Genomic DNA, 245,714 nt, shown 5'->3' with positions numbered 1-245,714 from the left:
ATGTCGCCACTTCATAACAATTTATTTGTGCTGTAAACCTATAGTATTGTGACGCTATTTAAAATGCATTTCCTGATTTACGGTTACACACTGTAACGTTCTACAAACGTTTAGTAAATATATCCCTCGTTTTATTTTTTATAGACGGTAGAACATTATGGGACAGAGTTCGGCTATTGTCCCTGCTTACGCACTGTTTACAAATACATGGCAAATCACACCAACTGTTCCTGGGTATGTTTCAGGTCAACGCTCCTTTACTACATCAAGTGGTCTGCCCATACCAACTCGTAAGAGGTCAAACATTTGAAACCATTAGGGGTGGCTGGCAGAATATGCACATTTTTATTTTCATTCAATTGTTCCAGCAACGCCTAGAATTATTTTTTTCTTTCGGTGTTTAGCTAGCAATTTGTTTTCAACAAATCCTCCTGTTGTCGCCGTTGTTTCAAATGGGTCGAACCCCAAAGGTGTAAAGACTGGTGGCCTTTAAAATGTTGGCTTAGGGGTCAAACATGTTTAAATCATTTAAAGCGAGCTCAATTATGTATGGGCACATCATTGACGAAAATCTCGTGTGTGTCGAGACCATCGGGCGAGATACTAGTATATTCGTGATTCAGGTGGTTTAGCAATATGTTACTGCTTTTATCTGAATCTGTCTTAATTTGTTATTTGGGTTCTTCCGTGAACAAGTGGTGAGGTTATACCCTACTGTTTTGTCGGTATCTCCAGATCCTATACCATGTTTTCTACAGCTTAAATGGGAAAATTTAAAATTTGATTCAGTACAAAATTTTCCGACAAATGTATACCCTTTTAAAATAGCGACGCTTCAAGTTCGATGGGGGTCTCGTGCGATAACACGTTTAAAATACAGTGTTGGTGGCCGTTAATGTTAAATGCTTCTCAGTAGCAAAAATAATGTCTTTTTTACATATAAGAAATTACATGTTACAATGAATAAAATAAAAATAAATTACTCGGTTCGAAAAAAATCGAATTAAATAATTGTGTGGAAATAGCATACTTTGTTTTAGAGTATTTCGCCATTGTTTTCTACGGCAAAAGTTTTGTAATTGATAATTAAAATGCAGATTTGTTTTCAGACTGTTAAACAATAAACGTGGGTCCAATATTTGCGGCACACACACACACGCACACACACACACACACACACACACACACACACACACACACACACACACACACACACACACACACACACACACACACACACACACACACACACACACACACACACACACACACACACACACACACACACACACACACACACACACACACACACACACACACACACACACACACACACACACACACACACACACACACACACACACACACACACGCACACACACGCACACACACACCCTAGGCCTTGCGCTAACCACAGTCCCTCTATAGAGGATAGAAGGAATGTGCGGTAACAAAAGATATAACATGCTTCCAGGCGATGCGGTTATTCAGTCTCAGCTATGATGGATAATCGTGAGAATATCGTGTTATAATATGTTAACTTATAAAGACAGCAAATGCATTATCCTTACAGACACCGTGTGTGACCTCCTATAAATATCATCATATGCTCATTGTATATGAGGCGTCGAGGTAGATTAATGACGTCACGATGGTTTTGCTCGTTTCATTCGCAATAGTAATGCAATAACGAACTGTATAACTGCGTTTGTTCATTGAATTAAAGCAGGGGGGTCGTCACCCGCGCACGCGCGGGAATTGAGTCCCAGACTATGATAACAACACACGTTAAGAACGCAAAGGCTCATGGGTAGACGCTTGTTTGTAAACAATGACGCGCTATGGCCACCTGACGCATGCGTAGGTGACGACTCCCCCCGCTTTAAATGCCCGTACCAGTAATTTAATCACGCCGCAACCAACACTTTATCTTATCGTAAATGAGTATTTTTTTTATTGCACATATTAATTATTACTGTCTTCTGTGGCGAAATAGCAGCAACGTTAACGACTACGTCATGTGTTCTCATGTATGCTACATCATATCATGGAACTACCGGTACATATCCGTCTCACCCTAACCCTATATGTGGCCCATGGTGCATGAAAAACAATAAATCCAAATTAGTCATTTTATATCATTATTTCCGTTTCCGGCTGAAGTCTGTTTCATATCTTTTTCTCGGTTGTTGACGGATAACTTGACACTTGTGGTCTGTGGTCATACTTTGGTATTTTAAGCACGGGGCTGCTGTCTCTCTCAATCGTAATTTCTATACTTTCATGTACTGGTACCGGATTTATATGGGAGAACCGTCAATTCTACGGTGACTGTTTTGCCTATAGATCAAGCCTACCGACGCAATTATCCATATTAGATAGCAAACTCTACGGGCCGAGGCTCGCATACAACGCCATCCAATAACGCCATCGTTCACCGCACATGTTAGCTATTTATAGAATTTTATTTTCCCTCGTTAACTTGAAAGTTCCTCTACAAGAAAGTTGTGCAATACCGAGCATTTCCGACATGTGATGAGTGGGACCTGAATTACCATTCTTTTGTTGTGAACATACTACATTATAACGCGTTGTTTTCTATTCATCTTCGCCTGTGATTGTGAAGTGACTCCACCCAGATTTAGTCGACGTCGCGGGTAGCTAGGGCGTCGATAAATAGACCCCATTTCATATTCAAATTGCGTCGGAATAGTGAACCGTGCTATCGACACACTGCATTGACCGAGTAAAAGGGAAAACGCCAAGACGTTATAGGCTGATTATTATACCGAAACAACTGCAAGTATCCTACCGTTTGTGTGTGTGTGTAACTCTGTACATAGTACTCGGTGGGTCGGGATACAGGCCACCGGTAAAGTCGACACCTGTTGCTGGCGAGTATAAGATTCACTCAAGGTAAGTCGATTCACGTCATTGGTATTCCACGCCATCGCTTCCTTCAACAGTTATATAGGTAGCCCACAGTGAATAATGTCTACACCTCGCGCAGGCAAACGGGCAAGGGTGTAGACGAGTCGGTACAGTGAATTAGCAGTTTGGGGACTCACGAACGACGTGTTTCATTATACCATTAAAACAAACCGATCAGCAAAATCGCTTGCAAATTTGCTGACCTTGGCCACGGGGTCATGGAGGCGTTGTAAGCACCGACTCTCACCACTCCACCACCTCAATGTGTCTGAAGTCGAAACGACCGAAAGACATAGTCTCGCAGTCAACGCGCATTTTAGCATTACCTTGGTACCTGTCAACTCCACTGATCTTTCAAGGTGTTGAGTATTCCCGTCACCTCTTTGATGACCTATTTGACAATGCTCCCGAAGTCATTTAAGGCAAAAAAAGATCGTTGACATGTATAACTTCTTTTCAATCTGATCGAATGACGCATTTATGTGAAATAATCGGCTGGTCTTAAAGAACACTAGTATAACCAAGCTGACATTTGCACGGTCAGCGAAAACTTTCTGATCATCGAAATGAGTACAAGCAAAAAAAAAACTTTATTCGTGTCAAAGAGTGAACCACTTAAAGGCAACTAACAAATCGGTGTCTCTGTATTTCGACAGACCGCAACATAATCCGATATGACTATCATGTCATTACTGTAAGGGTGGTTTACTCCAGGCACGCTTGACCTTTGTAAACAAGTCAACCCCCTTAATGACAACATATGCATTAAATGGATTTTTTGAAAGTCTGTTGGAAATAACCACCTTTAAATTGAAACAGATTTTTATATTGTGTTCGTTTAAACTTGCTGACATAGTTTATTAATATCAACCGTCACTGGGTATTAATTTTGTTATTTTATAAAGTATTATATTAATAAAAAAAAATCGTTTCCATGGCAACGGGCTTGTATATTGTACATTCAGGTTCGTGGATTGTCAAGGTCATATTGTGAAGTACTGTTTTGATACACGTACTGGAATGCGATTTAGGAAGCCATATTATGTAGTGTCCTTGTGCTATCTTATACCAACAAACATTACATTTTTTTAAAGTATGAATGATTGTCTATGGTATTTCGGGTGCGGCACTTAAAATGGTAACAAACATTGTTGCACATTTGTTGTTCCAGGTGTTCAGGCCGGAAGTTTTGTTTGGTGGTTCACTAAGCCCGACTGGAGGGTCTGTGACTAAACACACCTATCGCACACACTCATTTGTATTCGCAGCAGCGTTGGTTATTGTAGTAATTTCTGGTTTCATCATGGATGTAAGCAAATTCATTTACTGATAGGTACAGTTTCCACTGTCTCAATGAGCAAGTCAACGCAAACAATGCAGTCACTGTCAGTAAAACTGTCATCATGGTTTTTATCTCAAACAACGATACTGTCTTAATGCTAATTTTAACATTCATTGGGGTTTAATTCAGTGCATTGTGTTATTTGTAGAATAAAAGCGTGAAAACACGGCTAATAAGTCTTAAGTTATACAGTACTTCAAAACGAACTCTGTCCACACAATGTACAGAATTGGAAATGAGATAACATTTTCTCAGCTTAATTAATGCCCAATTTATTAACAGATATATTGAACAAATGGAATAACAAATGTGAAAAAATACATAAATTGAAAATGTAAGCCGAGATAAGTACGTAAATCGCTGACATGCAATTATCTCCCATCCGAGTCCCTGATTGTACTAACAAGAGTTGAGTGACAGGTCGACACTGGTCATATTAGGCAAGTGTTACGGGTTACTTCATATGTAAATTGTCCTGAACCGATGGAGTCTTTATTAAAATCGGGTTATCTTTAAACTTTTTACCGCGTGAATTATTATTGTCAGTAAATCGTGCACTCAATGACGATGATGTGCCAATTGCCTCTAGCGAGCGCGAGCGGGGACCTACTTGCGCCGCGTGTCAACCGGTGTTATTGTGTAGTAGCAACCAATTGTCGCCGTCTTTGTCGACGGTTTAGAGTGTTGACTTCCTTAGGATGCAATAAAGAAATCCGGAGGGTTATTCTGAAATTGTGGTGTAAACCTTTCAATACCAAGTTCAAGTCTTTAACCTCACTAAATAACCATGCATAATCTTGTCTTTATTTTTTAAATATGTTGATTAATATTATATGATGGTAACCATGGAAATGTTGTCCATTTGCTCTAAAAGTAACAAGAAAGTAGAAAAAATATTTGAATCTTATGCAAAATGTTTTACTAAAAGTTTATCGGGTGTATATTGCACCCAAAACGATTGTCAAATTTTACAATCGCTTTCCTGCAAGAGGTATTGGATAACAGCAAATCTGGTAAACACTGATAACAACACATACGTTCAAAGGGTAAGTAGTTCTAGGGCATTCCACCGTTGAACTATAAACTCATGGCTCCACTAAAACTAGTTCGCTGAAATGTTCGCAAGATCGTGAAAGAGATCCGATTGTCCAGATGCGTGACGGAAAAAACGTGACAGGAGGCATGCATGGAGTGCTTATCGGAACACGTGGTTTCAGGTTCAATGCATTTGAAACCACCACAAGAGAATGTCGGAAAAAATCAATTAAATTCTTGATCCTAAATCCGAACCTAAGTTTGCATTGTCATTAACTAAAACTATTGACACCTTACGTGTTGAAAGAACCAATCAAAAGGCTTGTACCATTTAGAACGACTTCCTAATGTGGCGGGAAAGGGTTTGGGTAAAAGAATCACGTGTGCAAATGTTGCCCTCTAATATAAGGGTTTAGAATAATTCACAAATACGCAAATCAACGGATGAAAAAATCAACGAATTACGGTTCAGTTAAATTCAAGAAAAAATGTTGATCACCAATTTAACTGTCGTTTGTTTAGAACTGTGACGCCCTTCCGCCATTTTTAATATATGATTTATAATACTAGTATTATATTTTTTAATGATGCTTCAAAATTCAAGCCTTGCACTATACGGGCGACTCACTTACCCCAGTCCTCAGCGTAATTCTTCCCGGGGATTGTATATGTAGTTAAAAATGACGTTGCTATAGCGACGATATTGCAAACCTATTTTACACCAATGCTTAACTATTATTTAAATAAATATTATTACTCTTTGTAATCTACATTTCATCTTCTTGGATTTATTGGTACTTGATACGGTAATTACCCTAACCCTAATTTAGAGATATTGGTTTTAAAAAAATGAGGTCACCGTAATATTTAGTCGAGCAGTTTTAAAAAATCAAATTCAAAGATACCCCCCTCCCCCATCTCAATGATGCGTGGTAACATAGTGTGAAACTAAACATGCCTTGATCGAAACTTTTCAGTGTTTTGTCTTAATTTAGGGTTGAGTTTTAGATTTTTTTAGATAACATATTGATTTATAATAAAAAATAACTACCTTGTTTTAATTGTGTGTTTTTTAATGTATTCCTACGAACCGTGCACTTCGTATGCAAAAAGTGCAGTTCGGTTATTTTTTTTTCAAAAAAAAGTTGTTTATTCTTGATCATTCAAATATAACATCAAAATACAGGTGTTTATTTTCCAATATTGAAATCTATTATCAACATGCAAGTAATTATTCGTGACTATTTAAATCATATCTTCAAAATACAGGTGTTTATTTTTGAATATTGAAATCTATTATCAACATGCAAGTAATTATTCGTGACTATTTAAATCATATCTTCAAAATACAGGTGTTTACGTATTTTATCAACGTGTGTAGATTTGCATGATACAGTCTTTTGTTTGTTTCGCGGTAACCGGGCTTTTGCGGTGAACCCGACTTTCGTCATTTATACACTCATACTAGTATTTTATTTTATTGAAAAAACATCAAAACAAGAGACTGTATGCAAATGTGCAGTGTGTGTTTAATACGCAGTGAACTATGGTGTGCTATTATACCAACAGCGTAGAATGATTGAAGTCTATCCAACTGCCTGATGGTGACCGGACAATGACAACAAAAAACCATTGAGTTGGAAAAAATATTGATATAATTGCATATGCTGTGGATATTTAGTGACCTGTACCCCGGGCAATCAATGGAATGGTCGATTCAGACTGATTATATTTTTCTGTAGCAGCGTAGCATTGTGAAAAGATATTAAGCTATCCTCTTTTTGCTTTCTTTTGAATACAGCGGGATAGCACAATGCGCCCTCTGGTACCATGCCCGACTATCGTAAATAGATATGCAAACGAGTATTAGTTACACAAATATGACGTCAGAGTTCTTCCAGCTATACTATATCGTCAGCTACATCTGCGTTGTATATCTCGGTGACAGTTTTACCCCCAAGCTATTGTTGATAACATAAGAGGGAGGCCCAGTTTTAAGGTTAGAATGAAATGCGTTGTACATAGCCGGTGCTCTGTAAATATAATTAAACCGCACACCGCTAATAGTAAAGCAACGACTGAACTACTTCCGTTATATTGTTTGGAGTACTAGTATATCCACTGTGAGTACAGATTCACTACGTGACTAAAAATTTTCGCGTCATTTAGTCGATACACGATTTACGTAATAAATTCGAGGCAAATTCAAGTTATAACCTGCGTACGGCAGGTGTCGCCATTTTGTCGAACAATCTGCATTCCGTTTGGCCTATTCGGGGTATCCAACCCAACTACGTCAAACTAAAGATTCACACAGGTACTTTGGTGATACATCTGGTTGTCATGGCGACGGAATAGACACACATATAGCAACGAATGTATAGCTCTTCGTACTTTTGAAATGAGAGTGATTAATTCGGAGTAATCTGGATGAATGTTGCACAAAGTTGGGCGTTCCTTATAAAATAAAAAACCCATGGAAATTAACAATTCAACCGCGGTATATTATTGAATAGTTTTTGAACTCAACCAAGCATGCAATTGCCTACATTAAAAACATTTGTATTTGAGACATTTGCTTCATTTTTTATGCACAAAAGACACTATTACATCCAATTTTAGAGTAAGGCTTCTGTGAAGGGGGTTGATGACAAATTAGATTGGATCATATGCAACCTCTTTATGGCAATGGGCTTGTCATACTATATTTATAAAACACACAGTGAAGTGATCATGAGATGACCCGGGGCAGTCGGATGTGTGATTGGAATTAAACCGAATGCAAGTATTGAGTGTAATTGTATCATTTATTCGGGCTGACAATGCCACAGAGGTCAAAGGTCATAACGTGGCCAAAAGATAAAAAGTTCATGTCGTGTGTTGTCAGCACAGTCTACCTGATTATTATGGAAAGTCACGTCTTCATCGGCGGTTTTCGGTGGCGTAGAGATAAAAATCGATAAACTTAATAATTAAAAATATAATGTGGATAGCCGAGTACTTTTGAGTATTGTTAAATATTTGATATCATATTTTGATAAATATCTGATTTTGGGGGGCTTTTTTGACCATGTTTGAATAATTGTTATAATATTGCATATTGATAACGACAGTGTAAAACGATTAATCGTAAAATAAATGTTGTTGTTTCGGCTGCAAACTTAACATTCATTATTGAGTAATAAAACACTAGTACCCCCGTATGGGAAATTCGAAGTGCAGACGTACTCTGGCGTCTTCATTCATTTGTCGCATAAATACTGTGATATTTTTTGCCAAACAGATCTAATAATTTATTTCAAGATGTAATATCATGAACAATTATGTAAATATGTTCAACAGTTCTCAATATGTCTTCATTAATGTTGCACTGTTTCTTGGACCTCGTTTTCTACTAACGTACAATATTTGGGTGTAAACATCGTACTTTGTACAAAAAATACTTTCGAAAAGTGTTATGTCATTTAAATGGCGTATATAGTATATCATACATACAAACCCGCGACATATCCTACTCCAACAAAATGTCAAAGTTATATTTCCACAGTCGTCACCAAGCGCGTGTTGTGTAAACAATGTATTTTAAACGCGTTGTACGTTGCATGAGAAGTCACTATACATTTACGTGCGACGGATCAAAGGACAAATTTAGTTATCCTGTTGTATAACAATCGTACATGCATAAACAAGGTAAAACTGTTGTTGACATCAATTGTTGATTCGTGAAGCTTAAAAGGCGGTGGTCGTCGCGCCGCGTCCTGTTCGATATGGGACTCATAACGACGTACACAACGCGTGTAAAATGCATTGTTTGTTTACATGAAATTCGAACACGCGCTGCGCGACGACTACCGCCCTTTAACATAGTAGTAGTTGGAGATATTAAATTCGTACTGTATAGGGAAGTTTGAAGTTAATTCTAATGACGTCATGGATTTGTTCATTGCGGTTCATGTCGATAAACCGTACAACAAGAAGAATATGTTGTTTCGTGTTACGTGCACGCGCGGGGAGGATAATACGACCTCGTACTCTCACCTGATATAATACACATTCTCTGTTACGATTATTTTCTAACTACAGGCAACTACTCTGACCCCCATGTTTGGGAGACACCGACCCTTTCATGGCAGCGTAATTTAAAGGCATTTTTTTCCGAAATGATTTATGTTTTACTTCACTCAAGCATGGCGACAGAGTACCTCCATGACCTAGGCCAGCCATACGTTACGTATAACAAAATAACAAAACTCTACCCAGTATTACGTCACTTTCCATTCACTAGAACATTGTACTGTCTATCAGTGTAGAAAACGTAAATGTCTAAATGTTATTGAAAAAACAGTACATCATCTTAATAGCAAATAATAATAATAATAATAATAATAATAATAATAATAATAATAATAATAATAATAATAACAAATAAAGCGAAGCCGCGATTGAGAATAAATTATAAATAAACTAGGTAGCCCTATGATATAATCGTTGTAACTGAGGTTATTGTCATCGACAGAGGTTGCGTTATTAGTTACGTGGACCACGGTTACTAAAAAAGTCTAGGGAGCGTGCGTGGACGCATTACTAATAGGGAATGTGTGGTTCCCTATGAATTCATTGTAAAGGGCATTTAGCTTTGTTTGAATTCCAATAAGAAGTAAACCTCAGATGTTTATTTAAAACCTCTTCGCTAATCGAGAATAATTAACAAATTCCAACAGTCATATATCACGTGACACCGTCATCAAAATCTCGAACCCGTTCGCGCGAGAGATTTTCTCGTGTTTTGAAAAAAACAGCGAGAGTTTATTAAATTTGAAAACAGTTATTCGGTATTTGTAAACTATACAGTTAAATACACTGCACTAACAGTTGAGAACCGGAAGTATCGTGTCTCTTGTGAATATACCACCGGGACACCGAACCCATCACCTTGAGGGGAAACTGCTCTATAGGTCGAAAAATTTGACCTCAGACGCAAACCGTCTTTGCATTCCGATTCGCAGAATTGGTAGCATATCAACAGAATCATATAAAATATGGACCTATTTTTTGTGAGACGTGTTACATTTTGTCTGATATAAATCGCTACATTTTAATGGATTACAGACGACTTTCTGAATACGTAGACATTATCGTATTTATTTCTACACTGTCATGTGGATGTCGATTTTTCACACAAGCTGGTGTTATTTTAATTCGTTTGACTTTTCAATAAGGGGCCATCTACAGAAAATGTTCCAAAATACTATATGCTAAACACACAAGTAATAAACTATTTTAAAAGAATAGTTATTCTTGTAAAATTTATCTGTCCACAGTCTCTAACTAGTTGTACATACATGATGGCTGTTGTTGATTTCGGACTGATGAAGGAAGTGTGAGATACAGTCCGGGGTTAAGTCTCAGGGCTAGATTTAAACTAACAATACGACGTCACGATCGATAAAGTAATATTTAATGCAACACAGTCCGTATATAGTCTATAGACTCTTTAGTGTATAGAGGGACTGTGATTGCAAAAAAAACTAGTAACGTAGCATATCACTGACGTGATTTTGTCAGATTTTTACTGAAGCTCAATTTCTATTAGGCAATCATATCGATCAAAACTAACTATTGAGAGGCGCAGAAAAACAGAGCGACCAATGATACAATTTGAGTGCTCCACCAATAGTAGACCCCCATTAAATTATAAGTGTCAACGGCGTGTCAACGATCATGCGCACTTCAGTTACTTATTGAATTGTATTAAAAAAAACAGATATTAAATTTTCATAACAGATAAGTGGTTAGATTATTTCAATAAATTACTTAATCGCCGAAAAAATGATAATACAGAAGACACTACATTATATAGTGATATAAAATAAATTTAGAAATGAATTAACATGACATGCTCAGCTACGATGATCACATTTTGAAAACTGAGATTCAATAAGCAATTAACCAGTTGAAAAAAATAAGGCAACGTCAAATAACAAAATGTCAAATAATCAGTTCTAATGTGACGTGTCGTGCCTCATAAACTCAATACACAAATTGTTCATCGTCATTTATACAGTCATGAAAGAAATAGCCAGAAACAGATCCAGAGAGTTCCGGTTTAATTGCGGCAATTCTAAAATCTCGGTCAAAAACAAATATATCAAACTATGGGAGTATTGCGATATAAAGCTGTGAAAAATGTTGGAAAATTATTTACAAGTATACTAAACCAAAGAATTACATCATAATCTAGAGAATAATAACACCATAACAAATAATCAATTCGGTTTCAGAAAATGTTGACATACAAACTTGTTTATTCTTAAAACAATTAAATAAATACGTGCACCACGGCACTGACTCTGTTCCCAAAAGACGTTTTGTTTGATTTGTATATCTGATGAAAGCGTTTGACAGTGTCTGGCATGGATGTTTGTTTTCAAAAAAATGTGACAGTTAGGCGTGCAAAGTAAAGTGAAAGTTAGTTGTGGGTTATCACCGTGACAGTCCGGTCACTGGTAGCATAGCGGTTGTTGCACCAGACTCATGTTCGGTAGACCCAAGTTCAAATCCTACCTTAGGCTGAACATCAAAGGGTCGACCCCTACTCTGGGTGTGTGTGCCACAGACTCAATGGGAAGGCCAATTCCACTGGCCGAGATTCATTCACTAACGAATGCGACTTTGGGGGAACCTTGGTTAAGATCCGCAGATGCTTGTGTTCGACCGGGCCTGGTTGACACCAGGATAGCGCATTACAAATTGCCATTTGACAGAGAGATGGCCATACAGCCCTGTCATGTAGTCCCAAACATGAATATGACTTCTGTGGCAAAATGCACTATGTTTCGTCACTAGCACTTGCAATTTGCACATACAGAAAAAAAGTCAGGAGAGACAACAGTGACACTCAATGTCCGGAACTGTCGCCTGGCACAAAAAAATATTTAAAAAAAAAAACGTGACAGTCATTCTTATCAAACAAGAAAGTAACATTAACTGCCTTCTATATGCAAATGACATTGTAATTATTCATGAAACAAAAACAGGAATACAAAACAGACTGTCTATCTTCGTATACAAGAAATGGGAAATTTCTGTTAACACATACAAAAGAATAGTCACGATATTTAATAAAAATAACAGATTATTAAGGAAAAGAACTTGATATTATAATAGTGAAACAATTCAACTATCTATGAATTTAAGCGCGAATGTAAGTTTAAAGAAAAAACTGAAAAGCTTAAAAAGAAAAGACAAATAAACCTATTTGCTCATATTATCAATAAATCTGATAAAAATAGCTCGAATTACGCAATACTGCTGTTACCGTGCGTGATGATCACGTTATTCTGTACGAATACATTCTCTGGCTGCTGTTACAATCATTAAAATAGACCACCATGCCGAACCCTGTAGATACTTAAATATCGTATATTTGTTGAAAATATCACATAATATGTATACAAGTCTATCCCATTGCTTTACCATTACTGTATCTGTTGTGCACTAATCAATTATTGTTCTCTTTCGAGTCGGTCTCGGAGCATGGAGCTAAAAAAGAGCTCCATGGTTGGAGCTACATACGTCCATTATTGTCTAATTTTAGCTGATTCACAACAATCATACTTAGAATTACTGTAGAATTCCCAAGTTATCCTCGCACCGGTAGTCGGTGGCCCAGTCCGTGCATTTGATGTGTCGTAGACTAGACTCCGTACTGCACAGTATCAGTCAACGCCGTCTGGCATGATGACACCCAGCCCAGCTTGCATGACATGCTGTCTCAAGTTCCGTTCAGTTCGGAGATTTACGAGAGCCGAGTGACATCTGTTGGACAAGTACTATGCATTTCAATGAGCAAGGAAGCATGGTGTCAATGTCTCACTCTCCACCGCGAGCGTAAGAAAACACCCCGACAAACACGTTCCGAGCTATCATATGATCACCCCAATCTATCATATTTGTTTCTCAGATGGCTCTCGACAACCCTACATACGACAACCCGGGTGTAGATAGTCCGATGCAGAACGGTCTCAGTGACAGTCTAGATCCTGTCTACCAGTACTGGACACCGAAAGGAGACGTCAAAACAAGACAGTTCCAACTTCACGGTAGATCCGCGCAATATGAAGTGGATACGAAGTCATCAAAAAGATCTACACTGATAACCGGCATTGTGCTGGGTTCAATTGCTATTATCGTTGGGATATCAGTAGGGTTAGCTATATACTTTATAGGTAAGTACACATACTAGTCTCACGCTGCGCCAAGCAACAGGTAGATCTACAATAACCTAACTTACGATAATTTGAGTTGATATTAATAGTACGTTTTCGTATTGATCGTTTTCGTGATTGTCGCTAAAGTTGTCGTGCAGGGCGCGTTCCAATCCTATGTCAATAATGTTTTGTACACACGTTGTATGCGCCACATGAAATCGACGAGCTGGAATTTCTTAATTTATTCTTATGTCTATAAGGTGAGTGCTGTTGGGTTTTTTTTTTGGCATATATGTGACAACTGCACGAACAATGACCCCCAGTTCGTACGTTGTTAAACAGCGTGCACATACTGCGCCGCTCTCTCGGAAATGCGTTTCCCGATTCTTGTTAAAATAGGTTAAATGAATGTAATTCTGCGAAAATGAGTAAATAATGACCACGCCCATGTTTGTTCAGATATACCGCATATACCATTCCTATCAGTGTTTCCGTTACGTCAATAGGTGTGATGAAGGTCGTTCACGGCGTCGATTTTTTTTTTATTTGTAGTCGCATATTAACAAATAATGCTTTATCGGAATTGTCTATACGTCGTAGCTAGAGGGCGCCGCGACTGTAGTGAAATTTGGACCGTTGCTCAAAAAGGATGAGTACCATTGTAAAGTTCACAGGACAAACTCTAGATAACTTTTTCACAAGAATCTTATCTAAAAATGGGCGTGGTCATTCAGCAACGTTAACGACACTGCTATAGATTCTAACTCAACACGGAAATCAAATACAACTCTTTTGTAAACACATTTATTTATGCTTTCCACGTAACGCTTTAGTAGAGTTGCAATAACAACAATTGTTAAAGCCTTCCGCATACTCAATGTTCTGCATTTCTCTTCTTTATGTTTTGCCGACAGCTTTTTATGAGTTGTTTCAAAAACTTTTTGGCGATTGTTCACCTCTTACGCTTATACCTTACATGTACCATATACGGACTATGCATGTACTTAAGGTAGCGGGACTATTATTTGCATACGTGTTTTCATCCTCTAATTGTGATAAAATGACTACAAATAGACCCAGGAAAGTGTATATTTTTGGAATCGCCAGACTTCAAGCTATTCACAAGTGTATTTTGCATGCCGGTATCTGCATTCTACGATGCGTTACTCAACCAAAGGTGAAAAATTACTTTTTCTGTAAAAAAAATATTTACGCATTTATGCTGGCTATAAGTATTTTTTTCACTTTTCTTAGTTGTTCAATAGTCTGGTAAATTGAATGTGTCTGGTCAGTTTTATTCAAGCAACGCGTTTTAAAAAATAGTGTGCTGAATTTCAATTACTGTTTTAGTCGCATTGCTCCCAACTCAAACCACAACTCGTTGGTAAATAATCGATGAAATAGTTTGTCTGGACACATTCAAGTTCCTCTCACTGTCACCTTAAAGCTGTGAAAATTTGGTGTTAATCCGATGACAATAAGTATACGTTATTTTTTGTTAAAGACCTTGTATTTTGAAAAACATAAACTCCTAGAAAACGTCCATGAAGGAACAGCAAAGATTTTCAAGCTTGTTTATCGGCACGATCAATTTTTTTTCCCATCAAGGTCTGTTTTAACATGTGTAGGGACATCCAAATGTGTAAGGCTATTGGAAACCAAAAAAATAAAGGAATGGGATAGCTATAATTGGATAAATTCGGCATATGAAAACACCAAAATCAATGATTTTTTTCAGTGGCTGTGTGACCTTGTGTCTGACACATTCATATGCAAATGACTAATCTGTGAAACAAATAGGGGCGGAGAAAAACCACTAAAATGTTTGGAAACACTAATTGTGTGTCAGATAGCTACTGATAACACATCCTAACATTGCTTTGTCTTGAGTTAATCTTTGAAACTTATAGGCACACAAATTAAACCTGTGTTGTTGATTTTGGAAAACACTACTGAGGCTGCCTTGCTTCCCTTCAGAAAATCTACATTTTAACCAACTTACATGACATTCTATGTTATGTTGACTTTATCACATGAAAGTTTATGGTGCATTTCATCAATTAATAAATAAATGTGAAAATCTTAATTTTCAACACAAATAATAGTCTCGCTACCTTAATAAACTAACCTATTGTTAGCTAATGGCTCATCTTGTCCTTGTGGCATGTAGTGCTCCCTCTGGTGATGACTCCACACTGACAGTGAGAGGGCGCAATTCAAGCGATTGCTCCGTTCTCAGATCATTAAATATTAGTTAGGTGTTGAAGTTTTGGTAAGATAAATTTACCAATCGTCGATTTTAAAATGTTTTACAAAATTGGAATTATTATAAAAAAAAAGTCAGGTTAAAAGTGTCAGAATGACAGTGGTTGGTATCCGCTGATCACTGGTTAAGAAAAACATATAAACACCATGCTAGACATTGTATTTGAAGTAAGCCTCCAGATTTTGCGTTTCAGTGAATTAGAGCTGATAAAGACAGATAGAATATTTAGTGGTCTAATATATTCACTTTTCATGCGGGAAATGTTGACAAATAAGGTCAAATCATACATTTTTCTAAAATGTATGCTCTCTGTTCTCAAGCATAAATTTGCTAACACTTTTTCACAATTATTGCATGATCCTTGTATGGCCATTTGCATGTTTTAACAAAGTTCACTTTTTTTCAACACATCATTGTTTTAGGGCCCGAGACAGAGCCCGCCGTGACTCCTATAGGTGGGTAACTATCGATAGTGTGTGTGATCTATGAATTCCTCTAGTTCTAGTATCTAAGTTACCCATAATTCTTTGCGCACATTCAGTCAAGCGAGAATACGTTTGTGCCAATTTTACAGTCAATTGAAGGAAAATTGGACAGAGGAAACTGCTTGTTTGTCTTTCCTTTATATTTGGTATTAATGTATGCGTATTTATGTTATTGGGTTGTTTATTTGTGTATCAGATTATTTGTTTATTGTTTATTTATTAGTCTTTTTTTAATTCATTTATGTCAGTAACTGAAAAACCTATTACAACGACAGCTTATCCTGTAGTGGAGGGAAAAGCAGGTAGGACTCTCACTTCTTGCTAAGTTTCGTCCTGGGTTTTGGTCACAGATGTATAAAAATGTTGTATTCATAATAATAATCATGGCGATACATAGCCATTGCAAGGTGTGAAATGAAACAGTAGCATGGTACATTGAAACTATATATTATAGCGTGATAGTCGTCGCGCTGCGCATGTGCGAGATATATGGATCTCATATAAACAAGGATGGCGACTTTGACTGTTGCGCAGATCAACGAGTACGAACTGAGACGTTTCCAAGTTTTAATTACGCAATTTTCATGTGATTGGAAGGCATCGAAGGAGTCACCGTCGGTAATCAGTGAAGTCGCGCCCAGGTCAAACCTCATACTTGTGATTTCCATTTGAAGAACGCATTGGATTGTGGGAAAATCAATGTTTGTCGCACATGCGCAGCGCGACGACTACCGCGCTTTATCAAATTGTGCAATGTTCCAATAAATATGTTTCAGATTGAATGGAAATAATATTATGTTATCGCATCCTGTCGAATTGATTACTTTACTTGACCGACCGTATATAGTTAATAGCCGGATGATAAATTCGCGCTAATTACATTACCAACTGTATCTTTGGGCAGGGAGCTGTAATGATCTCATTACAGCTCCTTGCTTTGGGGGACATTGTGTACACTCACTCGCGCCATAATATATTTATCGTCGCAAGAGGGCGCAACGTTTTGGAAAAGTGAATTGTTGGTACATTTACGCTATTCACATCATACATATTACCCCTACTGTTACAGGTCAGCTTAAGATAGATGCCTCTATGGTTATAGACTTTTTAGATGGTGAAGAAGTAGAATTTATATCCGAATACAATGAGCCAACATCGGATGAATACATCGCGCTAGAAAACAAAATAAAAAATAATGTAAGTATATGACTATAGAGGACGCTGTTGTAAAAATGTTACATTTGTCTACAGCTCAGTTATTGGGAGATTACGAAACAACAAAGAATTTGTGTCTGTTTCTTAAACGTTCATAAAATTAAGCTTTTGTCATTACTTTTTTATGTCAACATTATTTTGGCAGAAGTCAGAACAAAGTCATGAGCTGACGTGAGCGCTGACCAAACACGCTATTTTTTCGTTCCAAATGCGCTTATAATGTATGAAATCTTATAATTGCAAACTTGTGTTCACAAAAGTGTTGAAAGACTGAATAATCAGAATACGTGGCTGTTATTTCCATCTCATATAAATACACGAGGCGCTACAACCAAAACAGATTCAAGACGTGATTGTTATCGCCGACGTGTTACCACAACCAGACTGGCTTCCTCGGGACTTTAATCGAAAAGGTCGTCAGCTACTACAGAGGAAGCCACTCTGGTACCGGTGTTCCGTGCACAATAAACTCATTGTAGCTGTTGGCTGTATATTTTCTGCCTCAACTTCTGAATCCATCATTGGTTCCAATCGTCTTCACTGTTACAGAGTTTGATTTTTGTTGAAAACAGCCTCAATAAACATTTATTTTTTTTATCACAGTTAGACAATATTTACATGAACAGTTCAATAGCTGATGTTTACAATGGATCAACAATATTAGATTTTGCGTAAGTACTTTTTTTACTCGATGCATAACGAATCGTCATTTTTTGTTGTTGAAAATATTGGGTATGAATATGTTGTCATATTTTCCATTCAAAGCACTCTTGGTTATCTGCCATCCTGGCCATCATTCGTGTCCTATTTTCCATTCAAAGCACTCTTGGTTATCTGTCATCCTGGCCATCATTCGTGTCATATTTTCCATTCAAAGCACTCTTGGTTATCTGCCATCCTGGCCATCATTCGTGTCATATTTTCCATTCAAAGCACTCTTGGTTATCTGCCATCCTGGCCATCATTCGTGTCATATTTTCCATTGAAAGCACTCTTGGTTATCTGTCATCCTGGCCATCATTCGTGTCATATTTTCCATTCAAAGCACTCTTGGTTATCTGTCATCCTGGCCATCATTCGTGTCATATTTTCCATTCAAAGCACTCTTGGTTATCTGTCATCCTGGCCATCATTCGTGTCCTATTTTCCATTCAAGGCACTTTTGGTTATCTGCCATCCTGGCCATCATTCGTGTCACATTTTTCATTCAAAGCACTCATGGTTATCTGTCATCCTGGCCATCATTCATGTCACAATTTCCATTCAGAGCACTCTTGGTTATCTGTCATCCTGGCCATCATTCGTGTCATAGTTTCCATTCAAAGCACTCTTGGTTATCTGTCATCCTGACCATCATTCGTGTCCTATTTTCCATTCAAGGCACTTTTGGTTATCTGCCATCCTGGCCATCATTCGTGTCACATTTTTCATTCAAAGCACTCATGGTTATCTGTCATTCTGGCCATCATTCGTGTCATAGTTTCCATTCAAAGCACTCTTGGTTATCTGTCATCCTGACCATCATTCGTGTCCTATTTTCCATTCAAGGCACTTTTGGTTATCTGCCATCCTGGCCATCATTCGTGTCATATTTTCCATTCAAAGAACTTTTGGTTATCTGTCATCCTGGCCATCATTCGTGTCATATTTTCCATTCAAAGCACTTTTGGTTATCTGCCATCCTGGCCATCATTAGTGTCACATTTTCCATTCAAAACACTCTTGGTTATCTGTCATCCTGGCCATCATTCGTGTCACATTTTCCATTCAAAACACTCTTGGTTATCTGTCATCCTGACCATCAATCGTGTCATATTTTCCTTTCAAATCACTTTTGGTTATCTGTCATCCTGGTCATCATTCGTGTCACATTTTCCATTCAAAACACTCTTGGTTATCTGTCATCCTGGCCATCATTCGTGTCATATTTTCCATTCAAAGCACTCTTGGTTATCTGTCATCCTGGCCATCATTCGTGTCCTATTTTCCATTCAAAGCACTCTTGGTTATCTGCCATCCTGGCCATCATTCATGTCACATTTTTCATTCAAAGCACTCTTGATTATCTGTCATCCTGGCCATCATTCATGTCATATTTTCCATTCAAAGCACTCTTGGTTATCTGCCATCCTGGCCATCATTCGTGTCATATTTTCCATTCAAAGCACTCTTTGTTATCTGTCATCCTGGCCATCATTCGTGTCATATTTTCCATTAAAAGCACTCTTGGTTATCTGCCATCCTGGCCATCATTAGTGTCACATTTTCCATTCAAAACACTCTTGGTTATCTGTCATCCTAGCCATCATTCGTGTCATATTTTCCATTCAAAGCACTCTTGGTTATCTGCCATCCTGGCCATCATTCATGTCACATTTTTCATTCAAAGCACTCTTGATTATCTGTCATCCTGGCCATCATTCATGTCATATTTTCCATTCAAAGCACTCTTGGTTATCTGCCATCCTGGCCATCATTCGTGTCATATTTTCCATTCAAAGCACTCTTTGTTATCTGTCATCCTGGCCATCATTCGTGTCATATTTTCCATTAAAAGCACTCTTGGTTATCTGCCATCCTGGCCATCATTAGTGTCACATTTTCCATTCAAAACACTCTTGGTTATCTGTCATCCTAGCCATCATTCGTGTCATATTTTCCATTGAAAGTACACTTGGTTATCTGTCATCCTGGCCATCATTCGTGTCATATTTTCCATTCAAAGCACTCTTGGTTATCTGCCATTCTGGCCATCATTAGTGTCACATTTTCCATTCAAAACACTCTTGGTTATCTGTCATCCTAGCCATCATTCGTGTCATATTTTCCATTGAAAGTACACTTGGTTATCTGTCATCCTGGCCATCATTCGTGTCATATTTTCCATTCAAAGCACTCTTGGTTATCTGTCATCCTGGCCATCATTCGTGTCCTATTTTCCATTCAAAGCACTTTTGGTTGTCTACCATCCTGGCCATCATTCGTGTCATATTTTCCATTCAAAGCACTCTTGGTTATCTGCCATCCGGGCCATCGTTCATGTCACATTTTCCATTCAAAGCACTCTTGGTTATCTGTCATCCTGGCCATCATTCGTGTCATATTTATTCATTCAAAGCACTCTTGGTTATCTATCATCCTGGCCATCATTCGTGTCCTATTTTCCACTCAAAGCACTTTTGGTTATCTGCCATCCTGGCTATCATTCGTGTCATATTTTCCATTCAAAGCACTCTTGATTATCTGCCATCCTGGCCATCATTCGTGTCATATTTTCCATTCAAAGCACTCTTTGTTATCTGTCATCCTGACCATCATTCATGTCATATTTTCCACTCAAAGCACTCTTGGTTATCTGTCATCCTGACCATCATTCGTGTCCTATTTTCCATTCAAAGCACTTTTGGTTATCTGTCATCCTGGCCATCATTCGTGTCATATTTTCCATTCAAAGCACTTTTGGTTATCTGTCATCCTGACCACCATTCGTGTCATATTTTCCATTCAAAGCACTTTTGGTTATCTGCCATCCTGGCCATCATTCGTGTCATATTTTCCATTCAAAGCACTTTTGGTTATCTGCCATCCTGGCCATCATTCGTGTCATATTTTCCATTCAAAGCACTTTTGGTTATCTGTCATCCTGGCCATCATTCGTGTCATATTTTCCATTCAAAGCACTTTTGGTTATCTGCCATCCTGGCCATCATTCGTGTCATATTTTCCATTCAAAGCACTTTTGGTTATCTGTCATCCTGGCCATCATTCGTGTCATATTTTCCATTCAAAGCACTTTTGGTTATCTGTCATCCTGGCCACCATTCGTGTCATATTTTCCATTCAAAGCACTTTTGGTTATCTGCCATCCTGGCCATCATTCGTGTCATATTTTCCATTCAAAGCACTTTTGGTTATCTGTCATCCTGGCCATCATTCGTGTCATATTTTCCATTCAAAGCACTCTTGGTTATCTGCCATCCTGGCCATCATTCGTGTCCTATTTTCCATTCAAAGCACTCTTGGTTATCTGTCATCCTGGCCATCATTCATGTCACATTTTCCATTCAAAGCACTCTTGGTTATCTGTCATCCTGGCCATCATTCGTGTCATATTTTCCATTCAAAGCACTCTTGGTTATCTGTCATCCTGGCCATCATTCGAGTCATATTTTCTATTCAAAGCACTCTTGGTTATCTGTCATCCTGGCCATCATTCTAGTCATATTTTCTATTCAAAGCACTCTTGGTTCATTACTAATACATTAGTATACAAGTGAGTTTTCTACAAGACTGCATGATAAAAGATATAATTATCAATTGTTCACACCTTCACAGCAATGTCCATCTCTCTTCTTCCTAAAGGGCATACAGTTCCGAGTTCATTTCGCTGTGCATAGTGCATGTGTATAGTTTTTAAAGAGATTGTTTCAAAGTTTTGTAGCGAATGACTTGGAAAGGTGTATGGTTAGTGCCAAGTATTGAACATGGCGCTCAGCCTTTTCGAAACACATGACATCATATCTCGGTTAATTTGTCCACTGGTCATGTTTTGTAATGTCTTCATGAACTTCATTATGCGACTTTCGAATAATGACCTATGTTTGGATATGTTATTTTCACATAACTAGTAATTGGTGTTAACATCACACAAATCCATGTAAAATATTACTTGATTTGATGAAATACATGCTGAGCATTAGATCAATTTTCCAGCAGCAACCATTTGATTATGGTTTAGAGAGAAAGATACAGCGGCTGTCAAATATGGAGCAAGTTGTGTTCACTTTTTTCGAAACACTTGACATCACTTCATGTAATAATAATAATAATAATAATATACTTTATTGATATTGTATCCTTTATAGGATCTTGAGTTAAATTACAATAAAGTGTGGATGAAAGAAAACACAAGAAAGACAATAAGATAAAATATCATAAAAATGATGATGTATACTATAGAGCTATGTATATTTCTCTTACTGATTTGATTATGTTGTGTAATTGTGTAATTTGTTCTTGTGGATTGTTTTGTTTTTCTCTACTTCATTCTGTTATCCAAAAGTAAGTTATATAAATATGTCATTATGCGCTCGGAAATATACCTCCTCCTTCCATTCTTCTCGGTCCTTCTTCAATACCAAATATACCTTTTGGTGTATAGCACCTCTGACCAGACTTTTAACTTCAACTTCTTCCACAAGTGAATGTGATGGCAGTTTTTCAATCAAAGTTTTATAATTAAATCTTACGGTTGATATTGGCAACACAGGACAAGATTGTGTGCAAGCTGGCGTCAGACACAAATCTGATTCAGAAATCTACACTTTGCTTTCCTCTGTACCTCATTTGTTTGTGGTAAACGTTATCTGTGAGCCAAAATTCCATGCGGGCAATTCTGATGTCTAAGCCCAGAACCTGCCAGTTGCCAGAAACAAAAGAAGAATTTAGTAGATCGGTACCTTTATAAGTTGTTCTCTTTGGTACCAGTAATTCATGATTGGTTTTTAGTGACCTCAATAACTGGTGACCTCAATTAATGTACACATTGACAAAAAAAACATATTCTTCGCTGACACCTGATTCTAGATTTCACGGTTGCCAGACAGAATTGCCAACTTCCTCAATGATGGAACAGAACTCAGTAAGTTGTGGGTAAGTCAGGCTGCTCTCATTCCTTGATAGGTGAGCAGTACACTCCACTTTATATGGCAATAATCCAATTGGCACTGTATTTAAGGTAAACAACGGTAATCCTCCTTGTTCACTTGTGTGTAGCTCATATAATCACAACTGATGAAGTGATATATAGTATGCTTTTTAAAATAGGTATATGGTATGTCAAATAGTTGATTGCTTTGGTACCATTCACTTGGTAAGGTCTTCAATACAAGGAAACTTGCTAGCTCCACGCAGTATTTGCCATTCACAAAGACACACTTAAATTATGCTCCACCTGTCAGCACCCTCAACTGCAAGCACAATATCACGAGTGCAAGTTTACGTAACATCCGATAACGGTATGCGCGCGTGCCAAACGCCGCATCCCGACTTCCGAAAAAGTGGTCTATGACGATATCGTCATCACCGCGCCCTCCTGCAACGGCGCCCTTACTTTACGAACTACATAGAGAAACTGTGATTTTATGGACCGAAAGCTTATAAGCTGTATATCACCCAACTTCGGACTGTAAAAAATTTGATTGCTGCATCTCGCAGGATGGCACATAGAACTGGTGTATTTGACATTTTAAACACTAAACCGCCGAACATGAACCTTATGTTCGAGTCGCACAGTTTGAATGTAACCGGTTTCTCCGATCTGCGTTACATGTCATGGCGGACTAGAAAATGTCGTTCAGCCGTCTTTATCTTTTCAATTATTTCATCGTTTTCAATAACCAACCTTTTTATTTCTTTATTCTACACCCAGCCCCGGCAGTATCAGAGTATCATTTCGACTGAATATTATTGTTCCGGATACGTATAATGGCGGTGGTGATGCGACGGATAGTCCCGATTTTATACCGTCAGCGAATACTATAATAGACATACTTATTGAAGTGGTGATAGTTTCTGAGGGCGATGGGTCAATTGGTGTACGAGAAAACAGTATTGTTATAACCCAAGGTCGGTGTACCTCCTTCAAGAAGTTAAAAAAAAAATCTTTTACCCGCAACTAAATACTAGTAATTGCATTTACTAATTTGCAGTGAATTTCTTGAACGCATTCATGCTTTTTATGGAAATTTATAAAAATTTGTGAAAAATTGTTCATGAAGTTAAATTTTATTGCAAGGATTTTTTCAACAACAAGAAAATTACTGGATCTGTTTTTTTAACAAATTTATTTTTTGTTCTTATTCATTCACCATTTTGTTTTCATGCTTAATACTTTTATTTCATTTATTATAGTTATAAGCCCACCACAACCTACTCGAGTGCCAACTCATGAACCAGCTCCACCAACGCAAAGACCGCCTATCACTACGGTCCTGCCCACAGGACAACCAACAGTCTATAGGCCAACTGGTACAAGACCACATACAACTAAACATCAAACAACAAAATCAGCTACCTTGCCACCAGAACAAACAACGTCACAACCAACTACGCCATTAGACCAGACACATCGTCCAACTACAAGAGTAACCACGCCACCTGGCCCGACGCATCGTCTAACAACAAAGATAATCACCACACCTGGCTCTACACATCCTTCAACAAAAACAACTGGCACCCCAGAACAGCAGCAGACAACAACACAAGAACAGCCTGCACCAACTACGATTACCGCACTGCAAACCACTCCGCCACATCGCCCAACTGATCAATCAACCACTGCTAGCAGACCAACTGCACATCCCTCAACAAAAACGACTGGCACCCCAGAACAACAGCAAACAACAACAACACAAGAACAGTCTGCACCAACCACCATTGCAGTTCCGCAAACCACTCTTTCACATGGCCCAACTGATCAATCAACCACCGCTAGCAGACCAACTGCACATTCCTCAACTAAAACGACTGGCACCCCAGAACAACAGCAGACAACAACAACACAAGAACAGTCTGCACCAACCACCATTGCAGTTCCGCAAACCACTCCGTCACATGGCCCAACTGATCGATCAACCACTGCTAGCAGACCAACTGCACATTCCTCAACTATAACGACTGGCACCCCAGTACAACAGCAAACAACAACAACACAAGAACAGTCTGCACCAACCACTAGCAGACCAACTACAACGCCAGGTAAAAAATTAAATTTTTAATAATATGTACAATATTTATATATCATTTGCATTAAATTTGCATATACTGTTATACAGAATACTCTTGACTGCTAAAACGGTAATCACAAAAAAATACTTTATATATCTCTTTATATATACTGTAAAAGGATTAATTATTCACTGCATTTAAATTTTGCTTATTTCGCTGACTGGAAAATGTGCTAAATTAAAACTCAGTGAATATGTAAAATTTAACATAGAACACAATATCTCAATGATGAAACCATGAATTTAAAACCCACTGAACATGCTTGAAATGGTAAATCAGCGAAATTTGAAACCAGTGACAATTAGTCATTTTACAGTATATATATACCGTATTTGCTCTATTAGAAGTGCGCTTGAACTATTGGATTGGTGAAATATAAATTATTTTGACCATAGACATACCTCTGTCATTTATGCGAACACATTGGCTACTAAGAAAAAAAATATGATGTAGTCTTTTCTTAGTGGGATAAAAAATTTTTGTACCTATTTGTCTATTTTTGTTATTAGAATACCCTGTTGTAATATTATTAAATGTTGTAAAATATAAGTTTCAATCCATAAGTATTGCTATTTCTTTCTTAAAGGTTTTGTGTGTGGAGATAGCTACACTATATTTCCTGGTGACTCTCAACGAGTGACTTCACCAAATTACCCGATGGCGAACACTGATCAAATAAATTGCCTTTGGTTTTTGTCTGTTGACGATGGCAGACAGATGATAGTTCATATAGAGGCTCTCAACACACTGTCATTCGATTTTTTGGAAGTCGGCAATGGTGAGGATGCTTTCAACGGCAGTTCTATCATATACAGCATCAGTGGGAACTATGCCCCACCTGACGTCCTATCATCAGGAAACAAAATCTGGATAAGTTTTGTGGCAAGTGGAACAACAGAGAACCAAGGATTTTCTCTCCAAGTTGTTGACACTAAAGGTACTAGTAAAGTTTTAAAACTGTTGGATATTTTACTCTAATAATGACAACTTTTTATAGTAGCTGGAAATTTGATGATTTTATGGCATTCAAGAAGACAACATTTTTGCTCTTAACGAAACCTCTGACTCAATATTTTACTGAGGGAAATCAAATAAAATTGATGCTATGGAAAATTTACTTTGCAATTTCCATATAGCGATAAACTCTTCTTTAGTGGCAATTTTAGATTGAAAAATGGGAATAGTACCCTCATTTTTTTTAATGTAAAACAGCTGATTACAAGGAATACTGTAGAATACTTTATTTTCGCTTGGAATTTATTTTCAATATTTTCGCTGAAGGGATGATTTCGTGAAAATAAAATCCAGCAAATATACGTTTTTTCCTATATTTTACATTAATCTCATCAAAAATGAGTGAAAATAAATTCCATACAAAACGCCCAAAATGAATTTTCAGCGAAAATTAATTCCAGCGAAAATAAAGTATACCACAGTAATTCATTGCTATCTGCAAAGTGTGTTTACTATGACCATCCCTAAATCTAGAAAGTAATTCACTGCTTGGTAACTCGCTATTTTTTTCTCAGATGGTGACTTCGTGATTGTGAGTGATGCTAACCTCATGAGACGTATATTCATCGATAATGCAGACGTACAAGACGTATTTCAAGTTTCATATGAAGTTACAAAAATTGCTTATGATTGGGTGGATGAATCAGCATTTTGGATCGAGGGGGATACCATAATCAGGGAATGGAGAGTGAATAAAATATATACAGCCGCCTCTTTTGTTAGCTGGAAAACACACAGTGAGAAACTCATTTTTATACTGTCATCCAGTCAAACCTCTATTGGTGACCACCTCTATATAAAGACCATCTACTGTAAAACATGTTTTTTTCACGAGCATGTCTTTTTAGCGAATTTAGTGAGAGAACTGATTTGCTAATGCAAGACGTCGCTAATGACCTAATTATAAATTCAAAATGGCCGAGGCTTGGGCATTTGTATACAGTAATCCGGAACATAAAAATCTGCGGCGCTTCTTAATTACACTTGACAGTTTTTCTTTGTTTTTATGGAGGTGATAACTCTGCATTTGTTTTGGCACGCGACAGACAAGTATTGTGAAAACAGAAAATCAACAATGACAAGTAAGATTCGCTAAATAAAAATTTAGCTATTGCGTCATTTTACCACAATTCGCTAAAATTGCATGTTGCTTTTTCAACATGTTTTACAGTATATTCACCCCTTTTAGGCAGTCCCAAGGCGTAACATAGGAGCAACCTGTGTATAAAGACCACCTGTCTTGTTTAACCACCTAATACACAATACTTATGCAGATTCGCCTTTGTTTAGAGACTAAAATAATAATTAACATTCTATTTATAAAACCATTTTTAAATTGCCCAAGTTGAAGTGGGGGATTCATCACCTGCGCATGCGTCAAATGGCCATAGCGAGTCATTGTTTACAAACAAGGGTCTACCCATGAGCCTTTGCTTTTTTAGCGTGTGTTGTTATCGATGCTTGGGACTCAATTCCCGCACGTGCACAGGTGACGACCCTCTCGCTTTAAATTTATTGGATTTTGATCCACTCAAATAAATGTGTTTTTTTGCGACTGTACAATCTCATTATTTTCTGGACAAATATGTCAAAAAATAGGAGTTAGCAAAATAAAATAAAAATTCTCAATATAAAAATAACCCAAAACAACAATGGTTGCTTTACACAGGTTTCACTGTATTTACTGGTACCTTGTAATTTTGTATGTCTGCACCACCATTGTTTTAGTTTTTGTGTATATATTATTATTTCTAAAATAACAGTTCAATATAGGAATTAATTATTTGTAGGGTTTCATTTTGCTATAGCTAGATGCTAAACAAAACTAAATGAATTTAATACTTAAGTTAAATATAGACTGTTATTGTTTTTTTCACAAACCAATGATGCAACATTTTTTTTATTTGTCCTAACTTGTTAAAAACTCACAAAAATTTGTATGTAGCATGTAGGGTATTTATTATCTTGTCACAATGTTCCTGGCTTATTGCTTTATTTTAACAAATATGATTGTAGTATTGTTTTATTCGGCCACTCATGCCTTAATTATCATTTCATTTTGCCAAAAATGACTCAGATATACCTTTTGCTGATGAATAGTAAAACTGCTCTTTGTTACAGTGCCAATGGATCTCAGTGTTGATTCTCTATCCCGAAATATTTATTGGACGGATGAAGTACGGGGTACCATAGAGGTTGCCAAACTTGATGGCAGTATGCGTAAGGTTTTACTTACAGGGCTGTCTTCACCTTATCCAATTGAAGTAGCTGCTGTTTCAGGGTGAGTCTCACATAATATTAAAAACTAAGGTCATGCTTTGTTGGATATTTGTTGTTTGTGAAATTGTTATAATGCTGGACTTTATAATTGGCTGGAATGTTGCTTTTTTGAAGGGGTGGAATGATTTTGAAAGATCCTAATTTGAAATCAAGACATGAATTAGTTGAGATATTGTAATAGATTGTTGTCAAAAGCTCACATGATAAATTGAGTAACTTCTGTTTCATATTTCACATACTTGACTCTACAGATGGATGTTTTGGGCTGATTTCTTTGATCAAACGATATATCGTGCCTACACAAATGGTGATAATATGGAGACTTTTATCACTGACGTTGGATCAGTCTCAGGAATGGCAATAGATCATGTTGGTAAGACAATTTATATTGTATTTTATAGTCACTTATTCATCGTCAATATATTAATGTAGAATACTTTATTTTCGCTTGGATTTATTTTCGCTGAAGGGATGATTCCGTGAAAATAAAATCCAGCGAATATATTTTTTCCCCCCATATTTCACATTAAACTCATCAAAAATCAGTGAAAATAATTTCCATACAAAACGCCCAAAAAGCCTTTTCAGCGAAAAATAATTCCAGCGAAAGTGTTCTAGAATCTTCATGTAATTAGGTGTTTGTATGCAAGGGATTTTTCCTCACAAAAACGACGAATTAGGCCGAATTTTATTATCGGTTGGCTTAATATAACCCCAACGGACCGTATTTTTGTGAAAGATTGGTATTTTTGTCCTGATTTGTAGGAATCTGAAAGACGTGTTTCACAACTTGTCTCTTATTTAGTTTTATGTGTCATTCAAGATGGCGGCCCCCATATAGTAAATATCGTATTTATTTTATTATCAGGTGTGCGCCAGCTGACTGTGGTTTCAGCCAGCAAACAATGTATTCAAAATGCTGGTTCCTCCATTGGACAGTTTCAGCCAGCAAACAATGTATTCAAAATGCTGGTTCTCAATTGGACAGTTTCAGCCAGCAAACAATGTATTTAAAATGCTGGTTCCCCATTGGACAGTTTCAGTCAGCAAACATTGTATTCAAAGTGCTGGTTTTCAATTGGACAGTTTCAGCCATCAAACAATGTATTCAAAATGCTGGTTCTCAATTGGACAGGTTCAGCCATCAAACAATGTATTCAAAATGCTGGTTCTCCATTGGACAGTTTCAGCCAGCAACAATGTATTCAAAATGCTGGGTTCTCCATTGGACAGTTTCAGCCAGCAAACAATATATTCAAAATGCTGGTTCCCCATTGGACAGTTTCAGCCAGCAAACAATGTATTCAAAATGCTGCTTCCCCATTGAACAGTTTCAGCCAGCAAACGCTGTATTCAAAATGCTGGTTCCTCCATTGGACAGTTTCAGCCAGCAAACAATGTATTCAAAATGCTGGTTCTCAATTGGACAGTTTCAGCCAGCAAACAATGTATTCAAAATGCTGGTTCCCCATTGGACAGTTTCAGCCAACAAACAATGTATTCAAAATGCTGGTTACCCATTTGACAGTTTCAGCCAGCAAACAATGTATTCAAAATGCTGGTTCTCCATTGGACAGTTTCAGCCAGCAAACAATGTATTCAAAATGCTGGTTCTCCATTGGACAGTTTCAGCCAGCAAACGCTGTATTCAAAATGCTGGTTCTCCATTGGACAGTTTCAGCCAGCAAACAATGTATTCAATATGCTGGTTCTCCATTGGACAGTTTCAGCCAGCAAACGCTGTATTCAGCCAGCAAACAATGTATTCAAAATGCTGGTTCTCAATTGGACAGTTTCAGCCAGCAAACAATGTATTCAATATGCTGGTTCTCCATTGGACAGTTTCAGCCAGCAAACGCTGTATTCAAAATGCTGGTTCCTCCATTGGACAGTTTCAGCCAGCAAACAATGTATTCAAAATGCTGGTTCTCAATTGGACAGTTTCAGCCAGCAAACAATGTATTCAATATGCTGGGTTCTCAATTGGACAGTTTCAGCCAGCAAACGCTGTATTCAAAATGCTGGTTCCTCCATTGGACAGTTTCAGCCAGCAAACAATGTATTCAAAATGCTGGTTCTCCATTGGACAGTTTCAGCCAGCAAACAATGTATTCAAAATGCTGGTTCCTCAATTGGACAGTTTCAGCCAGCAAACGATGTATTCAATATGCTGGGTTCTCAATTGGACAGTTTCAGCCAGCAAACAATGTATTCAATATGCTGGGTTCTCCATTGGACAGTTTCAGCCAGCAAACGCTGTATTCAATATGCTGGGTTCTCAATTGGACAGTTTCAGCCAGCAACAATGTATTCAAAATGCTGGTTTTCAATTGGACAGTTTCAGCCAGCAAACAATGTATTCAAAATGCTGGTTCTCAATTGGACAGTTTCAGCCAGCAAACAATGTATTCAAAATGCTGGGTTCTCAATTGGACAGTTTCAGCCAGCAAACAATGTATTCAAAATGCTGGTTCTCAATTGGACAGTTTCAGCCAGCAGCAATGTATTCAAAATGCTGGTTCTCTATTGGACAGTTTCAGCCAGCAAACGCTGTATTCAAAGTGCTGGTTCCCCATTGGACAGTTTCAGCCAGCAAACATTGTATTCAAAATGCTGGTTCTCCATTGGACAATTTCAGCCAGCAACAATGTATTCAATATGCTGGGTTCTCAATTGGACAGTTTCAGCCAGCAAACAATGTATTCAATATGCTGGGTTCTCAATTGGACAGTTTCAGCCAGCAAACAATGTATTCAAAATGCTATTTCCCCATTGGACAGTTTCAGCCAGCAAACATTGTATTCAAAATGCTGGTTCTCCATTGGACAGTTTCAGCCAGCAAACGCTGTATTCAAAATGCTGGTTCTCCATTGAACAGTTTCAGCCAGCAAACGCTGTATTCAAAATGCTGGTTCCTCCATTGGACAGTTTCAGCCAGCCAGCAAACAATGTATTCAAAATGCTGGTTCTCCATTGGACAGTTTCAGCCAGCAAACAATGTATTCAAAATGCTGGTTCTCCATTGGACAGTTTCAGCCAGCAACAATGTATTCAAAATGCTGGTTCTCCATTGGACAGTTTCAGCCAGCAAACGCTGTATTCAAAATGCTGGTTCCTCCATTGGACAGTTTCAGCCAGCCAGCAAACAATGTATTCAAAATGCTGGTTCTCAATTGGACAGTTTCAGCCAGCAAACAATGTATTCAAAATGCTGGTTACCCATTTGACAGTTTCAGCCAGCAAACGCTGTATTCAAAGTGCTGGTTCCTCCATTGGACAGTTTCAGCCAGCAAACGCTGTATTCAAAATGCTGGTTCTCCATTGGACAGTTTCAGCCAGCAAACAATGTATTCAATATGCTGGTTCTCTATTGGACAGTTTCAGCCAGCAAACAATGTATTCAAAATGCTGGTTCTCAATTGGACAGTTTCAGCCAGCAAACAATGTATTCAAAATGCTGGTTCTCAATTGGACAGTTTCAGCCAGCAAACAATGTATTCAAAATGCTGGTTCTCCATTGGACAGTTTCAGCCAGCAAACAATGTATTCAATATGCTGGTTCTCAATTGGACAGTTTCAGCCAGCAAACGCTGTATTCAAAATGCTGGTTCTCAATTGGACAGTTTCAGCCAGCAAACAATGTATTCAAAATGCTGGTTCTCAATTGGACAGTTTCAGCCAGCAAACAATGTATTCAATATGCTGGGTTCTCAATTGGACAGTTTCAGCCAGCAAATGCTGTATTCAAAATGCTGGTTCCTCCATTGGACAGTTTCAGCCAGCAAACGCTGTATTCAATATGCTGGGTTCTTAATTGGACAGTTTCAGCCAGCAAACGCTGTATTCAAAATGCTGGTTCCCCATTGGACAGTTTCAGCCAGCAAACAATGTATTCAAAATGCTGGTTCCCCATTGGACAGTTTCAGCCAGCAAACATTGTATTCAAAATGCTGGTTCCCCATTGGACAGTTTCAGCCAGCCAGCAAACAATGTATTCAAAATGCTGGTTCTCAATTGGACAGTTTCAGCCAGCAAACAATGTATTCAAAATGCTGGTTCCCCATTGGACAGTTTCAGCCAGCAAACAATGTATTCAAAATGCTGGTTACCCATTTGACAGTTTCAGCCAGCAAACGCTGTATTCAAAGTGCTGGTTCCTCCATTGGACAGTTTCAGCCAGCAAACGCTGTATTCAAAATGCTGGTTCTCCATTGGACAGTTTCAGCCAGCAAACAATGTATTCAATATGCTGGTTCTCCATTGGACAGTTTCCGCCAGCAAACGCTGTATTCAAAATGCTGGTTCCTCCATTGGACAGTTTCAGCCAGCAAACAATGTATTCAAAATGCTGGTTCTCAATTGGACAGTTTCAGCCAGCAAACAATGTATTCAATATGCTGTGTTCTCAATTGGACAGTTTCAGCCAGCAAACAATGTATTCAATATGCTGGGTTCTCAATTGGACAGTTTCAGCCAGCAAACGCTGTATTCAAAATGCTGGTTCCTCCATTGGAAAGTTTCAGCCAGCAAACAATATATTCAAAATGCTGGTTCCCCATTGGACAGTTTCAGCCAGCAAACAATGTATTCAAAATGCTGGTTCTCCATTGGACAGTTTTAGCCAGCAAACAATGTATTCAAAATGCTGGTTCTCCATTGGACAGTTTTAGCCAGCAAACAATGTATTCAAAATGCTGGTTCTCAATTGGACAGTTTCAGCCAGCAAACGCTGTATTCAAAATGCTGGTTCTCAATTGGACAGTTTCAGCCAGCAAACAATGTATTCAAAATGCTGGTTCTCAATTGGACAGTTTCAGCCAGCAAACAATGTATTCAATATGCTGGGTTCTCAATTGGACAGTTTCAGCCAGCAAATGCTGTATTCAAAATGCTGGTTCCTCCATTGGACAGTTTCAGCCAGCAAACGCTGTATTCAATATGCTGGGTTCTTAATTGGACAGTTTCAGCCAGCAAACGCTGTATTCAAAATGCTGGTTCCCCATTGGACAGTTTCAGCCAGCAAACAATGTATTCAAAATGCTGGTTCCCCATTGGACAGTTTCAGCCAGCAAACATTGTATTCAAAATGCTGGTTCCCCATTGGACAGTTTCAGCCAGCCAGCAAACAATGTATTCAAAATGCTGGTTCTCAATTGGACAGTTTCAGCCAGCAAACAATGTATTCAAAATGCTGGTTCCCCATTGGACAGTTTCAGCCAGCAAACAATGTATTCAAAATGCTGGTTACCCATTTGACAGTTTCAGCCAGCAAACGCTGTATTCAAAGTGCTGGTTCCTCCATTGGACAGTTTCAGCCAGCAAACGCTGTATTCAAAATGCTGGTTCTCCATTGGACAGTTTCAGCCAGCAAACAATGTATTCAATATGCTGGTTCTCCATTGGACAGTTTCCGCCAGCAAACGCTGTATTCAAAATGCTGGTTCCTCCATTGGACAGTTTCAGCCAGCAAACAATGTATTCAAAATGCTGGTTCTCAATTGGACAGTTTCAGCCAGCAAACAATGTATTCAATATGCTGTGTTCTCAATTGGACAGTTTCAGCCAGCAAACAATGTATTCAATATGCTGGGTTCTCAATTGGACAGTTTCAGCCAGCAAACGCTGTATTCAAAATGCTGGTTCCTCCATTGGAAAGTTTCAGCCAGCAAACAATATATTCAAAATGCTGGTTCCCCATTGGACAGTTTCAGCCAGCAAACAATGTATTCAAAATGCTGGTTCTCCATTGGACAGTTTTAGCCAGCAAACAATGTATTCAAAATGCTGGTTCTCCATTGGACAGTTTTAGCCAGCAAACAATGTATTCAAAATGCTGGTTCTCAATTGGACAGTTTCAGCCAGCAAACAATGTATTCAATATGCTGGGTTCTCAATTGGACAGTTTCAGCCAGCAAACAATGTATTCAATATGCTGGGTTCTCAATTGGACAGTTTCAGCCAGCAAACAATGTATTCAATATGCTGGGTTCTCAATTGGACAGTTTCAGCCAGCAAACGCTGTATTCAAAGTGCTGGTTCCTCCATTGGAAAGTTTCAGCCAGCAAACAATGTATTCAAAATGCTGGTTCCCCATTGGACAGTTTCAGCCAGCAAACAATGTATTCAAAATGCTGCTTCCCCATTGAACAGTTTCAGCCAGCAAACAATGTATTCAAAAAGCTAGTTTTCCATTGGACAGTTTCAGCAAAAAAACAGAAGAAGACATTTTTTTTTAACAAATATCAATGTGAAGTGTATTGCCCTTTCACATTTTCTCAATATCTTACCTTTACTTTAGCAAATTTGGTGCAATAAAGGGAAAGATTTGTTGTTTACTGATTCTGAACAATCTCTTGTTTACTTCTGTCAACATGATTGATCTGGTAGTCTATTTAGCATTTCTTGTGTACCAATCAGAAAACTAAACGAATGCGTTAAGAAAGTATTTTCAGTGTAATATTTTATTTCAAGTGTTTCATATACACATACATGAAGAAAATTTTTGCAAAATTAGTGTGCTGTAAAGTAGTAAATATTTCATTTATGACCCCCACATGAAGAGATATATTCACAGCTGACAACTTTGAAATGAAGTTGTATATCTGGTATAAAACTGTGTGATTGCTAGCTGTCTTATCAATCTAACTTATATGCATGTACAATTTAACATAACTGGATTGTGACTGCGTGGACAGTCATGAAGTGATATACACTCAACATTGACACGACTGTTCTTCTGTTTTTTTCTCATTCTAGGCAAGAAATTATTCTGGTGTGATTGGGAATATGAGCAAATTGAAGTGTATGATATGAATTTAGGAGAGAGAAAAGTAATTATTTCTGTCACCTACCCGATGGATGTCGCTGTGTCCGCCACTCACATCTACTGGACAGATCAGTTTGCAAATGGGCTGTTTCAAATTGAACAAAGTGCAAATAATGTTTCAGAAGTGGTCCCATTTGGGCCACAGAATTATACAATGCCAACTGGGCTCTTTGTTCAAACACTAGTCTCCATACCTGACGGTAAGTAGCTAATGCAGTCTTATTAATATTCAATAAAATTGAAGAGACTGATAAAACTGTTCTATCTATCAGCGTAATACTTAGCAGTACATATGAATTTTGTCGTAGAAACCATATTCCATAAGGCTATGGCATGATAAAGCCAAAATAGGATTTGTAGTTTGGCTTTAAATACAAATTATGCAATTGATATGCATTTGTTAGCTCTGCTGTCGTCGCAAATGACAGAACAGAGCTGTTCATATCACTGATTGGTCGTCGTCACCGTCATCAACTTTACATTTTCAACTTCTTTTTGAAAAATTATAGCTTTATTGGTATCACTATAAATGTACCTTGAATGGTTCTCACTCAGATTTGTTCATTTGATGGGATATTCTCATTATATGCATCTCAAACAGCATAGCTATATCAGCAGACTGGCTGCTAGTTCTTATTTATTCATTTTGCTATTTTTTTTTTTGATTTTCACAACATTATGACAAAAACCCTGAACAAAAGGTGTGAAAACCTTTTAAACTGACCTGCTGCTACATATGTACTGACTTAAAGAAAATCTGTTGTTTTGGCCTAATCGTCACATCTTTGTGTTCTCAAAACTTTGGATAAACAGTTTACTGGCCTCTAAAACATCTTCTTTTCTATACTGTAAAATATTTTATTTTAGCTGGAATTAATTTTCGCTGGAAAGACTTGTTGGGTGTTTTGTATGGAAGTTATTTTCATTGATTTTTGACAAGTTGTATGTAAAATATAGGAAAAAAAGTGTATTTTATTTTCACTGAAACAGCGGAAAATTTATTTCAAGTGAAAATAAAGTATTTTACAGTATATCAGACAAATTGACAATATGATTCAATAATTGAGTTATCATGTATATTTGACTAGGCACTAATGGATGTGCTGTGGATAATGGTGGGTGTGATCATTTCTGTTTTCCTGTACCAGGACCAAATATCACTTGTGAAAACCCAGATGGTGGGATAGGAGATGGTGAGTGTTTGTTTCATTAATCAAGACTTTGATTACCAAGTTAATATTTGTGCAACACATTTTGCATACTGTTCACATTCAAAACGTCGCATGGAATGCTAAAATATATTTGGGTTTTTTTCACGCCTATTAATGTGCTTTACACATTTGATGATGGTCAATTTTGATAAAGTAAGGATATCTTAAGACAATATTCCCCTCTCATTATTGGCATTTCGGCATAGAGCTATGAACAAAAAAAATTACCCCGGTAATTCAAAACCAAATTGTTTGATTTACACAATACACAAGATCTCGCAGTGAATGAAAAGTCACGTATTTTGCACCAAATGAACAATATTCCCCATCGCAGATCATATTAAATCCTGCCAGCCTCTTTTACATTGACAAGTTAAAAATTATGTTGTTTTTTTTAATATTTTGTGTGTGAATGAAATGGTGACAGAAACTTTGGTGGTGTTCTATTGAAAGAAGTTCCTATAATTTTAGACTGTTTTTGAACTCAACACAGTAATAACAATATCTTTATCTTCAAAATAATAAAATATAAAAAGTAAAATAAGAGACAATAAAGACAGCAAATCTTTTAGACTATGTTTTATACGAAATGAGGTTTTTAAAAATTTAACCACTTGTTTTGAATAATGGCTATTTTCTCAAACCCACCATCTTTTAACCTTTTCATCACCAGACTTGCTCACCCCAAATTTTTCTGCCCTTTTTTCTTATATTCTTCATTAGTTCTGGAAAATAGCCCTAACTTTGGAGCCAACAGACAAAATTTGTGTCAATTCTCAGGTTTTTAGGCAAAAAATTTGGCTATTTTTGTCCCAATCTTCTGAAGAAAAGTGCAACTGGAAAACTGGTCCAGGACTATTTTGTGAATTTGTGATGAAAAAAAGGAACTGGTGGTTAAAAGGCTAAGACAGCCAAACATACCAAATACCATACACTGTATTTGGTTTTGAAAAGTTAAAATGTAGAAAGTGTTTATTTTTATTTTTTCAAGATTGTGGTGAATGGATAGACATATCTATGTATAATACAGATCTGGTTTATTATCTGGATACTGACATCCTAAATGGTGAGGATGAATGTACCTGGATCATTCAGGGTACTGCTGGGTTACTCGTGGATGTAACTTTCATCAACGTACCTTCAGACTGCACATATAGTATCACCATAGGAAGCGGTTCAGACGTATTGATGAACACCATTGTGACTTTCACCGAAGCATTGTTTTATTCAGGTGTTTCATTCACATCGGATGTAAGCTCTCTGTGGATGCAGAGGAATAATATGAGTTCTGGATGTAGTGGCGATGTTGAGGTGTTCGTTGGAAACACAGGTAGGACTGTCATGGTAGTTTTGAGCCAGCTCATGATTTTTGCAAAAGTTTGTCATAAATTACAGGTTCATTGCTTAAAGGGTGGCAGTCGTCGTGCCGTGTCCTGTTCGATGTGGGACTCATAACGACGTATACAATGCGTGTAAAATAAAATTTACATGAAATTCGAACACGCGCTGCGCGAAACCACCGTGCTTTAATGTTGTTAATGTAAATATTTGAGGTGTTCACGATTGACATACAAACATTTAGGCAGTTAATCTTGATTTTGAGGTATTTATGCTTGATAGAAGAATGTTTGAGGTGTTTATAATAACATAATATTATTCTGTTTTATTTAAGTTTCTAATGCACTGTTCTAGCGATGGGGCCTATATTTGCATCCTTGATATGTTTTTACAGATCTGAGTTGTATTTTTTTTGTTAGTGTGTGGAAGACACATCACATCTACTGACTACGTAACATCAATCTGGTCTCCAAATTATCCATATGATTACGGACGCAACCGGGAATGCATCTGGACTGTCTCGTTTGAACCTGGAGAAGAAATTCATGTCCAGTTTTGGGATTTTGCAACAGGACAAAACATTGATGTTTTGACATACGGGAATGGATTACAGCCAGACACTTCAGTTATTAGATCTTCATCAGGGTTAGTGCGTCCTGAGAATTTTGTATCAGATAGCAATGAGCTATGGTTTACATTCACTACTGGATCGCAGCAGTCTTCCAGGGGATTCTACATTGAATTGAAAGTGTATGACCAAGGTAACTCAAATTATTTCTCAAATTATGTATACTAGATTTATTTAATATCAAATCAATTATGAGAATTCTTTTATGGAGTCTTGCGATTCTAGAAAACAAACACAAGTAATAAATACTCTAAAACATCTGAATTTATTATATTTGTATAAATTGTTCATTGTTTTTCCTAATTGTATACCTTTTTATTTTACAGCCTGCAGTCCAACTGAGTTTGTGTGCACAAATGGTGCTTGTTTATCTCCAGCGATGGTTTGTGATGGGAATAATGACTGTAGTGATAGTGTGGATGAGTGGCTCTGTTTTGATGTCGTTCAGCCAACTATAAAGCCTAGTGTATCCAGCCCAATCACAACTAGTATGTTGTCCTTGCATTTTTTATACATAAAGTACTGTATTTGTGTTACAAGCCCAGTGTTTTCTCCAGCTTTGTATGAGGGGGATTGTCTGAACCTTACAATCAGCGGAATCTTGTCTATACAATGTACCAGATTCTGCCGTAAATTCACCCTTGGCCATCAAATGGCAGTTTGGTTTTTAAAATAAAATGAGTCCAAGAAATCATGTTTTTCAGCAGTTTTTTAAGGTATTTTTTTTTAAATATTTTGGCATCATTTTTTGGACATTTAAATCATTCTGGCTGGATGCCTAAAATAGTCTAATCTAAGTTTTACCGTAGTCATTGACGCCTATTCAAGAGTATGATTTTTATTGTGACTAGCGTGAATGGGTAAGCTTCGTTTCGACAATGAGCTGTTATCACTGTAAACAATGTTAAATTATTCTTCAAATGTTCAGTTTATCTTTTGAAAACAATTAATTTTTTGTTTAAAAAAAAAATCATGCCGTTTTCCTATCTAAATACAAGCCAAAAGATCGTACTACAATATCGGCAAATCTCTTCCGTGTTGCGTCCAATAACATTAACATATTTAAATGAGCTATAATTTGAGCACATTGGCATCATCCACCATTTTGATTGGTCAATTAGCGATTTGACCTATCAGGTCTAAGAACTCTGTCCCAGGTCAAAACATGGCGATATTCTCGTTTAATTAGCGACAGGAATCATTCGCTTAAGATAAAACTGAGTTGAAATTTATTTGCATTTCATACCAATTCAACAAATTTATTTTTTGTACGTTAATATACTCACTACTAATAATCAACAAAATAATTAATTAAATCACGCAACAAGCGGGAAGGACAATTCATTGTTGCCTCGGCAAGTTGCTCACGCGTCGCCCTGCCACACACACTCCAGAAACTCAATGCAGGCTGTTCCAACTTACGTACGCATACCTGAATAAGGTAATGTTTTTAAATATAAGAACGCACAATTTATTTTAAACGAAATGTGTGGGAGGATGATTGTTATTTGTATCAGCAAGCTAGTTGGCGCGTCACAGTCCAATACACGCACAGACCATCATTAAAAAAATTCAATGGGCAGTGAGGAAAGGGGCGATTTTCGCCCTTGTAGTATTTTTTTAAGGGCGCATAAAGTGTAGTAGGCGTGGAATCGTGCACCCTAGAGTAAACACTGCATGCCCATCTGCAACAAAAGTGCACATAAACTAAAATTGCATTAGTTTTATATTTAATCATAAAACATTTCTTTTAACCCAAGGAAACCTTTAATTTTACACTGTCATTTAATTTTACTATTTTGTTATTTTTAAATAAAACGTAGATGTAAATAACCTGTCAATGCATCCACTGTTCTCCTGATCTATGTAACTATTATATTTGAAAAAGTGTACGTGAGAGGAGAGAATTAAACATAATTGAAATTAGTTCTCCAGTTCTTTATTTTTCATTAATGTGTAGTAATCTTGCATAAAGCTATGGAAAATAGTGTAACCACTAACAGTTTGAATACTAAGTCAACATTTGACACCTTACAAAAAATAAACGTGCATATTATTAATTATGTTCATTTGGTTCAAAATTAACAAAAACATTATTGAAAATTGCATAAAATTTTGCAAAATGTTAGGCATTCACAAGGTTACATATTGAATGAAACTATTTTATTCCTAAGATTATTTTATTTTTTATTATTATACATATGACACCGTAACACCAGCGTGTTGTAATTTTGCGGTATTTTACGGGTTATTTTCATCCTACCATATTAGTAAATGCGAATTCCAAATATGGAATTGATTACACACATAAATGTCCTCTAATAATAAAAACAAACATAGCTGCCACCAGGGTTTGGCCGGACTCCACACAAAGAAGTTAGCTGATTCTGTTCTAAATATTTTGGATTTTGGCATTCCCATGAAGGAAAAGATGTATAATAATAAGGTTATTATACCTCAAAGTATGCACTCAGACAGTACACCGTCGCATTGACCTCTGCTGCGCGTCAGTTGATACTCCAGCTGTTTTTAAATCATATTATAAAGCAGCATATTATAAATCTCTTTTAGTTCATTTACATGTAATAACAATTGATGACCAAATTTCAAAACGCTCATGGTGTCATTTAAATTTCTTCTTGCAGAACCACCTATATATATTTACCTGTCTGAAGATGGCATCGCCAATATTTCAACTCCCAACTATCCTGAAATTTACCCTGAGAACGAAGACATCACATGGATAATTATTGGTCCAGCACATCAGCGTCTTTTAGTGACATTTATGCGTATTTTTAAAATAGAGACTAATTATGATTTTCTCTATATTGGCGATGGTGATACCCCGAGTGATGATTTTATTATACTAATGGGCACCCTGAAACCTTTAGATTATCTAGCATCAGGTAATTCGGTGTGGATGCGATTCACTTCCGATGATATATATTCGTTGGATGGATTCCAAGCTATAATTTACTCTGTAGGTAAGTTAGAAAACTAGTTATATTTCTTGTGATCATTATTACCGTAATTCGTTATAGATATGGAAATTATGTATACTGCTCTATGTATTTGGCTATAATTAAAACAAGTGATCGGATTTCTTCGACTTTAACATTATGCTTATATTTTAAAGTGTTATTTACAAAACCCAGATAAAATATTTGACCACTGAACTTTTCAAATCAATTGTTTCTTTGCTACAAAATGTCAGTGGATGTCACAGGACTCATTGTCTTTCTAAGTAATTTGTTTTTCCTACAAAATTTCAGTGAGAGTCACTTTGCTTAATTCACTGTCTTCCCAAACCAATTAGATATCAAACTATGATGAATTCATTTTCTTATTTCAGAATTGTGTCCTGCTAATTATAGCTGCGAGAATCAGGCAATGTGTGTTGTGACTGCGGATAACCCATCCTATTGTGTCTGTCCAGAAGGATGGGTGGGGTCCTTTTGTGAAAACGGTAAATGCTATGATACTGCCTAACTATGCTATTATACTACCTAGCATTACAATGAACATTGTAATCTTTGTATTAATAGCTCAACCCCCTGAATTATATTAAAACCATGTTTTATTTTTCTTCATCATTTCAACCACCGTGTTTCTTCGTATTAATAAATTATTAAATTACCAAGTAGTTACACATTTTAATCCTTGGTTTCTAACTTTTTGTGTTTGAAATTATCTTCTTTGTTATCATCTACATACAGGCAGTTAGTAATCTTGCAACTGTTTAAAACATATTTAGAACATAATAATGTATGGACACTCACAACAATTATAAAATCATAATGGAATCACTAAAAGATCCCACAATAGAATATGTATACACGCACTAGGTAAAAGACACAGGGAATGAGTTGAACAGTTTGTTAATTTTCAGACAGTATATAGATTCCTCATTGGCGTACCCAAGTTGATTTGCATTGCCTTGACAACACATACGCCAGAAATGGATGGATGTTTTGTCATTTATTTTGTCATTTGATATGTATCTCATATTATGGTATGCTAGTTACAGAAAACATTTCATCCCAGAAATATCCAAAATGTTTTGTTGCAGTTAATAATTGCTTACTGTGAAATACTTTATTTCCACTTGCAAGAGATGGGTCAGTGAAAATAAAATCCAGTGAATATACTTTTATTTCACTTTCAAATCAGTGAAAAATAAATTCCATACAAAATATTTTACAGTATTCAGAGCAAAAACTATATATTTGTGGATGTCAACAAATTATTTAATCTTGTTTCAATCTTTTTGTTGACAGAATTTGACCCATGTGAAGTGCACCAGTGTGCCAATGGTGGGACATGTGTTTCTGAAGGTTCTACCTACAACTGTCTGTGCCGACCAGGAACACTAGGAACTCTCTGTTCCATAAGTAAGACACTGTCATATTTCATAATCTACTGTGACATTAAGAGATATAACTTACCTAGCATGTTAATACAACAATATTGTATGGTGATTGTATCAATGAACAGATTTGTAGCTGTGGTTTATGTGATATTGTACTTGCTGAGTGCACACTTCAGGGTATTTTTGTGATATCCTTATTATTGATCATAGTTGCCAGTTTACAGAAATATATCAGCCAAGATATATGATTTATTAGATTTTTTTTTTAATATTTATGTCTACTGGAATAAAAAAGTTACTTGTCACGCTAATTTAGGTGTCAGAGTGAAAGGCCTCCCGAACTGTTGAAGTTTACAGTCAAATAAAAAAAATTGTTGGTATTTCAAAATAGTAAAAAATACTTTTTTTTATGTAATATTCATTGTTTTGAATTTGTTGGTAACGAAAAGAATAGTCTAGAAAAAGTTTCAAATAAAAAACAAACATGAATGCATTGCATAGTAGCAAATGATCACGGCTGTGTATGCTGTGTTTCACAAATGAGTAACTTACTCACTTTGGGGTATTGCAAATAAGATCATTACTCAGTAGTCATTATAATAACGTATAAAAAAAATCAATTTGTTATGAATGCAAGTAAAATTCAACTTAGTTTCATCATAAGCGATTGTTTTTGGTCACGCAATCATCCTCCATACTTTTTTCATGACCTGAAACTTTGATTTTTAACCCTTTAGGTCAAACAAATTATTAACCAATCAGAATGCTGGATGGTGTGCATTTAAATATGTTAATAAGGGTTTGACAACCTTACTGAAATGGTCAACCAATTTTGTACATGTAGTACAGTCTTTTGGCATTAATTTTTTTGGGAAAACAAAATATTTTTTTACAATCAGGAAACTAGGCATTATTAATGGCCCAGAATTTATTGATGTTCCTTGTTTATTCAATGATTTAATTCTATTCTTTTCTTCATATCTGGACATTTTGCTCTGTTACATCGGCTGAAATTTTGTTCACAGATATGAATCATTATGTTTTAAACATTCTTATTTAATTTACTTTCCATTAAGATAATATTTTTCTATTATATTCAATTTGAATTATTATCCCACAATGCATTTCACTTGATTAGTGAACTTGAAACATTTTTCTCCCATAATGCATTGCACATATGCCCACTAGGCACAAAACAGAATTTGACTCAAACTTCTTCAAAGTATTGGTCACCAGCTTAGAAACTTTTGATCCAAAATTGTAAACAATATCAAATTGCGTCTGTTTTAATAATTTCTGTTTGAATTTAAACTTCAGGAACTGAATAATGTTCTCCAACTTTCGATCAAGTAAAATATTATATTGTTAAACTTGATTTACATTATGCAAAAACAATATGACATTTATTTGTTGCAAAGCTTTTGAAGCAGGGGCTCGCCATTTGTATATCAAATAAATAGAAGCTGCATAATGATATTGCGATTGAGAATAAATAGTATTTTTAACTACAAACTATCACAAGTGAAGGGTGTAGCTAGCTAATATTACCAGGGTATGCTTACTAAAAGTTTTTCTTGTTGTCAGTTCGAGACGATTGTACGTCCAATCCATGTGTTGGTGAATCTGAATGTATTAGTATTATTAATGGTTTCCTATGTCAGTGTGGACCTGCTTATACCGGGAAACGCTGTCAAATCTACATTGGTAGGTAACAAAATCTTTCGTGTTTTACATGCTATATTACTTTTGAATATTTCTCTACCAAATGTACATGAAGCAAAATTAGTATTAGCAAAATACCTCACATGTATTCCATATCTACTAACTTTATTCTTTAATTTGTTTTGAAAAATCTATTCATATGTTTACCAATATGTGTGAATAGACTACTGTAAAATACTTTATTTTAGCTGGAATTGATTTTCACTTTTTGGTGCTTTGTATGGATTTAATTTCCACTGATTTTGGACAAGTTTAATGTAAAAAAAAGGTATATTCGCTGGATTTTATTTTCACTGAATCATTCCTTCAGTGAAAATAGCAAAAATTAATTCCAAGTGAAAATAAAGTATTCTACAGTATTTATGATATCATAGGTGTTATATAAATGTTTTCAAATATTCAGAAAAATTTGAACTAGTGCAAAAAAAATGAAAAGTTTTTAATGACTAATCAACCAATTTATCATTGCATATGACAAAATGCCCCCCCCCAAATATGATTGCCCATGACATTGAAATTTTTGTTATTTTATTACAGAGCCGATCACATTTAGTGTTGAATTCATGATCACAAATATCACCTTTGTTGAGGAGTATGAAGACTCTACAACAGTTGAATACCAGCAACTAGAGATGAAGGTCTTATCATCGGTAAGAATACTCAAACTTAAAGTTGTAAATGATTTATATCTTTTGGTCTCAAGCTGCTGTTCAGCAACCTTTACCACTGTCATTGACAATATGACCATTTATTGTGTTTATTTTTGTAAGGTAAATAAAAGTGGCTTTGAGCCCCAATTGTGGTTTACTAATCTTATATGTGAATAGTATGACACATAATTTAATTATTTTGGGTTTGCTTTTCATTTTATTAACTCTTATATCTGCCAACTAACTTAAAGTACCTTTTTTCGGAGTCTGTAAGCTTGCTTGTTATGTTAACAATTTCCTTTGAATATTCTGTTCACAGTTAAGTGAAGTTTATGAGCCAACTTTGATAAACCATGCTGATACAGTGGTAGAAATTACAGGATTTAGTAGGTAGGTTTATTATTGCAACTTTATTAAAGTCTACCTTCAGTCCAGTCGTTTGTCCACACATGTCAAATTTTTCTAAAAACAACTTTGAACCATTCTTATATCTCTGTCAACTCACCCTTACCTTATACCTGGCCATCCTACCCACTGTCAACTCTCCCTTACCTTATTCCTGGCCATCCAGCCCACTATTGAAACACCCTTACCTTATACCTGGCTATCCTGCCTACTGTCTACTCACCCTTACATTATACCTGGCTATCCTGCTCACTGTCAAATCGTCCTTACCTTATACCTGGCTATCCTGCCCACTTTCAACTCACCCTTACCTTATACCTGGCCATCCTGTCCACAGTGATTATTACAGATTATTCCTGTAAAAGCACAGTGAGATTCTGTGTAAATATTTTTATTTGTAAATGATCAAATCTGTAATTTCAGCTCAATATCTAGATCTGAAGCAGGTGGGGTAGTAACTAACTTGAAGTTGACTGTTGCTGGATATTTGAACGTGACAGCTGAATCCATAAGATCGATCATGGTCAATGAATTGATCAATAATCCAACCAGCAATGCATTCTATTTAGGTGGTCTTGTGGTTGATCATGCAAGTATCATAGTTAATGAAATAGAAGGTGAGAAACTGAAATTTCATAAGTCATGTTTTATAGTAAAATTATGAGAAACTCACATTTTGTAATTTGCGTTTTACTGTAATTTGAATTGCTGATGATATAAGGCATTGGTAGGTTGTAATCACTACATTTATGTGTAACATTGTCTTGTTTGCTTTTATAAATAGATGTAGTTGGCAAAATATATAGTAGGAGATGGCCTTTTTATTTTTAGCTGCACCGTCTCCCTAGTCTACAGGGCAGAGCTGTTCATATAACTGATTGCCCGGCATCCATCAGTGTCAAAATTTTCAACTTTTTTTTTTTTAAAGTTTGATACTTAATGTATATGTACCTTGAGTGAATCTTTCATATTTGTTCATTTTGTGATGATATCTTCAAATTATGTCTTTTGATGAATATTTTTAGCATTTTGGTAAAAAGGCCTATTTTGACTCCTTGAAAATTACTCGCCTGATTGTTTTGATATTTTATATGTTGACACCTCAAGTGTACTCTAATCAGATTTGTTTATTTTGTTATGATACCTTCAATTCTCCAATATTAGTGAATATTTTTGGTAAAAATGGATATTTTTGACTTCTTCTTGAAAAACACTAGCCCACTAGGTGATTTTCCGTACTATTGCGAGATCTCGCGAGATGCATGAAAGACGCGCGTCGAACGTCTGCCGCAAAAATCGAACGATTTGATTTTGAACTAGAATTTCTTTATTTCGTAGCTTACATTGACCGGCCGATCTTCGACAGAGGAATATTGATTCCGAATACCCTTACTTAATCGAAATTGCCTATCATCAAATGTGTACAGCACATTATTAAGCATGGAAATGTCCCCCCAAATACTTTCGCGTTTGTCGAATCCCACGCGATGTTTGACGCGACTACGACGCTATGACCTTTGTTTGTCCTGTTTTTACGTTCGATTTCACGCATAACGCGTGATTCTCGCAGTGAACGGAAAATGGTCTATTGTCTTGAGTGGATTTTAGTCTGACTTGTTTATTTTATGACGATATCTTCTATTCTCTAATATTAGTGAATATTTTGGTCTTGTTTTTGGTAAAAATAGTTATTTTCAACTTCAACAATTTGTATATTATTTTCATATTTCAGAAAGGGTATGCGGTGATGAATTTGTGATCAGCATTGGGGAAGTTGTTTCCCTGACAACTCCAGGGTATCCAGGCTACTATGTAAGCAATACAACATGTATATGGAAGGTAACCACAGATGTAGACCGACGTTTGTTTGTCCATGTAGATTTTCTTGATGTCGAGTATGAACATGATTATTTGTATGTAGGCAATGGAGCCGATTTATATGACAACTCTACTATTTACTACATTACTGGATCTGTGCCACCTGTGGATGTCCTCACCGAGGGTAACCAATTATGGGTTAAGTTTAGTGCTGATGATTTTATCAATAAACAAGGATTTTCCATGTCCATCTATGATACAATCGGTAAGAGTGCCCAATGTTCATTTTTTTTTTTCGTTACTAGTGTCAAAATTATTAGATATTTTCTGCACTGTGCAATGGTATGCTGTCTCTCGTGATGCAATTCAAATAATATAGTCTACTAATTCCAGGATGCAATGACAATCTCTTCTAAAACGCAATGCTAGTCTTCCATAATGCAGTATTGATCTCCCGAAATGTAATATCAGTCTTATACTAATGCAATGTAAATCTCCCAGAATGCAATGTGAATCTCTGAAAATGCAAAGTAAATCTCCCATAATGCAATGCCAGATTCATATGCAATGCAATGCAATGTGGATCTCCCATGATGCAAAGTAAATCTTCCATAATGCAATGCCAGATTCATATGCAATGCAATGTGAATCTCCCATAATGCAAAGTAAATCTCCCATAATGCAAAGTAAATCTCCCACAATGCAATGCCATATTCATATGATGCAGTGACAATTAAGATTACATAATACAGTTTCAGCATGATTTATAGTTATGATGCAACTTGTATTCAAAATAACAATATAGTTGTGTGTTTTTTGTACAGGTGACTTTATTCTGACTGCTGATTACATTGACAATCTGGGACGTATATTTTTGGATATTCCTGAGGAATCTTACAATCTCAATCTGCCGATACATTTGGTTGACAAACCAAGACGTGTGTCGTATGATTTTGTCAGTGATGGTATTTACTGGGCAGAAGAAAAAGGTCAGATTAAAGTTGCTGAACGCAAGAATGAAAGATACAATGTGCAAACTGTTGCAAGTTGGAAAGTTTCAGGTAATATTGATCAGAATTGTTTTGTTGAAATGTACTTGTTAAATTTCTGCTAATAGAAATAAAATTAACAAAAAAAATGATAATTATAATTAAGTGAATGCATACTAACATGCATTATTTGTGTTCAAAAGAGTAAAATGCACACAGGATTAAAAAAAGGTCACCATTTCAATATGTCTCGCAATTGATTTGCTGAAAATGGTTTTCACAGAAAAAACAATCAACTGTCCAGAGTACCATCTGCAACTGATTCAGAAATATCTATGAACAAGGTTAATCAACAGATATATGGACGACGTCTCATAGTATTCAATAATATTTACAGCCATAAATCAAACTTTCATTCTCAACATATGTGAGTTAATATGACAACGTCTCATAGTATTCAGTAATATTTACAGCCATAGATAAAATTGTCAACATATGTGAGTTAATATGACAACGTCTCATAGTATTCAGTAATATTTACAGCCATAGATAAAATTTTCAACATATGTGAGTTAATATGACAACGTCTCATAGTATTCAGTAATATTTACAGCCATAGATAAAGTTTCATTCTCAACATATGTGAGTTAATATGACAACGTCTCATAGTATTCAATAATATTTACAGCCATAGATCAAATTTTCATTCTCAACATATGTGAGTTAATATGACAACGTCTCATAGTATTCAGTAATATTTACAGCCATAGATCAAATTTTCAACATATGTGAGTTAATATGACAACGTCTCATAGTATTCAGTAATATTTGCAGCCATAGATAAAATTTTCAACATATGTGAGTTAATATGACAACATCTCATAGTATTCAGTAATATTTACAGCCATAGATAAAATTTTCAACATATGTGAGTTAATATGACAACGTCTCATAGTATTCAGTAATATTTACAGCCATAGATCAAATTTTCAACATATGTGAGTTAATATGACAACGTCTCATAGTATTCAGTAATATTTACAGCCATAGATAAAATTTTCAACATATGTGAGTTAATATGACAACATCTCATAGTATTCAGTAATATTTACAGCCATAGATCAAATTTTCATTCTCAACATATGTGAGTTAATATGACAACGTCTCATAGTATTCAGTAATATTTACAGCCATAGATAAAATTTTCATTCTCAACATATGTGAGTTAATATGACAACGTCTCATAGTATTCAGTAATATTTACAGCCATAGATAACATTTTCAACATATGTGAGTTAATATGACAACGTCTCATAGTATTCAGTAATATTTACAGCCATAGATAACATTTTCAACATATGTCAGTTAATATGACAACGTCTCATAGTATTCAATAATATTTACAGCCATAGATCAAATTTTCATTCTCAACATATGTGAGTTAATACATGGGTGAAACAAAAAATTCAAAAACTAAGTTTATATACTGTATATATATTTTTTGATTGAAAGTGCCAAAGTGTGAATAAACACTCACTGCTAAACATTGCAATATTTCAAATGATTTATTTTTGCATTTCCTGTAATTAACAGTGACCAGCTATAAACTCTGGTGTTGTTTACTTTAATTTCCATAGATGTAAAAGGATTGAATATTGATCCACTGTCAAGGAATGTTTACTGGACTGACACTGCCAGGGGAACGATTGAAGTGGTTAATTTGGAGAACGGTTGGCGTCGTGTTCTGCTTTCAGGGCTTGCCAGGCCTGGCCCAATAGAAGTAGCAGCCGTTTCTGGGTAATGAAACAATGTCTATTTTATGACTATCAGCATTTCTTCATGAATTGTATCTCTCTCCATATCATCCCTTTAATATTGTATTTTCAAGTAAGATCCCACTCTGGGATACGGTTTCAATAAAGATTATTATTATTATTATTATTATTATTATTATTATTATTATTATTATTATTATTACAAGATACCATTAACTTTTGTTAAGTATAGGTTAGATCACAGTCCAAGGTGACTATGAGAATTTGAACGAGGGCCGTGGGCCAGAATTCTAATTCTCATAGTCACAGAGGGGCGTGATCTAACCGACTTAGCACTGCCCAATAAGCCCGAGAAAAAATTCGTATTAACCAATCAAAGGATGGCATTTTGAGAGCAATCAAACTTGTGAAATAACATTTTAGTACATTATGTTACATTTTGTCAAAATGATGGCCTACGTGCTGCCAGTAGTGTCAGTTGAATCGAGCATAACTCAATGGATACTTTATATCTGATCTTGGTGTTATAAATAAATTGTTGCAATGAAAACCCTTTGTTTTCTTGCGTTTTTTCAGCTGTGATAAAAGTGAATTCGTGGTGAAATAGAACCACACTTTATCGTGACTCTGATTGGCTGTTGGCCATGTGCTAAGCTTTGAAATCTAAAAAATATGTTGAGTAGCACACAATGTTTTGACATCACTATGACGTTCGTTTGTCTTGTTTTTTACGTTTGAGTTTACACCTAACACATTGTCTTGCAGTGAACAAGAATTGTCTACTACATACTAAGTATTTGCATATGGTAATCTAGCATACGTTCCTGACTTAATCAATTTCTTCTTAGGTGGATGTTCTGGGCAGATAACGAAAACGATGAAGTTAATGCAACTGATAATGTTATTTATCGTGCATACACCAATGGTAGCAATATGGATAGTTTTATCAGGGGAGTTGGTTATGTGTCTGGAATGGCAATTGACCATAAAGGTAAGAACTGACCCAAATTATCGATAGTTACCAGTAAACCACTTTTATTTTGTGAGGAACAAAGTTTAATAAATTTTAAAAGCCTCTCAATGAATAAAATGCTTTTTTTTTTTGACAGATAAAAAGCTGTTTTGGTGTGACTATCGCACCGAAACTGTTGAAGTATACCATTTTCTGAGTGGAACAAGATCGGTTGTGTTAAATCTAGGTTTGTCAGTATCGATTGACGTTGCTATAGACTCCAACTATATCTATTGGATGGATCAGTATTCTAAGGATTTGATGCGAGCCGATCGGAGTGGCAATAGTAGTGATACATTCATATCACAGCAGTACTCACTCGGGTGGGGGTTGTACGTGCAGACTCTTCATTCACAACCTGATGGTATGTGTCATTCATGATATTTATACTGTCTGAAATTTGATGTTTAATTGTGCTCGAGTGAAGTATTTGATTTGCTCATCATGAAAAGGACAAATGATGTTCTTGCGCAACAGGCACACATTTTTGAACAGTTATATTTGACATATTTGAATAATTGTTGGTCGCTCAGCAGCCGTGAGTATGATGACCACCATTTTGAATAATTGTTGGTTGCTCAGCAACGTTGAATATGATGACCACCATTTTGAATAATTTTTAGTTGCTCAGCGACTGTCAATATGATGACCACCATTTTGAATAATTATCAACTTATGTCAACAGTCACTAAAAACTGGACAGGGACTATGTCATAGACATTGACTTGATTTAACTTTCCTGTATCTATCACATTAGTTACCTATAAAAGTGTAAACCAACATAATTTTTGATCATCACCTGAAGCCAATAGAAAAAATATTCATTCGGTCAAAAATTAGTAAAAAATGGCAAAATACTGCAAAATGTTGGATCAATACTTTGATGGGAAAATTATCTTGAAAGGTTGGAGAGCTAATGTGATAGTCCGATCATTATGCACCATTCCAAATAGAGTGTCATATTCGGAGTATGTGGAAGAGATTATATGTATTCCCATATGACCAACATGTGACCAATGATTCCACAGATCACAGCAGCCACGACATATGTTATAATAAAATAGAGGTACTTACCAATTAAAGTTTCTTTATTAATTGATATTATTCCATGCAGGGACAAACATGTGTGCCAATGATAATGGCGGTTGCCCGTACTTTTGCTTCCCGATACCCGGAAATGACAGATCTTGTGAAGATCCAGATGGAGGAATTGGGGATGGTAGGTCAAGTTCCTTATCTCAGATAAAATATCATTTTCACACAATTTAATCACTGAAGTTATCAAACCACAACTTTGGTTTTGACTGCCAATTAAAGATGGCTTCCAGACTTGCTGGCAAGTTATATTTCCAGTATATGGGTCTTCGTTCTTTAATATACACAGAAGTTTTTTGTTGATTATAAATTAATATATTTTTTTTCTTTGATCGCAGCATGTGGAGAGTTTGTTGAATTGGAAGAAGCTGAGAACATCACTTTGCACCCACAGTTTGTAAATAGTTATGATTGTGCCTGGATATTCAACACTCAGCCGGGTCGGTTCGTAGAGGCGACTGTAGATACGACTAGCGTCTCGCAGTCATGTGCTTACAATATATCAGCTGGAAATGGTGTGACGATTGAGAGTGGAATAATTGGTGCATGGGACCAGTCAGTTGATCTTCACAGAGTTCAAACTTTATTATCCAGTGGGCAAACTTTATGGATACACGCACAATTCTCAGAGGACTGTGCCGTAGATGATATTGCTGTTACAGCCAGGGACACAGGTATGACGCATAAGTAGTTGACACAATTTCATATCCTTGGGGCGGACATCCAGACATTTTCACCTCATGGCAACCAGCACGGTGAAAACAAAGGCCGAAAACCCTCTGAAAACAGTACTTTGGGATGGTTGTTGAGACTCCCCTGAACAGTGTAACAAGATTACCCCTGCGTGTGTAACGCATACAAATTTTATTTTTCAGGATTACTTCAAAGTTGAGTTCCTGTTGTTTTCTCAAATTTTCATCGGCTCTTCGCTCGTTCCTCAGCAGCGCACAGAGCCCATAGAAATATGTGGTACAGTGGTGCGTGTCTTAGCAACGTGAAACGTCTTGTGACGTAGCTCCGTCCTGAGGATAGTTGAAGGATAATTTTTAGTTGAATATTATTAATCCAAAACAATCTTAAAACGAAGCAGCTGTAACTAATTTATTTATCAACACTCAAATATATGTGTAGTCATTAACAATTATGCAGGTTTAACACTTTGAACGCCAAAGTCAACTTTCAGCATCATCCACAAAGTATTTATATAGTCTGCTCTTTCCCACAAGAAATGTTGCTAAAATTTCCAAAGTCATATTTTGTTTATTTAGTTCATAATTAGTTATTCACTGAAAATTACAGAAAATCTGAAAAAAATTCACCAAATGTGATGCTGAAAGGATTAATGTAGATATTGATGGTTTGTTATTTGCGCAGTGATTTGAATATGAATGTCAAATGTATGATAAACTGTAATACTTTCTGTATGATAAAACTAAACTTCTGTAGACAGTGAAACTTGTGACCACCATTGAATAAAAGACAACCTGTTCAGGGAGTGGTCATTAACACAGATTTGACTCTACTTTGGGTGGTCACTATACACATGTTTGACTGTACCTTGGGTGGTTGCTATATACAGGTTTGGCTGTACCTTGGGTGGTCGCTATACACAGGTTTGGCTGTACCTTGGGTGGTCGCTATATACAGGTTTGGCTGTACCTTGGGTGGTCGCTAAACACAAATTTGGCTGTACCTTGGGTGGTCGCTATACACAGGTTTGGCTGTACCTTGGGTGGTCGCTATACACAGGTTTGGCTGTACCTTGGGTGGTCACTATACACATGTTTGACTGTACCTTGGATGGTCACTATACACATGTTTGACTGTACCTTGGGTGGTCACTATACACATGTTTGACTGTACCTTGGATGGTCACTATACACATGTTTGACTGTACTTTGGGTGATCGCTATATACAGGTTTGGCTGTACCTTGTGTGGTCACTATACACAGGTTTGACTGTACCTTGGGTGGTCACTATACACAGGTTTGACTGTACCTTGGGTGGTCACTATACACATGTTTGACTGTACCTTAGGTGGTCACTATACACAGGTTTGACTGTACCTTGGGTGGTCGCTATACACAGGTTTGGCTGTACCTTGGGTGGTCGCTATACACAGGTTTGGCTGTACCTTGGGTGGTCGCTATACACAGGTTTAGCTGTACCTTGGGTGGTCACTATACACAGGTTTGACTGTACCTTGGGTGGTCACTATACACATGTTTGACTGTACCTTGGGTGGTGACAATACACATGTTTGACTGTACCTTGGATGGTCACTATACACATGTTTGACTGTACCTTGGGTGTTCACTATACACATGTTTGACTGTACCTTGGGTGGTCGCTATACACATGTTTGACTGTACCTTGGGTGGTCACTATACACATGTTTGACTGTACCTTGAGTGGTCACTATACACATGTTTGACTGTACCTTGGGTGGTGACAATACACATGTTTGACTGTACCTTGGGTGGTCACTATACACAGGTTTGACTGTACCTTGGGTGGTCACTATACACATGTTTTACTGTACCTTGGGTGGTCGCTATACACATGTTTGACTGTACCTTGAATGGTCACTATACACATGTTTGACTGTACCTTGGGTGGTGACAATACACATGTTTTACTGTACCTTGGGTGGTGACAATACACATGTTTGACTGTACCTTGGCTGGTCACTATACACAGGTTTGACTGTACTTTGGCTGGTCACTATACACAAGTTTGACTGTACCTTGGGTGGTCACTATACACATGTTTGACTGTATCTTGGATGGTCACTATACACAGGTTTGTACCTTGGGTGGCCACTATACACAGGTTTGACTGTACCTTGGGTGGTGACAATACACGTTTGACTGTACCTTGGGTGGTGACAATACACATGTTTGACTGTACCTTGGGTGGTGACAATACATGTTTGACTGTACCTTGGGTGGTGACAATACACATGTTTGACTGTATCTTGGATGGTCACTATACACAGGTTTGTACCTTGGATGGTCACTATACACAGGTTTGACTGTACCTTGGGTGGTCACTATACACAGGTTTGTACTTTGGCTGGTCACTATACACAAGTTTTACTGTACCTTGGGTGGTCACTATACACATGTTTGACTGTATCTTGGATGGTCACTATACACAGGTTTGACTGTACCTTGGGTGGTGACAATACACATGTTTGACTGTACCTTGGGTGGTGACAATACACATGTTTGACTGTACCTTGGGTGGTGACAATACACATGTTTGACTGTACCTTGGGTGGTCACTATACACAGGTTTGACTGTACCTTGGGTGGTCACTATACACAGGTTTGACTGTACCTTGGGTGGTAACTATACACAGGTTTGACTGTACTTTGGGTGGTCACTATACACATGTTTGTACCTTGGGTGGCCACTATACACAGGTTTGTACCTTGGGTGGCCACTATACACAGGTTTGTACCTTGGGTGGCCACTATACACAGGTTTGTACCTTGGGTGGCCACTATACACAGGTTTGTACCTTGGGTGGCCACTATACACAGGTTTGACTGTACCTTGGGTGGTAACTATACACATGTTTGACTGTACCTTGGGTGGTCACTATACACATGTTTGTACCTTGGGTGGCCACTATACACAGGTTTGTACCTTGGGTGGCCACTATACACATGTTTGACTGTACTTTGGGTGGTGACAATACACATGTTTGACTGTACCTTGGGCGGTCACTATACACAGGTTTGACTGTACCTTGGGCGGTGACAATACACATGTTTGACTGTACCTTGGGCGGTCACTATACACAGGTTTGACTGTACCTTGGGTGGTGACAATACACATGTTTGACTGTACCTTGGGTGGTGACAATACACATGTTTGACTGTACCTTGGCTGGTCACTATACACAGGTTTGACTGTACCTTGAGTCGTCACTATACACAGGTTCATAAAATTATTCTTTGTTATACTTCAGTTTTTCTGATTTGATTACAGATGGGTGCGCAGGTGTCTATGATATCACCAATAATGATGAGTATGTCAGAATTACTTCACCGAACTTCCCACTAAAGTACGACAATTCTCGAACTTGCGTCTGGCTCTTTAGCTCTCCAGCCAACACCAAGATGAACATTAATTTTTGGTCATTCCAAACGGAGGTTGATTCTGATTTATTAGGTTATGGAGTTGGCTTGGATCCCACACAAGAAACGCTTCAAGATATTTTTTCAGGAGATCACAGACCGACCAATGTTGTCTCTCAAACTAACTTAATGTGGATCTACTTTTCTTCTGATTTGTTGGTCACAAAGAGAGGATTTGTCTTTGATGTTCATCTCTACAATTCTGGTATGCATATTTAAGTTTTTGAATTCTGACTCAGCAGTCCAGGGATACTTGCCTTGATTTTTATGTAGGGGTGTTTCACCACCAGATAAAACTTAATCCTAAAAGATGAATATTGAGAGCATTTTTTTGTTCAAAAATTGCCTAAATGACATATGATATTTAAAATTGAAAGAAGTATTTAAATTATTATTGTTCTCCAACTTTTCAAAGAAAATAGCATAAAATCCACCAACATAATAAGATGTTGGCAAATTTTGATATTGTCAGCCATGATTGTAAAAGTTTAATCTGGTTTCATTAACCAATTGGATTACTGAGTTTTCTTAATTATTACCTTATATGCAGATATCTGGTTGCATTGACCAATTGGATTACTGGGTTTTCTTAATTATTACCTTATATGCAGATATCTGGTTGCATTGACCAATTGGATTACTGGGTTTTAATTATTACCTAATATGCAGATATCTGGTTGCATTGACCAATTGGATTACTGGGTTTTAATTATTACCTAATATGCAGATATCTGGTTGCATTGACCAATTGGATTACTGGGTTTTCTTAATTATTACCTAATATACAGATATCTGGTTGCATTGACCAATTGGATTACTGGGTTTTCTTAATTATTACCTAATATGCAGATATCTGGTTGCATTGACCAATTGGATTACTGGGTTTTCTTAATTATTTCCTAATATGCAGATATCTGGTTGCATTGACCAATTGGATTACTGGGAATTCTTAATTATTACCTAATATGCAGATATCTGGTTGCATTGACCAATTGGATTACTGGGGATTCTTAATTATTACCTAATATGCAGATATAAAAAAATATTACACTGCTTTGTTATACAAAAAAAACAGCTGTAATAAATATCATTTTCATTGGAGCTGTAAAATGTAATTCAAACTTATTGTATTCATCTGTTTTAGTCTGTGAGGAAAGTGCTATGGTTTGTCCGAATGGCATGTGCTTTTCTGAAAATATTATCTGTGATTATGTGGCCGATTGCAGTGATGGAACTGATGAGAAATATTGCTTTGTGCCAATGAGGCCAACAGCTTCCTCTTCGCCTATGACAACAGCATTATTTACAACTCCAGGTAATATTCATTATGTATTTTGATAGAATTAAACTTCAAGGGCCAGTTACTGCAACTTCTGTATTTTTGGCAGAATTTTGTAATTTGAATAAAATATTTCTTGACCAATCAATAAATGATAATCAGATACAGTAAAATTGGTGCATTATCTGTCAACATTTGTTGATTTTTTTTTCTCTTTTCATTAGAGTCAACATGTGGAGAAACAATATACTTACCACCAAATGGAAAAAGAAACATTACATCACCAAATTACCCTGAAGACTACCCCCCAGATAGCAACTGCTTGTGGTTGGTGTCGACTGAAGTCGGATACAATATTCGACTAGACTTCACATATGTTAAGCTTGAAAATACATATGATTATATTTATTTTGGATTTGGAGATGACCCCAGTGATGTTACAACGCAAATAGATGAAATAACAGGCGTTGAAATACCTCCTGATTACATCGCTAATGGTCGTGACATATGGATACTTTTTACCTCAGATAATATAGTACAGGAAAAAGGTTTTCTTGCATCTGTGTATAGCCTTGAAGGTAGGATTTTGGATAGACATTTTAAGATAATGCCGTCAATACTTGTTACTGTCTTTTTTTGAATATTTACCACATTATCAATTCACTACCATTCGTAGCAAGTATAATCTTTATTTTCATTGAGTTGAACAGTTTGAGGGGTTTGTTCATATTTTTCAGATCAGATTTAAAATGACCATTTTATTCTAGTGAATAGAGTTTTGGAGTCATATTTCTTACATTCTCTGTGATGGTTGATAATGTACAGGGGACTATGTAATAGAATTACATGTGTGTTGCTTATGTTCATGACAAATAGTGACAATTAAGCGTTAAGGCTTAGGTGGGACCAGCTGTATTTATGATTATATTGCAGGATGTGGAACAGATCTCACTTTAGTAGAAGAAGAAACTACTACAATATCATCGCCTAATTACCCAGAGAGCTATGACTTGAACAAAGTTTGCACCTGGATGGTTCACGTTTCAGAAAATCGTGGCATCAGGCTCACCTTCCTGGCTTTCAACACCGAGGAATGCTGCGATTACTTGACTGTTGGAACTGGAAGTGATATCAATTCAGAAGATTCTGTTATTGCGTCGTATTCCGGAATGGTTGTTCCAGAAGAGTTAGTTGTCATGTCTCGGGATATATGGATCCAATTTTCATCTGATGTGAGCTTTGCATCATCAGGTTTTGAGATACTCATAAGTGATACTTCATGTACGTATATAGAGTGTGAGCATGTGCAAGTGTTTCTATGCTGTGCATAAAACAAATAACTGAATATACTAGTATTAAAACAGGATGTCACCTGTGTATGCGGCAGATGGCCATTGCATACGTCACTTACAAAAAAGCATCTACCCATTTGCCTTAATTGCATTTTTATTGTCGCTTAGCACTCAATTCTTGCATTCACACTTTGAAGGTCAGTGAAATTCCAAACCTTTGACCAATATTTATATATAAAAATTATACATACCATAAAATACTGAGATTATGGATAGATAATGATATATTAATCAATAACCGAATATCAATTTAACCTCTTTTTCACCAGAAAATATTCTTCAATATTTCTGGAAATGAACCCCAATTTTGGAACAAAAGATAAAATTTATCTACTTTCAATATATCATTTTTTAGCAAAAACATATTTTAAGTTTTTAACTTGTTCTTGGAAAAATGGTTAACAAATTTGCAAAATGGGAATGCAACTTTTAAGACATAACAAAAGATGTGCTTAGTTAAGTTGAATAGTTTTTGAGTTAACAGAAAAAAAACTTATTGCACAGTTATTCTATATTTCCTTGCATTTTCACAATCCATTTTAATTTTACTTTAATATTTTATCATCAGTCATAAACAGTTGCAAGCATTGATCTATAGTAATTGTCAAGACAATTACAATTTATGAACACAATATAAATTAATAACAGTACATTATTTTTGCTTGCAGTTTGTGTTGACTTATCAACACCCAGTTGTGATCCCTACCGACCGTACAGTGGCCTGAGAGTCGCCAGTGAAGATAAATCAATGAAGCGAAACAAAAGGCAAAGTGGAGGCGGATTTGAATATGAAGGCTGCCACCAATACATTAATCTTTTCATGTGTGCCGTCCTTAGTCCAGAGTGTATGTCTAACGGCGATTATCGACAAGTCTGCCAAAGTTTCTGTGATGAAGTGGAAAGTGCTTGTAAATCAGTTATTGAAGGTGGTGGGAGTGTGTGGACTATTGATTGTTCCACTATGCCGGTGTTGAGTAATGAAACAGGATGTATAGGTACGTATTTATAGCATTGGTCATTATATTATTAACATACTTATTTAAGAACTGACTTGATAGTAAACAGGTGTGTGGACAACAAAGAACTCATCAGGATGTGCATGGGTTTGAGTCCTGCAAATGTCATAACCATGTATGGTGATGTGCAATGAAGATTTTACGCTAAGTTATCTCTCACACTTTGCTAGCAATAAAAGCAATCCTGCTTTCCCAGAAATTTTTTTGAATAAGGGAATAGGGGCTCAGCGCCCTCATGACATGGCCATGCACCCCCCTTACCCTGGGGAGCAGATCCTCTGGCAACCATAAAATTCTGATTACATGTGGCCACAGTCTACAACTGTGACCTATCTGATAATATTTTTGTCCCCAAGGAAGGCTCCATTTTAACTTAGAATTATCAAATACTCCACACCCTTGTAGGGAGAACCCTTTAGCCCCCACTTGGTGGCGCCGCTGAATTGCAGTGCTCCTGTTTCTTATTCTGTACATGTCAGTTAATGTATTTCTAAAAAATACAGTAGAAGCTTGGAAATGTTTAGTTGCACAAAAGGTAATGAGTGCTTCTCATGGCAATAATTACAAAATTTATAGTATCTGTATCATTGGTTAATTATTGGGTATCTTCAGATTTCATATTTTCCTCTTTCACAAATAGGAGTAAAATAGTGGCAGATTTGAAAAAAAGTCTGAAACTTGAGTCTTTTAATAAATGGATTTCATATTTTGTTTCAGAAATAACAGGGTGCATTGGAAATCCTTGTGTATATGGTGAATGCCAGCCACTGGAAAACACTGATTATGAATGCGATTGCATACCGGGATGGGAGGGGACAAACTGTGATATTGGTAAGCTACATTGTATGTCTACTTTACCTGCAAAAACACAAATACTGTTGTTAAAATACATATACTGCGATGAATATGATTCTCAAAACAATGTAAATTGGCCATGAAAAAACAACAGAAAACGACTGTCAGACAGTTTTAGTACTGTTTTTTTTGCACATTTACAATAATCTGTTACCGGTAATACACCCATATTCACATGCATGCAGCAAGGAAAATCACTATAGCAGGGAACTAGCAAATAAGTTGCCTAATCACCCCTCCTATTGTTGGCACTATAACTCAAAACTCATCTATTGGTGACAGTCAAAGATTTGTGATGCTCAAATGTTCAGAGTGGCCTGGTTGGCACCTGGATAATGCTTTAAACTGCCATTTGACTGAGAGATGTAGTCTGGTTTCCACTTGAGCTTACAATAGTCACATAAAGACTTATCACAAAACTATTATTTAATTAAACATGGAAATAACACTTAATTTAGTTTTATCTGTTGTAAAGTATAGTTGTTTGATAGTTTTACAGACTATTTATTTTTTTATTTCTATTTCTCTGCATAGAAATTGCAGGGAATAGTTCATAGTTCCTGAAATGATATATCCATATGACATTTTTAATTTTTATTTTCATTCCTAGATACAAATGAATGTGCTGAAGATCCTTGTTTCAATGGTGGTACTTGCATCGATGACGTTAACGATTTTTCTTGTCAATGTCCCAACAATACTGCAGGCAAAAATTGCTGTAAGTGTTTGCTACTTTAAATTTTTAGCTCCGCTGTCGACTTTGTTGAGCGGAGCTTATCATATGAGTGATTGTCCGTCGTCCGTGTCAATGTTTTACTTTTTCGACTTCTTCTACTTTTAATTTTTTTTAATTTCTGATGACCAAATAATGTTCAGATGATTACAGATGTGTCCGTCCATATCTCACACATACTCATGTCGATCAAGTTCAAATTTCATTTATTTTTATGATCTGATTCAAGATGGCCGAATGGCAGCCATTTAAATTCAAAGAGTACATCAAAATAACAAATTTTCGCAATTCTGTAACCAGATCTTAGTCATGTGTGGATGGATTTGGTTTAAACTTGGTAAATACATTGAACACAATGGGTAATTTATGCAGGTCATTTTATTTTTTCGGAACAAGTTCAAATGGCCAACTGGTGGCCATTTTGTTTCAAAGAATGCAGTTCAGGGTCTAAGGATCAAGCATGACTGGACTGATTCAGTTCAAACTTAAAGTTCAAAAATGGTTCAAACTTAGTGCACAACACAATAGGTCATATATCACATATATAATATAAGTAATATAAAATATATTGACAATGACTTTTTTAGTTCATGATATAAAATCATAATTTGCCACATAATCAACAGTATGGACTATCAAACAAAAATAGTGAAAAATGCATGTTTGCATAAATGCGCATTGAATCTTTCTTGCTAAAATTTTTCTGCACTTTTTTAATTATATTCTTCAAAATTTCAGGAAATAAACCCTAATTTTGGAGCTAACAGACATAATTTTAGTCAATTTTCAGTTTTTACTCCAAAAATTTGGCTATTTTTTTTCCATTCTTCAGAAGGAAAGTGCAGACTATATACAGACTATTTTGTGAATTTGTGATGAAAAAAGGGTACTGGTGGTAAAATGAATAAATTCCATGATTTTCTTCATAGTGCAATTTCATGTATGTTTCTGTACTTTTCACTCTTTGGTGTTCTCATTCAAAAAATTGCAAGGAAAATTATGAACTTAACCCTTAGAGCACCTGCCAACATTTTTGCACATTTTCATATTTTGTTGGTAAGTACCCTTTGAGGGCCAAAGTCAACTTCAGGCACCATCCACAAAATAGTTCTATTTTATAGTCTCCTCTTTTCCTTATGAATGTTGATCAAAAACTAGAAGCAATGTCACATTTTGACTGTTTGGTTCGAACTTAGATTGAATTCATTAAAAATTCCAGAAAGTGTAAACAAATTTACCCCAAATTAAGCGTAAAAAATGAAGTTTATTTACCAGTAAGACCAAATGAAATTCCATTTGTTACAGTTTTAAGAAAATTTCTTGAACAATATAGACACAATAATTTACTGTCTATTTTGTGATAGATAAGAAAAGATTACCTTTGACATTCAGAGAATTAAATATAATGCGGGTAATTCAAATTTTGTTGTTTATTTTTCAGTTTGTCAGCTTGAAACCACTCCAATATGCCAGTCATCTCCGATATCAAAGTACACTGGATCAGGAAGCTTGCTATATACAGAAAATGAATTCAACATTTTAATGCATAATCTAACACAGCTTGATTGTTATCCATATACAGACATATTATTATGTGCTTTGTATGACCATCCATGTGATGATAACGGCAACACACTGCTACCCTGCAAAGGCTTTTGTCGAGCTGCTAAAAATAACTGTGCCCGTCCACTTGCATTGATTGGTATTACTTGGCCATTTGAGTGTGATGATCTGCCTGAATCACTAGACCCAACCATATGCTATGGTAGTCAATACATCTTGTATAACACAACTGGTAAGTATGATGGAGTTATGCAGAATTCATTAACCCTTATCTGGTCAAGTCAATGTAAAAGTAAATAAGACTAGCAGAATAAGGGTAATTACTTCAACAGTTTGTTTCATTGTGAGAAATGTTTCCAAGCATTAAATAATTGCCAATTTTATTTGACTCATGAATAAATAATGAAGACATATTTTTCCAGCAAAATGTGTCCTGTTTTTATGTATTTTTCCATACATGTATTTGTTTTCAAAATTTTGAACCACATATATATAATTATGGCTATGAGTTTTTTGGAAAAATTATAAAAAACATTTTTGGTTTAAAATTTGCTATGATGACAAAACTGTGGTGCTCAAAGGCTCTTCTGTTTATACTATTATGTTTGTATTACTAGGCATTTGTGGAACACGACCAGCATCAGTCGTTAGGAATAGAATAGTTGGTGGAGATGAATCCTCCCTTGGAGACTGGCCATGGCAAATAGCTCTCTACAGATGGGGTGTACACTGGTGTGGAGGTACTGTCATTGACAGCCAGTGGATTTTGACAGCCGCCCACTGTGTGTGAGTATTTATTTTACCCGGTAGTGCCATGCACCATTCGAACACCAGCAACTGTGTAACTTTGCTATTTGTTGTATAGTACTTTGTATGATTAGATGAAATAATTGACAAGCAATTCAACTAATTCTATTAATGTGAGCAAATCTTAGAGCCATGTTTTGGGGCTGCAGTATCACTTGTATTTTTTTGTTTTCACGCAGTGTGTATTTCAATTAACCCCTGTCGATTTTGGATTTGTGTTCGCTGACATATTGGTCACTGTTTATCCCAGATCCCTGTTTGATGACTTGCCTATATGATAGACCTCTTTAAGCACCAGTCTCTCTAAACTGAACACCTGCCTTTGTAACTGAACACCTACCATTGTAACTGAACACCTGCCTTTGTAACTGAACACCTGCCTTTGTAACTGAACACCTACCTTTGTAACTGAACACCTACCTTTGTAACTGAACACCTGCCTTTGGAACTGAACACCTGCCTTTGTAACGGAACACCTGCCTTTGTAACTGAACACCTGCCTTTGGAACTGAACACCTGCCTTTGTAACTGAACACCTACCTTTGTAACTGAACACCTGCCTTTGTAACTGAACACCTACCTTTGTAACTGAACACCTACCTTTGTAACTGAACACCTGCCTTTGGAACTGAACACCTGCCTTTGTAACGGAACACCTGCCTTTGTAACTGAACACCTGCCTTTGGAACTGAACACCTGCCTTTGTAACTGAACACCTACCTTTGTAACTGAACACCTGTCTTTGTAACTGAACACCTACCTTTGTAACTGAACACCTGCCTTTGTAACTGAACACCTACCTTTGTAACTGAACACCTACCTTTGTAACTGAACACCTACCTTTGTAACTGAACACCTACCTTTGTAACTGAACACCCGCCTTTGTAACTGAACACCCGCCTTTGTAACTGAACACCTGCCTTTGTAACTGAACACCTGCCTTTGTAACTGAACACCTGCCTTTGTAACTGAACACCTGCCTTTGTAACTGAACATCTGCCTTTGTAACGGAACACCTACCTTTGTAAACTTAACATCTATATCATCATTTAACATCATTGTAACTTTTTATCATAATTTCAGAATTGAGTTTGTTACAATTGACTTTTGTTTCAATTATATCACAGGGAAGGAGACTCAGAGACAATATTCGACGTTATTCTGGGAATTGTGAACTTAGAAAACTCAGCATCACCTCATAGAGTTGCCAGGCATGTATCGGAAATACACATCCATCCTGGTCGTAATTCAGTAAAACGAGATTATGATTATGCACTTCTTCGCTTGAATATGCCGGTAGAGTTCAACGACTTCATACGACCAGCCTGCTTGCCTACAGATGATCCTAATTTTTTCCCTGATACACAGATATGCTATATAACTGGTTGGGGTAGTCTCTATGAAAATGGTGAGTCAAAGTTGTTGTATACCGTATTAGTTGCGTCGTCATTGACTTTTACAATAAAGAAACAGAAATGGTCACAAAAAATATACACATTTTATTACAATATTAATTACACACCACCTGAGTTCACAACATTAAAAATATTAGAGTCTGCTGGAACACAGTCAAAGTCAAAGTCAAAATCTTCATCATTATCTCCACTGACGTATGTGTTAGGTCATACGCAAGCTCTCGAAGAAAAACACTTTCCGCCATGATGTATTTGACCTGCAACAATGTCCTTTGACCTAATATGGTATGAAATATTTGCCGCATTTTACTTTTATTAATAGGTCATTGTCGAAGTGTAGTTTACGCACGGTTACCGTGGTCTATGCATTCACAACATATTCACTGTGGTCAATATCCACGCTGTTTCATATAAAAACAATTGCCAGTATTCGTTAAGCAATGATTAAAGACCAAGTTTTAAATTAGTGGCATTTTGAGGCGCTAATGCAGTCAAATATGGCACTTGTTTTTAATTATACATAACGCTAGTGCATGTTGTGTGTATGGCTTTGATTATATATTGCAAAATGTAATTTTATCAGAGCTACGTTCATGGCACTACAGGACATCTATCCAGTACAAGTTCATAATTATTGTTATTTATTATTTCAGGGCCATCCCCTGAGATTTTGCAAGAAGCAGCCATTAATATCATATCACAGCAGGATTGTAAAGGTCTCTACCCTGACAATGAAATCACCGAAGCAATGATGTGTGCTGGACACCTTGAAGGAGGCATTGACGCATGTCATGTAAGTATGACATTCTTGTCCACAGATGGCATTGACGCATGTCATGTATGACATTCTTGTCCACAGATGGCATTGACGCATGTCATGTAAGTATGACATTCTTGTCCACAAATGGCATTGACACATGTCATGTAAGTATGACATTCTTGTCCACAGATGGCATTGACGCATGTCATGTAAGTATGACATTCTTGTCCACAAATGGCATTGACGCATGTCATGTAAGTATGACATTCTTGTCCACAAATGGCATTGACACATGTCATGTAAGTATGACATTCTTGTCCACAGATGGCATTGACGCATGTCATGTAAGTATGACATTCTTGTCCACAAATGGCATTGACGCATGTCATGTAAGTATGACATTCTTGTCCACAAATGGCATTGACGCATGTCATGTAAGTATGATATTCTTGTCCACAAATGGCATTGACACATGTCATGTAAGTATGACATTCTTGTCTACAAATGGCATTGACACATGTCATGTAAGTATGACATTCTTGTCCACAGATGGCATTGACGCATGTCATGTAAGTATGACATTCTTGTCCACAAATGGCATTGACACATGTCATGTAAGTATGACATTCTTGTCCACAAATGGCATTGACACATGTCATGTAAGTATGACATTCTTGTCCACAGATGGCATTGACGCATGTCATGTAAGTATGACATTCTTGTCCACAAATGGCATTGACGCATGTCATGTAAGTATGACATTCTTGTCCACAGATGGCATTGACGCATGTCATGTAAGTATGACATTCTTGTCCACAAATGGCATTGACGCATGTCATGTAAGTATGACATTCTTGTCCACAAATGGCATTGACGCATGTCATGTAAGTATGACATTCTTGTCCACAAATGGCATTGACACATGTCATGTAAGTATGACATTCTTGTCTACAAATGGCATTGACACATGTCATGTAAGTATGACATTCTTGTCCACAAATGGCATTGACACATGTCATGTAAGTATGACATTCTTGTCCACAAATGGCATTGACGCATGTCATGTAAGTATGACATTCTTGTCCACAAATGGCATTGACGCATGTCATGTAAGTATGACATTCTTGTCCACAAATGGCATTGACGCATGTCATGTAAGTATGACATTCTTGTCCACAGATGGCATTGATGCATGACATTCTTGTCCACAGATGGCATTGACGCATGTCATGTAAGTATGACATTCTTGTCCACAGATGGCATTGACGCATGTCATGTAAGTATGACATTCTTGTCTACAGATGGCATTGACATATGTCATGTAAGTATGACATTCTTGTCCACAGATGGCATTGACGCATGTCATGTAAGTATGACATTTTTGTCCACAGATGGCATTGACGCATGTCATGTAAGTATGACCTTTTGATTGGTGGTCATCCACGGTGCAGTCAAACTGTCCAATTTTCACCACCACAAAATGCATGATTAATCCTTTGAAAGTTTCACAGAAAATTGTATTCACTTTGTCCAAACTTGAATCTTATTACAGAAAAGTCATAAAATGTTCCAAAATTTTAGCAGGAAAGATTATGAAAATTAAATCATGAAAATTCAAAATATAGAATTCTCCCAGGTGCAAAATTCTCTTGTAAACATTGAAAGCACTACTGTACAGTGATCATGTGCAAGTTTGAATTTCTTGTAAACAAACATTGCATTTTACATGTTATATACTACGCTATGGGACCCATATCAAATATCGTGCGATCACTGTAGTGCTTTAAAACATCAAACTATGTTTTTTACAATCTTTGTATCATCGCATGAGACCCAATGAGATCAAACACGATGCAGTGGAGCTTGTATTAATGACTGTCAACGACAATTACCTGTGATTGCAGGGTGACAGCGGTGGACCCATGGTCTGTAAGATGCATGACCACAAATGGTATCTTGGTGGAGTCACCAGTTGGGGATTCGGTTGTGCCAGACCAAACACCCCAGGAATATATGCAAGAACCACCACAGTACGAGACTGGATTGATGCTATTTTGGGTGGAGGTAATTTATAAACATTGATTTCACTTTTTAGCTCCGCTGTCGACTTTGTCGAGCGGAGCTTATCATATGAGTGATTGTCCGTCGTCGTCGTCCATCGTCCGTGTCAATGTTTTACTTTTTCGACTTCTTCTTGAAAACTACAAGCCTGAATGCTTTGATACTTGGTGTATATGTACCTTGGGTAGACCTCTCTTAGGTTTGTTCATTTCATGTTGATATCTTCAATTCTCTAATTTTGGTGAATATTTTTGTCATTTTTGGTAAAAAGTGATATTTTCGACTTCTTGTTAAAAACCGCAAGTCCAATTGATTTGATACTACATATATAGATACTACATATATAGATACTACATGTGGACCTCTCTCAGATTTGTTCATTTTGTGATGATATTTTCAATTTTCTAATTTTGGTAAATATTTTTGTAATTTTTGGTAAAAAGTGATATTTTCGACTTCTTGTTAAAAACCAATAGTTCAATTGCTTTGATATTACATATATAGATACTACATGTAGACTTTTCTCAGATTTGTTCATTTTGTGATGATATCTTCAGTTCTCTAATTTTGGTGAATATTTTTGTCATTTTTGGTAAAAAGTGATATTTTCGACTTCTTGTTGAAAACTGTAAGTCCGATTGCTTTGATATTACATATATAGGTACTACATGTGGACCTCTCTCAGATTTGTTTGTTTTGTGATGATATCTTCAATTCTCTATTTATTTTGGTGAATATTTTTGTAATTTTTGGTAAAAAGTGATATTTTCGACTTCTTGTTAAAAACTGTAAGTCCGATTGCTTTGATACTATTCATATTGTTCATTTTCTAATGATGTCTTCAGTTCTTTAATTAAAATGTGCATTGCTAACAGCGGAGCTATCTCAGCCGATAGGCTGCTTGTTTAGTTATATATTTATTTTAATAGTGCTGCTATTATTCTCGCATTTTTACTGGTCATGATGGTCACGTATGCATTTTCTTTGTTACTCAGAAATCTACTGTCCTGACACCTATTTTCAATGTTCTGATGGTATTACATGTATTCCCAGTTCATCAGTCTGCAATACATTCGCTAATTGCCCTGATGGTGGTGATGAATTAGAGTGTGAAGGTAAGTGTTCTAGTGACTTGTACCAGTGTATTATTAGGGAGAGTTCAATTATGATGTCGGGAGGTGCAAAACCATGAGGAGGAACACAATATAGCACAGTAGTAGTTTTGTTTTTATGTTAAAACACAGAATTATTAGATTATTTTCCAGGGGTGAAATTTGCAACTGATTTTTTTCCTAAAATAAACAATATAGGCTTTAATGTTCAATTTGATTAATTTTGATTAACAACTACATGTAATATTCTGCAAGTTTGGTTAAATAAAATTAAAGTAAAATTGCAAACAACGTTATTAGCTCCACTGTCAACTTCATAAAAGATTATTCTGATATTTTTAATTGTCATTTTTGATAAAAAGTGATATTTTTGATTTCTCGTTGAAAACTACAAGTTTGATTGCTTTGGTGTTTAAGGTAGAAACCTATTCATGAATTCAAATACTCAGAATTTATCCATTTTCTAATAAATTGCACTTCTGGGCAATATAAGAAAATTGACTAAAAAAAAGTTGCGGGTCACCAGCTTAATTTCAAGAAAATTATGGTTTTATTTTAGTGGATACTGGCCATTTTGGCAGTATTATAGTGCTTTCACCATAGGTTCCTATAACAGAGTTATTATGCCATATCTCAAATTGAATGCTGGTGAAATAATAATATATTGTTAATAATGGGGTACTTTTTGTTTTCCTGAATTATTCTAAAAATCTGGGGTTTTGCTAGCGATTTTTGAAATATATTAAATCTCTCAAAATATGACACTAACACACACGCTTTATGATTTTACACAATAAACCACTGAACATTGTCATGTGATTTATGACCAACTGTCTCAAAAATTATGAGTAGGCTTCTACCTTCATAATATAGTTACCTCAAATGGTCCTTTCTCAGGTTTGCTGATAGTGAATATTTTTGTCATTTGTAGTAAAATATGCTACTTTAAACTTCTGGAACACTACCAGCTCAATTGCCGTGATACTTGGGTGAATCTTTGTCAGATTTGTCCTTGAAAAGCATGGGTCCAATTGCTTTGATATTTGATATATGGTTACCTCAGGTGGACCTCTCTCAGTTCTGTTTATTTCGTGATGACATCTTTGCTTCTCTTATTTTAATGACTATTTCACTTTTGGTAAAAAGTGATATTTTCGACTACAAATCTGATTTCTCAATCAAGTGAATACTTTTGTTATCTTTAAAATGGCTGGACTGAATGATTTGATATTTCTTTCAAATTTTAGCATTGAAAATTTCTTTCATAATAATTATTTTCACAGAAGTGTGTCGTGAAGATTTGGTCGTAGAGAATGTACCAAGCTCTCTGACTGTCGTTGACTTTCCAAGAGGAAATGGAGCCTATGATGCGGAACTATTTTGTATATGGGTTGTGACAATTGAACCTGGTGCACTGATATATGTAGAATTCACATTTTTCGACACTGAGCTTTGTTGTGATTATATTAAGATGGGGAACGGCAGGAACCCTTACAACCCAGGATCTATTGTTTTAGACAAGTACGCTGGGCATGTCAAACCACCTACATTTGTTTCTACTGGTGATGCAGTTTGGTTAACGTTTCATTCAGACGAACAGGTCCAGAAAGATGGCTTTGTAGTTGAGTTTTCAAAGGCGACGGGAACAGGTACTATGTTAAACCATCTAATTTTTGCAGCTAGATATTTTCATAAAGTTTTCATGGGGACAACAAATTATTGTGATCTCCTTTCTTAATACCCAAGTCAAATACTCATTGTGATTTCCTGTCTTTAATACCCAAGTTAAATGTTTTCCAAGATGGGGAAGAAACTGTTTAACTATAAAATCTCATCTTTGCAGAATGCCTAGGAAAATACGAGTGTCCAAATGGACTGTGTATCCCACTAGAAAAGGTTTGTGACGACATTGATGACTGTATTGGAGCTGAAGATGAAATGGGCTGCGGTGGTGAGAACCTTTTATAGTATAAAAATATTGAATATAATTTTCTTTAACAGTTGTATTGATCATGATAATATGAGGTCATTACAAAGATACCTTAAAGTATGCACGAAGACAGTATTGGAGTATTGACAGACACGCAGTGAAGGTCAATGCGACGCCGTACTGTCTGAGTGCCTACTTTGAGGTATCCTCGTAATAACCATATTATTATACATCTTATCCTTCCAAGGATACATCATGGGAATGCCGAAATCAAAAAAGTTTGGACCAGAATCAGCAAACTACTTTGTGTGGAGACTGTTCAAACCATTGTGGCAGCCATGTTTGTTTTTACTATAAGAGAACACTTACACGTGAAAATCCTCTGTAAAATACCGCAAAATTACGGCATGCTGTAACTAATGTTGTTACTGTGACAGATGTGTAATAATAGTTTTTATACCATTTATTATATTATAGCTTAGTCAGTGATGCTGAAAATCTAAATTTTCTGTAATTTAGTGTGATATTTGAACTAGCAGAATTTGGCATTATTAGTCCCCATTTCGACCCAGTCTGACCACACCATACTGCACATAACAATAACAACGCTGACATATGTTTTATTGATAAGCATTAACCATTTTTATCTCATTGTTTTCAGAGCCTTGTCTGGAATACATTATTTTCAGTCCAGGTGAAATTGTAAATATCACTTCGCCGAACTACCCGTATTATTACCCAGGGGACACGGAATGCCTGTGGATTGTCAGTAACGACGGAGGAAAAAGCGTTGTAGTGAAGTTTCTTGAATTCAAAACTGAAATGGGTTTTGACACTGTGAGCATCGGAGTTGGCGTCAATAGCTCGGCACCATCATCGGTGAGACTCAACAGCATATCTGGTACCACACTTCCAGGGACATACATATCAGATGATGAATCCATATGGATCACTTTCAACAGTGATGGGTCTGTTAGTGACAAAGGATTTTTCCTGATGCTGTCTGATGGTACAGACAAATGTAAGCATTCAGTACACATCTTATGAACACCATTGAAGTTAGGAAAAATCAATCTGTTTATAGAGTTATTGTATACAGCTAAACCTGTCTAATATGAACACCATTGGAGGATTTGGAAAAAATTGGTCTGTTCATGGGGGGTGTTCTGTTTATAGCAGTCTTGTAATTATTTAAACCTGTCTAAGATGAACACCATTGAAGGATTTTGGAAAATTGGTCAGTTTATAGATGTCTTGCTTAAAGCTAAACCTGTCTAATATGAACACCATTTTAAGGTTTGGGAATATTGGTCAGTTTATAGAGATCTTGCACACAGCAGAAAATATGAACACCATTGAAGGATTTGGAAAAAATGGTCAAGTTTATAGAGGTATTCAGTTTATAGAGATCTTGCATACAGCTAAACCTGTCTAAGATGAACACTGTTGAAGTGTTTGGGAAAATTGGTCTGTTTTAATACAGAGGTAATTAGTTGAGCCAAAATTGTCTACCGGTATTTGTGAAAGTCTCATTTATCAATCCCCAAGATGTCATGCCATGTCATTGGTAACCAGTCTCAGTGTCTCTCATTTAATCAACATTTTTTATGGCATTTATAGCTCAAGTAATTTTCATTGGATTTCTACATACACTTGTCTCTCTTAAATGTTGGCTAGGTTATAATGTGAAATAAGCATGTCTGGCATGAATAATTAATGAGATACCTGAATTCATTCAATATAATCATTTTTATTGTAGCATGTAGTGATGTTGAGCCAGATTCTTATCAGTGTGGAAACACCGTCTGTATAAGCGACATGAAACTATTCTGTGATGGTCAGAACAATTGTGGAGATTTCTCTGATGAAATACACTGTAGTAAGTACTTTATAGTATTGTTCGAAAAAGGGTATACAAATATGAAATTTGCATATTTAATTTTCCATCCACATTGAGTGTCATAAAATTGGCTAAATTACCAACACTGAGGGCAGTGTCTCCAAAAAATGATGTCATAAAATTGGCTAAATTACCAACACTGAGAGCAGTGTCTCCAAAAAATGATGTCATAAAATTGGCTAAATTACCAACACTGAAGGCAGTGTCTCCAAAAAATGATGTCATAAAATTGGCTAAATTACCAACACTGAGAGCAGTGTCTCCAAAAAATGATGTCATAAAATTGGCTAAATTACCAACACTGAAGGCAGTGTCTCCAAAAAATGATGTCATAAAATTGGCTAAATTACCAACACTGAGGGCAGTGTTTCCAAAAATGATGTCATAAAATTGGCTAAATTACCAACACTGAGAACAGTGTCTCCAAAAAATGATGTCATAAAATTGGCTAAATTATCAACACTGAGAGCAGTGTCTCCAAAAAATGATGTCATAAAATTGGCTAAATTACCAACAGTGAGAGCAGTGTCTCCAAAAAATGTCATAAAATTGGCTAAATTACCAACACTGAGAGCAGTGTCTCCAAAAAATGATGTCATAAAATTGGCTAAATTACCAACACTGAAGGCAGTGTCTCCAAAAAATGATGTCATAAAATTGGCTAAATTACCAACACTGAGGGCAGTGTTTCCAAAAATGATGTCATAAAATTGGCTAAATTACCAACACTGAGAACAGTGTCTCCAAAAAATGATGTCATAAAATTGGCTAAATTATCAACACTGAGAGCAGTGTCTCCAAAAAATGATGTCATAAAATTGGCTAAATTACCAACACTGAGAGCAGTGTCTCCAAAAAATGATGTCATAAAATTGGCCAAATTACCAACACTGAGAGCAGTGTCTCCAAAAAATGATGTCATAAAATTGGCTAAATTACCAACACTGAGAGCAGTGTCTCCAAAAAATGATGTCATAAAATTGGCTAAATTACCAACACTGAGAGCAGTGTCTCCAAAAAATGATGTCATAAAATTGGCTAAATTACCAACACTGAGAGCATTGTCTCCAAAAAATGATGTCATAAAATTGGCTAAATTACCAACACTGAGGGCAGTGTCTCCAAAAAATGATGTCATAAATTGGCTAAATTACCAACACTGAGAGCAGTGTCTCCAAAAAATGATGTCATAAAATTGGCTAAATTACCAACACTGAGGGCAGTGTCTCCAAAAAATGATGTCATAAAATTGGCTAATTTACCAACACTGAGAGCAGTGTTTCCAAAAAATGATGTCATAAAATTGGCTAATTTACCAACACTGAAGGCAGTGTCTCCAAAAAATGATGTCATAAAATTGGCTAAATTACCAACACTGAGGGCAGTGTTTCCAAAAATGATGTCATAAAATTGGCTAAATTACCAACACTGAGGGCAGTGTCTCCAAAAAATGATGTCATAAAATTGGCTAATTTACCAACACTGAGGGCAGTGTCTCCAAAAAATGATGTCATAAAATTGGCTAAATTACCAACACTGAGGGCAGTGTCTCCAAAAAATGATGTCATAAAATTGGCCAAATTACCAACACTGAGAGCAGTGTCTCCAAAAAATGATGTCATAAAATTGGCTAAATTACCAACAGTGAGAGCAGTGTCTCCAAAAAATGTCATAAAATTGGCTAAATTACCAACACTGAGAGCAGTGTCTCCAAAAAATGATGTCATAAAATTGGCTAAATTACCAACACTGAGGGCAGTGTCTCCAAAAAATGATGTCATAAAATTGGCTAATTTACCAACACTGAGAGCAGTGTTTCCAAAAAATGATGTCATAAAATTGGCTAATTTACCAACACTGAAGGTAGTGTCTCCAAAAAATGATGTCATAAAATTGGCTAAATTACCAACACTGAGGGCAGTGTCTCCAAAAAATGATGTCATAAAATTGGCTAAATTACCAACACTGAGGGCAGAGTTTCCAAAAAATGATGTCATAAAATTGGCTAAATTACCAACACTGAGGGCAGTGTCTCCAAAAAATGATGTCATAAAATTGGCTAAATTACCAACACTGAGGGCAGTGTCTCCAAAAAATGATGTCATAAAATTGGCTAAATTACCAACACTGAGGGCAGTGTCTCCAAAAAATGATGTCATAAAATTGGCTAAATTACCAACACTGAGGGCAGTGTCTCCAAAAAATGATGAGCATTTGCATTTCTACCATGTGCTGTTAACATCACTTAGGACTCATTTCCTCCATGTATGTGATGTATAATCATTACACTTCAGTATATCCTATTTTCTGTTCATTGTGAGATTTCATGTTATGTTTGAAATTGTAAAAACAGGACTAACGCAGGTCATAACGTCAGCATTAAAACATTGCATGGGATTTGACAAACAATTTTTTGGATATTTCCATGCTCAATAATGTGCTGTACACCTTTGATGATGGTCAATTTTGATAAATTAAGTTCATCTCAATGCAATATTCCTTAATGAAAAATGGGCATTTCTACATTAAAGTATGAAAAAAGAAAAAATCAAGCTCAAAATCAAATACTGTAAAATACTTTATTTTAGCTGAAAAGACATTTTTGTATGTAATTTATTTTCACTGATTTTTGACAAGTTGAATGTAAAATATAGGAAAAAAGGTATGTTTCAATGGATTTTATCTTCACTGAATCATTCCTTCTGCGAAAATAGCGAAAACTAATTCCAAGCGAAAATAAAGAATATTCGACAGTAACTTAATTTTTGCAGCAAACTGCATTTTTCATGTATTATGCAAGAAATTGGCAGTGAACAGAAAATCACCTATTATGATATCATGAGACAGTACATTCAGTGTTAAATTCAGAGACATTTGTAAAATTGGTAATATATAAATATGCCAAGCACTTGTTGAATAATGAATTTCATCTGCTGTTTTATTTCACTACTTTTTAGCATGCCATCCAACCATACAATTCCAGTGCGCAAATGGACCTTGTGTTAATTGGGATAGTCTTTGTGATAATGTTATTGATTGTCCACTCGGTGAAGATGAAGCATTCTGTGGTAAGTGCAAACAATTACATTACTGTGTATAACAGTGCAACAGTGCAATTTATGGTTGTATAGAACTTAAATATACCAGTATATTCAATATGTCATTTGTTTAACTGAAAAGTGTTATATTTTCATGACCAATTTTCTCGTTTACAGATCCATTTACCTGTCAAAATGGACATACTGTGTATGATGTTCATGTATGTAATGGTATAAATGACTGCGGTGACAATACTGATGAAATGGGCTGTGGTAAGTTTCCTCTTATAACCTACCTTCCCTACACTATAAATATTTATCTCATCAATTAACATCCATTAGAATTGATGATATTGGATACAATACACACAAAAAACATGAAAAATGACATTACAAAGTAAATACACTTACAGAGAAAAATGTCAAATCTAGATTCAAAACAGATTCACAATTATTGGCCTGAAGGAATTGACAGGGATTTATTGCTCATGATAAATCTGAATTTGTCGTCATGGTTAATTTTTTTGAAATTTTAGGATATTTTCCTTGCTTCCATGAATGATATGTTTCTGTGCTGGGCAGAGACAGAGCATAGATAGATAGATAGCATAGATAGATCAGATTTGTGTTACCGAAAAACATACCCTTTCATTTGCTGGTAACTGAGTATGACACCCTGTTTTAATTCTCAGTGAATGGTTACTTAGACGATAATTACTAATTATTTCCTAGAGTTTGATATTTTTAATGTTTGTAAAATAATCCTCTAAACTGATAGTTTTTTAAGATGAGATAAACATTAAATTAGTATAGCTGAATAAAGAAAATACATTTCTATTTGAACAGAAAAAATGTAAATAAAGTGATAAAACAGAGACAATAAATTCTTTGTTGAAGTTTATAGTTGTACAAGAAATACTGGGTCAGCATTTGTCAGATTAGTGTTGTAGATTCTTCAAACAGGACAGTCAATATGAAACGCCTCTACTTCTTGTGATGTTGAACCTAAAAGTAAATTTACTTACGAGATTAGACTTACAATAGAAGCAAAAGACAGAATAATGGTGTAAACAACATAAACAATGGTCTCACAGGTTTCCCTGGTGCAATCCTTGTTATTGACAGCTAGGAATGTTTATATTTTCCCAATCTTTTAATTTGGACGGGGACTTATGGACCTCTGTGCATGCGTCCTATATCTTAGACATGCCTGGACCAATTACATTCAAACTTCACACATGCATCATACATACGTATTATCAGAGGTACATTACTTGGGGTTTGCAACTACGGTGACATGATACCAAGATCCCGTTTCAATCTCGCTCTCGCATAAGCGTTCCAACTCAGAAAAATGCGAATGTGCATGCTGAGGTAACTAGAATACTGAGATGTCCAGGTGGATCAAAATAGCTGCTCACGATATGACGGGTTCAATAACTATATTTACTGTACATTTTCGATGTATTACATTTTTTCACTATGAATGTGGTAATACATGTTTTATTGTTTTATTACAAACCGCCTATGTCATGTCAGAAGGTCGTAGCATCAGTCTCGCTATCTACGAGATGAGACTTGAATGGGATCTTGACATGATGTTACCATACAGTACTATGCGCGTTGCAAACTCCAAGTAATGTACCTCTGGTATTATACATATGCATATCAATTTGTTTCATGATCTGATTTGAATGTCGGTCGTTTTTGTACTGAAATCAAGCATTTCTGGCATTCAGGAACTAGATCTCGGCTGTTTACAAATAGATTTTTTTCAAACTTGGTACATACATTGGACATCATGGGACCTTTATGCACATCTTTTTAGTTTTTTTAGATAGAATTTCAAAATGGCCGACTTGTGGCCATTTTGTTTTAATTATTATGCTGTTCTAGAGCCATATATATGACATGCTTTGACTGATTATGTTCAAATTTTATATATTCATTATACATCATGTCATAGATATACAGATGTATTCATAATGGCCATTTTGTTTTTAATTATTGCTGTTCCAGAGTGATATCTCTCAATATGGACAAGTACTCTTTTGGTGATCAGATACAAGATGACTGAATGTCAACCATTTTAATGTTAAAAATCATCATAATCAAGCATCAGCTTCTGGATTCATATCTCTGACATGTTTATGTTCCAACTATATTACTATAAACAAAACTATATATCCTAAAGTTGATACTAATAACTAACAGGGACTATGCCATTCATGGTTTGTTGTTTTCAGATTGTTCTGATCTACAATTTGACTGTAGTGATGAATGTATCAATATAAACTACCAATGTGATGGAAAAGCTGATTGTTCTAATGGACTGGATGAAGAAAATTGCGGTAAGTATCGCCTATTTCCTTTATAATCGACTAACATAATGTAAGGGTATGTGTCTTCAATATTTTTGTTCTTTAACGTGCGTTTAAGATCTGTGCTTTCATCAATTTTTAACCTGTGGCATCACAGTCATGCAATAGACATTTGGAATTGGTTTGATTATTGTCATTTTCAAACATGCAAAACTTAGATATTACATGCTTTGCGAATAAGCAAAGGCACTTGTATTAGGGCACTCAGTCTGAGATGAACTCTTCATTTGTTTTAGTATGTTTGTTATGTTATGATAATGCATCTCTTAATAGACAATTTTCTTTTCACTCGAGTTCCTGCATTATATGTGAAATAAAGCATAAAAACATGACAAGCAAACCTCATAGTTGTAATGATGTCAAAACATCACGTGCATTGGGCAAACGCACAAATATTTTGGAGTATTTCCATGCTTAAAGGGGCACCTTCCAGTTAAGCTTAATTTCACAACAAATTTACTTTCTGGATTAAAATAACAATGGATAACAAAAGATAGATTAACATTGTAAACAACATAAACAATAGTGTCCCATGATTCTTTGGTGCAATCCCTGGGATTGAGTGGTTCCCCTTTAATAATGTGCTATACACATTTGATGATAGTAAAAGTGACATTTCAACATTGAACTATAAAAAAGAAATTCAATTTTAAAACCAAATTGTTTGATTTTTCATGCATTATGTGAGATCTCACAGTACGCACAAAACTCACCTGTTCATATGATTTCAAATGTTATCTTCATCACAAATCGCTAACTTCATACCCTCATCTTATAAATCTTTGTTTCTATTTATGTACTTAGGGTCAATGAACTATTTATGTACTTAGGGTCAATGAACTATTTTGCCAATTGATAATTTCAAAGCATTAAATGAACAAAATGTTTCAAAACAATTTTTCAAGACTTAAAACCAACGAGAAAGTGTTTTCATGTGGTTCAAATTTTAAAAAGAAATTACTGTGGAATACTTTTATTTTCGCTGGAATTAATTTTCGCTGAGAAGGCTTTTTGGGCGTTTTGTATGGAATTTATTTTCACTGATTTTTGATGAGTTTAATGTGAAATATAGGAAAAAAAGTATATTCGCTGGATTTTATTTTCACGGAATCATCCCTCCAGCGAAAATAGCGAAAATAAAGTATTCTACAGTATAGAAAAGCATAAAACATACATGACAAATGAAAGTAGGAACGATAATGGTTTCCCAAAGATTAATCATCTGTTTTTGTTGATTAGATTGTGCCAGTTGGCAGTGGCAGTGCGACAATGGTGAGTGCATTCCATTCTGGGATATGTGTAATCGTCATGTGGACTGTGCTGATGGAAGTGATGAAATTGGTTGCAATGGTAAGTATGTCTGTCAGCGCCATTCACAAATGATCATCGTCAAATTTTGAAATTTGTGAAATTGCAATAATACATGATCTTTGATAAATGTTGAACTGAATGTTGCAAAACTATTTGCACAAACATTACATTAACGTAGTTGATTGTAAATTTGTACAGGTAAATTGTATGCATACGATAAGGTTATGAAAATACCGAAAAGTGTGCACGAAGACAGTATAGTGTGAGTATTGACCTCTACTGTGCGTCAGTCGATGCCATGGCGTACTGTCTGAGTGCATACTTTGCGGTATCCTCGTAATGACCTTATTATTATATTATCTTTTTCTCTCAATGATAAATATGGGAATGCCGAAATCCAAAAAGTTTAGAACAGAATCAGTGAACTTCTTTGTGTGGAGTCGGGTAAAACCCTGGTGGCAGCCATGTTTGTTTTTATTATTAGAAGACGCTTATGCGCGTAATCATTCCATATTTGAAATTCACATTTCCTAATATAGTAGGATGTAAATACCCCGCAAAATTACGGCACGCTGTAACTTATGGTGTTATGGTGACAGATGTATAATAATTTGTTGTATTCTCATGATAAAATCATAATAATAATACCTTTATTCAGGGTCCATAGCGTTGGGAGAATCCTTTGAAAGTCTTTGGATTTGTTGAGGTCTGGAAAGTCTTTGAGTTGTCTTTAAATTACAGTAAAAATAAAAAAATCTTTGATAAGTCTTTAAATTTCTTCATAGTTATTAATTCATTTTAGAAAGGCTCGTTTTCTCCAGGGAACTACCATATCCTCAGAACTTTGCTGAGCTTTGATGATGATGTTGGCCTGAACTAGGGGTCAAAATGTCTTGGAAAAATGCAAAAATAGTTTAGGAAAAGGTCTGGAAAAGTCTTGGAAATCACTTGGTTGTAGATGCTATGGACCCTGTTATTGCATCTTTAGAAATAACATTTTCTATCGGTTAATAGCAATATGTATATAAAATGAATGTAATAGTAAAAGAAAGAAAAAGTCAGTATTACAAATCACGAGATTAGGACTAGACCACTTCTTCATAATATAGTGATATAAATTATCCCAAAATGCCAGTGAAAATAGTTTTACAAGATTCCAGCCGGCATCATTGTTTTTGTTCACTGACATGATTCTAATTCCATCATATGCAGGGACTTTTTTAAATAAGGGAATAGGGGTGCAGCGCCCTCATGCTATGGCCATGTGCTCCCTTACCCTGGAGAGCAGATCCTCTGGCAACCATAAAATTCTGATTGACCAGGGATTACATGTGGCCACAGTCTTCAACTGTTACCTGTCTGATAGTAATTTTGGCCCAAGGAAGCCATAGAATGCTAAATTTTAACTTAGAATTATCAAAAACTCCACACCCTGGTAGGAAGAACCTTATCTCCCCCACTTGGTTGTGCCGCTAAATTGCAGTGCTCCCTCTTGCAGTTTTATTTCTAGAAAAACTCCTGATATGTTATATTGTTCTCGTTTTTGAATGTGAACAAATAAAACTATTCAAATGTGTCTTTCGAACACATTCACATCTATACATAGTTTTACTGACTGCTTAATGATATTGTTTTATTTCCTAATTCTCAACTCCAATGAATGGACCAGTTACTTCGACAATGTTCTACACATGGAAACTACTCACTATGAAAGCCACGCATTTCGAAACTACTAGTAATACCGTAAAATCTGTATTAGAAGCCGCATCTCTTGTACAAGTCGCACCCATTCTTTTTGAGCAGTTGAGCACCAAACATTCACAATTTCTCATATGTGTAGATGCTCTAATTGAAGTCGCATCCCCTCTGTTGCATTGTACCATTTTAATAGAAGCCGCAGCTTCTAATACAGATTTTACAGTAATAGTAAATCAATTGACACAATTATTGTTTACCTTCTAGTATGCAGTGAGTATGAATTCACATGCCGTAGCTACTACTGTGTGTCTCTGTCAAGTGTGTGTGATGGTAATTTTGATTGTCCAGACGGCAGTGATGAATTCAACTGCTGTAAGTATATACTGTTTTCTGAACTGCCGTTATTTAGAATTTCTGGCTATGTTTGTCAGTGTCATTATCTGTCATTTTGAAAATAATTGTGAATCACATTTTGTCATTCATTGTAGCCTGTACAGAAAATCACTTCAACTGTAGCAATGGATACTGTATAAACAAAGACCGGGTTTGCAATGATTACGAAGAATGTGCTGATGGATCTGATGAAATGCAACACTGTGGTGAGTTCACTATCAAAAACTACTACATTGATTTAAAACACATAAGATTGTTATAGTTTAGTGGTAAGTACTATGAAGTTATTACAAGAATACCTCAATATAGTCACAGAAATTATGCAGTGAGAGTGTTGACTGGCTTGTAATGGAAGTTGATGTTTCCACATACTTTCTGATTGCATACTTAAAATATTCATTCACATTTCCTAATAAAGTAGGGCACAGATACCTCTTGTAATACTGCAAAATTAGGACATGTGGCTATGTATTCAAATGAGAGAGACACGGGTCCCAAAAATAAATTAAAGTTTTTTAGGTAGAGTGTGAATGACTTTAGGATTTTTATGTTGAAAATGGTACATGTGAAGCAGTGAAAAATGAAATAGAGGAAGCCAAAGAAACTCACTGAAAATCAATTCTTCACAAGGTCTGTATTGCATACACTCTGACAAAATACACTAAGTGCCAGTGACTGGCGGGCAGGGAGGGGACACTTGGCTGGTATATTTAGGACATGTGAGTGTTTTTCAAAGTTCTTACACATGGCTTAGTTTCCAGTTCTTATTCAGGCCTCAGATTAGACAGCAAGGTTTCCAGTTCTTATTCAGGCCTCAGATTAGACAGCAAGGTTTCCAGTTCTTATTCAGGCCTCAGATTAGACAGCAAGGTTTCCAGTTCTTATTCAGGCCTCAGATTAGACAGCAAGGTTTCCAGTTCTTATTCAGGCCTCAGATTAGACAGCAAGCTTTCCAGTTCTTATTTAGGCCTCAGATTAGACAGCAAGGTTTCCAGTTCTTATTCAGGCCTCAGATTAGACAGCAAGGTTTCCAGTTCTTATTCAGGCCTCAGATTAGACAGCAAGGTTTCCAGTTCTTATTCAGGCCTCAGATTAGACAGCAAGGTTTCCAGTTCTTATTCAGGCCTCAGATTAGACAGCAAGGTTTCCAGTTCTTATTCAGGCCTCAGATTAGACAGCAAGGTTTCCAGTTCTTATTCAGGCCTCAGATTAGACAGCAAGGTTTCCAGTTCTTATTCAGGCCTCAGATTAGACAGCAAGGTTTCCAGTTCTTACACAGGGCTCAGATTAGACAGCAAGGTTTCCAGTTCTTATTCAGGCCTCAGATTAGACAGCAAGGTTTCCAGTTCTTACACAGGGCTTGGCTTAAATTGGTTTCTAGTCCTTCACTTGATACATAGCATTATTTTGTTTTTGAAATGTTTCCATGGTAACATCCAATGTCTCAGACCATTATGGAAATTACTTAGCTCGTTCAAGAAAAATAGGATCACTTCTCTATATAACACAGATTCTTTCACTCAACAGATACTGTTCCAAGATGCGGTGGGGATATTACCCTTTTAGGCAATTCCAGTGTCATTAATTCGACTAACTACCCATCACCATATCCAGAAAGCCGCAACTGTCATTGGATTGTACAAGGCCCACCAGGAAATAGCTACCTTGATGTCACTTTCCTCGATTTCCAACTCACTGACTTTGTCCTAATCGGGTGGGGTGAAGACTCATATGATATATCCACTGTAGTGTCTAGATATACTGATATGGACAATACACATCCTCAGGGAATGTTCACAATAGTCGGTAATTCAATGTGGATCAGGCTTGACACAGATTACATCACTAATCCAGCAGATATAGGATTTTCTCTCTTAGTTGAGACATCCAATGGATTACGTAAGTGTGCTTATCATTGTCTTATAATATTTTATAATAAATTTTCTACTAATAAAATTATTTTTAATAATTGATTATTGCATAGAGATGTCTCTGATTATTACTCTGACCCATAATTGGTTGCACATGGTCAACTATGATTCACCATAAAAATGGTAGTAGGCAATCAGAGTCCTTATTCAACATAACCAGACCAATTTCACCAAAGTATACTTTCTCAGTAAAAGATATGAAAAGAGTGAGAAATCCTAAAGTATAGAACAAAACGTGTAAGAATAATAGAATATTACAAGCATGTATTAGGACAAATGAACCGCTTTTATGAATACCCTAAGATTCACCATAAACTGCCATTTGCATGGATCAGTCGAGCCTTTTTTTGTGGTCACCTTTATCAAAGACCACCTACCCATTTTCACCATCTTTGTAAGTCCCAACTCATGTTGTTGTAAGTCAAACTGTATATAAAGGCTAATTGACTAATGTAACCAGTGACTACCTTTTTTGCATATGTAGACAAATTGCCCCTCAAATGGAGAGATTATTGTGTCATATTTTTATTCAAAAATTAATTAAGTGCCTTGTGTCACAGGTCAGCATGTACAAATGGTCATTTAAAGTGCCTGTGCAATGCCCACCCTCATGTTTCCCATTTTAGATCTGTATCCCACTGAAATGGGCAGTTATTGATTTTTTTGCTGAAAATGATTACTCGTATCCAAGTAAATTTGGGATATTTCTCGTGCTGTAGCCACGCCCACCTATCCTGAAACGGTCAACTGTTTCCGGATTTCCGACTCTCGCCGAAAGTGCGCCACCAAAATGCCAAAATATGAGAGGAAGTCATACCCCTGAGCCGTAATAACACTGGTCATTCAGTATACTTCTAAACGATATACATTTTTCAGTCGGCGTTTTTTTTCTTTCTTTTTTTGTCTATTTTCTTTTTTTTTGAGAGAGAGAGAGTTTTTAGATGTTGTGTTGTGGGCAGTTGCAGTGAAACGTATAGTCATAGTATAAGTATTCACACGTTTCTAATCGATCGGAAGGTGCGACATCAGTGGACGAAAGCCACTTAACCTCAGATTCATTTTTTGGAAAAACTGTCCTCGAACATGAAAAAACAACTAGGTTTAAAGAGAAACGCCGACAACATAAACCTGGCGCAACACTTTTGAAAGAAATAGATTCCGGACCATGATCACCAAAGCGGATTTCAGAAGAGAGAGAGATGTCCGGCAAGTGTTTCAAATGAGTTTACTTTTTTGCGATCCTGATTATCGTTTTGTAGAGACTATTTAGTCCCTGTTAAGTAAAAGGTAGCAATAATTTTGACAGTGACACGAAAATGAAGCGTCGGACAAACAGGAAATTACACAGCACTTACACACTGCTAATTGTTTTCATTTTCGAGGGCTAAAAGTTTCTGAATTGTTTAGTGATTGGTGTTGAATGTCGAATTCACACCTCTGTTCTTGTTTTACCTCCATGCTTGCAACTTGATCTGCGTAATATTTTCTGAAATAAGAATCCGGGCTTGGTCAATGTGTTTCCACCAAATAAAGTTTTAATATGATGTTATAATTATGACAATCACGCCATGGATCACGGTAACTCGAATCCACTCTGAATTTATCTGTATGTGTGTCGATTTCGATTATTTTTGTTATCCAATTAAACGCCGCTTTTAACGCACTTTCCCTCGTCGTGACCCGACGCGTTCACCTATTTCAACAAAATTTCAATTTATTTCCACGCGGCTGTCATTTATTTAGTAACTGTGATTTGTCGTTTTTTAAATTATTTTATAGTGATCACTATGGTCTAATGTTTAGAATGTCAAAATATGTTCTCTTTTATTTTAATTTTGAAAGTTTTACTCAGACGATCAATGAAATAAAACAGTGTAATGACGTGCCTAGTAACCTGCTAAATAACGAGATAATTCCGACGTCAAATTCTATTTTGTCCAGCGACAGTGTACAAATGTGCGCCGGTGACGATCACGGTGACCAGCTACACCAGAACGGACATATTTCGCATCTATCTATTTTCGCAACAAAAATTGATACTATGTGTTCATTATGGTCCATTCCTCCTCGACGAACAAGTACATAAGTGAAAATTTAGTCAAAGACGAGAAAACTGCACAAGAAATTTGCCTTATTTACACGTATCGGCAATGTAAGCTGCCATGCGACTTCCCCTTCTGACGTCACAAGGGGAATTTCTGTATGCAAATGAGAAGCTAATGAGGAGCCTCGTTTTAAAATACACAAAAATAAAGTTGCCGTAGATTGAGTTTAAAACACATTTTTTCACTTAAAAAAATAATTCATGCTTAGAAACATAAAAATTAATATTATTTATGTATCAATGGATAATTTTAGACGTGAAAATAGCAGCCATTTCACAGGCACTTTAAGCAATTTACTAAAAAATGATTGACCTTGTTCAACCATAGTGACAAATGATGATCAAAATTAATTTGCATTATATGACACTCCTGAATATCTCTGTTGAACTGCCCTTGTGAATTTTAGCAACATAAAATGATTTCCACACTGATGACAATTTTGCCTATTATTTCAGTCTGTGATGAAGGCTTTCCTTGTGCTGATAATAAGAAATGTATTCCAGAGTCTTTCCAGTGTGATGGAATAAACGACTGTCTTGATATCAGTGATGAGTACACCAATTGTAAGTTAACCTCGTGTGATGTCTTTAAAAATAACAAACATTCTTGTAAAGGCTCAGTGACATCATGGTGTTTTTCTCAAAATGTCTTAACTTTGTTGAATGATTTTAGTGTTTTTTGTTACATTTACGATTTTGCGCACATAATATGGTAATCAATAAAAAAATGTTCAATAATGATAGTTGCCATTTTGAACAAAATTTCGAGAGATTTACTAATCTATATATATATATGCATATTAGGAATCTATAGGTTTCAGATAATATGCATAGACAGGGCTTGAAGTTTAGAGGGAACCCATTGTCAAGGCCAAAATTGATGAAATAAAAAATATTGAAGTTCAAACCAAACAAGTGTGGAGTTACAAAAATAAATGTTCAGCCCAGGACAGTATGTTCTTGGTCACATGTCCAAGAGTGGTTTATAAAAATAAACTCTTTTTTTTCAAAAACTATAACATAAATAAGACTTTGACACAAAGGAAACTACTGGTACTGCTGTACGAAGTAGATATACTGTATAATGTTGATTTGAAATTATGCAACTAATTATTGACTTTTTCTATCTAATCAGGCTGTCCAGATGGTCAGTTTTCTTGTGGAATTATTGATACATGCATTGAAGAAAGTAGTGTGTGCAATGGAACCATAGAATGCCCGAATGGTCTAGACGAACGTGGTTGTGGTGCGTCATTATACATCCATATAAATTTGACATTTTATCTTCCAAGTCGCTTGCATTATATAAATTGCTTTTTTTTCGCTAGGATTTTGGCACAACAGACATTCCACTGGGAACCATTAAACATCGATGACTTTTACAATTAAAATTGCAACCTTGAAAACAAGTTATGAAAATTTTAATTGGTGTAAATCTAATGAACTTACACATACTCATGTAGTTTGTTTAATTGTTTTTTTAGATTATTGCTCTGATACTGAATATACTTGCCCGGATGGACAATGTATTCCACTATCTAGCCTATGTAATGGTGTAAGTGAGTGTGTCATGGATTATGATGAAGTCGGTTGTGGTGAGTTCAATGGATATATTACAATGAAACATAATTTAACATCGGTTAATTTTTTGTCACTTCATACACTTATCGCTTTGATCACCAAGTCTTCTTTTGTTAGCATCAGGCTTAAAAAGTTTCTTTAAAAAAATGATTCATTCACTAACGAATGCGACTTTGGGGAATTAAGATCCACAGGTGCTTGTGTTCGACCGAGCCTGGTTGACGCCAGAATAGCGCATTAAATTGCCATTTGATAGAGAGATGGCCACACAGTCCTGTCATGTAGTTCCAAACATGAATATGACTTCTGTGGCAAAACTACACTATGTGTCAGCACTTGGAATTTGCACATACAAAACAAAGTCAGGAGAGACAACACAGACACTCAATGTCCAGAACTGTCGCCTGGCACAAAAACATTTAAAAAAAAAAACCGATGTGGTAATTTTTTTTAATGCACAAATCTACAAGGGGGAGGGGGGGTAAAATTGTCTATATTTTTTCAAGAAAGTTGATAGATGACAAAAACAATTGGAGTAATGTTTTTTAAAATTTACAAATGTGTATACAACATTTCTGTGTTTAGGATTCCAAATCTCTAGTAGCTAAACACCACATATATCGCTGAAACAATAATTTTCCTTTCCAGATATAAAACTGTCTTTCATTTCTGTTTTCCTATTTTTCTCGCTTTTTTGATTTGAAATGACCACTTGAAAAATAATTTATAATTTTTTTTGGTCCAAAAGACTCTTTGCGGGTTTCTGTGTCACTAGTATTTTCAGATAAACGTTCAACGATAGTACCACATCCTGCACACTTAAAACCCGCAAATAGTTTCACAGTAGAGAAATTATTGACCACATGCATTCCTAGCATAATATTTCCAAATGTAATGATGGGGTGTAATGCTAACCCGCTTTTCAAAATGGTGATGATGGTTCAATTATTAAAATTGCCAAAAAATGGCAATACGTCTTGCTCAATACCTAAAATTTTCATTTGAATTGAGGCAGCAACACCATCATAATTCTATTACATAATTGGGTCACTATTATTAATATATAAATGTAATAGTTTTTTTGTTTTTTTTCTCTTTTGTAGTTATTAGCTATTTTTATTAGTGTTTTTTTTTTGTATTTTTTTTTATTGTCATGTATCGATTTTCATCCATTCCAATGGATGTTAATTGATTACAGATTATTATTGTTCAAAATGTAAACCACAGTGCCTAAAGCTATAAGTCAGTTGAAATAATATTCTGATACATGTTGTTTTTATCACAGTAATCAGAAACCAGGCTGATGTTGCATTTGGTCAGTCATTCGTGGAAGTTTTCATGGATAACTGGCTACCCTTATGCATTGATGAAAGTGACTTTGACCCTGTCTATGGTAACTTGATTTGTCGTGGAATAGGATATAGGTATGTAATTATAAGTTTAGCATCAGGAGATAGATTACAAATTTGTATATGAACTTGACACTTTATTTCACATTGGTTTATTTGTTCGTGCAAGCATCTTCACTGTGTCTCAGACATGTCTGGTCATATCACATTCAAACTCCACACATACATTATACGTCTTGAAATACATGTATATGTATGTGCTAGTCCATTTGTTTTGCAAAATGGCCAATTGGCAGCCATTTTAATGTTAAAAGTTCATCAAAATCAAATGTTTCTGCCATTCTAGAACCAGATTTTAGTCATGTATGGAAGGATTTTGTTCAAACTTGATTCATTGAAGAACATCAGTTTGTTTTTCAGACCGTATTCAAAATGGCCACCAGACAACCATTTTGAATTTGATCTGAAAAACAAAATGAATGCATTTTTAGAACCATACATTGCATCTCTGACATGCTCGCATGATCCATCCAACTTTTTATATAATTCTTAAACTTGATAACAAACACGAATGTAATGTATTTAATGTAGTTATGACTTGTTCATCTTTTATCAGGTCATACAGAAATATTTCCTTCAGTGCAGCGCCTTCAAGATCACTCTATGCAGTGCTGCAAAGTCCTCTTCCCTCAAATACTCAATATACTCATTTACATGGACTGTTAACTACAAGGTATGACATGAGGATATGATTTCAATATTCAGTATTTTCATTATTATTATTACTATTATTACAAAATAGCAACATTCATTAGTAGTAGCTGAACATTATGTTCATTTCAGATTTCAAAATGTGGGTGATGTTATTAACCGGTACTATTTTTCCTGTTAATATTTTAGAGCAAAATTTAATAAATTTGTGTGTATTTTGTGTGTTCTTGGACCATAATTTCCTATTGTCAGGTAGATTAGGAAAGTTTAATTTGTGAATTGTCACAGTTGAAATTGATATTGTAAATTTAATGTTGATTACCAGTACCACCAAGGCGTTTTTTATCAAAATGGATATTATTTCTATATATCTTTTTATTTTGGATGAATTTCTAACAGAAATTTCTAGATGTGAATTAATTAATTAAAAATATATTTTTTCTCTAAATGAGAAAGAACATTAGATGAAAATGAAAATGAATAAAGAGTTTGTTGTTGTGCTGTTTTATATGTACACGAATGGTGAAAAATCTCATAACAAGTTGTCAAAAACATGTCTTCTATCAAGTAATTGGAAGAGACCTAAATTTGTTTCCATATATGGTGAATTCTTCCAATTATTTTCATTTTAGGATAATACTTGCTGACTACTGTAAACAAGAGATGTTCTGGTGTTTAGAAAACAAATAATTATTCAATTACAGTGAATTTATGAAAGAAGAAAATCAATTTTTCAGTGTTGTATTATCAACATCCAGTGAAAATGAACCCAGTCAAAAATCTTAAAAATATCGAAAAAATGTTTCATTTCTTATCAATTCCTGTATTTTTGTCTTCACAGTTCTACATGTAGTGGTAGAACAACGGTAGACATTGACTGCCAACCATACGGTGTTTCACTTTTTATTGTTTCATTTTTTAATAATTCCTATATTTTTGTCTTCACAGTGCTACATGTGATGGTGGGACAACAGTAGACATTGACTGCCAACCATACGGTAAGTGTCATATTTTGACCCATTCTTCTATCATCACAGCATCAATGTAACTAGCATGCAATGTGTCTGATGCAGAACACAATGGTCAGCATGTTGTTCATCAGTAACATGAGAGAGATGATTATATATAATTTCCTGATATTTCCTCTTTAGCTTGACGTCAGCAGACATGAGTTATTACTGCAAGAGTTTTGTATCAATCCGAGCCACAGTATTATTGTGCATGCCTTGTAGGCTAATTTTGTTGATGATACAGTGTTCTTTTTCATGCAAACGCCTTGTGTACTCTGTTCGTGATATTTGCTCAAATTCATTAGGATTTATCAAATTTTTAACAGATTTTTTTAAATTCTACAACTTTAATCAAAGTCCAAGAATATTCATCATTATTCTACAACATTCACCAATGTTCAACAATATGCATTAATATTCTTCAACATTCATCAATATTCTACAACATTCACCAATGTTCAAACACATTCATCAATATTCAAAAACATTAATCAGTATTCAACAACTTCACCAATGTTCAACAATATTCATGAATATTCTACAACATTCACCAATGTTCAAACACATTCATCAATATTCAAAAACATTAATCAGTATTCAACAACATCACCAATGTTCAACAATATTCATCAATATTCTATGTTTACCAATGTTCAACAATATTCATCAGTATTCCACGTTTACCAATGTTCAACAATATTCATCAATATTCCATGTTCAACAATATTCATCAATATTCCACGTTTACCAATGTTCAACAATATTCATCAATATTCAACATTCATCAATATTCCACAACATTAATCAGTATTCAACAACATCACCAATGTTTAACAATATTCATCAATATTCTATGTTTACCAATGTTCAACAATATTCATCAATATTCCACGTTTACCAATGTTCAACAATATTCATCAATATTCAACAATATTCATCACTATTCAACATTCATCAATATTCCACAACATTAATCAGTATTCAACAACTTCACCGATGTTCAACAATATTCATCAATATTCTACAACATTCAAACACATTCATCAATATTCAAAAACATTAATCAGTATTCAACAACATCACCAATGTTCAAACACATTCATCAATATTCCACAACATTAATCAGTATTCAACAACATTCACCAATGTTCAACAATATTCATCAATATTCTACAACATTCACCAATGTTCAAACACATTCATCAATATTCAAAAACATTAATCAGTATTCAACAACATCACCAATGTTCAACAATATTCATCAATATTCTACAACATTCACCAATGTTCAAACACATTCATCAATATTCCACAACATTAATCAGTATTCAACAACATTCACCAATGTTCAACAATATTCATCAATATTCTACAACATTCACCAATGTTCAAACACATTCATCAATATTCAAAAAACATTAATCAGTATTCAACAATATTCATCAATATTCTACAACATTCACCAATGTTCAAACACATTCATCAATATTCCACAACATTAATCAGTATTCAACAACTTCACCAATGTTCAACAATATTCATCAATATTCTACAACATTCACCAATGTTCAAACACATTCATCAATATTCAAAAACATTAATCAGTATTCAACAACATTAATCAGTATTCAACAACTTCACTGATGTTCAACAATATTCATCAACATTCTACAACATTCACCAATGTTCAACAATATTCATCAATATTCAACATTCATCAATATTCCACAACATTAATCAGTATTCAACAACATCACCAATGTTTAACAATATTCATCAATATTCTATGTTTACCAATGTTCAACAATATTCATCAATATTCCATGTTTACCAATGTTCAACAATATTCATCAATATTCAACAATATTCATCACTATTCAACATTCATCAATATTCCACAACATTAATCAGTATTCAACAACTTCACCGATGTTCAACAATATTCATCAATATTCTACAACATTCAAACACATTCATCAATATTCAAGAACATTAATCAGTATTCAACAACATCACCAATGTTCAAACACATTCATCAATATTCCACAACATTAATCAGTACTCAACAACATTCACCAATGTTCAACAATATTCATCAATATTCTACAACATTCACCAATGTTCAAACACATTCATCAATATTCAAAAACATTAATCAGTATTCAACAACATCACCAATGTTCAACAATATTCATCAATATTCTACAACATTCACCAATGTTCAAACACATTCATCAATATTCCACAACATTAATCAGTATTCAACAACATTCACCAATGTTCAACAATATTCATCAATATTCTACAACATTCACCAATGTTCAAACACATTCATCAATATTCAAAAACATTAATCAGTATTCAACAATATTCATCAATATTCTACAACATTCACCAATGTTCAAACACATTCATCAATATTCCACAACATTAATCAGTATTCAACAACTTCACTGATGTTCAACAATATTCATCAATATTCTTCAACATTCACCAATGTTCAAACACATTCATCAATATTCAAAAACATTAATCAGTATTCAACAACATCACCAATGTTTAACAATATTCATCAATATTCTATGTTTACCAATGTTCAACAATATTCATCACTATTCAACATTCATCAATATTTCACAACATTAATCAGTATTCAACAACATTCACCAATGTTCAAACACATTCATCAATATTCAAACACATTCATCAATATTCAAAAACATTAATCAGTATTCAACAACATTCACCAATGTTCAAACACATTCATCATTATTCAACATTCATCAATATTCCACAACATTAATCAGTATTCAACAACTTCACCGATATTCATCAATATTCTACAACATTCACCAATGTTCAAACACATTCATCAATATTCCACAACATTAATCAGTATTCAACAACTTCACCGATGTTCAACAATATTCATCAATATTCTACAACATTCACCAATGTTCAACAATATTCATCACTATTCAACATTCATCAATATTCCACAACATTAATCAGTATTCAACAACATCACCAATGTTTAACAATATTCATCAATATTCTATGTTTACCAATGTTCAACATTATTCATCACTATTCAACATTCATCAACATTCCACAACATTAATCAGTATTCAACAACATCACCAATGTTTAACAATATTCATCAATATTCCACAACATTAATTAGTATTCAACAAAATCACCAATGTTCAACAATATTCATCAATATTCTATGTTTAACCAATGTTCAACAATATTCATCACTATTCAACATTCATCAATATTCCACAACATTAATCAGTATTCAACAACTTCACCAATGTTCAAACACATTCATCAATATTCCACAACATTAATCAGTATTCTACAACTTCACCAATGTTCAAACACATTCATCAATATTCAAAAACATTAATCAGTATTCAACAACATCACCAATGTTCAACAATATTCATCAATATTCTATGTTTACCAATGTTCAACAATATTCATCACTATTCAACATTCATCAATATTTCACAACATTAATCAGTATTCAACAACTTCACTGATGTTCAACAATATTCATCACTATTCAACATTCATCAATATTCCACAACATTAATCAGTATTCAACAACATTCACCAATGTTCAAACACATTCATCAATATTCAAAAACATTAATCAGTATTCAACAACATCACCAATGTTCAACAATATTCATCAATATTCTATATTTAACCAATGTTCAACAATATTCATCACTATTCAACATTCATCAATATTCCACAACATTAATCAGTATTCAACAACATTCACCAATGTTCAAACACATTCATCAATATTCAAAAACATTAATCAGTATTCAACAACATCACCAATGTTCAACAATATTCACCAATGTTCAACAATATTCATCACTATTCAACATTCATCAATATTCCACAACATTAATCAGTATTCAACAACTTCACCGATGTTCAACAATATTCATCACTATTCAACATTCATCAATATTCTACAACATTAATCAGTATTCAACAACTTCACCGATGTTCAACAATATTCATCAATATTCTATGTTTACCAATGTTCAACAATATTCATCAATATTCCACGTTTACCAATGTTCAACAATATTCATCAATATTCAACATTCATCAATATTCCACAACATTAATCAGTATTCAACAACATTCACCAATGTTCAAACATATTCATCAATATTCAACAACATCACCAATGTTCAACAATATTCATCACTATTCAACATTCATCAATATTCCACAACATTAATCAGTATTCAACAACTTCACCGATGTTCAACAATATTCATCACTATTCAACATTCATCAATATTCTACAACATTAATCAGTATTCAACAACTACGCCGATGTTCAACAATATTCATCAATATTCTATGTTTACCAATGTTCAACAATATTCATCACTATTCAACATTCATCAATATTCCACAACATTAATCAGTATTCAACAACTTCACCGATGTTCAACAATATTCATCAATATTCTATGTTTACCAATGTTCAACAATATTCATCAATATTCAACATTCATCAATATTCCACAACATTAATCAGTATTCAACAACATTCACCAATGTTCAAACATATTCGTCAATATTCAACAACATCACCAATGTTCAACAATATTCATCAATATTCTATGTTTACCAATGTTCAACAATATTCATCACTATTCAACATTCATCAATATTCCACAACATTAATCAGTATTCAACAACTTCACCGATGTTCAACAATATTCATCACTATTCTACAACATTAATCAGTATTCAACAACTTCACCGATGTTCAACAATATTCATCAATATTCCACAACATTAATCAGTATTCAACAACATTCACCAATGTTCAAACATATTCATCAATATTCAACAACATCACCAATGTTCAACAATATTCATCAATATTCTATGTTTACCAATGTTCAACAATATTCATCACTATTCAACATTCATCAATATTCCACAACATTAATCAGTATTCAACAACTTCACCGATGTTCAACAACATTCATCAATATTCTACAACATTAATCAGTATTCAACAACTTCACCGATGTTCAACAATATTCATCAATATTCCACGTTTACCAATGTTCAACATTCATCCATATTCCACAACATTAATCAGTATTCAACAACATTCACCAATGTTCAAACACATTCATCAATATTCAAAAACATTAATCAGTATTCAACAACATCAACAATGTTCATCAATATTCTATGTTCACCAATGTTCAACAATATTCATCAATATTCTACAATTTTGTTTTTATGATTACTGTATGATTTCTATTTGTATTACCTTCTATAGAATGTGGCAGTATACCCTCAAGCAGCAATAGAATCGTAGGTGGAGACAATGCAGTGCCTGGTTCCTGGCCATGGCAGGTTTCACTCCAGTTTGAGGGCAGTCACTTCTGTGGAGGTGTCATTATAGATGAACAGTGGATCTTAACAGCAGCTCACTGCGCGTAAGTTTTAGCAATCAAGAAATGAAATTGTACATAAACTAAATTATTAAATTAAATGTTTCCAGAGGTGGTAAAATAATGTGTTTGATAAGTCACATGCTGAGAGACGACAGAAAATGTCCTTCTTTGATAAGATATTTGGGTATGTGCTGCCCAACTTGGTGTTTTATTCTGTTTGTCTAGAAGTCTGTGTATATTTTGTTATTCTGCCATGTGTTGCTTATTTTTTACTCAATAACGTAGAATGTACAAGAGGAATTCAAATAATATGATCCACCACTATACCCAACATGTGGTAGAAACTCAAACCAATACCGGCATAATTAAAAGCTATTTTGGCATTGCATTGTTTAAGTGTTGTATTAGTTATTATTATTAATTATTTTGCAAATTTTAGGTCAAATTTTGGGGTCAACATTTGCACTTTTGTGGAAATGTGATCAATTTTCCACCACTCAGCTGATACATGTTTAAAAATACACCGATCAATGGTAGTGTACGAACTCAGTAGATCCAAGTTATAATCCTGTAGTTGGGTTAAACAAAAAGGGTGACCACCGTCATGGGTCAGTGTATTATATGTACTATCAGTAATGTGTAAGTGATATTCAAAGTCATTGGTATTTATCGGTAAATGTAAGTCATGATGTATAATTTTTTTGTATTCAGCTTTATTGAAGGAAAAGACGTCTTGCCTGTAGATCCACATCTAGTCGTTGCTCTAGCTGGTGTGAATGACCTGACAGATAAAAACGCAGTGCGATTGAAAATTTCTGAAGTACATATCCATCCTATATTTAGTATGAATCGCTTCCACAATGATATTGCTTTAATGAAGTTGGAGCAACCATTGGTGTACAGTGACTCAATACTACCAGTGTGTTTACCCCAAGCAAACTTCACTGTTTCAGAAGGGGATTACGCTTGGGCAACAGGCTGGGGTACAGTATGGGAATATGGTAAGTTCAATACCATTCAAACAATGTTGGCCAACAAGCATGCCCCATGTTTAAAGGGTGGCAGTCGTCGTGCCGCGTCCTGTTCGATATGGGACTCATAGCAACGTACACAACGCGTGTAAAATATATTGTTTGTTTACATGACATTTTACCACTGCCCTTTAACAAATGATGTCATACCAAATCAGCACTAGCTCAAAATCTACTGTGACAGAATTGCATAAACTAACATTGTATACTTAATAATAACATCAACATCATTCTTTTACCTTCTGGTGCAAATTAACAACAGGTTCTTGTCAACCACGCGTAGAGTGGAATTGCTGGAAACATGGAAACCTTGGAAAGTATGGAAACCTTGGAAACATGAAAAGTTATAGGATCAAATTCAATCAATTTACAGCAATTCCAGGCACTGATTGGACGCCAAAGTAGTGCTAGATGTTGATAACTTACTACAATAGGTTACACACTTTGTTTTCACATTTACAGAAGTTGTTACAAATAATGCAGACAGCATGTCTGCAATTTGAAGCGCACCGGAAGAATGCTCCGCCCATAAAAGTGGCGGTACATTAGTTTTGAATTCCTCCTCCAATAAACGGTCAAGGCTCTCATCTTACTTTCATACTTCAATTTGCGTCACATGTTATTTCCATGAGAGGGGTGCATAAAGTGGTGGCATTGTAAAGAACGTTAGTTACTGGTAGAGATATTTTACAGAACCAGCTGACTGACTGATCATGACATAATTATTGATCAAATGAAGTGCATTACTCCTACTATGGAAATATCCGTATCACGCCGATCTATATAACTGAAAGCTGCCTGCAACAAATGTCCAGTATATCAATAATGAAATTGAATACATAAGTAGAATGGGTGTTATTCAATTATTAGTTCGTCGACGATGAGAACCAAATAGTTGATGTGCCACCAAATAATCGCTTTAAAAAGCTTATAACTAGCAACGCACGATCACACGTCTGGGGGAGGGTTACCACCGTTCATAACAGTCTTCAAGTAGTTTTTGTCCGTAAATGCGTGGTCTCAATGTTTTATAATATTCAACATAGTCTATAACGTTGTCAATTAGTTTTTTTAGTCGTGGATTGGTCGCTCTCACGCTTTCCTGGCAGGATACTCTCGGTGGTAACAAACTGTTTGACGATATTATAAGCTGTCTGCTTTGAAACACCACTTTGACCTCCAATCTCAGCAAATGACAGTCTACGAAAATACAAATCGACAACTCTTGTTCCACTTCAACTTCTCCATCGTGGTGTTTAAACAACTTGCACAAATGCCGATTTGTAGAAACACAATAAACACGATGACTGACCAAAAGTAACTGAAAGACAGATGCGCCGCAAAGTCTGACGACATCAGACTTTGTAGCAAAAACAGGAAACATTGTGGGCAATATCTGTAAATCAGTCCTCTGATTTGCAGCCGATGTTAATATTTCTAGTTACAACTTCTGTAAATGTGAAAACAAAGTGTGTAACCTATTGTACAATGGTATCTATATTTAGCACTACTTCAGCGTCAAATCAGTGCCTGGAATTGCTGTAAATAATTTAAATCATTAAAAAATTCAAGACCTTTCTACAAACGAAATTGAGAAAATATGGGAGACTCGCTTGAGTTTAGCAAAGGTCATGTGGTCAGGTGATAAAATCAGCCAATCAGAGGGTGATGAAATATCGTCAGCGCCCATTTTAACTTTCTATGGCATTAGGGTTAACCCTAACCCCTAACTTATTTTTTCAATTTTGGTCCCTGCCAATTTTAATTGCTGTAAATAATTTAAATCATTAAAAAATTCAAGACCTTTCTACAAACGAAATTGAGAAAATATGGGAGACTCGCTTGAGTTTAGCAAAGGTCATGTGGTCAGGTGATAAAATCAGCCAATCAGAGGGTGATGAAATATCGTCAGCGCCCATTTTAACTTTCTATGGCATTAGGGTTAACCCTAACCCCTAACTTATTTTTTCAATTTTGGTCCCTGCCAATTTTAACTTTTCATGTTTCCGAGGTTTCCATACATTCCAAGGTTTCCATGTTTCCAAGGTTTCTGGCAATTCCACTCTACGCAACCACATATTCACAAAATATAAAATTGAGTTTCCTACTATTGAACAGTCAGCATGCTCAGTAACATAACCGCCTTGAAACTTCCCATCTTATATTTATCAACACTTCTTTTGACAGGGAGAGTACCAATGGTACTTCAAGAAGCTAAAATCCCATTAATGCCAGATGATGCATGTTCCTATTATTATGCATTTACAACTGAGAAGACCATCTGTGTTGGTGTTAAGAGTGGCTACTTGGGTGTATGTCATGTAAGTCCCAGTTATTTATGACCATTACAATGTCACATGGACATCTAGCATTAAAAGGTCACACATCCTGGTACTTTTTTTCATCATATAAGGTCACACATCCTGGTATTTTTTCATCATAAAAAGTCACACATCCTGGTACTTTCTGGGGGTAAAAATTCACTATCAGTAGAAATTTGCCCTCTGTCTATTTATGACCACTGAAAGGTTACACATCCTGGTACTTTTTCATCATAAAAAGTCACATATCCTGGTTCTTTCTGGGGGGAAAATTAAGTCTACTTATTGATGTAAATTTTGCTTTTGGAAGAGTACCTTGCATATCCCGATTTTTATTCATTCCTACCTACAATAAAAAAATAATTAAGGTAGAAGCCTACTCATAATTTTTGACAAAATTGGTCATAAATCGCATGACAATGTTCATTAATTTATTTGTACAATCATGAAGCTAATGTCCCATGGTACAATTAAATAGAATTATTTTGTGTGTTACAGTTAAAGGGTGGCAGTCGTCATGCAGCATCCTGTTCGATATGGGACTCATAGCAACGTATACAACGCGTGTAAAATACATTGTTTATTTACATGAAATTCGAACACGCACTGCGCGACGACCACCACGCTTTAAGCTTTTTATTTCTTGAAAATTCCTATTTTTAGAACAATTCCATAGAACACAATTTTAAAAAAAATTGCATTTTTTGACACTTTTTAAAACCCAGATTTTTTAAATAATTCAGAACAACAAAAAGTACTCCATCTAGATTTTGAGATATTGCATAATATTTCTGCCATAGAAATGTTGCAATAGTGTCAAAATGGCGACTTTCCACTAAAATACAACCATCATTTCTCAAAACAAATGAGTAGGCTTCTACCTTTAAACATGGATCAATTTGATGTATTGTATGTAATGTTTCTCTCATTAACTTTTTTATAGGGTGACAGTGGCGGTCCTTTGAATTACCTTGGTGAGGACAACAAATGGTATGTTCTGGGTGTGACCAGTACGACAACAACATGTGGATCTGCTCGTAACCCAGCAGCCTACACAGAAGTTAGGCACTACTATGACTTCTTGCAGCAGACAACAGGAATAGTTTTTGATTTTTGAAGCTCAGTTTTGCATTGCATAGCGTATATAGAAGGCAAGTGTTACTGCCATATTTAAACAGGGTGGTCTTTTCAGTGAAGATCAGGTTGCCTGGTTACGCATCATTAGCAGCCCAGCCATCATTGAATATAGTTTTGACAATATCTTGAAAATGTATAATTTTTTTAAATTCAAACTTTATTCAAAACCATTTGCTTGTGCATCTACAAACTGGATGGTGTTGCAGGTGTATACAGCATACAAGTGACGACAAACGAATCAATTTTCCATTTGAACTAGCAATAATTATGGATGGAACCAAGCTTCAATTTAGAGAGATTTTCCTGACAAATTTTCCAGTGCAGTATTAATTCTCCATCAGTATCAGAAATATGTGAATCTTGTTTTTTTGCAAATCTATCATGTCTAGCATTAGAGTTTTAAATTTTGTGAAAATAATTAAAACACACCTTTTTTTTTATATGAAAAAAAAGTCGTATAAACCTTATACAAGTATACTTTATTTGAAGTGTGTCACAAAATACAACAACTTTTTATTGAAATCTGTCATTTAAAGGTTGGCAGTTTACTTTTTTATTAGAAATCTGTCATGTAAACGTGGTAGGTTTACTTTTTAATAAAGCTCACATCTTCACTTCATAAAGATGTGAAAATATTTTTCTATCAAGAAGCAAATGAATATTAATATTTGGTTATTCCATTTTCAGTTTTTAATTAGTAAATCAATAGGCACAGACTTTTTTTTTCAAGACGTGTTCCGGGTATTTTTGACTGACTTTGCCATTACTTCAAAGGCTTACAAATGACAAACAGTGTGTGTATATATTGTACTTTTTTTTTACTTGAGACTCCACACAGATGGGAGACTTGAATTTAAAATATGTAATTTTTATATATATATTTATATTTTGCTGATATCAGTAGAGCGGTGTACTCAGAAGGTATAACCTCATTATAATGACATTGGTGATTTGAGCATAAAATTATTCTGTCATCTAAAAATTGCAAATTATTGTTACCCTGTATTCCATTTCTTACAATATTTAAACATAGATAATGTGCAGTTATACATGTGTACGGTTTGTCATTGAAACACCATTTAAAATAAACTTCTTAATCCGCAGTACTAATATATCTCAAATTATATTTACATATATTAAGTCACAATAATTGGTTTTGTTGTAACAAAACGTTTTCTGTTTATTTTGGATAGATGGATACACTTGTATTCCACATTTTGATGCCAAATCATGTTTCATAGATACCATGTCAAAGATCATATTTCAAATCCATATACTTATTTTAATTAGTATATTGTATTTATTTGATATTCTGTATTTATTGAGTTATACTGTACATTATACTTTTTTCTGCTTTCACTGTAATCAGTGCAATCAATACATTTACATATTCAAATTGTCAGTGATACAGATGTTCTACCAGGGGGCATTGATAATTGAAAGATTCGCATATAAAACATAATCTCTTCATTTACCAATAGGGGGGTGTGGTTTCAATTACTATGTTGTTCCTTCTTTTTTTTCGCACTTGTAAACTTCCATTCAGAGGGGTGGGAGGGGTTAATTGTTAAACAAAGAGACTATGTTTGGTGTGTGTATGTTTTAATTATTTACAGCGTTTTAATGAAGAAGCCTACTCATAATTAATTAAAAAATCTATAGAACAATTCTATAGAACACAATGTTAAAGAAAAATTGCATTTTTTTGGAAAATTTTTAAAACCCAGATTTTAAAAATAAATCAAAACAACAAAAGTAACTCATCATCAGCCTACAATTTGAGATAAAGCATAATATCTCTGCCTTGAACTATCTCTGAAATATGGTAAAAGCATTTTAATACTGACAAAATGGCCACTATCCACTTGAATATAACCATTATTTTAAAAATTAGGTTGCCTTAGACTACAATTTATTGCAAAAGAAGTAATTCTGGGTATTATCATTTATGAGCAGGCTACTCAAGGTATTAACCCTTTGAGCAAAATCAGCATAATATCATTCATCCATTTTTCAAAAATGTTGATCAAAACTAATAAAACATGTTGATTTGGTCACAGAAATTATGCAAAATACATAAAAAATTTTAGCTGTCAATATTTAAACTCTTCATCTCATCTTTTTTTATTTTAATAAGTGTTTGTTTTGTGAACACAATATTTCTGTTTAATTTGACCCACCATTATTTTAATTTTCAAAATTAATCTGGGACCAATGGGCAGGGGAAATTTTTTTTTAAAAAGAGCACTACTGGGGTTTCTTTTATGTAAACAGGGTCAATGCATTGATTAATATACAAAGAATTATACAAATGATGGTAATTAAACTGTTGAATTATAATAATTGTACATTATACAGATAATAATATACTAATACTGTCATTATTTATACATTAAGAAGAATTTGTATACATGGAATAAATATTTAACAAATGAAACTAAAATGTACAAATGTTTGTTTGGGATTTAATTTATATCTTTGTAGTATGTGAAATATCGTAGCTGTCTCCAGTTTTATCATTGTGTGAATCTCGCTACAATTATTAAAAACTTTGTTGTGTACCATATTTCTACTATTCGAATAACAATCACTTAATATATCGAGTATGTGAATGACCAGTTTAAAACTCTGGTATAATCTTTTTAGTAGGAGCTGTACTTTAAATCAAAGCAATATTTTTGGCTCACATGTCACACATGCTATTCTAATATGTTGCATGTTCCTATGTAGAACTAGTGTTACACTGATTGGTGGACAATACCAATGCAAGTAGGTACAGTCTTGTAGAACTAGTGTTACACTAATTGGTTGACAATACCAATGCAAGTAGTGTACAGTCTTGTAGAACTAGTGTTACACTAATTGGTTGACAATACCAATACAAGTAGTGTACAGTCTTGTAGAACTAGTGTTACACTAATTGGTTGACAATACCGATGCAAGTAGTGTACAGTCTTGTAGAACTAGTGTTACACTAATTGGTTGACAATACCAATACAAGTAGTGTACAGTCTTGTAGAACTAGTGTTGCACTAATTGGTTGACAATACCGATGCAAGTAGTGTACAGTCTTGTAGAACTAGTGTTACACTAATTGGTTGACAATACCAATGCAAGTAGTGTACAGTCTTGTAGAACTAGCGTTACACTAATTGGTTGACAATACCGATGCAAGTAGTGTACAGTCTTGTAGAACTAGTGTTACACTAATTGGATGACAATACCGATGCAAGTAGTGTACAGTCTTGTAGAACTAGCGTTACACTAATTGGTTGACAATACCAATGCAAGTAGTGTACAGTCTTGTAGAACTAGTGTTACACTAATTGGTTGACAATACCAATACAAGTAGTGTACAGTCTTGTAGAACTAGTGTTACACTAATTGGTTGACAATACCAATGCAAGTAGTGTACAGTCTTGTAGAACTAGTGTTACACTAATTGGATGACAATACCGATGCAAGTAGTGTACAGTCTTGTAGAACTAGCGTTACACTAATTGGTTGACAATACCAATGCAAGTAGTGTACAGTCTTGTAGAACTAGCGTTACACTAATTGGTTGACAATACCAATGCACGTAGTGTACAGTCTTGTAGAACTAGTGTTACACTAATTGGTTGACAATACCAATGCAAGTAGTGTACAGTCTTGTAGAACTAGTGTTACACTAATTGGTTGACAATACCAATGCAAGTAGTGTACAGTCTTGTAGAACTAGTGTTACACTAATTGGTTGACAATACCAATGCACGTAGTGTACAGTCTTGTAGAACTAGTGTTACACTAATTGGTTGACAATACCAATGCAAGTAGTGTACAGTCTTGTAGAACTAGTGTTACACTAATTGGATGACAATACCGATGCAAGTAGTGTACAGTCTTGTAGAACTAGCGTTACACTAATTGGTTGACAATACCAATGCAAGTAGTGTACAGTCTTGTAGAACTAGCGTTACACTAATTGGTTGACAATACCAATGCACGTAGTGTACAGTCTTGTAGAACTAGTGTTACACTAATTGGTTGACAATACCAATGCAAGTAGTGTACAGTCTTGTAGAACTAGTGTTACACTAATTGATTGACAATACCAATGCAAGTAGTGTACAGTCTTGTAAAACTAGTGTTACACTAATTGATTGACAATACCAATGCAAGTAGTGTACAGTCTTGTAGAACTAGTGTTACACTAATTGATTGACAATACCAATGCAAGTAGTGTAGTCTTGTAGAACTAGTGTTACACTAATTGGTTGACAATACCAATGCAAGTAGTGTACAGTCTTGTAGAACTAGTGTTACACTAATTGATTGACAATACCAATGCAAGTAGTGTACAGTCTTGTAGAACTAGTGTTACACTAATTGGATGACAATACCAATGCAAGTAGTGTACGGTCTTGTAGAACTAGTGTTACACTAATTGATTGACAATACCAATGCAAGTAGTGTACAGTCTTGTAGAACTAGTATTACACTAATTGGTTGACAATACCAATGCAAGTAGTGTACAGTCTTGTAAAACTAGTGTTACACTAATTGATTGACAATACCAATGCAAGTAGTGTACAGTCTTGTAGAACTAGTGTTACACTAATTGATTGACAATACCAATGCAAGTAGTGTAGTCTTGTAGAACTAGTGTTACACTAATTGGTTGACAATACCAATGCAAGTAGTGTACAGTCTTGTAGAACTAGTGTTACACTAATTGATTGACAATACCAATGCAAGTAGTGTACAGTCTTGTAGAACTAGTGTTACACTAATTGGTTGACAATACCAATGCAAGTAGTGTACAGTCTTGTAGAACTAGTGTTACACTAATTGGTTGACAATACCAATGCAAGTAGTGTACAGTCTTGTAGAACTAGTGTTACACTAATTGGTTGACAATACCAATGCAAGTAGTGTACAGTCTTGTAGAACTAGTGTCACACTAATTGGTTGACAATACCAATGCAAGTAGTGTACAGTCTTGTAGAACTAGTGTTACACTAATTGGTTGACAATACCAATGCAAGTAGTGTATAGTATTGTAGAACTAGTGTTACACTAATTGGTTGACAATACCAATGCAAGTAGTGTACAGTCTTGTAGAACTAGTGTTACACTAATTGGTTGACAATACCAATGCAAGTAGTGTACAGTCTTGTAGAACTAGTGTCACACTAATTGGTTGACAATACCAATGCAAGTAGTGTACAGTCTTGTAGAACTAGTGTTACACTAATTGGTTGACAATACCAATGCAAGTAGTGTACAGTCTTGTAGAACTAGTGTTACACTAATTGGTTGACAATACCAATGCAAGTAGTGTACAGTCTTGTAGAACTAGTGTTACACTAATTGGTTGACAATACCAATGCACGTAGTGTACAGTCTTGTAGAACTAGTGTTACACTAATTGATTGACAATACCAATGCAAGTAGTGTACAATCTTGTAGAACTAGTGTTACACTAATTGATTGACAATACCAATGCAAGTAGTGTAGTCTTGTAGAACTAGTGTTACACTAATTGGTTGACAATACCAATGCAAGTAGTGTACAGTCTTGTAGAACTAGTGTTACACTAATTGATTGACAATACCAATGCAAGTAGTGTACAGTCTTGTAGAACTAGTGTTACACTAATTGGTTGACAATACCAATGCAAGTAGTGTACAGTCTTGTAGAACTAGTGTTACACTAATTGGTTGACAATACCAATGCAAGTAGTGTACAGTCTTGTAGAACTAGTGTTACACTAATTGGTTGACAATACCAATGCAAGTAGTGTACAGTCTTGTAGAACTAGTGTCACACTAATTGGTTGACAATACCAATGCAAGTAGTGTACAGTCTTGTAGAACTAGTGTTACACTAATTGGTTGACAATACCAATGCAAGTAGTGTATAGTATTGTAGAACTAGTGTTACACTAATTGGTTGACAATACCAATGCAAGTAGTGTACAGTCTTGTAGAACTAGTGTTACACTAATTGGTTGACAATACCAATGCAAGTAGTGTACAGTCTTGTAGAACTAGTGTCACACTAATTGGTTGACAATACCAATGCAAGTAGTGTACAGTCTTGTAGAACTAGTGTTACACTAATTGGTTGACAATACCAATGCAAGTAGTGTACAGTCTTGTAGAACTAGTGTTACACTAATTGGTTGACAATACCAATGCAAGTCGTGTACAGTCTTGTAGAACTAGTGTTACACTAATTGGTTGACAATACCAATGCAAGTAGTGTACAGTCTTGTAGAACTAGTGTTACACTAATTGGTTGACAATACCAATGCACGTAGTGTACAGTCTTGTAGAACTAGTGTTACACTAATTGATTGACAATACCAATGCAAGTAGTGTACAGTCTTGTAGAACTAGTGTTACACTAATTGATTGACAATACCAATGCAAGTAGTGTAGTCTTGTAGAACTAGTGTTACACTAATTGGTTGACAATACCAATGCAAGTAGTGTACAGTCTTGTAGAACTAGTGTTACACTAATTGGTTGACAATACCAATGCAAGTAGTGTACAGTCTTGTAGAACTAGTGTTACACTAATTGGTTGACAATACCAATGCAAGTAGTGTACAGTCTTGTAGAACTAGTGTCACACTAATTGGTTGACAATACCAATGCAAGTAGTGTAGTCTTGTAGAACTAGTGTTACACTAATTGGTTGACAATACCAATGCAAGTAGTGTACAGTCTTGTAGAACTAGTGTCACACTAATTGGTTGACAATACCAATGCAAGTAGTGTACAGTCTTGTAGAACTAGTGTTACACTAATTGGTTGACAATACCAATGCAAGTAGTGTACAGTCTTGTAGAACTAGTGTCACACTAATTGGTTGACAATACCAATGCAAGTAGTGTACAGTCTTGTAGAACTAGTGTCACACTAATTGGTTGACAATACCAATGCAAGTAGTGTAGTCTTGTAGAACTAGTGTTACACTAATTGGTTGACAATACCAATGCAAGTAGTGTACAGTCTTGTAGAACTAGTGTCACACTAATTGGTTGACAATACCAATGCAAGTAGTGTACAGTCTTGTAGAACTAGTGTTACACTAATTGGTTGACAATACCAATGCAAGTAGTGTACAGTCTTGTAGAACTAGTGTCACACTAATTGGTTGACAATACCAATGCAAGTAGTGTACAGTCTTGTAGAACTAGTGTTACACTAATTGGTTGACAATACCAATGCACGTAGTGTACAGTCTTGTAGAACTAGTGTTACACTAATTGATTGACAATACCAATGCAAGTAGTGTACAGTCTTGTAGAACTAGTGTTACACTAATTGATTGACAATACCAATGCAAGTAGTGTAGTCTTGTAGAACTAGTGTTACACTAATTGGTTGACAATACCAATGCAAGTAGTGTACAGTCTTGTAGAACTAGTGTTACACTAATTGGTTGACAATACCAATGCAAGTAGTGTACAGTCTTGTAGAACTAGTGTTACACTAATTGGTTGACAATACCAATGCAAGTAGTGTACAGTCTTGTAGAACTAGTGTCACACTAATTGGTTGACAATACCAATGCAAGTAGTGTACAGTCTTGTAGAACTAGTGTTACACTAATTGATTGACAATACCAATGCAAGTAGTGTAGTCTTGTAGAACTAGTGTTACACTAATTGGTTGACAATACCAATGCAAGTAGTGTACAGTCTTGTAGAACTAGTGTTACACTAATTGGTTGACAATACCAATGCAAGTAGTGTACAGTCTTGTAGAACTAGTGTTACACTAATTGGTTGACAATACCAATGCAAGTAGTGTACAGTCTTGTAGAACTAGTGTCACACTAATTGGTTGACAATACCAATGCAAGTAGTGTAGTCTTGTAGAACTAGTGTTACACTAATTGGTTGACAATACCAATGCAAGTAGTGTACAGTCTTGTAGAACTAGTGTCACACTAATTGGTTGACAATACCAATGCAAGTAGTGTACAGTCTTGTAGAACTAGTGTTACACTAATTGGTTGACAATACCAATGCAAGTAGTGTACAGTCTTGTAGAACTAGTGTCACACTAATTGGTTGACAATACCAATGCAAGTAGTGTACAGTCTTGTAGAACTAGTGTCACACTAATTGGTTGACAATACCAATGCAAGTAGTGTAGTCTTGTAGAACTAGTGTTACACTAATTGGTTGACAATACCAATGCAAGTAGTGTACAGTCTTGTAGAACTAGTGTCACACTAATTGGTTGACAATACCAATGCAAGTAGTGTACAGTCTTGTAGAACTAGTGTTACACTAATTGGTTGACAATACCAATGCAAGTAGTGTACAGTCTTGTAGAACTAGTGTCACACTAATTGGTTGACAATACCAATGCAAGTAGTGTACAGTCTTGTAGAACTAGTGTCACACTAATTGGATGACAATACCAATGCATGTAGTGTACAGTCTTGTAGAACTAGTGTCACACTAATTGGATGACAATACCAATGCAAGTAGTGTACAGTCTTGTAGAACTAGTGTCACACTAATTGGTTGACAATACCGATGCAAGTAGGTACAGTCTTGTAGAACTAGTGTTGCACTAATTAGTTGACAATACCAACGCAAGTTGAGTTTTAATTTGCTACTCTCATACAACGAAAAAACAAGCACAATCGTCAGATAGATTTTCATAATTTATTATTACAAGATCGTATTGCGAGCAACTTATTCTAGAAAACAGACCAACAAGGAGATTGAGTTGGCCAGATTTAAAGTTACATAAATACTTGCAACATTTCCAAATCAATGTACAAAAATACAGTCGCTATAAAAGAAGGTAAATATTTTATTGTACCGATCTCTGAATTTCTTCAGACCACTTAAACGACACAAGCAGTAATTTTATTTTATCTATGCAATTAAACAAAAAAACCTGTTTAATACTTGAACGACGAAAGAAATATGCCTATGCTGCTCGCAAGTTTCTCACCGACTGAATGCCACAATGCATTATCAAGGATACACAAGACAGGCCTACGCTCTTCTAACTACCATGTAGAGCAGTCGTTTAGTGTGCTTCAATCAAACCCATTTCTAACCAAAAGCTTTACGGAATGCAGTTGGCGCTTACAGGTCTAATTGCGTAAACTGAAACTAGCAAATTCATTGCTGCATTCAAGCAGGCATGTATAAAATGCTTCGCGATTCAGCACAAACATTATTCAAAGACTACCTTTCCCAGAAAGATGTGGGCGAGATCTTCATCCCATTTCACGCACTTGTATACCTTCATCTTATAAATCATCAATCAATTTTTGATAGATGAATCATGTTGACTTTAGGTGAAAGGTCATGCTACTTTATTATTTGTAGTGATCCAGAAGTGAAGTAGCAGTTTTGGTAGTTATCCAGATAACTAAACTGACATGCATTCATAGCTGAAGTAAAAAAACCTTGCCTTTTGTATATCAACAAAACCTTCAATAAAGCAGTCACTTGCGCATGCTTCAGATGGCCATAGCATGTCATTGCTTACAAACAAGTGTCTACCCATGACCTTTGCGTTTTTAGCGCGTGTTGTTATCGTCGGTTGGGACTCAATTCTCATCCGTGCACACAGGTGGCGACCCTCTCGCTTTAAAGTTTGAGTAATTAGACATAAACCAAAACACGACTGAAAATACTCCCGTAAAATGAGATAAACGACAAATTCTAGGTTCAAATTCTACTGCACAATACTTGTTTATTTAATTAGAATCAGAGTTTGTTCTTCTCTGGGTTATACATTTAGTCCACAGACAAGATATTTAATATGCAAATAAACTTAAATTTACTTTAAAGGGGCTATTATTGCAAATATTTTGTTTTCTAGTGATTTTGCTTAAAAACACTGTACGAGTTATTATAAAATGTGTTGCCTACCTACATAGCAATTTGATGTAATCATGAATATGCAAGGTGTGTCTATTTCAAATTCTCTACATATGGCTAATTTAAGGTAATTTAATTGTGCTTTTATATAGAGTAACATCATAAAATGATCAAGTTCTCCATATTGTGATGTCGCATTTAAATCTATTTAGAAAAAAATTTGAATTTGTTTTGAAAAATAAAAAATGAAACTGGTTTGTATTCACATAAGATTATTATATATAAATTATTGAACTCCTATTTTTAAAACATTTTAACTAATTATAGTAAAATTGACTGTCTCCATTCTTACAATCTAATGATAGTATCAGATATGTACTACTATTAATACTGTAGAATACTTTATTTTCGCTTGGAATTTATTTTCGCTATTTTCGCTGAAGGGATGATTCTGTGAAAATAAAATCCAGCGAATATAGTTTTTTTCCTATATTTCACATTAAACTCATAAAAAATCAGTGAAAATAAATTCCATACAAAATCCTCAAAAAGCCTTTTCAGCAAAAATTAATTCCAGCGAAAATAAAGTATTCCACAGTATATAGCTGAAGGGTAATTACATTGTAGATATTCATCTACACAAACAAAAAGCATGTATAAAGTGTCAATGATTTGATCAAACTGCTGAAAAATATGCATTTGAAACAATTATGTAAATTAGCTAATTAAAATGCACAGATTGATGCCAAACATTCAACAACACACAGTATATGGTGTAATAAAAACAGTATGCATGTACTTGAGAAAGCTACTGTGTGAAAAACGTACTGAATGTAGTTAATTAGTATGCAAATTACCTAATTAACATGCACATACTTGTATTAAAATCAAATCAGGTCTGTAGTTTATCAGTGTATCTAATTACGTTCCCTTCCATCCAGTGTTCTCGAGATATTTGTGGAGTTTTGAGGCATCCATCCAGAGACAGACATCAGTACGAGATTGACTCCTGTTGCGCTCTGCATAGTTACTCAAAATAAGTTAGCAAGGACAGGATTTAACATCACAAATATTACTTCAGTCTATCAGGCAAAAGATAATGACGACAACCTTGACAGACTTTTAGCAAGGATTGTTCCATTGCTATCCAACGACAACGACAACAGACAGACTTTTTCTCAAACTTTGGAACCCAGACTAAATATTAGCATGTATAATGACAACATCGCTGATGAATGATGTTTTTCAAGTTTTAAACCACTAGATATGGCCATGCAAAAGGACTTATTACAATATGAACGACAGACACCTGCCTCAAATATCTAACCCTCCTAATAAGGGTAACAAATAAATAACCACTGTCAGCTTCCTAAAGTAGCAATCTCATCCATGATTTCATCCATCAGTCTGGACGCTTTAGACGCATCATCCGAGAAGAAAGACGAGAGAAATCCTTCATCAATTGGGCTAGACAGTCGAGAACTCTCTGCAGACAGAGCACCATCCGTAATGTCTAAAGCTCTACAAAGTTCGTCTTGGATGCTGTGGATTGCATCATCACGTGAAGACACAGAACTGCACTCTGACACAGTACTTGGGCTGCTCTGATCTGAAAAAGATATACTTCCGCATCTGCTGGGCCGCACTGTATTCGGTTTCATGCTTGTACTTTTCAGTGGTAACTCTTTCGGAATCTCTATCAGAAGAGTCGACTGACTTTTTGGATTGTAGCAAGCTCTGCTGGTATTCTTTACTGCCACATTAGGGAGTGCACTTGCATCTGACTTTGGCACATTCTTGCAAGCAAGGTACCCTGCAAACTCCTTTTTGTGACCAACTTTTGTTAAGCTCACCGTTCTGCTGGTACTGAACGTTGGAACAATCTTCGCTGAAGATTGCAACGTGGCAGGAGTGGTCGGTGCACGCACAACCGAACCTGTTCTTGGGGTAGATATGGTTATGCGATCACTCTTTTTGTTCAAGCTACTCATGATCAAGTCCATATTCAATTGCGTTGATTTCTTTGAGGTTGGCTCTTTTAAATTAGTTTGTTTGCTTGACGCATGTCTATTTGACATGATCTTGTTTTTTTCAAACTTAGCGTTACCAGACGTTGTGTTTTTGTCTCCTCCAATTGGCAGTGTTGGTATATTTGGAGCATTCTGTCTCGCAGTAACAATGACCTGCTTCCCAGTATATGATGTAATAAAATTGTCACGTAGATAAGATTTTTCTATATGCATAGATGAAATCGCTTTTCGATTACTTGATATAGAAATAGTATTTGTTGTTTCGGGGGAAACAAGTTTAACGTTATGTGAACCCTGAGTTGAAGTTGTGGGATTTGTGTGCTGGCGAAGCTTCCCATTTGCCGCGTGTGGTGATGTTGAGATCGCACTGTGTGATGAAACAGCATTGAGTTTAGAAACCGATGTGGGCAAACTATCTGTAAGTATAGGAGAAACCATTGCAGTACTTGATTCTTTAACACAAGTATTTTTACAATTATTAGTTTTATGACAATCCAGCAGTTGGTCGGTTGTAACTTTGTGCTGTGGTACAATTCGTGATGATCCTCCTGTGTCCTGTCGTTCCCATAGCACCATGTGTATTTCATTTGGTTTAATGTTTGGTAGTTCTTTACTCCACTGACAGAGAGGTGAATCTAAGTCATCACACTTCAACCAGCAATCACCTGCAACGAAAAGAAATTATAAACGATGAAAAAGATTCTGTGCTGCAGATAGTGATTACATATGCACTATTTCTTATGTACTCGGGATGGCCCAATAGCATACTTAAACATCACTGCATTCGATAGACAGACCATACTTGTGGGTATTATTGCACCCAAGTTGGCATAATTCAGTTCAGTTCAATTAGTGAATGTGGAAGCGGACTCAAAATGGAAAACTCCTGTAATCCATCCAAGATTGTAAAACTAAGAACCAGTTTCACAGAACCATGTTTCATGATAGGTACCTTGCATTTTAGAATTAACTTAAGTCATAAAAGATGCATTACTCTTAAGAGTTCTAATATCTGGGTATTTTAAACAATATGAGGCAGATATTGGCATGGTAGCCCTCATGTGGCTCGGCAGCATGGGTGGGAGTCAGCCATAGAGGGCACCATCAAGACTTACTTTAAGCAAATAATCACTTACTTTCAATATCTCTGCACCACGCTATAAAATGGTTATCTCTGTACTCCACCACACTCGTTATTACATATTCCCACTCGTCATGAGTAAACGTATATTGACTGCAGTCAGCTGAAGGTAAACCCTCTACAAAATGCATCACAATGCACGGAGGTAGCCTGAAATGAGGATAAAACAAATAATACATCTGTCACCGTAACGCCACAAGTTACAGCGTGCAGTAATTTCGTGGTATTTTACGGGGTATTTTTATCCTACCATATTAGGAAAAGCCAATTCCATATATGGAATGATTACGCACATAAACGTCCTTTAATAATAAAAACTAACGTGGCTGCCACTAGGGTTTGACCGCACTCCACACAATGAAGTTCGCTGATTCTGTTCTAAACATTTTGTCCAGGCATGTAGCTGATACCAAAATCACCCACAAAATGGCCACTTGTCAGACATTTTGATTCAGATTAGAGTACTGGTAATAAGAGAAACAAGGTCCATGCATGCCCAAGAACAAATTAATATTCAAGAATAGTTTATGGTGCATTTTTAAAACTAAATTGGTCTCTAGCCAGCCATCTGAACTGCCAAATTAATGTAATGTTTATGTTAATTTACATAAACTCTTAATATTTTAATTTGTATTCCTTCCCAATACATTTCACCAATACATGACTACAGGAATTATACGCCCTTGAATTTGTGCAACCTGTAAGCTCTTACCTGTCGTATTTCATTGTACTTTTCTGACCTGTCGTATTGCACCGATAACAAGGTCTCAGAAAACCAGGTTGATATAAATTAAAATCATCACATACATTGGGAAAAGTTGGCAACATTTTCTCATGGCTGAAAAAAGAAAGAATTGTGCAAGTTGTTATGACTAATGTTATAATTCTTGGTTTATTTTGTGGAAGGAGGCAAAAGTTTACATTAAGTGTTCAAAATGCTAAGCACAAATAAAATTAATTGAGCAACTGTATTTTCATGTGGACTGTTGTCCATTGTGGTAATCCCACTGGACAATCGGGTATTTCTCACTATTGTAAAGACAGTTAGCATAAATGCACAATGAATTTATTGTCAAAAATTCAAAACAGATATATATTATCCAAGATAACTAGCTTTAGATGTTATTCTTGAGATCACAGATCAAACAGTAGGTTAAAAACACAAAGCACTTTTTTACACACTGATTGACCACCATCCATCCCCAAGTGTTTTGTTTTTATTTGACATCTAGTACACTTTAAACAGATTACTGGAAATTTAGCTGCATAAAAAGTTTGGAAAAGACATCCTTAAGACCCCCGCTCCTAACCTTAATCCTGACCCTAACCCTTCAAAATCCCATAATGTAATTGTGTATGCCCGGCCCCTCCGGATAACTATACTGAAGAGGGACATATACAATTAAAATAGGGGTGGGCACTGGAGGGGCAATGTTAAGATTAGAGTTAGAAGTGAGGGCCCCAAGGAAGTCTTTCCAAAGTTTGTTTATAAATAATTCATCAAGACACTATGTGTCAGCACTAACACTTGCAATTTGCACATAAAAAAAAAAACGTCAGGAGAGACAACAGTGACAATAATTGTCCAGAACTGTCGCCTGGCACCAAAAAAAACATTTAAAAAAAAATAAATAAAATTCATCAAGATTCAAGAACACTTACTGATTGACTTGTTTATAGTTGCATTTCTGACACACAAAGTCCCAGTGGTATTTTAGAAGAAACAAATCCTGGACAGCAGTATTTTGTTTCAGCAGTAGTGGCAGTGCAAATACTGGACTTTCTGCCTGACCAATTCGGCATCTCATCTTGGGTTTTAACGAGGACCACACCTTGTTTTGTACATCAGCAAGCAGTTTATTCACCTTTCCAAATTCAGCTCCCTTCGTATCACCTTGGGGCATGAGCCCAATCGCTTTATTGTAAGTATCGCACAATTCTTTTACGAGTGACTTTCCGGATACTTTCAACTGTTTTAAACTCTTCTGTAAAGTTCTATTATGGGCTAACAAGCATAAGAGAACATCAAGCCAGCAGAGAGCGTCCCTGTTCTGCCATTGCAAAGCAGCCTGCATATTTATCCTATACCCTGTTTTACTATTAGTCTGTTCTAATCCTTGAGACTTCTCTCCCGAAACATAACCTTTGAAGTCCTTCCTTCTAAATGGTTTCTTCTCAACCGGGATACTATTAGAAGCACTCATACGAACAGTATTTGTACTTTCCGCACTAGACACAGGTGACGCGTCAGTTGATGCAAGATAGTCGTTACTCTGGTCAGATGGGAACTGAACTATATTGTCAACACTAGGAACAGTACATTCTGTCTCCGTATTGGTGGGTGTCTCAAAGGTGTCATTGTTCAACATTTCTAATAGATCATCCAACTCGCTGGTGGTTACCACACTAGATACATCGGACACAGATGGGACCTCACTGCATACACTTCCAGGACCTTTAGCGAGTTTCTTGTTTCTAAAACTTATCTCTTCAACCCCTCTTTTCCTTTTCTTCCGCTTTACATTGGCAATTTCTGATGCCTTTCTCTGGATAAGGATATTAGCAGATGACATGGTTCCCAAGGGGTAAGGACACTGAAAAAAAACAATGCAGAAAAAGAAAGTTATCAAAAATATGCAAGACGATAATATTCAAATCTAAATGGTATTACCAAAGAGACGAGTGAAGTACTGAAAAATCAAGTACTTCAAAACTACTTTGTGTTGCAGTCGCAAAAAATGTTGCGCATATCAAACGTTCCATACATCGAACACCACATTGCATATATAGAACACCATGTTGTGTATATAGAACACCATGTTGCCTATATCGAACACCATGTTGCCTATATCGAACACCATGTTGCGTATATAGAACACCATGTTGCCTATATCGAACACCACATTGTGTATATTGAACACCACATTGCCTATATCGAACACCACATTGTGTATATAGAACACCATGTTGCCTATATCGAACACCACATTGCCTATATGGAACACCATGTTGCGTATATTGAACACCACATTGCTTATATTGAACACCACATTGTGTATATTGAACACCACATTGCCTATATTGAACACCACATTGTGAATATTGAACACCACATTGCCTATATGATCGAACACCACATTGCCTATATCAAACACCACATTGTGTATATTGAACACCACATTGCCTATATCGAACACCACATTGTGTATATTGAACACCACATTGCCTATATTGAACACCACATTGCCTATATCGAACACCACATTGTGTATATAGAACACCATGTTGCCTATATCGAACACCACATTGCCTATATGGAACACCATGTTGCGTATATTGAACACCACATTGCTTATATCGAACACCACATTGTGTATATTGAACACCACATTGCCTATATCGAACACCACATTGCCTATATCGAACACCACATTGTGTATATCAAACTTGACATATCAAACAAGATGTTGCATATATCAAACAGAACATTGCGTATATCGAACACATTGTGTATTTGAACACAACATACATTTTATCTATTTTATTTATTGATAATGTGAAATTCATGTCACAAATATGTACAAGTTTTAACATATTCTCGTATGAAGCACTAAATAAATATCAGTCATGTACAATTGTATTTAATTAGTACTGCTCGCTAGTATAAATAAAGTGAAGATGTCAAAACAAAACTCACCTCGCTGTTCTCGCACATAGACAAGGCTTCCTCCAAATTCACCTGGAACAATTTAATCCTCTTTTTAATCCCCTTTCTTTCACACAGTGGACACCATTGGATTAAATCCATATTCACAGCTAGCAACATCCACGAGTGCAATTCCTTTCTTGGCAGAAAGTACAGTACTACGACGTAGGCTGTACGTCGATCTCTACGTATTCTGTACGACTCGAGTCTCCGGCCAATGGCAATGTTATGCAATGAACCACGTGTTCCCCGTGATAGACTTGCATTCTGTCGGTCACAATAGATTATCTACAATTTGAAAGTAATGTCAGCAATTTCAGATCGTCTTATTAAATCAGAACGCAACAATATAGGCAGTTAAAAAACAGAGCTATCTGCAACCACCGGGAAATCCCCGGTCATGAATTTACGCCTGGGTTTGGGGGAATCACGTTAACACGTTTCACAGGTTATTATTCTCCATAGTAAATGCACAAGAGCGAGTGCTCTATCGAGACAATAACTGCAATAATGTAGTGTATAGATTGGAATTCTAATTGAGCTGACTTACCGTTATCGTCTTCAGTAAATTAACAAAGTATAGGACAATGTGCTTCCGTTACTACCGCAGAAACACGCCGCCATATTGAACGTGTTGACTGCGTTGCATTGCATTGTGGGCCGGCCGGCCGGTTGTATGGGTTTTTTGTAGGCCGGATTTCTTTGTATGTTTCGTACGGTCTAGAGGGACTGTGGTTAAACGCAGCAAACTCGGGACTGTGGACGGGGAATTTATTCCCGAAAATGGGACAGACACAAAACACAGTCATAATACTTTTTTTAGTATCTTCTCTTCCACTTTTTGTTTTTAATTATTGTAAGTTTTTTATGTCGACACAGAGGAATAACACCTAAACAGCGAGGGATGAATTTTGAGCCAACTATACATTCTGCGTGGTATTATGATACATTTCTGGTTTTGGTGCCACAAAGGCCATTTTGTCTCAGTATTAAATTATGTAAAAAAATAAAATAAAACTCATGTCTCCAATAATGGAAGTGTATATCTTTGGTATTTTCGCAATCTGTAACATAAATGACCTTACACTAGTTTCCACGTCGAGCGTTTTTGTTATGTGATTTTTAGGCTATGTTATAGAGTAAGTATGTCATGGAAAATGCCTGTTCTTTGGTTTAGCCTGTCTGTTGGAGTCGCCGGTTAGTATCATTATTGATATCAAGTAGCATTCTTACGCTGCAAGGAAAAACTCATAATGTTTAAGAAAGTTGGTCATAAATCGCATGGCAATGTTCATCGGTTTATTGTGTAAAATCATGGAGCTATTGTTTCATGGCACTATAAAATAGCATTCTTTTGTGTGTTACAGTGACGTATTCTGAGAAATTTGTCCTAATATTTTTGCCCACTATGCTCTAAAATACAACCATCATTTTCTCGATAATTAAGCTGGTGACCCCCAACTTCTTTTTAAGTCAATATCCTTATATTGCCAGAAACTACAATTTATTGGAAAATAAGTAAATTCTCGGTATTTAAAATCGTGAGTAGGCTTAAACCTTAACAAATAATTTACATACATAGAAGACGGTGGACGGCCATCTTGTCTCCACAGTACAAATAAAACGGTATTCATCATTTTGAAAAGATTCACCAGGCGCGGATTTTGTACTACAAGCAACCGATTGTGGCCGACCGATCCATTTTGGAATATCATCGTGATAATAGTTTCTATTGTTATCTATCGAATTACTACACCGAAATTAGTTCGAGGTGATTTATCTTCAAACTCATATTTCAAATTCGAGGCAATTATGAAATATTGTTTACAATATATACAAAAATGTATGCAAATGAGATGTGAACAACTCCACCAAAATTAAAAATATTCTTTCCACCATAATTATGACTCTAATGTGATTTTTTTTACCTCAACAATATTAGCTAGTACATGTATATTGTATTGTATTGTACCATATAAGTTTATTATGATCCTTTGCGTGTTTGTAATATTACTTAGCATTCTGTGTAGTTGATTAACTTTACTGTATCTTAGTGTAGTTTAGTTTAATTTAGTTTATTTAATCGTATACTATTTTATTTTATTTTATTGTATATTTATTTTTATATGACCATAGAACAACTCACTGTAGTTCGTTTTAGCGTTGAATAAATAAATATCAAGATGACATTTTACTATGTACATGTTTTATACCGATATTATGTGTTTGCACTGAATTCACACTGATTCCTGTAATTCATTGTTTTGTTTTTTTTACATCTAAAAGCGTATTTTTGATTTGTAAGAAATTGACAATTTTCCATTCAATAAGTTTTATGGGTGGTATAACTTTCTAATCTTATCACAATTGAAAATACAGACTCGTTTAATTATCCATCTGGTCAGGGTAGGGCACAAAAATGACTTCTTCCCTCATTGCCACAACCGTTAATCCCCCAATAATCTTTAAGTTACCAAAACTTCAAGTTGTTGACAATAATTTCTGCTCTTATTTGGATATGTTTAATGAACAAATATTGAATTTGAATGAAATTTCGAACAAACCAAACACATATATATGTGATCAAATAAATCACCCACTTGAAAAATATTTCGTTTGTGGAAACGTCAATTTCGATCAAACATGTGTCTAATGTTCCGTGCTTAATTTGCATTGTGTTTGTGAGTACGGATTGAACTGTGACCCATGCATCGTGACGACTATCATACAAATACTCATATCACGTATGTATTTAGCATTCCGCCGAAAATGCCGAATACAAGTGTTATCGTGCCGATTGATTCCGAATAACTTTTGGCGAATATTGGCGAACTGAACATTGTTACGTTCTAACTCATACTAGTATTACCAGTCTGAGGTTCTAACTGACATCGGGGCCAAGTTGTGCATAGTTTTTATCTATATCGTAATATTTTTACATGTTCTTGACCCGATGTAGTCATGGATTTCAGGTAGCGTCTGGTTCGTTGAGCGTGTACCACAAATTTTGTTGTTGTCACAGATATGACTGATATACATCATGATAATGTTAGCGTGATGCAATGTAAGTATATACAGAATTAAACATCATCCAAGTTTTGTTCAAGGTAGTGACAGAATAATGCATTTACTATTTTTTACTGAACATATAACTATATCAATGCGTGTATATTCAGGGTGCTTGGACTTGAAGACGATACGAATGACTACAGTTGCTCGTCAAATGAAATACGGAACAAGCCAAACCAACAGACCCGACAAAGGAATAATGTTTTTTGTTTTTTTTTCACCAATGAATGTGTTACCGGATTCAAGATGTCTTATATTGCTTCGTTTGCTCAATATCTTGCAACAGAATTGTAGATATGTCGACAATACACCGACAATAACGACCAGACAAGTTCATCCGTTGGTATGTTTCTGATTCCGTATATATCAGCCATAACTTAATCTCGTGTACAAACAATGACTTGAAACGAATATATATCATATTTTCGATAGTACACACATTGTCACATCAAATTTGTGGGAACAGATTTTAACAATTTGAGTTTTAATTTGGAACATTAATTAATAAGGCTGAGAAATGCAATATAAACATTTTCTTGTTATTGTTCAAATTCCTGGCCCATCTTTTCTGAAATCATGTACCTACATTGTCGACCGTCTTATTCGGTTGTCATCACAGATCACTGACCTTCTACAAAGATCGTAAAATGAAACTGTAATCAATTCCTAAAAAGCAGTTGTAAAATCAAATTATCCAGTTCCAGTATAATTCAACGATATATAATGACAGTAATATTTTATATATTGGAACCCCGATTGGGACATTTACCTGTAAAAACTTAGCGCCAACTGCCACCTATCTGTTGACAGTGTATGCTATTGTGTATTGCGCCCCCACGGGGCAGATATGTGCAACGGGACAACTGATAATAGCAACGCTTTCGACAACAACGTACGCCAACCCTTTTGACGGACATGGGAGGTGTCCTCCTCTGTTCCAGCTCATTTGCCACAGAATCGAGGTTTGTAAACGTATTTATCTATTCCAGTGTTTTCAAATTTGGGATGGTTACGCATTATTACAGTAAGCCGTGATATTTTGAGATTTAGACGGTTGGATCCTACTTGTGATATCCAAAGGCGACGCCATTTTAATTCAGAATACCTGCCTTTTTGGCAATCACGATGTTTTTGGCATTCCCGAGCTCAGAATGGACTACTAAACATCCAACTATATATTTGTTATGAACAGATTTATTTGTAATTACAGTTATCGGATTGTTTGACTTAATCTTTTGCGTTTTACCCTCCGGTAATATTGTACTGGGATAGTCTGCACAAAACCTTCCGAGTATTGTAACTACAGCCGTTACCCGGTAGTGGTAGTATGTCCATGGTGGTACATGTACTGTGGTTACAGTATGTCACTTGTCCCTACAAGGAAACCGAGAATGTAATGAAAGTGTTATTAGTCAAATGTGTATAATTTCTGAAGACCAAAGTATTCCAGATTTATAATAATTGTATTACCGCAATAATATAATCTGATTTATCATAATAGCAATTTTCATTAATTTTACAACAATTTGAGGCTCAGTGGCGCTAAAAAGTTATTGAAGGTCATCGAAACCACCTCAAGGGGGAAAACAGTTTAAGTTCCCCATTCATGTGAAAAATTCCCAATATATGGCCAGTGGAGGAATTAACCATTAATATTTCAAGGTGGGAAGTGGTTATATTATATTTCGTTGTTGGCTTCTCACTAAAACACTGCCATGGATCCTGCTATAGAAATAAAAAGTGGTTGCGTAATGTATGGAAAGACTGCAACATTCATATCTAAGTGATATCAACAAGAATTCGCTGATTCTGTTCTAAACATTTTGGATTTCGGCATTCCCATGGTGTATCCTTGGATGGAAAAGATGTATAATAATAAGGTTATTATGAAGATACCTTGTAATAACCTAATATTATTATACATCTAGCACCAGAAACATGAGAATTTGCTATTCCATAAAAAACTGTATTATTACTTGTTCCAAAACTTATCAGCACTCTTTATATGGGATAATCATTCAAGGTTATTGTTGTATTATTGGAATAACTTCTTTTGTATACATGCAGAATGCAGAAGTGCTATAGTTCAGGAAAGAAACAGAATCCCATCACTGAATGTCACACAAAACGTTTTTTCATTTCCAATTTCAGCTACTGATATAATCTCTCATTAAATTGATAATAAGTTTACCACAATAATCATGCAAAGTATACACTATGCTACAGTCCAGGTCACATTGACCTTTGCTACTTGCATATTTTTCAGTAGTCTCTTGTTAATCTTGTATGATCATTTTTAATAGGTCAATGTCCAGGTATTATTTATTTATTTTTTATCTCCCTGTGTCACCGATTTAGTTTGATATTTATCCCAAATCTTACTTGTATTACTTTACTTTATATGTTATATGATTATTAACCTTTTCACCTCCAGTTCTCTCAATTCATCGCAAATTCACAAAATAGTCTGCACTTTTGAAGATTGGGACAAAATAGCCGAACTTTTTTAGTAAAAACTAAAAATTGGCTCAAATTTTATCTGTTAGCTCCATAATTGGAGTTCATTTCTAGTATTGAAAAATATAAGAAAAAGGGTGAGAAAGTATGGTGGTGAAAAGTATGTAATTGTGTTTGATAACTAGCTTAACTAGATAACTAGCTTACAACTAAAATATACACATACAATTAGTAGCTCAATTTTAAACTTTTCAAGTTCGCTATAACTTAGATATTGCTGATAAGTTTTCTCTACTGAATTACAATTAACTGTTATTTCCTTGATTACAGGACATTGATTTAGACGACAGCAATCACCATTCAGATGTTCATTCAATACTGTGATTACATAATCATAATCTCACTACAATAAGATGGCTACAACTTATTCCAATCCTAACATCAGACAACAGCCATCTGAACTTTTGGTCACTGGAAATCGCCCAGTGAGTGCGTCAGGTTCCCGACGTAATCCTTACCATAAGGTCGGTGGGAGTTCATCTGTGGACGAAACATTGTTTGGTCGTCCTTTGCAAGAAGCAACTTTTGAGCCTCCATGGGTTGATAATCCTAGAAACAATGCAATCAAACCCAGACCTCAAAAACCTTTACTGTGGACTCCACCAAGTAATAATAACAGCACTTGCAGGGTCAATTCAGGTTTTCGTCCAAATACCCCAACCCGGTTGTACAACAAGTATCGACTGAAGAAGCATACACCGTCATATGTTGACGAATCTTTGTTTGGTCCTAAACTTCAAGAGGCTAATTTTGACCCTCCGTGGGTCAAGAAAGAAGAGCAACAGAAAACGAAACCTTATTTATGGAGTCCACCAGTTTGTGGAAGTCGCTGCACTATGTCAAGCAGACCTAATTCAGCTCGGTCCGTTTCAAAGGCATACACTGGTACTGGCAGCAGGCCTTCGTCTAGAGCTGGCAGTGTCAGAACATCAACACCAAAGAATTTACCACCATGGCGATAATACAATTTTCCGCTTGAAATCGCTTACAGGACTTTTACTTAATGCATTTGTCTGCATTCACACAATATAGCTTTACAGCAGTTATAAAAAAATATACGGACAGAAGATGACATTCCAAACACTTTTTTCGTCCAATCTAGAACTAACAACACCATTTTATTGACACGCTCACAACTTAGAGCAATTCTATTATTACACTAAACGAGAGCAAAGTACACACAATTTAGATTATTTCATTTTTTTCCTAGACAAGGGTATCAAAACAAACAAGTTATTTTGTTTGAAATGTTATTTTTAATGGTTATGACCAACTAAATCTAAATCAAAACATATTATTCACTTGCATTACTTAGAATACCAAAGGAGTTTTATTGACTTGACTTTACATGAAAATTCCCAGACTACTGTAAAAAATGTCTTTTTAGTTAATTTAAGTTCAATTTAGTTTTATATGTAATTTTGTTACATGTAATTCATAAATTAAGATGCATTGAGTCAATTCGCCAAAATGGTATATAGCTAATTTAAAATGTTCTACAGTACGTTACATGTAGAAAATCAGGATACTTAAATGTACAAAACTATTTTATTCATGTGATGATGAAAAGACATTTTCTGTTGCATGTTAGAACTCAATAATTTATATGGTGAGATCACTTTAGGATTTTGTGAGAAGTCCTGCTACAATTCATTACCCATGCATTATTTTATTTCACTTCACAATGTCTCAATCATTCAAAGGTGGTTAGAAGGTATATCACAATACTTTCTCGCCCAAATTTCAATTGAATTTTCAGTTTTCACTCAAAATATTTGGCTATTTTTGTCCCAATCTTCTGACAGAAAATGCAAACCAAAAAGAAGACTATTTTTTGAAGACTAGGATACAGTTTTCTGTTTATTTTTTCAATAAAATAAAATATCATGGGAGTGTGTAAATGTCAAAAACTAGGTAATAAATAAACCCGCGAAATTTATTGACAAAAACACCAAAAAGTAAACAAGACATACAGCAAGTCTAGAATTTGTGATGAAAAGCAGGAACTGATGGTGAAAAGGCTAAGAGGGAAAAAACAAAATTTGATATTCACTATTATTGTTTATTATTTACGCATCTAAAACATTTACATGCTTCTAGCGTTGAATCTATGTGGCATTCCACTCACTATACACCACTCTACCACCCAGCCCTAATATCCCAAAGAACACTGAACAAGAAGTCTAGTTTACACTAGCATTGTACCAAAGTGTTTCATAGATTCATGTTTTACCATGACAGACTCAGAACTAAGATTTGATTTACTTATTGAAGAAAACTGTGTGTCACTGTAGCTAATATACATGTACTGTAAAATCTGTATCAGAAGCTGCATCCCTAATAGAAGTCGCACCAATTCTTTTTGAATAACTGAGAACCAAAATTCATCATTTCTCATATGTGTAGATGCTCTAATAGAAGCTGCATCCCCTCTGTTGCATTGTACCATTTTAATAATAGCCGCAGCTTCTTATACAGATGTTACAGTATATATTGTATTTGGGGTACGTGTGGGCTATTGTACTATATTAAGTATATGGTAATTCCACAAGAACTATCCAGCCCACTGCATCCAATAAACACTCTTGTATATAGCATTGTAATTTCATCAATTGCTGATGTAAGTTATTTTCTATGAAATTTCAAGATTGTTTTTTTTATAAGGAGTTGGCAACTGTAACAAACCGCTCCTAATATTTTGCATGGTGAGATTTGCCCAAAACTTGATGTCCACACAAATACAAATAAATGGTAAGGTGATGACCAATGATTCTGGCTTTGTCTTTGATGGGAGTCTTAAAATAAGATCACTAGCAAGATTTGATTTATAACAGTGATGTACATTATTGAGAAACATCTACAGTATTACGTCTGTTGGTAGTTTCAGTAGAGACAGTCGTTTTATGTACATATATGATATTTAAATAGAGTGAATACAGTACCCACATCAATTGGCTGCGCGTGATTGTATTTGGATGTAAATATTGATTATTTTTAAGGTCAATGTCATCAGATAATGATTTTAATGTAATTTTATAATTATTTAAATGTGTGGCCATGAAAATGACATTGTTTCTCATAAATGTTTTTCTCAGACACGCTTAAAATTGAGTGGTTTATTCTGAGTGTGCATAATCATGTCATTTGCTTAACATGTTTGGATTTGATATTAAAATAATATCTAGCAAATTATTAATTTGTGTTTGTGTCATTTCCAGTATTTATTTTTTTCTTTTTGATATACAGACCTCCCAATTCTGGAATGATTGAAAATGCAGTCTTGTCAACAATTTTAACACGCCGACTTTGAGTATACATGTATTTAGTATTTTGTTGATATTGCATTTTGATATGTACACTCTATAGTAATTTATGGAAAAGAATTTTCTTTTTGCATTTGGAAATTAATGTAATGGTTTTTACCAGTAATTCTTAACCTGTCAATTAATACATTATTAACCCTGTCATTTTTCCTGTCACAATTTTGGTCAAGTCACATTTTTCTTTTTTTTTTCTTTTTTTTTTTCTTGGCAATTCTTTGTTTATTTCAGACCAAATATACACCCATTGGCTACAGATCTTGATGAAAAAATTCAAAAAAAAATGAAAAATATTTTGTAGGTTCAGTTTTGTAAATTATGACAAGTTTATTTTGGAGTTCAAAAGTTCAAAGTGCACAACCCAGTACAGTGGAGTGGTTGCTCCACAAATTCACATGGAAAATTTGTTATTTAATGGTTTGGACAAATATATACATATATTTTTTACACTGGCCATATTTGTGTGGTTGCGATAAATATATTTATCCAATGTGACTGAATTCTACTCAATGCACAGAATTATTATATTTATAAGGTATCTGCAGCAATCCAACCAATCAGTTTTGTGCCGATTGACAGTGTTTTATCGCACTCAATATACATTATTAAGCATGGAAATGTCCTCGAAATACTTTCGCGTTTGACGAATCCCACGCGATGTTTGACGCGACTACGACGCTATGACCTTTGTTTGTCCTGTTTTTACGTTCGATTTCACGCATAACGCATGATTCTCGCAGTGAACAGAAAATGGTCTATTGAAAACTTTGGGTGAACAAATTTGAGAGAAAAAACAAAACATTTTATGATGAATAATGTCATAATATGTGGATACAATATTCAGCCCCCCCCCCCTCAAGTTTGAATGACGAACCCCTAGGTTAAGCGGTATTAGACATTAGTGTATTGCCCATAACATAATAAAAAAATTGCTTTATTTACTTACTTAGGGGTGCATCATTAGAAACTCAAGGGGGCGATGGCCAAATTTAGAATGGTCAGTTCATTAAATCAATAACCTTGTATTATTATAAGTGATAATACTGCTCTAAAAAATACAATACTCAAACTGCCACATCAGTATACTTTTGCAATAACTCACACAAATTCAATAGATAAATATAAATGTACACACACTGGCACACACTAGTTTGACCAAAGTTTATTTTTTATCAAAGCTATCCACAAATTTCAATGACAAATATTATCTCGGTGACACTATAATTTAGTAAAAAAATTCCTCTCCAGCTTACATTTCGCCTACATTTCTAACATGAAGACAGAATGTAATTTCCGGAAATACTCTCACATCAACATTGAGACTGAAAAGTTGTCTGCATCAGGGTATGCTCTCATATTTTGTATTGGGTACCCCTCCATTTAGTTTTCTGACACATTCATACCATATTTGGATATTTCTGACACATTCATACCATATTTGGATATTTCTGACACATTCATACCATATTTGGATATTTCTGCCATGTTCATACCATATGTGGATATTTCTCTCACATTCAATACCATATTTGGATATTTTAAATGTATATCCAGAAGTTAATGAAAAACAAAAGTGAGCTTTCCAAAAAGCTGACCCTAATGATTAAAACAAGTATTTTTTTTCTTTTTGATTGTTATTTGGAAGTTGTTGGTCATGTGTCTTGTCCATCCACTTCCTCTACCACTGTTGCAAGTGGAAGTGTTGGTTCATCTGTGTGTTTGGTTGGTACATAGACTGCTCCATCTTGCCTACGGTTACCCGCTGACCGTGGTGCCTTGCGGATCGGCCGCTTATGTGCAGTGACGGGTACAATGTAAACCTATTTATATACAAAGACATTGTTTCATTTTATTCATCAAATAATAATAAATAATAAAAAATTAAATCAGATTTATATTTTCTGTACTTTGGCAACTTTTTGGGATAAACATTTGATATTTACCGGTAGTGAAAATAGAAATATATATACATGTACATGTATATGTATTACAAAATATTGAAGAAACATAGTCAAAATAAAAAAAAATTAAATTTACGAGAAACAAGAGAATAATATTGTTCTTTTTATTGGTTTCCATAATAAAAGTTTCCCCCTATATCTAAATTTTTCTGTGAACAGGATGACTCAGGCTGTCATATAACAATCTCTGTATTGTTACAAATCAAATTGACATATAATTTATGAGTTTCCAAGTGTGCTAATAATATTGATATTTATTCTCATGGTGCTTTTGCAGATCGGCTCAAAATCAGCTCAATAAATGCAAATTTGGATTTGAGGTATTTCTCATTACATCTAATCATAGTTCCTTCGCGGTATGTGGTCGTAAATAATTTTTTTTTTTTTTATATTTCAGGTCAAATCAAAATACACACACTTAAGAGTTCCTCAATTTATTTGTTCACAACTCCCATTCCCAGAGCTTATCCGTCCACTTCACAGATTTTCATCAACAAATATTTGCTTCATGATACTGCCCTCAATGGTGATAATTTGTAAATCTTTCGTTTAAAATCAAAGACCTACCGGATGGTGTGACCGTTGTTGTTCGAACGCCAGTATTTGAAGTCCCCTTCTGCTTACAGATACTGATAACATAGACAATATCAACTCAGCAATTGCCATGGCAACTATACCTCCATCAATTGCCAAACGTGCATATATAATCGATCGCCCGGCCTTGAATTCAAGTTCATCCTGTGTAGAAAATGCAGTTACAACTGTAAGCTAATGAGTTGAAGGGCGAAGGTCGTCGCGTACTGTTCGATAAAATACGTTGCTTTTTTACTAGTATATGAAATTCGAACACGCCCTGCGCGACGATCACTGCCCTTTAATATAATTGTGCATTATAACAAATGTGGTCAGAAACAGAGGATCAATGAGAGCACGCCCTCTTGTGACTGCTCCTAACTTAATTAAAGCGCGGTAGTCGTCGCGCTGCGCATGTGCGAGATATATGGGTCTCATATAAACAAATATGGCGACTTTGACTGTTGCGCAGATCAACGAGTATGAACTGAGACGTTACCAAGCTTTAATTAGATAATTTTCATGTTATTCGAAGGTATTACGGAGTCACCGGCGGTAATCAGTGCATATCGCGCCCAGGTCAAACCTCATACTTGTGATTTCCATTTGAAGAGCGCATTGGATTGTGGGAAAATCAATGTTTATCAACACAAATGTCACACATGCGCAGCGCGACGACTACCGCGCTTTAACGTCATTGCTTTTCGTCCACGGGAAAACACACCCTATATCGTACGCGTCAAGATTCAGATTTTTCAAAATAATCTATAAAACAAAAAAATGTTATTTAATAGAGCAAGATGGTACCATCACTAACATATCTAACAAATGGTAGACTACCTGCACGTTGACAGGTCCCAGAAAAGTGTCTTTGATGCAACGTATACTACGCTCCCTGGCCCAACCATCGGACAGCCCCAACTATCGAACGGACGGTCTCGCTTGCTTGCGTTCCAAGTTGCGGCAGTCGTCGTGCTGCGTCTTGTTCGATATGGGACTCATAGCGACGTATACAACGGGTGTAAAATACATGTACATTGTTTATTTACATGAAATTCGAACACGCGCCGCGCTGCACGACGACCACCGCGCTTTAAAATCAGGTAACCCATATTCATATTACACACAGTACAGCTTATGGGGGCGGGGTGTGCTGGTCGGTTTCAGTTGCTAATTCAGCGCTACATCGAGACGGCGTTTACTGAGCGAGCTTTTTAACTACGATTGAAATATACATTCGTGTTTACACACAATTCGAACAAGCGCTGTATGGCAAATGTAACGTTTTCATTATTGCGGTAATGAGAATATGTAAAGTTTTGTTTTGTTTTGTTTTGTAAAGTTTTGATGACCGGTCACTGGTAGCATAGTGGTTGTCGCTCCAGACACATGATCGGTAGACCCATGTTCAAATCCTACCTTAGGCTGAACATCAAAGGGTCAACCCCTACCCTGGGTGAGTGCGCCACAGACTCAATGGGAAGGCCAATTCCACTGGCCGAGATTCATTCACTAACGAATGCGACTTTGGGGGAACCTTTGTTAAGGTCCGCAGGTGCTTGTGTTCGACCGAGCCTGGTTGACGCCAGGATAGCGCATTAAAATTGCCATTTGACAGAGAGATGGCCACACAGCCCTGTCATGTAGTTCCAAACTTGAATATGACTTCTGTGGCAAAATGCACTATGTGTCAGCACTAGCACTTGCAATTTGCACATACAAAAAAAAAGTCAGGAGAGACAACGGTGACATTCAAATATTTAAAAAAAAAAGTTTTGTTTACTTTTAAAGCTATTCATTGTTCAGGTAAATTGGAAAATGTGGGGGGGGGGGCGTAAAATTTCACAATGCAATCTAATATCGCTAGTATATTATGGGATATGTCAACTGGTAATCAGCAACAATCGGCCTGGGTGTATGAAAAAAACACTACACACATTTGAGGTCTAAACGACCTGTTTTGAAATGACCCTTGACTTCCAAAAAAGCAAGAAGATTTCTTTGTTAATTACGTATTTTGTTTTATGGGACATTGTTGTTTTATTCATAAAGTATAAATCAGAGTTCAACACTAATACTGGAATAAGTTCAAGTTTGGGGAGAGTGGGCGGAGCTTTACTGAACTCTGACTCAGAGGTCATCCATCATTTTGCAACATCGCTCGATTCCACAAGGTAAATGACATCCTCAGCAGTGGGAGATGCATGACGTCATATAGTAGTTCATTTTAGTCACCATGACGACGCAGGAAATGAGACATACCTTATTGTCGCTATGCCATGCTTGTTCTTCGCAAATACCATGTGTCCCAAATACGACCAATGATAACGCGAATAAAATAGAAACACAAGAGCACACCATATAAGTTGTTATCTAGAAAGAATGTATGAATTAAAATGCGCAGACTGAAAACATGTTGCTTTTTTTGTATTTCAAGTAGTTATAATACCGTTGATATATATCCGTTACCTACCGTGTATTTCTGTGTTTTTCTTGATGAGATGATTGCCACGGATCCTGTTGAAACAAACTAAATAAATGAAATAATTAAATTAATTAAAATACCTTGCTTGCTTGCTTGCTTGATTGATTGATTAAATTGATCAATAAATATTGGCGCAATAACTGAATCATATTGTTTATTAAACTTTACCGATTGCTGCATGTTGTGGTTATTTCATTCATTTTATTTATTTATTAAAGGGCGGTGGTCGTCGCGCCGCGCACGCGCGAGATATGGGACTCATATTAACAAAGATGGCGACTTTGACTGTTGCGCAGACCATGGAAATATTAATACCTTCCATGCGCAGACCAACGTACAAACTGAGATGTTGCCAACTTGAAGCTTTAACTATGTAATTTCCTTAGTGATTGGAAGGTATCGAATGAGTTACCGGCGGTAATTAGTGCACGTTGCGCCCAGATCAAAACTTGTACTCGTGATTTACATTAGAAAAGCGCATTGGATTTTTTGGAAAATCAAAGTTATCAACAAAAAATGTAGCACATGCGCGGCGCGACGACCACCGCTCTTTAAATGCCAAGAAAGTGTATTATACGATGCACTGTGTGGCGTCGCTGGTAATGTGGAACAGACAGTTCCGGTGATTTTGTTAATAGCTTTTATTTAACAGTCACGGCCCATTTGATGTTATAGTGTCACATTAGTGGCTGTTTTGACGGCAGATGGGCGCAGCAAATCACTTTCTTTTTATATGTGACGTCATTACGTAAATGTCTCAAGCTCATTTCAAAATAAATAAAATATAAAGATATCTTTAGTCTAGTCGCTGTGCTTGCCCGTTTGGAATATCAAATCTTCGTTACGTGCACTGAAATGACATATCAAGGACCTCGTGAGTTACTAGTCTTTAATACATGTAATAAATTTAGCAAGAGCAAAGCGGAGCCTTGCTGCAGTTTAGCAGCTCTTATTGGCCGCTTAAGCTATTTTGATATTACGTTGCGGCCATAGATGGTCGCCCGCAACGTATACCACGACCAAGAGAGCTGCATAAACTGCAGCAAAGCGGAGCCTTGTTGGCTTATAGTCAGCCATCATTTTGCAACATCGCACAATGCCACGAGGTGAACGACTTTCTCAGCAGTAAAGGGGTCATACTTTGAATGTACACCCTATCTTGATAAATATTTAGTCGTTTTACAATTCAAAACTGAAATAAATGTTTTTTATTGGCCAATTGAATAAGACTGGAACGTTTTCAAATGACATCATTGTACACTGCGCTCGCTGATTGGCTGGTTAGATTCAACTGCTCATTGGGTCGATATAAAGATGGAATAAATACCTTTGTTATGACGAGAGTATGACATCACGTATTTGAGAGCTCGCAACAATTACAGCGACGACACAGGAAATGTGTCATATATTTAAGTAACGATTTTTTTTTATCCAGATTTAAAATGTCCTGTCCCCGTCTGTGTGTCCATACTGACCAGACGACGACCATGTATTGTAGCGTGGGACGTTTTGACTGTGACTTTCGACCACACACATACACATAACGCAAATGTGGACACTTGTTTCATTATATGAGCGTACTTACATGTTAACCCGTAAATACCTCGTGGCGACTGCAGTCACGTTCCCGTGGTTGTCAATTTTGAAAATAATATTTGAATAATTAAAATAATAATGAATGCCTGATTAATTAAACCCCATCTTTTAAAATCCCGTATTACCGTAATACTTCGTTAGGCAGCTCGGGTATGGACGTGGTGAGGCTCACGTCGCAGCTCAGTTAGAGCAGAGTCCCTTACTGTGGTTAGAGACATATAGACATAATAATACTTACAAACGACCCAGTCCATAATGGCAAGGCTATGAAATACAACACACACTGGAAATACACTGTTGCTATACCCAACACCACGATCACCGAGCCGACAGTAATATGTGCTATCCCAAGCCTAGACGCCGTTCGTGACTGGTATCCCTGTTCGTTGGTGCGATTCAATCGCCTTGTTCCCCGCACGCCTTCCACTGAACCATCCACTGTCGGTCTCGAGACCTCAAAGTTCACTGGTGGGTCGTCGGCGATTAACGGTAGTTCGTCAGAGATTGTCGAAGGCATGTTGAAACCAAAAATCAACAGGTGTCTTTGCGTGAGTCCAATTATACCAAGTCAGATGAGATCAGCCCAGTCCAATAAGTTCTGCCTGTTCAACGTGTATGGAAACGCAACTATTGACGCATTTATGAGTAGAAAAAAACACTTGAGTAGTCTGAACATGTCGGCCTTTGAAGTTAATGATTACCTACCTTGTCAACACAATGTGTCACATTGTTGATGTACCAAAAGTAAGAGTCCCCTTGCAGTTTTATTATTCTCTTAATTACTGACTCACATCCTCCAACGTGAATACAAAACCGGGTGTGTTTTGCTGTTCACCGTGCTTCTGAGGCAGATATGTAAACACGCAATATAAATCAGATATACAGTTTAAACAAGCACCTTTTAAGAAATAAAATAAAATTTATTTTCATTTAAAGTAGAAAATTGAAGATATCAGCACAAAATGATCAAATCACATAGAGGTCCATCCAAGGGAGATATGTACAATGTATTAAAGCAATAGAGTTTTCGAAAAAAAGTCGAAAATATCATTTTACCAAAAATCAAAATATCATCACTAAATGTTTAATTATGACAGAGATCCTTCCAATATACATTTATACCAATATAAAACTAATCGGAGTAGAAGTTTTCAAGAAGAAGTCGGAAAAAATATTGTCAATTAAAAATTTTAAGATATCTTCACAAAATGAGCAAATCTCACAGAGGTCCATCCAAGAAACATATATGCTGTAATTTGACATGCTAGGCTCTATTCGAACAGAATTCAGTTATCTCGTGAATATGTAACTCTTTGCGACAAACCGAAGGTACTGTGATTGTTTACGTACACCGAGAACAGGAAAGGCACAAGGAACCGAACAATCATTTTAAAATAAGATCCTAGTTCGGAATTTATTTATTTATTTATTTATTTATTTATTTATTTATTTATTTATTTATTTATTTATTTATTTATTTATTTATTTGTTTGTTTATTTGTTTGTTTTGGATGCACATGTTGTAGATATTGATCTTTCATTTCTAATAATGTTTATTTAGTGGTTTGCATTAAAATTAGTATTTGAGATGTCTTTCAGAATCAGTGATTATCCAGGTGCAGGCTGAAAACAATCTGAACGAAAATTTAATTATATATGCCAGAATGCCTTAATAAAAAACTTTCTTGCTTTCCCAAGTAAATTATTTTTACCCAGTTTAAAGAAGCCATTGCTAGATTCATTGATTCAAAGCTGACGAAGCTGCATTTCAGCACAATTTTATTGTTAATTAAAAAGTGAACAAGTTTAAAATGACACGATATGATGGTACAAGTAATGGATGCCTGCGTTGATATTGAAATATCGTGACATCACCGTTTTGCTGACCTCGAGTAACCCCAAGAGGAAACAAACAGTGCACAATCTACCACAATCAAGATGGCGGCGGCCATGGACATGGACGGCTTTGATGTCTGGCTAAGCGATAAATTAGCCCGTCTCGAAATCGACCAAGAAGTATTCGGGACGTACATTACAGGTATCTTGGAGACCGACGATTCAAGTTATGACGATAAAACAGACGCATTGGTTGGAATTCTCTCCGAAATCGCCGTGAGTATCCCCTGTAGAGCCAATTACACAACTCGGGATGCCTGTCCCTGATATTAAGAACAATTAAACATTTGCCACACAATAAATATCCGTCCCCACTCACCATTGAATTTCTTTATTTAATGATGAGTAGAGACGGATATTTATCGTGTTTACATTTTATTTGTTTTCATTCATTATCAACGAAAGGTACCAGGCACCTGTGCATTCAGGGGTCGATTGTTTGAAATCATGGGTGGGTGACTGGAAGATTTGTTTAAAAAAGAATCAAACTGGACACAGATAGGGAAAAATGCATGTAAAGTGTAGCAGGACCAAATTTTGGCACATTCAATGTAAATAACAAATTGTATATAAGACAACACAAAAAAAAATTGCGCTAGTGACACTCTTCCAGCCACCCCATGATTTCTGATGATTGACCCCTTTCCCACTTCAGTGATGTGGGATGTAGCATGGAAGTTAAAAAATAGAAAATCTTGACCCTTCCCATTTATGGCTCTACACCCATGGAAGGTAATATTACCTTTTATGATACAATATTTTAAAACATTTTGAAGAGGCAGTAAGTACTACAATATGCCACAACAATAATCACTGTATAATAACGATAAACATGTTGCATGCTGAAATTATGTACAATTCAAATTTATTTCACTCAGTTTCGGCAGCTCAATAAGTCAATTATTTCTATGAATTTTGGGCTCTTATAGTTTAATTTATGAAGATTAATATTTTGACGTGAAAATTAAAAATCAAACCTTGTTTTTGGTCAAAACATCAAAAATGGACTGGACCGGAAAGCCATCTATAGCTGTCTGTCTGTCTGACTGGATGAATGTGGGCAACTTCTCAGAAAAAAAAACGCTGAAATTATTTTACATGATTGTAGCTGCCTTGATGGGTGTAGATGGAAATTTGTTTATGAAAAGTCCATCTGTCAAAAATTATGCAAATTAGCTACCAAAAACTATAAAAATGCTTAAATGATTTCTATTATGACACAATTTTGTCTACACGACTGATTTTAGTAGTGTACATACATTAGTTGCATGCCATGATAATAAGTGCAATGACCTTTTTGTGTTCAATGTATACAGGAGGAGAGTGTACAAGAAACGTGTGAAGAGATTTTAAAAAAATGGGATGAAAGTCAAAAGTTGGCAATCATTAAAAATGAAGAAGCAAAAGCACTCGGTAATGCATATATTATTTTCTATTTAACTGTTGTAGAAATACAGGCCTGAAAATTAGACACCGACCAAAACAATGTAGACTGGCGTATAAGTCTTATTGTTTGCTTGAAAATAAGAAAAAATGCTATAAAACTGGTGCCAAGTAGAAGTTATGCCAAAAAAACTGCCGGTAGTTGTGTCTCACTTTGGAATAAATTATGGTAGGTGTAATTTTATTTTTACAGAGAAAGAAGCAAAGGAGCAGGCTTTTACTGCGCTGTTGGAGAAACATACTTCATCTGTAACTAAGAAAGAAGTGAGTGCAGAAGAGAAGAAAAGAAAAGAAGCGCTGCTTGCTCAGTACGCTGAGCTCTCTGATGGAGAAGAAGATGAAGAATATCCTTTTATTTTTCATATAATACTTGTTTTGATTCACGGTTATGCGCTCTTGTGACAACGTGCATACTGTAAACCATTTATTTGCACTATTTTGTGCATATTCACTAGGTTTTAAGTTCAGGAATTTGCCAGAAAAACAATGAGTTACTGTAGAATACTTTATTTTCGCTTGGAATTTAATTTCGCTGAAGGGATGCAAATATATATTTTTTCCTATATTTCACATTAAACTCATCAAAAATCAGTGAAAATAAATTCCATACAAAACGCCCAAAAAGCTATTTCAGCGAAAATTAATTCCAGCGAAAATAAAGTATTCCACAGTACCCCGGTATATTGTTATTTCACTTGTTTATTTGGATTTAGCAGAGTTTACTTCTGAAGGAAAAAAGTGAAATTACAACTAATTAATTAATTAATTAATGCATTTACAGATGTGTTAGTGACACAGTTTTGATCTGTTTTTTTTTTTTATACTATATACCATACATTTATTGAAGTCTTCTATAAAGTTCTTTGAAGCTACAGATCACAACACAACAGGGATGGTCTTGTAATATAGTTGTCAACATCCTGTCACATGACTTACCATGTCAACATCCTGTCACATGACTTACCATGTCCAAGTACAAGAAACATTGATTTCTACCAACCATCATGATTGATTTACTACAAAAAAAAAGTATCAAATTTATTAAAGTGATCATAGTTGGATCCATATCAACATGACATGATTTCATGAAAATGGCAATTTAGTGTAGAAATGTTACCAGGTGACATGGGTCTCATGCAATGTAAAACATACAACCTTTTTGACTCCCGTGTGCGAAGCACAAAGGGGAGTCTTTGCAGTTAATCTGTCTGTATGTCTGTATGTATGTCTGTATGTATGTATGTATGTATGTATGTCACTTTTTTTGTTCCACCGTTATCTCAAGAACCACTAAGCAAATTTTGGTGAAACTTGGTACATAGATGCTCTGGGATAATGCGCAGAGTTGATTAGGTTTTGGTAAAAATCTATGAATATTAATTACCTAATTTGCATGATAATTAGCTGATTTTTAGCTGTTCCAAGACTGTTCCACTGATATCTGAAGAACCACTCATTGGATTTTGATGAAACTTGGCACATGGATGCTCTGAACTAGTGCGCAGATTTGATTAGTTTTGGGTAAAAATTTATGAATATTAATTATCTAATTTGAATGATAATTAACTGATTTCAAGCTGTTCCATGACTGTTCCACTGATATTTGAAGAACCACTCTTTGGATTTCAATGAAACTTGGCACATGGATGCTCTGAACTAATGCGCAGATTTGATTAGTTTTGGGTAAAAATCTGTTAATATTATTAATTACCTAATTTACATAATGATTAATCAATTTTCGGCTTTTCCACTGATATCTCAAGTACTAATCATAACATTTCAATAAAACTTGGTACATAGATGTCATATGACACTGCACAGACCTGGTAGTGTTTAGGGTAATATCAGTACATATTAATTACCTAATTTGCATAATTAATTAATTTTCAGCTTTTGATATTTCGAGTAGTAATGATCACATTTCAATGAAACTTGGTACATAGTTACTTGAGGACTGTGCAGAGACCTAATTAGTTTTTGGGTAAATATTTGTGCATATTAATCACCTTATTAGCATAATTAGTTAATTTTCAGCTTTTCACCTGATATCTCAAGTACTAATCATCACATTTCAATGAGACTTGCGACATTTTCTAGGACTATGCAGAAACCTAATTAATTTTGGAATAAATAATTGTGCCTATTAATTACCTAATTTGCATAATTAGTTAATTTTTTTGCTGTTCTATGGCTGTTGTATTGATGTCTACAAACCACTCATTGGATTTCAATGAAACTTTTAAAGAGTACCCATCACATTTCAATGAACATAGGACTATACACCATATTAGTTTTTGGTAAATATGTATGCTTCTTAATCACTTAATTAACATAATTAATTAATACTGATATCTCAAGTATTGATCATCACATTTGAATAAAACTTGGTACATAAATGCTCTAGGACAATAGACAGCCTGATTAATTTGGGGTTAAAATCTGTTCATACTAACTCTCTAATTAGCATAATAATTAATATTTTTTGGGTTCTAATCACATTTCAATGAAACTTGGTTCATTGTGCAAACCTTATTAGTTTTACACTTAAATCTGTTTATATCAGTTACCTGATTTACATAATTAGTTTTCAGCTATTCCATCAATATCTCAAGTACAAGTAATTTTGAATTAATTTTTAATGTGTCTTCAATACTCTCAGCACACAGGAGTTCTTTCTAAGCTTTCTTTGATTATTTTCTCTGAGCTATTGTGCAATTAACAGAAATAAAAAACAAAATTAAGATAATTCTTGCAGACTTTTGTTTACAGTCTAGATGTATTCACATTACTTCTATGCGTAAATATGTCAGGACTGTAAACAGAGTCTGTTAGTAATTTAAATTTTTTTGAAACAAAGTTGCTAATCAGTTCTAATTTTACACTGTAGTTGACAATGTTTTAAAGCAAAGTAGGTAATCAGTTGTTTTAACCTTACAACATCCAGAGCGATCTCAATGACAAAATCTCAGTGGTTTTAACTGAAAATATACAAATACATGCGGTTTAGGATACACTCCATAAATATTAATACATCATATTGATATCATTAAAAACACATTATGAAATTACTTAAAAAATTGTCAAATGTGATTGTCTTTAACTATTGCTCACTGTAGAAGATTCAGTAGAAGACTGTGCCTATCTGAAGGAAAATAATTGTATCCTTTTAACTATCTGTCTGATCAGTCACCATGGTTACTGTGTTTCATCTCATGTTGGTGATACATACTTGGACTATCACATACTCTTCTACCTTATCATGCATTATCAACTGATAGTGATATACTCGTTACAGTAATAGGAGTGAAATGAATTGAAGTGTGGTCTCCCCAAAAAACTGAAACCACGCCCTGTCTGTTGTAGAGTTCTGCCCTTGCGCATTCCTGCCATTTATAACAGATGTATTAGTTAACAGGTAAATGACTCATTCGATGGTATCTTTAATTTTCCATTTTTGGCCAATATTTTCGACCAAAAAATATGTATATTGATATTTATTTTTGACTTCTTCTTGAAAGTTTGCAGCTCGTTTGCTTTAATACTTGGTATGCATGGTTAAACAGTGATGGTACTGTTTTTATCACGGTGATATCATTTCATTCTGGATAACAACTGAAATTATATTTTGAAAAGTTATTACCAAAATAGCATAATATTCTGCCAGTCATTAAAAAGCACATCTGTAACTGCACGGCCATTGACATGCTCATACATAACATTAGTGACGATGTACTGTCTGAGTGCATACGTTGTGGTATCCTCGTAATAACCTTATTATTATACATCTTTTCCTCCCAGGGATACATCATGGGAATGCCAAAATCACGAAGGTTTACGACAGATTTAGCAATCTTCTTCGTGTGGAGTCCAGTCAAACTCTGGGGGCTGCCATTTTTGTTTTTTTTATTAGAGACCGCTCACATGCGTAATTGCCTCACATTTGAAAATCGCATTTCATAATATTGTAGAATGAAAATACCCAGTGCAATACCGCAAAATTACGGCACGCTGTAACTTATGGCGTTACGGTGACAGATGTATAATAATATTTACTCCTTAATGATGTCTCTAGCCTCCATCTTTAAAAACACCAACAAAGATGACATTAAAGATGCAGAGAAGGCTAAACGCGAGAAATCCAAAATGGAACATGAGAAAAAAAAGGAACGAGACAAGCTACAGAGAGAAAAAGATAAACAGAAAGTCATTGACCGCAAAGACAAAGAGAAGAAAAGAACACAAAAACAAGAAAGGAGAAGATAGCTGGAGTTCCTTGACTCTAATTAGTTTTGTATTCATCCAAATGTCCACATTCAAAATGAATCTTTTGATTCACATTTCTTTCGAGTAACAATTATGAAAGGTATATTATATACAATTAGGAAAGATTCACTGCCCGATGTCTTCCTGTCACATTTTGGTGCAAATCTGTTTACAAATTTCACTATAAAATCATATTGCATCGTTTCTTAGAGTATCAGTAATATAATGTTGATGCATTTTTTTTACACCTACTGCAAACAAAGATCATTGTCACATTTTTTACATCATCTACCGTATTTGCTCTATTAAAAGCGCATCTCCAACAAAAGCACACATAAACCAAATATTATTGTATACTGAATCATGAAAATATAACTTATTACACACTTCTGTTGTGAGTGCATGCTCCACTAATAGAGCAAATGCAGTAATACTGAACTAAATGGAAATGGAATTAATTTTCCCTGAAAAGTCTTTTGGGTGTTTTGTATGGAATTTAATTTTACTACTTTTTGACGAGTTGAATGTAATATGGTAGAGGAAAACAAGTATATTCGCTGGATTTATTTTCACTGTATCTCCCCTACATCGAATATAAGTTTTAAGCAAAAATAAATGTACTGACTATTAGTAGACAATAATAAGTAGAAATTAATTTTTGTTCAAAAAACAACATTTCTTGCTATTTGCATGTTATTAGCATAAATATAGGTCACATGACATATTATGCTGTGTTTACCCATTTTATGCATCAAAGCTTCTTTTTGCTCAGTATTAAAAAACAGCTCGCTACTCAACACATATTGAACACTGATTCAATCATTGTTGAAAACTACTTAACATTCACTGACCTTTGATTTTAAAATTGCTGAACACTACTCAACATTCACTGACCTTTGATTTTAAAATTGCTGAACACTACTCAACATTCACTGACCTTTGATTTTAAAATTGCTGAACACTACTCAACATTCACTGACCTTTAAAATTGCTGAACACTACTCAACATTCACTGACCTTTGATTTTAAAATTGCTGAACACTACTCAACATTCACTGACCTTTGATTTTAAAATTGCTGAACACAACTTGACATTCACTGACCTTTGATTTTAAAATTACTGAACACTACTCAACATTCACTGACCTTTGATTTTAAAATTGCTGAACACTACTCAACATTCACTGACCTTTGATTTTAAAATTGCTGAACACAACTTGACATTCACTGACCTTTGATTTTAAAATTGCTGAACACTACTCAACATTCACTGACCTTTGATTTTAAAATTGCTGAACACTACTCAACATTCACTGACCTTTGATTTTAAAATTGCTGAACACTACTCAACATTCACTGACCTTTGATTTTAAAATTGCTGAACACTACTCAACATTCACTGACCTTTGATTTTAAAATTGCTGAACACAACTTGACATTCACTGACCTTTGATTTTAAAATTGCTGAACACTACTCAACATTCACTGACCATTGATTTTAAAATTGCTGAACACTACTCAACATTCACTGACCTTTGATTTTAAAATTGCTGAACACTACTCAACATTCACTGACCTTTGATTTTAAAATTGCTGAACACTACTCAACATTCACTGACCTTTAATTTTAAAATTGCTGAACACTACTCAACATTCACTGACCTTTGATTTTAAAATTGCTGAACACTACTCAACATTCACTGACCTTTAATTTTAAAATTGCTGAACACTACTCAACATTCACTGACCTTTCATTTTAAAATTGCTGAACACTACTCAACATTCACTGACCTTTAAAATTGCTGAACACTACTCAACATTCACTGACCTTTGATTTTAAAATTGCTGAACACTACTCAACATTCACTGACCTTTGATTTTAAAATTGCTGAACACTACTCAACATTCACTGACCTTTGATTTTAAAATTGCTGAACACTACTCAACATTCACTGACCTTTAATTTTAAAATTGCTGAACACTACTCAACATTCACTGACCTTTGATTTTAAAATTGCTGAACACTACTCAACATTCACTGACCTTTAATTTTAAAATTGCTGAACACTACTCAACATTCACTGACCTTTGATTTTAAAATTGCTGAACACTACTCAACATTCACTGACCTTTGATTTTAAAATTGCTGAACACTACTCAACATTCACTGACCTTTAATTTTAAAATTGCTGAACACTACTCAACATTCACTGACCTTTGATTTTAAAATTGCTGAACACTACTCAACATTCACTGACCTTTAATTTTAAAATTGCTGAACACTACTCAACATTCACTGACCTTTGATTTTAAAATTGCTGAACACTACTCAACATTCACTGACCTTTAAAATTGCTGAACACTACTCAACATTCACTGACCTTTGATTTTAAAATTGCTGAACACTACTCAACACTGATCAAACACTGGCTACCTGGTATATTGTTAAATGCTCTATTCAACAATTATTAAACAATGATTCTTGCATTGTTGAACACAACAATCATTTAACCCTTATTCTTAAGTTTTTGAACACTAGACCTAGATGTTAGTTAACATGGAACCTAACATTGTTGTTGTCGAACCATACCTCAGCATTGAACACTGGGCCTAAAATTGTTAAACCCTAAAAAACAACATTTGAACAGATTTTATTCAAATTTGGCATGGACACCAAACCAGATGGTTTTGATGAATGAAGGTTTGCATTGTGATTTGTTTCAAAATGTTGGCCATGTTAGCTTTATCATTTTATTATACTGAATACTTTCCCAACATTTAATTATAATATAATTTATTCGTTGTTTTACGATTCATAGTCACAAAAAACTGAACATGGACAATGCTTTTAAATAATATTAAGTGAACGTGCTATTAAAAGAAATTAAAGATGTTTCATAAACACAGATTTCAAAAAGATGAGTTAGAAATATTTAATACCATTTAAATAAAATCATACAATTTTATTAACTTATTCAATATTATGCAAAATAGACAGATATTAGACAAATATTATCCAAAGTTTGACTCTGCTGTGAACTTAATTTTGTAGGTACTTAATACGTATTGCAGTTAATTTGATTTCACGAATATAGAAACGATAGAAACCGTGTATAGATTGATAAGAGTTACAGTGGAAATCGATTCAGGTTGGCAGCTGAACGTGAACACTGTGTATGTTTTTTTATTTTGATTTACTGAAACATTAATTGGAAGCTTATCAAAAGTACAGCTGGTTTATCGACACCAAGCTGCGACTAGTGCTACTTTTGCATTAAGAGTAATCAAGTCAACCATGTTTTAATAATACTCCACTACACTACATTGTCATTGACTTGCATAGAGTTGGTAAGTGTTATGTCTAGACACTTGTTTTATTTTCACTGTCGTAAAAATCACATTTGAGTCACATGCAATGTATACATCATGCGCGTTTGCATACAATTTTCATTTGTGCTATTCGCTGATTCACGATTCAATTCTAAAAAGGATAACTAATTAAGTGAATATAGTCCTCCGAAAAATTTTGCAACATCACTGCCAAACCAGTCACTTAAATGTTTGTTTTACATTCTGTTTGTCCAAAATGAATGTCTTCTTGAATAACAATTTGTGACATCATCTCAAACATTTTTTTTGAAATCTTGTAATATTTTTAGCTGATCATTTGGTGTGATAGTCTTCAAGGGTACACTGCTGACTAAAAATGTTGAAAATTTAAAATAACTATAACTTCATATCAGAATGAGAGCCAATACAAGGAAAACTTTGAAACAAAACTACTGTGGTGATAATTTTGAATTTAACTTGATCAAACTACATGCAATTGAGGTTCGTAATTCAAAAAAAAGTTTGGCTGTTTCAATTTTTTCCTTTGGATTTTTGAATACCAAGTAGCAGGGAAGAACCTTGTAGAATTTCACTAAAATTCCTGCTTCAAAAGATTTCAACAAATATCAAAAGTATTTTTATTGATGTCATTACTATTAGGGTATTTGGTAGTGATGTCATTACTATTATGGTATTTGGTAGTGATGTCATTACTATTATGGTATTTGGTAGTGATGTCATTACTATCAGGGCATTTGGTTATGATGTCATTACCGGTACTCTTAGGGCATTTGATAGTGATGTCATTACTAGTGTATTTGGTAATGGTGTCATTACTATGAGGGTATTTGGTAATGATGTCATTACTATTGAGTATTTGGTAATGATGTCATTATTATTAGGGTATTTGGTAATGATGTCATTACTATGAGGGTATTTGGTAATGATGTCATTACTATTAGGGTATTTGGTAATGATGTCATTACTATGAGGGTATTTTGTAGTGATGTCATTACTGTTTAGTAGTGATGTCATTACTATTTCCTAATGAGCTACATTGTAATTAGTGTAATCACCTCTACAAAAATTACAACTGTCTTTCAAAAGCTACTGTGCGAGACAGAATAAAACATATTTTTAAAAAAAAAATTTCCTATTTTCATTACAAAATATGTGTGGAGCCTGTGTGTGTGTCCATATAAGTTGTGAAGTACACCAGTACTGGCAATATGTCCATATAACAGTACAATGTGTCCCCCATTTATGTCACTTGTGAGACATTTGAATGATAACTTAAGTTTGCGATGTTTGATTGTAGTGTGTGTGCTGGTTGCGTGGACTGATGTACGCTAGTGACATATTTTTACAAATCATTATGGGCTGGCACTATGATGCAATTGTCACCTGAATGACTGCACCCCCTAGTAATGGACCAAGTATTGTAAAAGGATTAATTATTCACTGGGTTTTAATTTTGCTTATTTCACTGACTGGAAAATGTGCTAAATTAAAACCATGAATTTAAAACCCACTGAATATGCCTGAAATGGTAAATCAGCGAAATTTAAACCCAGTGAAAATTAGTCATTTTACAGTACATTAGTACACTCTCAGCACAACAAAAGCATTTGCTTCCTCTTTATAAATATTTATATATTTATATGATCCAATGGCAGTTTAATCATAGACCTTAGAAAGAGTCTCTTTCTAAGGGTTATGGTTTAATCAAATTAATGAGGACAGTGCACAACAAGAACATTTGAAAACATTCCAATGTATAGTCTGCCAATAGAAACAACTTATGTTAGTTTCACTTATGAAATTTATAACTATTTATAAAGATGAAGGGTATACCTTTGTTGCGCCAAAAGTATAATGTCTGCAAATAAATATATTGATACTGAAGATGGATGGTTTATCATGAAAGGTGAGGGTGATGTAGAATTGACTTAGCACACAAACAGTATATGAAATAGTTCTTTTATTTGTAAATATGTACACTAATATGCACCAATAAACCCACACTCGCACTCTTTTGATTAAAATTACACATAAAATAAACTACAAACGTTTACTTAATATGATCTGAACGCATACTGGAGTACATGTCGTTAGAGTTATTGAAACACCAGGAAAATATAGAAATAACACTACAAATTATGTAAATTTGCTGTACTTGTTTCCATAGAAACTTTGGCAGCCATTTTTAATTTCAAAAACAATCTGAGGTCTATATATTATTTAGTAGACTTATCACTGTGAACAAATTTAAGTTTTTATAGAATTGTTATGTCATAGTATTGTGATGAGATTTGCTATAAATTTACTGCAGAAACCAATCTATCTGTTCTTAATTGGTGTATGATTGTACATTGTATGACTACTGTATACCAATCTAATTTCACAAGAGAAAGATTTCTGGAAACAGTGAAAATCAGAAATTTTTGTAGCAGTCAAATTTTTTCTGGGTTGATACAACAATGACTTTCCAAACTGATCTCTCCTCGAATGCCATAAAATTCTAAAAAAATTCCAAGTAGTAAAAATTTTACAGTATTTTTTTCCCCAAGTCATAATAGATTAAATCACAAACACCGATTCATATTAGTAATTATTCTTGTTTTAGTTTAGTCACTATATCACAGGTGATCAAAAGGCGAAACTGGAAGAGGGAGAAGGGTATTCGTAACGCAAAACCCTTTTTTTAATTTTTTTTTTTCAGTCTGCACAGAAAATGTTTTTCATTGCATACCACAGCCAATGTATAACCTTGTCTTAGTCTGTTAAAAGTGTAGTTTCTGCTTTTGAGATGTCAAAAACAATGGTACATTGATATGCCTTTTTTTTTTAATTCGTTTGGCCATTTTTGCAGAAACCATAAACAAAACAGTGAGCAGTCTCTTTCGACCAACACACATTGCAACTAGAAATAAATATTTTTGTTTTGCCTTATTTATGTAGATGATGGAGGATCAATTATTCTCTAATACATTAATTACTACCATCAATTGGAGTTAATTTGTCACAAACAAACACTCGAATATTTAATATTTGGCACAAATATTTTTATTTAATTGATGTACTAAGCTTACTGCAACATGCAATAATTTAGGAGGTTTCGCTGCAACTATAAGTCATAATAATATTGAGATTTGATGTTGTGTACTACGATTACATTCCAAGTTCTCTTTTCCTGCGGTTTGCCATACGTATTAATGTGATGTACCGTTACTAGTATTATATGACTCTGCCAAATCAAATTTAAATTAGTGTGAAACATTTTGAAATAGCTAATGTACATATTAGTCAATCTCATTTTTGAAATCTCATTTTCCGTTGAATTAGCAAGTTAGCAAGAGACGAAAGAAAGTAATTAAAATAAAATGCCAACTAAGAAAGACATATTTGTAAAATAGTCTGCTAACATTTCTATATGGTCGAAAAATATCATACAAAGTGCAAAGTTGAAATTTTTTGTTTCAGTCTGTAAAATCAAATATTGCATGCTGGGACAGATGTCAAGATGATGCATGCTGGGAAAGATCACAAAAATGTGGATATGGTAAAAAACAAAAAAAGTTGTGGCAATGCAGAGGTAATGTTGCATGATGGGGCAGATGTCAACATGATGCATGCTGGGAATGTCACCAAAACATGGATATGGTAAAAAAAAAGTAGTTGTTACAATGCAGAAGTAATGTTGCATGCTGGGGCAGATGTCAAAATGATGCATGCTGGGAATGTCACCAAAACATGGATATGGTAAAAAAAATAGTTGTAATGTAGAAATAATGTTGCATACATATTAATACCAATAATATTTGATGAATATAATTCTATGGAAGATTAATCATCAAGCGTTTTGGATAGTGTTGTGACTGCTCTTTTCGAGCCCGGCGTGGTTCCCAAATAGGCATTGCAGGTTACTTTCATATGGCTTTTTGTGACAGGGTGAACTTTTTTCAATTCATCAAGATCCATTCTTGTCCAGTCTTGTTTTGTTCGTGTGTAGTCATTTTTTATTCTTTGCTGTGCCCCTGTACTGTACTTGGTTCTAAGCTCCTCTCTGCAAGTTGAACAAAAATAATAAATATTTATGTTTTCAAAAGATTAGGATGTTACAACAGATTTTCTTTCTCACCAAAGATTGTCTCTATTGACATTCAGATGAAATGAAGTCTTGTGAGCAAACAAACATATATTGTATTTTATCCTTTTTATAGTACTCTAGGCACAACAAAAGTACTAGTATTCCCTTCATCTTTATAAATATTCACAATTGAAACTGAAACAAGATGTTTCTATTGGCCGATTGAATAACATTGGAACGTTTTAAAAATGACATTGTTGCAAAATGTAATCGTTGATTGGCTGGTTGAATTAAACTGCCATTGAAATTCATAAATATTTATAAAGATGAAGGTATACCTTTGTTGCATCAAGAGTAAATAATGAAAACAAAAATTTTTTTATTTATTTTGTTTGAATGAAAATATCATGAATTACAATTTCAATTACATTCTTTTTGTCGTTGGTTCGAAGGTAAGAAAATGTGGAATCAAACGTGCAATTTGTTGGTAGTTTTTTGGAATTTTTTAGATAACTGTCACTGACCTTAGTTTTGGTACGTCACTCCAGTCAATTTCTTGATTCAAATCAGTATCATTCATTCTAACAACAGGCCATTTTGGTAGTCTTGTGCTGCCTTCCTTCTTCTTGCTTTTCTTATTATTGTCTTTTTTGCTGCAAATATTAAAGAATGGTTCAAATATCGAACAATAATTTTGAATGAATGGCAAATTAAAAGTCTGAATAGTTAAACACATGCTTAATGCTAAAAATATCGAGGTGAGTTAATAAGGTAAACATGGAAAAATCAAACTACTGTTAAGTCATCTAACAAAACTTAAAGAACTGTCATTGAACTCTTGAATTTATGTGCAATAATTTCTTTCTCAATTCTGGACCAAATCTACCTCTAGTTTCAACACTTTCATCAGGTAATGTTTCAATAAAAAATAATTTATGTGGGCTTATTTTTTAGCGATGAAAAAATTTGTCTTAACATTAAAGAAATGTATCTACTAATTTGGAAAAATGTTTTTCGTTGATAAACTTGAATCATAATATATTTTTACATACCCTGATTTGTCCCGAGGTGTCATAACAATGTCATTAGGAACTGGATCAAGTTCACTGTAAACATAAAATGAACAAAACAATAAAGTCAGTTAGGAAGCCTGTCAAAGCTAACAATGTTGATAAATGTAAAATATCAAATAAATAAAATTATATGCTGTTAAGAAAAAAATAAAATGAGTTGCAAGTTGAATTCTTAGGGTCGGACATCTGAGCATTTACACTACACAGTGTAACTAGATACCAGGATACACATGTGCAACATATATAAATGATTGCCTAGGATTGCTTCAAAGTTGAATTTCTTGTGCAGAGCCCATGGCAAAAACATGGTACAGTGGTGCGCATCTGAGATGTAGAACATTCTGTGAAGTAGCTCCGCCCCTGAAAATTGGGGTACAGCAAAGGCCTTATATTACATGTAGTTAGACTCCCTCTGGTAACTCAATCACTAGACTTATATACATGCTGTCATTAAATCTTCAAACATTTCTCTGTTTTGTTTCCATACACTGTAAAAGGATTAATTATTCACTGGGTTTTAATTTTGCTTATTTCGCTGACTGGAAAATGCGCTAAATTAAAACCCAGTGAATATGTAAAATTTAGCATAGAACACATTATCTAAATGATATAACCGTGAATTTAAAACCTACTGGGTATGCCTGAAATGCTAAATCAGTGAAATTTAAACGCAGTGAAAATTACCCCAGTAATCTTTTTACAGTATTCTAAGATCATAACGTCGTAGTGACGTCAAAACATCTTATGGGATTCAAACAATACATATGTTTTGTGGGTATTTTCACGTCTAATATACATTTGATGATGGTAAATCTCAAAATAAAAAATTCTAAATTAGATCATTTGATTTTTGCAGTAGAAGTTTGCGCCTTCTTCGTAATATGGGAGATCTTGCAGTGAATGAAAAATCTTCAATTCTACTACCACACTGATTCAACCACATAATATAATTATTATATTTGTTCTGCCACTTCCAATGATTATGGATGGTTCCTTGCAATTGAGGTGAATTCATCATAAAAACAAAATGAATGTGCTTTTTTGTCATAGAGGGCATAGTTCACTCAGTTGACCCATTATAGTATGGGCATGGCAGGTTTGATTTCATAATCAATTTAACTCAATTATTATATTAGTCACACAGGGGTTACCTCTGAGTGGGGATATGATAGAAAACTACAAGTTATTTTGACTTGTATTTGTTAGCATGATATTGCAGAACTTGAATACAATTGCCTTGTTATACAACAAGTTTGCTTTGGTGTTATTTTGATATGCCTTGAAATCAGGTGTCCTCTCAATATTTTTTTTTTCAGTAATTGGTTACAATATTCATTTAAGTAGACCTCCCCCCCACCTGTTGTGGTGACCTCTGAACCCACATAGTATGACCTGGGACTCTATTATCATACAGGAAAATACACCAGATTGTTTATGTTTGTAAGCAATGGCAACCAAGCAATATAGTAGAAATAAACTGATCAGGATTATTAAAGTGGTTACAATGAATCTAATTAAAATATTAAAATCTAATATACCCGGTATATATATAGGCTTTAATATATATATATATATATATATATATATATATATATATAATATATTTTTATTTTTATTTTTGTTTATTTATTTTTTACTTGCTGTTATTAAGTTTTTTTTTATATAATCAACTCCCGGCTGTCTTAATTACTAGTCTCAGGATTTCCATACACATTGAGTCACATATAGTTAATGTGTTCGAGATACGATATATGTATAAAAAAAAAAACCTAATAATAGCAAGTAAAACCAAAAATGAACAATGAACAAGAATAACAAAATATAAAAATTGATTTTTAAAAAATGGAATATATCCACATCTGATTTTAATCAGATGGGTTTAGTCAATAAATAAATGATTCAAATAGGTTCGATTTAAAATTGTGTAAGTTTCTAAAATTAGGTTAGATGATAACACTAGTAACAAATAACCAGCAGTACCAGAGTTATTTATGACGAAAACACCGTAGTATGAGATAGGAAACAATTTGGGTTGTGGTGTGAGTAATATAATATCATTTCTGAAATTTTACAAGAACTATTGTCACTTTTACTGACTTAATAGTAAAGCCATCAGTTTTTTATAAATTATTTTTTAAAACAAATTATTAATTATATTAATAGTTAAATTAGTTAAAAATGCAGAAAAATATGACTAAATTGAATGATGGGAAATCCATGCTGAAATGTAAAAATATGTTTGAGAATAATATGTATGTGTGGAAGCAATAAAAAAGCAATTTAGTTAATCTAAATACACTTAGAACTCATTGGCAACATTCTTATACAAGTCATTCAAAATAAGTTATTACTGGAGCAAATATAAATTGTGTGGAAACCATATTTATTACAATGTCACAGAATATTGACACTGGAGTTTCTCAACAATCTGATGAAATGCAATTTTTTATTCATATCATAACTCAATATCTATAGCGCTAGTGAACATGTCTGTGTTTTATATTGATCTAATTTTTTAATTTGGAGAAAAGCCCTTAAAGGACTACCGGTATACAATCATAACTCAATTAAACATCACAGAACATTAATTGAACCCCATTGAGTATACTATATATAATTAAGTATGATTGATGTTGCCATGGTGAACTAGAAAGTTGGTTTTTAATAATTATGAAACTGTAGTATGGACAACTTGATTATTCATGTAGGTGGGAATTCATTTCCCACATTAAGTCCACTCAAATAATTAATAAATGTAGGAATATAATACAAAAATCAACTAAATATGCCGATATAATATAACAAAAAAATTAAAATAGAAGCTACCTGAAAAAATTAATACTTTTATTGTAAGTTATATGAAAAGTTATTGTTCTATAATTACTGTTTTAAAAATGGAAGCAGATATTGAGAATTCCGAGCCTCTTTCTATGGAATCAATAGTTTTGTTATTTCTCTCCATAGTCTTAAGCTCTCCTCTAGTGACCATTCTAAATTAGATTTGAACAACAACAGCCAAATTTTTTAAGTAAAAACTTAAAATTGACTCAAATTTTGTCTGTTAGCTTCAAAATTAGTGTTCATTTCCAGAAAAATTGAATAATATATGAAATAAGCGCAGACAAATTTTGGAAAGTAAGTCTGGTGGTGAAAAGGTTAATAATAGTTTTTTTTTTCTGATTTTCAAATTTCAGAAAATTCCTGAATTAAAATTATGTTAGCTGCTTCTCCCCTTTTATAATGTATTTCAAAACTAAATTTCACATGAATATAAAATAACTTACATATCCATTCTGTGTGAGACTTCTGGATCTACCAAACCTTGAGCTGTATTTCTATTTATATAACCATGTCTTACTTCATTTGGCAAGTCCATCAAATATTGCACTGTATTTGTTTCATAATATGGGGTTAAACTATTCCATATATAGGGGGTATAGGGTGTACTGCAAGGGTGATAGAAATAATATTACATTAAGTATGAAGCTATACATATGCAATACATGGTTTAAATTACTGCATTCTGTTAAGACCCATAAAAGAGGGAAACAATTTTGATTAATTTTGTTTTAAAAAATCATGTACTGGTATGCATGTTTTTTTCCCCAATTTTTATTCTAGAATTAGTAATGAAAAATTGCAGTGCTTTTATTCTGATTCTTATAGTGGTCACGAACAAGATTCTTTAGTTAGCAACTCAGGAAAGTTCCAATGAACATTGTAATATATAGCAGGGGACTTTCTTAATGGCTATCAAATTATCTAAAGTTATGAAAACTATTTCCTACATAATGTGATTATCTCACTTCCCCTGGTGCCACACGATTTTGTAGGACTTTCTAAATTAAAAAAAAAAAACGGTGAAAGACTTTATTTTAGCTAAAATTAATTTTCACTGAAAAACTTTTTTGGGTGTTTTTTGGTATGGAATTTATTTTCACTGATTTTTGAACTGAGTTGAATGTAAAATATATTTTACTTTCATTGAATCATTCCGCCAGTGAAAATTGCAAAAATAAATTCCTAGAGACAATATTTTACAGAAAAAATTGAGTGAGAAAACTCCTAATGGTAGAATTTGTATTTGAAAAATGATATTATGCTAATTAAATATATTAATGAAGTCCTATATGCATGTAGGATGGTGTTCCCATGATGCATTTCAATTAAAAGTTGTACTCACTATTCTGGTTTGACTATTTTACTTTTCTCCTCATTGAGTGTTTCCTGCATTTTATTTAATTGTTTTTTGTATTGTCGATGACGTCTGTCTTCAATGCTTGGCTTTTCTACAAATATAAACAAACAGAGTTCACAAGTCAGATTAATATGACGCACAGTGTAACATATTAGTAATGCGTACATATGTTAAAGCAAGGGAGTCGCCACCTGTGCATGCGTAAGATGGCACCTGTCTACAGTAACTGTTTTAGGCAGTCCCGGGGCATAACATACTTGCTAATTCACCTTTGTTTAGAGACCAAATATATGAATTAGCATTCTGTTTAAAAAACGATTTCCGATTTTCTTAAGTCAAAATCAAATAAATTTATTGTTGTTGTTTTCACAGTACCATCTCATTATTTTCTGAATTAATATTATGTCAAATGTATGAGTTGGTGATACATAAAAAATATTCCAACCTCTATATAAAGACTGGTCACTATACACAGGTTCGGCTACAACTCAAATTATGAAGTTTAAAAGGTAGGAACATTTTTGAAAAATATATAGACAAAATATGTTGATGACTTTATAGAGAGAAGATTTATCAGAACAGTAGATTTGGACATAAATAACCCTGCCTTTCAGACTAGCAGTATATCTGATGTCAAAGCCATTTAATTGTATTTATAATAATAGAAAATGGTGGGATTATACCAAAGTGAATTCTCAAAGACATGGAATAAAAAAGACTGATGGGTGGGACCCTTTATCTCATTAATTGAAGCCGAGAATGTACACAACATATGAGTGACACAAATTAATGCTGTTTGCAGCTATATTGTATAGATATACCCTTTGAAAAGAGAATAATCAGTTCATCTTTGTCGGTAGTTTATTGTTATAAGATTGAAGGTCAAATCTGAATGTCAATTTTCACAACCTTTAAATTTTAGTGTTTGATGCATGGCTGCATAGGGTGTAGCACATACTGTGAATGCATTAAATATTCACTGGGTTTTAATTTTGTTATTTTCGTTGATCAGTAAAATTCGCTGAATTAAATTCACATGAACATCATAGAATAATAGAACTTATTGTTTTTCCTATCAAGTGAAATTTCTCAAAACATCAAAATAGTGAAAATAAATGGTTTTACAGTATGTATGTACAAACCCACATAAAAGTGACAAAGATCTACTGCTTTTATATTTTCACACAGTTTTAATTTAGTTAATCTGTCTCAGAAAAATCTTTTTCATATTTTTTTTTCAACTCAGTTAGAATATATGCAACACGCAGCACAAGAAAGGAGACTTATGTATTAACAATGAGCGGCAAATAAATAATGACTCTGAGTCCCAATTCTATACAGCAAGACTAAGCCCCAATTTTGCCAGTTTACCGGGTACTTCTCCTTCATTGCAATATTTCTTATACAGGCTTCGTAAGAATGAAACACAGTGTAAAGAAAGAAGTTTTTTGTTTCTTATTTTAGAAAAAAATTGGCTAGTGAGTAATTAATTTTCAAAGCACTTTTACCAAATTCAGACAGCTGATAAAATATCTGAAAATACTGTAAAATATTTTATTTTCGCTTAAAATTAATTTTCAAAATTTTTGCTGAAGAAATGATTCAGTGAAAATAAAATCCAGCGAATATACCTTTTTTCCTATATTTTACATTCAACTTGTCAAAAATCAGTGAAAATAAATTCCATACAAAACACCCAAAAAGTACTTACAGCGAAAATTAATTTCGGCTAAAATAAAGTATTCTACAGTATTTCCAGAGTTTATTAGTGGGTATACAAAGCATTGCTTCCCCCCACTACAGGTTTATATTATCTACCAGTATATGCCTTTCTTACAAAATACTGTGATGTCAGTTAAAGCATGTATTTTTTAAATTATTTATAAAACTAAATGGCCCATTTTTTGACACATTCTGTTTTATGTGTGAGCACTACACATAATAGAGATTTGTGGTGACTGAGTCTCTCCATTTGTCTTATTTAGATTTGAATGAATATGATGCAAACAGTCAGGTTTCTATATATATTTATAAGAATACACATGTCCTTGTTGGCTTCAGTGTATAATTTTTTTTTATAGCTGCCTAGCCCATATAGAAATTTACCTTTTTTTTCCTCTTTCTTTTTATCTCCTCCTTCGCCCTCTCCCTCTTTTGCCTCTTCTTGGTCCTCTTGTTGTTCTTCTGTCTGTTCTTCCTGTTGTGTCGTCTCCTACAACATATTGTTGCCATAGAAATCATTAGACCGAACTATAATCATTGGGTTGTTTCTTAGACAGTCAACAATTGCATCAATATTTTTATTGCCCAATTTTATAATTTGTATTCACCAATACTTCGTTACTGGGAAAATTGAATTTACATATTAAGTAAACAAATGAGTAGATTCTCAGGAATGATGGATCACTTCAATAATTTAGTGAGGGTTATTAGAAATTAGAAAATCAATCTGTACAGAAACAATATGAGAAATGTTTCAGATAGAATGACATTAAAAACATATCTGAGACACATTTGATGAAGGAAACCCGAACCGATTCCACCAAAATTCAAAGTTATGTCAGAAAAAGTTTAATTTGCACACACCCAGTTTCTAATAGGGCCATGAATAAGTATTACACTAATATAGCATATGTATTCATATGTGCCCGTTTGACAATGTTTCATTATAATTGCACGACAAATAAACTTCATGTTGCCACCGTTTCTCACAGATTATTATTGCAATAATACGCCTTATCAGTCACGTGTCAAGATGGCAATTACACGTCGTCATGGGTATTCCGACATATGTAAACAATCGAAGACTGAGTGTTAATTCCGATATGTTAACACTTGCAGTAATAACGGCAATACTTCCTCGTGATATTTTAAATAATATAGGACAGTGTTACAAGGTGTGTTAATTAAGAAAGAACACGCATTTAACTTGACAACCGGTAATTCGATTCTGTCATTCTGATTACAAAACCAACATGGCCGCGCAGCACGGTTTTAAGTTATGCACTTTCGCGATGATTTCTTCAAAGTAAGCATGCATACCGAGACGCTGTAAAGGGCGTTAATGTAAAGACAATAAACTAACCTCTTCGTTCTGCTGTTCGGACATGTTGACGTTTGAGTGGGAAAGCTAGAAAAAAAGATTGCAAACCACGTCAGTACACAGGTACGATGTCAGGTAGGCAAAACACGTCCCGCGGTTACTAATATAATACCCTATACCCGTGTAGCGTTTCATGACTGTCGCCATAGTGACTATTGTCCTGTCAATTATCCAATCATTACGCTCAGCTCGAATCATGTGACGACAGAGCTCAAGGCCTTTGTTTTTGACCCCAGTCACTCATAATTGGAGTCGAACAACATTCCTTCGGTGATTTAAAGATAACGCTTCAACTGAGAAGGGTGTGTTACATGTAAGTTCACTAACAGGTGTTTTCCGCGTTAATGTGAAATAACGACGTAGATGTACACAGCTCCCCTCCCTCTTATCGACCACCGGCAAATGTTATTATGTCTTAATTATTGCAAATTTGATACGTTCTTTATGGATTTTTTTATTTTGAATCTGTGCAGGATATACTCAAAATGTGTAAATATATATATATACTTTTTTTTTTTAATTTGAAAGACAGATATGATGTTTGGAACTGCTGTATGTTCGCATTTTATTGATAATATTACAAGTTTATCACCATTTAAAGTTTCTGACGTTGATACTTTTCATCTCCTCGTCGTTTGCTTCTACTAAAAAGTTTAGTTTTCGTATTAAATTTAAAGCCGGAGAGTTTTCACCTGCGCATGCGTCAGATGGCCATAGCGTGTCATTGGCTACAAATAAGCGTCTACCATGAGCCTTTGCGGTTTAGCGTGTGTTGTTACCGTCGATTGGGGCTCAATTCCCGCGCGTGCGCAGGTGACGACCCTCGACCTGAGAAATCAACTATTCACAAGAGCTGAACAGCATGAAAACACTTTCAAGAATTTAAATCTGAAAGAAAAGTTCAATTTCTTATTAAGTTGCCAAAAAATGGCAGTACCTCTTGCTCAATACCTACAAATTTAATTTAAACTTGAGGCAGCAACACCATCATAACTCAATTACATAATTGGGTCACTAATAACAATGTATAAGTGTAATAGCTTATTTCTTCAAAATATTTTTCTTAAAGATTTTTTTCTCCTCTTTTGTAATTATTAGCTATTTTTATTAATGTTTGTATTGTTTTTTTTATTGTCATGTATCGATTTTCATCCATTCCAATGGATGTTAAGAGATTAAAGATTATTATTATTAAAGCAACACGGTCGCTAATACACAGAGCCCCGCGAACTCCACACAGTTCGATGAGCTTTACTTTTCATTGCGTAAAGCGCAAAGACCTATGGGAAGAAGACTGTGCGTGCCGTTCAACATAGGTTCCATACAACGTGTACAATTCATCAATTTCAGTGATGTTATTCATGATGTTCTAATGCTGTGGCGGCGGCAGAGGGGTGTGATCGAAACCCCCTCTCGAAAAATGTTGGGGAGGCGTCAACCCCCCCCCCCCCCGTCGCCCCTCCAAAATCAAGCTGAAACCCTTCGTGCCAGCAAAATTTTCCCATCAAAATGCAGGAAATAGCGTTTCAAGGGGTCTATATTTCAAAATTTTAAGGGGGAGTATGCCCCGGACCCTTCGGCACAAGGTTGGTGAGCAGACTCTGTAACGAGAACCTTATTTGACCAATAAGGCGTTGAAAAGTAAAAAATCAGGCAGTTTACGATAAATAAATTTACATATATTGAACATTTTTTTTAAATTCCTTTTTCATGTTTTATTGATTCATATTACTATTATTTATATTATTATCGCCAGTTTTTCAATAGTAGTTTTTTTTTTTTAAATCATTTTCGTGCTTTAAATAGTAATTTTTGTAGAATTTGTATGTGTTCTAGTAGTTAGTATAACCATGGAGGTAAAAAAAAGAGTTTCAATAAACTATGTTCGGACGATAGAGGGCGTAGTTATGACAACGATGCCAAGTGGATACAGATAACAGTGTTATCAGTCAAAATAGTTAAAATATTACTACTGGTAAATTGTTTTGATACTGAAGGCGTGATTTACACTGGCAACATGAGTATTTTGCCAGCCTCTTGACCAATTCACACACATGAAACAAACTGTGAAGAGGGGCGACAAGGAGGGGGTAGCTGGTACAGGTTACAGGGAATAAACTAAACGGCATTTTACGTTTTTACAGGAAATAAAATGAAAGTTCCATTTACAGTAAAAAATATTTTTTTTACACTTTACAGATAAAGCAAATTCCTAATTACAGTTTATATTGTTATAATATGTTTGATAATTTGTGTTTAAGAATCAAATTGAAAATTGCGTACGAATTACGAATTTGGAAAATGCTTTATACGCTTACAAAAAATAGTATTTTTGTACAAATTACGGACGAATAAAATAGTTGATTACATTTTACACCTTGTCAATGTCTACAAATTTACGTGTTGTATTCATTTAAATTACATTATTACGAAAATAAAAACTATTGATTACAGCTTACGAAAAAAAAAACCTTGCCGACCCTCTATGAAGGATAACTTTACCTCTCCGCTGCTTTGCTTGTCAGATCCAGCTTTCGATTGAGCGTTGCCTTCCTCGGTAGTATTCTGGCATTTTAGTGGAACCGCGTCGGGCTTCAACTTTTTCCGAACCAAGTCTCCACCAAGTATGACAACGGCGCCGAATGCCGATTTATCAAAGTGATCTTCGCATACCAATTTATTCTCATCGTAGATGTAATCGGCCACATCGATATTCATACCAATATTACGTAACCATTGTTCACACAAGTTTCGTTCAGTTGTGGGATTCGGTATAGGAAAAAAGGTTTTCGTCGTTTCACTACGCTGATCGTTTTCGCATCCATCGTACAGACACCGAGACATTGTAACTACTATGCACTATGCATAACAGAGTTGTTGAATAGCAACGCAATCACTGAACAACCACTGTGTACGAAGGCGCGACATTGCCATGTAAATCATTATCGGATAATAAAATCTAATGAAATGTTGGCATAATAGACTCTTGTTAAACTTCTTGTCCGTTATTCTCGATAATATTATTTAAAGGGCGGCAGTCGTCGAGCCGCGTCCTGTTCGATATGGGACTCATAGCGACGTGCACAACGCGTAGAAAATACATTGTTTATTTACATGAAATCTCAACACGCGCTGCGCGACGACCACCGCGCTTTAAGTTCAACAGTTGTTAAAAGTTATATTCCCTCATCTTTCGTTCTTATCATCTTAGTTTGTCTACTGACATCATCCCGTTCAACTACCGCATCAACCTTTGCTACGTTTTTTCCTCCGATAATAATATCTAATTCTAACAGTTTTCCGTTTTTATCCGATATTATCGTCCCAATTAAATACCGCACGGCATTTGGTACGTTTTTTCTCCAATAAAATTGATACTAATATCCAAGTAGTTATCAATAGTATCGGAGAAAAAAGAACTTTCCCAGTAGTTAGACGATATGATGATTAGAGAAAACGAACTTGCTTAATTATGGCCCAAACAAAGATGTCTAACTTAGACGTAGCCTGACGAGTCGCGCCCTCCGCGGTGCTCCAAACCCAACATCTCAACACATGATGCCGTTCGGCCGGTGAGGGTGCTAATACACCTACACGTCAGGCTAACTTAGGCGGCATTAAACGATAATATTGGACAACGTTAAAAAGTGCAACGTCGCGCCCAATCTGATTAAAATCCGATGTAGTTCTTAGAAAAACCAAAAAAATCGACATATTCAAACTAAAATACAAATAAATATAATATATAGGGTTATATAAAAAAAAAAAAAAAAAAAAATAAAAAAAAAAAAAAAATGGAGCCTCATACCTACATCGGATTTTAATCAGATTGCGTCGCGCCCTTCTCAATAGTAGTCTTAGACTATTCTTCTAGAATCCGATTATACAGATTATTAAAGATTGCCAATACTGGTTATTTCTTACTTTTGTTGTTTTATCATTTCTAGTCGTGTAGTATGTTGTAACCATACTGCTGTACTTTTCTTGAACAATGTTTCATCAATACTGTCGATCAAGACTAAGCCCTGGTTTGTTTGATTACAAGGCAGATGCCTGCTACAAATCTGTAACACAACAAAGCTATAAATATCATAATACACTTTATTTTACGTCTGTTTATATCTCCATGCTTTATATATGGTCCTTTTTGTATTTCGGGGATGAATGGGAGACGATGTTTTTATGAAAAAACACGCATTGACAGCAGAGACCACCAGATTTCCCAGCATACCTTGCAGATTATACATTTCATCGTGGCTATCATTTCTATGTGTTTTGTTTCACTACTGGGCCACTCATGAACATAATCCCAACATGATACACATAGGTTATACAAGATATTTCAGCGATTGTTTCCCGTCTTGGAGGGGACCGAGTGATAAGTAAACAATGGCCAGTGTTAAAACAGGAGGGTCGTCACCTACGCGAGCGCAGGAGTCGAGTCAAATCGACAATAACAAATGCTAAAAAATGCAAAGGCTCATGGGTAGACACTTGTTTGTGAACAATGACGCGCTAAGGCCATCTGGCGCATGCTTTAACTATGTCACGGCTTTCAATTCGAACATAGAGGGCATATTTTACAGTTAATGTAACACTAGTCCATGGCACACAATTACTAGAAATATTTTGTTGTAGTATTTTCAGCAGGCATCATCAATAGCTAGCTTTATTTGGTTAAATAACACCATAACAAAATAAATATTTATCAAAGTAGATTTTAATTCATTACTCATGAAAAACTACTTAAGTGCATCTGTAATGTGTTAATAATATACGACAACACCACATGTATGATTTCCAAAAAAAAATATGAAGACACAATCACATTCTTTATAGAAAATGCTAAATTAGAATTATAGTACTGGTAATAGAACCAACACTCCTGTTTGTGTTTGAACTCCAAGCTCAAAAGCCAACATCTGGTCCTTTGCTCTACCAGAAATTGTATATCGGATAATGCACTCTTGTTGTGCATCTTCAGATATTCAACCTAACCTTGGTCTTCGTGTAATTCAATACATAAATAATTGTACTCCACTTATGCATTGTTACATACACGTGCCATGTAGTCTCATAAAATAAAGACTGGGGACACCTTTCATACAGTCGTAGAACAACTGTTTCTTTATTGTATAAGAAAAACACAAATATGACAAATATGAAAATACAAATACGTATTTTCAAAAGGCTGTAGTGGTTTACATTTCAAAAAAATGATATCTTCCACAACACGTCTCGTTCTGTTGATGGCAAGGAAACAGATAGAGGTGTTCCAATTTTGTCTGAAAGCAATACTGGAGACTACTTTATTTTCGCTTGGAATTTTATTTCGCTATTTTTGCTGGAGGGATAATTCCGTGAAAATAAAATCCAGGGAATATACCTTTTTTCCTATATTTCACATTAAACTGATCAAAAATCAGTGAAAATAAATTCCATACAAAACGCCTAAAAAGCCTTTTCAGCGAAAATTAATTCCAACAAAAATAAAGTATTCCACAGTAATCCAAATCCTAAGCAAGTCATCTCACTAACACACTCACGAACTAGAAGACTTGGTGTTTGAAGGCTAATAATAAATAACAGATCTATCAAGTGAAGTACCATGTGGAATATGAACCACGAGTTTGAGTGGTTAATATTTGCTGTGACCATGATTTAACAAATTTGTACCGCGACTGTTGAGAATTAGGGAGTTTTGGTCAAAATTGTGGGTACCGGTACTTTGATTTCCTATATCAAATATTTCAAATAAGTTGTTAGACAAATAAAAGTTTACAATTACTGAATTTGTCTAACAATTGAAGTACAATTAAATAAGTATTTCAAAATCACCCCAAAAATAAATCCATTAAAAAAAATTATTTATATTGCATTTCTTTTATTCTTCATCCGGTTTTACGTAAATTCCTTCCATAACAGTCCATTGTGTAGCCTGACTGGGATTGCTTATTGCAGCAATTTCACGCTGACCACGAATGGGTCTTCCATAAACTTGATCAACTGCTGCCAGATATCTGGAAAAGAATTAAAATTAAATCAAAAGAGGATCATCATTCCCCAAAAGTGCAAATGCCCACAGGAAGCATTTAAATTACATATATGGCAAAAACATTCAGTGTTCAAACTGAGTTTACCTATTCGCGCTAGTCACAATAAACACAGTACTCTTAATCAGGCATAAGTGATTACAGAAAACATAATTTGGACTAATTTTAAACACCAACAAAAATTTAAATGTTCAAAAAATGAAGCCTAGATTACAATATTCATGGTAGTGCATTTGAACACAGAAACTATATTCTTTGTTTTAAACTGAGTGACAGAGATAATGGCAATTTAATGCAGTGCCCCAAGCCTAGTTAAACACAAGCACCTGTAAACCTCAACGAGGTTCCCCAGTCAGAGTGAGTGAATGAGTCTATGACTTCAGCCTCTGCATTGCAAATGTGGCACAGTCACCTTGAGCAGGGATCAACCGCAGGTAGGATTTGAATTAGAGTCCCTGACCACTACACTTTTGGTGACTGGACACAAAATTTACTACTCCTTTAATAATATTTCTTCCAAGTCTTTATATCGAGAATAAATGAAAGTGAAATTAACATTACTCACGCTTCAGTGGCAACATGCTTGAGTCTCACAGGTTGATCTCTTCTCCATAAAGTTGATGAACATGTGATTGCCCAGTTATCACCTGTGTGATAAAATGCAGTTATTAATATTATGTAATAAACAAACATTTCAATTGAACAGATTATCAGTATTTTAGACAATTACTTGAGGGCTGAAAATCAAAATAAATCAATCAGGACAATTTTTACCTGATTTTTCATCACTATTACTATAATATAGCTAAAGTTATGAAACTCAACAGCCATGAAATCGACACACTGTCCATTTTGATTTCTTACCTTAAATTGTAAAAATAAAAATTCCTAGAGCAATGAAAAAATTAATAAAAAAAATAGTACTGATCGATTCAGTTAGATTTCAGCGTTTAAGACTATAACGTATTTAATAGTCAGAATATGTCATTATTACTATTAACGTTTTTTGTAAATTAAAGATTTATTAAAATAGGAATTACAAGATAATGATATAAACTAATGAATCCATGAGAGCACCTTCATGTTTTTCTTTTCTCCATCCATTTACAAATGTTCATGAACTTACCTTCATCTCCTTCACCCTCTTCCCCAAATGCACTGACTTCCTGATTATTAGATAGCGGTGATTCGAACATGTGACTATGTAAATTCCTTTTTGTATTAAGATGTAATAAACGTATAGACTGACCACACTTGATTGGTGTACTGTGGGTAAAAAAAACAATACAATGAAAAAAGATGCACAGTAGATTGGAACACTGGCTACCACATTTGCTCTAAGAGCAAAATATAAATCTCAACTTCCAGATTTTGTCAGGCCATTTAAAATCAGAGGGCACTAAAAATATATACTGAAATGAACATACATAAAACTTTGAATTTTTATGATAGTACTACGGATTCTATAGTATGTATGTAATGAAAAACATTTGATTTGATTTCAAAATTTAATGCGTATGAATTGCTTTTTATTTTTTAATTATAAATTGGGCTTTTATTTTGATTTCTCATAAAAATTATTTCTGAAAAAAATAAAAATAAATATGGGTGGTGTGCATAAATACATGCAAAAATAAAATTTACAATAAATTTATAGAATACAGTAGCTATTCGAAAACACCAATCAATACAGACATTATAGTTTTAAGGGAATCAATCAAACAGCTGGTACCATATAGAATAGATAACATAAATACACAAGTTTTCATTTAACTGTGTATAGTTTACATTGATTGATAAAATAAACTTCGGCAAGAGTTCCTTTTGTACCCCCATCCCTAACTCTAATACTCACTCCCAGTTACCCAATTCATTTGTATATAAACTTCATCCTCAAGTAAGCTACATTTAGAACATTTTTACATATTTTCATTTTCATAATGACATATAGAGTTTGGAAGGGCCCATAAGATACTAGTAATGGGTGAACTTTTTGATAGATAAATAGAACTTCTATGTTCTGTTTAAAAGTTTTTGCAGTTTATGAATGTGACGTTTTTGGGACTACTTTATTGCATGCGTCAGAATACATACTTTTGTAATGGTCACCTTATCACCCGAGTGTATTGATATGTAAAAAGTAGTGCCGTTGAGGTAACTAAAAATGGCGGAATAAACAAGAAGTTAAATTTGAAAGCTCTCTGGTTTCTTTGATGTTTTGTGTGCTCCTGAATCAACACATCACAATGAATATAACAAAAATAATACATTTTTATAATAGACGACAATGTACTATATTTGACGTTATCGGTATTAGCAATCAATCAGTGTCCTTCTAAAAACAAACACTGGTAACTTTAGTGGTTATTATGGCAAGTGAGAATGTAGTTCACAGTGTACACTGCCCTCTATAGAGAGACTGTGCACAGTAGAAATGACTCAATAGGCTTAGTATGGTTATAACTTACCCCCTTTGACACGATTTTTGAGTTTTTCCTTTTATTTGCCAATAGCTATTTCCATCCCCAGCTTTTTCCATTCCAGTCACAGACTAAATAGAAAAATACATAAAAATTAAATTAATTACGTTATGACCATGTTATCATTACAGGCCATGATACGAACATTATATGATCACAAATAAAAGTCACCATTTTGGTAGAAGAACTGGTCTAATATGCAACTAGGAACAGTTTGTCAAAAGCATCAGGATGAAAAAAAATTAGCAAATTCATGTTATCAGTAACACGCTATTGTTTTCATTTGGCCTCAGCATAATTAATAATCTCATAAGTGTGTGACAAAAAAATGAGTGTACAATGTAATGGGAAAAATTGTTTTTTCATATTTTCCTGTGAATTCAAATTTAGACAGAATTTGAAATCATGAAAACAAAAATATACATGGAAACCAGCTATTTTACAGATAACAAAGTATAACGAATTAACTAACAGATGGCCTTATACAACTTTCCTATTATTGCCATCAGCAATGTACAAAGCATTCATGTAATGAATATTCATAATAGTATTAACATGTTGCCATTCAGAAAAAAATAATCCATACTTTCTGTACAACACAGGAACAAAGTGGTAATTAGATGATTTGTTTACAATGTATTCCTACGCACATATTCTGCACAGCTGGTAACAAAATATGTTTTAAGTTTAGATTTCAAATACAGAACACAGCAGCCAACGGTTATGGTAAGGGTTCGTTAGAGCTCCTTGACCCATAACTCTCATCTGTTCTGTGCCCCTCCAGTACTTCTCCATTTTAATTGTATATTCACCTCTCAAGGTATAGTCATCTGGAGGAGCATAAACAATAACACTGGAGACTGAAGTGCTAGGGTGAGGGTTTTGGTTAGGAGTGTGATATTCAACAAAAATAAGTTTCAACTAAATACAGTATGTTGCAGTTACACTTGCTTTACAAACTTACTGTTAAACATGTTGAAAAAGCGACATGCAATTTTTAAGCGAATTGAGGTAAAATGACGTAATAGCGAAATGTTGATTTAGCGAATCTCTCTTGTCATTGTTGATTTCCTGTTTTCACAATACTTGTCTGTCGCACGCCAAAACAAATGCGCAGTTATCCCTCCATAAAAACAAAGAAAAACTGTCAAGTGTAATTTGGAAGCGACCCAGATGTTTATGTTCCGGATTACTGTATACAAATCCCCAAGCCTTGGCCATTTTGAATTTTTAATAAAGTCATTAGCGACATCTTGAATTAGCGAATCAGTTCTCTCGCTAAATTCGCTTAATAGACATGCTCGCCAAAAAAACATGTTTTACAGTATACTGTATAGATGCGTGTTAATATAATAATAAATGTAGTGGCTTAAAGGATGGTGGTCCTTGGAATGGATGATGTACAGTATCCAAGTGTTAAATAAAAATTTACAAGACCACCCCTTTAACATTAAAGAAAAAAAAAGAACTTTGTACCTGTTGTCCACTTCCAGATCCATATTTCACATCATGTGAATGCAAACGGACATTGTATTTACTATTTTTTAATTTAATTACTGATCCACATGTAACAAATTCATATTCTATAATTTCATCTGAAAAACAAAACAAAGGTGTGATTGCATGGGAGGGTAGACACGATTGATTGTCATTTATTTACTTGACTGTGTCAAATTGTGTAGTTAGATAGATGGGGAAATTAGAAGAATGTGCGGGGGGGGGGTATTGTGCATCGAATCAGTTACTAAAATACCGGTATAAACCGTGATTGATTGATGACAACAATACACAACGACGTTTTTGATTTTAAAACGTTATAATTGGAAATGTGATGTAGCAATTATGTTTCATCAATTCTCGTTCCGATTAATACACATCGAAATTACCCTTACATACTCGGCAACACGAACTGTGAGCACAATGGGTACGACCGCCACGGTTCGATGCGGAAGTTCTACGTGTGATGATATTATTAATGAGAAAAAACGCCAAAATTCTAACAATCACGCTTGTCAAACTAGAACAAGTAATTATGAAGCATACTCACCGTCAGCAAAAGTCGAGAGAATTAAACAAAAAGACGAAACTACGAGAAAGCCGCAGAAAAAATCGGCACACAGTTTCTTTGTGGACATCGCCATTTTGTTAGCGCAGCCTCGTTTCGCCACGTCGTTTTACAGAGTGGACGTCACAGTTGACCCTCTAGCACACAAAGAAAAACTAAATAATAACAAAACAAAAAAACATAATATAGAAATATGTTTCGCGACACATATGAAAATTATTCTATTTTATCGAAGTAAGAAATATTATTACGGGATGAAATGAGCAAAAAACATCAACAAATATTCGATTTTAGGTGGAGTCTATTTCTGTTCACTTAGGGTGTTCAAAACAACAACCCGGAAGTAGTTGTAAATTGGAAGTATTTTGATTCTCAATAATAATAATAATATAAGGTTTTCAAGATTGTTACAGAATTGTGAGACCTAAATTGAAGTTCATCAATGTCGTAATTACTGAATCAATTTTACAGTGTTATTGGTAAGTTGTGTCATACAAACACTGCTTCTGATCGTTCTGTACTCAGTGTGTAATGTTAGGAATTCTAATGGCATTTCGGAGGCCTGGGAAGAGCAGTTGTGACTCCATCACATTGAACATTTGTTAAACTAAACACTTCAGAAAAAATGAAAAAAAAATATTAAAAAGTTTATATTGAACCTGATGTGTATATTTCATTCACAGGTCTTTAGGGAAATCATCTCAAAAATTATTATCAAATGGCTTCGTACAATAAAAGCGTTGTAGACGGAAAAATAGCGATGTGGAAAAAAAAAGAAGATGAACACAGAGAAAAACAATTGATCAATCCATTTTCAGAATGGGAGGGATCTTCACACCGTAAAGTACTTGATAAAAACGATCCAGAATATGCAAGGCCTGTCGCTGGAACTATGACTGACATACGAGGAAAGCAAGCCGGAAAGATGGTTTCTCGGGAAGTTCAAGAACTTTTGCATGTTATAGAAAGGATTGGAACAGTGCAAGAGAATGGAAGTGTTGTTGTCTTGTTTGGGAATCTCTTTGAGGTGTACAATAAGATTTCAAACAAACTGGTGGGAATGCTTATGAGAGCTCGAAAACAAAAACTGGTTCACTTTGAAGGTGAAATGCTGTGGCAAAGACGTGATGATCATGTACCAATTACGTTGTTAGTGACAGCGGAGGAAGCACGGAAATGAAATCATAGTCATATCAATTTTGTTTTAAAATGGAAAGTAAATGTTGTGTGTATGCATAACTGAATTCTGAAAACATGATGAATTGAGAATCTCAAAAACAACCACAGTTGATGCTTGAAATGACAAAAGAATGTGTACACAATTGATCTGATATCATTTTTCGTGTGTCATTGCTTTTGATATCATTCTGTGTTTCAATTCCCCGATGTCATCATTTTTTTTTTGGTATCCTTGCTTTTGATGTCATGTAATTTCTCAAATGCTTTTACTGTTATTAATTTCATGGTTGTTTCAAGAGAAATTTCTTTCAAATCAAGTTAGATTGTAAATGTATGTTGATTATATCTGGTGGTTGATGTGACATTGACCTTGGCAGCAGTAGTAAATGAGGGTTTACCACCCAGTCAAGTTTATCAGTAAAAGCTGGAAGTCTGGATCTACATTATTTTATGAAAATTTTACATATCTAAAGTTTGTTTTCCAAAATCAAGAGATTTTGTACACCAATTAGGTGATGCATTCAATGGGAACTGCCACTTAAAGAGTAAGCAGTAAATCCCTGGGATTGTACCAGGGAATCATGGGACTCCATTATATATATATATATTCTGTCTTTAAGCCAGTAAATAAATTCGCTGTGAGGTTAGGTTTACCTGGAGACACCCCTTTGAAGTCTGCCAAGTAGATAGAATGGTGCAAAAAAATATAGCAACCTCCTGGATAAACAAATAGAATATGTGGATTGTTAAATATACTAACACATGATATTTAATAAATGAAAATGGATTTTCTAAAAGTGTCGTTATTCACTGAGAGTCAAGATGCTTAAATTTCAAATGTATCACAATTCTGTTTGAGCTTACCTCCCATGGCCATTTTATTGTTTTATGTGATAGTTCCTTACTGTGTCTGGTGTATTTTGTGGCATATTCATTGCTATTAATTATTCATGATATACAGTCTTAGGGAACACTTCCATAACAAGAAAATTAGTTGTGTGCTTGAACAATGAATTCTATGTGTCAGGTTCACATCTGCATCAGTGTTTCATTGAAGAGGTCAATCAAAAGATGTTTTCTCATTGGCAGATGGCTTGTTAATTAAACTCCTCATTAACATAAAAACTGCATGAAAAAGGGTGTATTTATTTAGAGGGCACAGTAGAATAGACCAATTGCCAGGCATTTTACAAATTCATTCTTGCCACAATTGGTCTAAAACTGCCCGTAAAACATTTAAATGTTTTGAGTAGATGCAGTACACTCTCTCAGGATCCTCCACTGGTTTTATCTTTGCATGTTACATGTATATTGAATGGCCTGTGTAAGATCATTTGAATACGTTATATTATTATTACAACAGATATTTACCAAAAATAATTGTCCAAACAAATATAATTATTAATATGCAAAACAAAATTAACAACAAAAATAGAAACTTTCAAAATGCGATATTTTTTTTAATTTCTAGTAATTCAAACACCAAACCACCTGTTAAAAGTTCTGATACTGATGAAAGTATTCAACATAAGTTTAACCACACTTGTGCTCTCACACTTGTAGTCCGTATCAAGTGACACAGGAAGTTAGTTCTGGTAGTTCTAAAGCCACCTTGAGGTAGTAGAACCTAATGGTAAAGTGTATTTTACAATTAGGGATGTTTGGAACAAGATGGGCTAAATTTCAAATGAGTAGCCAATCATTTTGTTTGTGTGTGTGTGTGTGTGTGTGTGTGTGAGAACCCAGCCTCAAAGTTTCTGGCTTCAGAATTGCCTTGTGCATGCAACGATTCTCAGCCAGAAACTCCATGGTAACAGAGGTTAAACTCCATGGTAACGGAGGTTCTTATATTACTTAACACCTACCGAATACCCATTATAGAGACGGATGCTCAATTAATACTGTTGAAGTCATTCATGTATTCAAACAGCTGTTGGAGTGAAGATGCTACAGAAGGTCCAACTCAGTATTCAATTACTGTAACCACACAATGGAATGGCAATATTGCAGTACAAGACACACAAAATAGGTACATTACACAAAGTCTGTGAGCAATATAGCTAAATTTCAGCAAAACTGTGTCTTATACTGCAATATTGCCATTCAATTCTTTCTTGCAGTCACAGTAACTATCAACAAATTAATTATGCAAAGTATATTTCCCAATCCAAATACTAATAGAAGCATGCTTTGGCAGAGGTTTTTTGACAGACAAACATTTTTTTCCTCCTCCTACTTTCACAAAAGATTTGAAATTAATGTAAAATTATGATCTTTATTTAGTAAATTGTCCAATTAGAGCACACGTATAGATCCATGTGACCAATCAGAACACACAGAGATACATGCTGGCAACTATTGATCAGTGTGGCAAATTTGCCATGAAATGTTACAACACAGAAAACTAAAACATCAATCCATGTTTTGTTTTCCTTGGTCCAGTGCATTTTCGAAGAAGAAGCTAATTACCAATAGAATAAAATTCTGCTCTAAATTGCATATTTCAACCAAAGGCAATTTTGTGAGTACTTTTCTTGCCATGATTTCACTGTTCAGTATAGTATAGTTAAGTATAATGAATGAAAAGAAAAAACAAATGTATTCACACGTACAAGAGACTTGCTTAATTTGCGAATTGATTCATTGTTTGCCCATTATAACAAGTCATTGTCAATGACACGTCCCCGTTCCGTTCATATTTGAGTGACATATACATTCAAAGCAGATCATGACCGAAATGCACCTGCATATGTACAACACATTGTGCTAAATCTGAACAAAATCCATCCATGCATGACTGAGATCCGGTTCTGGAATTGTGAAAATACGTGATTTTGATGCATTTTCGGCCTTAAAATGGCCATCATTTCGCTATTGTTAAGCAGATCATGAAACAAAGGCACATATCTATTTGTGACATGATGTACCATGTGTGTGTGAAGTTTGAACTTGATCAATCCAGACATGTCTTGGATACGGATCCAGAACTGAATTCTTTAACAAAATGGCCGCCAGTCGGCCATTTCAAACTTGATCCGAAAAAAAAAAGACGTGCATCAAGGTCCTATTATGTTTAATGTATGTACCAAATTTGAACAAAATCCATCCATGCATAACTGAGATACGGGTCCGGAATGGTGAAAATGTGCGATTTCAATGCATTTTCGGCCTTAAAGCGGCCTCCATTTGGCTATCGTTAATGAGATCATGAAACAAATGCACATACATATTTGTGACATGATGTACCTTGTGTGTGTGAAGTTTGAACTCGATCAATCCAAGCATGTCTCGGATACGGATCCAGAACTGAATTCTTTAAAACAAAATGGCCGCCAGTCGGCTATTTCGAACTTGATCCGGAAAAAAAAATGACGTGCATCAAGGTCCTATTATGTTTAATGTATGTACCAAATTTGAATGAAATCCATCCATGCATAACTGAGATCCGTGTCCGGAATGGTGAAAATGTGCGATTTCAATGCATTTTCGGCCTTAAAGTGGCCGCCATTTGGCTATCGTTAATGAGATCATGAAACAAATGCACATACATATTTGTGACATGATGTACCTTGTGTGTGTGAAGTTTGAACTTGATCAATCCAGACATGTCTCGGATACGGATCCAGAACTGAATTCTTTAAAACAAAATGGCCGCCAGTCGGCCATTTCGAACTTGATCCGAAAAAAAAAATGACGTGCATCAAGGTCCTATTATGTTTAATGTATGTACCAAATTTGAATGAAATCCGTCCATGCATAACTGAGATCCGGGTCCGGAATGGTGAAAATGTGCGATTTCAATGCATTTTCGACCTTAAAGCGGCCGCCATTTGGCTATCGTTAATGAGATCATGAAACAAATGCACATACATATTTGTGACATGATGTACCTTGTGTGTGTGAAGTTTGAACTCGATCAATCCAAGCATGTCTCAGATACAGATCCAGAACTGAATTCTTTAAAACAAAATGGCCGCCAGTCGGCTATTTCGAACCCGATCCAAAAAAAAAAAAGACGTGCATCAAGGTCCTATTATGTTTAATGTATGTACCAAATTTAAACAAAATCTGTCCATGCATAACTGAGATCCGGGTCCGGAATGGTGAAAATGTGCGATTTTGATGCATTTTCGGCCTTAAAATGGCCGCTATTCGGCTATCGTTAATCGGATCATGAAAAAAATGCATGTGCATATGTCCCATATAATGTGTGATGTATGAGTGAAGTTTGAACGTAATCGGTCCATGCATGTTCGAGATACAGGTGATCACGGACGCACGGACGCACGGATGCACGGACGCACAGACGGACGGACGCACACAGGGCAAACCATAAGTCCCCGTTTTCGGACTACGTCCGAACGGGGACTAATTAAGGTGATTGGTTACATCACTAAAAACAAGAAACATAATTATTGACTCCACAAATTTCCTGAAATCTCACTCATAACAATTATTTTTTTTCTGTCCCACCATGCATTAAAAAACACTTCATCATGACTGTGATTGCAATTCTTCATGAAGTTTTTGCTTTTTTGTTTTTCCCGTTCTTCTGAATTCTTCTCTTTCTTTTAAATATTCTTGTTTACATGAATTAAAGAATTCTGGATCTCTGAACCTAGAAATATAGGAATGAAATGTTGAGAGAGTTGATGGTGAATTCAAATCGCCACTACTGAGCACATGTGCATTGCATTGTGGAAGAGAGAAATTCAAATTTTTCACCACTGAGCATGTTGCTGAGCATATGTGCATTGCATTGTGGAAGAGAGAAATTCAAATTTTTCACCACTGAGCATGTTGCTGAGCATATGTGCATTGCATTGTGGGAGAGAAATTCAAATTTTTCACTACTGAGCATGTTACTGAGCATATGTGCATTGCATTGTGGGAAAGAAATTCAATTTTTACACCACTGAGCATGTTACTGAGCATATGTGCATTGCATTGTGGGAGAGAAATTCAAATTTTTCACCACTGAGCATGTTGCTGAGCATATGTGCATTGCATTGTGGGAGAGAGAAATTCAATTTTTTCACCACTGAGCATGTTGCTGAGCATATGTGCATTGCATTGTGGGAGAGAAATTCAAATTTTTCACTACTGAGCATGTTACTGAGCATATGTGCATTGCATTGTGGGAAAGAAATTCAATTTTTACACCACTGAGCATGTTACTGAGCATATGTGCATTGCATTGTGGAAGAGAGAAATTCAAATTTTTCACCACTGAGCATGTTGCTGAGCATATGTGCATTGCATTGTGGGAGAGAGATTCAAACTTTTCACCACTGAGCATGTTGCTGAGCATATGTGCATTGCATTATGGGAGAGAAATTCAAATTTTTCACCACTGAGCATGTTACTGAGCATATGTGCATTGCATTGTGGGAGAGAAATTGAAATTTTTCACCACTGAGCATATGTGCATTGCATTGTGGGAGAGAAATTCAAATTTTTCACCACTGAGCATGTCGCTGAGCATATGTGCATTGCATTGTGGGAGAGAAATTCAAATGTATCACCACTGAGCATGTTGCTGAGCATATGTGCATTGCATTGTGGAAGAGAGAAATTCAAATTTTTCACCATTGAGCATGTTACTGAGCATATGTGCATTGCATTGTGGGAGAGAAATTCAAACTTTTCACCACTGAGCATGTTGCTGAGCATATGTGCATTGCATTGTGGGAGAGAAATTGAAATTGTTCACCACTGAGCATATGTGCATTGCATTGTGGGAGAGAAATTCAAATTTTTCACCACTGAGCATGTCGCTGAGCATATGTGCATTGCATTGTGGGAGAGAAATTCAAATGTTTCACCACTGAGCATGTTGCTGAGCATATGTGCATTGCATTGTGGAAGAGAGAAATTCAAATTTTTCACCACTGAGCATGTCGCTGAGCATATGTGCATTGCATTGTGGGAGAGAAATTCAAATGTTTCACCACTGAGCATGTTGCTGAGCATATGTGCATTGCATTGTGGAAGAGAGAAATTCAAATTTTTCACCACTGAACATGTCGCTGAGCATATGTGCAATGCATTGTGGGAGAGAAATTCAAATGTTTCACCACTGAGCATGTTCCTGAGCATATGTGCATTGCATTGTGGAAGAGAGAAATTCAAATTTTTCACCACTGAGCATGTTACTGAGCATATGTGCATTGCATTGTGGAAGAGAGAAATTCAAATTTTTCACCACTGAGCATGTTACTGAGCATATGTGCATTGCATTGTGGAAGAGAGAAATTCAAATTTTTCACCACTGAGCATGTTGCTGAGCATATGTGCATTGCATTGTGGGAGAGAAATTCAAACTTTTCACCACTGAGCATGTTGCTGAGCATATGTGCATTGCATTGTGGGAGAGAAATTCAAATTTTTCACCACTGAGCATATGTGCATTGCATTGTGGGAGAGAAATTCAAATTTTTCACCACTGAGCATGTCGCTGAGCATATGTGCATTGCATTGTGGGAGAGAAATTCGAATTTTTCACCACTGAGGATGTTGCTGAGCATATGTGCATTGCATTGTGGGAGAGAAATTCAAATTTTTCACCACTGAGCATGTTACTGAGCATATGTGCATTGCATTGTGGGAGAGAAATTCAAATTTTTACACCACTGAGCATGTTGCTGAGCATATGTGCATTGCATTGTGGGAGAGAAATTCAAATTTTTCACCACTGAACATATGTGCATTGCATTGTGGGAGAGAAATTCATTTTTTCACCACTGAGCATGTTACTGAGCATATGTGCATTTCATTTTGGGAGAGAAATTCAAATTTTTCACCACTGAGCATGTTGCTGAGCATATGTGCATTGCATTGTGGGAGAGAAATTCAAATTTTTCACCACTGAGCATATGTGCATTGCTTTGTGGGAGAGAAATTCAAATTTTTCACCACTGAGCATGTTGCTGAGCATATGTGCATTGCATTGTGGGAGAGAAATTCAAATTTTTCACTACTGAGCATGTTGCTGAGCATATGTGCATTGCATTGTGGAAGAGAGAAATTCAAATTTTTCACCACTGAGCATGTTACTGAGCATATGTGCATCGCATTGTGGAAGAGAGAAATTCAAATTTTTCACCACTGAGCATGTTGCTGAGCATATGTGCATTGCATTGTGGGAGAGAAATTCAAATTTTTCACCACTGAGCATATGTGCATTGCTTTGTGGGAGAGAAATTCAAATTTTTCACCACTGAGCATGTTGCTGAGCATATGTGCATTGCATTGTGGGAGAGAAATTCAAATTTTTCACTACTGAGCATGTTGCTGAGCATATGTGCATTGCATTGTGGAAGAGAGAAATTCTAATTTTTCACCACTGAGCATGTTACTGAGCATATGTGCATCGCATTGTGGAAGAGAGAAATTCAAATTTTTCACCACTGAGCATGTTACTGAGCATATGTGCATTGCATTGTGGGAGAGAAATTCAAATTTTTCACCACTGAGCATGTTACTGAGCATATGTGCATCGCATTGTGGAAGAGAGAAATTCAAATTTTTCACCACTGAGCATGTTACTGAGCATATGTGCATTGCATTGTGGGAGAGAAATTCAAATTTTTCACCACTGAGCATGTTGCTGAGCATATGTGCATTGCATTGTGGAAGAGAGAAATTCAAATTTTTCACCACTGAGCATGTAACTGAGCATATGTGCATCGCATTGTGGAAGAGAGAAATTCAAATTTTTCACCACTGAGCATGTTACTGAGCATATGTGCATTGCATTGTGGGAGAGAAATTCAAATTTTTCACCACTGAGCATGTTACTGAGCATATGTGCATCGCATTGTGGAAGAGAGAAATTCAAATTTTTCACCACTGAGCATGTTACTGAGCATATGTGCATCGCATTGTGGAAGAGAGAAATTCAAATTTTTCACCACTGAGCATGTTACTGAGCATATGTGCATTGCATTGTGGAAGAGAGAAATTCAAATTTTTCACCACTGAGCATGTTGCTGAGCATATGTGCATTGCATTGTGAGAAACTAATCTGTTATGCAATCAAATTAGATATGCATATTACTGGCCATATTACAAAGTGAATTATTTCTGAATGATTTTGTAGTGTATGATTAGTAATTGAGAATAATAACAGACTAGAAATAAAATTTATAAATGTGCTGTTTGAAATCAATAGCGACGTACACAACATGTGAAAATGTAGTGACTGTAATGTTTTAAATGACTGTTCTGAATTTTATATCACACACTGTAAAATGACTAATTTTCAATGGGTTTAAATTTCGTTGACTTTTTCAGGCATATTCAGTGGGTTTTAAATTCACGGTTTTATTATTTAGATAATGTGTTCTATGCTCAATTTTACATTCACTGGGTTTTAATTTAGCGCTTTTTCCAGTCAGCGAAATAAGCCAAATTAAAACCCAGTGAATAATTAATCCTTTTACAGTAGTCATAAACTGGATAGGTGTGCTATTTCTCAAATTTATTCAACTTTTGTTCCAAGAACATTTTTATTTTAGTTTTTATTCTTTTTTTTTTAATTCAGTTCATTTCATAACTTGACCGAAAAGCAAGATAATTTTGATCTTATCCCAAGTAGAAACCCAATCCAACACCTAACATATATATGACAGATTTGAACGAAAAATGCCAAACCATGTCTAAGATACAACATTCCCAACAACAATAATATCACACATTGAGTGGCAACTCACCAATCTGTCAAGCATTTTCTCATAGCACTATTTTCTTTACGACACTTCAGAACCATTCCTAATGAGCTTTTTGCAGCACAATCGCTGAAAGCTGTTGAATAGAAAATAATAAACATCAGCCAATATAATCACTGTATTGTCTTCAATAAGATCACCATATCTTCAAAACATTCATCATACTGTCTCAATTGTGATCACTTGAAATAATATTCGGAGGGGAGGGGTTGTGTGCTTTGACTAATAGCTCACGCCCTAAGAAACACAAGTACCCTGGGTGCGAGGTTAAATGTATATTATATTTAATTCAAGTTGATTCTCTACATCATAATTTCAAAGTTGATTATATAAGCCATAATGTTAGATTTAATTTAATTCTTTACACTATACTATTGGATTCTAATTGCAAAAGTACCACAAGGAAACAAGCCCTTGTGTCCATTTACAGTGATTACAATGAAGATCCCACGTAGTGAACACTTTATCATAAAAGCTAGAACACTAACAACACACACACAAGGCTAAATCATTGCATTTCCAGAAATATACATTTTTCTTCATCAATTCATAGTGGTATCTTATAAATCCTTGATGTTAATTATTACATTATATTTAACTATACCTTGTACTTCGGATGAACATTTTTCCTTCCTGGCTCTATCTCTCACCATTTTGGGAATCAGGACATCAAGTTCTACATGACGAAGCTTCTCGTCAGCCGCAGGTTTTGATTCTTGACTCATACTGGGATTGTTGACATCAACTTATGCATTGAAGATCGACAAAGTGAATGAAGAAGAAATGAATTCATTGAAAGCTGATTCATTACTCAGTATACAACAACCCTCCAATCGCTAGCCAGTATTACTGTGATTTTGAAATTGTCGCTTACAGTGCGCTCACTGGGGAAACTTGATCATAGTCATGTCTGGCAATCAAGTTATTTTCGTTAAGTTTCCCAAACCTTTATGATCGATCAAGTTACATCTGAATTTTAACTGCCAGGTTAATTTATTCAGATATACCTTACGTAATTGACAGGAATAGTTTATGAACATTGTTGGGTTTAGCAATTATCAGTCCACAGTGTCAGGTATAAGACAAAGACTGGAAATTGGTGTGATTAGAACTTTTATCAGGATTAGGTACTGACACCATAGTCTTCATTTTTAGTGTTGAAATTGTTGCTACAAATCAACCAGTTGTGGTTGTGAAAAAAGTGAAATAACAATGTACCTCCCCATCTAAACCTAACTCAACCCAACCTCCACTCCCTTTATCACCCCTCAAATTAATTGTACATGCCCCTCTTGAGAACACCTATAGTGACCGGTACATACAACCATGGAAGTAGAAACAAGCAGCCTCTCAGCTAAGATAGCTCCACTGTTAGCAATGCACATTTCAATTAAAGAACAGAAGATATCATTAAAAAATGAACAATATGTATAGTATCAAGCAATGGGACTTGCTGTTTTCAACAATAATTCAAAAATATCACTTTTTACCAAAAATTACAAAAATATTCATCAAAATTAGAGAATTAAAGATATCATTACAAAATGAACAAATCTGAGAGAGGTCCACATGTAGTACCTATATATGTAATATCAAAGCAATCGGATTTGCGTTTTTTACAAGAAGTTGAAAATATCACTTTTTACCAAAAATTACAAAAAATATTCATTACAAAATGAACAAATCTGAGAGGGGTCCACATGTAGTACCTATATATGTAATATCAAAGTCGACAGCGGAGCTAAAAAAAGGAGTGACAACGCTATTGATATCTTTTATACCTCCATGGTATAGCCATGGACGTACTACTCCATGATACAACTGAATTGGGGGGGGGGGGGGGGCTGAAGGTTACGGTTAGAGTTGCGGTAATGAGTTGGGGTACAGTGGAAAGTTAAATCACAATTCGCACGAAAGTTGAAAACAATAATAACTTCCACAGGCAATGGAATACGTAATACGGGTGAAATTAAGTGATAGGGACGAACTGCTTAAAAATGTAAATAAAGAAACAGCACGAGTCTGTGTGTGTTCTGTCACCAACTTTACTATGAGACCGATCTCAAAAACTCAAATGATCTAGTCCTCAATTTAAGTTGATGCACAAGATCAACCAAACCCGACACGCACTAAACTACCAACGCACACGTGCAGAAGTCGTCACACTGAAATTAAAATTTACCTTTCTGGCCATCAGCCATTGTGAATTCAAGTTGGCGTCAGATTCACACTTCGGATTTGATTCATATCATCGGGTTGGGTAAGTACCAGGGTAAGTACAAATCTCCCACGCAGAGTTCTATTTCTAAGAATATACTTTCGGTGTTCTGTCCCGAGTGCTCTGGTCGCAGGGATTTCTTGGAAGAAGAATGGGTATGTATATTCTCGGTTTGGAAGCAAAGACTTGGCACGTATTTTTTTCATTAAGATCTCAGGATTTTATTAAGAGTACAGCCACGCCAAATCTCTTTTTATTAATATATTTTTGAATTGAATTGAAGTGAAATAGTTTAAAAATCGATTTTAGTCGGTTTTTAAAAAGTGTGTGCGTTATATGTTTATGTGACAAATACTTATTGTATCTATTTTTATTCTATACGTTTAATAAGTTCGCGTATAACATATAGTATTTTAATTCATGTGATTTAATGAATTGTCTTCAAGAAGTTAGTAAGGTGCAATATTGACAGTTTTGCTGCTAAAATAAGGAAGTTATTATGTTACCGTTCCCCACAACTTTAAAAAAGCGATAGCACAATTTTAAAATGCGTTTCTATTATTAACGCTTACAGATAAATATAACACTCTGTATTCAATATTAACATTATTTAATAAACGTTTTAAAAATAAAATAAGATATTTGTTGAACGTTCAAACTGTTTTTAAGTTGTTTTCAGTTGAAAAGGGCAGGTACACACACCCTAAAACGCCAGTAAATGAAAGAAAATGCAAACAGTTCAAAATGAATGTGATTGAGGATGAATTTCACTTTCTCGTGATTTGTCCAAAATATGGAAACTTGCACCAACAACTTATGTCTGAATTTAATTTTCTATCACATGATGCACACAATACATTCATTCGATTGCTCAGTGCAGATGATTGTGAAATTATAAAAAAGGTTTCACAGTTTATTTACAAAGCCTTTCAAGAAAGAATAGATAGTTGATAGCTTTGAATTTTATTATTATTAGTCTTAGTTTTATTATTATTAAACTTATTAGAATTAGTAAAAAAATTAACACATTACATTTTACTTTTATACTTAACATTATAATATTTTCTCTTTCTTTATCATTTCATTATTATTATTATACTTTGTTATACTTTTATTGCTACTGTACTGATAGAAATACTGTATTTCTAAAGATGCAATAAATAAATATTATTATTAATTAATTAATGTTAACATAATGGTTTTACGAATTCTACGAATAGATGATGGTGTGCCGAATTTCATATTTATTCTTACATTTTAAAGCATGAAAAAATCGTAGTTTTTTTAATCTGAGTTTTTAGTCGTTTATATCATCTTTTTTCTTTTGAGTCAACCAGCCGTTAAAAAACAGAAAAACTGAAGAAATGCAATCTCTAAATAAAAAGATTCAAATAATGATGGCGTTTTCAATGCAAACATTTATAAAAACGCCAATCATGTTTTCCAAACAGTCATTAATCTATATTTTTATAATTTCTTTATTCTAAATCAAGTCACTATCAGAGCGTCCTGCACTTCACCAACTATTATATCTTGTAGCACAGACAACTACAAGTAATCAGATTTCCCAGAAATCATTGCTCATTCTGACAGTGGACGAATCCAACATATCAATCTCATGTCTGTCGCACTTACGCCAACTTCGCTATCGTGTTTATTGGGTTCTTATCACTTTCCTCCAGTTATGGGTGGACTGTTCGATATTAGAGGGGTGGTAACAAATATAACAACAAAATACCTGTATATGAAGAAAAATGACAATGGAGATATCATTTGACTACTAAACATACTAGTATTCAGGTAGAGAGACTATTGACTTTTGTTCAAAAAGATAGTTTTTTGACTAGAAAATAAGATTATAAAATCAATGTATATACCACCCCTCAAACCGTCACTTACCTTTGACCTCCGTATTTTGGTTGTTTATGCTGCTTTGCTCCACTTTTTAGACAGACAGTTGCCTTGCGCAACTTCACCACGGCCATTTTTCTCAACGTTGTGCAACTTATTTTAATTTTGCACGAATTGTGCAATAGTTGTTTTTTTTTTTTTTTTACCTGGCTTTTGGTGCTATTTTGGGAGCTTTTAGTTAACGCGTATTTTCTAATTTTCATTGCAATCCGGAGCCACCCGGTCACTGAGGATCAAAATAGTGTCGATCGGCCATTTTCAGTCTCGCTCGGTTTTCACAAAATCTGCCAGTATTCGGATTATAATAGTATAAAAGTTTAATTTTTAAAAACATTTCTGTATATAGCGAGTTATATTTTTATTATTTATTAACTGTAAAAATGGAGTCACGCGGAGAAGTTCTTGTCAGCGAAAGTTCTATTCCAAATCGTAATCCCTGGACTCGAAACCAGACAGACTCCCATATGCCGGGAGTTGTGATCGGCGCCTCGCCTTCACCGCCGAGTCCCTGGAAATCCGTTGTACAAGTTACCGCAGAACCGTGTTCTTTGTCGGATGTAATGAGTGAAGAATTGGCAAAAGAACTACAGAAAAAAGAAGAAAAAGATTCTGTAATTTCCACAGTGAAAACGGGGTAATTATGTTTTTAATAATAACTTGACTACAACTACAACTGTACTCTTTTTTTTTTTAGCTCCATGACACAACTAATCTGAGGGTGTACTGTGTGGTAAAGAGAAAACATAAAATACATTTCACAGAAAAAAATAATAATACATGTACTGTGTTTCAACATGAACATTCAGGTTAAGTTTTCTATTTACCAATTATTTTGTTTTTGTACGATAACTTGTGCATCTGCTCAGTCTATTATATTAGACTACGGGTTTGCCCAATCATTGTTTCTGCATGCTACAAAGTGAAAGAAAATATCTATTTTAATTATACATTGTTTGTCCATATAACATGTGATGTGTATACTTTTGCATAAGTCAATTATGAATAAACAGCCATACAGTGCTTTCAGAAAAGCCGTTTATATATTTTATAATGTTTCATTCAAATCCAATTGAGACAACTTGATTGGCTATAATTATTCGCATGTTGTTCCATGATGTGCAAAAAGCAAATCAGATTTTGGTTGATACCCACACGCACAGGGTCGTTCCTTTTCAGACGCATGTATTCATCCACACTGCCTTCACTGTATTACTGAAATGTAACTGTACTATGCATGGCTTGTTTATGTGAGAGTACAGCAAATTTCATGAGGGTATGAATGTTTTTTATGATTATTTATAAAATATTTATAAAACACTTACCCTGGAAGACCCAAAACTAAAAAAATACTTTGATTCGATGTAGAAACCATTTTGTAACACCTAATACCTTAGGTCTTGTTGGGTTTTTTCAATCATTGGTCGATTTATCCGTCAATACGCTGTGATTTGTCATGTTGTTTTTAATCATCATTTGAAATTTTTATAACATTTTATTTAAAAAAAAACATTCATAAAATATACAAGAGAAAATATAATTTTGAAAATCTAAGTTATTCAATCATATTTTGCACTAATATTTGTCTTGTTGATTTCAGCGATACAGTTGATTTTGATCTATCACTGTTCCATGAAGATGGAAAAGAAACTGATAATGATTTGCTACTGGCACAAATGTTGCAATTAGAATTTGACAAAGAGCATGATCAGATGCTGAAGAATGAAGAACAGCATTTCAACAAAGACAGCAAAGGTAAAAATATTATATACTAGTAGCTTATATCAAAGAAATCTTTATCAAAACATTAGTAATCTGATCCATTAACCATTCAAGTGGCATTGTCTCTCTTCACAAAATAAACTTTTACCTTGATTCATGCTTGTTCCACAATTTTTGTTGATAATTGAAAACAATTTTGTCCAAAATTAATTAAAGAGAAATTATTGATACGTTTTCAAATTATCACACTAAATTTTTAGAAACTTTTTCCCCCCATGTGCAAAATTCTGACTACCATCCTCTGTTCTCAGTCCCAAAAATATCACCAGTAACCAACATTATTAAACTTGAATAACTTTCTTTAAATTCACGATTATTTGCCCTGTACTAGATTATTTTTTCTTGTGGTTTACATAACTTTAAAGCAATTAATTAACTTGAGTGATAAAGTTTCAAGTTCGATGTTGGTTTTTCTTTCATACCTAAGTGTGATATACATCAAGAATGCAATTATCTGATTCTCATTTTTCTCTGTGCAACAGTTAAACTATCCTTTGCCAATTATCGATCTGTGCATCCAGCACTTAATGAGGATGTTGATGAAGATGATAGCTGGGATGAGGATGAAGACACTGTCAAAGGTAATTGTATAATGCTTATTATTATACATCTGTCACCGTAACGCCATAAGTTACAACGTGCTGTAATTTTGCGGTATTTTGCGGGGTATTTTAATCCTACCATATTAGGAAACACAAATTCCAAAAATGGAATGATTATGCGCGTAAGCGTCCTCTAATAATAAAAACAAATATGGCTGCCACCAAAGTTTTGCCAGTTTCAACATGAAGAAATTCGCTGATTCTGTTCTAAATATTTTGGAATTTTGGCATTCCCATGATGTATCCTTGGAAGGAAAAGATGTATAATAATAAGGTTATTAAGAGAATACCACGAAGTATGCACTCACAGTACGCTGCACATCGACCTCCGCTGTGCGTCGGTTGATATTCCAGCTGTACTGTCTTCGTGCATACTTTGAGGTATTCTCGTAATAACCTTATATTATGTGACTAATACTGGTAGTTCAGGTTCTACAGGTAGGTAGAATATATAGAGGGTGTCTAATGAGTAACTGTGTGATATTTGATTTTTTGATTGATTTATTAATCAAATGAAGTCATGTTCCAAGCTTTTGACAAGGAACATACAAAATTTACTACACAAGTTTAATACTGTACATGGGATACAATTTCCCTTTCTATGCAATTCAATTTAGCTTTTTTTTCTCAACCAACACAGACCTCAGAATCACACATTTGTGGTGTACTGGGTAATAGTTTAGTTTTTATTTCGTTTGTTTTCATTTTGTTGAGGATTACTAAAATCTATGGTTTACTATTTTTTATAATAACAGCTGTGACTTAATTTCTAAGTTTGAATTTACTATGAAGCAAAGCCTTTTCATAAATGTAGAATAGCCAGGCTTATAGGGGGGACAAATTAATTGACTATCTATTTCCATAGCCAGGTTTGTCCAGAAAAAATTGAATTGACTACTTATTTTTAAACATATGAAAGTGGTTACATGCTTGAACTATATTTATACCAATAGTGTGAGATTAGATGTATTCTCTTCTGGATGTCACCTCCTTATTGGTATTTGTTTTTTCACACACAGGGAATGCAAGTTCCATGCCTAAGAAGGGTTATCGTGGTAAGGGCAAAGACATTAAGACCAAGCATGATGCTGCTACTTGTGGAAGGAAGAATGCATCCAAAATGGAAAACGTAAGCAAATAATACTGTAATCAATCTAATAAATTCTGTCAGTGCTTAATATTCAAAATTTGATGATTTTATGGTATTCGTGAAGACAACAAGTTGCGAAAGTTGCTAAGTTTTTCATATGACCCCAGTATGTCCGCTGTAACAAATTTTCCAAAGTTTTAGAAAATTTATCTTTTGCAATATTAAAGTCGTTTACAGTAAATGTAATCACCATGACTTTCATAGAATGTACAATCTGATTAAATGTACAACCAAATCATTCTCGATTGTGATCATTTTAATTATAGCGATGTCATAATGTTATTGCTTACAGTTTGCAATTGACTTTGCTACGGGTAACTGCAGTCAGATTGATGATCTTCAACTTTCTAATTCTGTGTACAATGTACTAAAAAAACATAGTCATTCTGAAGAAAAGAAAAGCCATCGAGTACATGAAAAGAAAGAACATTCAACAACAGTAAGTACAGTTTATTTTTTCTTGACTTATTATCGGCTATGGCTACAGTGTGGTGCAGTTCCCTATAACCAAATCATAATGAAAAAAACATCAATATTAAAGGTTCCCTCTAAAGGTATGAAGGACAGGTTTTCCACTTTGCATATTCAGGTTCAATCAAATGTACTTTGTCCTATCTGTTGAAAGGTCAATTTCAATAATAGTGAGGGTCGTTATAATAAGTGCATTGTTTGTGTTACTGGGTTTACTGAGCTGCATTTGTTGCATATTTTTTTTTTAATCCATGTAATTATGAACTAAATGCTTTTGGTAGCTCTTAAAAAATGTTTAATTTTAGAATGTGTGTAGGCTATGCTCAAGTAAACAGCAGTTAGCTTGATGGTAAATTTTTTTTCATTTCATTTCTAGCTGTTTGCATGTTATTTGGCATAAGTCATTGACCATAGTTCCCATTTTTTTCTCACTTGGTACCAAAGATCATTTTGGCTTAGTTATAATTTTTACAAAATATGAAAAAAATTGCAAATCTAGCTTGTAACGCCATTGAAGGCCTGCAGAATAAATAAATACAAATTGCAGACTGCCATGCAGCCAAAATTAAAAAGAACCACATTTCAGTGGGATAAAATTCTGGATAAAAAGAGTTGAAAGTGTTATTTATTATGTATACTCATTTGACCTTTGACCATTGGCTATAATATGCAGTGAAAACTGTAATGTAACTATTAAAATTCTTTCCTTTTTCTTTCAGGATCATGCCATGGATACCAATACACGTTTAATATTATATAAATTAGTCAATAATGGAACTTTAGAGACTATTAATGGTACTATTAGTACTGGTAAAGAGGCTGTTATAATCCATGCTGATGGTGGAATGTAAGTATGAATGAAATTTGTGCTGAAGGGAAGATTATCTAGTACATGCATTAAAGCCATAGATTCACAGAATTTGATTTAGAATTTCACTGTGACTGTGTAAGTTACTGTAGTGAAGCTGCAACACCCACCCCTCAACTCTCAAAATCAGTACTGAACTTACACAAACATGTTAATGTGCTTGTCCATGTTTTGTTGGTCATATACAAACATTATTATAAATTTAGCTGAATTTGTATGTTTAACAGAGAGGTTCTTCAACTATTGTACTTACCTGAACATAAGCCCCTTTCTTTCTTGCTTCCTAATCGAATTGAGGGCAACCCTGATTATAGACTTTGGGTATTTTTACCGGGCGTCGACAGCATTCATTAAAATATGCATGTAAAAAGTGTGTTTCATTGCATAAGAATTGTGATTGGTACAGTAGTTTGGTTTGTGCTTTTATGAGAAAACGTAAATTTCCGAGTGTATGACAAATCAACATGGTTTGCACCCATTCTATTTTGTTATTTACTCAGGATGAACCCTGATGTTGCGATACTGAATAATCTATCTTTTTTAGTCGTAGCTTTCAAAATGCCAAACCATTAAGTCATGAAACCTGGCCATCTGACATTGTTTTACTTTTCTGAATAATTGTATAATAACAACAAGTAACAGGTAAGCTATTCTTCGACGTGACCTGTTGGCGGCCATGAAAGGTGTTTAAATCCTTACTCCGCACTCAGTTACCTTTCAAAAATTGTCAACTACCAGTTTTTAAGGGGAAAACAATCTGTTTTTTTGCCCAAATCAAATTTTAACATCATGGTAATTAACTTTTGCGATGACCACCACCATTCAAAAATAGGAAATATTGTGCAACAAGTGTATGACATCTACATTTTTTGCAATCCATTTCCAGGATGGAGGGTAAATTAGTTCCCTATGAATGTGCTATTAAAGTATTTAAAACAACACTGAATGAATTCAAGTCAAGAGACAAGTACATTAAAGACGACTACAGATTCAAAGATCGTCTTCGAAAACTCAACCCAAGAAAGATTATCAGAATGTGGGCTGAAAAGGAAATGCATAATTTAATGAGGTGAGATTCTTTTTATTTTACACAGTTGTTTAGAATTAAAAAAGGAATGACTTTGAGGCAACCACTGACCAGTTGATGGATTCTTCGCTGGTTGTTACATTGCTGGGTGCGTTTTGTGAAACTGATTGTTTTCCACAAGATGCATAGAAATGCTTTCTGTTATTCAGCAGAAATATCATACATCTATGTGTGTATGAATACCAAAATGTCACAAATTATATTTTATCGTAACATTGTCTGTCTGGATGGATGGATGGACGTGTCAAATCTTGGTCCACCAATATCTCAAGAACCACTAGGTGGAGTGTAATGACAGGTACACAGATACTTTGTGATTAACCCCAGACCTGATTAGATTTTGGTACACATCAGTATATAATAATTACCTAATTTGCCTATTAATTAACTAAAACAGTTCAGAATCGATCTCTATATATTATATAAAAAAAACGGTTTATGGCTGTATGCTGATTGATCAGTAACCATAAAAAAATATTGAATTACTGTAAAATACATTATTTTAGCTGGAATTAATTTTTGCTGAATAGACTTTTTTGGTGTTTTGCATAAAATTTATTTTCACTGATTTTTTGAATGTAAAATGTAAAAAACAAGGTATATTTGCTGGGTTTTATTTTCAATGATTCATTCCTTCAGCGAAAATAGCAAAAAATAATTCCAAACCAAAATAAAATATTCCACAGTAACTTCATAAAGGAGCACTTCCCAGCATTTCTCGTTATAATAATAATAATAATAATCAATGGCTTACAATAATAGAATTGTTTTATTTTTAGAATGCAGAAAATTGGTATTAGAGTACCAGAAGTTGTTCTGTTACGTAAGCATGTACTTGTGATGTCATTTATTGGTAAAGATGCAAAACCAGCGCCTAAAATAAAATATGCTGATTTGACATTAGAAGATACCAAAGATGCATACCAGCAGTGTATTAAAGTAAGTATGACTAGTTCTGGGTTGAGAGAGATGCGGATGTATACAGTCCTTGTAGTACAGTTAAACCTGTGTTAGTGAACACCTCTATGTAAAAAACACCTGTCTATAGTAACCAAAATAATAATAAATTCCCTTATTTAATTTTCATTTTGATCATCTCGAATAAAAGGATATTTGTTGCAACAGTAACATCTTACAATTTTTGGAACAAATATGTCAAATGTATGAGTTGGCGATCCCTAAAAATAAAATTCAACTTTTAATTTTAATGAAGTTCCTTTCATGAGCACTTTGTACAGGTTTGACTGTACTGTTTTTGATGAATTAGCGCTAGGGTGGATCACTTAAAATTATTCAAGGTAGTCAATTCTAACAACATTATGTTCTCTTCATATAATTCATTTTTACCTTTCTTGTATCTATAATAAAGGTTGCAATATATGTGAGAGTCAATTTTCTTGTGTTCATGATAGCTTTATATAATAATTATTTTCTTTAAAAGCCTAGTTATATTACCCACCAAGGTAAAATATTTACCAAATTTGATTTTGGTGTCTCTTTTTGAGATATTAGTAAAAATGTGACTTTAAAAACTCCATTGGATACTAGCTGTCCTATCGTATTACCGATAATTATGTTTGTCATATTTATCAAATGAAAAAAAATATTCTTATTTTCAAACATATTTTCTGTAAAACAATATTCCTGCACAAACAATTTCGAAATTGCTTCATGCACATTAATTAATCTTGTCATATTGATTTCAGATGATGAAGTTGATGTTCGTGGAGTGTAAATTAATCCATGCTGATTTGAGTGAATATAACATGTTATGGCATAATAATCTACTATGGTTCATAGATGTGTCCCAGTCGGTGGAACCTAATCATCCATGTGGACTAGAGTTCTTATTTAGGGATTGTACTAATGTATCAACGGTAAGTTTCTGCTACTTGCTCATTAATGCTAATAATGGATTCTACAGGGGGATATTTCTTGCAGGTGGGTACTGCAAATTGCTTTTATTGCCTGGGAGACAAATGTTTGCAAAAACCGAAAGGTTTTAATTGGTATCTTCAAGAAATAACGAGTCACAGTGACTTTTATGAAAATTTATTTGATGCGCTTAAATTGATAGCATAAACATTAAAAGTGTTTATAGATCTCTTGTTGCATTGTTATTCAATACTTTAATTTGATATTCAGAAAATTACCCACTATCCACCTCCCAAAAAAAAATGTTGAAAATGAAATATTTCTGTTATAACATGTGTATTAGCTGATTGTTAAAATATAGTAGTTTTTCACTCTGTGATTGTAGAATTAAAAAAATGTTTATAGTAGATGTTATTTCTTTTTACAACTTTAAATAAGTTACTTTCTAATCACATAATTCAGTGAAATATTGTTCATTGAGTGAAATATTAATGTTATACATAATTTAATCTTTGTAACAACAAAAATTAAAACCAATTAAATTTGTGTTTGAAGTTCGAAATTTCCCGCGTAATTTCAGGTTTCAACTAGCTTCAAATAGAATGTCTTTGAACGCAAAAACATCACGCTTAGAACGCACTTGACTCAAGGAACTATCAGTGTAAACTGATTGCTGAGTGCAGAATTTTTGGCCCAGCTCATTTGGCCCAGCAGATCAGTGTTGAAAGAACGTTGACCTGTAGCGTCAATTTACTGACCTCACTTTCCGTCATTCTGAAACAGGAAGTCTTAGAAAGCTCGACTTACGTAAGGGGTCTGTTGGGGTGGATTAATGTATCAATTATTGCAAGGTGGTTGAAATTATAAAATAAAACACTGTTCCAGCAAAAATCAGGTGGTCCAATTAATAAAGGGTCCAACTGTTTGATGGATTATCTTGTGCATCGTTATCACATATTTGGTTTCTATTTTTCCAGTTTTTCTCAAAGTGTGGAGTGCCAGGTGTGATGAAACCTCATGAACTGTTCAACTATGTATCACAACTAAATCTACCACCACGTGAGGGAAAAGATTTCCTTCTACAGGTTAGTTGCTATTTTAAATGATTTATTACTCCTCTCAGTGGTGTTTTGAATAGATTGAGTTTTAACCCTTTTGGTAATCTTTTATTTTATTTTTTTTAATTTCTTTGTTATTTTTAAAATAAATGGACATAATTTGTTCAGTCAAATAATCTTCTATACTATAAATACATGTTTAGTAATATATATATGTTACTTAATTTGATTACTTAGATTCAGGCATATGAAAACAGTGAAGAATTCCGTACAAAGATGGGCATTATGGTTGAAAAGAACTACGCCTTTGATTACTATTTTGAGCAATCATTACATAATGAGTCTGATGAAGAAGAAGACAACGACTAAAGAAGTCAGTCCTACATCTACTGTTATAAGTTAACCAGATCAAAAATGAAATTGTAGACATGTGAAAGGTTGAAATGATACCGTCATGTATAGTGGATGCGGCCATATGGTGACATATAATTGATTGATAATTAGAAGTATTCGTGCACATGTTGACCGAAATTCTGGAGTCCCCATCTTGTTGCTAGTATCACCCAATCACAGTCAGCTGGTGTACAAGTGTAATGAAATAAATGCAATTTGAAACTGATATCACGGTCCACCCTTAGGCAACTCATCGCTGATTAATAACGGTAAATTAATTTATTATATTATACTTGTACACCAACTGACTGCACCCAATTGTATTTGGGATATGTTATCCATCAGATTCATCTTGCACATCGACCACACGGGGTTTGGATGTCAGGCATTATTTTACAAAAATGTGAAGTTATAAAGGCATTTCTTTTTCAGTTGTACAAGACAATTGCGCTGTTTTTAATTGGTGCTGTGGACTATTGTCTGAGTGTTCAATGGCTGCCAAATTAAGTTTTAAATTTGGCCTAACTTAAAAATTGTAAAAAAAAAATCACGACAAGATTAGTTGCATTGAGAAACTGTAGAAATTTTGTTTTCTAGTTATGACAACAGATGTGGTTGTCAAAGATTTATGCTAAAAGTAAAGATGTAATCATACAAATATAAACTGTATATTATTCAGATGTTGGCATAAGAGCTTGTCACGTCACAGTTGAAGTAACTGCTCTTACAATGAAGATAACCAACATCTCGTATGTACCCGATATTATGATGAATTCAACATTGTATTGTAATCTTTCTCAATGTTTATTAAAATTTCAAAGCAACGTTAAACATTCTGATTGTATTTGATTTATGTATTGATGTTGGTTGTCATCTTAAACTTGTTCATTTTTGGAGGACTCTTTGTGTAATACTCGCAAAAAGAGACAAGTATCACTTGCTACCATACTGGTTCTTATCTGGACCAGGGCATCATGACATTTGCACTGCATATACCATAGGAATTGGGGTCTACAATGACTCGTAGCATGTTATTTATGGAGCTGAGCAAAAAAACATACTAACACTGGTGGAAATTCAGAATAGGAAATTCGCAAAAATTCTGTTTTTGTATTAAGTTCTTGAAGCTGCATCAATTGTTACATTATTATTCCCTGTTATGAACAAGTCTAAAAGCTGAGGACTTGAGGTTCACCACTCTGCACGAGTGACTGTCTGTTCGCACATATGTCTTGGGCATGCTTTGATCAGTCACATTCAAACTTTGTGCATACATCCAAGCACATCCATTTGTTTTGTTTTGTGTTCAGTTCGAAATGACTAAGTGCTGGCCATTTTGATGCTAAAATGAACAAAATTTCTGCTATTCTGGAATCAGATCTCAGTTATGCATAAATATTCAGACATCAAACATCACGCATACTTGTGCATTTGTTTTTATGAATGCTGTTCCAGGTACATATGTCTGACCATATTAAATCTTTACACATTCATATTTAGATACATATGCAAGTGCCTTCCTTCATGATCTGATTTAATATGACGAAATGGCAGCCATTTTCGTGAACCAAATTCATTGAAGTCAAGTGTTTTTGCCATCAAAAACAAGGTTGTGGTTGTCCAATTTTTTTTTTTATTTGCAAAGCCATCGGGGGGGGGGGGGGGGGGGGTAGCCTGGTTATCTTCCAGTTAGTTCACGAGTCATTCAGCCCTCTCCATAGCAGTTCTAGATACAGTGTCTAGATCCACAGCCAGTAGGTACCCATGATTGATGATTGAACAATAAATCTGAATATGCTATTTATCAAATTCATGAGTGTGAAGACAGCGTACAATTCGATTCGCGTTCGATTGACGTACAAATTGAAATATCTATAATTTACACAAAAGTTCATATATAGCATATTTTGTGTTGGAAAAATAGGGATCAACCTATTTCTTTTGAAGAAAGTCATGGTTGTAAATAATTCTACAGTCTCGCTCACATCGGAAGTCACATGGGCTCAAACAAGTATAAAATTGCTATAGAAACAGACGTATGTTTAAAACATAAATCATGTGGAAATAAATATATTGTCTCAAATTATCACTGTTCAATTTAAAAAACTAATAAAATTTTTGAAAACAAGGACGTTGATGTTTTTATTTATAATTTTATGCTATTTGACCTGTGCATTTACAGTCATGTCAAGGAACTGTCGTGCGCACTATGAAAAGATTTATAACCTTGATTTCTACAGAAAATACTAAATTGAACTTTTTCCACACAAAAATATTGTTAAATTAGCTTAAATTGCTATATGTCAACATTTGTGTGAAACTATAGGTATTTCAATGGAAGTATCAATCGTACGTGAATCAATTGCGCTGTTTTCACACTCGTCAAGTTCTCGTTATACTTTGCTACAAATTAGTTAGTGTTTTCTACAGTAGTATTCATGCGATGACTTTACAAAAATTACATATAGGTCTATCAACCATATAAACATGTAAGACATTTTTTCAATGTCGTTTTCACCTCCCAGTGCTCCTTGACAAGATACTGGTAGTTGTCTAAGCGTGTTGGCTTATTGGCATTGAAAACAAGTAATGCCTTGTTAGAGCGCCCTCAATCTCTATTTACTGTTTTTATATCCTGACTCTGAGGGCGCTACTCTGTAAACTCCTAAAAGCAAACCTGAAATACACACACAGATTGATTAGGTTTTATCCTTGTTTTCTTAAAGAAATTTTGAATTAGAGTTAGTTTACATAAATTTGCCGCAATGCACAGTTGGTAACACTTTCAGTGACGAGCAAAGATGTTTGTCACCAATATTTACATATTTTTAGTCCATGTCATTTTGAACTAAAATAAAATTGCAACACCAAATGAGTAGACGGATAACAATATGTCCTGTGACATGGTATATATTTGTAATAGCATTCAATAGCCAGGTATTATTACCATACCAACAGTGTTATTACAAATGTATACAATGAGCATCTTAAAGTTTTACACCATGTGTCTTCATTTAATACTGCAAAGAACATTGTTATTACACTGATGAAAACACTGACAAAAACACTGACAAAAACCTAAGTTAAAAGAGTCTCACAAAATCACTAACGTCAACATTATCAAGTATCGGTTGTTGCACTGGTTAAAGTCCACAGGTGTTAGTATTCGACCAAGTCTGCTGCCGGAATATGGCATTAAATTGACAAAATGCTATTCTGTGATTCAGTTACTCACAGGAAATCAGCAATTTACTGGTATTTTCATGAAATATCTTAAATTTGTTATATCATTTTAGACAAATGGCCTAGGTGTTATCTGTTAATTTTATGTTTTACACCGAAAATATGGTAAAAAATTAGAAATATCCCATGATGTTAGTTGTCATTTTGGACAAAATATCTTAATCTAATTTTGAGACAACCCTGCCTGATATGAGAAGAAGAGTGTCCTGTCACATAGTCCAAAAACATTTATGATCAGTACTCGCGCTAACAATACAAAAATAAGGCGAGGAGACCATCATGAATTTTCAAGCTAGAATGTTTCAGCTTACTGCCTCCATTTGTGGAGAGAGGGATGAATGGATACAAAACCATGCAATCGGATGATGCAATACAAAGGTGAAGTTCTTGGATAATATTTTACTATACAACAATAGTGCTTAAAAATTTAGACTGCAACAAATGTTGAAACACACCCAGTGCTTCCCAACCAATCAGAATGCTCCATTGTGAGGCTTTTTTTTTATATGTACTGTAAAATCTGTATAAGAAGCCACAGCTTCTATTAAAATGGTACAATGCAACAAATGGGATGTGGTTTCTTTGAGAAATGATGAATTCTTGATTCTCAATTGTTGAAAAAAAAATGGGTGCGACTTCTATTAGGGATGCAGCTCTTAATACAGATTTTACAGTTCTAAATGTCCTGTTTTTAACTCTGACCAGTTTCAAGTCAAATTTCTTTGTTCTCATGAATTGCCCTACGACTTTTATACAGATGACCAAGTTTTACTGTACAAAGATGAAAAAATCATAAAGGCTAGATTCAAATTCAGAACTCGCACAACAGTCAAACTGACAGACACGCTGATCTTTGAGCTACCTGTATCTGGAACTTGATGTTCGCTATTGGTTTTTTACAATGTACACATGCCTTAATTTCAGTGGGCTTAGTCTTTTCCACGAAGCGAAACGAAATGAAACCCTAACCCTAACTCACATTTTTTTTCATTGCCCTAATAATATCTGAGAAAATTTTACACTGTGAAACACAAAATGAATAGCGCCATCATGTTCAAGAATTCCAAAATGGCTGTCGCGTCATGTCAGCACAAATGAATCGAGCTGCAAAGTAGGCGGAAAAGAAGTGGAAACGAAATATTCTCGACAAATTTATTTCTGTGACATGGTGATGGTTGAAGTCGTTCAAAATTTTGGTTTAATTTCATTTTTTTTTTTCACGTTTCGTCACGTTACTGTAAAGGGGTTAATTATTCACTGGGTTTTAATTTTGCTTATTTCGCTGACTGGAAAATGCGCTAAATTACAACCCAGTGAATATGTAAAATTTAGCATAGAACACATTATCTAAATGACAAAACCGTGAATTTAAACCCACTGAATATGCCTGAAATGGCAAATCAGCGAAATTTAAACCCAGTGAAAATTAGTCATTTTACAGTATGTAATATTCGAAGTACACTAATAGCAACATGTCATTCTATAAGTTATAATATGAGAGAATTAGAGCATAATGCTGTATGGAAAGGACTTAAGTCTAGTGTGTAATGTAGACCAATCTTAGAAATGATACAACTCTTTGATTAAGGAGGCTATATTTGAATGCTGCATCATGTAATTCTGTGTACTGTAAAAGGGTTAATTATTCACTGGGTTTTAATTTTGCTTATTTCACTGACTGGAAAATGCGCTAAATTAAAACCCAGTGAATATGTAAAATTTAGCATAGAACACATTATCTAAATGATAAAATCGTGAATTTAAAACCCACTGAATATGCCTGAAATGGTAAATCAGTGAAATTTAAACCCAGTGAAAATTAGTCATTTTACAGTACTGTAAAATACTTTATTTTAACTGGAATTATTTTTTGCTTAAGACTTTTTGGGTGTAGTTGCTAGATTTTATTTTCACTGATTTTTGATGAGTTGAATATAGAAAGAAACGTATATTCGCTGAATTTTATTTTCACTGAATCATTCTTTCAGTGGAAATAGCAAAAATTAATTCCAAGTGAAAATAAAGTATTCTACAGTACTTGATAAAACACAGAAATGTTGCCAATACTTTTGTATTTGGTGTATGGCACATGTCATAGGATTCCTACAAAATAAATCCGATTAATACAACTATAAAGAACCAAACAATAACAAAGACTATAATATTTTGAATTCATTTAATTTTCAATAGCATAACCATGAAACATTAAATCACAAATAAAATACAATATATTTTTCGTCATCAATAACTAGATATAAATGGATTAAGACTAAATCTACTGAATCTGATTTCAAACATCGTCAATAAGTTATCATCTAAACAAATAAAATATTTTCCACTAAAAGTATTTTTTCTGCGAACATCCATCTACAAAGTTACAACCCCCATTAAATAATGGTATGCTTATTGTATTGCTGTGATTGGAACAAACTATTTTGTAGCATGGGGTGTGAGGGTACTTATGTGGGTGAGGCAGTCTAGTATAAAGATTGACAACACAGGATTATACCCACTCATTTCATTTACTTTTTAACAGGCAGAATCAAATCAAAAAATTTGCATTATCGTCTCCTTTTCTACTTTGAGAATCTATTTTGAAAATGAGAAGTGTCGGTTCACTTCAACATGGAGGAGGTATTATTAAATATAACTCCATTTCACACAGATTGAATAATTTTTCTATTGTTATGTCCCTGGAAAATATTGTATGTGTTAAATAAGAAAAAGTCATCAGGAAATGCTGTTTTGTTTTTTGTTTTTGAAAACTTCCAAATTTCGATAAACTCTTGGACAATATCTGAAAATTTATTTTATGGTTCAACTTAATTTACATTTCTCTGTTACTTTTGACCCAAATAACATAAATTTTCTTTGGTTAATGGTTTGATCAAAATACATGGGAAAAATATTGCCAGGCTTATTATTTGAATATTGATATTCAGAACAAATTTTTTTTGGTCCACAAGACATGGAGATTGTCCTGTCCAAACTATCCATGATAAGATTGTTGTGGATTTTGCTTTGTAAACTGAACTGAGACTGCATGTGTTAAAAACTTTTATTTTTTTTTAATATATTTTTTCGGGAGTTGAAAACAAGCATTTCCTGATCGGAAAACTACACTGATTGAGAACATAAAAATACTGAAGACAAATTTGAAATTCATTCATGATGAAAATAACTGTTAACATTTGTGTAATTGAGACAATAAAAGAGCATTCAAATCATGGGTCGTTCTAGAAAAAATTGTCAAATAAGAAACAAAGTTCATAACAGGTAGAGATTCTAAATATTATTTCAAGGAATATTAACAGGAAAAAGGTTATACAAAATCTCTGATCTACAATATGCCAGATATGTGCATGCAACATTTCGCAATGTACAGCTCTTTTTTTTCTGCTTATTCCAGTTCGTAATTTTTTTGCCATTTATGACAACAAAAAAAGTCATTCTAATTTTAAAGCTATACTACATTAACAATTTATATGTACGAGATTACACATGAATATTCTACAGAAATACTCAGATTATACGTATCTCTGGGGTTTGGGAAATCTTAGATCAGTATTCCTAGTGTCTGAGCATTTTTTTTAACCCTGTCTACCCTACTTGCTAACTTACAGTTAATGTGGTTACTAAAATTTGCAAAAAATATGCATGTGCTGAAAAATTCATTTCCCCTTTTTGCCTGTGAGGGGGCTGTAAGAGACAAGATGTAATGTTCAAATAAATTGTGAATCGAACTATTCACTAGGGTTCTCAATCTAATCTGGTCTATGCTGGAGAAAACCTGTCTAATTTGACTGACCAATTTGAGAGCCCCATAGCAAATGAGAAGAATAATTGACTTAAAACAATGCAACAATGGATATTAAAACAAAATAAGTTAAGTTTTTTAACCGACTTCATAGTTTGAATCAGTACTTTACTTCAAAAAGAATACACTATGCACCAATGATTGTGTATAATACTACGGTAACGTGTCATTTATTCTGGCATCTTGATTGGCTAAATAAACTTCTGTAATTGCACAAAATGTCACTAGAAAATCAAGAAACTAAACATCGAGGTAGAGAACTGCTCAATATTAACTATTCCTATTGCCTGCCACCCTTACATGATCAATGCAATGGTTTAACTTGATTCCCTCTCTAACTATAATAATGACTATTTTCATTTATTTTAATCATCAAAAGTGAAGTTTTCAAGTCGCATCTCGAGAACAAGAAATTTTTTTTTCAAAAGTCGATGAAGTTGTCTGAATTTGAAAAATACCCCTTTTTTCAATTTGTGCACCCTAGAAGCGTGTCATGTTGTTTTTAATAAAAAATATCGATCGGAACAAAGGTTGTTACTAACTAACAGGAAATGGATGATTGTTTGTCTTGTCCCAAAGGTCAGAGATCATTGGTGTCACAATCAGGGGTCAGATATAGCATATTAATATTCTGTGTTTTGAGGGGAAACTGACATTGTTTACTGTTGGTCTGTGTGAATTGTGGGGCCAAATGGGCGGCTGGCGATGACAGTGTCTGTTACCAGACAACAAAGTAATTCATCGCACACTTGCAAAATGTGACTTGAAGGTTGAATTAACAACAAGAATTGTGTTGATAATAAGTACAAACTTCGTCTGATCACTATGATTGGTTCATTTAGTAAAACATGTTGTGATTGGCCCATTTAGTGAAACATGCTGTGATTGGTCCATTAGAGAAACATAATGTGATTGGTCCATTTAGTAAAACATACTGATTGGTTCAACCATTCAAGATGACAGGCAGGAATATTACGGTAATAGAAATTCAAATAAGAAAAGTCAATTGAAACATTGCCAGAACATTTGTTTTCAATTGAATAAATCTGAGTGACCACCCCACGATGGTGGTGGAAACCATAAACACATCAGCAACATTATCAGAAGAATTATTGCTCATAAAATAGTCCCTCCTATAATCATTAGTTCTGGGTCATTTCTGACCCTACTCTTATTTCTTTGGAGTGCACTTGATTCATCTCAGAAAGTGATGGTCTGTTACCACGGAAATGGATCAAGTATCAATATTATAGGAATTTTAAAATATCAATGTGTTCTTAGGAGTGTCTGAGTTGTTTTCAAGCAGAGACAATTCAGTATCTCTGATAGATAAGAAATATTTGGTTGTGTAAGAGAATTTACTCAATCTTACTCTTACAACCTTAAAATGAAAAACAATTAATTTTTCAGTCTGTTTCAACCTAAAAGTTCATCTAACTGTTTCCATCGCAACAAATTAGGATCATTCCTATAATGTCATCATCATAACTCATATCATTTCATTTTCCACCATTCACTTTCAGTTTTTTTGCTTCCATTCATTTCAAAAGTATTGTTGAACATATAGAGTACTGTGTTTCTTTTTCCCCGACATAGCTAGTAGATATTCCTAGTTGTTGTCAAGAGACACAGCCACAGCAGATGGAGGTGACGGACTCACACCGGTGTGGAAGATGTTCGTACTGGTTTGTAGATTTGGGCTTGGTTCTGGAGTTGTCAGATTCAGTGCATGAGTTGGTGACATTATCATACTGCTGTGGTGTTGACTATTCAAAGCCGTCAGGGCGTTGGTTGTCAATAGTGTTGATGCCATGGTAGATGGAACATACATTGGCTCCTGAAATAAAGCAAAAACTTAATAAGCAATTCTGGATAAAAAATGCCAGATATCAGATTTCAGTTTTCTTACAAGGAATATAAAAGATCCATTGAGAAAATAAGCCTGAAAGAAAATTTTTATTACAGTTTATAAAGTGACATAAACTGTAAAATACTTTATTTTTGCTATTTTGGCTAAAAGAATGATTTAGTGAAAATAAATCCAGCGAATATACCTTTTTTCATATATTTTACATTTAACTCGTCGAAAAAATCAGTGAAAATAAATTCCAAACAAAACACCGAAAGTCTTTCCAGCAAAAATTAATTCCAGCTAAAATAAAGTATTTCACAGTATATATGATGACATGACATTTTGTTTACTTACAAAGAATATAAAAGATTTATCAAAAAAAGAAATCTTCATTGTTCTTTATAAAGTGACAAATAGTAACTGCTTTAGCTTAAATCATTAGATTATTAATTATTAATTACCTAGACCGCAGATAAATTCAATCCAAAATACAGATTACTGGTACTAGGTTCAATGCTTTAATATGAGTAAAAATACAACTACGGTATACCTTTTTAATTGTAGACACTGGTATAGAACTCGAGCTGTTTGTTGATAAGCCTATATTAGACTTGTCATCCATGTTTTGGTTGCCATTCTTGTCACTGTTAGTGTTCTTGGGTTTACGCTTTCGTGTCTGGATAGTGTCTTTCTTGAGGGCAAGAGGTCGGTTCACCTGAAATGCACAAATAAACCACATGTTAGCCATTAGTTGTTTTCCCATCTAACCTTATTATACTATCCTTGTCAGACTTTCTGTGTTACCCCATATTCTTGATAATTAATCAGTTATAAGGTGTTGGTTTCTGGCAGAGTACGTTCAAATACCGTGTAAACAATATATTTTAACTTAATTACAAGGTATACATTACATACGTCCTATATCGAACATGAGACATTGCAACAAACACCATTTTTAAAGGGCAGTGTTTGTCTCGCAGCACGTGTTAGGATTTGGTTAAAGGGCGGCAGTCGTCGTGCCGCGTTCTGTTTGATATGGGACTCATAGCGACGTATACAACATGTGCAAAATACATTGTTTACTTACACGAAATTTTAACATGCGCTGCGCGACGACAACCGCACTTTAAACAAACAATGTGTTTTACATGTGTTGTTTACGTTACGATGGGTCCTATATCGAACGTGATCTCGCACGACAACCACCGTCCTTAATTTCTGCATGACCACTAAGAAATTGGTGTAAATGTCAAACAAATAATACACAAAGGGTACACCAATAGACCATTTTCCGTTCACTGCGAGAATCACGCGTTATGCGTGAAATCGAACGTATAAACAGGACAAACAAAGGTCATAGCGTCGTAGTCGCGTCAAACATCGCGTGGGATTCGACAAACGCGAAAGTATTTCGGGGACATTTCCATGCTTAATAATGTGCTGTCCACATTTGATGATAGGCAATTTCGATTAAGTGAGGGTATTTGGAAGCAATATTCCTCTGTCGAAGATCGGCCGGTCAATGTAAGCTGCGAAATAAAGAAATTCTAGTTCAAAATCAAATCGTTCGATTTTTGCGGCAGCCGTTCGACGCGCGTCTTTCATGCATCTCGCGAGATCTCGCAATTGTTCGGAAAATCACCTATTCAAACCATGCAAGGTACTAACGGAAGGAGCCACGACGCTATTGTTTTAGCTTTGCCCCATGATCGTTTGTCAATGTTTGTTCACAAACATTGGTTCTGTTAGCTCTTAACACCTCCGTACAATAGGTTATGCTAGTCTCGAGCATTCGGTGATATTCGGAGCATGTTCGGAAGCGATAGACGAACCTCGCATGTAAAATGCTGAAAATGCCGTCTAGTTTGAATGCTGTTGTTTCCGGAGATCTTGGCGTACTTTAATGAAAAATTAGCAGACATAACATCAATTGGAGAAGAACTGATGAACTATCGTGAATATTTTTTGTATTCGTAACGGTGATGAGACTTAATCAATGATTGCCTGTGATAATAACGACTGCATTATTCAATAGAACCATTGTGATTGCGTGGGTTTGACGCCCGAAACTATTGAAATTTTCGACCACCGGGCATAGGCGAACACCACCAGAAAAAATAGTATCAAAAGAAGGGCATGCCTAGACACTTTCTCTGTGATAATATTTTGTAGGAGTCCTTAGAAATTTTTGTTGTAGACACTCGAAATCTTGTTCTTGTTATAGTTGCTAATAACTAAAACATGTGAAATCTGTAAAGTCAAACGTTAATTTGTTGAATTTCCGGTTGTGAAATACATATTTTGACCTTTCACACCTAAACCAACCGAGTGCGCATGTATGATAACCGTAGTTTCATAATGCGCATATATTTTGTGGTCACATTTAAAAATCGGCGGGGTTGTATCATATTCCGCTAACTCGTTACTTGTGTAAACAATCGCAAACTATCATGGACATCAAAGATGAGCTAGACAATGTCTTCATCAGGATTAACTTGGGTTGAAACAAAAGAAAATAAGCCTGTTAAGAAGCTTAAGTGGCCACTTGAGAGGCGTCGTGGCTCCTTCCGTTAGTACCTTCCATGTTCAAACCTAAATGAACACATCCATGCTAATCTTAATGCAGAGATTTTAAAATCTCATTCATAAGATCACTGATGTGTCATGTATTATGTAATCTATTTGAAACCAGCTACGAAGTAACCATGGTAACCTGTAACCTACTTATCATGTGGTAAATTTCATTGAAAAAGTTACAGGTGTTACGGTATATGTAATCAACGAAAAATTACCAATAATCATCTCAACTACAAGTATATATTTTTGAGGCTACAAACATGATTTGACGATTTTTCATGAAAGTGACAAAACTCCTTCGACTTCAAATACATCCATCAACTTTTTCAACCCTCGCCTCACCTCCCTAATCACAACTTTTGCCAAATAACTTTATGACCCCTCCCCTTTCTCCCCATATTGACATACTTTCTGTGGAGAGTTATGATCATAACCTGTTTTTTGTTTACGCAAAATTGGCTACACCCTGTACCACCGTAGAACAAAGGCTACTCAGAAATTGCAAGTTAAATTTGCTAATACAAGTCCAAACATACAATATTTTAGCGCAGTCTCCTTGAGTCTGTAATTATCCTCGGTTTGCCATTCTATAATGACATTTATACTGCACCTGTCGAAACTGAACCAACAGATGTAAATTCACTTTTGACATTTTTATAGCATTTTGCCCTTTCTGTAAACAGTTACTATGACCCTCAAAAATAGAAAGCTATAAACTGGTGTTTTCTCCCAAATTGCAGCCACATAAGTGGATGGGAGGGTTGTTTGAGTGGTTTACGACATCACTCTTCAACAGGTGCAACTTTTATGAACTTGTATTTCAACAAGAAAATGTACAGAAATTATGGGAGAGTTCAATAATGAGGTGTAAATTTGGTGTTGCTGACCTTGTTTATTTAATCTCGGTGTAGACTGCACAACAAAACCACTACAAGAAAAAATTCACTCTTTTGACAAAAAAATAGCCAGAGTAATAGAGACTCACATTAATGAATAAAATTGTAAAGTCAACTTTTAATTTTTATTCAAAAGTTCACGAAGGCTGAGTGAGAAATCTCTCAACAAAGAAAAGCATAAAAATGATTAAAGTTATTTTTATCAATTTATCAATCAACAAAAGGACTTAATTTGGTAATAATTCTTGACATTCAGAAAAGAAAAAGGTTTAACTATAAACAGTATAGTACTATACTGTCTATAGTGTAACACAGTATGCTTTGTAGCTAACCCCCCCCCCCAATTATTCAATTGGTCCATCCCTAACCATGCACCAGTCCTACTCCCACTCCAACGAATCAAGAATCAAATTTGTACTGTCGTTCCTGATATTCTCACAAGTGCTAAGTTTCAGTGACATAGTGTGTATAAATAGCCATGCCGATGATAGTCAGTGAACTTTTAACAAAATGTAATTACAAAGTGAATTGTTTTGACTGCTGTAAGCTACAGTCTGTTGGTTTTTAATAAAGAGATATAATTTAATAGTCATTGGTCCCAGTCACGTGCCAGGGATAATTGTCTGGAAACATTGATTGGGACAGACAGTATGCCTGAGTTGTTGTTTAACGACATTTTGTGATTCAAGATTATCTTCTCCACATGGTAGGATAGTTTATTGCAATCGATAAATGCTAACTATTCCATCTGTAAACTGTAAAAAAGTCATCGAAGCGTGCTATGGGGAGAAAACTTCTCAGCAGTCTTAAGTGAAAACAGCCTGATAGGCAATTGTCATATGATAATGAGTTTTTAAGTTCTCTTACTAATATGCTGATGTTGCCATGACACCATATTACCACCATGGTTGCCAGGAAATTTAATAAATGTCTTCAGAGGTTTTGTATGTAAAAAAGTTAGGGGTGATTCATTGGAAATGGGTGGGGGGTGTCAAAGTTTCAAGACAAAGATATGAGGTGTTTTATATTTGTACTGTACAACTATATTATTTATTGGATTGTAGGATTAACGCTAGTTTTTTCTTGAAACTATCAGGCACACCATTCCTTATCATTGCTTCTTAAAAATCACAAGATAATTAAAAAAATATAATTTACTAGAAGATGACAATGGTTAAGTTTATTAGCTGTTTCACCGATACATTAATCTTATTTTTGTGAAATTACTCAAAGCTTCAAAATACTGTGAAATAATTTATTTTAGCTGGAATTAATTTTTGCTGAAAAGACTTTTTGGGTGTTTTGTACAGAATTTATTTTCACTGATTTTGGATGAGTTAAATGTAAAATATAGGAAAAAAGGTATATTCGCTGGATTTTATTTTCACTGAATCATTCCTTCAGCGAAAATTAATTCTATGCGAAAATAAAGTATTTTACAGTAGTGAAATTATATGCCAGTGAGAATAACTGGCTTTATAGTATTAGTATTCTATAGTACTAGTATTTGAGAGCGGAGCCAATAACACATCGATGCAAAAATCACAGAGCATTAAACCCAACACTTAGTTTACGATACCCGACATGACTTGGCGGAGTTTTCTTACAATTTAATTAACTCCTTTTGTTTGAGTCTGATGTTGTTCTGATTTTGGTCCAAATTGGACATCGTATTTCTCTTGTAGAGGGAACATGGTGATCGTCCGTCTGACAGATTAGAGTTAAGAGGGTGACTAAGATCAGGACGCCCCCATATTTCATCTGCAGCCCAGTATGGGAAAATGTCTGTTTCTCTTTTCGCTTTGTTTTCAAACCCCTTGGAGTGAAAGAATTCCAGGTACATTCCAACACTGAATATTCCCATGGCTTTTTGCTTGATTTGTGAATCAGCCACACCCACGTCTAAGAAGACTGATCAAACAGGGTGGAGTCTGCCATATAGCCAGTAACTTACTCAACTTTTACGATGGGCAGGCATCAATAATGTACAACAATAAAACTGGTAATACTGTGGAATACTTTATTTTCGCTGGAATTAATTTTCGCTGAAAAGGCTTTTTGGGCGTTTTGTATGGAATTTATTTTCACTGATTTTGGATGAGTATTATGTGAAATACAGGGAAAAAAGTATATTCGCTAGATTTTATTTTCACGGAATCATCCCTTCAGCGAAAATAAATTCCAAGCGAAAATAAAGTATTCTACAGTAGTAAGTTTTCAAGGAAATTTGACACCATTTACATGAAATAATTTCCATTCCAAGAACTGCGCTCACCCCAATGTTTTAGGGGTTCATGTCATGAACGGGTATGTAAATTTCCACATGGAGTGAATAAAAAGAAATAACCACAAAAATACATTATTTAAAACATTTGTATTTAAATGGATCATATTGAAGTTGGAATGTTTAAAGACAGCCTATGGAAAAACTACTAAAACAGCTAAACACTCTTCCTAATGGGACAAGGCATTTTCTAATTTGACATTTTTATTACAACTTGATATATTAGACATCAATAAGTCACCGTTTTATTGCCTTCTATGTTCCTGTTAAGCAAACAAGATAAATAAACACAGTGTGTCCTATGGTAGACACATGTAATGATTCAACAGTTTCCAGTTGCACCCAATAAAGTCATTTCAAGTTTGAAGGAATTCCAACCACGCAAGATTTAAGGGATTGCTGGCAGTAGAGAAGGATTCAGACATTTTTTCGCTTTCTAGTCTCACTCATAAAGTAAGATTTTGATTTTCTGTCAGCTGTGAATTTGATTTGTTGTGCAATCGCGGAAAAATGTCCTGGTTTTTGAAAGGAAACTAACACAATGATCATTTTAACTTGTTTATTTCAAAAACACATGATTTAAGAAATAGAATACTAGACCCATCATTTCCCTTGTTTTTCTATAATTTCTTTATTAATTTTGGACCAATAGAACCTACAGGTTTTGATATTATGATACAATTTTAAAAAGACCCACTAAAAAATTTTATCAAGCAGAGACAGGAAGTAGTATGAAATAAAAAAAAATTGTTTTGTTGTGGAAATGGCAAAATCTAAATTATGAATATTTTGATTTCAATGTAAACAAATTAAACAGACTGTCATGATCCGATTTGTGCTTTTCTATCATATTTCCTCAAAAAATACATAACGTTTACTGATTATCATCATCAGTCTTTTTTTTCAGAAAATATTAATTTTTATTCCTGTTTGCTTTCCAACCAAAAAAAGTGACTTGCCAAATGAGTGCATCTTGAATTTTCATAGTGAATGTTCCGGCAAAGCACTCCACTAAGAATGTACGAACGTAACAACACCGTGCAGGCGGACGATGAATGGGATTACGTTCATTGGGCATTATTTGTTTGTAGAGGTCTTGGAAAGCATATAAATCCAAGGCAATCACTACTAATAGAATCAATACAGAAGATAATCAAAAAAGAACAAGAGTATATGGTAATCTTTACCCTTGTTTGTTATCATTTTAGCAGATAACCCCCGTATTGACCTGGAATTTTATGATATAGTGAGCCGAGATCACAGAAAATGTGTAATGTTAAAATGTTATCAGTTCGTCCTTCAAAATAGTTATCTAAATGGCTCCGATCAAATTCCTCCGATTTTGACATAGTGATGGAAAAAGCGAAAATATCAGAGTTGAGGCGAGTTCTTTGCATTTCTAATGACGGATTGTTGTGTATTTATAGCCTAGTGTGTTGTATCATGTCGTATCGTAAACCGACATGCAACAAACCAGTTTTGACAGACTCTTACACAGAAATTATTTTTCAATAATGAGGATTCAAATCTTATGTTAGCCTTACATTGAATTTCATGTCAGATAATTTATTTTTTTTGAAAACTTTCTAAAAAAACATTTTTTTTTAACTTCAAGGCTTTTATCAAACATCACCTATTTTAATAATAAACCTGACCGTTTTATATTTTATTTACAAAGAAAAATTGAAATTTGATCATTGTTTTTAACTATTATTTAAGTTTTATATAATCATGTCTGGGTGAGATAAACTACCTTTTACTACAAACCATGTTGACCTTTGACCTTGGAATGCCAAAGTCAACTTTTGTCACAACAGAAACCTTCCTAACTTTTACTATACATAAAAAATGTGCCAAATGTTAATGTTCAAAAGAAGAAGCGGAAGCAGGAAAAGTGAAAGGATAAAGTTACTTTAGTGCATCGAGTATGTTTGCATTATCATTTGACAAGATATTCTATATCGTAAATCATTTTACTTTATCTACTTTAGATAACACTTCGTCTCCTACTGTACTTCACAATGTCACATTTTCATATTTTATCGCAAATGTATCATTTTATGATAATAAGTAATAAAATAACAAACTTGCCTAAGTGTGTTGATTTGTTAATATTATTTTTATAATGTGTCCTCAAATGTAAGACCGTCAAACTGTAAAGCGTTTTTATTTCGCAAAAGACCAATTTTCGCAAGTCAGTGATCGACTTTTGTCGTAGTTAAAAATTCTCTTGGGTGCTACAACATGGAGTGTCAGAGACTTTTACAAAATTTTATTTTTTAAGATGCCATAAAATCCTGAAATTACTTAAATTTATAGTAACAAATAGCCAGAAAATAAAATTTAAGAAACTTATATACAATGAATCTTTCAGAATCTGAATTCTATACTTTTTTTATTTCACAAACTCCTTTCCCGTTTTTTACACATAGATTTTCCTGCCTAATAGTTAATGTAACATTTTGCACATTATTATATTTTTTCCCTATAATTTCTTCTTTTTTTTCACCAAATGGACTTAGTTTCCCCATTAGTTACAGGTCTTGATGACAATTTTTAAAAAAAAAATATGGACAAATTTTCCATGAAAAGTCACAAAAATCCTGTGAAAGCATCATGCCTGTAATATGTTTGTCTAAAAGCTCCATGTTTTGTTGCCATGGGAGCAGAACAGCCCTGAATATTTGTGCTGCATTTGTTTTCCACTGAAATCTTAATGTGAATATTGCTCAACAAAGTTACATAAGAAGAGAGTGGGTCCCATGCAACCTAAAGAATGATGCTCATACGTCATTTGTTTACACAATGTTCAAATGTGCACCACACAATGATTGTGACATTTCAAGTTTTCAACTGAAGGTGGTGATTATTTTATGAGTAAATTTTAATTATTTAGTTATTAATTACTGAAAATTTCCTGATTAATTTTCTCTATTAATGACATTGATATAGTATGGTTTATGGATACATACTTTGTGCTGTTTGAAGTAAAGGCCGCAGGCATTACACACAGGTTCACCATCGTTATTCCTACGCCACAATGTAGTTACAGTAGTACCACAGTTGGAGCAAGATATACCCTCATGACGAGAGCCAGACTGGGCAAGAAGAAGAAAAACACATAAAAATATAAATAGCAAAGTTACGTACCGAGTGAAGCTTGAAATACAGTCCGCATGCATTGCACACTGGTTCACCTTCGTTATTTCGGCGCCATAGTGTTGTTTGTGTCGTATGACAGTTGGCGCACTGAAGACCTACCCGACGTGATGCAGACTGAAGAAACAACAAAAGAAATGTTGTCAATTTACTCGCCCATTGAAAAAAAGGTAAAAAAGAAAAAAGAAAAACTTCCCTCGTATTTAATTCCTAAATCCGTAGATTTCAAGTAACATCAAGCCAAACAAGCAGAAGTTAGTAAAGCAATCCATCTGCACAAAAGCATGATTTAAGCATTTTTTTTACATCATTAGCATTGTTAAGTTTTTTGCTCAGCCTGCCCACGTCAGGAAGGACGTACGACATGAAAATGAAAAATATATGAACGCAGCATAGCATAGCAAAGCAGTGAGTATGTTCTCATGCAGAACACCCGCAGCATGCAGTAGTAAAGTGCAGCAGTAACGAAATATGCAGCAGTAAGGAACAGCGGGCACTACAACATGCAGCAGTACCGAAAAATTCAGCAGTAGGGAACAGCTGGCACTGCAACATGCAGCAGTACCGAAAAATTCAGCAGTAGGGAACAGCGGGCACTACAACATGCAGCAGTACCGAAAAATCCAGCAGTAGGAAACAGCGGGCACTACAACATGCAGCAGTACCGAAAAATGCAGCAGTAGGGAACAGCGGGCACTACAACATGCAGCAGTTGGAAACAGCAGAACCACAACATGAAGCAGTAAAAAGCAGCAAAACTGCAACATGTACCATACAAATTAATAACAAAACAGTAATATTAAAGTAAGAGAGTCGTCACCTGAGCACGTGCGGGAATTGAGTCCCAAGCGACAATAACAACACACTCTAAAAACGCAAAGGCTCATGGGTAGACGCTTGTTTGTAAACAATGACACGCTATGGCCATCGGACATATGTGCAGGTGACGACTCTCTCGCTTTAACAATCAAATGTCAAAGCTTAGTGTTTGAGATTAAACTGAAGCACTTTGCATAGTCCATCCTGATTGGTCATACATTTACATAAATAAAGTAAAAGTGACCAATCAGTGATGAGGTTGCAATGTTGTTCAGCCAGAAAGAGAGTAACTAAAATGAAACCAAATGCTTCAGCTCTCTCCTGGGTCTAATATTGAATGAATGAACTTTATTTTTTCAGTGTAAAAAAATAGTAGGTTACATAGGGTGTTTGCAACAACAGGTGTTTATGCATGACCTCCAAAAGCCCACACATCCTGGTACTTTTTAGGGGAACAAGTTCACTGTTAATGAGAATTTCTAAATTATTTTCCCCAATAATACAATCAATTGTTATTGAAGTTCCAATACTGTTAAACATTTTTAGGTAATATTGGTAACTAATACTGACATACAATACCCCCAGAATGTACCAGGATGTCTGACCTATTGGGGTCATACAAAGAACCAGGATGTGTGACCTTTAGATCATGCAAAGTACCAGGATGTGTGACTTTTAGGGGACATGCATGAGGCCTATAAAACACAAGACCGAAGTGGTGAAAAAAAGAGACTGAATGGTAGGACAGTACATATCTATGGAAACAATATGACTGTTTGGACTAAATTACGACCTCAAGTCTTTGCGTTTCAGTGTATCCTGGCTCTTATGCTAAACAAAATTTTTTCAATAAAAAATGTGATTAATATGGTTTTAAATAAAGCTTAACCAAACATCAGCCAGACCGCATCTCACATTGCCATTAACTACATTATACATATAATGTGATTTTGATTGGTCCATGCAGAGTGAGGCTAAGTTGTAATTATTTTCACTGAGCTAGGGGGCCCAGTGAAAAAAGAATGTACTCTTAAGGTGTACTCTAGGAAACCAGCAGTTACAGGCATTGACAATGTGAGGGAGCAACGTCTGAAAGCTAGAAAACACTGAACCGAAAGTTTCACTGGTTTTGATTGGTTACCTGATGTTGTGTATAGGCACGTGGGTCTTTTTCGTCACTTACCAGTCTACGCTGTGGTTTGATCAGTGGACGATTCATACCATTCATCTTATGGTATAATCCACATGCATTACACAGGTAATGACCGGTGCCGTCACGTCGCCAAAGCGGGGTTGACATTGCACCGCAGTTGACACACTCTCTGCCCTCTGCAGGAAAAGATGAAAAATCTATATCACAATATAGAATAGTTCTTGTTGTAAAAAAACAAACTGTAAACAGAACTTCCCATCACTGGTTGCCATGGTGACCATGAAGATAAAAAGTGACAAAATACATTGGGGAAAACAAAAGCGTTTTCGAATTGTATTTTACACATATTGTAAACAACTTTAATTTTGTTAAAGACAATTTGTAGCAGTGACATTTTCTCTGCAGTCCCAGAGTGTTAATGATCTTCACAAAATTTTGTATTCACAGATGCAATAAAATAAAATTATGAAAATCAAGCAGCTAATATTAAAACGGTATACATTATATGTGTTGCTATGAACCACAGCAAACTTGACACGACACAACAATCACCTTCCTGTAATAGATTTTCCTACTGTATACATATTCCAGAATTATGCAAAAAAGTTTGTCGTATCAAATGAACACATGTAATCCTAATCTATTTCTGAGAAAGTTTTAAAAAAATCACAAAAAATTAAGTGATAATTGTCCATAAAGCGTATATAAACAATATTTATATTGTGGCTGTTGTGTAATAATCTCATCTTCTCATATATGGTTTATAGGCTTAGAAATTGTACAACAAAACTGGCTCTCCTCAAATCTATTTTAAAATTCAAGTCCGCGGAAAACTGGGAATCTTTTTCTATCAATCAAAGGCGGAAGATGGTAAGAATATATTAAGACACTTCTATAGCCAGCAGAGATTATCTACTTAAGAGTGGTATACACATACAAATGCTTATCTCTGGTTAAACTAGCTGATGAAGAAATCACTTGCTTTTCTCTCACTCCTTTACAGCATAGTCGTATGGCAGGTGCGCCATCTGAACTAACGTTGCTCGCTGCGCTATAGAAAATGTGCCCACTACAAGCCTCCATTAGTACACGTTAATTGAACACGAATTGATTTTCCACCAACATCGCTATATGCATTTTATTTTTAAGTTTGTCTATTTGTCACTTAGGGATTTGTGCACATAAAGTACTCTAGCAGGTTTCATCTCAAACAGGGGGGTTATCTGCTGCTGTTTTCAAGGGGCATATGGCATTCACTGGGATTGCACCATAGGATCATGGGCCACAATCTTTGGTTTCTCGTTGAAAATATTAAGTTAATACAAAGTCATACTTTTAAACTTTTATGAATGTGAAACCTATTGTTTCTTAGGGTTATATTTTAGATTATACATGTATTTGATAATCATTGTCTTAAGTAACTACTCAAAATTTTGAGCAATGGCTCTTTGTCAACAATAGCATAGAATAAAGGGTTTGAAGTTTTTGAAATCCTGAGGGAATGCTTGGAGTTGTGAAAAAAACAGATTAAGAAACCTCAGCACATAAGACACTTGCAAATGTTTCATCAATATACTATGATTTCACATCACTGTTGTGAGTGAAAATAATTACCCCCCCCCCGGATTTGAGTTGGTCAATCTCTCATGATTGCACTGACGAAGATTTTGAGGAGGGAGATTTTGTTTCTGTGTGAAATAAACAATTTTTTTTTACAGAAATACTAGTAGTGTGCGGATATAATTATTCATCTCATGTTGGTATATATCATTCAATGCCCGGACAGATGGACAGTGTTACATGTCACTAGTTGTTTTTACATCACTTTTTTTAAGTACAAACAAAAACTGTTATCAATATATTTTTTATTTTAATAATAACAGAGTGAAATTTGGTTCTAATGTGAAATTGGTTTATATTTTTTTCATAAGACCGTCCGTTCAACCTTTGATTTGATACAAAACATGTGATATAATGTTTTGCAAATTACTTTGTGGAAACAATGGGGTCATTCTAAATCAGGCAATATGTTTACACCATTGTTTGAAAATTTCGTACTTTTTGTTTTGCAAAACAGAAAGATGAAAAGTTCACTGAAGTGAGTTTGTCCTAAGTGCAGAGCAAACAAGATGTGTTTTCCGTGAAGAGAAAGTAATCCTACTTCCCACTCCAGACGGTGGCTCTGTGAATTGCGTCAAAATCGGACACAATATTCAGCAATTTTATGCGTTATTTTTACTTGGATAAATTTTAATTGATGTCACATTTCTAGTCGATGCCATCTGGAAATATTTATTATTATACTACCCGATTTCATTTGCCATTACTGAGTAAGTTTTTCACGTAAGCCCCGTCCCCGGAAAGCCTTTTATCGATCTCTCCATCCCTCAGGCAAAATAACACAATTATGTGACATGTTTAAGTAAACCCTCAGCTTACAGTCGATTTTGTGCTATCCATGTCAAGAGTTCTCAAAAATACTTTTAAATTAAGTGTTATTTCTACACACGAGTATGATAAAACCAGCTGCCTGTATGTACGAGCAAAGACAATAATATACTTGGTAGGTTCAATTCATTTTAGAGAGCGTGGACTCTCCATTCTTTCTTTGATATTGAATGATTTCGATTGTTGAATAAGTGTCAGCTTGAGTGTGCCATAGAGAAATGCATAGTGTTCGTGAATCAATAACAAAGCCATGCTATAATATGACAACTGCATTGGAAGAGATATACGGAGTCAAGTGAGAGCGTAATTGCCCACACAAAAGAGGACACCATTAAATGTTCTAATGCCAAAGCAGGTGGGAAGAAAATCTATGGTGTGTTAAATTGCCAGAATATTCTGATGATGTTTGACTTCTTTTCGTCTATGGTGTTTAGAAAACAGCTTTATTCGTAATTGTTCACACTATGACAGGTAACGTCATTTTGCGCGTCATCGGGGAGAAAAAAATCCGCCAACAGACATTGAACCATATCGATTTTTGTATCGCTTCAACTGAGGTATCTAAAAAGTTTATCGCTATGAGGTTACTCCATCGTCAAAACAACTCCGTGGATTTAGTCTCCGTTATTTGTATTGCAACGAACCCGAAACTTATTTAAACACCGTGTGAACGTAAACCTGTTTTGGGCTTATCGGTATTCAGAGACAGCGTTCCGTTTCTCGACCGCGAAGGAGAAGACATGTCCGAGTTATGTTCGCATGCAATATTAACAGGTTTTCCTGGTGCAACGATGGGAAAAAATACAGGTGCTTGCTTGTACAACTATCCGGCCGTCTTATCATCGGCATCTGCACGGGAGTGTCGCAGAAAGCACAGTGTAAAACTACACATAAGCCCGCTATCAACCGCTTAATATCTATGCCGAGTTTATAATTATAAAAACAGCCGGCGAGATATTATTTATTTTAAACAGAAAATTCAACGCAATTTGCTACATAGTCTTATGTCGACTACTCGTGAAGCTAAAAAGATAACTCCATAGACGTGGTTTTCATGCGAGTGGCTTCAGTGTCGGACAATTACAGACCGCCACCCGCCCAACTCAACCCGATAATATTTCCGTTGCTCAGATTAATTTAATATTAAAACACCCATTTATTTACTTGTATTAGGATTCTGTCGGAAGTTGCAAGTGTTTACAAAATTCACCTATTTGTTTACACACGAATTTACTTTAATATCTTGGATTACTTTGTTACGTACCTACACGTCTTGAACATTGAACTTTATCTAGTATAGCTATGTTGTAACTAGGCGACTAAATATATGCGAAAGTTAAATGACTCAGTCGTCGAACCACGTGCATTCAATATGGGCCCATGCAACGTATATCACCCGAGTAAAACATATTATTTTGCGCGCGCGCTGCTCGGCGACTGTAATTTATTCACTCTACCAAACATTTGCGCGTTGTAGTTTTTTGTTATCAGATCTTAGAAAAAAAAATAGAATTATTGAATTTTCAGCACACTTGTTATGACAGTATTACAATTAGAAAATGAAAAAAGTGAGTGAGCATCGGTTTTGGAAAACAAATTAACCAGACTCTGGGCCCTTGAAAGTGTTTGAGCCATCCAAAATGTTTTTAACATATGACATATAAGTAGTACTTGCCCACGCGCCACTTGTTTATAAATGTGTAAACATCATGTAGAAAAGTGAAAACGACGACCACTTTGAAAAAACAATAATACTGCAGAATCAGCTGTTTATTTATAAACGTAGATAAGGTAGTGTCTTTCTTAGTAGTACCTTAGGGTAAATATTGAATGAAACTCGTACAATTGGATTGCCATAAATTCATCGTGTTACAAACTGATTGTTTGTTATAAATTGACAGGAGACAACTTGGACACTTGTCCGCTATCTATCATGTGTCTAAAATTGGGGATGGATTAGTCGTGTGCCAGCCGCGGATAGCCGCCACTCGAGTGTTCTAGCAGATCCAACTTAGCGGTACGCTTTTATGATCACGTGGGCAGGCCAGCAGAGAGGTTTTAGTCCCGAAAGGTGAGTGATTTTCACCGGGTGCAGCTAGTGTTTTTGACTTAAACAGAGTAAATGTTTTATTTTCACATAACTTACAAGGGAATAAGCGACATTTAACATTGTACTAAAAATTAATAACACCCCGTGCTCACTGTGGGGAATGCAGTGTTGTTTGCAGACGACAGACTTTCTAATTTGAGACCAAACTATTTTCAAATGTCACCCACAAAGATCAAGATAATTAAATAACGTCTTGCAGATATTGGTACGTTGATTTATGAAGTCGGGGCAAGGGGCTGGTGTAACAGGATTTGTGAGTATTCGTTGGGGAATTAGGCCCAAAAAAGACGAAATTGTAGACGCAGCCTCCAGTGTGGTGAAATCGGAACCGATCTGTCGATCATAGCGCGCAAATCAGGTTCCCAGGTTTCGATGTTATTTAAAATGAACTGGGCGGTCGTCACAGGTCATTATGTTCTTATCGAATACCATTTAATTAAAACTCTTCCCCACGCCATAAATATTCCAAAAGTGTCAAATCAGCCTCTTGTTTATGAAGTCACAACAGGCGACCCATTCAGTACAACGACTCGGAACTCGCTCAAAAAAAAGGCAAGATCAAATCATATCAAGACTTCTCAGATGACAATTTTTTACATGTAAGAAATTGTTTTGTATTTGAAATTGGCTTTTAGCGTTAACTGAATGCTGGAATAAGCGGCCTATCTTTCGCAACTGGCAGTATTTTACGTCCGGGCTTGAGCAATATACCGGAAGTTTCATTTCATTACGAACTGGACGCTACACTGGCTAGTGCATTTTGGGCGTCACTGTTCTTCGGAGAGCTTTCATGTTTTAATCATTCCCGTGAGTTTTGTCTGCAAAATATCCTTTATATCGTCATCCTGTTCATTAATTTCAACAAAAGAAAACATTGGAGAAAGGTCATATCGATTTGTCCGGGGTCGCCTATCAGAAAAAGGAAATTAGTCATATGTTTGCCGAAGTGGTCGGTTCTCCCCGATGTATTTTCCGCGTTGAAATGTTTTGGCAAACACGTTAGTCGAATAATCTAAAATAACCGCAATATTCTAACTTAATGTATTATACTTTTTTTTCATCACCCGGTGATTGTTATTCAATTTGTTATTATTCGTCAAAGACATGCTTTTCTCCCGCTGTGCTGATGCAGCTACTCAAAACACGTCTTTGAATCAATTGACTGAAAAAAAACTATTAAAAATAGAAATTCGTACTCGTAAATATGTTTTCTGGTTTAAATACTTTGTAGTTAGTGTATATATACCGTTATATAAAAATTATTCTACTAAAATATACGGTAGTTTTTTTAAAATTACTACATTTATGATTCGTGATCATTCTCATCAGCTACTCGCAGTTTTGATAGAATATCTGTTTTATAATCAGTTGATTCACGGTTACATGTACTAGTAACCGTGGTAACTGGTTGATTGGATGTACTAGTACTTTAAAGAGAAACAAAGTGAATTAAGTGGGCTCGATCAAATCCATATCCATCCCAAAGTTCTAAACATATACACAGCAGCGGTTTCTAAAAACTTGAGTCTCTCTTCTGCAAACATAACACTAATATCGATGATATCATGATGATAAGTGTTGCTGTGAACCAGCATGTCTAGGCCCTCTCACCGGCACCGTCAGTACTGTGACCTAATTTGCAGTGGGGGGGGGGGGGTCATTCCCCATCCAAGTGTCAGGCGCGTGACAACAATTAGCCCTATTCCCTTTGTTGGTGGGCCTTGTCTGGAAGACATTTGAATCAAATGTTGTTGCTTTCTAATTTTATTTATTGTTTTTATGAGTGCTTCAGCCTTGTATTGGAACTTAAAGATCATTAGGAATTCCGAAACGCCACATTAGTGTGTTTTATGGACGTTTAATTGTGCGCAAATGTGTTCCCAGTTTTGGGACGGGGAACTTTTATGAGTTCCGGCGCCACCAACGTCCAAAATGATTACATGCAACGTTATTATTAGAAGCGAAGCTATTTTGTTCAGTTCACTTCAGCCACTTTCACGTTTTTATCAAGAGTTGGATACCATCTTTGCATATTCTGTAGAAAACTTATCTTAAGGGCTTTGGGTTGTATACAGTTCATAAGAAATCTCATCAAATCAAGCAGAATCCTGAAACCAAATTTGGAAGTGCTTTTTATATTCGAGGAGTGACTATAAGTGATTAGAACGATGGAAAGTATGCCCACATTACGCAGAATTGCTGTAAATACTGTCAAATAAGAATAAATCTTATTGTTTCTCTGCCAAGTACGTAAACCCAGTGAAAATGGTCAAAACATCAAACTAGTTAAACACCAGGGAATATGAATGGTTTTACAGTAGCTCCACAGCTTCCCGATTTTTACATTTTTATGGTGATCAGAATAATCGCTGGGAGTGTTTTTTAAATAACGCAAAGTGGGAATACAACTTTAACAGGTGCACGAGCCGTGTGTGCATGTTTAGACTATTTGCCGTCACACTTTACAACAATATATAATTATTTACAAATCAAGTCAAAATAACATATATGGCGAGCGTGGAACCATCTTTCAACACGGCTGTCTAGACCTTTGTCAGTTTCACAGGCCACGTTGGCGCATAAGTCGTAATTATAATCAAATGTGACAATTAGGCAATTAATAGCACTGCCTTGTGTGTACTCTCACTCAGCGCCCTGTCTAATACGCCTATACAATACATGATATATCTTGTATCTAATGTGACCCCCCCCCCCCGCCGCATGTTTCGAAGAGCATTACCAGATACTAGTAATCGCGAGAATATAATGAACTAATCATCGAAACAAAATTGCACTTCGAGCCTTTGCGATGTTATCCTAACTTATTACGTATTTTTGATATTTTTTCCTGTCAATAATGAGATATTGAACTAGTTGTATACCTTTTCATTTCGCGCAACCGTGTAATAGTGACGTGTTGCATAGAACTACCGAGAAAAAAGAGGGTTGGGTATAGTTTAAAAAGTAAATCAAAACTTGTGCACAAAGAAAATTAAAATCTCACAAGAAAGACGATGGGCTCATGTGGTCTACGATCAAGACGTCGGTGTTGATCGACCAGATGAGGAAATCCGAAAAAGTGTCCAAAAACAAGCTTACATTAATTTTTGATGAAAGGTCCTTGACGGGAGGGGGTCGTTTATCTGTACATAAACGGACTCCAGCAATGAGAACATGACCGACCGCTTACATGTTTGTACCTTCAACGTCTATTAGCTTTAAGATTACGATTTACAACGGTATTAAGATATAAGTTATAAAAAACTTGAAGACACATTTTAATAAAATAAATTAATGAACTATTTACCTGCATACGCTAACTGGTTACTGCTATCAACAAATATACTTCGGGCAGCGTTGGCTGAATCTGGTGGAATATATACACAATATTTAATTTCTGTTCACATAGTCGTTTATAATTTCGGAAAAATATTGAAAGTAACCTCGTTCACCTAACACAACAGTTTTTTGTTTTTCTTGACTATTGTTTTCTTAATCTTTCCTGTTGTGTTTTGTGTATGACTTCCCAAGATTGCAGACATCCTGTGGCTTTTAATACCCAACCAAAACAATCCACTCGTTGCTTTTAGAGTGGTCCAAAAACATTTACAGTGATGTTGTAAAGACGTGTTAATTGTTTTCGCGGTCTTCTAAACTTTGTAATTTTGATTTCCGATTTTTTTTTTGTTCGCTATTTTTCTTTTTTTTTTCAACAAGTATAAGCGAAATACGTCAATGTAATTGTTACATTATTACACGTTTACTCTAAGAATAAAATATAAATTTATATATTTACCTGAGTTTGTACGCCGGACCACGGATCCTGGTCTGTTCCCAACATTCGGGTGAAGTACCGTACCATCTGGGAATGATGTCCACGGGATGTCATACGGCGTAGCATATGGGTTTAAGCCGTTGTGCCTTGCTAAAGTACCGGTAGACGTGATAGGTGGGCTAGGTGGGAAGGTGAACCTTGGAGATGGATGCGTGGTTTGGGTTGTGTATCCGCTCTCGGGTTGACTTGGACACCAGACTGCATGACTGTTTGCCTGTGATTGAGGCGTCGCTGAGTTGGCCTGGAGGTACGGGGCAGCGTGCATGGGTAACGGCATCGCCCGTGTCGTTGGCACATAAACCGGACTCGTTCCGGTGTGGATAAATGTTGTTGGCGTCTCGTAAGTCGGTGGTGCAGCGTGCATTGACATGGTTTGGTACATTGATGTAGAATGGTTGTGACTATGTGAAGACTGTGATGCCGAGGGTTGCTCGAGGTGGTTGAAGAACACTTCGACGTCTTCGGATGAAGGGAGTTGACTGGGCTCTGCTAATGATAGGCCGAGGTTACTGTGTTGCATAACACGGGTAGTCGCCTGTCGGCCTCCCGCTTGTTCTCCGCTCAGCGGTGAACTCTCTTGATCGGTGGAGTGTAGACGTTCTTCTACGTTGTGGCCGCTGCCGAGTCGAACTCCTTGATTATTGTTCTCGGGTGATTGTCTTGATTCAGTCTCGACTTGATTTGCCACTTGGTGGTGATGGTGGTGAGGATTCGGTGAGGATTTGAGTGATTCAGATCCAACCCAGCGGGAGTCACTTAGTTCCATAGGAATCCATATATACAGCAAAACTGCAAAAAGTTCGTCTTCAAACTTCTGACTCGGACAGTAACTTTAGTTTCTGTAATAAAACACGTACAAAGTTGTCAGTGTCAAGAGTAAATTAAAATTGGCTGACTGATCGATATATAAGAGAATTAAACCGTACAGAATTACAACAAGTCATGCTTGGACAAACGTACACATGTTGGGAATACACCGCCTCGTTCCGACACACTATTATCAAGTGAATTACAGTCCTACAGACTCAACGGCTCGAGTAAGAACTATTCCCAAACCTTTAAATTAAAAATATACAAATTATTTAACATGTACCTAAGAGGGATGTCGAAATTGTAATAGTGGAAGCTCTGACGTTCAGTGATATCTGACCTGGAGATGATAAGTACGTTACGCGAACAGGTTTGATAAAAGTGGACTCGCCTGAAATCGACGTGCGGTGTGCGTGGCTTCCTGGTTCTTTGATAAAAGTTGAAGTCCACGCGCAAACTTATAACTGAGCAAAACATATGGAACACGTCAACAATGAATAACAACTTTTAAACGCGTCATGGCACACATCGCTTCGTTATTTAGAGAAACATTACAACGCTGTGACCTAAGTAGCCGAATAGTTTGGGATAGGGTTATCAGTTGGAACATGCCTTCATTGACGAATTACAACTAGAAAATGTCAGGCAGGAAAGAACGTCTATAATTTTCTGATAGCGGACGCAGTAACATTGAAATGTAATGAGATGTTTGTTAAATTGATGAGAACAGTATTGAAGCTTAAAAATCGCTCCACGATGTATTTTTTTAGCTTCAGCTGAAGTGAATGAACCCAGGATCCGATTATTGCCGTGGGTGTGAAAATACGATGTTGGAAATTCTCAAACGGCGACATTCTCTACCGCTAATATCACCCACAGACTTGAATGTTGTTTTCGATCTTGTAGTTGTAGACTAAATATTACAAAGATGTCAAGTAAAATGCCCGTACTCTGTGGTACAGTAATATATAAAGTTTATAGTTTACTCATGGACAATGTATGTTAGACACCCCGGACTTTAACCTGTGTAAACTGGTGTTAAACAAGTAGCCCTTGCCACATCACCAACAGACCAACATATGACCCAGCGCAAAAAAACTGACCAGTTAATCAACGAGTGAGGGATTTCCTTCATAAAAACGAAAGATACGATGTCGAGTAAATCCAACTGCTAGTAAAAAAATGCTTCAAGATAAAAAAACTTGCGATAAGTTCTAATTGATAAGGCAAAAACACGGAAAGAATAAAACGCCAGTGCAATAACTTACGCAGTAGGCGAACAAGCTTCCCTCGGAGTGGCCGTGTGTCCGTGCGATTATCGAGGGATAATCAAAGCGTTGATAAGAACACTAACTATATAATCGCCAAAAGACCGATACGCAAGTCGTAAAAAGTTTAGTGTGTAGGTGGCAACGCTTGGCAGTGTCTCGATGCGGATATTTGTCTGTGCGATGTTCCGTGGCAAGGCGAACAGAAGTGCTGATGACTACCGGTCGACAGCGACGTTTTTATGAACTGATCGTCTTGTAAATTTATACGAAAAGAAACATGTTTGTTTGTTGAAATAGCTTCAGTTTGTCACATGACACCCAGCTATTGTTTGCTAGGCAATCAACTCTGATTTCTGATTGGCTGTAAACTTCTCCACTGGCGTCAAATTGATTGATTAGTCCCGCCCATGCACGTGACTCGGCGCTATTGTACAAGTTGGTACTGGTGCTGGGATATAACCCCCCCCTATTTTTTCTGTTTTTGTCAATGATTTTCGAACAGCACGAATTCCCACGTGATTATAATTCTGGTGTTCCCATGAAGAAGTTAGGAAGTGTTTTTGTACCGCTGTTCAACGAATCGAGCATGCGCAGTAACGTTGAACTAATACCCCCGGCTGCACCCGACTGAGGGTGGTCACGTGGTATAACTTGTTTTATTTAGATTTATTGGAAAGGTAAATTGCACTGAATAATTATGAGGTTAATAGGTTAATTCATTGTTCATATATATAGTATATATTTACCATATACCAGCGCCATACCTTATGCCGTGGAATTTATTAAATACAAATCAGCAAAAATTGTAATTCAGTGAAGATCGTTATTTTTTATGGTTTATATATTTTTTATGACAAATCGGCGAAAATGTATTTTACATGTCAACCCCATGCCTGTTTTTAGTGAACATATTCCATCTAAACTAAAATACTCAAGTAACCCATTTCATCTACTACTCGTGCTTTTTATTGCATCTAACTAAATGCTGACAATTTACAGTCGACAAAGCCGTAAACGTCACTCGTTTTTATTGACTTCGATGAGAAGCGCAGTAGCAGTGAAATCTGAACTTTTTATCTAATTATTCTGTTACTGCGCCACAGTCATGGTTGTTTACCACGTCGTGCTCGGTGCGACGTATGCAGCGCGTGTAGAGAACATCGTTTGCGCTACACAAAAGAAAACTGTTGTCAAGGTGACATCGCCTATTTCCAATTTCGTCAAGATGAAGAATCAATCTGATTAAAATCTGATGTAGTGTGCGGGCTTTAATTATTTTAGCTATAAACTTATTTTAATTTTATTTTTCATTACTTTTGTTATTAATGCCCTTTTTATTTATTATTTTACTTTGATTTTTTTAAAATTCCGCCCTACCTACATCTGATCCGACGCCTATGTAAGTCCCGTTCAAATCTCGCGTAAGTAACAGCCAATCACAGACCCCCTTTTATACAGGCTGTCGGTTGCTTACTTTTCAGTGTATACGGGCAATCTATCTATACATTATATTTTGCCCACTTGAATAAACCATTAATAGAAAATTGCTAGTATATTTTTATTTGCAAAAGAAATTCCACAGCATTTTACAATTTTTGTCATTACATTGAATATGTTTTTCACTTCCAACAAATGTGTACACTTCCAGATACATCTTCGCCAGCCAAGGTTCGTTCATTCAGTCATCGCTTCAATTTTACATCACTGAGCATAATTATCTAGAATGGAAGCAAAAAAATAAGTAAATCGTAATGATTAGAACACTGTAAACAGCTATAGTAAACAATGCAAACTGATTTTAAATTGTATAGCGGTCACCGGCCCACGGCATCGACGCAGAAAATTGGAGCAAAATAATATTTCCTGATCAAATGCGATGTGTTCCAAATAAAAAAAATATTTTATTCCAGTCCAAATCAGCTCAATTACTTTAATAAAGAGTTATTGTATAATGTACAAAACATTGATACAATTTGATGAATATTTACAGCTACGGCTTCAATACCGGAGACGATTTTGGCCCGATCGTCAACAAAACATCACCTGTCTCCAGGGCAGGCGACTGAAAAAAGACACCGGTGTTCGGTCGAACCGGTGGAAACAAAATCGTCACTCCCAGAATAACTATGCAAAATAAGGATCGAACCATTCGAGCCACAATATTAACATAAAAATGACTTTCGTTGCATTTTACAATGATAAACTTACCGAAAAAGCCGTGTCATTCCCCGGGTGTCATTCTCGGTCGCTAACGTCTGTATAATCCGCCATTTTATTTGAGTCTGTTTGCTACCTGACGTCATCATGTGCACTATAGAAGGAGGTCTGTGATTCGTTGACTAAAATCGTCGATAGTGGGTCTCGTTGAAATCTCGTTACATAGGCATCGGCTCAGATGTAGGTAGGGCGGAATTAAAAAAAAATCACAAAATCAAAATCAAAGTAAAATAATAAAATAAAAGGGCATTAATAACAAATATAATAAAAAATAAAATAAAAATAAGTTTATAGCCAAAATAATTAAAGCCCGTACACTACATCAGATTTTAATCAGATTGGATGAAGAATATACATGAAAGCCGTTTTTCTCACTTTGTTTGACCGTAATATTTTATAAACAGGAACTAAAATGGGATTCCACGCTCGTCTTGACAGGCATGCTGCCTTTGATTTCTTTCCGCGTTCTATGTGTTGATTTCACGGTAGATGAGCGAGACGACACCTGTCTCTACAACAACTCTTTCCGATTTAAGTCATCTACGGTTTATTGCACCCATGACCTTTCATTCTATATTCGTATTTATCAACTCGACAAAAGTAAAAGCCTGATAACTGTGACCCAAAACCTTTAAACTTCGAACGAGCTTCCGACTTACTAAAAATATTTTGTATATTTTTTATAAGTTTAGTCCATTGAGTTTGTGGTGAAGACATGATCTCGCTAGGCAAGCCGTTTGGTCCAATGTCAAGTTCATTTCATTCAATGGCTATTCTGTTGAAAGTCTAAATAAAAAAAAGATTTGTCGTCGATAATGTTTTATCTTTCTAGTTTTATCAATACATTGCGTAGTTAAAATCATTTCTTTGGAGCACATATCATGACCTCCAACACAAAACATGAATAAGGCAAACAACACTGTTGTCAATTCGCATTAGACACATATGCGAGTGATGATCAACACAACCTCTTTCGAGTCAAAGTAATAATTATATGAAATTACCGAATATCGTACTTCTTTATGGACCCATGCCTTGCAGCCGGTCGAGTCTTCAAAGTAATTCTCTCATTTCCGATACCCTCGTATTGAGTGGTAATTATTGGAAGAGCTTCATTGAAAAAATTATTACAGTGTTTAACTATTTTTCAGGGTACAGCTCCCTATTCATATTACGTAACACGATTTGAATATTACATAAATATTACAACATAATCGTGTTTTTCAGAATGATGTTCGATTCATTCCGATAGACACAATATATTAAAATGTATCGTACATTATAAACGTTCATTAGGATGAACACAAAACAAATTGAGTGTATGACCAGTACTATTAATAATAACAAGTAGACGCTTATTGCGCAATTTGTTATTTCACCCACAGTAAACAAGACGAATTATTACGTACTATCCGCGCGTACTGAATTATTGGTACGTAATAATAATTCAATATCATACGTGCTGAACAGTACGTTATTTCATCTACAGTAATATAACGCGAATTACTGGTAATTTAAAGTGCACGCGTACTGAATTATTGGTACGTACTATTAATTCAATATCATACGTGCTGAACAGTACGTTATTTCATCTACAGTAATATAACGCGAATTACTGGTAATTTAAAGTGCACGCGTACTGAATTATTGGTACGTACTATTAATTCAATATCATACGTGCTGAACAGTACGTTATTTCATCTACAGTAATATAACGCGAATTACTGGTAATTTAAAGTGCACGCGTACTGAATTATTGGTACGTACTATTAATTCAATATCATACGTGCTGAACAGTACGTTATTTCATCTACAGTAATATAACGCGAATTACTGGTAATTTAAAGTGCACGCGTACTGAATTATTGGTACGTACTATTAATTCAATATCATACGTGCTGAACAGTACGTTATTTCATCTACAGTAATATAACGCGAATTACTGGTAATTTAAAGTGCACGCGTACTGAATTATTGGTACGTACTATTAATTCAATATCAGGTGTGCTGAACAGTACGTTATTTCATCTACAGTAATATAACGCGAATTACTGGTAATTTAAAGTGCACGCGTACTGAATTATTGGTACGTATTATTAATTCAATATCATACGTGCTGAACAGTACGTTATTTCATCTACAGTAATATAACGCGAATTACTGGTAATTTAAAGTGCACGCGTACTGAATTATTGGTACGTACTATTAATTCAATATCATACGTGCTGAACAGTACGTTATTTCATCTACAGTAATATAACGCGAATTACTGGTAATTTAAAGTGCACGCGTACTGAATTATTGGTACGTACTATTAATTCAATATCATACGTGCTGAACAGTACGTTATTTCATCTACAGTAATATAACGCGAATTACTGGTAATTTAAAGTGCACGCGTACTGAATTATTGGTACGTACTATTAATTCAATATCATACGTGCTGAACAGTACGTTATTTCATCTACAGTAATAAACGCGAATTACTGGTAATTTAAAGTGCACGCGTACTGAATTATTGGTACGTACTATTAATTCAATATCATACGTGCTGAACAGTACGTTATTTCATCTACAGTAATAAACGCGAATTACTGGTAATTTAAAGTGCACGCGTACTGAATTATTGGTACGTATTATTAATTCAATGTTATGCGTGCTGAACAGTACGTTATTTCATGTACAGTAATATAACGCGAATTACTGGTAATTTAAAGTGCGCGCGCATTTTGCAGTTGACCTTCAAGAACAAACACAGTATATTGTTTGCAAATCTAACTTAATTTAAGAAGCTTGCTTAAATTCATATTATACAGTTAATTTCCCATTACCCATCCACAGTCTCAACATTTGATGACGTAATAGTGGTCAGGGGATGGTACCTCACATATTGGCAGGTAACCGTGAGTTGTGGTAATACTAGATAAACTAGAATACTTTTAATGTACTAGTAATTTAATTTATTTGTAGTTTGATTTAAAGGGCGGCAGTTGTCGCGCTGCGCATGTGCGACATTTGTGTTGATAAACATTGACTTGCACTAAGTACCGCCGGTGACTCCTTCGATACCTTTCAAACACCTAACAAATACCAAATTAAAGCTTGGAAACGTCTCAGTTCGTAATCGTTGGTCTGTGCAAAAGTCAAAGTCGCCATTTTTGTTTATATGAGACCCATATATCTCGCACATGCGTGGCGCGACGACTACCGCCCTTTAAGTCGCTGTAAAATGATATATTCACGTTATCATGAATCAAATACCAGAAGGATCTACTGAGATAATTAAAACAGTAGTAAGCGTCGTAATTCCATTCACAGTTCAGATACGAACAGGGAATTGAAATTGAGCCCGCTTCCGGGGAACCACCGCAAGCGGGAGCTCGCACACGGCCCATTTATATTATATCGCGGCAACGTTGTTATGGTATAGACATTCTGCGTGTAGTGTTTGCAAAAGCGGTGTTGCTAAGGATTTATAAAAGCTTGAAACATTTCTGTGCAGTTGGTGAGGCATTGTGAGTTTGTGGATACAAGTTTGACTATATAGTAAGAAGTCAGTTTACACACAGTTACTATAGAGAGACCACAAACCCTCAACATAAAACGCGAATCACACAGGGCATAAGCGGGAAACTAAATATTCTAGTGCATCATTTTATAGTTTGGTACATCGGGTTGTTCATACAGAGTACGATATTTGAATAATAATATGTAGTGTACACGCACAGGAGTTTGTATTTCCGTTTCCTTTTGAGTGCACTTCGTGTACAAGTATCTGACGATGAAAGGATGTAAAAAATGTTCTGCACGCGATGGAAATCATTGTTGTACGTCTATATGTAAATGTCTATTATTTGTCCACGTAATAATTGGCCGGAAATTTAACAACCGCTTATATTTGAATGAATAATTTCATTTCTCAACCCAGTTTGTATGACACTCAAGATATACACATTCCCGGGCCAGTTGATGGTGGGAGGGAATACTAGTATATGCTCAGATTTATTTTTAATTAGTGAGCTACTGGATTCATTGAATGACAAATATCAGAAAACGAAAGTTTTTAGAAATCACACATCATCATCAAAATTACAAGAGGGAGAAAGTGGCAACACATATTGATTTCGAGCTTAGCAAGAGATGTTCACGCGACCCTGGATGACTAAAACCCGCGCGATGTGCACCTTCTCTGTGAGTCAGTGTCGGTTTCAAATTAATCCACCATTCCCGCTGATGTAAATGGAAGAAATTGCTGTTGAGGAGGCCTCATCATGAAACCATGCGATATGCTATGACGTCACGAAGGTCCGGGTAGAAATAACGCTATTAATAGAGGATCGATGTATAATTTACGGTACGTACTCAAAACAACCCTCCATACAATTGAAGAACGCGATAGAGGTCAGTTGATGTTGACACACTTCGACGGCGCGTTGCTATAGAGCACGCCAATCCTGCCCCAAGGGAAAACATCATCAAACTAAGTTACATCCACTCCAATATTTATATGAACAGAACGCTATAATCCTCACCTAAGGCAGAAATACTTTTGTCGAGATATTCGAATATTTAAGTGAAAATCGATAGAGTTCAATTAAACAAATATTCGACTCAGTGAGTGTTGTCGTTGATATGATAGCGTGTGTATTGATCCCATACTTCAGGCCTTCTCTCTCCAGACTACTTTGCATACGTACCTCCACCGAATCACGTAATTATGTTATTTCAAATGCCGTTACGTGTCCAGAGAAGACTGTGTGATGCTTTATTGTATTCGGCTTTGTTTTTGCCGTATTTGGGGAGCATAGAATAATAATACGCGCTGATTGGACGAATAAAGTTGGACCCACAATCCTACTTTGAGCACATTAAATAGGTTTTAATTTCACGTACAATAATTACCAGTGAAATTACAAATGTGCATTTGATATGTTCGCGTGGATTTAATGAAGCGGAATAAACCCATGAATGGTTTCATGTTCGCGTGTACCATTGCGTAATATCAAATAACACGATCCAGCCAGTGCCACTGATGAGTTTCTTGATTTCAGTTGGTCAAAATTTCTGCCGCGGGTGGTACTTGTACGTACCAGTAATTCGACACGCATGCGCATTGCTCATTTTCGTTATTTCATCGAACAAATGTGTGTGTGGACAGAACAATGATATTATTTAATAACACATAGTCCGTTTTTCCTGCGTTTTAAGAATTCTGACCCAGGGGCGACGTTTGTTTACCGTATTCAACCCACTATATGAGGGGGTATACAGTAGATATTGATCGTCGTCGCCGTCTCACTTGGCACACCTTTTGTACCTGACCTTAATATGACCGCTACTCCATATCTCCCACATATTCAACGTTAAACTTGGCCGCGTATCAGTGCAAATAGTTACCATGACATGGCATGGAATCGAAGTCAATTACAAGTGAAATAACTATGCATTGTATCGACTACCTGTCTGTTTTCGTGTTGATGGATGAATTCCTAACAGCGGTACACGTGTCCGCCGTACATTCTAAAAAAAAACTTCCATAACTGAGGTTGTTACGTTCATTTGGGTCAAAATTAACGGCAGAATGTTGCAACAGTTTGCGTTTTAGTTCTTAGACACATAAGGACAGTGTATACTTTGAATAAACAAATAAATAAATATATTCAAACCGTTCTAAACTATTGATTAACTATTCTAAGACTGTGAGTATTATCAAATAGTAGGGCGGAGTATTATAATAATTACTCAGAATTTCGTGTTTTCCACGTTTGGATCTATTAGCTATATCACTAGAGTGCTAGTTTAAAATCAAGAATATTTGATGCATAAAACTATTGTAGCTAATTTTAAAAAGATAATATCATAAGATCAGGTGAGTTCAAAAGTTCCGAAATAAATCCAATTCATATACACGGATACTGGTAATATATGAAAAATGATCAGACCGAGTATTCACCGTGACTCTAAATGTTCCGGCCCGCCATTTCAAAAAAGCGGTTGGGATTTCACTGAATTCCACACACAAATTTCCAATTCGTTGTTATTCTTGTATTCCTCAAATTATGTAAATCTCGTATTCAATCAAGATGCAGTGTATTTTTCTGTAAGCATTTATATAACTCTCGTGTTTGAAATAAAAAATACCCAGTGTATCTTCCTGTAAGCCCCGGGTATGGTAAAATTTGGATTATGTAGCATTTAACCCCCGTGTTTGAAATAAAAAATACCCAGTGTATCTTCCTGTAAGCCCCAGGTATGGTAAAATTTGGATTATGTAGCATTTAACCCCCGTGTTTGAAATAAAAAATACCCAGTGTATCTTCCTGTAAGTCCCGGGTATGGTAAAATTTGGATTATGTAGCATTTAACCCCCGTGTTTGAAATAAAAAATACCTAGTGTATCTTCCTGTAAGTCCCGGGTATGGTAAAATTTGGATTATGTAGCATTTAACCCCCGTGTTTGAAATAAAAAATACCCAGTGTATCTTCCTGTAAGCCCCGGGTATGGTAAAATTTGGATTATGTAGCATTTAACCCCCGTGTTTGAAATAAAAAATACCCAGTGTATCTTCCTGTAAGCCCCGGGTATGGTAAAATTTGGATTATGTAGCATTTAACCCCCGTGTTTGAAATAAAAAATACCCAATGTATCTTCCTGTAAGCCCCGGGTATGGTAAAATTTGGATTATGTAGCATTTAACCCCCGTGTTTGAAATAAAAAATACCCAGTGTATCTTCCTGTAAGCCCCAGGTATGGTAAAATTTGGATTATGTAGCATTTAACCCCCGTGTTTGAAATAAAAAATACCCAGTGTATCTTCCTGTAAGTCCCGGGTATGGTAAAATTTGGATTATGTAGCATTTAACCCCCGTGTTTGAAATAAAACATACCCAGTGTATCTTCCTGTAAGTCCCGGGTATGGTAAAATTTTGATTATGTAGCATTTAACCCCCGTGTTTGAAATAAAAAATACCCAGTGTATCTTCCTGTAAGTCCTGGGTATGGTAAAATTTGGATTATGTAGCATTTAACCCCCGTGTTTGAAATAAAAAATACCCAGTGTATCTTTCTGTAAGCCCCGGGTATGGTAAAATTTGGATTATGTAGCATTTAACCCCCGTGTTTGAAATAAAAAATACCCAGTGTATCTTTCTGTAAGCCCCGGGTATGGTAAAATTTGGATTATGTAGCATTTAACCCCCGTGTTTGAAATAAAAAATACCCAGTGTATCTTCCTGTAAGTCCTGGGTATGGTAAAATTTGGATTATGTAGCATTTAACCCCCGTGTTTGAAATAAAAAATACCCAGTTTATCTTCCTGTAAGCCCCGGGTATGGTAAAATTTGGATTATGTAGCATTTAACCCCCGTGTTTGAAATAAAAAATACCCAGTGTATCTTCCTGTAAGCCCCAGGTATGGTAAAATTTGGATTATGTAGCATTTAACCCCCGTGTTTGAAATAAAAAATACCCAGTGTATCTTCCTGTAAGTCCTGGGTATGGTAAAATTTGGATTATGTAGCATTTAACCCCCGTGTTTGAAATAAAAAATACCCAGTTTATCTTCCTGTAAGCCCCGGGTATGGTAAAATTTGGATTATGTAGCATTTAACCCCCGTGTTTGAAATAAAAAATACCCAGTGTATCTTCCTGTAAGCCCCAGGTATGGTAAAATTTGGATTATGTAGCATTTAACCCCCGTGTTTGAAATAAAACATACCCAGTGTATCTTCCTGTAAGTCCCGGGTATGGTAAAATTTGGATTATGTAGCATTTAACCCCCGTGTTTGAAATAAAAAATACCCAGTGTATCTTCCTGTAAGTCCCGGGTATGGTAAAATTTGGATTATGTAGTATTTAACCCCCGTGTTTGAAATAAAAAATACCCAGTGTATCTTCCTGTAAGCCCCGGGTATGGTAAAATTTTGATTATGTAGCATTTAACCCCCGTGTTTGAAATAAAAAATACCCAGTGTATCTTCCTGTAAGCCCCAGGTATGGTAAAATTTGGATTATGTAGCATTTAACCCCCGTGTTTGAAATAAAAAATACCCAGTTTATCTTCCTGTAAGCCCCGGGTATGGTAAAATTTGGATTATGTAGCATTTAACCCCCGTGTTTGAAATAAAAAATACCCAGTGTATCTTCCTGTAAGCCCCAGGTATGGTAAAATTTGGATTATGTAGCATTTAACCCCCGTGTTTGAAATAAAAAATACCCAGTGTATCTTCCTGTAAGTCCTGGGTATGGTAAAATTTGGATTATGTAGCATTTAACCCCCGTGTTTGAAATAAAAAATACCCAGTTTATCTTCCTGTAAGCCCCGGGTATGGTAAAATTTGGATTATGTAGCATTTAACCCCCGTGTTTGAAATAAAAAATACCCAGTGTATCTTCCTGTAAGCCCCAGGTATGGTAAAATTTGGATTATGTAGCATTTAACCCCCGTGTTTGAAATAAAACATACCCAGTGTATCTTCCTGTAAGTCCCGGGTATGGTAAAATTTGGATTATGTAGCATTTAACCCCCGTGTTTGAAATAAAAAATACCCAGTGTATCTTCCTGTAAGTCCCGGGTATGGTAAAATTTGGATTATGTAGTATTTAACCCCCGTGTTTGAAATAAAAAATACCCAGTGTATCTTCCTGTAAGCCCCGGGTATGGTAAAATTTTGATTATGTAGCATTTAACCCCCGTGTTTGAAATAAAAAATACCCAGTGTATCTTTCTGTAAGCCCCGGGTATGGTAAAATTTGGATTATGTAGCATTTAACCCCCGTGTTTGAAATAAAAAATACCCAGTGTATCTTTCTGTAAGCCCCGGGTATGGTAAAATTTGGATTATGTAGCATTTAACCCCCGTGTTTGAAATAAAAAATACCCAGTGTATCTTCCTGTAAGTCCTGGGTATGGTAAAATTTGGATTATGTAGCATTTAACCCCCGTGTTTGAAATAAAAAATACCCAGTTTATCTTCCTGTAAGCCCCGGGTATGGTAAAATTTGGATTATGTAGCATTTAACCCCCGTGTTTGAAATAAAAAATACCCAGTGTATCTTCCTGTAAGTCCCGGGTATGGTAAAATTTGGATTATGTAGCATTTAACCCCCGTGTTTGAAATAAAAAATACCCAGTGTATCTTCCTGTAAGTCCCGGGTATGGTAAAATTTGGATTATGTAGTATTTAACCCCCGTGTTTGAAATAAAAAATACCCAGTGTATCTTCCTGTAAGCCCCAGGTATGGTAAAATTTGGATTATGTAGCATTTAACCCCCGTGTTTGAAATAAAAAATACCCAATGTATCTTCCTGTAAGCCCCGGGTATGGTAAAATTTGGATTATGTAGCATTTAACCCCCGTGTTTGAAATAAAACATACCCAGTGTATCTTCCTGTAAGTCCCGGGTATGGTAAAATTTGGATTATGTAGCATTTAACCCCCGTGTTTGAAATAAAACATACCCAGTGTATCTTCCTGTAAGTCCCGGGTATGGTAAAATTTGGATTATGTAGCATTTAACCCCCGTGTTTGAAATAAAAAATACCCAGTGTATCTTCCTGTAAGCCCCGGGTATGGTAAAATTTGGATTATGTAGCATTTAACCCCCGTGTTTGAAATAAAACATATCCAGTGTATCTTCCTGTAAGCCCCGGGTATGGTAAAATTTGGATTATGTAGCATTTAACCCCCGTGTTTGAAATAAAACATACCCAGTGTATCTTCCTGTAAGCCCCGGGTATGGTAAAATTTGGATTATGTAGCATTTAACCCCCGTGTTTGAAATAAAAAATACCTTGTATTTCATCGAATGTGTAGCATTTCGCCCCTGATTATAAGGTAAGTATCAGGGGACTGAGCCTACCTAATGTTTACCATACTCTCCACTTTAAACGATCAGTTCTTTCCAGATTTCGTCCTACTGGCTTTCTAATGTATTATCATGTAATATGACAGGACAACAATACAATGCATTGCCGTGTAATAAACATTTATTGCAGTTACATTTGGTATCTAATCTGGGGGAGGGAATATAGGTGGGAAATTGACTTAATTTCTGATACTTTATCTGTTAAAACTGTTCACACTTAGATATGAAAACAAACCCTAACGGCAAAATAAACTACAATTATGTTTGTGAAATGGAAGTGGCGACCCCGCGAGTTTATCAGCGCTAATTTTAAGTGTTTAAAACAACCATTGCTCAATGTGGCGCTCTAGTCCGTTCGAACTCGTATTTTGTGGATGTGTTTTTGTATTATAAAAAACAAAAAACAAAAATTAGTTCATTGTAAACCACAACACACGTGTTTATCGGGTAGAGTTTTAATTAATTCGTTCTGTAATCCTAATACTAAACAGCTTACGATTCAAATCTTGTGACGATTGTTGGTTTGTGGGATGAAGAATACTAGACTTGTGAAAAGATCTGACACCGCTGTATAGTAACACCGCCATGTTGACAGTTCTTCTTAACAGTAGCCACCCTACGTCACAATCCTTTACTTTTTGGCGTCATATTGTACTCGGCGAAACTAATCCTATAATAAACTGCCGATACATTACGTAAGACAGGTATCGACTGCTACTCGGAGTCGTAGGAGATGTTTGTTGTCATACTTGTTCGGGTGATGTCTAGAAGATGATACTCTATCCTAAATATCATTATACTGGGGGTATATATTCGGGCGGCTATAAGGTGTCGACCATTTAAAATCAAGAGGTGGCTGACAAAATTGTTTAAAGGGCGGCAGTCGTCGCGCCGCGTCCTGATCGATATGGGACTCATAGCGACGTACACAACGCGTGTAAAATACATTGTTTGTTTACATGAAATTCGAACACGCGCTGCGCAACGACCACCGCGCTTAAAAAAAATGCAAGCTTAGACAGGCAGGAAGAAAAAAAAAACACGTTTTTTTTTAAAGAGACTCTTCCAGTTACCCCTATGATTTGAAATATTTGACCCTTAATACACAATGAAAAAACAGAATTGAATTGAAACACTGAAAATAAACCCTGTTTTGGTGTCTAATAGAGCATATCATTTTTGATAAGCACATATTATACAATTATACGAAAGCGAGAAAAAATAACGCTATAACACAACTGACGCGTTTGTCATGCATTTTAATACGCTACTTGTATTCTGCTCACAGGCTTCGTTGTCTGTTTCATCATCTTAGTCAAAATTGTTTTTTCACATTGCTAGTGTCAATGATTTACTAGTGGACTTATAGAAACACAAATAGTAATTAGCCGCTTGTAAACCGTTCCTCCCCTTCACAGATAACGTTATGTTTGCCCACATATTGTTTATTCTAAACATTAACCGAAATCCCAATGTTCAAGAATGGAAAAACAGATGAAATCTCCCTACTGTCTTTGTTGTCCACCGCCCATAGATAAGCCCTGCTCTCTGTCTGTATTCAGACGTTGAGTAAATTATCCAAGGAAAACTAGACAAACAAAACGGAATATTTTGAGGTATGCATTTTGGTTGTTGGGTATACATGCTTCGTAAATATGCTGCTCGATACGTGAATTGTTGTGAAACAAGACGCGACTGACCAAAATTCACATTGAGCACAATTAATATGGGAAAATTTCGTTTTTAGGGACCATTCATGCCACATATTTCACAAGGAAGTCAGACTGCAGTGAAATTATTTTTTTTAAAAAGACAGCCACAAATCTGGAAATGTGTAGATTCTCCACTAAATTAAAAGCAACCTAAACATATTAATTCACCAAAACTGCCGCACGCTGTACTAGCCATTTGTCCGCCTGTCAATAATAACACATTCACTGCAATGTATCTATAATCAAAACGATCTACAATCATCTTTTTTTATTCACATTTAAAAAATTACATTTTGGATAACGACACTAACTGTTCAACGATCGGTCTCAATCTTTCGTGTTGTGATATGGGAAGCTCTAGATCGACGCTAAGGGTAGTTGCCTGGTTCGACAACGCGTCGATTAAACCTGGTGAACGATGGAATTTCTAGTCACATTGACATGCAGTAAAATTCTGAACTGTCACATAGAAGCTAATTATCACGTCATTAAGAGTGACCCATATAGCTGTACAACAAACGCGTCGATAGCAAGCGTGTGTTACACCACCAAACATCAAACTTGATACGTGCGATAGGAACATCTAAATTGGAGTGATATTCGAACATTTGAAGATAAATACGCTAATCCGACTCGCGAGGCTGGAAACAAAACCACATTATCTCTAAGCTAATTTTTAAATCCCCTTCTCGTTATTAAATCACCGTAAGCCGACTATCTGATAGCAGATTGCGTTGTATCGTGTTATGTTTATTTCGTTTGAAACGGTGGACGCGGCATTCCACCGGTTTGTTGTGAGATAAACACATTTAGAGATAGACGTTGGGGGTACCGGGCTTACGCAGTGCCATTCGATATATTATTATCGCTGATAGTTTGACTGTCTGCTTAGCCACTACATATTAGAATAGTGGACATGTAGGTAGACTACGGGTTTTCTCGTAGACGGGAACCTCGTAAGTGAGAAGCAAATTATTTTATTGAGGAAATCCCTGATGTGGACAACCTTTTTTGACAGTGGCATTCCGTTAAGGTGGGTAAGGTGGGTGATAAATCAACATGCTATTTTGTATTACTTTCAGACAGAATTCTGAAAATCCATTAATTATCACCTGGATGTATTCAGTATTTTGATAATTAAGCACCACTGGGTTTTAAATGAGTTCTCTTCACAGACTGATTGTATAGTACATGTTCATATGTGCTTAATTAGCGGATTTATCAAGGAAAATAGCGAAATAAATTTACAGCAATTGTCCAACGATCACGAATTCTCTGAATTAATGGCCAATTTGACAATTAAGTGAGAATATATCAAACGTATTATAAACAGTAGAGAATTGATGATGGTTCGTCACGGTAAATTAAGCTCACGATCTCTTTTGGTGCTGAAAATGGACAGTTATTAATTTTTAATGTTATTATAATACATTTAATTGCCTAGTTTTAATGTTTTACGTCATTGAGTTTTGATCACTGGCGCAAATTAATGAAATGCATTTGTTGTACGTATTTGCATGTTGTTTGGATTGTTTAGCTGAGCTATGTTTGTGTTAATACCAGTTACTCGGGAGATGTTACTCGGTCGCTGTAATAACGTTCATTTGCCCCACTATGTATAATTTTATATGTACGTCTTTTATACACGTGGTCTCTATATCAATATGCGGTGTGCAACGTATAAGGCAATGGCGTGTTTCAATCACACATCTTCTAGCAACCGTGTTTCAATGTACAATTGGCCCTTTACAACAAGTATTCGCAGCGTCGCAAAACTTATAAATGCCAATTACACTCTCGTAATTTCGGTCATCGCCCATCATCATCATCATCTTATGGAAAATCATAGAACGAATGAACAAAATAAAGACGTATATATATCCAATTAATGGATTCAATATGCGGCAGATATTGAGATTAAAACGCAGGCGTGTATGTTCAACAAAACAGACCACACCACCCGTAGAATTTTCAAGTTGGCGACCGCAATGCTATGAATATGCGGGCCTCAACCATGAAGGCGACGATGATCATGCTCGTGCAGACCCCGCGGTATACGAATGACCGAAACGGAGGGGAGAAGGTTCACCGCAACAACATTGGTTACTGACTTAGGTTAAATAATGACACTCAAACTTTGAGGAATTGTAAAAAAGTGAGTTTTCTCCAGAGGCGCATAGTATTACACCAGCTCGGATACTTGATACCTTGGGTACCAAAATTACCCGGATGGATGAAAAAATATTCCCATCCTTCAGTCATTAACAAAATATGTCTCAACAAACTGACTTCAAGATTTTTTGACAAGACGAACAAGCAATTTATATTTAGCAGCCGTAGTTTTGGGACGGCGTGGAACTTGAGTTTACGAGATGATTCATGCGAAAACCACTCACGAACAAACATACAATGACAGTGCACCTTCAAGCATTTCACTGCACCAAACAGTAAAGGTATTTCCAAAGAATAACACAATTTATCGCAATTTATGTGTCTCCATGGTTACACTATTTGGGTAGATGCGCAGCAGTGAAATAATGATAGCGTTTGAGTAAAAACAAACTCAGATATTCATTGAAATAACAAACATCCATCGTCAGGTTGCTAAGGGCGAGTATGAAAGAGATCCATAGAAACAGAGTCGAGTCACGGTATCTATGACTGTATAGTCGTCCTGAAAATACATTGATGCCAGCCTTCATTCACATTCTGATTCGCAGAGAAACGTATATTACATCAATGCTCGCGTTAGTATCCCGCAATATTATATAACATCATAGATATGGTTCGGGAGACTGTTTTGGTATCAAGTATTATTCACCGTGAACATTTGCGCAGAACAAAGTATTTCCAATTTGGGAAGATCACTTGCGGGCCCGTTAGTGCGGTAAGCATGGCCGATGCTTAGCAATGCAATTCGATTGACACTATTTAAAATGTAAAACTGACAATTTGACGTTTTAAAGATGCAATATGGACGAGAACATGCATTTTTTGATATTATATTTCTAATACCACACATTGCCGATAGCCTTTAATTTATCATGACTTGAAAACACTGTTCTTGTCGCACAAATCTTAGTATTCGTTCGATGAAACAATGAAATTATCTTCTACGCATGCGCACTGGATGTTTTGGTACGTACAATAACAAATTTGTCACGGTGGATTTGAGTTTTCATCTGACGAATACTGTTGTTTTTCCAGTAAATGTAACATTGTTATTTCATGAAAAATCATAGTCTGATTTGGTCAAAAGTATGAACTATTGAGCATATTGCGCATTTAACCAATGCCGTTGTAATGTTTTCAAGTTTTGTCATTAAAATAAACGCAATTGATGCAGCACGCGCGCCCACTCCTTTTTTAAACAACAAATCGCGATTTATTCAAGTTGAGTATGTATATAATAAACAATGATTGTTAACAAATTATTACATACCGAAATAAAGTTGGAAATAGACATGTCTTGGTCCCTGATTCATTAGTATCCTCAATGTTAGTTTTACATAAGCGTATCGGTTGTTGATTCATCAGTGTTCTCATTGCACAGACTTTATGTTCAACAATCTCCAGAAAATAAGTGGACACTTCACATAGAAAGCACTTGCAACGATTACTGTCGTCTTAGGCTGCCAGTCTTATTTTTCGTGAAAGTATCTCACCGACCCCCTTAGCGTTCTGGGTTAACTCCTGACATAAACCAGCGAAGTATGCACGCCATTTGCAGTAGACAAGATTTCACTAACACAAATTTTCTGCCCGCTTTAGTGAATTAAAAAAAAAAAGTTTGTAAACTTTACAGAAGAGTGTGATTAGCCCGACCCATCGGCAGTCCTTCCTTTTATCGTACGCCCTACTAAGCGCAATCAAAAGTAATACGATAAAAAACTTTACCTCTTGACGAAGTGAAGGAAATACGCTACTTAAGACCTGTCTTCTTAACCACCGAGATACTCTTTCACTGTTAACTTCGTAAGGGTAGTCTCAGAGCCGAACTCAGTTAGAAGAGTATGCTGCAAAGCGCATAGCGTGTGAGAAGATTACGTGGCTGATTGCACTTACAGAAAGACTTAAATATGGTTTGACATTGGCTGCGTCAAATGGGTGGGCTTTACTGACAAAATCACAGATTTTTATTACATCTGCCTCTAGCCAATGGCAGGAGCGCTTAATTCGTCAGCCACAAAGTCGCCAGTTTGAGTTCCCCCTTCTTTCGAGCCGCTGCCTGTTAGCTTTCATTCAAAGTTTTTTTATGCTGCTTATAGCTCTCTCAATTTGAAGTGGTTAGATAGGACACTATCTTATCAAAGCAGTGTAGAATGCATTTAAACGTCAATAAAAATAACAGAGCTGAGCCACCAACTTGTAAAAATATCTCAATATTTCGAGCAATCTGGCGCGTAATAAGACGGCCATAGTGTACACAGTTGAAAGCTGGTTAAATGGGAAACAAACAAACGCGGACAAAAAATATGCAACAACGCAAACGAGTCTTTACATGTTTTAGTGTAATTTTATTTACTGGCGATATGGACTCGGGGAGGTGAAATGTTATCTGACCTTTAACCCAATGTATCCTGCAGTTATCTTAATGTTGGCTGGAGGTCACTGGGATATGGACAAAGTACACAATGCACATAAGATTGCAAGCGTTGCTGTCCAAACTAACACAACACATCGGGAGTTGTAACTTTAAAAATGTAGTATGAATCAACCCCCTGACGAAGTACAGCTACACTGTACGATAAGCAACGTTTTCTAGGACCACGTTGAGTGGTTTCCAACTAAATAATAAGGAGGAAACTTAGTTTTAAGAATAGTTGAGGACTGTGTATGGATCCAGTTTACAGATAAAACATTCGTTCGATTTATCCCAAGTTACTGCGGATGCTAGTAGTTGTTGTTTTTTTTCTGTCAAATTTTGCCCGAATACGAGAGGAATGGGAGGGGGCGGTGGCGGTAAACGCATGACAAGCGTAACAGTCATAATGTCATGAAATATGGATAATTGTACTCAACTGATAGAAAGCAAATAATTGTAATAAAACGCGTGATAGTATTTTATATAATTCTTGGGTGACTAATTCTATCATTTGGAGTTTTTGTTTCACGACTATTTAAAAGCATTAGCATGAGTTGTAGCTTCCTTTCGGTTACGCCATTTGCAGTCATATACGGGGATTCTTGTATGAATGTACAGCACCGTATTTTAAAATTTTAAAAAGATGTAATATTCACGATCTTTACAACTGTCACACCCCCGTGTCACCGGGGACGAAGAAAGTGGTCGATGAATAATTCTGAGAAGAAAAATTATACACAAAATTTTGTCAAAGAAGAACTTGTTTCTACGAGTATCCTAAATCTCAGTAATAGTAATTTTACTCAGTGACAACAATAGGTGATTTTCCGTACAATTGCGAGATCTCGCGAGATGCATAAAAGACGCGCGTCGAACGTCTGCCGCAAAATTCGAACGATTTGATTTTGAACTAGAATTTCTTTATTTCGCAGCTTACATTGACCGGCCGATCTTCGACAGAGGAATATTGCTTCCGAATACCCTTACTTAATCGAAATTGCCTATCATCAAATGTGGACAGCACATTATTAAGCATGGAAATGTCCCCGAAATACTTTCGCGTTTGTCGAATCCCACGCGATGTTTGACGCGACTACGACGCTATGACCCTTGTTTGTCCTGTTTTTACGTTCGATTTCACGCATAACGCGTGATTCTCGCAGTGAACGGAAAATGGTCTATTATATAAAGCGTCACAAGCGTGGTCGTGTGCGGCACGTTTGCAACATGATAGGACAATATTGTTTTAATGTCACAAACAAAATGTACGGCATTTGTAATCGGTGGAGTTGAACAGAATTTTTTTTTTACATTGTCACAGTATTCGATTGTGGAAATATTGTTAATATTTGCAATTATTAAAAATAGATTCACTGTCAGAACTCAAACATTATATTCTGTTGATTAATGTGTAAATAACTTAAAAATATATAAGTAGATTTTAATATTAAATACTGTAAACTACTTTATTGCGTGGAATTGACTAGTATTTTCACTGATTTTTGACAAGTTGAATGTAAAATATAGGAAAAAAGCATATTCACTGGATTTTATTTTCACTTCAGCGAAAATAGCGAAAATTTATTCCAAGTGAAAATAAAGTATTTTACAGTATTGCGCTCGCTAAGATAATATGCACATGTCAAAATGCACCGCAATTGGAATATCTCCTTATAGCGGTTGACATCCATTCATTCATAGATCCAAATCACAGAAAGCAGATATAATGATCATTATTTAGACGCCTGTTTGGAGACTTGGTGAGGGTTTCAATTTAATGGCTCAAAACAGACAGCATATCTGTCTGAAATGCAATATCAAGTTCGACTACGTTACTGATCATTCACGGTACTGTCGGTAGGGAGGTGGGGGAATTCGTTATCTTATCAGCACATAGCTGTGGTTGTTTAGTTTGGACTGGTAATGTTCATACTACGTAAGACGGGAGCAACTCTCACGGATAATCATGAATAAATTTATGTCACACAGTCACAGGTTGTGTACGTCGGTGTCTTTGTAGATGTGTTGTCGTGAAAGGTGTGCGACGCTGCCACTGCTCCTGGGTTTGGTTCGTGGTGTGTACTCCATGAATGACGTGTTCAAACTGAACTATCGCCAGCGCCCTTGAGGAGGGTGGGGTGGCAGGTTACGCATGTAAGTTCTGAATTTCTCAGAGGAAAGGGAATGTCCACGAAAACCAATGAAGAGAACTTTTATAAAGACTAACAACTACTCGTAAGTCATAATGTGTTTTTTTAAGTTCAATCTGAACGAAACACATCAAATGCACAGAATACATCAATGATGAATGTTCGAACAGAACGAAAAAAACAGCGTTACTTAAGGCTATTTTACCAAAGGTCTGCATTATAAAAAAAAGAGGGATATATTTGTATTTAAATATCATTGGAAAAGGGTTGTTTCTGATTTAGCAAAACACTCGTACGTTCTACTTATACCATCCAAGTGCCCCGGGAATCTGCGGTACAATTCCCATAGTAATTCCCATACATGCTACAACGTCCCACTCGATATAACTTCTCCCAAAAAGAGTTTTTGTGCAATGTACCACCATGCGTGAAAAAAGTCCCATTTTTTATTATCTAAGCATAGAACAACGCGATTTTGCCAATTCTGACGGACGCGAGTTCTGCTTTAGTCGCCAAACTTTTATAAACAATCGTAAAAATTAAAAGTGTGACAGAATCAGTAAACCACATTGCACATGATCCCAGATGGAACAAAGAAAATACTCTCTTTCAAAAAAAATACTTGTTTTCATGGAATAAGGCTTTTTCTATTCTTTGGAAACAACCCTGTGGATCGTGGGGTTTCCTGTATCGATAAACTGCGCTGTTACGGCTATTTTTTCAGGGCCGGGATTGTATTTATTTAGTTTTTTCGAAACATTTTGGCATCTAAAGACCGGTTTACACTCGTTGCCCAATGATTTCCTTTGTGTGTATAATCGCATCGCCAGGATGGGTCTGGTAACGTCGCTTGCCACTAGTCACTCGTCGTCACTGTTACAGTTTGTTGCTTCGCGTATCCGTTATCATTGTCGCACTGCCCCGTGTGTTGATTGCTGCGTTACTCTAAGAATGAACTCGTGTAAAACGGCTTTTTAGTTTTTTCGTTTTTAAAATCGTCATCATTTTCACTCAGCACATTTCTAAGTTATTTGATTCATTTTATCCACGTTATTGAAATAAGCACGTCGACAGATATATCGATTTTTAATCGATAACATTGCTTCCTGTTTACGGGGTACAGAGAACTGACATTCCTAAGTCATCACACATGCTATTAATGTCTAACCCAACGCCCAGGACATTGTTGTTATCGACATACTTCAAGAAGAGACCCTATGTCTATTCTACATTTTAACTCGCATATCGCCATATTTTATAGCTTTCCCATTAGTCTACACATGTTTGCTGTATTTTTCGATAAAACTCCCACATATCAGAATTGTAACGAGGGGTGCCAATGAAATCTGTCAGCAGAGGAGATGAATAGGTCTGTTAAAAACTTTCATCCCATATTTAAAGTAAATTTCCTACCGATATGCTTGCTTATACGCAGTACTATAATAATAAAATAATTCCTGATGACTTTGACCAACGGCCACTAAGGCATGCTGCGATTGTTTATTATTTTATGAGAGTTTACAACGGAACACTTTTTTGAAATTTATATTTTGCACTAATAATTGGACGACTTCTATAATGGACACATAACGACAGACTCTCAACGCAAGTGTGTTCTTAGCTAGTTTATTTATTTAGATGTTTTTAAATTTTATTATTTATCCATTAACTGAACAAGCGTATAATTGTAGTTGTTAATTGACAAATAATAATGATAACTCATTATTGCTAACGTATCCCTAAAACAAATAAAATATAATGCAATAAAATGGATTCGTGTTTCTTATACAGTTTGTTTCCTTTTAAATTAAAAAAGAGCAGAACGAAAAGAATGAAAACAAAAATCAATTGATAAATGATAATATAATATATTTTTATTTTATTTTTATTAAGTTTACACAATGTTGATTAAAAAAATTATATTAATGGTGCATATTATTACAATACCTACGTAATGGGGACTATTTCCTAACTGGTTTTTATTCATACCCTAACCCCCCACCCCCCGTCAGTATAGTACAACGACAGCTCTTCAAGTTCAATATCATCAATTTATGTAAAAAGAATCAATGGTGCTCCTATAATTTTGGGACATTTATCGATCAAAAGTGTTACGTTGTGTTTTGAAAAGTGAATACATTGTAGTTTATGTGTCATTCTCTCCATAGGATTTGCATTTGTATTTTATTTTTCATTGTACAGTTACTTTTCACAGTTTGTAAATAGTTCAAGTTGTTCGCGAACGCAACTGACGAAGCAGTGTATTTTATATATTATATACTTCTAATTTGAGTTTGTTAAAAGCAGATTCATTTTCCTCCGGTGCGTATTGGAGACTCTCGTTAAAGCAAAGTCTCTGCACAGACTAAATGCATTTAATGATCCTTAAAATAACATTATTTTTATTTTAACTCAAGAGTATAATGTCGTAACGGAAGTGGTTGAACTAGAAGACACCATGGCGTCTTGGCGAAATAACTCGCTGAAGTGTGGCTCTATGCTCGTCTGCATACCGAACAGACACCCCATTAACGGAGTAAATCAAAAGTAGCCTGTAAAATCGACTCTCATTTACTGAAACAGGACGGGTATGGTTTTAAGGGGTATGTCATTGACATTGACAGGACCACAGGGAAGGGTCGTGTGCTCGGGTAATCTCTGGAAACACGAGATCTTTAATCTTTGATGAGATTATAACGAGATTGGGAATGAATTATGCGCGGACAAAACATTATAACGCTGGGAGAAAATATAAAAATCGTTGTATTTATCAAAGTTGAATGCATATTCGGTCTTGATTCTTTCCGAAATCACCAATAAGTCACATATTTAACTTGAAACAAACTGAAATATACACTACAAGTGAAATAAACTTGTAATTGTTGCAATACAATGTAAATATTTTACATTCACAAGAGCCCAGGCGACGTTAAACAAAAATACTTTAATAAATAATTTAAAGTGGCCTATAAACGGTTAAATTATACTGTATGCGTGTTTACACGTTTGTATCGCGTATTTAGTGGCATTTATTTCACAGGATACCAAAACCAAACGGAGTCAGTCTTGAGACGTCTCGACAACAGAACACAGACCACAGAACGAACATACAAAAAAAGCCAGGCGCACCCAAAATCTTCTGGAGTTCGTCAAACCAAATCCAAGTACGCGACAGTGCTTTTTACTGTAACACTCTCCATCAATTCCCATCGGTGCTATCAACTTACACATTTGTCTTCTCCCGCCCAGGAACACCAGCCTGGGTATACTATCTGTTGTTATAAAAGATACCAATCTGCCTGCTTTCCGAGTCGATCGTCTACAGGCTTTTTACATATTTAGCAATTAACAGTGTTTGCGTCGCTCAGTCCCCTGTCTCATGCGATGTCTCACTCAATATCCTCCGGCAGTGTTAATGCCTGGGCAGTGTGTAGTGGAATTCAACACACTCTGCATATCATTCACACATATCATTCAGTCTTCGGGTCAGTTCACATACGTTAAAATAATTTCATTCCTCTTGTGTCGAACATATTGGAAATCAATCAATAATCAATTTAACAAATTACCCAATTCAAACCAATTATAGTCTTCTGGTATATAATTATTCTCCCCAATTACTCACCCATGTTTAATTTGTATAAAGACACTGCGACATATGTTAAGTTGAATAGCTAACGTTCGTGTCAGTTCACTACAGTGAAATTGATTTCTGTTGTTCACATACCGTGTTGGGTGTCTACTATTCCCTCAAATGTGCGCCGAATTTACAGTTATGTTTTGAAAGGCCTCGTCATTTTTAAAGCGCGGTGGTCGTCGCGCAGCCCTTGTTCGAATTTCATGTAAATAAACAATGTATTTTACACGCGTTGTATACGTCGCTATGAGTCCCATATCGAACAGGACGCGGCACAACGACTGCCGCCCTTTAATATTTCGCAAAATAATGACACATATCTGTATTTCGAATGTACTAAATACATCCAATATTGATGATCATTGTTTGTACGGTCAAAAATTCAGAACTGACTGAAAATTGAACAGTATACGTTCAATATATAGAAGTATGGTCACTGAAGTAAGTTTCGCAACGAGCAATTCGTTATCGATTGCAGTGATTGACATTTGAGAACACGGAGGACACATAATATGACACGTGACTAGTACTTAAAAATACTACTTCAACTTGTGGTTGTCGTGAATTAAAGAAACATGTTATTTTTTATGTTCCAAGTTTCTAATGCTGCGGTTTAGAATGTGTATAAATGGGATAGCATTAATAATTCCGGGGGTTGCAGCTTGGTCGATCAAGAATTAATTTTCTAGTTATTTGCATGTGCATGTTATTAGTATACATTTATTTATACAATGTTATAAATCACCACTATCACATTCAGAGTTTTTTATGACGTCATAGCTTCACATTACCATACAATAATGTAAACCTCTATCTGCAAAACAATTCATTTCAACAACAAAAACACCTCAATTTAAAAATTTTCAAAAATTCTGAAGGTGGTATTTTATAACAACATTAATGCCCCCCCGTCTTATC

The 245,714-nt window shown here is 35.2% G+C and overlaps 11 protein-coding genes and 1 long non-coding RNA gene across 12 annotated transcripts; 5 read left to right on the top strand and 7 right to left on the bottom strand.

The window, feature by feature from the left end:
- Positions 1-2,697: 2,697 nt before the first annotated feature.
- LOC100377183 (uncharacterized) lies at positions 2,698-103,357 on the top strand. Its single transcript, XM_085507458.1, has 65 exons — positions 2,698-2,916; positions 13,272-13,536; positions 16,207-16,239; positions 16,518-16,571; positions 17,339-17,466; positions 18,088-18,155; positions 23,915-24,111; positions 24,397-25,242; positions 25,859-26,209; positions 26,802-27,023; positions 28,408-28,567; positions 28,818-28,939; positions 35,323-35,592; positions 36,481-36,585; positions 37,595-37,933; positions 38,361-38,702; positions 38,896-39,057; positions 41,215-41,553; positions 41,922-42,035; positions 42,847-42,960; positions 44,523-44,642; positions 45,198-45,310; positions 45,630-45,700; positions 46,139-46,332; positions 47,448-47,798; positions 48,358-48,594; positions 50,160-50,319; positions 51,146-51,288; positions 51,407-51,673; positions 52,424-52,528; positions 52,743-53,078; positions 56,405-56,758; positions 57,698-57,868; positions 58,057-58,410; positions 58,766-59,113; positions 59,853-60,179; positions 60,918-61,031; positions 61,666-61,773; positions 63,230-63,583; positions 63,969-64,137; positions 65,286-65,566; positions 66,227-66,366; positions 68,238-68,397; positions 69,390-69,509; positions 70,790-71,155; positions 71,350-71,457; positions 72,098-72,457; positions 73,196-73,315; positions 76,294-76,404; positions 76,552-76,647; positions 78,621-78,725; positions 79,995-80,105; positions 82,029-82,136; positions 82,253-82,363; positions 83,685-84,056; positions 86,649-86,756; positions 87,328-87,438; positions 87,677-87,787; positions 89,059-89,197; positions 89,739-89,855; positions 90,782-90,831; positions 96,185-96,344; positions 97,014-97,303; positions 99,521-99,654; positions 100,598-103,357. The coding sequence occupies exons 2-65, from the start codon at positions 13,272-13,274 to the stop codon at positions 100,769-100,771; spliced, it is 12,690 nt and encodes a 4,229-aa protein (XP_085363584.1). The 5' UTR covers positions 2,698-2,916; the 3' UTR covers positions 100,772-103,357.
- Positions 103,358-109,446: 6,089 nt separating this feature from the next.
- On the bottom strand, positions 109,447-118,188 carry LOC102809415 (SUMO-specific isopeptidase USPL1-like). The gene is made up of 6 exons (XM_006818303.3): positions 118,069-118,188; positions 117,510-117,806; positions 115,475-116,406; positions 114,525-114,650; positions 113,808-113,962; positions 109,447-113,336 (listed from the first exon to the last, which is right to left on the bottom strand). Exons 2-6 carry the CDS (start codon positions 117,636-117,638, stop codon positions 112,003-112,005), a joined length of 2,676 nt encoding a protein of 891 aa, XP_006818366.2. The 5' UTR covers positions 117,639-117,806; positions 118,069-118,188; the 3' UTR covers positions 109,447-112,002.
- Positions 118,189-121,453: 3,265 nt separating this feature from the next.
- On the top strand, positions 121,454-126,296 carry LOC100377329 (RBPJ-interacting and tubulin-associated protein 1-like). The gene is made up of 2 exons (XM_002736193.4): positions 121,454-121,549; positions 123,375-126,296. The coding sequence occupies exon 2, from the start codon at positions 123,458-123,460 to the stop codon at positions 124,064-124,066; it is 609 nt and encodes a 202-aa protein (XP_002736239.1). The 5' UTR covers positions 121,454-121,549; positions 123,375-123,457; the 3' UTR covers positions 124,067-126,296.
- Positions 126,297-127,570: 1,274 nt separating this feature from the next.
- Positions 127,571-133,738, bottom strand: LOC102809527 (uncharacterized). Its single transcript, XM_006818304.3, has 5 exons — positions 133,278-133,738; positions 131,432-131,488; positions 131,221-131,331; positions 128,953-129,123; positions 127,571-128,244 (listed from the first exon to the last, which is right to left on the bottom strand). The coding sequence occupies exons 1-5, from the start codon at positions 133,554-133,556 to the stop codon at positions 128,077-128,079; spliced, it is 786 nt and encodes a 261-aa protein (XP_006818367.1). The 5' UTR covers positions 133,557-133,738; the 3' UTR covers positions 127,571-128,076.
- A 1,200-nt stretch (positions 133,739-134,938) lies between these two features.
- LOC102808271 (coiled-coil domain-containing protein 43-like) lies at positions 134,939-140,707 on the top strand. Its single transcript, XM_006818299.3, has 5 exons — positions 134,939-135,151; positions 136,252-136,348; positions 136,572-136,722; positions 139,490-139,536; positions 140,451-140,707. The coding sequence occupies exons 1-5, from the start codon at positions 134,978-134,980 to the stop codon at positions 140,639-140,641; spliced, it is 660 nt and encodes a 219-aa protein (XP_006818362.1). The 5' UTR covers positions 134,939-134,977; the 3' UTR covers positions 140,642-140,707.
- A 7,049-nt stretch (positions 140,708-147,756) lies between these two features.
- LOC100376426 (uncharacterized) lies at positions 147,757-156,564 on the bottom strand. Its single transcript, XM_002736188.4, has 7 exons — positions 156,418-156,564; positions 155,439-155,544; positions 153,318-153,423; positions 152,419-152,580; positions 149,114-149,167; positions 148,586-148,714; positions 147,757-148,037 (listed from the first exon to the last, which is right to left on the bottom strand). Exons 1-7 carry the CDS (start codon positions 156,439-156,441, stop codon positions 147,818-147,820), a joined length of 801 nt encoding a protein of 266 aa, XP_002736234.2. The 5' UTR covers positions 156,442-156,564; the 3' UTR covers positions 147,757-147,817.
- Positions 156,565-161,137: 4,573 nt separating this feature from the next.
- Positions 161,138-167,172, bottom strand: LOC100376578 (stromal cell-derived factor 2). The gene is made up of 6 exons (XM_002736189.4): positions 167,016-167,172; positions 166,445-166,563; positions 164,957-165,039; positions 163,615-163,754; positions 163,054-163,135; positions 161,138-162,455 (listed from the first exon to the last, which is right to left on the bottom strand). The coding sequence occupies exons 1-6, from the start codon at positions 167,107-167,109 to the stop codon at positions 162,320-162,322; spliced, it is 654 nt and encodes a 217-aa protein (XP_002736235.1). The 5' UTR covers positions 167,110-167,172; the 3' UTR covers positions 161,138-162,319.
- Positions 167,173-167,357: 185 nt separating this feature from the next.
- Positions 167,358-169,009, top strand: LOC100377479 (actin-binding Rho-activating protein-like). The gene is made up of 2 exons (XM_006818305.3): positions 167,358-167,512; positions 167,717-169,009. Exon 2 carries the CDS (start codon positions 167,752-167,754, stop codon positions 168,211-168,213), a length of 462 nt encoding a protein of 153 aa, XP_006818368.1. The 5' UTR covers positions 167,358-167,512; positions 167,717-167,751; the 3' UTR covers positions 168,214-169,009.
- A 3,656-nt stretch (positions 169,010-172,665) lies between these two features.
- On the bottom strand, positions 172,666-179,202 carry LOC100377629 (COX assembly mitochondrial protein homolog). Its single transcript, XM_002736195.3, has 4 exons — positions 179,124-179,202; positions 177,546-177,686; positions 176,927-177,017; positions 172,666-172,830 (listed from the first exon to the last, which is right to left on the bottom strand). The coding sequence occupies exons 1-4, from the start codon at positions 179,140-179,142 to the stop codon at positions 172,707-172,709; spliced, it is 375 nt and encodes a 124-aa protein (XP_002736241.2). The 5' UTR covers positions 179,143-179,202; the 3' UTR covers positions 172,666-172,706.
- A 1,907-nt stretch (positions 179,203-181,109) lies between these two features.
- Positions 181,110-191,184, top strand: LOC100377785 (serine/threonine-protein kinase RIO3-like). The gene is made up of 11 exons (XM_002736196.4): positions 181,110-181,704; positions 182,668-182,822; positions 183,332-183,430; positions 184,471-184,580; positions 184,894-185,040; positions 185,792-185,919; positions 186,827-187,009; positions 187,807-187,966; positions 188,734-188,904; positions 189,880-189,987; positions 190,198-191,184. Exons 1-11 carry the CDS (start codon positions 181,451-181,453, stop codon positions 190,327-190,329), a joined length of 1,647 nt encoding a protein of 548 aa, XP_002736242.1. The 5' UTR covers positions 181,110-181,450; the 3' UTR covers positions 190,330-191,184.
- Positions 191,185-196,377: 5,193 nt separating this feature from the next.
- Positions 196,378-220,833, bottom strand: gata4 (gata4 transcription factor). Its single transcript, NM_001171230.1, has 7 exons — positions 220,625-220,833; positions 218,508-219,385; positions 218,019-218,078; positions 210,184-210,350; positions 208,173-208,298; positions 199,816-199,980; positions 196,378-199,250 (listed from the first exon to the last, which is right to left on the bottom strand). Exons 2-7 carry the CDS (start codon positions 219,310-219,312, stop codon positions 199,023-199,025), a joined length of 1,551 nt encoding a protein of 516 aa, NP_001164701.1. The 5' UTR covers positions 219,313-219,385; positions 220,625-220,833; the 3' UTR covers positions 196,378-199,022.
- A 1,338-nt stretch (positions 220,834-222,171) lies between these two features.
- LOC146734451 (uncharacterized) lies at positions 222,172-223,098 on the bottom strand. Its single transcript, XR_014931510.1, has 2 exons — positions 222,836-223,098; positions 222,172-222,345 (listed from the first exon to the last, which is right to left on the bottom strand). It is a non-coding gene; the product is annotated as an uncharacterized LOC146734451 (long non-coding RNA).
- Between the last annotated feature and the right edge of the window lie 22,616 nt (positions 223,099-245,714).

Source organism: Saccoglossus kowalevskii, chromosome 14, assembly GCF_978046115.1.
Source record: "Saccoglossus kowalevskii chromosome 14, keSacKowa6.1, whole genome shotgun sequence".
Taxonomy (NCBI): domain Eukaryota; kingdom Metazoa; phylum Hemichordata; class Enteropneusta; family Harrimaniidae; genus Saccoglossus; species Saccoglossus kowalevskii.
This window is presented reverse-complemented; position numbering and strand designations above follow the sequence as displayed.

Bases quoted from the DNA above. Each gene is read 5' to 3' on its own strand.
- LOC100377183 (XM_085507458.1), top strand. From the start codon at position 13,272: ATGGCTCTCGACAACCCTACATACGACAACCCGGGTGTAGATAGTCCG. The intron at 25,243-25,858 runs GTAAAAAATTAA...TCTTTCTTAAAG, and splicing joins CAGACCAACTACAACGCCAG to GTTTTGTGTGTGGAGATAGC. The intron at 97,304-99,520 runs GTAAGTTCAATA...TTCTTTTGACAG, and splicing joins GGGTACAGTATGGGAATATG to GGAGAGTACCAATGGTACTT.
- LOC102809415 (XM_006818303.3), bottom strand. From the start codon at position 117,638: ATGTTGCTAGCTGTGAATATGGATTTAATCCAATGGTGTCCACTGTGT. The intron at 114,651-115,474 runs GTAAGTGTTCTT...TTCTTTTTTCAG, and splicing joins AACTATAAACAAGTCAATCA to CCATGAGAAAATGTTGCCAA. The intron at 113,963-114,524 runs GTAAGAGCTTAC...TCCTCATTTCAG, and splicing joins AGTACAATGAAATACGACAG to GCTACCTCCGTGCATTGTGA.
- LOC100377329 (XM_002736193.4), top strand. From the start codon at position 123,458: ATGGCTACAACTTATTCCAATCCTAACATCAGACAACAGCCATCTGAA.
- LOC102809527 (XM_006818304.3), bottom strand. From the start codon at position 133,556: ATGCCTTCGACAATCTCTGACGAACTACCGTTAATCGCCGACGACCCA. The intron at 131,489-133,277 runs GTAAGTATTATT...TCATTTATTTAG, and splicing joins CATTATGGACTGGGTCGTTT to TTTGTTTCAACAGGATCCGT. The intron at 129,124-131,220 runs GTATGTCTCATT...TTTTCTACACAG, and splicing joins CATGGCATAGCGACAATAAG to GATGAACTTGAATTCAAGGC.
- LOC102808271 (XM_006818299.3), top strand. From the start codon at position 134,978: ATGGCGGCGGCCATGGACATGGACGGCTTTGATGTCTGGCTAAGCGAT. The intron at 135,152-136,251 runs GTGAGTATCCCC...CAATGTATACAG, and splicing joins GAATTCTCTCCGAAATCGCC to GAGGAGAGTGTACAAGAAAC. The intron at 139,537-140,450 runs GTATCCTTTTAA...TGATGTCTCTAG, and splicing joins CTATCTGAAGGAAAATAATT to CCTCCATCTTTAAAAACACC.
- LOC100376426 (XM_002736188.4), bottom strand. From the start codon at position 156,441: ATGTCCGAACAGCAGAACGAAGAG. The intron at 153,424-155,438 runs GTAAATTTCTAT...TTATATTTGTAG, and splicing joins AAAGAAAGAGGAAAAAAAAG to AAAAGCCAAGCATTGAAGAC. The intron at 149,168-152,418 runs GTAAGTTATTTT...TTATGTTTACAG, and splicing joins GTCTCACACAGAATGGATAT to TGAACTTGATCCAGTTCCTA.
- LOC100376578 (XM_002736189.4), bottom strand. From the start codon at position 167,109: ATGGCGATGTCCACAAAGAAACTGTGTGCCGATTTTTTCTGCGGCTTT. The intron at 163,755-164,956 runs GTAAGTTATAAC...TTTTACCCACAG, and splicing joins CAAAAATCGTGTCAAAGGGG to TACACCAATCAAGTGTGGTC. The intron at 163,136-163,614 runs GTAAGTTCATGA...TTTATCACACAG, and splicing joins AGAGGGTGAAGGAGATGAAG to GTGATAACTGGGCAATCACA.
- LOC100377479 (XM_006818305.3), top strand. From the start codon at position 167,752: ATGGCTTCGTACAATAAAAGCGTTGTAGACGGAAAAATAGCGATGTGG.
- LOC100377629 (XM_002736195.3), bottom strand. The intron at 177,018-177,545 runs GTATAGTTAAAT...TCTATTCAACAG, and splicing joins ATGTTCATCCGAAGTACAAG to CTTTCAGCGATTGTGCTGCA. The intron at 172,831-176,926 runs GTGAGTTGCCAC...CTATATTTCTAG, and splicing joins AGAAAATGCTTGACAGATTG to GTTCAGAGATCCAGAATTCT.
- LOC100377785 (XM_002736196.4), top strand. From the start codon at position 181,451: ATGGAGTCACGCGGAGAAGTTCTTGTCAGCGAAAGTTCTATTCCAAAT. The intron at 187,010-187,806 runs GTGAGATTCTTT...TTTTATTTTTAG, and splicing joins GAAATGCATAATTTAATGAG to AATGCAGAAAATTGGTATTA. The intron at 189,988-190,197 runs GTTAGTTGCTAT...TTGATTACTTAG, and splicing joins GAAAAGATTTCCTTCTACAG to ATTCAGGCATATGAAAACAG.
- gata4 (NM_001171230.1), bottom strand. From the start codon at position 219,312: ATGGAACTAAGTGACTCCCGCTGGGTTGGATCTGAATCACTCAAATCC. The intron at 210,351-218,018 runs GTAAATAGTTCA...ATTGTGATATAG, and splicing joins TAACCAGTTAGCGTATGCAG to ATTTTTCATCTTTTCCTGCA. The intron at 208,299-210,183 runs GTAAGTGACGAA...TTGTTTCTTCAG, and splicing joins TCAAACCACAGCGTAGACTG to TCTGCATCACGTCGGGTAGG.